General features: G+C 33.5%; 9 protein-coding genes across 16 annotated transcripts; 2 read left to right on the plus strand and 7 right to left on the minus strand.

The window, feature by feature from the left end:
* Positions 1 to 1,011: 1,011 nt before the first annotated feature.
* LOC124362203 (facilitated trehalose transporter Tret1-like) lies at positions 1,012 to 20,000 on the minus strand. 2 transcript variants are annotated; one of them, XM_046816508.1, is made up of 7 exons: positions 19,869 to 20,000; positions 18,072 to 18,207; positions 16,845 to 17,167; positions 11,766 to 12,107; positions 3,742 to 4,059; positions 3,346 to 3,464; positions 1,012 to 1,819 (listed from the first exon to the last, which is right to left on the minus strand). In XM_046816508.1, the coding sequence occupies exons 1-6, from the start codon at positions 19,914 to 19,916 to the stop codon at positions 3,378 to 3,380; spliced, it is 1,254 nt and encodes a 417-aa protein (XP_046672464.1). In that variant the 5' UTR covers positions 19,917 to 20,000; the 3' UTR covers positions 1,012 to 1,819; positions 3,346 to 3,377. The 2 variants fall into 2 exon arrangements, with proteins under 2 accessions (XP_046672464.1, XP_046672462.1); XM_046816506.1 differs by having other exon boundaries at positions 3,346 to 3,550.
* Positions 20,001 to 22,554: 2,554 nt separating this feature from the next.
* On the plus strand, positions 22,555 to 35,475 carry LOC124363827 (facilitated trehalose transporter Tret1-like). Its single transcript, XM_046819090.1, has 8 exons — positions 22,555 to 22,669; positions 26,583 to 26,660; positions 28,923 to 29,058; positions 29,913 to 30,238; positions 30,688 to 31,029; positions 32,089 to 32,198; positions 34,520 to 34,727; positions 34,833 to 35,475. The coding sequence occupies exons 1-8, from the start codon at positions 22,601 to 22,603 to the stop codon at positions 35,052 to 35,054; spliced, it is 1,491 nt and encodes a 496-aa protein (XP_046675046.1). The 5' UTR covers positions 22,555 to 22,600; the 3' UTR covers positions 35,055 to 35,475.
* Positions 35,476 to 36,360: 885 nt separating this feature from the next.
* On the minus strand, positions 36,361 to 38,930 carry LOC124363829 (prolyl 4-hydroxylase subunit alpha-2-like). The gene is made up of 3 exons (XM_046819091.1): positions 38,894 to 38,930; positions 36,575 to 36,740; positions 36,361 to 36,488 (listed from the first exon to the last, which is right to left on the minus strand). The coding sequence occupies exons 1-3, from the start codon at positions 38,900 to 38,902 to the stop codon at positions 36,397 to 36,399; spliced, it is 267 nt and encodes an 88-aa protein (XP_046675047.1). The 5' UTR covers positions 38,903 to 38,930; the 3' UTR covers positions 36,361 to 36,396.
* Positions 38,931 to 40,767: 1,837 nt separating this feature from the next.
* On the minus strand, positions 40,768 to 50,730 carry LOC124363830 (prolyl 4-hydroxylase subunit alpha-2-like). The gene is made up of 8 exons (XM_046819092.1): positions 50,598 to 50,730; positions 48,959 to 49,123; positions 46,810 to 46,952; positions 45,737 to 45,886; positions 44,319 to 44,471; positions 42,114 to 42,262; positions 41,239 to 41,479; positions 40,768 to 40,985 (listed from the first exon to the last, which is right to left on the minus strand). The coding sequence occupies exons 1-7, from the start codon at positions 50,600 to 50,602 to the stop codon at positions 41,279 to 41,281; spliced, it is 966 nt and encodes a 321-aa protein (XP_046675048.1). The 5' UTR covers positions 50,603 to 50,730; the 3' UTR covers positions 40,768 to 40,985; positions 41,239 to 41,278.
* Positions 50,731 to 51,552: 822 nt separating this feature from the next.
* LOC124363831 (prolyl 4-hydroxylase subunit alpha-2-like) lies at positions 51,553 to 76,863 on the minus strand. 2 transcript variants are annotated; one of them, XM_046819093.1, is made up of 11 exons: positions 76,731 to 76,863; positions 74,102 to 74,263; positions 69,286 to 69,428; positions 68,709 to 68,858; positions 67,146 to 67,298; positions 65,756 to 65,877; positions 63,635 to 63,871; positions 60,575 to 60,802; positions 58,838 to 58,882; positions 53,799 to 53,964; positions 51,556 to 51,726 (listed from the first exon to the last, which is right to left on the minus strand). In XM_046819093.1, exons 1-11 carry the CDS (start codon positions 76,742 to 76,744, stop codon positions 51,635 to 51,637), a joined length of 1,512 nt encoding a protein of 503 aa, XP_046675049.1. In that variant the 5' UTR covers positions 76,745 to 76,863; the 3' UTR covers positions 51,556 to 51,634. The 2 variants fall into 2 exon arrangements, with proteins under 2 accessions (XP_046675051.1, XP_046675049.1); XM_046819095.1 differs by lacking the exon at positions 58,838 to 58,882 and having other exon boundaries at positions 51,553 to 51,726.
* A 7,158-nt stretch (positions 76,864 to 84,021) lies between these two features.
* Positions 84,022 to 120,108, minus strand: LOC124363471 (prolyl 4-hydroxylase subunit alpha-1-like). Its single transcript, XM_046818719.1, has 21 exons — positions 119,976 to 120,108; positions 118,446 to 118,610; positions 118,042 to 118,187; positions 116,899 to 117,048; positions 116,414 to 116,566; positions 115,846 to 115,994; positions 115,360 to 115,605; positions 113,120 to 113,344; positions 112,408 to 112,452; positions 111,230 to 111,395; positions 111,060 to 111,129; positions 100,404 to 100,568; positions 96,178 to 96,320; positions 95,076 to 95,225; positions 93,813 to 93,965; positions 91,918 to 92,069; positions 90,516 to 90,758; positions 89,443 to 89,658; positions 86,853 to 86,897; positions 85,577 to 85,742; positions 84,022 to 84,165 (listed from the first exon to the last, which is right to left on the minus strand). The coding sequence occupies exons 1-21, from the start codon at positions 119,987 to 119,989 to the stop codon at positions 84,077 to 84,079; spliced, it is 3,051 nt and encodes a 1,016-aa protein (XP_046674675.1). The 5' UTR covers positions 119,990 to 120,108; the 3' UTR covers positions 84,022 to 84,076.
* A 5,773-nt stretch (positions 120,109 to 125,881) lies between these two features.
* On the plus strand, positions 125,882 to 138,264 carry LOC124362204 (mitochondrial transcription rescue factor 1). Its single transcript, XM_046816509.1, has 4 exons — positions 125,882 to 126,385; positions 130,828 to 130,961; positions 135,099 to 135,171; positions 137,958 to 138,264. Exons 1-4 carry the CDS (start codon positions 126,053 to 126,055, stop codon positions 138,168 to 138,170), a joined length of 753 nt encoding a protein of 250 aa, XP_046672465.1. The 5' UTR covers positions 125,882 to 126,052; the 3' UTR covers positions 138,171 to 138,264.
* Positions 138,265 to 145,354: 7,090 nt separating this feature from the next.
* Positions 145,355 to 181,811, minus strand: LOC124363472. The gene is made up of 16 exons (XM_046818720.1): positions 181,686 to 181,811; positions 181,274 to 181,461; positions 178,738 to 178,835; positions 177,192 to 177,330; positions 173,752 to 174,086; positions 173,198 to 173,539; positions 172,782 to 173,117; positions 170,625 to 170,834; positions 169,523 to 169,539; positions 156,943 to 157,021; positions 153,906 to 154,044; positions 151,131 to 151,465; positions 149,635 to 149,976; positions 148,218 to 148,553; positions 146,777 to 146,981; positions 145,355 to 145,490 (listed from the first exon to the last, which is right to left on the minus strand). The coding sequence occupies exons 3-16, from the start codon at positions 178,783 to 178,785 to the stop codon at positions 145,444 to 145,446; spliced, it is 2,910 nt and encodes a 969-aa protein (XP_046674676.1). The 5' UTR covers positions 178,786 to 178,835; positions 181,274 to 181,461; positions 181,686 to 181,811; the 3' UTR covers positions 145,355 to 145,443.
* An 8,404-nt stretch (positions 181,812 to 190,215) lies between these two features.
* On the minus strand, positions 190,216 to 279,867 carry LOC124362205 (facilitated trehalose transporter Tret1-like). Of its 6 annotated transcripts, XM_046816515.1 has the most exons (10): positions 279,780 to 279,867; positions 273,156 to 273,212; positions 218,200 to 218,256; positions 209,845 to 209,980; positions 205,816 to 206,138; positions 205,029 to 205,196; positions 202,113 to 202,292; positions 197,629 to 198,054; positions 192,542 to 192,752; positions 190,216 to 190,766 (listed from the first exon to the last, which is right to left on the minus strand). In XM_046816515.1, exons 2-10 carry the CDS (start codon positions 273,210 to 273,212, stop codon positions 190,684 to 190,686), a joined length of 1,641 nt encoding a protein of 546 aa, XP_046672471.1. In that variant the 5' UTR covers positions 279,780 to 279,867; the 3' UTR covers positions 190,216 to 190,683. The 6 variants fall into 6 exon arrangements, with proteins under 6 accessions (XP_046672471.1, XP_046672468.1, XP_046672466.1 ...); XM_046816512.1 differs by lacking the exons at positions 273,156 to 273,212; positions 279,780 to 279,867 and adding an exon at positions 262,105 to 262,275; XM_046816510.1 differs by lacking the exons at positions 273,156 to 273,212; positions 279,780 to 279,867 and adding an exon at positions 244,083 to 244,103.
* Positions 279,868 to 288,358: the final 8,491 nt, after the last annotated feature.

The following is a 288,358-nucleotide window of genomic DNA, read 5'->3' on the forward strand; positions in this document are numbered from 1 at the left end:
TACTGTTTATTGCAATCCAGGGAATAAAACGTGAATTTTGTTTACATATTTCGTTATGTTGTTCATAAAAATTGTGAGCAATAAAGGTCCATGGTTCGAGTATTGATAGTACCCTGGTTTCACGATAAATCCTTTGGAGGGGAATGATTACAAATAAACCTTTTGTACTTTTACATACAGGAACGAGCTAAACAAACTTAAGGAATCATCAATAGAATCAAGGTATTTCTTTTTAAACTGATTAACTGTGTGAAATATTTTAATGGTGACTTTATCAAAGGTCTTTTCAAAATCGAATTACTAGCATCATTTAAGACATGCTTAATTTTCAACAAAATCTATTTATTTGTATATATGACATAAACTTTAGTAATTTTAGTATCAATACAGTTTTATAAAATATGGTCCTAACGAACTTATTTTCATATCAATTTTCAAATTCTTATCTAATAAAGACAGTATTCAAGAAATTATCATTTATTGATCGGTTTTGGAAAAGCCCGTGCTGAAATTATGAAGTAACTTTTTACAACGACCTTACAATTATTTTGCACGTCAAGAGTGATGTTAACTTAAACGAGTAAATCTTCGATGCAAACTAAAATGTATGTACGGGTGTTCACCCGAAAATACAAAGGTTAAATAGATATATTAAATAGTTTTTATTCCAGATTAATTGTGAGCTAACGTAGTGATCGAACTATGCACGTTGCTAAGAAACATTGTGTGTGTGTGTGTGTGTGTGTTTTACAGAGTTTACAAAAACCTTTATTGTGTATTTATTAAGGGTGTAAATTGAGTCCTGATAGGCCTGGATAAATTCCAAACAGATTGATATATCGATGTACAATCTTTACCATACTTATTAAAACACTGTTGTGGATTTTATTGAGGATAAAAACATGTTCCCCTTTTTTAATGGGGAGGGGGTAGAAAGGAATAAGTTTAAAATTAAAAATTTCAATCCCTATTTGGGACATTAATTTTAAAGGACTATGAACAGAAACACAATGGCGCAAAGTATATTTTATTTTTGCTCGTTTGCTATTTTCTGTCTTTATGAATTTTGCTTTTTTCGTTACGAGCTGCGAAACTGTTCAGTTACAGTATTCATATTTACTTCAATGTTTTATAACTTCATAATAACTCAAAACCGATTAGAATAATACATTATAATTTTGTTACATATTTTGTCTTATAACTACTATGGATTTGGTGATACAAATTCTATCAACATTTTCAGCTGTACAAAAAGGTGTTATTGGTTTCAAATTTCACAAAAATTGACAACACAGAACTTTAAAATCGTAAATAAATTTCGGGATAAATATCAACTTCTGGTCAACCCTTTACATAGTATGATTTACTTATCATGACCCTTTATCCATTTAGACACATTATCCTGAATGTTTATACTCTCAGTAAATTATTGCATTAATTTAGGCACAAATCAAGGTATCATTCATGAAAGGGTACCTACTGCAGTAACAAATAGTTTATGATGTATACATTTTTAACTAAACTGTATATACATACAGACTGACGCCCATTTTCACACGAAAGATATGTCATGGCTGATAGTAAATTTATAGAAAACATGTTTAAGACCGTTAGGAATACTATGTTCTAACAAAACATGTAAATTAATGTACTTAATACAGTCTCTTATCTCATGTAAAATTTACAATCACTTGTTGAGATGTTTTATAAATATAAGACGCCTTTCCAGATAACCTACATACTAATGTTTATTTTATTTAGTTCTCCTTGGAGGCAGTATCCGTGTTGGTCTTGCTGCTTACATCAGATTCTGTTGTTCCTGGAAATTAAAAGTGAATTATTAAGCAACTCCTAACTGTTATTTGTCAAAATAAGAAATATGACTTTTTCTTAATATGCCCTTATTTTCTGCATAATCAGATTATTACAAACCAGCCAATCTAATATATTTTATTCCAATTCATATATGACAATATTATGACATTTTTGTTTCACCGTTTGGTACTCATCTATAACCATTTTTTGGTGAAAATATCAAACTTTATATGATAAGTAAATCATTTTTGCCGGATACCTACATTTCTATAACATTCTATAAGTTGTTATTTATTTAAATTATTTGATTCATCTTGTTGTTAAGTTATTTATCGGTGCTTCGGTGGTGTTGTCAACTTTGTCAACTTTAAAATGCTCTTTTTTTGTGTATAGTTGATATTTAATGTAGTTGAGCTGTTGTTTTGGATTAAATTGTGTGTGTTTTTTTGTTTTAAAGTTATCCAATTATATTCATATATAATAATATTAATGTCACAGTGTAATTGGCTTCGGCTGTATTATAACATTATAAAATATATAATAAAAATATATATATATAAATAAACAAGCTCACAACAACGACAATGTGTAGTTATTTTTTGACAACATTTATTTTTTTCTATAAAAATGTATTGGATGAAATAGGGGGTGAACTTAAGAGATGACACAATTTAAGTAATTAAATATAATATCTCGTTTTTGAGAGCCAGTTTTTAACCAAAACTGTAACTAAAACACGTTCGTTTTTGTATATGTGGAATGGAAGTGTAACGTGGTTGTCTCCTTAATCCTTAATAACCTAACGACCAATATGATAAACAGTACACAATCAGGTTTCTATATCACAGGCTGCCACCTTTTGGATAATTACACGCTACCTTGCTTATTGAGATTATGTTCCTCCTTATTCAAGAGTTATCTTACTATCTTTGTGTACTATCATAGAGTTTGGATAATAGTTATGACTCAAAACGTGTCGAATACATTAGGCATATTAACGTTAGGATGAGAATTCAATTGAAAAACGAAAAATGTAATAGCATTCGACAAAAAGAAAGTACATTAAAATTATCGATTCCGAACTGTATTTGTAGGTGCATTTCGTACAAAGAAGCATTTTTGTGTAAAGAACAAAGTATATAAAAAAGGTTTTAATTAATATTCACCTGAATTATTACAACAAAACCTTTAAAGCTGAGACTGAATACTACAAATAATATTTGTTCATAAAAACGTTTATACTTTTGTGATGATAGATTATTTAAATAAAATCCTCATGAGGAAGTACACCTGTGGAAATCTATTATTTTTAATTTTCTAAATGTTGGTTGCATAAAGTACCATAAAGTACTCGATTCAATGCCAGTAGTTTTAAAATTATAAACTAAAACTTGGTACCTATACTTTAATGTTTGAAAGCATAGTGAGCTTTATCGATTTTAATTAACATTATCGATAATCCAATCAAGCACCTGTCATAAATATATATCCTTAAATCTCTTATATTATACTTTTTGAGTTTTTATATACCTCTGAAGTAATCTTCTATTTCCAACAGCGTTTTACCACGAGTCTCCGGAAGGAAAAGGAATAGAAGCAGCGTGCCAGCCGATCCTGAGACAGCGAAGAACAGAAACAGTTGAAGAGAACTGAAATTGCGTTCCAAACGTGTGTAGAGATTGACAGTAAGGAAACTTAAAAAATATCCAAAACTTGTCACTATTCCATTAGCGGCCTGTAACAAAAATTCGTTCATCATTTCTATGAGTTAATCAAGCGCGAGGTTAGTTAGCCAATTAACAATAACTCTGTGACACTTACTAGGAAAGTAATTCCCTACCATAGAGAACGGTGCTATTTACTGAACAACATTTTAATCTATGTTCCACAAGTAATTTCTGTGAATATTTGAGGGGTGTCACTTACCCCTCGTACTGATGTGGGGAACAACTCCCCCAACACGGCCCAGTATATGGAGGAATACCCTGTGGTGCTTGTGAGGACATACAGGAGGACCAGGAAACCGACGAGCCAAGGGGGAAAAGTCAGCAAAGACGACACGGACAGTGCCAGCATCAACAGGGATACCACCATGACCACGCTGGAGAACAAGGCTGGGGGCCTCATACCCCACCTACTGCAGCCCCAAGTCGTCAGGAATGTGGAGGCCAAACGCATGGAGGATATGGCCAATGCTACGTAATATGCTTCACCTCCTAAACCGGCTTTTTGTGTAAAGTTTACCTGAAAAAGATGTCAAATATGATTTTTAACAGATTACAACTTAAATATAAGTTAAAATATATAAAAATATAAGAAAGTGTTTATAATAAATTTATAAACTTGTACTTTGCCTGAATAATGGGTTGTTCCCTTTGGAACGACAGAATGATTAGCAGTTAACATTATAACATTTAATAAAGATTAGGTATATTGTGTTAAATAATAACTTATGTCTATTAATTAATGAATTTGTAATTACACTGAAATACACAAATTATTAAATATTTGTTCATATAAGATAGTATTTTATTTATATACGTCTGATTTTAAGCCGATAAAGGGCGAAATAAATATCCACTGCATCAGGAAAGATGTTTAGCAGTTAGCTTGATCAAATTATTAGTATTTTTTTATTTATATTATGTTATTAAATACCATATTATATCTTTATTCATGAATATGTTATGTTACATAATTGTATTTTTATTTATTAAATGTTTATCGTTTATCGTAATAAAGGGCATTTTTAAGCAGATTAAGGACGAAAAATGTCTCTGCTATAACAGGCAGGTCGAATGTTTAGCAGCCAACATTATCAAACTTATGAAAGGTTAGGTATTACAGTGTTATTGAATAACATGTAACTGGTAATTAAAGACAGCTTGTAATTTGTAATTACATTTAAAATACAAATTATTACATATAAAATTTGTTCATATTTGATAGTATTTTTTTAATACACGTCTAATTTGAAGCCGATAAAGGGCGATATAAATATCCATTGTATCAGGAACGTATGATGTTTAGCAGTAAGGTTGATAAAATGTATATAATGTTTGAAATTATATCTTTATTCATGAATAAGTTATGTTATTAAAATATTTTTTAATTCGCTCAATATTACGTTTTACCCCAAATTACTAAGTATAATTATAATAAAGTGCATTTTAAACAGATTAAGGACGAAAAATGTCTCTGATATATCAGGAAGTTAGAATGTTTAGCAGTTAACATTATCAAACTTATGAACATTCAGGTATTACATTGTTTATAATAACATGTTACTATTATTATTAAAGACACCTTGTAATTTTTATTACATTGATAAATACAAATTATTAAATATTTGTTCATATTGGATAGTATTTTTTTAATATACGTCTGATTTTAAGCCGATAAAGGGCGAAATAGAAACCAGTGTATCAGGAAGTTAGAATGTTTAACAGTCAACGTTATCAAACTTATGAAAAATTAGGTATTACAGTGTTATAGAACAACACTCGCCTTCGGCTCGCTGGAGGCGGCCTCCAGGCCCCCAAAGTGAGTGCTTAAAATTCGGGGATAGGAGTGATTTGGTTATAGGTTAAATTCGGACATGAGGTTTCAAGTTACGCTTTCCCTACTGTGTCCTTTCTCGTGGGTTGTAATGCTTCGCTAACGCTCAGCCAAATTATGTGAGATATATAAAAATAATCAATGTATTTCGTCGAAAAGTTAAGTGACGTCATAGCAAATTTATGAGACAAAAGAATTGGGTTTATAACTAAAATCCGAGATTAGGTTTGGCAGGAAATATAAATTAGAGTGTTTACTTTTAACCAAAATTTTGAGTTAGAGGGCGTTTTGTGGCTTAACCGCTGGAGATACAAGAAAAAGTCACTGAACCTTTCCTGTCGGAAATTTAATTTTGTGTTTCGATTCTGTCCTCAGATTTGAGCTACGAGCTCTAGTTTAGGTGTTACAGAGCGTTGTAGAAAAGTCTGCACCGGTCAACTATTGTAAATTGCTTAGTGTAAATATAATAAAAAAACCTACCATAAGTCAGTATTTTTAAGTTTTTTAGGGGGTTTAATTTGCTCGGAGTTTATATAGTCATGCCAGGAAATTCCCAGGGGGGGGTTAATGTTACCGGCAGTTAGGACATAAGGGGGTTTAATTTACTCAGGAGGTTATCTGGTCATACCAGAAAATTCCAGGAGGGGTTAATGTTACCTAGGGTTAAGACATCAGGGGGTTTAATTTACTCAGGAGGTTATCTGGTCATACTGGGAAATTCCAGAGGGGGGTTTATTGTAACTGGGTGATAACACACACGTGGTTCTCTTTTAGAGGTTGTTGTGTGTGTTAAAATAAATAAATTCTCTCTGTCACTATCTACTATTGACGTTTCGCTAACGCTCAGCCAATTCCCTAGGGGGGTTGTAATCACTCGGTAACGTAGTAATAATTGTTCAATCCGGAACCAGAATGAATTGAACAAATCACAGTAGCAAAAAATTTAAAACAACCAAAATGTGGATTTTTTTAAAACACGATAAATATTTTACCGTTGAAAGCGATTTACAGGCTTACTAAAGGATATAAGACGAAAGACTACCGGACCTTTTTTATAGATCTCATAGTTTTCTAGTTACTGAATGATAAAGATTTAAACTCCAATCTTCGGCTGATATCGACTCCAGAAACAAGATTTTCACGTATTAATCACAAAATAATTGCATTTAAACGCGTTTTGCGGTCGAACCATTGTAGATAGGTCAAAAAGTCACTGGACCTTTTTTTGTAGATCACCTCATTTGCTAAATGAAACTTTCGTTTCATTTTGATTTCCGACCAATGGTTTTGCCGCTATCGACACAAAAAACAAAATTTTCACGTAAAAATTACAAATAAATTGCACATAATCACGTTTTTTCGGCCAAACCAATGGACATAGGGCAAAAAGTCACTGGACCTTTTCTGTGGATCGCACCATTTGCTAATTTGATTGGTCAATCAGATTCGAGCTACGACCTACCGTTCGGCCGCTATCGGGTTCGAAACATTATTTTTAGCGAAAAAATCTCTGGAATGTCAAATATTCGAGCATTTTTTCGCTTAAACCATGGAAGATAGAGCAAAAAGTCACTGGACCTTTTTTGTAGTTCACTTCATTCCTGACTAACGATTTTTCGTCAGATCTCAGCTAGCTCCATCGGTTCGCCCGCTATCGGGCTTACAAAAAAAAACCTGCAAGGGTAAAAAATGCGCTTTTTTGTGAATTTTTTGAGATGTTTAAAATTTAAAAAATCCGGGTTTTCAGAATTTTTCCTGTTGGTTATACGGCAAAAGGTACCTGCGTGCCAAATTTCAAGTTTCTAGCACTTCTATAAGTAGGTTAGAATTTGTATACATTATCAGTGAGTGACTGGTTTCATATGCGGCTGTACAGTATATTAGATTTAACTTTCGTTTCATTTTGATTTCCGACCAATGGTTTTGCCGCTATCGACACAAAAAACAAAATTTTCACGTAAAAATTACAAATAAATTGCACATAATCACGTTTTTTTCGGCCAAACCAATGGAGATAGGGCAAAAAGTCACTGGACCTTTTCTGTGGATCGCACCATTTGCTAATTTGATTGGTCAATCAGATTTGAGCTACGACCTACCGTTCGGCCGCTATCGGGTTCGAAACATTATTTTTAGCGAAAAAATCTCTGGAATGTCAAATATTCGAGCATTTTTTCGCTTAACCATGGAAGATAGAGCAAAAAGTCACTGGACCTTTTTTGTAGTTCACTTCATTCCTGACTAACGATTTTTCGTCAGATCTCAGCTAGCTCCATCGGTTCGCCCGCTATCGGGCTTACAAAAAAAAACCTGCAAGGGTAAAAAATGCGCTTTTTGTGAATTTTTTTGAGATGTTTAAAATTTAAAAAATCCGGGTTTTCAGAATTTTCCTGTTGGTTATACGGCAAAAGGTACCTGCGTGCCAAATTTCAAGTTTCTAGCACTTCTATAAGTAGGTTAGAATTTGTATACATTATCAGTGAGTGACTGGTTTCATATGCGGCTGTACAGTATATTAGATTTAACTATTATTTAAAGACAGCTTGTTATTTGTAATTACATTTAAATATACAAATTATCACATAATGAACATATTATATAGTATTCTTTTAATATATGTCCGAGTTCAAGCCGATAAAGGTCAAAATAAATATCCACTGTATCAGGAACGTATGATTTTTAGCAATTCCCTTTGATACAATTTATAGCATTTTTAATATTAATATTTTATTTACTAACATATTAAATGTTTATTCTTAAATAAGTATTATTCTTAAATTTATTACATTTTATTTTCCCAAGATTACGTTTTAGCCCAAATTATAGAGTATAATTGTTATAAAAAGCATTTTTAAACAAGTTAAAGACGAAAAATGTCTCTGGTGTATCAGAAAGGTAGAATATTTAGCAGTTTACATTATAAAATTTAATGAAAAGTAGGTATACTGTGTTTTTACTAATAATATATGCCTGTTAGACATTCATAATATATATTTACAAAATGCAGCAATGAATTTGTATTACATTGAAAAATCTGGAAGTTATGATGTTTAGCAGTTAGCTTGAACAAATTAATTACATGTTTAATATTACATATATATATATATATATATATATATATATATATATATATATTCTTTTAATAAAATATGTCTGATTTCAACCCGATAAGGGTCAAAATAAATATCCAATGTATAAGGAAGTATGATTTTTAGCAGTTCTCTTTGATCAAATTTATAGCATATTACTATGTTCATTTTCATATTAGGCCTTCTATGTTATTTAATAATATATTATATCTATATTCTTGGATAAGTTATGTTAATTAATTATTTTATAATCCCCTCAATATTACGTTTTAGCCCAAATTACAGAGTATAGTTGTAATAAAGGCCATTTTAAGCAGTTTTTAACTATTAATTAAAGACAGCTTGTTTGTTATTTGTAATTACATTACAATTTACAAAATATTACATTTTTGATCATAGTATTAGTACTTTTTTAATAGGTGTCTGATTTCACACCGATAAAGGGTGAAATAAATATCCACTGTATCAGGAAAGTATGATGTTTACCAGTTGGCTTGATCAATTTAATAACATGTTTGATATTACTTTTTTATTTAATAACATGGTATATCTTTATTCTTGAATAAGTTATGTTGTTAAATTGTTATTAATCTACTCCATGCCCAAATGACAAAGTATACTTGTAATAAAGTGCATTTTTAAGCAGATACGGACTAAAAATCTCTCTGCTGTATCAGGAAGGTAGAATATTTAGCAGTTCACCTTATCAAATTTAACGAAGATTAGGTATATTTTCTCAAATAATAACGTATGCATATTAATTAGACAGTTTGAATTTGCGATTACATTGAAATATCCAAATTATTAGCTACATATTTTTTATATTAGATAAGATATTAAGTATAATTATATTAAGGTATTTTTAAGCCGATAAAGGGCGAAATAAATATACACTGTATCAGGAAGGTATAATGTTTAGCAGTTAGCTTGATCAAATTATTAACATGTTAGTTTAATATTATTATATTATTTAATAACATGTTATATTATCTTTATTCATAAATGTTATGTCATTAAGTTGTTTTTGTATTTACTCATAGTTAAGGTTCAGTTCAAATTGCAAAGTAAAATTTGTAATAAAGTGCATTTTTAAACAGATTAAGGACGAAATATATCTCTGTTTTACCAGGAAGTTAGAATGTTGAGCAGATAACATTATCAAACTTATGAAAAATTAGGTATTACAGTGTTATAGGATAACATTTAACAATTATCTAAAGACCGCTTGTAATTTGTAAATACGTTTAAATATACAAATTATTACATTTATACGAACATATTAAATAGTATTATTTTAATACATATAGATTTCAAGCCGATAACGGTCAAAATAAATATCAACTGTATCAGGAAGGTATGATGTTTAGCAGTTCGCCTGTTCAAATTTATAGCATTTTTCATATTCCTATGTTATTTATTAACATATTGTATCTTTATTCATAGGTATGTTATGTTACAAAATTGTATTTTTATTTAAAAAATGTTACGATTTTGCACAAATCACAAACTATAATCGTAATAAAGGGCATTTTAAGCAGCTTAAGGACGAAAAATATATCTGCTGTATCAGGAAGGTAGAATGTTTAGCAGTCAAGGACATCAAGCTTATAAAAAATTATCAATTATAGAGTATGATAATAAAATGTAACTATTAATAAAAGACAGCAAAATTTACAAATTACCACATTTTTGATCATAGTAATAGTATTTTTTTAATTTATGTCTGATTTTGAGCGGATAAAGGGCGACATAAATATCCACTGTATCAGGAAGTCATGATGTTTAGCAGTTAGCTTGATCAAATTAATTACATGTTTAAAATATTTATGTGTTCTTAAATAACATATCATATCTTAACTCATGAAAATGTTATGTTACAAAATTGTATTTTTATTTATTAAATGTTGAGTTTCAGCACAAATTACAAAGTATAATCGTAATTACGTGCATTTTTTGCCACCGTATGAGGAAGGTTTAATTTTTAGCAGTTTAGAGCATTTTTATTCATGAATAGGTTTTTTCATAAAATTTTATATTAATTTATTACATGTTACGATTTAGCCCAAACTACAGAGTATACCCATAATACAGGGCATTGTTAAGCAGTTTATGGACGAATAATATCTCTGCTGTGTCAGTAAAAGTTAGAATGTTCAGCAGTTATCATTATCAAATTGATGAAAGAGTAGGTATACTGTGTTATATAGTAACGTATTTCTATCAATTAAATACAGCTTTTGATTTGTAACTGTACTGAATTATACAAATTTGTTCATATTGGATAGTTTTTTTACTAATATGTCAGATTCCAAGCCGATTAAGGGTGAAATAAATAACTACCGTATCAGGAAGGTATTATGATTAGTCGTTAGCTTGATCAACTTAATGGTAAGATTAATATCATAATGTTATTTAATAACATATTGTATTAAACACACACACGAGCGCGCGTATTTGTGTAGTATGTATATATGTATGTATTTATGTATATATTTATTTATATTACTCCTAATTCGTTATTTATAATACTTCATCCTTAAACTATATGATTGCAATATTATATCAGTCTACATTGTAGGAACTTATGTGCATGTGGCATGATCCAAGAACAGGTAGTAAAGCAAAATATCATTCAGTCCCGCTAAATATATCATCCTCTTATTATAAAATGTGTTTTTATAGTTTAATTTGCGTTGGTGTCATCAAAGTATTCTACACGAAATTACCGGTGAAGTTGTACCATTTTTATAATAACGTCTTACTTCTCATAGTAATGTCCTGATAACCTACTCACATATTAATTCTCTTACTAAACTTATCGTGTCTAATCAGTACTGAATGTAACTGATTAAACTAATTTTAGTTGTCAAATCTCAAATTAAAGAAAGTACCAGCAGAAAAATACTATATTCGTATTAAGAGAGCACAATTTCCATTGTTAAGTAAAATTATTTGCTTAGTAGTTTTTAAAATATATTTGAACACAATAGTATATTAATAAATTAATATAATCGATAAGTATTTGTTTTTATAACGTAATTAGAATCAAGATATTTGGATAGCACAATGTTCGTTGTTACATTGAAGTAAGTTCAAAGGTCAATAAAATAAAATAAAAGAGAACGACAAATCTGTAAAAAATTATGCTAGTTTTGTGTCTGGAAACCAATTAGGAATATTTACTCCAATTTACTCAGTTAATGTGCTACGTCATTAACTATAATTTAAGGATTAGTTATAATATCGTATGTACGTATATATGTATGTACTCGTACATATGACTGAGAACATAAAGTAAATTACCGCATAATTTATGACGACGGTCACTCCGGAAAGCTGTGAAACGATTGAGAAAGAGAACATGAACATCAGTGGTTTGTAGGCCTGAGGCTGCCGCAGGTTGTGGAAGGTGGAGAGCCAGGATGTTGTCTGCTGCTTGTCGCTCGCTCTGCTGCTGAAGCTGTCCAGCTCCTCCTTGACCTGCTCGGGGGCTGAGGCTCCTCGCAGTTTCTGCAGAGCCTGCAGCGCTTCCTCAGCACGGCCTTTACTTTGCAGCCACAAGGGGCTCTCTGGCAGAAGCGGTGTCAGCAAAATCGGTAATATTGTCAAGCCCAATCCGAGGTATGAAACTTCGGTCCAGGAGTCCTTGAAATTTAAGAATAGTTTTTAAAGGGTACTTCAAAACATGTGAAATGGGTATCTGTATACACATAGAAATTATCATGTCATTAAAACTCAGTGATACACATAGTTGAGTAGCCTAGTTACATACACGGTCACGTGCATCTTTTTTAATATTATAGAATAGAATAGAATAGAATTTATTTTTGAAAATATTACAATAACACATTAATACATTGGTATACACAATGTATTACATCAATAAAGTAACCTAAACAACCAAATGTATACACAATGTACAAACCTAATGAGCAAACTTAAATAAAAAATGTAACATTCTTGTAAATAAAATTAAAACAAAAACACTCTTAAATTAAAAGAAAATATTTTCAAAAATAACTAGGGCCTCTAGAGGCAAGTGCCTGTGGAGAGGTTCCTTTTATTACAAAAATATTTTTAGCTCAAAGAAAATTTCAATAAAACTTTGATTTTTTTATAAGCTCCTAAAAAAAATTGATTAAAAGTGTGCTGCTGCAGTTACAAAGCAAATAAAAATCCACTTAAATAAATTCAAACTAAAATTTACTGTTACTTTCTTTAATTAACTAGGAATCTATGCAGAGAAGAAAATCTAATTTATCAAAACCCAACAACCACTTCTTTAATGTTTTTGAAAAATAACTTTATATCTCACAACTAATAATTGAAGAAATTATACTAAACATTTTAGGTCCCAAAAAACAATAACTATTTGAAAAAAATGCTAAGTTAGGCTTTGGAACTGGTATTGGTTCTTGCTTTCTTAATTTGTTTTTGTAATTATTTTTTAATTCTGGTAAATTGCCACTTATGACATAAAAATATTTTTAAAACTTTATAAACAAACATCATATTTTAAGGGGAAGAATATTTAAATCAACAAAAAGAGGAAAAGATTTTCTCCATTCTTCGTTTTTCGTTTAATCAACCTTATGAATTTCTTTTGTTGAGTTAGAAGTGGCTTTAGATTTGTTTCATAGGCTCCACCCCAACAAAATATTCCGTAGTCAAGCCTACTATTGACCAAAGAGAAGTACAGCATTCTTAACACTTCTTCCAGTGCAAATGTATTGTAAAAAATAAAAAAATCTTAAAATATTGTTTAGTTTGCGTTTTTAAAATTTCAATATGTGTCCTTCCAGTTGATTTCTCTATCTAGCATACTCCTAATATTTTAAATTTTCGCACTGGGATACTACAGCACAGTTCTGTTGGCACTGAATGTTATTACACAAACAATTGACACATCGATACAAAATTGAATTACTAAAAATTTGCTGATCTGTTTTTAAACCTAAAATTGATGTACTTAGTTTTCTCTGGGCTTAAAACATGTTATTTTTTGAAAACCACCACTGCAGTGCTTTAAGGTCTGAATTCATCTCTTGCTCTATATCATCCCCCAATTATTTTTTACATACGATAAAGCTGTATCGTCTGCAAAAAGATGTAATATTTTCCATTTAAATTGAATCACAAAGATCATTTAATGTAGATTATAAAAAGTACTGGGCCTAAAACTGACCCTTGAGGTACCCACATTGTAATAAACCCGAAGTCACTAAAAGAATTATTAATTTTGACATATTGTTTTCTCTTTGTTAAATAGCTAACAAACCAAGAATAAATATTCCCCCGAATACCACATCCGTATAACTTTTGTAAAGAAATTGTGTGATCTACAGTATCAATCGCTTTTTTAATATCTAAAAAATAAACCACTAACTTTCTGCCCTGAATTTATTCCTGTATACACATTATCTATGAAGCTTTTTAATGCTGCTTCAGTATTTAAAATCTTTCCCTAAAACCAAATTGATTGTTGCTGAAAAAAAATTAGTTTTTTTCTAGAAATTTAATTAGCTTTTTCTTCATTAACTTTTCAAACACTTTAGCAAAGGTAGAAAGTAAAGAGATTGGTCTGTAGTTATTACAGTCGGTAATTAGGCCACTCTTATGTAAAGGAATCACTACAGCTGTTTTTAAAATTTCTGGAAAAATACCTTTTTCAAAACTTAAATTTACTAAATACAATAAAACGTTTACTAATTTTGGGTATATTAAATTAATTAAAAAAGAATTGAATGTTATCTATTCCTGGTGAAGTACTGTTTTTTAAATCTTTTATTACTGCACTTAAATCTTCAACAAAGACCATGCCCATAAACATAGAGTTGAAAGAGTATTTTGTTTCAAAACAATTTCTATAGCATAAAGAGTCGAAATTGCAGGTTTGACTCTCTGTATATTTAATTGATTTACTATAGATAGATTTTTATTATGTTATATAATAACATATTATATGTATATTCTTGAATATGTTATGTAACATATTTGTATTTCATTTTACTAAATGAACACGTCTGAAAGCTGGTCATTTAAAATATATACAGCTCTATAAACAGAGCCAAAGACGAGTAATAGGTATCAGTAATAACAAATACTAGCAATTACAAGTGGCTTCGCAACACATTTCGTAGGCTATGCATGTGTACAACTAGCACTCCTTGTTCGAATGAATTATATTGTCGACTACAGTGTTGAGTTTGCTTTAATGCCACGACCAAGAAAATCCGTCAAATAGTGAATAGTTTTCGTGGGGTTTCACAGCACAGCATCTAAAGACATATTCGTGTCACTGAGCCTAAAATTCAACCGTCTAATTAGGTCGATTCTCATCTAATGTCATAGTACCTAATCTCACAGCACCTAAAGAAATTTTCGAGAGTCGCGTGGTTCCTACAGAATCTTGCCGGAGTATTATAGTACCTAATATCACAGCACCTAAAAGCCAGGTGTGGGACTCGTTGTAGGGGTAGGCCGCCATCACTGTTAGTGGTCAGTGGGCAACCATACGTCGCATGATCGCAAGATTAGGGAGAAGCTCTTTTAATTGGTTATTGACACGTGGTTAATGATTTTCGCGCTTGCTGGTAGAATAAAGGCGATCAAAGCTGCATATTACTGAAATTTCAATGAGATACATTAATATAACTGGTTGAAAAGCTCAATGTCGAAGTATATATTTATGAATTGTTAAGTTATTTTAAATATATGTTGGCACGAAAATTAAACTAGGAACCTTGGAGTAATCCAAATTTTAGTTTACGAAATCCAAATACGTGGAAAAATGTGTGACAATTTTGTAAGAAATATCCCAAAAATCACATTTCAAGCAGTGTGACTATTTAAAGATGTTTCTTACATGTAAAGTAAATGAATTCAGTCATCTCAATACAAGCTTTACGGGTTACCCTCCAAGACGTCTCATGAATAATATTACAGTTTGTGTTTATTTGAATGATCCAAATCTAGCCGGGTCCTGGCGACCTCTCTCACACGCTAACAACTCACTTAAACGTATACCACATAAACATTACCCTTAAATTACATCGGAAACAATTTTTACTATTGAGTCGTATTTACAAATGTATTAGAGCAAAATCAACTGTTGTGTTTTTATGGATTACGATAGCCAAAAATATAAAGAAACAACACAGATTTCTGTTTAAAATTTAAGCTTTAACCAGTTTAACTCCTCAATATTAAAAAAATAATGACAGTAAACAACATCTTATTCAGCAGTTTTTATGTCTGTTGAAGAACAACATACTAAAAATTGAGAGTTCAAAATTAATAAATAATGGCGTAGGTAATTGTTTTGTAAACTCTTACGAAATCAGTATTAGCTATTATTTAAGAATTAAACATATTGTACAAAACCCATATGAACTGGATGCGAATACTGATTTGGAATTATTCTCACTAGAATTGTATTTATCAAGTGTTAATGCCGTAATATTTATTAGTGACTGAGGGACTTGTGAGTGATGGTGCAGGAGAGGTACAGTCACAAGACTGGATTCTAGACGTGCTGCGATCGCCCCGGCCCACCACTCTATCGTGACCGTGCTATGGCTAAATAAAATGTACCAAGCTATCCCGTGTGTTAAAAACAAACATAAGATAAAGTATTGGCAGTTTTGTTTTGACACAAACCACGATAGCAAGATGATACAATTAGGCGTGTATGCTTCTGTGTAATGGAATATTTAATTAAAGAAAAGTTAGAAGTTGCTATATACCTCTGTGTAATATTATTTAATACTTTTTGATGAACGAAAAGAACAAATACGCTGATGGAGACTCGCGAAACTTCCAACAACAAAAATGCCTTAGAATTAGCATACTTCTCTGGACAAAACATATTCGTTTCACTTAATTCGTTTCATATCTAATACGTCTTGTACAACTAGATAACAGTGTAACAGGTGTATATTTTTGGTAAGTATTGAGATTCCGATCTAAAGAATTAAAAACGTATATTCTAAAAAAATAAGAAGATAACAATTAATTTTGACAACAATCAATTTCACAATTGACTGCGCAGACTCCTTACGGCGCAGAGGGTGGAGTCAGAATTAGATCGAGGGATCAGAACGCGATACCATCGAGTGCCGGTATACAGTCATGTCATTACAGCCCCATAACTACAACGTGCATAAAACTGAATTGTTGGGCCATAAACAAATACTCATAAACAATATATGGTTTCTACTCTTATTATTTTATCTCTAGACTTTAAAATTCAGGGTCATATGTGTGAGCCCCCCTAATCCGTACCAACCCCTTAATGTGGCCAAATGCACACACCCAACCCCATACGTATATAACTACAAGAACACACACACACATTAAATATATATATATGAAAATACCAACCTGATAAAAACACGCCCAAAGATAGATGAGGAAGGTTCCGAGTGCCTTCAGAGTTGGGTTGAAGTTGACTAGGATTGTCCGGAGGGAGACAGTACCGATCTCTGCCGTATAAGAGACAGAGGCACAAGCCAAACCTATTCCCACTCCCGCTAAAACCCTGCCAAAGTATGTAGCCAGCAATGAGAGATGAAAGACTGAAAGCAACAGCCAGCTGATAGCGAACGTCAAGTTCATCAGCATCAGTCCCCAGCGGCGGCCGACCCGGTCGATCATCGGCCCTGCCAGCAGGGATGATATCAGGGCGGATATGTAGGAAATGCTTGCTATAACAGAACACATTTCAAGTTTAGCATAGTTAATTGCTTTCAACTTCTATAAAATATTGTAACAGTTTAAGAATAAGGTTTCAGTTGCAATGAAAGTTTTTGAATTCGTGTAACTTAAACATCATACGTTCAGATACAATTTTTAATGTTTTTATTTTCAGTCGATAAATTATAAAATTTCCTGCAGAATCATAAATATGTAGACACTAAAATAAACTTAACTTGCAGGAATGTCTGTAAGTGGTTATTAATTTTGCTACTCCTAGCTTTCTACATTTCTAAGAGATCATGTTTTAATATCGTGGCTTTACTAAGGTTATATTTGATTCTGAGTTAAAACGTTATTATAACCTTTATAAATAACTAAACAAGGAGTAAATACTTTTGAGATTTGTTGCATTCCTTTTCAACTTTGACCGTTATGACTCAAAAATCCACTGAGATAATTTACTCGCGTCTCAGGAAACAAATCTGATTTGACGTAGAAAAGAGTTGTCAACTGTTCTTCCCAAGCGAGCACAACAGAAAAGCCACCAATAGTGTGAGTAATACCTGTATAACCACGAACCAGCAGAACAAAGAAAAATACTCAGTGCAAGAAGGTGTCTGGTGAAGACAGAATATTTCAAATGCTGCCTAAACAAAACTGTATTACGATGTAGTTACTGAAATGTGTTGCCCACTAGTGTATTTAGCAATGATGGTATGAAGCAGAAGAGGTAGATTTATACATACATCTGTCTTCCAAAATACTGCTTTCAAACTTATAAGATAACAAAATACAAAGCAAGTTGCAAAGGCTTGATTTAGTTTGTTGCAGTGTCCGTTATGACACCTTTTTGGAGGGCCTATGCTACTTATATGTTCTAATTTTCATTTACTATTACATATCAACATATACCTATCCAGGAAGCTTCCTTAAAAGAAGTATGTAGTCCGGGGCCGGAACCCACAAGTGGCGGCACCACCACGGAAGGAAATCCCATAGCCATCCCTGTATTCAACATCCCCCAGTTGGCCAACAAGCTTGCTGCTACCTACAATAATGCATATCATATTAGTATTAATACTGGTTAAATTTGTCCAAATACTCACAATTAGAACAGTCTGTTATTTTAACCCATGGTTTTGTTACACACGTCATTCCTATGATAGTAAATTACTATCTCGGCGGCACCAGGAAAACGTGTAAAGTATTGTTTGAGCATTTTCTATAGTTAAGTGAAACAAAAAAACAGCAAAACTATGAATAAATAGTTTGAATAACACATATACGATGGTAAAAATTACAAAAACTGTGTTGACAAAAAACTCTTTAACGTTAGAAATGTATGATTCATGCTAAACTTTCGTGTAATATTACTGTGAAAAAGTCGTATGGAGCGAATTCTGAAACACTGGTCAAGCCATAGTGCTAGATTGTATGCTCTCCAAATTGGCACAAGTAACTTTTAAACATAAGGGGACATATATCTCTATGTATGCCAGAGTTCTGATGATGCCGCCTGTTAAAGGTAACATGATAAACGTTGATAAACGGACCAAGAAAGCAGTGAAGTTTTAAGTAGTGGGGTTTTATTTGAATTCAGGACGTACATTAAAGGTAAGGCAAATTTTAATGAACTTGGTGGTTTTACTCTTGAAGATCCTTATAAATTGTTCTGAAGCAATGTGGAAGTACCTTTCACGGTAGTAGAACATCCTTCTGATACCTACTTTTGGATTTCATGTTGGAAGAAAAAATTCTATTCTTCATGTGGTGTACTTACTTACCTTGTTGTACTTTCTAAAGTGTACTTATCCTCAACTAACTTTAAATAATCGCGGTGACGTTAGAGATAATTTAGAAAACATTTCAACACAGTAGGAACAAGATGTATGTTTTTATATTTACAGTATATTTTATAAATTTTTGGTTATGATTGGCTGTTTTTACAATGATTAAAATTAACAAAAACTTATAAAGCTTCTTTACTTGTACAGCCTACTATCTTAATTGTAAGAAAATCCTTATACACAAAATCGATCGTAATATAGCTTAACAATCAATAGATTTGGTTCCGAAAAATGTATTAAACACTTTCTACCTTATTATAGTACAAATATTAATACGAGTACACTCGTAACTACCATTCTGTGTTCTATAAGAAATTGTATATTTCACACATTTCGTTCTTTGTCGATGACATAAAACGTGAAATCAACGATATTTTCAAAATTATTTTTTTATAATATACTTTTTACCTTAGAATAATACTTAATACAGTATATTGATCAAAATCTCATATATATATATATATATTCATGTGTATATATATATATATATATACATATCATATATATATATATATATATATATATATATATATATATATCATTCATATATATATTCTCTTCCTGAAGCATGCAAAATTTTCTAGGTCTAGAATATTAATTTATTAATCGTATCCAAAAAATATATGTTCTGTTTTGTTTATTTCAAACAAATATTTATTAATGCTTTATTGATTGTAAAGTATTAAATCAGTCGTCTATGGTAAGTGGCTTAAATACAAAATTTTTAATTGTGGATGTAATTGATTAATAATTTCGTACCATTTAAGTAATGATACATTTTTTACTTCAATTGGTGACAGAAACGTTTTCTGTTATTTCCTAATCGAATATTAATATTTTAAATATGCATTAATAAATGTACCTGGGCTATTGTCGATCTTACGAGAAGAGTTTTTGCCGTTAGCACCATTTTTTTAAAGTTGTATATAACTGCCAACACACACCGTTACTGCTATACTCGATAGAGAATAATGAAGCCAAACGATTATGGTACTATCACTAACTACATTCTACTAAGTAAGAAAGAATTTAAATTCAAGGACGGTATAGTATATAATATTGTTTAAGTGATAATAGAATGATAAGAAAAATAATAATATGTAACCAAATAATATTGAACTAGGTAACAATACTTTGCGTTATTAATGAGTATTAAGGAAGTAATGGTGTATAAGGGCGTTGAGGTGTGAACCTCAAGTGGTTTGGGATGTCAAATTAAATAAACATATTTGATACACCATCGAGCGTAATCCAAACGAACATGTCTAATGAGGTACACAGTTGAATGCACTAAGTTGTTTTAGACACAATTCATAAGCATACTGGAGAAACCGGGCTTTCTACACATAACGTAGCAATGGTGGACAGGGTTGATTCAGTGAAAATGTCTGGCACAATTTCATCTTACACTTAATGTAGCGTCTGAAATGTGACAGCCACAGACTTCGTCTGGGTTACACTTAGCGGTGCTAGGTAAATTAAACAGACCTTGTTGTAGTCTAGGTGTCTCTGATGTTGTTTTTATGGATCTCTTCAGACGGTCATGGACTCCAGGTTCCAGGAGATTCAAATTGTTTTTGCTTAGACCAATGTAGAAGAATTAACAAACTTTCAAAAAATAGTGATTAATAACTTCCAAATATTAAAAAAAAAATGTTATTATTAGGTGTTTAACGTTTAGAAAAATACTACTTTTGAAAAACAAGTTAATAAAATTAAAACATTTACATAAATTGTTGGTTTATGTAATTATGACGTCAAATTTGAGATCTTTCAGGAAAATTATCTAAAAAAATTATAAATATATATTTTAAGCTTCATAATATGTTTGCTTTATCAGTTTAACGAAGTATTAATAAAGCTTGGCAATTATTTAATTTGGGGTTTGATACTCTCATACTAGGTTGCAACATTTGACAATAAATTTTATTATATTATACTATGAACACAGATATTGTTTCGGTTTTTGCAATTTACATTTATTTCAAAAATATTTCAAGTTTATATTAACAGATTTTATATTGATCTTCACCAGATATTACATTGAATTCAAATAGATTTGATGTTATTCTCAATATATGTTATATTGATTGTAAACAGCAATAAATAGCAATTTCAAGGCATTGTCAACATATTTTATATTTATTTCTATCAGATTTAAACTAAATTAAAAAATATATTCATTTCCAACTGATTATTTAAATTGATTCAAAACAGATTTCACGTTTATATCTATCAGGTTTTATATTGATATCCTGCATATTTAAACTAAATTTCAATATATTGATTCCTAATATATTTTACAACATTTTCATTATGCATATTAATATTCTCATTGTTTTATATTGATTCAAAGCAGATTTGACATTGATTTCAAACAGATTTTTCATTATATTTAACAGATTTTTGTATTGATATCCAACATAGTTTATATTCTTTTAAACACGTTTCGCATTTATTGTTACACGATTTTAATAATTTTTTTTACAATTTCTTAACATATTTCACGTACATATATAAAACAATTCTTTCATTATCACCATAATTTTTATTCAATGTTTCTTAAATAATATAAATGCTTGTATCAAAATATTAAAAAACGATGATTTTTAAGTGTGTTTTGAAACGATGCAATAACATTAATAATTAAAAGGGGGGATCAGAACATAAATATGGATACATTCAGTTTGTACGAGTTTTCCACTTAAATTTCGGATATTGCAGTAATATATCACCCGTTAACAAACATACTACTGTTGGGATTATGAATGTCGATGGTAATCTATATGTCATAAATGTCACAATTTAAATATACATATTCTACGTTTCTCTATCACATAACGGTTAACAATATTGTCTAATGAAAAACGCCTTGTGGTATCATTGTATTTAATTGTACTAAAACATTTTTAATAGACATTTAGTCGACTACATGAGTCACAATAATAAAAGGATAAGATAAATTATTTTATTGCTACTAATTCCAGCAGTTCCTGTTGAAATATAAGTTAAATATGTTAAACATGCAAACTTTACTGCTATGTAATTCACAATAAAAAAATGTATGCTTTGCTGACTTTGATTTTTCTTTTTCGCTTATTCCACGCACACGCACACCGAATTTTAATTCAAACATATTCAAAAGTTTTATTTTAAAATAGACATGTTCTACGTAAATGTTGTCAACTATTAACAATTATTAATCTACACTGTAGTTATATGAACCGGTACAACAATTTGAAATTGTAAATGTAATATTTTATTACCTGTTACTGTAAATTTAATCAGTAAGTTTGTATAGGTGAGATTCCAGATAGCTAAGTTAATTTGAAAGTCATTTTTAGGCTACCGGAGAGTGGATTTTAGAAAAATATTTAGAGTAACATAATTGTAGGAAAATACTCTAAACAATACAGAGTGCTTTCAATTTGTTTACGTTACGGCAACATACAAATGTAATATTCGTGACTGTAGAGACTCATGACTCTCTTGTCTCTTTGTACGTGAGTTATTAGCGTTTTAGTGTAACATCTTATCAGTCAGGCGACAGATCATCAACTCCACAATCTATAACAGTTCAGTCAGCTGTTTGTGATGAGAAGGTTGTACTCTGAGACAAAGTATTGGATAACGAACAGCAGAATGGATCAGCTACTTACGAAGGTGTGTAGACCTTAAAGTAAATCCTTAAAGTAATCCACTTTACATACAAGTCGTTATGTTATACCTAACAGTTTACTTAGTAACATATATTCAAAGAGATAGTTAAAGTTTTGGTATTTTTATATCAATGCATAAAATGGGTAGTTAATTAATAATTAGATTGTTAGCAGACTATTTTCCAAAATTACTGAAAACAAAGTTGTATCCCTATTAATTCTTATTTAATTCAGATGGTACATGTGTGCAAATAATCGATTACTAGCAAATTGCAATCAGTAAGAACATTAGAATCTATTTTTCCAGCACCATAGAAATACTATCTGCAACCAGTGTGATTCCAATCTTGCATAGAAATTATATAACTATAAACTGTGATAGGCAGTAAAACTAAATCTTTGAAAATAAAACTCTTTGAACGTTTTAAGTTTTATCACAGATATATAATGCACGTTCACTGTATTCAATCTTGATTATTTCGAGCAATAGTTAAATTATATACAATATTTATCCTGTTCCTGAATCTCAGAAGTGAAATGATATTTTGACAACAAAAAACAAATGTTGCAACCTCATATCCGTGCCATTTTGTAACATTTTAAGACGTTTAGCTCTACAGGGTGCATTATTAAAGTAATGCACATGATTAATATTGTTACGCGACTATTTATCGCAGCGCGCTCGGACTGGTTGGATTATGTAATGGGGATTCTGCTCTTCCAGACACACCCTGTCTTAGTTCCCTCCAAGCAATAGAAGTGGTAGGACGTGTCTTTGCATAAAGTCTGTTTTTCGATTGTGTCACGGCGCAATAGAGCGCTCGCTGGGACAGAGGTACACGATCAAACTTTGTATGCGTCTTTGGAAGAATGCAATAGAAAATTATCAAATGTTTCAAGAGGCCTTTGAGGAGAAATGCAGATCTCAATGTGGAAGGTGGCACACACAATCTTCTCCCAAACCCAAAAAAGCGCGCATGAGCAAATCTCGTATCAAAACAATGCAGATTGTCTTCTTTGGCGTCCGAGGAATCAACCATTTTGTGTTTGTACCGCAAGGACAAACTGGCACCCGCAGCATTTACCTGGAGGTGCTCAAGAGACTGAAACGCCGGGTCGCGTGTGTCAATCCTGAAATCAAAAACGTCTTCAAGCTCCATCACGACAATGCCCCTAGCCACACGGCCTTTCATTACACTCTACATAACCCATAAAAAGACCCCCTTGGTGCCTCAGTTTACTTAAAGCCCTGAATTGGCTCCGTGTGATTTTTTCTTCTTGACTGAAAAAAGAGTTGAAGGAGAAGCACTGAGAATCGGTAGAGAACATTCAAGCTCACGTTATGAGGTTCCTGAGAGGCATTCCAGTCTAGGAGTTCCAGGGTGCTGTCCAGGCGTGGCAGGATCATCGACGTAGGTGTAATGATGTAGGAGGAGACTATTTCGAAGAATTTTAACTATTTGTAATAATCGGAGGAATAATTATATTTTGCTTAGAAGATGTTCATTACTTTCATAATGCATCCTGTATGTGCATGGAGCTTAGTAATTATTTTATCTTACTCAGTATATTTATTAGAGTAACTTTCATTTCATTTTGCAAATTGTGATAAGACAAATGCATTGATAAATAATAACATACGAAAAACTGTTATCAATTTAAATTTTCAATAGATTGTACAAAAGTTAACAGTGTCTAATTAACCAGTAAAAATACAAAATTGAAAACAGTTATTCTTTCTAATACCATCTAAAGAAATTCGCCTAAGCCTATGAGAAGCAACACATTAATATACCAATTGGTTTAGGGTTCACCACATCAGATTGACACAACAATTTTCAATTTTTGAAAGGAAGAGGATAGAGTTTGTTCTGGCACTTTTTACATTGTACAATATGATTAACTTTATGTGGAGGTTTAATTTGGCATTCAATAGGAACTTGACGTTAAATAAAATCCTTGTTAGTAGGCGCAGGCTCTAAATCGATAAGAAATTTAAATAAAGGATCCTTAGATCCTGTACTTCTTAGATTCAATATACAGATATTACTTAACAGTATAGCCTTAAGTTTCTATGCCTTTTATTTATTTCTTGTGGCTCTAGACTTGTTTAAGAACAGCCCTTGTGGGTATTGTTTTTCTGAATTTGGTAAGTATGTAAATTCACCTTAAGCTCAGTTGAGTTCTTAACCCTTTGACTGGCTCTCTTAGGCTTGTTCTTCGTATTTGTAGGAGGGATGGTAGCGGGAAAATGCCGAGCAGTAAGTCTCAGAGGAGCATCTTAGCCGAAAATTCGTCTGTAAGTCTTTCTCGCTCCATTTTACGTAATGAATTACACAGTAATTACACAAAAAGTCACGTTTATTTACTCACGGTAAACACAAAAAAACATTTACAACCAAGGCAACCGGTAACAGAAAAGTGAAGTTACAACCTGTATTCACTACACAAATGGAAATAAAATAAGCTTATTACTTGGAACAAATTATTGAATACCGTCATATGGCCTGAATACCGGTCTGAAAGAAATAAATAAAAGAGCAATCTAGTGCGATCTAGTGGGAACGACGAAAACTAACTTGAAACTGTTTCTTATTTATTCCGCTAGATCGCATTCGTATTCAAGCGAGAGACTATTCATCACGAAACATTAGAAAACTGTTTAGCGTCATAGCGCTTCCCGCACGGCTATCGGGATTACTGCAGGAGGCACGTAGGACGCTCCCGAATCCGTAGCGGGAATACTAGTCAAAGACTTAACGAGAACACGGTATGCATCAATGATCACAGTATTAATTTTTACCTTGTCCCTAGTAATACGAGCGAATAAAAGTTAGTCAATATTATTTTTTCAATGCTTGCAATCATATTCTTCATATATTGGAAATATTGGGGTCCCAATAGGAGGTGATCTTACTTCCGTAGACATACTCCATTCTTCATGTCCGGAATTTATTTCAACAACAGTTATGTAATGTTTAATACTTCTAAACTATTTTGTAACTACATGTATTATATCAGATCCTGGACAATTTTTTTTACATTTGATACATTACCTGAAGGAAAATGTGTCTTATTTCTAGTCGGGGTCAGTGGCCAACTAGTTTGATTTAGGTCGTCGTCTTAATTTTCACCAAGAAAAATTGTTTTAGGCGTTTCATGAAGTTTAGCAGTAGCGCGATAACTATGGTCATCGCACACACTTGTAAATCACGGATAAGGATTAAGGAAAAGGTTAGTTTTTTAGGTATCCACTTTGTTACACCTAAACCCAAGTTTTCGTGTAACATTGTATATTATGAATAAAACTAACCGGAAATGTCACTACACATTTAAAATATCTTCACACATAACAAATGGAAATAATAAATAAAAAAAATACCACCAAAAAAGAATAGCGAACTGTGCTGTCAACTCACCAAAACCTGTTTGTTATATTAATTAATTTTTGTATCAATTTTTTTTTTATAATTGTCTTTCTGCCAATTTGTTCGCGGGACATATCGGAAATGAAATTGAGCCACATTGGAAAAATTTGGATGCAACCTCAGCGAAGCCTGTTACACCTGATGTTGCGTACTTCTGCCTTGTTTTACACTAAGACCTACTTAAAATGCTAATTTATACTGTTAGTTAATTTAGATAAAACGCAAACTTTAGTATCACCCATCTAAAACGTTTTATCGTTTTTGTTTTCGTCTTCACGTACTATGTTCATTAACATATCGGGAACCTTACAAGCCGGAAGCCTTGGGTTAAAAAGCATTGACACATATTATATCCTCACAAGATAACCACAACACGTATTTCAATGTCAAAAATATTTACTTTCAATCTAGTGTTGTTATGTTTTACCATTCAAGAGTCAGTAGTGATTCAGGAATCTTGTGGCAATTCTTTTACGTATTGTATTTCAGGTGAGAACTTTGGTGAAAAGCACCGGAAAAATGGTGAAGGCGTTAAGTGACTCAAGTTTGAAATCAACGGCAATCCAGGTAAGTGTAGTGGTTTTACGGTATTTAATTTCAATTAATTTATTTATGACCTCAATAAATGTTATTAGGATATGATCAAAGTATTTGGTTAACATTATGTATAAATAATAGCTACTGGGTGTGTATTATGGTATTGATTTATGCTTATTAATTTATGGTTAGGTGTAAGAGAGACTTAATAGTCCTAACCTCACCTGTTGAATATGGTTTTCTTTGTGTCCAATAAAGACATATTTCATTTCAATTTTTAGGTACTGTACAATGTATATAAATGTGACATACATACTTAACATTTTCCTAGTACTTTATATTTTGCAAAGTAATTTGTTAACATTTAGAACAAATAATGGTTACCTGAAAGTGTATTAAGTACTTTTCGAGCATCCCATCTGAGTGAAATTGAGATGAGATTATTAATATTTTTTACCATTTAATTTCGTTACAAAATTAATCACAAGCAGTGGCAGTTTATAAACCGATTTCAAACATTATTTAACCACCAAATTTGATAGAGTAACATTAGAGACCTCTAGTGTGTGCCATTCTTCTTCTTTTTTTAATACCTTTAAAATTAAGTGTCACTTGCTAGGGGTTCGGTAATTAAAAATTTTGACTTACCCCCAAAATACCTCATTTGGGGGAAGTCAAACATTTTCATACATAAAAAAACTCCTCAGTTGGTCATACAATCATCCCCAAAAGTAAATGATGTTATGTTTATTCATGAGAAAGTTAATAGAGGGGCGTTTAAGACACCTGTATAACTGTTTGTTTGTAATTGTCAATTTTTCAATTATTTTCAAACAATTATCAAGAATTTTATTCTTTCGTTGCTATTTATCCCCACTAACTTCACACTCAAGTGTTCATACGAGCTTATAAAATTATGAATCTCGTGACTGCTTTGTTCTGCAATTTCTGTAGTTATTTTCATTGCATTTTAAAAGGCCAGTTGACCATCTTGCCACATGATCATCCACGAAACATAGCGTATTACGCTCTTTTTACTGTTTTTAGCTATTTAAGGTTTACACCTAAATACAAGACCAAAAGTATTAATACACTTTAAGTCTACTTCATTTTTTGACTCCGAGCCATGACATTAATTAAAACGTTCTTCACAAGACAGTTTGAACACTCGAACGTTTCATAGGTTTTCGAGCAGACTCCACATAATGCTATTATAGGTTAATAAACTGAATTTAAATTCAAAAAGAGGAAAATATAAAAAAGTTTATCTCCAAAATAGTAAAGTATGGCATGATGTATTCAGATAATTTCCGGACTAGTATCTCTTGACGATCTGTCTTATATACACGTTGTCTTATTAGTTAATAGTTTAGATCTTATATACAATTGATAAACAACTCTAGGACTGGGAGATATGTTGAAAACTGGGTCTTTAGTTTCCATTTAGCCAACTGAGTGATATTGAAAACTGGATCTAATCCCATCAGGGTAGCTATGGGACTCTTAGGCAACCGAGATATGTTGAAAACTGGATCTTTAATCCCATCAGGGTAGCTGTTGGACTCTTAGCCAACTGAGCGATATTGAAAACTGGATCTATTCCCATCAGGGTAACTGTGGGACTCTTAGGCAACCGAGATATGTTGAAAACCTGATCTTTAATACCATCAGGGTAGCTGTTGGACTATTAGCCAACTGAGCGATATTGAAAACTGGATCTAATCCCATCAGGATAGCTGTGAGACTCTTAGACAACTGAGTGATATTGAAAACTGGATCTAATCCCATTAGGGTAGCTGTGAGACTCTTAGCCAACTGAGCGATATTGAAAACTGGATCTAATCCCATCAGGGTAGCTGTGGGACTCTTAGCCAACTGAGCGATATTGAAAACTGGATCTTTAATCCCATCAGGGTAGCTGTGGGACTCTTAGGCAACCGAGATATGTTGAAAACCGGATCTTTAATCCCATCAGGGTAGCTGTTGGACTCTTAGCCAACTGAGGGGATGTTGAAAACGGGATCTTTAGTACCATCAGGGTAGCTGTGGGACTCTTAGCCAACTGAGATATGTTGAAAACTGGATCTTTAGTCCCATCAGGTTAGCCATGGGACTCTTAACCAACCGAGGGATGTTGAAAACTGTATCTTTAGTCTCATCAGAGTAGCCGTGGGACTATTAGTTGACTGAGTGATGTTGATAACAGGATCATTAATCCCATTAAGGTAGCTGTTTATTTCTTTGCCTGCTGGGGAATTTCATGTTAATAATTAGATATTTTGCCCCATTTAGGTAGCTGTGGGCATCTTAGCGAACTGGGGTATGTTGATAACTGGATTTGTCATGGGGTTCCCGTCAGCAGTATTGCCACCTCTGCTAGGTACTGGTCCTGGCCTGCATACCTCTGTTGAAGAAGCGTCTTGGGTGGGTATGTGTTGTTTTACAATGTTAAAAGCGATTAGAAAGAAAAGTTTAAACATGCTACCTTTTAGTTAATCACTTTTCAAAGAAGAAAATAGTATTTTGAGTGTTTAGTACATTGCTTGTTTAAAATTAAAATAAGGGTATTTATTGTAACCAACAGCTTCAAAATAGCGATTTATATAGTATGCAAGGTGCAGATCTGCTGTTAAATAAATTATATCCATAATGATAAAATTAGTAGCGAGAATAAACCTTTGAACACTTTTGTAGTTTTTATTTGCACAATGTACATTTTGGATTCGAAGAATCTATCTTGAGGTACTTGTAGGTTACGGTAAGTAAGGTTACATTTCCAAGTAAGGAAATGTTCATTGTACAAATAAAAAATACAGAGGTGTTCAAAGGTGAACAATTTTCAAAGAGTAGAATTTATAACAAATGTGTTATTAACTTTAATGTAAAAGCGTTCTCTAATGAAGTTTTTTTTTTCAACAATTACAGTTGTGTATTCATTTACAGGAAACAATAGTGTAAACTTTGAATAGTTATAATTCGTAACTGGAATATGAATACTAAACATTCTACCATAAACCGAGTTTTCTAACTTCTTTTCTTACGTCCTCTCAATACCTTTCCTTATTTTTTTCGAACGTAAAGAAATCATGTTCTACAAGACCGAATACTAAACGATGTTTAAAAGCAATTTTAATACTCGTACAATCTAAGAATTCAGAAGTGAGTCTGGTTAAATTTACAAGAAGTGATTTCACAGTGATAACCCATCATAATGAAATAAAAGTAGAGAACACAAGAATGTTCGTGGAACTATAATACTTACAGTACTGTTTACTGTTTTAGCGAGCATAGCATACATTTCGGCGCCCCTTTCGTGTGTATTGGCGGGAAAACTGATCGACAACTTAGGTCGCCGCTGGGGTCTGCTGATGGTGAACCTGACGTTCGCTGCTGGCTGGTTGCTCATAGCGGCGTTCCCTTTCTCCCTTCTCGCCCTGTACATCGGGCGTTTGCTGACAGGAACAGGCCTGGGCATGGCCTCCTGTACCGCCTCCACATACACCGTAGAGATCAGCTCGGTAACACTGCGCACCGCTTTGGCTTCCTTAACCCCCGTCATGATGGCTGTCGGTACTTTCCTCGTCTACCTCGGCGTGCTGCTGTATCAGGTTCGTGCTTTGGTCGAGGTTAGAAATTAATATTTCCTTGAGTTTGGCTTCACCAGATTATTATTATTATTATTTATTATTACTACTATTTTAATAATCGTAGTGGTTAGTTAAACCTTCATACTTTAAACGTTGAGTTCCAAAAGATTATCCTTTCAACAATTTATCTTTTTCTGGTGTTGTAACTCTGTAGGTACTTATCTAGACCGATATTTTCTTTTTACACATATTAATCCGAAGATGACTATTGTGCTAATAGCCTCTTTCGTATTAACCTTATCATCAAATTTGTTGTGATAGTTTACTGAATTTATACTTATATCGAACCACAACGAGAAACTTAAAAGAAAAATTTTTTATAAATATAAGATGTTTATATGTATATTAGTAAATAATTCCTACAACTCTGAAAACAAACACAATTAATTAAGTATTCTGAATTGTGTCAGGAATCATACAGAGAAGTTTCCATTTTTGCATTCGTCCTTTCAATATCGTCGTTAGTGCTGACGCTGCTGCTGCCGGAAAGCCCACTGTGGCTGCTGAGCAGAGGCCGTGCTGAAGAAGCGCTGCAGGCTCTGCAGAAACTGCGAGGAGCGTCAGCCCCCGAGCAGGTCAAGGAGGAGCTGGACAGCTTCAGCAGCAGAGCGAGCGACGAGCAGCAGACAACCTCCTGGCTCTCCACCTTCCACAACCTGCGGCAGCCTCAAGCCTACAAGCCACTCCTTATCATGATCGCGTACTTTCTCTTGTCACAGATGTGTGGAGTTGTGATAGTTATCAATTTTGCGGTAAGTTACTCTATATTTTCGTTTTATTTCATTGTTAAGCCAGTAGCAGTGGTTTAATCATATTGGAAAATCTCGTAATTAATCATATTCGAATTAATCAATGCGAACTGTTTTTGTCAAATAAAATGTTTAAGGCACCACAACGACATCAGGTTGAGTGACACGTGTTGTGTGGTTGGTGCTCTTAATTATGTGCAGTAACATTCTCACCAGACTTGCTGTTGTTTTACCAATGACGTATTGCTTCGTTTTCTTGGCGTACAGTATGTTGGCTGCCAAATTTAGTTCAGTGTTCACAACTACACATTTTAGATTTAATTTTTGGTGCTAAGGTTTAGCCTTATGTGTTGGGGTTTTCTAAACCTAAGAAGATTAGATTGCTATCCAGACACATATTTTCAATTTTTACATATAACAATAGTCAATGTCAGAAGTTCTAGTATTCTTTTAAATCATTCATCACAAAGTTTTCAAGTCTTAGTAGTATGTTTTGGCATTGTCACAACAAAGCCATGCTAATAGATAGAAATTTTGGAGTTCAAAACATCGCTACTGGATTTCAGTGTTCGAATTTCAGTTCAAAAAAGTCCCCTTGTGGTTTCAAAACCACCTTTCCATGTTTTATAAAGGTGAAACAACGTCATATACTATCGAGATGTTAAGGTTTCCATTATCCATTTAGTAATCATACTAAATGGATAATTATTCTCAAATCACAACTTTTACGATTTTGTAAATGATTTAGCAGTTTTCATTTTCTATTTACTTTATATAACTGTCAAAATGATTTAATGTTAATATTTTAGATATGTTACTTACTTTTTAGTACTCCAACATCAACGAAGTTGTTCTTGTTTTACTAGTCGTATTGTTTTTTTTTTTTTTTTTTTTTTTTTTTTTTTTTTTTTTTTTTTTTTTTTTTTTTTTTTTTTTTTTTTTGTCAGTTCCTCTTTAAAAAGATACAGCAAAGCTCGAAATTATATGGTAAGTAAAGAGAGAACATCAGGTACCTTATTTGCTAAATATACATCATTGCATGATACCCTTATTTTTGTCCAGGTGGATTTCGCCTACAATGCTGGAATAGAAGCACAAGCTTATATCGTAGCTTTGTGTATCACTTTTGTGCGCATGCTTTCTACTTTCCTGACTAGCTGGGTTTGTAGTAGGTAATGTATATTACACAATTCAAAAAAATATAAATCTTCTAATTTTTTCTTAAGTGAGGAGACATGTCGATGACCAATGATGCTTTTTTGTCACAGTGCCGTTTTTACGTGACATCGTGTACTTAAAAAGGCTTGTTTTTGAAATTTTTTTGTTTCGGTAGTGTGGCAAACTCAAGGATATGTAACAACGCCACTGAATTACGCTTAATGTCTTCACAACAGTTTTAGACCTCAATGGATTGGTAGAACGCCTTTGGGGCTCTGTTGGGTAACAAATACGTTTCGATGTATAATATTTCCAGCAACTAAAATACAATTTAGTTGAAGAAGTATGAGAAGAAATTATAATTAAAAGATTAAGTAGCCTACGGATAAGAAAAGACACACTTTAATAACTACATAACTGCCTAATATGACCTTTACTAAAAATAATTACCCACTTCTATTATTTTAACTCTTTCATGCGAGACAGCTATCAGGCATTCTTCACAGTGGTATCAGTTTATGTTAATATGACGGCCTTGAGATCTATACTTGTCATCATTGTTAGTTTCTAACATTTCACTGCCAAGAACGTGGTGCAGGAGACGACTAAAGTAATAATAATAATATTTTGCTCTCTAAATCTTTTCATACCGCAACTCAGAATGTAACGTGATGGAAGTAATACAACTACCTTAATTCTTAACCTTACGTTGTTATTTAAAATGTCGATGTTGAGTGACTCCATGTCACTTTCTACTTAGTATATAATCTGACATTTTCACAGCCTTAAATCCTGGAATTTGGAGTCCACATATGTCTGAAGATATCCAGAAAGATCGTACTATCCAAAAGACCTTGGCAATACTATTAGCACTTGCCAGGACTTCAGTATCCTTGAGCGCACCTACATCACCAGTGTCCTGAGATAAGGGGCCAATGAAAAGTTGACAACCAACTCAGCCAGTAGGTAACCAAGACTTTCAAACTCTTGGCAACTCAGCGAACACTTTCGGCTACTGTCTGAGTGAAGGGAGATTGTATGATAAAAATACACTTTAGAGTGAAATCATTATTACCGTAGAGAAATGAGGGTTTCAGCTTGTTATTATATCTGTAACAGAACAACAATGGACTAGAAGTACTGGATACCAACCTCAATGTCAGTCATTTAAGAGTCAGTATTTTTTCTGAGACAACATCAAACGATGAGTTCTTAGTTGTTTTCTTGTTGTTGTTGTTTCAATGTCAGGGATACACAGTCTTCAAATAGCCCTGTCTGTTTAACCCAGCATCCAATCAGTGAAAACTAGATGTAGAATGGTTTTCATTGTTTCATCTGATGCAAAATTCAGTGCACTACGATGCTTTAGGCAATCAAAGTCTTCTACACATAACAAGTTTATGATGGGAAGGGTTGATACAATGTGAATGTTGGGTTTAGCTAAGTTTCACTTAGATTTAGTGCAGCGTCATCAGTATACGTAATATTGTTAAGTTACTTTACTATTCGTTCTTTCTGGATTTCTTTAGACGGAAATAGGTCCGAAACAAAGACCTCATTCGCTGCACTAAGTGGAAGGAGGAAAGTGGAGCTTAATATTCATATTGTAATGTATCCCCATAACCTTGGTATGTGTACCATTCAAATCTTGAAATGTTTCGGCCCCACTGTGGAAAACCATCTACAGTCAAACAAATGCTGGCAAAACAGTTTGTTGCCTCACCACAATTAGTCCTAAATATTTCACGATTTGAATAATTGTGTTGGCAATCTTTCTACGCGTTTGAACAGGTAACCCCTAATTATATTCAAAACAACTACCATTATAACCCTGTAGTTGGACGTATTTTTGTTATCATTACTTGTTAATTGCCTTCCTGATTGCCAATTTTTAGTTTTCCCGAAATACATAAAAAATCATAATTCAATCACATGATGTTAATAAAAAATTTGTATTTGATAAATGCTAGAACAAACGAATGTACAGCTGATATCTCACATTTGTCAAGGTGAAAGAATTCCTTTCAATGCATAAGCGCCTATCCTTAAAAAATATTCAATACAATATTTTCACAAATCTGTATAGACTATTATAATTATTCGTAGGAACTTTTGGAGTGTTTCACATTATATCACATTAATAATTTAATAATAATTAAAATACAATATATGAGTTTTGAGAACGTGTTTTTGTGCCAGTTCACGTCTTTATAAAAATATTGCAATACATCTGATTGATAGTTTTTAATGCTGTTAAGGGTATCTTCTTATGGTTACATGAAAACGATGGGCCTTAATGCCGTAAAAGATTTAAAATACGTTCTGGCCTTACTAGGTTTGGTAGGAGAAGACCTGCTCTGACGTCTGGTGTCCTAGTATGTGTGCTTCTGATTCTGCTGACACTGGCGGTATCTTCCCTTGTCATCCTACCCCCTTGGCTCACTAGCTCAGTAGTTCTTGCGTATGTCCTCACCAGCTGCGTAGCTTTCTCCTCTCTTCCTTGGTCCATGGTGGGGGAGGTCTTTCCAACCGATGTGCGAGGGGTGAGTATTTTGCAAAAGTTCTCACTTCCAATGGACAGTAGTCATGTGAATGGTATTATAGTAAATATATTTGGTGGAATTTTTCTGAAAATAATTTTCTTGCAGGTGGCCAGTGGGATTGTCGCAGGGATCGGCTACGTGGCCAGTTTCGCGGCCGTGAAAGCCTACCCGGTTCTCGTCCTATCTATAGGAGCGTTTCCTATATTTTTGTGTTTCACAGTGTTCGGGTTTATAACAACCTTTTTCATTTATATTTTTCTACCAGAGACACACAAGAAAACACTTTCCGAGATCGAAGAATATTTTAAAGGCGAGTGTAAACTATAACAGTTTTAAATTGCAAATCAGATTTGTTCAAAATACGTTAAATATACTTTGAGTGCAGAGATGTCACTGTACTATGCGATTTCTAAAACACTTCTCATTTTGGATAAAAAACAAGTTTGTCTACCTACAAGTTCCGTTTAAGTTTGTATGTAGAAACTTATACAATTTGTAAGATATCTGATTTTGCTTGACCGATTTCATCTTTATTATGTTACTAAATATTACATAAATGCACTATGATAGCTCTAAGGAGCAAGATGATTTATGACGTATTAAAGCTGATGTTTAAGATGACCTATAAATAAGGGTATTATCCTTGGTAAGTCTTGCAAATTTAAACAAGGCGCGTCTGTCTTTACGCACTTGTAAATTATACATCATGTTCTACCAAGTATTTGTCTAAAACTACCAATAAATATTTTTACAAATTTCCTGATTTAATTCTTTTAGTTTAACAAGTACATTATAAATTCGTGTACATTAAAAACCTCAACTACGTCGCTGTTAGATTGCAATTGAATTTACGCTTTGGTGGTCGAAAACTCTCAGTATTTGTGAACCAAATGTTTTTGTTCACTTAAAACAAGAAACTTAGGTAACCATTAATTTATATTAATCCAAAAAGAACCTTAACATGCCTCCGTTATATTCAGGGTCGTAGGGTAGGTAGGACCGCCTCAAGTCAATATCTCATTGGAAGGTACAACAGGCTTATATTTCACTTATATTATCTTATAAGAGCTACTCTGTTTCAGCCTTCTCCAGTTAAAGCGGGTAGGAAAAAGGTACTCGTATTTAAGCTAGCAACTGCCTTTAACACTTAAGGACTCAGCAACTCTAACAGTCATCCTCCTCGGTAGACTAGACCTATTGACCCACCCTTCTACTCAATATCACGATATTTGTGTTTAGTGATATTCCGCTCCTGGATTTTCAGGGAATTACTTAGATGTAAGTGACACATCAGTACTTGGCGCACCAAATGTAGGTTCAATTGCAAGGTATAATCCAGCGAGACGTTAACCCTCCTGATGATGTAATATGGGGATCCAAGTCCCGCTCGAGGTTCATGTCATATCTGTAAAGCAGAATCATAAAAATCATCTAGATTATAGCCTACATTTTCTACGTCTGTCGTAAACTTCGACCACGTCGTCCGCTTGTGTCATCAGACACACTTCTCATAGTCCACGACGTAGTCTTTAGGCAACCTGTCCAAAAATAACATTTATTTCACCTTTTTAATTTATATACTGGAAGACACACAAATAACACATGAAAAGGTACGTTGATAAATATAATATTGTAAACAGTATTTAATTTATTTACAGTTTATACAATTTTAAATATAAAAATATTGAAAAGACGCTGTTTGGTCATCAACACAGTACAGCGCGAAGTCGTTGTTGAGCTCGTGGAACCACTTGTTCAGAACTGGAAATAAGGTAACACAATGTTAATCGTCTAGTCGTGTGAAGGGATAAATGAAAACTCAGTAGGGAAATTAAAGACAGACTGACCCCACTTGGTGCCCCGGATGACGGGACAGCCGGCGTGCTCTGTAGTTTCATCCTCTGTGCCGTTTCTGTGCAAGTTGAACCAGAACAGGGCCGCTCCCTTCTGTGGCCGGACTGAGAGACCCCACTTCTGGAACACGGTGTGGCCTCCACTTGGCACGTCACTCAGCTACCCCGCAGGACATCATAAATTGAATTAATTTTTATAATTGTTCATAACATATAATGTGACATTACTAAATAAGGCCTGAGCAATCTCATTTTTTGTCTGACCGTTAGCGAAGCCTATCACTCTAGCTGAAAAAAATGTATTTCACTATGTCTGTCAATCTACCCAACTTCTAGAAAACGAATTGATCAATAGACTTTTGTATGGAGCCTAATTTTGATACAGGCAACACTGAGTTGCTGATGGTGCTTGTCACTCCATGGGATTTGGCTGAGAGTTAGCGAATATTGTTACATTGGTCTTTAAGAGTTATCATAATGGCAAAGATAGTAAATGGATTTATTGTAAAAAATGTACATTCAAATGTGATTTTAACACATATTATGAAATTCATCAAAGTAAAAAAATGTGTTCAAATTACAAAAAAGAATTATAAGAATTATGTTAAAGCTCCGAACCCGACAGTCATGTAAACCATTTTTCATAAATAAGAACATTTGGACCCTCCCATCTCTATAACTTTTTGAAGTTTTAAGTTTTTACAAATCTAATAGTGAACAGTTCCATAAACATCAAGCACTTCACCCTTAAAATACAAGGAATCAGATACTACACTATCCTGTTCATAGGTTAAAGCTCTATGAGCAGGGCGTGTATTATTCTGCTTTAAAACTTTACAATAAATTGCCAGAAACTTTAAAAAATTATTATTCAATTCAAACATTTAAAAATTCCTTAACATGCTACCTCATAAACCGGGCATATTACTCTGTTGAAGATTAATTAAATACTTAATTTACCTATTTATATTTCTTATTTGCCTTAAGTAAGATTTTTGAGCAAAAGTGTAATTTGTACTGTTGATTTCTCATCCGTTTTATTTGTTGTTTTGACTGTGACAATTCACATATTTATTTTAGCTCTGCTAAAGAATGTAAACACGATGTGAAACTTTTATTGAATAAATGAATAAGTGACATTTTTATTCATATAGTAAAAAGAAAAAATAATTGGGTGCAAAGTCAATGTTAAATTTAGATTACAAGATTTTATTTCACCGCACTCTTGTGTTCTTCCTACCTCAAATATTATTTAAATACTGTTATGAAACCTAAATTAGTTTAAAAAAATGTAAAACCTTACATTTTGCGTGAAACTTCATTTCTACATAAACATTTCTACGATGGTAAAAGTCTAACCATGGAACCTTGGTTGAGCGCATTTGAAGCCTATCAGTACTCAATAAGCTGACACAATTTCACTTTTGTTTGCCGGAGAAAAATACTTTTCTTTATGACTTTCAGTCTGTCTATCTATCCACAGGACATCTTGAGAATGAAATGAGCTATAGATTTAAAAATTCTCATGCAACAACAAGGTCTGTTACCCGACACATGGTGTTGTTTTGTAGTATTTTCAGTTGAACAAATTAATCCAAAAGTGGATGTGAATTGATCCGTGAATCTGGTTTTGTCATTTCTAGAATTAAATCTTGAAAAATAACAGACAAATAGTTTTGAAACTACCCCGCTCATGAGAGTGGACAAGGAGTAAAATATTTTTATTAAGAATTCGTAGTAAGTATAAAAACTACTGTACATATAGTTATTATGCAAATTAATAGTTAAATTAAGTTATCATTTTTATTAGACCAGTCTTTGAGTTATTATTTTAAGACATATTTATAAAATATGTTGAAGAGTTAAATAAGGATTATGAAAAATATATGTCTAACATTTAGAATATGCGAAATTCAAGTTGTAATTATCAAATAGGTTGGATTTTCGAAGTAAGTATGTGCCCATGTAAAATTTCAGCACAATCTGTTGAGTAGGTTACGCGTGAAAACAAAACAAACAAAAAAGGCAGTTTCTCATCTATAATATTATTAGGATTAAGTAATACATATGATTATAAGATATTACTTTAATTTATTTAAAATACTAAATTGATCAATCATTTTACTTTAATAATACAAATACTGATTTAAATATAGAGATACCACAGTCCTCCTGAACTGTTTTAGGAACTGAAAATGTAAATAACAATTAATGCTAATTATGAATATTAATTTAACTTAATTTAAAAAATTAATTAAGTGAAATAAAATAACCAGTTGAGTCAATGATGCAATCTATTATTACATGACTTACGTAAAACATCAGCGTTGCAATTCTATCTCCACCAGTATAACGCTGAAATAAAAAACAAAACTATTAAATGTTTTTGAATAAACTCATTTTTAAAAGTATCTTAGATTACACTAAATGTTTACTAACGAACGTAATCTTTCGTTACATGTGAGTGGAGGTAACCTTAAATCATAAACTTTTCAAACATCTTAAACGTTATATGAATCAAACTTATCTAACAAAAATCAATTAAAAAACGTATTTAATGATTAGTGCCTAAAAAATAAAAAGTAGCTATTTATAAAATTATTTTAATCAATAGTTAAACATGTTAAGGAAATTGTGGTTTAAAAAAATTTGATTTGATAAAACCAAACAATTAACCTACAACAAAGGAGATACACGTTCAACGTAGGTTTACGTTTAAAAAGTGAGTGTCCTATCATATTGTTAGTTACAATAAATATTAAATAGGTACTGTTCTTCAAATATGGCCTGTATTAATAATGTAATATAGTTGAGCAAATGCACTGTAGAGCAAATACCGTTTCTATGAACAATCTTTCAAACATTAAATATGTATAAAAACGGCCATACAGGTAGTCTAGGTAACTAAATGTTTTTGAAACAAACTTCTTTTGCTTCACATTTGCTCATATCCTTCATTATTTCTTCCATGAATGTTCAACATTTTAAAACGTTTCAACGGAAATATGCATGCCAAAATAAACAAGAGAACACCTTTATTTCAACTGTTTAAATATTAATGTGTTTTGGACGTTTACATGGATGAAAGTTTGGATTTTAGTTATACACAAACTAATGAACCTACCGAGATGATTTTTATGAATTATATAACCTCAGGACCTTACTAATACTCAAAAGTTACATCTACTTAATATCAGATTAGAATGTGAATGTTGAGTTTAGCCTCAGCACCTTCCTCTTAGTGCAGCGTCCGGAATCTAGCACTGTCTCAGACTTGACTCCTAGAATCTGGAGATCCAATATCGAATCTAAATAGATCCAAAAAGTCGGTGACGAAGAAGCTCAATATAAGTCTATAAATCGATTCAACATCAAAGACACCTAGACTACAAAATATAACATAATATATGTGAAGAGGTAATCTCATTGTCTCATCTGGTGCACAATTCCATGGAGCTAAACTCAGCATTTATATCCCTTCCAATCATAGCTATGTTATGAGATTAAAGTAATTAGAGCCACGTCATAGAAAGGTGCACAGGTGCATAAAGATATCACTCTGTTCCTCACGTATTTGCTTCACTATTTTTGGTGAACTGCTCTGTTGCTAACCATGACTTAGGCGAGCTCGTAACCTTAAGATTTTTTAACATCTGAAAAAGGCGATACTGATTTCCAATCCTCAATTTGCTGTGTTACAGTTTTGTAACACCCAAGACAGAAATTTCCGTACATCTGTTGTCCTCTCAAATCATTTATCCTCAATAATAAATTTTAAACAATGACCTGTTTGAGCCGATTGAATCTCAGATTCCTCTGGACCATGGTACGCAATAAAATATACATTAATGTGTTTAGACAGGTTCTTTCTAAAAACTGATATTGTTGAAAATGGGACGTTCAATAGTTTAGAGTTCCATTGTAACATTTTAAACGATCACTGCTTATCTCAGGAATTTCTTTCACCCCTAAAACTGTTATCCCTAATATACGATGGAATTGCACGCTCAGCCACTGGTAACTGTTAATATACAATAATGAGTCAATAACGTAAAACTGAGTAATGTGGTATAAACCATGGGTAACAGATTACTCAAATACAATTACAACAATAGCATAAATTTGATTGTTTGTGTACTAGGCCAATTGCAAGTTCAATATAAACTAAAAAAAACGATTACCGTATCGAGAGCGTCTGTGTGAGGCAAAGTATTCCCCTCCGAGACCATATCTGGATATTTGAGCGAATTCAGAACTGTACAATGTTCAGATTTGTCATGTCGGCCATTCGCATGTTCAGTTTATCCACAACATATCTCCCAGGCTGTAGCCAGGCCATCTCGCTGGATCTATGTGGCGACACGTAGGGGTGGCCATCGTCAGACATAACCTTACTTGTCTGCAGCTGGAAGTAATTCGTCATATTACTATTTGAAAATCAAACAAAGATTTGGATTAAATTTACATTTAACCCTTAACATCAATAACTGATTATGATCTGAAACATCTGGTTTAGTAGACACACCAAACACAAATAAGGCCTATAACAAAATATGGGTAAAAAACGTTTAACATAGACATATTATTGCTATCGGACAGGTTTTTAACTCCATTTTAAATGGATGCTTACTGTTACTACCCTCAAGATACAAACTTACGTCCCGGCCAGAAATCCACTGAACCTCCCTTATCTCGTCATCACTGATAACGTCGTGGAACAAGAGAACGGGTGGATCGACCTGTAACTCCTCCACACGGAAAGGGCCCCAGCCTTAGTCTCGTCTTGTTGTAGTGCACGTAGCGACAGGACAGGACATGTTGGGGCTGCAAGCTGCTGCCGGTGGCGGCACGACACAACGAGTTGAACTTGTCCATTCTTTCATTAGATAGGTCATAATACTGTATAAAATTAAATCACATACAGTACAGTGATAGTGCATAAGAAATTTGTATGAGTACATTTATTACATGTCATAATGATGTTTATATTTTCTTAATTTACATCCCCTCTTACAGGAACCAAACCTCTTCTTCAAATCTAAAATTATGTTCTCCATACTTTCAGGGACATCCAGTTTTCTTTGAAAATTTTATTTATAAAAATTTATTTTTTAATATTTGTGCATGCAAGTTGTGCCTTACGTTGTTTGGCACTTGAAAGAATTATGTTCACCTCATTCATAGTAGCTAGTTTTCTAATTTTATAACATTCACAATGACAAACGTCCGTGATTTTACTAATTTTTTCAAGTTAACCATCGTGAATAATCAATTTTAAGTAAAGAAGGAAGAAGTGAACCGATAACATTTAATTGTACCACAACAAAACGTCTTATCACAAATATTTTACTTAATATCACTAAATAGTACCTCAAACAAACTTGGTTGATTGTGTCGTGATAAGGGTTAATGACTTGTTAACCTGGTTATTTCAAATCATAATTTTGTATCAGAAGTTGGAATTCCATATCACTTATTATTCATGTGTCAACTAACATAGTTATAATACATTCGTACGGTAAAGATAGCTTACCTGGTCTTGTCTTGCAAAGGTCTCTCTTTGCGTTGAATAGTCTTCGGAAGTTAAATCTTGCCATTTAGTCAGGTTTGTGATAAGTGATTTGTAATCGGGAAAATCATTTAGGAGTTTTGTAAGACCCTCTGCTGAACCACCTGTGTCTCCTGTTATCAAAATAATTAGACAGTCATTTAACTGTTCTTAAAAATACAGAATTTAATTAAACTGTTCATTTGTTATTCCATGTATAATGTTATACTAAAATATCATGAATTAAAATTTGCAACGTAAATTTGAGTAAGAAAGAGCTCGAAGCCACATTACCACTAGGCGAGCCAAATAACTTCCACTGCTGAGTCTTAGATAGGTAAATTTAAATCTAATACATTTTTAATATAGCATTATAAATTAAATTTTGGATAGTAAGTATGATGATGGTATACTGAAAAACATGAGAGTATTTTAAGTGAGGAAGCAGAAGAAGCCAGAAAATAGCAAACGATAAGCAATACATATACAATTAAACATCTTTTTTGTTTGAACTTAATAATTAAGAATTTTTTATATTAAGAAAACCTTTAACTACACGTAATTAGACGTCTTTAACTATACAATTAATTATGTGCAGTAATTTTACAACATGTTTTACAGCTAGGAAGTTATTGTACATTAATCTGCATATGTGAATGTTGAGTTTAGCCCCAGTTCACCCACCTTCCTCTTAGCTCAGAGTCTGAATTCTGACGCTGTCACAGACTTGACTCTTGGAATCTAGTGTCATGTTAGTCTGAAGAGATCCAATAAATTCGGTGACGAAGAAGGTCAAGATGATCGTTTCGACATCTGACACCCAGCCTACAAATATATTTAATATAGGTGAAGAGGTATTTTCATTGTCTCGTCAGATGCACAATTGAGCTTCAGGTTCATTTTAAGCTTAAATTCATGTTCGTAGCCCAGGAAATAAAAAAGAGCCAGAGACGAAGAAGCTCAAAAACGGACTCTTTACATCGTTTCGCTATTAGACATACCTAGACAACTAAACATAAAAACGTAGTGTAATCTAGGTGAAGGGGTATTCTCATTGTCTCATCAGGTGCGCAATTGAGTGCACCTACAAAGTTTCTAAGCACGGCGGAGCAACCGAGCTTTCTAAGCATAATGTACGTAGCTATGGTGGGAAAGCTTGATTTAGTGTGCGTGTTCAGTTTCGCTCCAGCTCCATACACCTGATGAGACAATGAGAATACATACCTCTTTACCTAGATTACAATATATTTCAATATTTTTTGTTCTAGGTGTTTCTGATGGCGAAAGTATGTAAAGAGGTCGTTTTGGGCTTCTTCGCCGCCGGCTTTTTTTTATCTCTCAGATGGACATGACTCAAGTTCCAAGAGTCAAGTTTGTGAGAGAAAACAATTTCAGACGTTGTACTAAGAGGAAGGTGAACTGAAGCTAAACTCGACATTCACATTTAATCAACCCTTCTCCACCATAGCTACTTTAGAGTATATTTATTATAGCAAGACCTTTACTGTACAGTATTTTAACACGGTGACCAAGAACGTAGCCAGCAAAGAATTTTAGGAGGGGGGTCCAGACAACTGATATTTTCGTTTAGTGGACAGAGAGTAAAGCCCTAAAGTTCTTGACCCGTTTCTTTATTGAGAACGATATTTCAGCAGTACATGCCAGTAGTATTGAATTATTTGAATAATAATAATTAATTAATTTATAAAAAAACGCTCCAATAATTAGGACATTTTATTTTTGTGAGGCCTTTCGTGTTCAAGGAACACATCATCCGCCCACGCCAATAAAATTTCATAAATATTGGAGCGTTTTTTTTTTTACAAATTAAATATTTTATTCCAATAAGAAGAAGCTGGTAGAATGCAATAATAATTATTTACTAAAAAAGTTATTTTAAAAATTGAAAATTTGGGGGGTCCGTCCCCCTTGGACCCCCTCGCTGGCTACGTACTTGACTTGACCGCGACAGACTCCATAATGCGCTTGCTGTGGTTTAGATCACTCAGTATAGAGCCGCAGTGACGAAGTCAAACGTGTTACTGTTATTAATTATTTTAGGAAACTTATACTGTTACTTTAAGTTTTTTGAAAAACATATCACATCACAATCAACAATTGTTAGCAATGCAATATACGTTGTAAATTTATTATATTAATTTTTTAATCAGCCATTGTAATACTATGCACCTAAAAAACACTTAGAGATCGCTATACTCTCCAGGATGGCGTCGATAGCGATTGTGTTGTCCTGTTTTGCAAGGGCTTGTTCCAACCATTGATTTGCCAGCTGGTGTTGGTGCTCCTCACAGTAGTACAGCGCCACGTTCAGGCAGTCCTCGCCTAAGACACACTACACTGTTGTAGCCAGCAACACAAACTGTGATTACTAGTAAGTAAAAAGTTAAAAAATAGATTAGAAAGAGACTAGGAAATGGATGCACCCCACTACAGGAAAAGGTAAATATAGCGAGCGTGAAATCAATGATGAAAAATGTTAATTAAAGTAGAGTGGGAGATGTTAGCTAAAACTAACTTTTAAGCACTACGTGACTCATAATATATGTGGTATATATCATTCTTAAAAACTGTGCTCTTATGTTTTTTAATTGCTCGAAAAACAATTATTAAGGCATTACTGTAATTTTATTATACACAAAGGAAAAGTAATTATGCGTAAATAAATAAAAGTGTTAGAGTAAAAGGTGTAAGTTGTACTTCAAGAAGAGTTTAGTTCAGTTTTAGTTTTAGTGTAAGTTAGTAGTGTTTTGGATCAGCAGTAGTGATATCAGCCTTATCAGCTGTGCCTGATGTGGGCACCACAGAGAGCAGCCCGGCTGAAACAATTGAGCTCTTATCTGGACAAAGATAAGGTACTTATAATTTTAGTACTCACACTGGCCACGCTACTTGTAAAAGTGGTCAGTCTTACCAAAGATTGTATCGTGATAATAACTGTACATATTGCTGTTGAAATAGAATTCAATTCAATATTGTTTGAATACTAGTTTCCCAATTTTGACTATTTTATTGTACTTTTATCACATTTAATGTATTCTAAGAAACTGCAAACACCACGTAAATTCTGACATGCTATAGAATTTCATAGGCCAACGTCAAAGCAGAAACAGTTAACTTGTTGCTATCTGTCATGGGGACACGTTCCACTTAATTCTAACGTCGGATAGTATATCAAATCATCGTGTATCGGATTCTATATTTTTGCCAAGTGAACATAAACAAAAACTGTTCAGCGTGTAAGTGATTTTAGGAGTGGTCTACGTGACGTAACCGGTTTGTGGTACTAGATATTGTAGGATGGGAAGAGGACACATTTTCGAACAGTATATCTTCAATGAATATTTTGTGACCTTTACAAGTATTGAGAACATTCCAATGTTCCAACTTTCATGCCTATGAGTGTTCCAATTATCATCCTCTTGCCCTCTTGGGTAAACCAAACAAGAATGTATCAATGTATGGAGTGTGATAATTCTAATCTACGTTCAGATGCAATAAGAATTATAAATAATGCACAATTACATTTTCAGTTAGCAAAATTCAGGAAATTTATTTAATTTTAAGGAATGCAAATGGGACTTCAGTACCTGTTAAGTTAACGTGTGCAGGATTGCTGTGGACCAAACCATGAGCCAAATCTTCGGTCCTCAGTTCGTATGTGAGCTGTAGCCTTGTCAGTGCTCTCACCACTGCCCTCACATCGTACTCTTCTGGCCACGGTACCTCAGAAACTACAGCTAAGATAACATAATAATTATTTCAACATTGATATAAGTCGAAAATATGCCAAAATAATTCAATTAGTTTTAGTGAAGGTCGCATTGGCAGGGCAATGGGTGGAAAATATGAAACTATAACATTTTTATTAAATAAAATTTGTCTTGTCACATCTAAAACTATGAATATTCTCAGGGTCAGCTAACATACCCCTAAACTGGTGACTTCCAGTGTATTTAGCTGGTTGTCTGACGATAGAAATATCATTTCTGTGCCTGAATGATGGGTTTTTCAGTGTATCAAGCTAGGAAAAATGTAACCTAAAAAACTATCGTATTCCAAAACTCTCCCATTTTAACCTCCACCAAATGATTATCAATTCCTTTCTTTGGGGAAATATATCTGCAGATTTTAATATCTAAATAGCTTTTAGGATGTAAATTGGCTCTGTTCTTCTAGACTAATATACTAAACATACACTATACATAAGTTATTCTTTTCCTTTTTTAACTACTGTTCTCTTGTTAACCGAACAATTGAGAATAAAACTAGTAGAGAATCCACCAGTCTTAACAAAAATACGATATAGAAAACTATGCACCAAATATATTAATTGTAAAATCTAAAAATTAGGCGATTTGTAAATATTTCTAATCAGAGCCAAACAAGAAACATGTAGCCTCTATTTGTTGGTTATAGGTGATTAACGTGTACGTAACTGACACACACATTTATTTGTCAAGTTTTACGTGATTAGAGAAAAACAAGGTATTTGCGCCTTCATGAGCCTGGATTAATATTAAAAAAACTTTCATTATAGATTTAAATGATTAATATGATAGTAATGTTTTAACAATTCACAATCACAAAAAGAGCATGTTTATTAATTACCTACTTGTACTAGTTGTCAGCTGCAATATGAGTGATAAGACCGACCACTTACACGAAAGTTTGGGAACAATCCTGGAGAGTGCAGGCCAGTCGGTAATTAACCGTCTGAGCAGGACGAGGTTGTTGAGGGCGTTGCTCATGTACTGTTCCTTTTCTACGTAGCGAGACGCAGACGCTGAAAACTGCTCTAGTCTCCTGAACAAGTAACAACACACCCAGAAAGGATTATAACAAATAAATAGGATTATTTATTTGTTATCTAACAATTCTAATTTGCTTCTATTACAAGTATTGTAATAATGTTTAAGGAAGGATTGAATCATATATAGCAAAACATGGTTTGTGTTTTTATAGTTTGAGTTGTTTTGATACCCATTAGGGTGTTGTGAATAGTTTTTGTCGCTATGCTATAGCATTGAAATAAACAATTCAATAACTAAATAATAATCTTGAAATAAGGAAAACAACTAACAAAATAACAAAGGTAGAGTTCTATTGTTTTTTAAATTTATTAAACTCTAGTTACTTTTGGGAGTGCCGATGGCCAAGCGGTCTAAGATGTTCGATCGACTTTGAGTCTGAGTTAGAGATAGCGCAGGTTCAAATCCTGTCTGCGACCCTTGCACTTTTCATCAGTACCATGACCTTGTACTGTATCGACTCCCCCCCCCTATCCTGTTTGACAAGATCCTCGCATAGGCCAGTGGCCCATAAGGACGGGCAGAATAAGTCATAAAAGGGGATCGGCTTCTCCTTTTTTCAAAAGTTTTTAATTATTTATGTGCATTATTAACATTGTTATTTATTTTATTCGTCTCATTATCTAACCCTCTGGAATATTAACCTTAACTACTCTATTTATGTGCATGCAGTTTAAGATAAGGCTTCCAAGTTATCATCGTAATCTGTAAGTGATGTTACCATGAAGTATGGAATTTTAATTTAAGAAAGAAAGTAAGGAAAATAATGAAAATAACGAAATTGTCATGGCATCCTGTGATAAAGAAGCCAAATTTATCACATTGGTCGTTGATTAGTTATACTACAGCCAATCTTGTTACATCTCTACCCTTTCACATACTTGAATAACCAGACGTGTTGTATTGGCAGTTTCAGTTTTACATCTGTTTACTGAAGACGGTAGTACTCAGAAACTGGAACGTTGTGTAACAATGTTTCACCGATATCTGGACCGGCAAGGTTTGATAATTATAAAAATTGTAAGTAGTACAAATATTCTTGTCTGTGGTTCAGACGTTCTACTGTGGATCGAGTATTTTGTAACGTTTCTTACAATGCGATACTATTAAGATAAAATTCATTCCTGAGATGAAAACAAACGACTAGATTTATGCCTTGTTGTGTGCTGTCCAGTAGTCTTACCAAGTCATAACTTTATTTGTATACCCATTAATGTGAAATCAACATCTAGAGGCAAGTAAATGAAATTAAGTAAGCCTCAGAAAAATCAACTTACCATCTCTGGGTTAAGGATTCCTTTTCATCCCATTCCTGATTTCTTCCCCCTCTGTATCCTCATTATGTGCACATCGTCGTTTATTATATTTGTATCTGTTATTATTATATTTATTTGCTGTTATTGTTTTATTTACTTGCTGTTATACAGTATGTATTTATTTGTTATACTGATATTATATCTATATCTGTTAATGACTTATCTTTATTATTGTTGTATTCAATATTTAAATTTAGTCTCAAGTCCTCCTTTATCATTATTTCCTATATTGTTCTTATACATATTTTTATTTAGGTTCATACCTATAATTATTATATAATATTTATTCATACCGATTTCGTAAAATTAATAGACGTTGCCGTTAGTTAAATAATTAACACAATAAATACATTTCTGAACCACAGCTTTCGTATCAGTTGCAAGCAATATTGCAATAAACAAGCGGCTAGATTTTTTTTATCTTAGCATAATTAACTTCTTCTCTTGTGGAGACTTTTAAATAGTAGAATAAATTTACTTCCGTATTATTACTATTCACAACTAAAATAACAAAATATTAAATTCTGTTTCTACTAAAGTTTTAGTTTGTGGTGCTTTGCAACTAAATTAAATGTAGTCGGAACGACGAAAGTGTAGACAGTTGAATCATAAAAATAAATAAGACTCTAAATAAATCTTAAAATAAAAACACACTAATTCATTATTGTTGTTATATTTACCCAACCTTTCCAAAAACTGAACATGAGATTCCTGGAGCCTTATTTGTGTTTCCAGAATAACCAGCAGGCGCTCATCACTGTCGTACAGTTCCATTAGTCTTTTATGTGGTCTGCCTAAGATTTCACTGACGAGTATTTGTGACAATATAAAACTTGTTAATCCTAAACACCTGAAGGAAAATGTATGAGATTAAAAGTGATTTACAGCTAAAACATTTGTTTTAAATACAAAACAGTTTTATACATCACAGTTGTAATAGCAATTTCGTTTCAGTTCCTTTTGTTAATCAATTATAAATAATGAGTTAACACGAACCTTCGGGTTTTCTCCCAAACCGCCTCCCTCTTCAGTAAAATAACCAATGTAACCTTCATACCCATATATTACGTTCATTTTTATATTAAAACTTACTTAAATCCTACAACTAATACTTCTGGCAATTCTACAAGAGAGATCTTGAAGTCCATTTCAAGAAATTAGAAATAATATATAGAGTAATCATTGGATTTTTTCTTGATGTCAATAAATTAATTATTCCTAAGAAAGAAATCGACAGTCAGCGTAGCTAGTTTTGGTCGAGGTCGAAATGGGAGGGTATTGAAAGGGTTAAAGTACGAGTATAATGTTATATTTTTCTCAAATGATATTTTACTATAGCTTAACATAAAAAATCAACTAATACTCGTAAATAAAAGTTAAATCAGATACCGATATATACAGACCCCGAAAGTGGCATCTAGTTGCCTGACAGTAATAAAATTATTATAAGTGAGTCAAACGATCAGTTTGAAGTTTTTCACGCCAGGGAAATTATGATCCAATGACAAAATTAAAGTTTTTTTTTTTTAATAATACTTTCATAATAGCAATTTTTGGCACCAGATATAAAATGGTACAACGCTTTACTAACGGGTTCAATAAAACCTTGATCTCAGAAAACGTAACCTTCTATCACATTAAAACACATTTTCAGATAGTAACTAGTACTTAGCTATTATATATATTTAAATCCCTAACTTCTAAACATAATATTCTTTTTGATCTGGAACTTTAAGTAAATATACACGTTTTACCTTTTGACTGTCCCTCCAAACAATACCCAATGATAATTTATTTATTCTGAAACAATAACCAATAATAATTTAATGATACAAAAAATATTATTAATTATGTGTTTTGAGATGCAAGGGAGAACGAATAATATAGTAATGTCTTATGTGTTAATGTAATGGAAAAAATTATCATTTATAAATTTTTCATGATGTATCTTCCTCCGGATTAAAAGACCGTAGTTAGGATCCTTTAATCCTTGATTTATGCTCAAGAATAAGTATAACTAAAGATGTGTGAAAATAGCTTGGTTTACCTTTTTTTATTAACTGTAAGTATTTTCTTTTGGGATAATTACCATAGATGTAATAAAAATTATATAGTTAATAGGAAGCAATGACACTGGATATTTTGTAACGTTGATAACGTATATAACAAGGAATTTACATAAGGAAATGATGCAAAGAACTTCAAATTAACTAAACAATCTTGAGGCACACTTTTAGGTGTTTAACTTATCGGAAGGTGAAACACTATACATAAATCTGCATATTGATTTAAACAAAAATCCAATATATTTTTATTTTACTTACGTCATTTCTTTATTAATGATCCAGACTCAACACTATTAATGTCGTAAATACAACTTTCAAAAAGATATAATTTACTATTAGCGACAACGTAAAGGAGATTAAACGGTGTTGAACATTTGTTGCTGAAATGTTGGTAAACTGTCAATAGTCAACCACCTGTCTGTGATGAGGTGTTCTCATACAAAGAAATAAATGAACGGGAATTTCACACATTATGATCAAATTTAAATTGCACATGTATAAATTGTTTCACTTCCATTCAAATGCCATTTTCCAATTTTCGTCATCAACTATTTAGGTTATTAATATTCCAATAAGGTTTGTATTCGTATCCATTATCTTCTAAAAAATCTGTAATAGTCCTAAACTATCGTGCGTTATTTCTATATTCTTCGAATGAAGTAATAAGTATAATAAGTAATAAGTATCAAAATATACAGTGGTTAGATTAAAATCCTTACCCAGTGGTTCGGTGATGCACTGCAGTTTGATTTTACTCTAGGTGGACGACAATTTATTTTTAGCATTTTAATGTTGTTACGTTTTATTTTGCTTATCTAGATAAATATAAACAAATTTACTAAATATAAACAATGCAGAATTTAATTATCATAGGAGTTATAAAAAAATTAGAAAATAAGGAATTAGCAGTAAATTTGTTTAAACTAACATTATTTTTAGTTTTATGTTTTACTAGTTGAAAGTGTAGCATTTGTATTCTTGAACGATTCTAACTTATAAAAGTTTGTAAATCTCAATGGTCTCTTCCACATGAGAAACGAATACCTTGTAATTTTTTGTTTAAAAAATACATATTTTTAAAACACAACATTAAATATGTCTGATATGTACCAAAAAATACAACACATTTTCAAAAAAATAATTAAATTTTTGCCTCTTTTTAATAAATAAACCAATTTAAAATTACAGTGGACGTAAAATAATTCATGGATATATAAATATTACTTAGTGTAAATTAGAGAAATACAAACTCAGTTTGACATTGTTTAATACACGTAACGATGATAAAATACAATCTAAACGTAAAAATACTTAAACGACGTCTGTGGGTCAACCATACAATATTTAGTGACGTCATTGTTAAGTTCTCGGAACCACTTCTTCAGAACTGGAAAACAAGATTTTGCTGGTTAATCTTCACAGTAACATTTGTATTACTTACATCTATATAGATGTACATAGCCACATAGCTTCTTATCTTTTAACACATACGTTTGTGTACATATAATTTAATTGGTCATACTATATAATTTTTATTACATGTTTATAACTCTTTTTATTTTCAAAGATCATGTATGAATCATTCATGTTTCCTAGATAATAATTTTGTAAGAGTCATTACTATTAGATACGGTTGTGACATTGATAAAAATCTTCATATTCATAAGTTCATCAATATTCTTCAATCTTCATAAGTCTATATGTATCTTCATAATAATTTAGGTTTCTCCAAGCACGGATGCTATCATGAAGCACATCTTTACCGAAAACACGCATCAGTTCAGAATTATTGATACTTTAATTAATAATTAGAATCATTTATTAGTTGAATACTGTACACGTATACACTGGCTTTTTATGCAAGAAGTATTCTCAAAATACTTTCTATATTTAAATATTTAGTGCATTTTTTCTATCTTTCACTTTTTACCAGTTTTAGAGAGAATAACAACCATTTCTTTAACAATGGCTATTACATTTTTATCGTATATATAACTGTTAAAACATTTTTCATTCAAAAAATTTATGTTGAAAAATGTTAACACTCATCTTAAAAACGATATATGTTATATTGTTACCAACAAAATATTTATAACTTTATAGTACGTCCATAAAAATCCATAAACACATTAATGGAACTTTCTCTCGATACAATAAGATTGTAACATTGTGTCGACAAATTTGGAATTTTTTAAACTTTTTATCATAATTTACTGAACTAACTGAAAATATTCAGCAATCCCAAGTTGTCTACCATAGAACTTGTAGAACTTAAAAATAATTCTTGATTAAAGAATCAAAAGTATATGTAAGTAAAACAGAAAGAAAAATTATGTAGGACTTCCAATTTTCCAATGTAAAAAACATAATACAATTATTTTGTATAGGAGTTTGATTACAGTCCCTAATGTATCATTGCTAATTTATATTAAGTGGAGTTGAAGGGTCATGAGAGTCAAAAGGTTGCATGTATTTTTATTTTGTTGTAGTTAATTATTTTTCATTTCTGCTAGAATACTGATCGAATAATGTACTTTATATAGTGCTCAGTTCTATCGATTAGTAACTCATTCATATTAATAACTATATAGACCTAACAATTGATTGCTATCTGGTCTGCTGTTTGTTTACATATAGACGATGCCTTCGTGGGCAGACTCAAAATGTAAATGAGGCCTTCGATATGTTTTTAAGTGGTAAAATGTATTTGTAGGCATAATAATTTGATTTTGGAATGTTATATGCTGTATTAAATTCTTTAATGAGAGTATTTTAAATAGACTCAAACTAGGGTTCACAGACTGTATGGTTAGTACTGGCACAGCATTGCGAACAGTGGGCGAAGAGTGTGTGCGGAAATCAGAAATTAAAGCCAAAGAAATTACAAAAGAAGAAGAACAAAAGGATTGTAATTGCAAGTGGAAGAAGGGGAAGACTTGGACTGCAGACTTGGAGTGATTTAGTGTTCATTACTTATATTACACTTTTATATTGTAAATCTTAGAGTTTATCCGTGTCCCGCAAAACATGTTTTCCTATGTTATGTACATTATATTTCATAAAATTATTAGGATATTGACTAAAATATTGTAATGGGTAAGCTTCATGATATAATACCATTTCTGTACTAAATCCATTTCATTTTAAAGGTATTTCTGTATATAAAAAAATCATAAAATTATAAAAAGCTGTGTTATAAAAAGATATCACATTAAAACAAGTTTAAGCAACACTTTGTAACATATACATGTTATTTTGGTACAGGATCTACAATACACAGTAAATATGTATAGTGTAAAAATTTTTAAAACTGTTATCTTATCAATTTTTTTAGATACGTTGGCCCAAAGTTAAGCAATTTAATACTTAAAATATATCCGATGTAGGATCCTTCAACTCTATTATAAATTAGTGGTAAACAAGTACAGTATGGGAATAGCTAATTAGTAATCAACTAACTCCATTTGCTCCCAGTAAGAACAGGGCAGTCTCCGTGTTCCGTGGAGTGGTCTGGCATACCGTTACGGAGGATGTTGAACCAGAAGAGGGCGGCTCCCTTCTGTGGCCGGAACGAAAGACCCCAGTGCTCGAACACGGTATGACCTCCCCGTGCCACGTCGTTGAGCTACACAGAAGATGGTTAGTCAGTTTGGATTAGTCGTAGGTTATTTGCTATTAACGCGAAATATAGCACACCTCGTGGTAGGAGGAACAGGCTATTCACTAAAGTTGTTACAAGTAATATGTAAAACTAACACCACAATAAACTCGGAAATATTATCTACAGTTTTCTGTAAAAGATTATAGACTCTTCCTGATTCAATTGGCAACCATGGTGTACAAGACCATAAAGAACTTGAATCTAAATACGACATAAATTACATGTGACCAACTAGTGTAAATGTTGTTGTCATATTCTCAGTTTGTAGGCCTGAGCTTGCCACACTAGTCAGAATCTCTTAACTTTGTAATCACGGATTGTGGACATTCAAGAAAGCATATGCACAGAATCAGCATAGGTTGATCCGCTCTGTAATTTGTGTACTGAACAGGGGGAAACTGCTGAACACCAGCTTTTGGCTGCCTTGCATTAAGAATAGAAGATTTATAGAAACATCTTTGGACAAGGGCGGCAAATTTTTCTAGGAAGGAGACCTTACCGGTTGTTTTCTGCGTTTTTAGGCACTGCTGAAATACATTTTAAACTGGTAGGCTTCATAGCCCACTTCCATGGCGCGAAAAAGGCTCTTTGAGGCTCCAGTGTTTGGTAGTAGGCCGCCTACCTTTGAATGATTTTGACATATCCGTAAGGAACAAAGGCATCTTTAGGAGTATCTAAAACATTTATGTTTTACTCAAAATACTCAAACTATTTTCTGTATTTAATTTATGCATGATAATTACGTATGCAATGACATTAACTGAATTAAATAATTACCTATAAAATTTTCCATGAAGATCGGGAATTTATGCAAAAACTCTGATTGGCGAGTATTCGTGTACTCAGCGTATAGGCCTAAATGTTGCTTGTATATTAAGTGAACAAAGTAGAGACGAAGTAATACATTTCCTTTACTACCACCACCAACTGTAATAGACTTTTAGTAGTGTCCAGGCACTGTCCACACTACTTGCTGGCTGTGTAAGGTTATGGTATTAACAGGGTGGACTATTGCTATATTAGTTGAAATTATGAGAACAAACTTATTACTGGCTAAGCGTTAGCGAAGCCTGTCACTCATTTGGCTGAAAAAAATCATTTCAGTCTGTCTGTCTGTCTGTCTGTCCGAACCTTATCTCTAAACGAACTGACCAACACGTTGATGGGGGTTTGTTGATGGTATGTCATTGTACGGGATTTAATGAACAAGAATGACAATTTACCCACTATGTGGTAAGATATCTTAAGAAAGATTTCATCTCTAGACTGACTGTCCGCACATATCACGAAAAAGAACTAAAAAATAGACATATGCATAAAACTTAATTTCTATAAAGGCAAGAATTAGATCTATGATCCATCATATTTGAGTTACTTTCTTTCTGTACGATTGTCCGTTTAACATCTGTCCGCAGAACATGTTTAGAATGAAATAGGATAGTGAAATGTTGCATTAAACCTCAGCGAAGCAATGATATACCCATTCTGCGTTTGTAAGTACGAGTATGTACGAATATACGCAATGCGGGTGTGATACGGCTTATGCGGTTTAACTGGGATCTGTGAATTGGATAAATATAATATAATATATGCCTCTTTAAAAATAAAGCCTGTAAGTTTTTGTATATACTAAACCAGGGGTGCCCAACCTGTTTTACCCAAGGGCCACATTGTAAAGCCTTTATTGCCAGGCGGGCCAACATCACAGGGGATTTGGAACCCCAAACAAAACATATTGCCCGGGGTTTGTTCCAGAAATCTTGTTCAAAATATGAGTTTTTAAGGTTATTTGGCCCCTTGTTTCCTGATTATTGTAATTTCTTATTATTTATTAGTTGTTAGGTAAAGGTTTATAATATTTTTATGTTTTTTAGGTTCTTTTAGTAGAAATAAATATAAACCCAGACTTTGGATGTTTGCTCTAATTTCTGAGGGAACAATAAAAAAGTCACCAATAAATTGAATACATTGATTTTAATTAATCCTACTAGGATACTAGGACATACAAATTACGTGGCGAGTGGTGACCTTGAGTTGGGTAAGGGGTTACGTCCAGCGATCACATAAGACCCAATAGATGGAGCAGTGGGGTTGCCCGTTGAAGCCGACTCTGGCGCGCGATGTTACAACAATGGCGGCGACCTTGGGATGATTCACCCTAGTGGCGAGCGCTCAGACAGTGTTCGCTGCTGTCTGGCAGTGTGTAGCAGTGCGTTAGGCCCACGTTTTACATATCTTAATAAACACATTTTTTTAAGTTTAGAAACTTTATTCTAAGAACATTTTGTAAAATAGGTCTAATTACAATTGCACAAAAGAAATCTTTATTAAATATTGTTTCCTTTTAGAGATATTAATTTTTGAAAACTTGAAATCAAAAGGGATCATGTCCGTATTATCTAATGTAAATAGTGATCTAAGTGCTAACAATTAATTTGGTTGTCTAAGTGCCATAAATGTCTCAATTAATTTGATTTTTTGTATTAGGCCACGTAGTTTAACATTATTTTTATTTACTTTAATGATAGTTTAAGACTTTATTTTAAAAAACCTTAACTAGGCCTATACATTTTTTGGGTGGAGGATACCATACGTATTAGGCAGTGGTCGAGTATTACAAAAGCAAAATAATAGAGTTTTAACTTACTTTATTTACAAGAATTCATAAAATAAAATTTACACACTTAAAATTGTAGTCTTGTTTAGTTTATGCCTACTTTTATAGTGTTCATAAAAAATTTTTATGGCTAGGCTGAGTAAGAAACGGGATAACACTCTTTATATCTGATTTTATGTTTCTAATTTTCATATTTTAATTTGCATTACATTAAATTCATTATTTATAAACATAATGAATTATCCATTTGGGTAATTTGGTGTGCCAGCATCTGGACTATTTCGCATGTAGCTATAAGCTTTTTAGAAATAGTCTTTTCATCATGCTCAATGATACTTAATTTATTTATTTTTTTACGTTATTTTTTCTAATAGCTTTGGTGGTAAATTTAACTTATTTGTTTTGTACTTTTTTAATGAATTAATATTTGTTTCTAAAATTGCACTGCTAAATGAGATTGTACATTGTTAATTACCTGATTTCTTGTAAATGTATAGATTTTTCCAAGTAGATCTGCTACATCATTTCTTGTTGTTTGTTATTTGCTCTAAATTAATCTTGTTAATTCTTAAATGTTTATCATTATTTTTCTTTTATCTCGTTGTTTTTGTTGTTGTTCTTGTTATTATACTCAAGTTATATTAGTTTTCGAGTTGGTTAGTGTTATTTATGATTTGTTATTTTTTTGATACTTATTGCATAGTCAAAAACTAACACACCATGTTTTATTATAAATTTGTTCGATTATGCTGTCTGTCTTGAATTAATTAATTTGCACTATTCTTATAAAAAATGGTTGTCCGTTGATAAATAAATAAGTCTATGTCTAGTGGTTTACTTTATTGTACCTTATATTGCCTCAAGTTTAGTTAATATTTAATTGCACTGAATGACAGTTTCTATTTACATGAAATGATAAGCGAATGCCTTATAAATAGGGTTTAAAAATGTTTAACATATTAAAAATAATTAATTACATTTAAATGAATTTTAAATTAACGATATGTTGAGTTTTAATTTAAGAGCCGAGAGCGGCCTGGAGTGTAGGCGATCTGTTTGTAGGTCGGGCGATGCGGTCAGGTTTTCGCCTATATTCTGCCGATAATATCAGGAAAACGACTGGTCTTAGAAAATAAAGTTTCGAATGAAAAAAATAATTCAACTCTTTATCTCAAACTTTCCCGCTTACAAAACTAGCCTGTCCTAAAAACAAAAAAATTCCTTACAGACCGACTTTTTCATGTTACGATTTTCAAATGTGTATAAAACTTTTAAAAGTTTTTTGCTCATTAAAATTATATAGAGATCAAAACTGGTAATTTGATTTGCGCCATTGGAATCGGTGTTTTATGAGATATACGTACACCAAATTTGAACATTTTTGGCTTAATCCTAAGTGGGCTAGGTGGCGATTTATTTATGCGGCGCGCACTGCAAATTTTAAAGCTTTTCTGGACGGCGTTTGGCGTTTCTAGATGTTCTCAAGATGGCCGCCACTGGCTTCAACACTAGTAATGCTGTAGGAATAGGAGTGCTCCCATCTATTGGTCTTATGTGATCGCTGGTTACGTCGCCGCACCACGCGCTGTCCGTGCTTTACGCGCGGTCTATTCGCCAGCCGGCAGCCACCACCGTAGTCAATGAAATCTGTCTGCAACTACTTTACTTCTTTCAACACTCATACTCCACCAAATGAATACGGCTCGTTCTACGTGAAATCGGCTGGACTGCTTGGTTTCTCAAAAATTTGTATTTATTTAATATTTCAAATGCTTGTAATCAAATTTGGTTGTTTTGGCAACAAGGCGGCCACATAAAACTGACTCGCGGGCCGGATTCGGCCCGTGGGCCGTAGGTTGGGCAGCCCTATACTAAACTATATTATGCCAAACGTAAACCTATCACAAGCCGTTCTCAAATTAAATCTGTTAAATTAAAAACAGTGGCTGTTTGGGTATGCTTGAGTTTTTATATATGATACTTTAGTCAAGTAATAATAACTGAAAAGTGCTGGTAGAATATTTGGGCTCAATCTGCAATGCTAAAGTAGAAAGAAACATATTAAATTAAATTACATAACATCCCTGAACTAACAGCTACAGTTAAGTATATTAAAATCTATATAAGTTGTATTTGATATTACTTTCTTTATAGTTTATCTTTGGGTATGATTTTCTAATTTTAAATAATATAGCATAAAGACTAAAATATATGACTTACATAAATTGTCAATGTCGCTATTCTCTGCCCGTTCTTTCGTAAGTGCTAAAAGAAACAAAATAAATTCATTCAGTTACATCTGTAAAAAAATTTTCTAAAGCTAAATAAAATTGGGTTCATTTTTATCGTAAAAACTAAGGCATACGTAATATTTTATTGTATTTTTTGGATATGTATGTGTAGAAAATTTGACTGAAGGAAATTAAGTATTTATTTTAGTTTACACTGTTTATATCACTGTAGTTTTGTATTTTATTTCTAAAATTTTGTAATATTAAAAGTTATCAGTAAGAATGTTTTAAATTCCTGTTATTATGTTTTTAATATTTCTTAAACCAGACAAAAGGATACATTTAATTGCATATTTTTAGTTTAGGAGAAAACTTGATTCAAACATGCAAAATACAAGACTTGGAAAAACATATTAAAAAGAATATAACAAGTAACATAAAAATATGACTTGACTTAGAGTACTATAGAACAGTAATCCGTTTCCTTTATGTTCATGGTATTCTTAATTTAGTATTGTTTAATTTCCATATTTTAAACCCCTGTAAGTTTAGGATTTTTTGAAGTCGATTGAGGAATTGTTCCTGAAAAAGAACTCGATCGTTACCCACACTAATTCTCACTTAATAACTAAATCGGAGGGTAGGCCTACGGAAAGGTTAAAAATATGAATCAATAATGTTTTCTCTGTTTATGATTTTTCTACCTTAATACATTTGAAATTGACCGTCACACATACAACCAATAGTTATATAATCGTCAGACAACTAGAGAAAGAGGCTCTGAACGTCGCCAATGTAGGATTAGTTGACGGTGATTTAATTACGTGACGTATGGTATTGTTTTTGTGTGTAAAATTCATCATTTCTTATATTTAACCCTTTTAATAATCCCATTACAACTTCCATCATAAATTATCGTGCCTGACAGTAGATTTCATTGTTAGAGGAAATTTCTCTATCGATTTCAATAAAAACCATGTAGTGTATTACACTCCTGGATTAATTGGCTCGGTCTTTTGGTCTATATAAATGTAAATTTTTAGGCGAAAATTTCAAAAAAATTTACTTGATCGCGTTTTGCGGCCAAACCAATCGAGATAGAGTAAAACGTCACTAGACCATTTTTGTAGAGCAATTCATTCCCCACAAAAAATCAGATTTTTCATCAGATCCGAGCTACAACCTACGGTTTAGACGCTACAGAGCCTCAAACAAAAATCTATAAGCGAAAATCGTTAAAATTTGACAAAATATTCGAATTTGAGAGCATGTTTCGGGCGGACCGGTAGAGATGCGGGGAAGTATAATGTGCCCATTCTGTAGATCATAAAATTTTCTAAAATCCATTAAAAATTAGATTTGAGCTACTACCAACGGTTTAGTCGCTAGACGGCTCGAAAGCAAAAAACTACACCAATTTTTAACCAGTTTCAACCTGTTTTTAATTTTTTGAGGGGTTTAAAATTAAAAATTCCCTGTTTTCATACTTTTCCTGTTGGTTATACGGCAAAAGGTACCTGCGTGCCAAATTTCAAGTTTCTAGCACTTCTAGAACTATGTTACAATTTGTATCTATATATCAGTGAGTCAGTCAGTCAGTTTCACATGCGGCAGATATATATATATATATATATATATATATATATATATATATATATATATATATATAAGTATTAAGTATATATATAAAAATATATTGAATATAATTCTTAAAACGAATAATTACGAATCCAGAACGTCGAAAATCGTGGTGAAACAAGCATTCTCCTCCCACCCCGAACCTGGTTACTTGAGTTCTCTCAGAGGTAGACGTGACCAGGTTGCTCATGTCGCCCATCCTCTGGTCCAGCCTGTCGAAGACACTGGAGGCTCCAGGCGGTATGACGGCCATCTCGCTGGAACGGTCGTATGTTACATACAACCCACTTCCTTCAGTGACGTTACTCGTTTTAAGCTGCATACAGTTAGAAAAGAGGTTTATTTTTATGTTTTGAACACAAAGAGTAAATCATAATTTCACTAAGCAAAAGGAAAAGGATGAAAGTAGCGTTGACGAAAGAAACAAACAATTGGAAATTATAAGTTATAAGATGCGTTGAAATTAACAAAGAATACGTTTATATAAAATGTAAGTTTCCCAGTGTTTGTTACTGGGACGGAAAATTAAAAGAGCTGTACGTTTAAATGTCCACAATTGCGCATGAGATGTCATGGAACGTTTGTTGTACGGTAACGCGTTAGATTTAAGTGTTCACATAGTCTACTTTTAATATTTACTTTTACGCTTACTGCTGTTTGCAACGTTGGACTCGGTTGCTATGTGAGCGATAAGCCACTAGCGATACGAGCGACGGCACTTAACTTTCTAGCTGCGTGTTCGCAAAAGTTTATAAGCTTTTGCTCTTCGTCGCTCAAATCACAGAAATGAGCAAGTAAACTATTCACTCCCATTGAAATTACCCACGATTCCGCCCTCACGATCGGTCTAGTTGGAGGATGCTTCAAGAGATTGAGAGTTCTAGTGTTAAAATAAAAGTAAACTCCCCACCTAGTAGGTTTTTTTTATACTAGAAATATAATTTACGCTAGGTGGTATTAGTTACACAACTTTTTCGTCTGACGTCATCGCTAAAACTGCGGTGCACAGGCGTGTCGCTCATTTTCCTTGTTCGTATCGTAGTCACCCGAATAGCTCAGAGATTTCAACCCATTTCACTCATATCGCCAGTCACTCATCCCTCGTCGCTTTTCATTCGTATCGTAGTCACCCGAATAGCTCAGAGATTTCAACCCATTTCGCTCATATCGCCAGTCACTCATCCCTGGTCGCTTTTCATTCGTATCGTAGTCACCCGAATAGCTCAGAGATTTCAACCCATTTCGCTCATATCGCCAGTCACTCATCCCTCGTCGCTTTTCATTCGTATCGTAGTCACCCGAATAGCTCAGAGATTTCAACCCATTTCGCTCATATCGCCAGTCACTCATCCCTCGTCGCTTTTCAGTCGTATCGTAGTCACCCGAATAGCTCAGAGATTTCAACCCATTTCGCTCATATCGCCAGTCACTCATCCCTTGTCGCTTTTCAGTCGTATCGTAGTCACCCGAATAGCTCAGAGATTTCAACCCATTTCGCTCATATCGCCAGTCACTCATCCCTTGTCGCTTTTCAGTCGTATCGTAGTCACCCGAATAGCTCAGAGATTTCAACCCATTTCGCTCATATCGCCAGTCACTCATCCCTTGTCGCTTTTCAGTCGTATCGTAGTCACCCGAATAGCTCAGAGATTTCAACCCATTTCGCTCATATCGCCAGTCACTCATCCCTTGTCGCTTTTCAGTCGTATCGTAGTCACCCGAATAGCTCAGAGATTTCAACCCATTTCGCTCATATCGCCAGTCACTCATCCCTTGTCGCTTTTCAGTCGTATCGTAGTCACCCGAATAGCTCAGAGATTTCAACCCATTTCGCTCATATCGCCAGTCACTCATCCCTTGTCGCTTTTCAGTCGTATCGTAGTCACCCGAATAGCTCAGAGATTTCAACCCATTTCGCTCATATCGCCAGTCACTCATCCCTTGTCGCTTTTCAGTCGTATCGTAGTCACCCGAATAGCTCAGAGATTTCAACCCATTTCGCTCATATCGCCAGTCACTCATCCCTTGTCGCTTTTCAGTCGTATCGTAGTCACCCGAATAGCTCAGAGATTTCAACCCATTTCGCTCATATCGCCAGTCACTCATCCCTTGTCGCTTTTCAGTCATATCGTAGTCGTTGCCTCTGGTATCACATTTTAATTCCTCCTTAAATCCTGATTTTACATAGAAGCGTCCACTATTGACTCTGCATGCTTTTAATTCATAAAACGCTAAACGCTCGTTCTATATATAATATGAGAAACTATTATAAAAAGAGTGCTTATAAACATTTCTTAAGTATTATTATCATGGTAATGAATAAAACAATAAAGTCAAGTAAAAATATGATAAAAAATCGCTATAAAGGTCTATCAAAATTACCTCAAGACATCCTATATACTGGTTACATTTTTTTTAGTTACGAACATACCGATCAAAGCATGCTATAAAATCGCAGGAATAAAGTATATAGCGTTCTGCCACCACTAGTCATTGATTTGAACCTTACCTGATTCCTTGCAACAATATGCCTGCTGAAACAGCAGTAGGAGCATCAGAGATTAAGTAAACGATAAGCACGCAAATTTACCCAAAGGGCATTGGTCTGTCTGCAGTGGTAAGGAACCGAAGTGATCAGGTCGAGGCAGGAAAGATCGTTGTACAGATTATCGATAAGTAACTAGCTGTTAATTGTATGTTTTACCTCTGTTGCATCGTTTTAAGCCATATTCTTAGATAAAATTGTTTTACCGGGGAGTGTGTAGGGACAGGGCCTAATATATGAGGAGGAATACTTTTGGGAGGACTATATAACTGGTCTTCGTATTTAAAAATTAAATCTGGCTTGGCCCTGACGTTTCACAACTTCAAAACCGATCTTCTTCTGGGGTATATTGATAAAAATAAAACACCTAACACGAATAATAATTTGTATGAAGTAGGATGTACAACACCTCTATTGCATTGTGAAACTTTTGTTTTTATTAGTTAGGCTTGCAAGTAATCACTGCTGCTATAGATTGACCGTTCGCATAAACTGCTATCATGTAAACTATTAAGCGCAAATATTCTACTGGTGTTTTAGAGCCCTCATGAGACGACAAATACCAAAGGCTAAAACTAAAAACACAAGAATATCCCTCCCTACCTTCCTACTGTGGGCACACCTCTGGACCTCCCGGATCTCAGCGTCATTGATGATGTTGTGGAACAAGAGCACGGGTGGATCCAGCTGCAACTCCTCCACACGGAAAGGCCCCAGCCTTAGTCTCGTCTTGTTGTAGTGCACGTAGCGACAGGACAGGACATGTTGAGGCTGCAAGTTGCTGCCGGTGACGACACGACACAATTCTAACCTGTCCAGATCTCCCTCATCCACTTCATACTGCAACGTAATTAATTTGATTGTGAACTAATGTAACTTATTGAGATACACATTTCATTTTTAAAACTTTGTATTTGTATACTATTGAATGTTATAACGGAAATTATTGATACAAGATAGGAATCTGATACATTAAAATGTTATTGAATAGGTTTCGCTGAGGTTGTTTGCGAAGTGCTACGCCAATGGCACGTTTCATTTTTTAGATATCATTATTACAGACAGGCAGACTTAGAATCGTAGAAAAAAAACCTTACATCCCCAGAAACACAAAGGCGAAATTGTGCTCACTAATGAGTGATATGCGTCAATGACATTCAACCAAATCCCATGGATGGACTGTTATAGAAATTTCATAAAAAAGGGTCTAGATCAGTTTGTTCTTGAGATATCGTTTGGACAGACAGATAGACAGAAACAAAATATTTTCAGCTCACGAGATTCCAGCCTTATTCGCTGACACAGCCAATAACTCATTTAGACTTAATAAATTATTAGTAAATTAAACTGATTTTTAATTCAAAGTTTTTCTGTTTAAATTCCTCTTCAAACTATATTAAGCACATTCGAAAAAGCTTTATATAGTTGGTAGCAGATCTGACGAGTTCTTTTTTTTAATGTATCTAATCAGCAGAAAGTTTATTTTAAACTTCTAAAAAAGACCTCAAAATTATCCAAAATTATATTTTTATTAACACAAAAGCACAGCAAAACTACCATTACTGAATACTATGGAATATAAATGACATTATTCTATATTTTATAATATATCGTAGATACGAATAATGAGCACCTTCATATAATCCTTACACTTACGAATCATTTCTAAAGATATTTAATAGTATCTTAAACCTATTATGTCCATGAAGAGAAAGACAAGTCGTTGTCTATCAGATCGTCTTAGCCGGGAAAGTTTAGTAGAAGAGTTTTATGTCCTACTCTGGCTGAGATATACTCATCGGAGTTAAAACGGACTTTTCCTTTAAAATCTATGCTACCCGCCACTTAATATGGCTGCTAAGGCATAGTACCACCACCATGCGTCGAGCAAAGAAATAGTAGACGCTCGTCCTAGTGAAGCTCGACGCAGTGCCGTTTCAGTCTCTTCAGACACAGAGAGGCATCCAATTTAAGCTGTCACTGTGTTACAGTGTACACAGTTGAAGATTAACAGCTTTGCTCTCTCTTCGAGTACTGGCGTCGGAGTTTGAGTCTGAGTTATAGAGAGCGCAGGTCCAAATCCTGACTTTGACCGCACTTTTTATCAGTAACATTTGGCCTTGTACTGTATCTTATATTCTTCTCCTTATTCTGATTGATAAGAACCTCCACAACACAATTGCATATGAGGATGGGAGACTAAGAGTAAAGAAGGAATCGCCCTTTCATTTGAAAATTATAATAAAAGCAAACCAACATTATTTTATATGTTCCCACAGTATGTCGAACCATTTTGAAAACTACAGTGCAAATTATTGCACCATTTACCTATTAAAAATGTATTGTACCTATTAAATTTGCTTCCATTTGTATAATACAATATTATATCAACGTAATTTTAAAAAACTTGTTTTTCACTAGTTATTTTTCAAGTTTTTTATGTTATTTTTCATAGGAGCCAAAGAGGTCTACTCTCTCTAATGTATTATAACTTACGTGGATTTTCAAACTAAAATGCATTTTATGAAAAATTATAATTTATCTTAGTATCCAAATAATTATTTACTCAACAAGTTTCCGTTTCGTTGCTTTAGGTACATAACAACGTGTCATAAAACAAGATATTTCATGCATATGTATCAAGCATAAAGAATTACTCTATCATTACATTATACATTCTGTATAAAAGAAGAATATTGAGAAATTTGTATATTACCAACTTACTTGCTGTCGTAAATTTACTACTTTCTTTTCATGCATCACCTTCCAAGTGTCTAGCAGTGGACGCGAAGACTCAAACCCTGGGAAATGCTCCATCAGTGTATATACCAACCCCGGCATATCTCCTACAGTCAGAGGCATTCAACTTAAACTTTCATGTTCGGAGGATTTATAAGGTGCAGTGGCGTAACTCTAGGTTTTTTGGGGGGAGGGGGAGTGAATCTGATAAAAGAGCATATGGAATAAATTTTAATTTAGATAAATTAGATAGCGTCTATTGAAAGTAAAACATTAAGTGCTGTATTTCATGCTAGGCGGATTAGTGTTACAAGTAATTTTTAATTTTCTGTGCATTGGGGTATTCTATCCCCTACATCCCCGTCCACTTAGTTACGCCACTGGTGATGTGTATTACTTATAATTAAAAGCCTGCCCATACGACATTCTATCAATAAAGATTAATTTTTCGGTTAAATGAAATTTTCTGATGGTACAAGTTGAATTAAAGGCATGAAACCGTGACGTGTTAATACATCCACACTAACTTATTAATATGAGTCATTGTACAGTTTTTGTATTTTAACACCAATATACAGTATGTTTGCTAAGAATGACATGTTTACATCTCAAACATTATAAATAACTTGTTTAATCCTCCCCCATTTATGCAACTGGATTCCAGAAAACTAATTTACAGCAAAAATGTTATTAAAAGGAATTCAGAAAACTAAATTATTATTTTACATTTAAGTGGGCTTAGAAGCGTTATATGATTCGAGGTTAGAAACGCATACGTCATTATGAATATAGGATGGTTTATATCCAAATCTCACTATGGTGAAGAGCCAACAGACGCTCTTTAATTATTCTAAATTAATTAAAAGTACTTGAATGAAAGATTGTTCTGAACACAGTATCAAATGTCCTTAAATGTTTTACAGTATTTCAACAATGATTTAAAACTATTCGATCAAGTAATTGTAAAACAGTCAAAGTACAAACAAAGTAAGATCAAACAAAAAATTTTGGAAATAAACATTTAGAAAAGTTATGTTTTATTGTGTTTTTAGTAAAACGTATTGACTTTTGTTATTGTTGTAATTTCTTATTCTTTGCTTTTATAACTCCATCTCACTACATAAATGTTTATAGAATGTCCAAAATGTTCGCAAATGTCTGAAATCCAGTTATTTTTTAAAATCATTCCATGGCCATTGACAAACTGTAAACGTTAATAAAATGTTAAAAACATGAATTGGTAACATCAGGTTTTGCGAATTGATGCTGTTATTTGTTACATTGGCCACCATTGTTATACCATTTCTTGGTCTTTATATTATTTATTTATTGATTTAAGATTTTTGGATTTGGATATTCGTCTTGGCTGTGTTACCTGATAAGCAATCCAAGAGCACATTGATCTCGAGGAGATCGGCGGAATACACAGTGCTGTCATGTTTAACTAGCGCTTGCTTCAACCACTGGCTTGCCAACCATGTTTCTTCAAGCTGACAATACAGGATCGCTATGAGGAGACAGTCCTTACCTGTTATAGACAATGTTGTATTCCTTAAATTTCTTTTGCTTGCTAAAAAAAGGTTATTTAGTATATAACAAATCTTATCTCAATGTACAAAATATTACTAAACCTTATGAGGATTGGCTGGTTTGTAGCTTCCAGTTAAACATACACTAGCTACAGCAAAAACCGATGTGTTACTGAAATCTGGAAAACACTAAGTATGTCCAGGAGTGGCGTATCACTAACTGCAAATGTCAAGATACTGGTGTACAAAGCTAAATCAATAGGTGTATTCTACTGCGAGAGAACACTGTTGGTGGGTTCCTATGTGTTAAAGGTAGTTGCTAGCCTAGACTTATGAGCGTGCCACCCCTGCCTGCATTGACCAAAGAAGCTGGTACGGAGCTAGCCTCCCCTTCTGCCTAGACTGAGATCAATGTCCACCTTGATCTCGACAGGATGCGGCCCCTTCTCCCAACTATATGCATCCAGAATATCCTATCACTCTGGAAGCAGCGCATCCTTCTAGGACTGGGTGCAATTTTTAAGTTTCTTTTCTTAAGAGAAAGAAATACACAAAAAATGCATTTTGTGTACTGTTTTAAGTCTTAAGATTTTCTTAAAGGTTTATTTTTTTCAAAATCGTTACATTTAACACCATTTAAAAAGTATAGTCTCTTAATGTAACTTGTAATTTTATTTGATCGACAAATCCACTTAGGTTCTATAAAAAACGAGAGCAGTTTTTATTGAGGTTAAAATATGTCTCTTTGTTGTGAATATAGGTTAATACCTGTACAACGATACATTTTATATTTTTATTAATTATTTTTCATTTCTCTATGTGATAATAGGATACTGCCCAATACAGCTAAGATCTGCGAAAGTGATGGTTTTAAGTGAACTGATTTTCCTACTCTCTAATAATGTGGAATAATGGATATTTAACTCATTTCAAAGATATGGTTAAATACACATCTAAACGCTGTTCAATCTACCTTATTATATTTTTTAGTATTTCAATAAAAATTTAAAAACGGAGATTTTTTTTCTCCATATTAGTAAAAATATAAAAAATAATCTATAAAGTACTTGAATACAATTATTCAGTATATTTTCAAGAAAATACATTTCCCGTAGCTCTATGACAAACAATTAACATGTTTAAAGTTTAACATAAGGTTAAGGCTAAAACGAGATGGCTGACAATACAGCCACCTTAAACAAAACAATTCATCATCTGTAACCAAATTGAAATATAGAAAGAAAAATAATAAGTTACAATTATGTCAACACATTAATGTTAACTTTCATCACTTCTCTTCACATTTCGACTATCGAGTGGAGCAAAGGGTGGTGTTCCAAATGATATAATAGCCTTGGTGTTGTAAACTGTGACAGTGACAATGTCAATGAATACTTCATTTGTCATACCTGTGACGTGAACGTCTGCCTGGTCACCCTGCACGAAGCCCTGAGCCAAATGTTCGGTTTTCAGTTGGTACGCCTGCTGCAGCCTAACTAAGCTCCTCATCACTGCTCGTAAGTCGTCCCTACCAGGCAACGTCACATCTGTAGATGGCACTGAGACAAGACATAATAAACACTAGACTGCGTTTACACATATACACGTCTATCTACAATCTGCATTGCATATCTTAACTAAAATTAAACAGAACCAACTTTAATTAAAGTACTCAGCCAGAGGAGGTAACACATGATACTGAATGCGGAATTTCAAAAAATAGGTAATTTTTACATCTAAAATTTAAATAAAGAGTTATTTTTACTTTAATTTTTGTGTTTTGGACGTTCGTTAAATTACCTACACTATTATAATTTCATAATAATAATATATATTCTGTGCTTGCCTACTGGTATAAGGTTTTAAACACAAAACATTATGCGTTAAATACTGAGCAATAAGCTAAATACAAACTACTAAATAAGTAATACTTTAATTGTATTCAGGTGTCTATATGTTCATCCAACAATGAATAACACCACTTACTTGACATGTTGGCAGCAGCCTGAGTAATGTTTTTCCAGTCAATAACCAATCGTTTGATCAGGGCGATGTTGTTCAGAGGGTGTCTGAGGTATTGTTCTCTGAGGATTTGACGGGGCACGGCCGCCAAAATCTCTTCCATCTGCCTGAGAATGTTGGTTATCATATTTAATATATAGTTTTACGTTTAAAACAATTGTTTAACCCGACATGAATACTACGACTCTTTATCTAATGAATCGGAAAGAAAACCTTAAAGTTAGAGTGATTATGCTATGTACAGTGTCTTCATAAAGTCTTGCGCCGAGTCGAAATTTCTGAGCAATTACAGAGTTATCAATAAAATTGGATTATTAATACACCTAAGTATGTACTTTTTGAAGTAACTACAAGTATCTTAAATTAGAGCTTAGCTCGAGTAGTACATCAAATTAAAGGGTGTCTATACGAGAAAACAAGCCACTAACCCAAACTCAAATTCCTATAAATGTGCGCTGGTTCCCAGTTTCAAAATGTTACAATGAAGTTCATGTTATAGACGACTTAATATTCTTTTCTTTGCTCAGTTTGGGAAAGTTAAACTTTTTTACTTGACCTACAGGAGGATTCAATGGAGGATGAACCACAAGGGGTTCGACAAAAATATAAACGTAAACATAGATCAAAGTGTACATCATTTTAAAGTTTTTCTAGTGCACACAATCTTTGCGCTCTAATAATTTGAATAAAAATGCTGCTACGAACTTAACACTGCATTAAGCTTTGTAATTCAAAATATTATGAAGTTATTTATCAACAATGATTAACAATTTGGTCCTTGTTTAATAATACTTATCTATAGGTCCCAATTGGACTTTACAATTTGCCTGTCTACTCTTATTATTCAGGTTTTCCTGTTGTAGTAGTGCTGTCCAACTTTTATGCATTATTCAAAGTAGTTTTTCGTATTGCTTGTGACTTTTCAACTACGTCGCTTGATAGACGTGAACGAATAATACTTCTCTTGATGGTTGGTTGGGGAAACAACAGTCGAGGATAATAAGAGGAGGCGTGCCATTTATTTAATGATTACTTTTTCGAGAGGCAGTCAATTCCTATATTAGCTGTAGAGAGAATTGTTCAACCTATTAGTTATAGGTTATATTAGTTCGTATTCAAGGTGCCCCTGATGTCGAAACAATGTTCCCTTTGAGCTTCTTCGTCGCCGACCCTTTTTGGATCTCTTTAGACGAACATGACTTCAGATTCCAGGATTCACTTAGAAGAAGATGAACTGGATCTAAACTCAACATTCACATTGAATTAACCCAACAATTAACTAAAATATAACTAATACCTTTTTATTCTCACAAAAACAAGTTATAACTTTAAAATAGTGAAGCATAACAAATACTTGATATTCACCTGATACACATGATTATTTATCCTTTACTACCAAAAGATACTGTTAAGCCTGATATTTTTCAGATCATACTTCATTACGTATAACATTAAAGTGTTCTTGTAAAATATAGCATTTATAAAATGTAAATGTGGAATCTGATACATTTTATTGTATCAATGTTTTATATTATTATCTCATAAAGCCAAAAGATGAAGCGTGACCAATTTATACAAAATATTTTTCACTGAACCTTGAAAAGAAGATCAATTATCAGCAGAGTCATAAATAGTACTAATTGGATTTTAGGCTGAAGTATTAATCTTAGCTTTTTAAACAGAAAAAGTAAAATGTTGTATGTGTTTATCCAACGTTACGTAGTGTTTTAAGAGCCTTTGAATAGATTCCTGTCGAGGGCCTTTCAACATTACCAAATTATTGTTTAGCTCTAGCTGTTATTGACAAATGTGTAACGTTAAAATGTTCATTCTGTGACCTAGCTCTTGTCACACCTGCTCAAACACAGCGACACCTATAGGATTCCTAGTCGATGTGAACGTACATAGCTCCATACTCCTGATATATCTTTCAGAGAAATTATAGTTCACAGTAACCTATAACCGTGCAGTGCTGTATATCACATTAACTGTGCTTCACGGTAGTTGTGTATCACAATAACTCTGCTTACCAGAAACTATTAAGTGAATATAGCGTGTTCAATATTCACAATCTAAGCGTACTAATAAATCAAAGACAAAACGCTCCACAACCTGGAGTTAGTTATCAACAAGGGGTAACTTAGCTATGGTAGGAAGGGTTGATTCAGTTTAATTTCGAGTTAAACTCCAGTTTACCTTCCCTTCATTGCAGCGTCTGGCAAAATAAATGGAAGGTGAACTGGAGCTGAACTCTAAATTCAACTGAATCAACCCCTCCTACCATAGCTACGTTATATGTAGAAAACTCGGTTGCTCCACCGTGCTTAGAGATCGTGTCTAACACATCATAGTACACTCAATTGTGCACCTTATGAGACAATGAGAATATATCTTCACCTATTTATAAGTGACTCTGATGTCGAAACGATGTAAATGTTTCGTTTTGAGCTTCTTCGTTGTCAACTTTCTTTGGATTTCTTCTCACGAACATGACTCAGGATTTAAGGAGTCAAGTCTGAGACAGCTTAAGATACCAGACGCTGCAATAAAGGGAAGGTTAACTGGAGCCCAACTCAGAGTTTAATTTAATCAACCCTTCCTACCATAGCTACGTGATGTGTGGAAATTTCTTATCTTTACATCTCATTTGGACTTTCCAATTAGCAAATCTATTCGGACAGGAGTTTTCGAATTTTCCTGTAGTACTGTCCAATTTTTTTTAGTGCATTATTCAAAAGAGTTTGCCGTATTGCTTGTAACTTGACGAAAGTGAACGAGTAACTCTTCTCATGATGGTTGGTTGAGAAACAACAGAGGATCGATCACACGTAGGGGCTTGCCATCTATGACTACTTTCTAGAACAGGAGTAGGGAGAACCGTTCAACGCTTCATGGAAAAAGACGTGTTTCCAATTGTCATAGATTAGGAAGGCTAGCTGCTACGACAAATGAAGAAAACTACCTAGACGCATTGCAACTTTCTGTGAACCTGCACGAGCCCCAACGGTCAATAGCAGTTTGCAAATGTTTGAAACTGTAATCCAGCGCCATTTTGTAATGGGTAAATCTTTCCAGGTCGGATTTGCGGCAGTGTGTTCTTCGAATAGAGCCCTTTAACTGAATGTACTACTCAACCTATGCTATCACTAAGATTTTCCTACCACTTCTGGAGAGCCGATTCCCTGAGATGACAGAAAACTTAGTAATTTCAAAAGAAGATTTTTAGTTTTATTAATGATGTACCAAGTGTTATCACTTTACCTGTTAATCATTCGGAAAAATCTTAAGCCAGTGTGAGCCTTTATAAACATTATGTTCATCACAGTAATTTTTCTTCAATGAAACTACGCGTCACAAAGACTGTGGTTTTACAGTATATAACAAAGACTGCAATTTTCAGTAACTGTACTTCACCGAAGTACTAAACTTTTCAACTTTATTGAATATAGTAGTTTTGTGTCTGGAATGATATAAACTTCACTCATTAGCGATCCTCATCCATTAATATAATTTCATATCACTGACGGACGTTTGCGACATCCAACAATTAATATTAAAGGATATTTTCAGGACGATAAAACAGCTTTGCAAGTACAGTACTAATAGTGGGGATACCAAATGAAAATTTATGAGTAGAGTGATAGGGAGGAAATTTGTAATTTTGAAAGACACAGTGGAATCAAACGGACGCCTGGGATGAAATTGATTTAAACTTACTTAAACTTAAATTTAACGCAATTCTTTCAAATTTATGAGTGGTAAAAAATATTCAAAACGAAGTTATTGCGCCACTAAGAACGTAGCCAGGAAAACATTTGGGTGGGGTGGGATACAGACAACTGATATTGTTTCTGCAGTGGACAGAGAGTAAGGACCCATTTTGTACCTTAAAAAGTTATTGACTTGATCCTTTGTCGAGAACGATCTTTCAGCAGTACATTTCAGTAATACTAAATTATTTAAATAATAATAATCGTTTACTAAAAAGTAATTAAAAGATTGAAAATTTGGGGGGTCCGGAACCCTTTTAACCCTCCCGATGTTGCAAGACCACTTGTTGCCAACAAAACTGAAACGTAACATGTATTTTTCAACGTAGATTATTTCATGTTTTATGATATATTTTCAGAATGATGGATAGCGTTACGTCTTTGTTGGTGAGGGCAATATTGATTGGAAACCGGTAATTTGAGAGGTGCTCCAAGGATCTATACTTGAACCGTTAATTTTTGTATATAATAGGTAGTATACTGAATTATTGAAATAATAATAATCGTTAACTAAAGATTTTGGAGGTTCGGACCCCTTGAACCCCCTTACTGGCTACGTCCTTGTGCGCTACTGACTAATATGTTAGCTAAATATGCATAAATTACAGTGAGGATTTCTCTCTCTTAATTCATAAGAATTCTAAACCTGAAATTTTATTGTCCTTATTGATAAATTCTGCAAATGAAAATATATAAACTGTAACTGAAACAATAATATCAACCAATATATATTTTTAACAACTGTTATGGCCACATAAGGGAATTGTGGCTTAAACAGATATTGATTATATCTCCCGCAAAGATCCCTCCATCCCATTGCGGTATGTTCAAAGTACAACAGGTTTATGTTGTGTTTTTTTTAATTTCTTCAGTTATACGTCAATATAATTACTCAATTGTAGGTTTATATTACTCAATCAAAGGTTTGTTAGTTAATGTGCTTTAATTAGTTATATGCTTCATATCATAAAAAGAATTAAATGTTAATTTCAATGTTTTATGTAACTAACCTTTCCAATGGCTTAAAAACTGTTTCCAGCCGCTGTATATGTTCTTGTAATTTATTTAATAGGCGCTGCTCACTTTCAAATAATTTCATTAACCGTTTATGGTTATGGCTGATTCGGGCTTCAAGAATTCGAAATAAGATCAGGCTTGTTAGTGCAATACACCTGAAATGAAGATTAGTGCGTTGTCTTTTAATATAATAGTGAAATTTTTTATTAAAGTACAGTTTAAGAGGTAGTGTAAATTCTACATGTTTTACGATATAAATGTTGACGTTAAAATACATTTTTTCTTTCTCCTTCTCTTCTCCTTCTTAAAAATGAATACAATATAGCGTTTTGTATATATTTAGAAACTCCCAATGTAAAAAGTAAAATAACTAAAAACAGTTAAATAAATAACATATATAAAATTTTTTTATGTTTGTAATAGGTGAATAAAACTATTTTCAAAACTTAAGTACAATTTTAATGTTAATAAGATTTATACAAAAAATATCTTGCGTTACAACACCTTATCATTAAATTCCCTTCTATAAGTTATGGAATTTATTTGAATTAAATTAGCTTAAATTTTGGAACTACTATTTAAAAATTACAACTATACAAATTAATTACTATCAAAAGACTGAATGAGTGTTACATTTAAGCATAATGATAATATAACATTAAACATTGTGATTTATACATAGATATGACCTTGGATTCAGGAGAATGATTCAGAGACAACAACGTTTCTGTTCTTGAGTGAAGAATTGAAAATGTATTTTAAATTAAGCTATGTGACTATTTACCAAAATAATTTATGGACCAGGTTTATTATTTTAATTGGTTTGTAACAGATCTTTTTTTAAACAAGATGAACTGTTATTGATTTTGTTAGTAAATTTCAATATAGTCATTATAGAAGTTAAAGAGAGTTGCCATTTGCTCATTTACTTCAGAGCACAGTTGTTGGAAAGTCCACTTTCTGTTTTAATTTAATCTTAGATTTATTTGTGTGCTATGTATATATAAAGTTTTGTATGTACAAAACCTGCGGAAATATGTTGGTGATTTTCTGAAAATCTTGGTATGTTCGATCATCTGAAAACAGAACTAGAAACATTATAACAACAAATATTTTGTAATCGTACACTTTTACTTGCTTGTATTGATAATAAATTTGTATAAAACTGGTATATACATGTTAACCGGTATTTATAATTAATGTTGTATTTCCGTATTAGAATTTGAACTTTTTAGTTATATGTATATACCAAATAATGTTTATTAAAACAAAGTAGGCTTATTTTAAAAAAAATGCCATGTTTCAAAGTAACTCTAGTAAGTTTAACGCTAACTTATATACAAAAACAAAAATAATAAATAGAAAAAAATATAGAACATGTGTTATATTACCCTATATTATTTAATTAATAAAGTACCCATGCATTTTATGGGGACTTTCTTGTTTTAATCGGATATTTAGTGTTAGCTTACATAATATACACTAACTTTTAAGGATCTCCTTTATAGTATACTAGAATTTTTAACTCTTCTTCAGTGTTAATTTTAAACTTTTATACCAAAATTTAGAAAATGTTCAAGTTTTTTTTAAGTACTTTGTACGAATGTAAAACAATGTACAGTAACATTTGATTTCACGCTAGTCCGATTTTTTTACTTTTGTCCATGAAAATGTTCTCTAAATCTTAAGATTTTTTACTATTTTGAATACTTTAATATTTATCAAATTCAAATCATTTTAACCTTTAAAAATATGAGCAATTTAACAATAACCCTGTATTGTAACTTTCCACCTTTCGTCCAACCAGCGTTTTACTAAATCTCTTATTCAGGCCTAATTAAATCTAAGCTTATTAACCAATAAATTACAGCATCGCACGGACTTTCTCCTCATTTTTGTATACAATAACCCTGTATTTTAACTTTCCACCTTTCGTCCAACCAGCGTTTTACTAAATCTCTTATTCAGGCCTAATTAAATCTAAGCTTATTAACCAATAAATTACAGCATCGCACGGACTTTCTCCTCATTTTTGTATACAATAACCCTGTATTTTAACTTTCCACCTTTCGTCCAACCAGCGTTTTACTAAATCTCTTATTCAGGCCTAATTAAATCTAAGCTTATTAACCAATAAATTACAGCATCGCACGGACTTTCTCCTCATTTTTGTATACAATAACCCTGTATTTTAACTTTCCACCTTTCGTCCAACCAGCGTTTTACTAAATCTCTTATTCAGGCCTAATTAAATCTAAGCTTATTAACCAATAAATTACAGCATCGCACGGACTTTCTCCTCATTTTTGTATACAATAACCCTGTATTTTAACTTTCCACCTTTCGTCAAACCAGCGTTTTACTAAATCACTTATTCATGTCTAATAAAATCTAAGTTATTAACCAATAAATTACAGCATCGCACAGACTTTCTGCTCATTGTTGTGTAACTACTAGTAATAATTTTCATATTTGCAAACTTTAATTTCACAGGAAAATGACACGTTTCCTTTTAAAAAGGATAGGGTAAAACTAAGTGCAATAAAGTAAGCACCAGACATACATTTTAAGTTAGGTATCAAATTGAATATCTTTTTTCATAAACAACGTTAATGAACTTACACAATTATCTTCATGTTTAGCCTGAAACTAAAAATAAATATAGATTTCACAAACACTTATAGATAACAATCTACGGAACTTAGTAATGAAATAAAGCAACGTATTTTGATCGTAATAACCAATTGATTTGTTGATTGTTACACCTGTATTTTAACAACTTTGCAGTTAAGAATGTTGTGATAACGTTTGAGGACTGGTTGGCACAAAATCATGGATAAATAGTTATTTTGTTGGCTTCTTATAAAATATAGATTATTGGTTTCCTATAAGATAATAAGTATCCGCACGAAAATGAAAAATACGTATAAACCTAAAGATTGCGTATGTTTTGACATTTACCTAACTTCTAAATAAGAAACTGCTTCCGACCAATGTTCAATATATTACAAACATTGTCAAAACTGCTTCTATGAGACTGCTTCGTGAGAGTTTCGTAAGCTAGTTTCGTGAGAGAGCTTCGTGAGATCCACTTCGAATCAAATCTATTAATTTTTTCAAATCTGCTTAGAATAAAATCTATTAAAATTTTCAAATCTATTAAAAATGTTTAAAAACTACTTAGAATCAAATGTATTGATTTTTTTCAAATCTATGAGTAGATAGGTACTCATTGGAAATAAAAATACATCCCACTCATTGATTGGAATGAGTGAAAAAATAGATTTTTATAAAAAATAAATCAATTTTATTTGTAAATTTTGTGATCATTTTATGACCTCAAAAAATCTAATTCATGTAACAAAATATTGATTTTTAATCTGTGAATCAAATGTATTGAAAATTTGGTCAAATCTACTAAGAGTTATATCTATTAAAATCTTGTTCAAAGCTACTTAGAATAAAATTTATTACACGTCATGTAGTCAAATCTGTTTCCAATGAAATTTATTGTTGTAGAATCTGTTTCAAGCTTTCTAAAATCTAATGTGTCCATGAAAAAAGTTGTTTTATGTTTAGAATTTAAAATTTTGACATAACCGTATTTTGGTCTAAATCTATATTTATACAGTCGGCATCCATAAATATTTTGTAAATCATCTATATCAATTGTGCTATTGATAATCTTCAAGACTATATCTGGTATTTTTTTCTTCATCTTCTGTATCTCAAATCAATCAAATCTGTTTTATTGCTGAGACAATAATACATCGTATGGCAAACATCAATTAATAATTATATCCTAAAATTTCAGTCATTCATACTATAATACACATACAGACATACAATGTTTAAAATCACACCTCTTTTATTCATCGCCAATGCAACCCACTTCGAACAGCGGTGTCATTCTTCTAATTGGGCGGCCTCCCAGTTGAAAGCCAAAAATACACCTGCATTATAAAACGCCTGAGACACCAAGAAGCGTTTTAGGCGAGTCTTAAACGCCTTTGGCGTTGGAGCATTTTTGGTTGAATTGGGCAGTCTGTTGAGGAATTGAACACCCACTTGTGAAGGCAGGCGTTCATAAACCACCGTTCTGTGTCTACCACGGTGTCTACCAGAGTTCGGTAGTTTGCTCTGCCACGTGTCTCATGCATGTGTATGTCTTGGCCTCTGCTTAAGGTACATTTATTCACACAAAACATAGTTGTTTCCAATATGTAGAGACACGGCAGAGTCAACAGCTGCAATTTCTTGAAAACTTGCCTGCACGACTCTCTGAATTTGATTTTTGTGATGATTCGAATTGCTTTTTTTGGAGTCTGAAAACTCTTTGGAACTGAGTGTTAGCGCAAGCTCCCCAAAGGATCACTCCATAGGCCAGGTGAGGGCATATCAAGCCATAATACGCCGTAATCAGTACCTGACTCGGGCAGTATTTTGCTAAAGACCTCAGAACAAAGATGCCTGAGCAGATTTTGGCGCAAACATGATCAATGTGCACATTCCATGTCAGTTCTCGATCAAGGTACATTCCAAGGAATTTTGAAGAGTAGACTTCGTCCAGTGTGGAGTCAGCCATCAAGATTGCAGGTCCATACTGGTTGCCCGCAGTGCGCAAAGAAAAATTTAAAACGTTGGTTTTTGAAGAGTTTGGTTGAGGCTGTTGAAGTATTGGACATAGTTGTTGATATCAACAAAAGCCTGTTGTTCCAAAACTTCGCTTGATCTTGCATTGAAAATAAGAGTCGTATCATCTGCAAACTGCACTGTTCTTCCATGCAAAAGCGATGATTCTATGTCGTTGACATAAAGCAGGAAAAGCACAGGACTGAGGATAGACCCCTGAGGGACTCCATAACTAAGATCTATTGGTTTGGATGATTTATTTGATATCTGGACAACTTGGGATCTGTGGCTTAGAAATGAGCTAAGTCATTTAAAAGGCACGCCTCGAATGCCGTGGGACTCAAGTTTGTCGAGCAGTATATTGTGGTCAACGCAGTCGAATGCTTTGGACAGATCCAGGAACACATTCATTGTGTGGTTCCGACATTCAATCTCCTTTACAATCATATCGACAAGACCAACGACCCAGACTGTTCATTAGAGAGCTGATTGTATTTGTCCAAAAAGTGAAGCATTCTTATAAGAAAAAGCTTTTCAAAAATTTTGCTGAATACTGGCAAAATTGAGACAGGCCGGTAGTTATTTATAGAGGCTGGGTCATCTTTCTTTAAAATTGGAGCAAATTTTGCAATTTTAATCTAATGTAAATTAATCTTATCCTACAATGTTTAATGTATTTACAGGACTCTTGCCATTTTTGAACTGTATTTCTCCAAGCACTGGTTGAAATTCGTGAGATTGAATAAGTTTATTCTCAAATTCTTAAAGTTTGCTTCTGCAATTTGTATCAAACCTAAGATTTTTTTATTTCTTTTTTCTTCTATTTTGTCTGTTTTCATTAATGTTATCGCATTATCCATTTATTTAAGAAAAATATTGACAAGCTTAGTGATATATTTGAAATGTTAAGTTTTCTCTTATAAAATGACCTGATTCTCTATATTGTTCTCACAGAGCTATACCTTTATTGGTATGCAACTGTGTGCGTCTGTGCTATTGCCATATATATATCAAACGAAATACCTTTACTTAAGAGGCGGAGTTACGGCTATCTAGCCCTCTCTACCACTCAACCTTAAGTTTTATATTGTTAAAAAATTCAAATTAACATCAATAATACTTACTTTTTTTAATATTTACATTATGCATTATGACATTTGTCATCCATAAGATACATGATACAATAAAGTACGTGTTCTTGAATCCAAATTACATATCATTGTTCGCAATATCATACTATTTCCTTGGTCCAGTGTAAAAATTAAATCAATCAGTATTGTATACCTCATCAGTGAGGAATGGATGTGATGTTCCCTCGATAATTTTCTATTATCAAAATTGCATTTAGTGTCTTATGTATTCCTTTGTGACCCAGAATAAATAAATTGGTTTGCTTAAGATGTTGAAATAAGAAGTGTTATTACTTTAGTTATGCTTTCACTTTATAAACGTCACTGAACATTTCAATAACACCATGGATCACGATGTTTAATGCGTTGTGTCGTAACTTTGTACCATGTGAGCAGTGGAACCAGCAATGTCACTGAACATTTCAATAACACCGTGAATCACGATATTTAATGTGTTGTGTCGCAACTTTGTACCATGTGAGCATTGGAACCAGCAATGTCACTGAACATTTCAATGAAACCATGAATCACGATGTTTAATGCGTTGTGTCGCAACTTTGTACCATGTGAGCATTGGCACCAGCAATGTCACTGAACATTTCAATCACACAATGAATCACGATGTTTAATGAGTTTACCAAACTCAATTTCGGTTCTAATTGAATCTTAAATAACTCACCAAAACTTTAAAGCCAACATGCGCAATATAAATAAACTCTTAAACGGTTGGTCCTTCAAAAGAAAGTAATCCGAATCATTGCAATAACAAGAATAAAGAACCCTGCAGGTTTTTTTTTTTCAGAGAACTTGATTCCTTAACATTCTCGTCCCTCTACATATACGAAACCGTACTTTGATGTCGTTAACAAACGAGGGATAGTGACGTTCACTAGTACAATATTAGAGGGCGGGATGCGTTTAGATCTGCGCAGCACAGGTCCAAGGCTTGCGAAGCTCTGTCATCTGAGGTCGGGGCTAAACTGTTCAACAAGCTGCCCATAGACTTGCGTTTTGAAAATAGGAAACCACTGCTTACGAGGAAGCTAAGGCGCCTACTACTTTGTTGGTGAGTTTGCAGATCATGAGGATTAATCTACTCTGTTGGGTTGGGGGTGCCGTTATACGCTTGCTCTACATTATTGTAATTGTCTACGGCAATCATTTAAACAAAAATTCCTACCAATTACTCTCCAGGGTTTTAACGCGTGTTTACAACAAAATATTAAGCCAAACAAAGCGTATTAAAGTAAGCACCAGACATACTATATTTGGGAGTGAAATAATATATCTTTTCACATAAACAACCGTAATGAACTTACACAATCATCTTCATTTGTGGCATAGTTACATATTTCACAAATACTTTATTGTTAACAATCCACGGAATTTTGGGTTGGGTGGACGAACTGTATTTATATTTTGATCGTTGTAACCAATCGAGATCGAGATGTTGAATTTTATACCTGTTCATTTATAACCTAAGTTATGAATGATAAGATTACGTTTGAGGATTGGTTGGCAAACAATTTCTTTGTTCTTTATGTAGTTAGAGCAGTGTAACAATATTAATAATGGCTGGTTTTTAATAAAATATAAGTTGGTTCCGAGCAGTTTTTTGGTCATTCCAAATACATTTAAGATTGATTTAATAAATTTAAGATAAACTTAACGTTTCCTTATCTCTTGTCCACTTTAATTTTATATATTCGGTGCATTGGTTTTCTCAAGTTTAAACATCGTAAAACTACCTAATAATTAGTGATGTTTCAGAAAAAAATACTACCTGTTATGGACGAGAATACTAAATTTAATTCTTTATTTTGTTTCACACATTTGGTTCACTCATAGAGCATTTACATCAGTTTGTGTGAATAGCTCCAAGCTGTTGATTTGCTCCAAGCCTCTTCTTGCAAATATAGGGTAGCTATAATATTGAGTACACCAGTCGAAAAATGATTCAATTTTTAATTTCAATTTAAATCATCAACTATGACTAATGTTGAAAATGTGTTTCTCTTATGATTATTACCTTTTTCTTCTTTTTCTTTTTTAAGAGGCAGAAAATAGCAATGCTTTTAAACCTCAAGGGCCTTTTGTGCACTCCAGAAGTATACCATGAGGTTATGGTATCAGATTATGGTATCAGTAGATGGCAAACCGCCGAAAACAACCGATAGGGTCCTCTTGAGGAAATTCACCACCCTTTTCCAGACTTCTAAAGATGTCGTAGCGCTACCTTGCTATTGCAGGACAGTCAAGGAGCACTTTCTTCCTGCTCGTCACAAATTCTACAGAGCGAATTTTCACGGAAAATGCCAACTCTGTGAAGATGTTTCCTCGGGGAACCATTTTCACTGAACAGACCTAAGATGACAAGGACCTACTTAAGGAGAGAAGATTGGACGCCATCCTGGGGGAAGGCCACTGCAGGACCATTCTGTTCATTCTCAGACTTGGATGCAATTTCCAGCTTCTCTCATGTTCAGCGGGAACCTACTTCTAGTCAGGCTATGGTTTGCCTTCAGAACGAATAAATCTTTCGCCTTTTACTAAAGATTATTGTCTACTACAGGATAATTTATCTAATCAAATTTTGTAAACTGAAACACTTGTTCACAGCACAATCCGACAGTTAGGTCGAGTAGTACCACTAACGGGACCTAGTACTACACTAAGGAATTCTTTTGAGGGGCCTTATTTACAAATTTCAATGAGACATAAAGGTTTGCACTATTTGTATTTGGTTTTGTGAGTTTACAAGTTTGAAACTGTTCATAAAGAATTTTACTATACCTAGTTCAATATTTCTCAGCGGTTTTGTTGACCAATCTCTACGATGATGTGGTGAAATCTGACAAATATTTGACATTTTTGTTTTCTTGTAAATTAGTGAGGGGTTACCAGTAATACTTTCAGAGCATCAGCACTAGATCAGACTGGATCTGATTATACCGTTTCCATCACAAGGTGTATTTCTACGGATTTGACATGTAAGTAATAGCCAGAACTCTCTACCAACGTTTTTAGTTATTATTCTTTGGCAAAATACAAACCAAAATATCATACTTAACTTTCGAAAACTAAAACATTAACCAAATACCCATCGTTTTGAGCTAACTTATATATTTTCTATTTGAGAACACCTTGATGTAATAAGTTGAAATTCGTTATATAGATAGGCCTTTATATACCTCATAGTTGGCTCTTATAATCTCAAGGACCATTTACAAAAAATACAAGCTTTATTTCCAGGTCTTAAAAACTTTAAACTTAAATTTCTTAATAAAAAACACAATAAAAATGTACAGCTATTTTATTTTAGTCAGACAATTTAATTAAAAATTCAAAGATTCCAAGTTTAAGGAACTTGGTTGATAAATGAAGGAAATAATTCTTTTTTTTTAACCGATAGCTAAGAAAATAAATGTAATACAAAACTGTCAATGACGTCATTGCTAGGTAGCCACGAAAATCAGCTTTTTAAGTTGTAGGTGCTCTAATCAGCTTATTGTAAGATTACATTGTTGGATTGTGGTCATAGTAGAAATACGTTCTTTTCATACAATATATTGAAATATTAAAAATGTGTATAAACTACAAAATACCTTTATTTACCTTTATTTAGAATTGTTAATGAATTATAACCATACACATCAGGTTAGGATTGATCTATGTTCAACTTGTCTGCACACATTCTTCTTAAGTAATTGCTTTGTATATTACAACTAGATTCATAGCAGTTTATCGTTTTCCAAATAATATTTCAGAGTTTAAAATACACAGGCTCGGTATTGAAAATAATAGTCAATGATTCAAAATGTTAAATACAAGTAATTTTTTACCCAAATAATACAAATTATAAAAATGGCACAGATATTTTTGCTTTTTGAGACTCATAGGCCTATATTCTAACTTTAAGCTGGTATACTAACAATTAATAAATTTGAACGTAAATTTTGTCTTCATGAAGCTTTTATTAAAGAAATCTGCCCACACATTTTCTCGAACCGAATTAGCATTTTCTACTAGTCATATAATTGATTTTACAAATCAATTCGTTGCACTATATTCTGCACCTTTGAATTCGTACGATTGTAGTCATTGATGAAAGTACCAACTTTTGCGATATTTGCAAATTAAATAAAACAAAATTTATTTTAGCAAATTGTTACTTTTTATTCGACCAAATAATTATAAGGATTTAATCTAAACATAAAAGTATTTATACGATGATCGGTCTTCGTCTTTACGGCATGAGGAGTCGCTGTTGTAGTGGTGAAACCACAGGTTCAGAACTGGAATAAATAAATAAAACATAAAAAATCTTATGTTCTAGTGTAACATTTACCCTATTTTAAACTAAATCATTTTGTAGGGGCCTGATTTGCTTGCACGCATGTGGGTGTGGAATGAGAAAATAGCCATTCCATCAAGCCACTATACATCAAATATAAAAAGGAGCATGACCATTTAACCTGCATTATCGGGAGTTTCGCTACCGGTGCTTTATGTTTTTAAGCAACAAGCTCCAAGTTAAACTACAAACGAGAGAATATGTGGACATCTTCAATTACACGTACACTTAAATGAGTTCTAATAGAGGCTTGTTGTTTACATACTACTAAATTTTTAAACAGCACGGTAGAAAGGAATTTAGTCGTGGATTTTTCTATGTCAAATATACTATATTTAATGCAATGTAAATAAATAAATTTAAATTGTTTAATATGCTTGAAATTATGAGTTGAAAAGTTTATAGTCGGATTGGATGATTTTGTTGTATTGGCATAAAGAAAGTTGTAGATAATAAACAAAATCTTTTTTACTTGCATATTTTTTTTCTCATTCGTCTCGTTTGGTAATATTTATTCTGTTTACCACACTTCCCAACTTTATATTGAAATAGTTATTCTCCTTCGATGAAAAGCCCCTCAAAGTTGTTCCGTCCTGCAGACAATTTTTAAAGGAAAGACCAATCATATTTTTAGTCTTATTCCGCCCCTACTAAAGGGCCACTTGAGCTGTGCGATGACGTTAAACAGAACATGGGAGCCAGTATAGTACAAGGACAACAGTTCTGCAAAGGTTACAAGATTTTAACCTGCACTTTCGCTAAATGTCCATTTGATCTGTCAACTTGTAACATGTCATTTTTACAGGGGGTTTAAATAAGGCATTTTTATTTTTTGAGAGGAGAATATTTTTTATTTAATGACATGTTATGATTTTTATTTCTTCCACCTACAATTATACTCCAGTAGCTCAACACCATCGCGGGAGACGTCAGCTGGGTCGCTTGGCGTAAGTTGGCTATAGCGTTCCTCGTTTTCGAGCTTCAGTTGAACTAACAACTGTCGTATTAGGGGACGTTTAGGTAGTGGAACAGTCATCCTAAAGCAAATGCTGACGCCTTCCCTTTATTCCCTTTCGTTTCCGAGTCTGCGATGATGATCAACAATATATTACATGTTGATCCGTTGATCATCGGTGCTGTATTTGCTTCGGCTTTTGGTTTTACATTAATTCGGTTCTAAGCTGAACTTGGAAACTACCTCTCCCTTTCTAACCCTGGATTTTACCCCTCTCGACTGTTCTATCCGGTGTTTTAGGGTTATATATTTTTATAAACTATCCCTGACCCGATTAAACGTTATAAACTATACTGTGACTTCACACCATTGCCGGGAGGTAAGAATTGCGACTGACCCCACTTGGTGCCCCGGATGACGGGACAGCCGGCGTGCATAGTAGAGTCATCCTCTGTGCCGTTTCTGTGCAAGTTGAACCAGAAGAGGGCGGCTCCCTTCTGTGGCCGGACTGAGAGACCCCAGTGGCGGAACACGGTGTGGCCTCCACTTGGCACGTCACTCAGCTACACAGCACAATTCTCTTATTTAATGGATAGATAATTCTGTAGAACAACACGCTAAGTTATTAATAAGTAATAAGGTTTGGGTTATTCATTAAATTTAGAGGTCTATTGGGGTGAGATACTTTTCAAACATTAATTTTAAATTTTCATTCCTCATGAACCTTTTCAATAACTGCATGTGTGCGCACATACAAATAAACATTTTTAGGCCTACCTTTATAAGCAGACGGATTTCCAGAATATGCACATTGATTGTTATCGTGACACCCATTTGTCTAGGATAATACGATTTTTGTCCATATATATATATATATATACATGTGTGTGTGTGTGTGTGTGTGTGTGTGTGTGTGTGTGTGTGTGTGTGTGTGTGTGTGTGTGTGTGTTGTGTAATATAAAATCCGTGTGTTTTACTATCTTGTACCTCAATGTTACACTTATCAAACACGCATGTATTAATATAAATACTTCATTTGTAAATTGTTCAGGAAAGTTATCTGATATATTTTCTATAGACCCTTCACGTTACAAAATACTTTTTCTTATTTTATTTCTGATTTGTACACTGCTTATTTACACCACCCCTTATTTTATCAAATCGTACCCCATTCTAATAAAATGTTCTTTGTGATCTTCATCCTCTCATTTCTTGTCTTAACTTTACTAACGTGATTTCGAAAATTACTATAATTTTATTCATAGTTTAAATTTCTTGTGTTAGATTTTCACATCCTAAACAGTTTATTCCTTTCTTTCATCGTGGTTCTAAGGTAGTTTATCTTCTAATTAACCTACTACACTAGTTTAGGATTGTCTAAAACAGCTGTAAATTGCTACCATTATATTCAAAAAGTTTATTAGCATAAGCTCTGATTTACTCCAATTTCTGTTTTCAAAAGTTGTTCGACCAATCTATTTTCATCATTTTTTATTTTATATAGGGGATTTGTTTAATTTTTTTCTCAAACCGGTTATTATAGAATTATTGGATTACAAATGTTTTCTTTAAATAAAAATACATCGTTATTACGTGGAGCTAAAACGATACAGTTTAGTAAGGTTATTTATTACTTTTCTATACGGAAACTCTGTTCGCTTCAATTTACTTACGTAAGTCATTAGTGTTGCTAGTCTGCAATCTCCAGAACAAATATTCTGAAAAACAAGTAAAAATTATTACCTGGTGTCCTTGAATACTTTCCTCTTCAAAATAACTCTTCTTCTTTATTTATAACCCAAAATAACTCTTCTTCTTTATTTATAACCTCTCTTTTCACCATAATGGCCGTTTTACCTATCAAAATATAATATATATCTTACATAAAATTACCTGCGTCCTTTTTACAACTGACCTTTTCCTTACCAAAAACGTGTTTCTCCGTCCTGAAAATGAAGGTTAATTGATGAGGTAATGCGGGCTTATTGTTGTGAACCTAATATTAAAAAAATATTCAGGTATAGTTTTTGAAGTTGTTTCCAATCCTTGAATAGCATTTTAATATTTTCATACTCTTAATACGAATGTCGACAAGAACTCTCTCTTTTTTATGGAAATCAAAGCGTTTGAGGGATAAAATAATAACCACGCGCTTCCTTGTTTTTGTTATGCGTAGCAAGCATAAGGATTTTCATGCAGATGAAACATAACATATTTAGGGTTAAAACAGGGTTTCAGTATTTGGAAAAAAAACTATTTTTTAACATCCCAATATCAAAGAAAGATGAAATTGGATACATATGTGCATTATGTTCTCAGCAGGTAGAGTAAATATCCATCATGAAGATTAACCATCAATAGGGTTTCAAGACGAGCAGTCGTAGTTGAGAACAAATCAATAATTTTGCTTTCCGGTGTCCAAGAAAAATAAAATCTCACTAAATAAGTAGGAAATTGTTATGATATTACAAATTGAAATTGTTCTATTATAACATGACTAATGAATCAATTTATATAGAAATTATTTAGATAAAAGGGATAAAGTGGACACCGAACTAAACTTTTTAGACCTACGTATGTACGTATTTTATTGATCGAGGTAACAAAGAAAACGTTATTACGGCGCCTAAAATTACAAGAACCGGAAATAGATTACAAGGTAGTAGACGTAAGTAGATGTTTTTTTTACTGAAACATATTTCTTAGGATTACTTATGAATATATTTTCTTGGTCAGAGCAACAATGTACAGTATATACCTTAGACCGGAAATATATACGTTTGTATTAAAGTAGACTTCTCACAACTAGGTATGTTCTGATATATCCACTTTTTCTCGTGACAATGAGGCAAACTTCATATGGCTTCTAAAATATGATTCACTTCAACTATAAGTGTTCTGCATACACTAAACCTAAAATTATTACCAGCTTCAATTTTGTTAATTTTTTTAACCTCTTAACCATAAATACTGATATAAATGTTCCTTTTTCCTATTCAAAATTGTATCATAATATTCATTATATTCAAAATTATCATAAGTGCATCACATCATAAGTGCTTTTACAAAGAAAACTACCGACTTCAATCATATAATCCCTCCTCACTAGCCTAAAATAGTTCAAGTGCTATTGAAATGTTTGATATTGGAGCTATTCAATCAAACATTATAAAAATTTGCAGAGGAATTCGAATTGTTTTATTTGGCTAATTAGAACTGTTTCATTCTCCGTACTGAACTGCCGATGGCCGAGTGGTCTAAGACTTTGGATCTAAGTTTGAGAGACTGCAGGTTCAAATGATGTCTGTAACCGCTTCACTTTTTATCAGTACCAACGAGCTTGAGCTTAAAAGGGGATCTGCCTCTCTTTATCTTCAACTAGCAGTTTTCCGCGGCTTCGCACACTTTTCGTAAGCTTTGCCCGTGTATGTGAACTTCTGGTTTAATTGAATTATATTTACAACGCCGATGTAGAGTTTGCCTTGTTGCCACGACCAAGAAAATATGTTAATGTTTATAGCCATTGTGCACGTACATGTACTTTATTATAAAGTGGTCTAACACTCAAACTTTAAGTTTAATCATAAATGTATCTTAAAGAGAAATATACATAATAACTTAGCTTCTTCAAATAGTGTTTGGCTATGTAATATACGTAACTATCTCGTAATTGCAGTTTATAGTGCGCAGGCGCTTTGAAACCTTTTATCTTTTGCAGCGCCGCTTGGTGGTGAGTTACATCAATGGGCATAGCTTATAAATCTTCTCCGTGGAAAAATACGTATACATACAAATTATCATAATGTTCTGTCTAATATTTTGCGATTCCATAAAAGACAAACACACAAACATTCATTTTTATAGATATAGATAAACATCAGGGCCCCACAATACACTTTAAAGCTAAATCCCAATTATTCTGACATCGGTCAGGAGATTGTAATATCTTCCACCAAAGAGCATTACTTATCTCAGAAGTGTTCGAACCGTACAAAAAGGGCTTTCCTATAGCATCCAGTCATTTAATAGGGAATTGCGAGCAAAGCCGCGGGTAACTGCTAGTAAATCTTTGAAATATTAATATTTAAATAAGGAGCATCATATGACGATCTGGAAATTGCATTGCCTCAGTATCAAGTAACATATCAGTGCACTTTTTTCTCCACCCTCTTCAGTCTAGTGTTAAGATATTTGGGAATACAAAAACCCCTAATGACTGAAAACTTAGACATACAGTGCGTAAATAAACAAGATTACATTTACATATTCGTCAAGGTGAAACAGGTATTCTCCCCCAACGCCATATCTAATCACTTGGCTCGTTTCAGCAGTGGTATCGTCCAGATTAGTCATATCGCCCATCCTCTGCTCCAGGCGGACCACCGTACTGCAGTCTATAGGGCGTAGACATGTCGACTCGCTGGACCGGTGCGTATCCACGACCGGCTTACTTGCAGTATGCACTCGACTCATCGTCATCTGGAAATTTGAGTCATCATTTGCAATATAATTTGCAAATTAGCAATTTTGCACAAATTTGCAATATAAAACCACAACTTGCTCATTTTGTATGGCACTGCTCCCGAAAAATGTAAAACATGTACAGAACATATCTGTACCTCAGAAGAGTTCATTTCTGGCTGGTTTAAATCTTTATCTCTGTTCTTGTACATCAACAACCGATATCACATCTGGATAACCTCTTGGAGTTTCAGGAGCGGCACATCACTCATTAGCTGCAAATCGAGAGATATTGGGTGAAACGGTTGATCGTTAATCTAGCTAGATTACTGCGGAAGATAACGGGAAGATGTGAATGAAGCTGTCATAGTGCAAGCCTAAACATGAGAGACTACTGTCTCTTGATTTGACTGGAAGGGGCTGGAACAGAACTAGCTTCTATGGAGGTGACAGGATTGAGACAAAGTACTCGATGTCCTTCATTATTTTGAATATAACACGTGATCTCTCCAAGCAGCGGCACATACCCAACACTAAATATCCTGTAACTCTGGAAGCTCAATCGTTCTTTAGGGATCAAGACGATTATTTAACGATCAAGTTAAATTTGTTTAGCGTTAAAAATCATCGAGTGACATATTATTTTATCACTTTAAAAATTCCTGTAAAAGAAAAACGATCCCTCAAACCAGAGGTATCCATTTTAATCCAGTACAAAATGGTGGCCTATCAAAGTTTTAGTTGTAAAATGGGCTATAAGTCAAATTTTTTAACGAGCTGTCTGTGGTAATAATAAAATAACACTCACAAACAAAATAGAGTAGAAAATACGCCATCGTAACAAAGTAGTAAAACACAGATTTGAGTGTACCCACTGTCCTCCTGCTGGCACACCTTTGTACCGCCCGGATCTCAGCGTCACTGATGATATCGTGGAACATAAGCACGGGTGGGTCCAGCTGCAATTCCTCCACACGGAAAGGCCCCAGCCTTAGTCTCGTCTTGTTGTAGTGCACGTAGCGGCAGGACAGGACATGTTGAGGCTGCAAGCTGCTGCCAGAAGCGACACGACACAACGTGTTGAATCTGGCCATATCATTTTTATTCGTCTTTGAATGCTGCAACATAATAATCTACGTTTAGTTTAAATTAAATATATTCTTTAGTTTATTCTTTAATTTAAATTAAAGGCACTCTTGCTTAACAACTGAGCAATATAAACCTATCTGACGTTATTAATTGTTACCCATAAATATAGGCTAGCAGTTCGTGAGTTTACACGGAGAAACGGTCGACTTCAATTGATTTCGATCATTGAAAGCAAGCTGATGACTGTTTATCAAAGATACCGCCTCATTCCGTGGTAATGTTGCTACTTTTTTGCGAAGTCCAATGTTAGCATGATAATATGAATACCAATATTTCAAAATTAGATCTTTAAAAGACTAATGGTAAGTAGGAGTCTCTCATCCTAACACATTATTTTATCTATACGTACTAAGTTAAGAAAATTGGGATTCGATAGGGCCTAGTGTGTAGTGTGAGATTTCAAAATGGAAAGGTTTTTGTAGTATTAATTCATGGAATTAAACCCAACGTAGATGCACAGTTTTCGAAAATTATAGGCCCCAATAGGAGTGTTACTGCATATACTAACGTGATCTACATAATGCACCGCTAGTTTAAATCTCGATTGAACTTGAAGAAACACCGCCAACATAGAATACGCACATTATTACACAGACGAACACATTGGCACATTAATCTTTGTAATACACTGATACTATTATGAGCGAATAAACTTATATGCCAGCCATATCTGAAACCCCAACGCAATGGTTGATATGCTTTCCGTTACTACATTCAATTCTTTCGTTCTTCTTCGTTATTAACAACTATGAAAAAAATTTTTATTAGAATCATCCGAATTTGATTTTTATGTCCATGTTTACGTACAATCGATGTTTAAATGCATTTACACATTTAACAATATTCGGCTTATAATAACGTCTTCTTTCTAAGAAATTTTAACAAGTCATATTTGTTACTATGTTGATAAAATAAATTTCATAAAACGTTTATCTAGCTATGTACAGTTAACCTATCCCATAATAAACATTTGACTACTGTAACTTAATTAGAAAGAACAGTCCGACTGAAAATTACAATAGCTATGATTTTTGAAAGGATATATCTCATTTATATCAGTTATTTTTTCTACCGTTTGTCTAATTGTTTGTTAAGTTATTAGATTATAATATAATGAAATCTTCTCACCAGCGACTGCATATTCTCAAAAGCCTGTTTATGCGTTGGACAATCAAATGCGGCTATCATCTGCCAAGTCTCCAGAAGATAAGGCGAAGGTATAAAATCCGGAAAATCTTCCAAAAGTTGAGTCAAAGCATATATTGAACCTGTTGACTCCCCTGAAAATATGAGTATACGTGACCAAATTTCATTTTTTGACGATCATGCAACAATAGGGGACCATAGTATTGCCAAACTAAGGACCAAAGTTTGAGTCCGAATGCAAGAACGTAGCCAGGAAACAATTTTGGGGCAGGTCCAGACAACTGATATGTTTCCTTAGTGTACAGAGAGTAAGACCCTATTTTGTTCCTTAAAAGGTTCTTGTCCCGCTTCTTTGTTTAGAACGATCTGTCAGCAGTACACGTCAGTAATACTGAATTATTTAAATAATAATAATCGTTTACTAAAAAATTCATTGAAAAATTGAACATTTAGGGGGTCCCCGGACCCCTTGGACCTCCTCGCGGGTTCCGTCCTTGTCCAAATGTACAACTCCTATCTCGAGTACCAACAAACCTCATCCTACATGGCTTACACAATACGTGGATGTATTTTAGTGTTACTCTTTTATACACAAATTAATCGGAGTATTTTCTTGTTCACTGCTGGTAAAGATCGCTCATAAGATATTCAATATTTGGAAATGATCTAAAAGACGATTAGTGTCTAGTTGTTTGTGTATATGTATACAACTATTCTAATTAAAATCCTGTTTTCATTTCCACAGGCATACTGGATGAGTCCTGAATCCATGTTATGGGAAGGTTGTTTTACCCTACCTAACCTCGGATTTTCAATTAATGGTTAAAGAAGGTTCGTAGTTTAGACTAAAATAAACTTGTTTCAATGTTTGACTGTAATAAATGGCTGAATAATTAAAACCGCTCTGCTCAACATTCACCTTAATCAATAACTATTCATCTGTGGTCAAAAGAAAGTAAAAGTAAGCGTGTTTCGGTTATTTTAAAAGTGCTGAATATTGGTGAACTGTTAAATAACTCAGTGGCTACGGTTCCAAAATTTACTTTGCATGTGTAACAATTATGCATAAGCATGCATAACCATCACAGTAAAATATTGTTTTCTTGTGAACAACAATTAATTATATTCGAAATTTCATTGATCAAGAGAAGTGTACAGTTTAAATCTTCTCTACTGCCTTTTGACTCAGGACACCATTCCTTGTTGTCAACAAAACTTTTGATTTTTCAGAATGCTGGATATCGTTGTGTTTGTTGATGAGAGCAATACTGATTTAAAACCGGTAATTTGTGAGGTTCTCCAAGGATCCATACTTGGACCGTTAATTTTTTTAAATTGCTGATATTTTTAATAAAATACCAGCAAAATAATTCAGATGATTAGATGTATGTTTTTCAAAATCACTATAGTACCCTGCACTTAATTTTTACTTCAGTATTTACAGACAAAATTGAATAGTGAGCCTCAGTTTGGAAAATATTTAAGTAAAATGGACTGTTTGTACTACAATATTTCCTATTAAAATATTGTCATAATTAGTATAGTTACCTAAAAAACAAATTCAAGAAAAACTGTTTACGGCCTAAACAATGCAGAATGACAACTACTATATATTAAGTTTTGGATGTTTTAGAGTTCAAGATGGTTTCTAGTGTTTTTATTTAACCGCATCTCGTGAGCAAGATATTCTCGATACATACATAACACTATGGTACTCTAGCATTTCAGTTTTAATACAATATTTATATTTCAAAGTGAATAATGATCCTCGAATCGGATATGATTTTGCCCAACAGAGATTACATTTTTTACGAAATTTTAATCATTTAAATAAATACCGGCAATACATTAATAATAACTAGAATAGTATGAGTTACCTAAAAAGCAATCCGAGAGAATCTTCAGCTCTAGTGCTTCAACGAAAGATAGCGTATTGTCATCTTTAGCAAGTGTACTGTCTAACCATTCTTTGGATAGCTGGAATTCGTGGCTCTGGGTGCTCGCTACAGCCATAAGGAAGGTATCCAACCCTGTTACACAGCTCAATATTAAACTAGGTTTCGTATAGATCGATGCATATTGTTATAGGTAAACCTGTTACAAAAAGACACTGGGCGATTTTAGTTCCCGCAGGGTGGGGTAAATACTCCTCCGCCCTCTCAAATGCTCGGCACTCGCCCGCTTGCTCTATCCCCTGACCTGGCCGCTGCCATTTAGCGGCTAACCTCACACCAAATTGCAAGCTCCCTGGATACGTCTATGACTATATTAGTCTGTTCAATTAATACTTTTCGCTTGTATAGGCCTACACACGAAAATATAACATGGTTAGAGATTAGTTAAGTAGCTGCAGTGGAAAAATTGCGAGAGCGAGACACGATCCACACCGATGATAAAACAGAGTCGAGATGCTCGTCTAACTCCCCACCACTGGAGGGGGCCCCTCCTGCGTGGAGCTGCTCAGATATTTGCTTCTGCGCAGGTTTCTTTACGAGCGGTTATCTATAATATCTTGTTAACAGTTCTATACTGAGTGATCCCGCTTGCTCGTACTGACTCACTATTTCACACAACCCAGTCAACGTTTTAAATTTGTTATGTTTAGATTTAAATAATTTAAACATAGCCTATAAGGTAGCTATGGTGGGCAGGGTTTATTCAATGTGAATGTTGAGTTTAGCTCTAGTTCATCTTCCTCAAAGTCTCATTCAACTGTGCACCTGTTGAGAGGTTCCAGACGCTGCACTAAGAGGAAGGTGAACTGGAGCTAAACTCAACATTCACATTAAATCAATAAAGCTTCGTTTTTTTCGTGAAATCGATAGAGAAGTTTTCCATAAGAAGAAAATACACAGCCATACTAATTTCGGTGGGAGCTTCAGTAAATACATATTTGGGGGCCTGAAAGACTAATTTGTACTGAATACCAACCCTCAATTTCCTAAGATGCTTGTAAAACTTTTAACATAAATTAATTATATTTACTAAATTAATTCTTTTTTGTAATTAAATGTTTTCAAATATAGTTGTGGTTATCAACTTTGTCAGTAAGTTTTACGTCGGTTGTATTGTATAAACATCATATCTGTTGTGTAAGTATATAAAACTTGTAATAAAACAGTAATATAAGTTTTTCTAACCTGTAACGACAACGTCTGCCTGGTCGCTATCTACAAGCCCTTGTGCCAAATGTGTCGTTTTGAGTTGGTAGGTTTGCTGCAACCTGAAGAGGTTCCTCATAACTGTCCTCAATTCCCCCAGACAAGGCCAATTTACGTTTGGGTAAGGTTCTGAAAGACGGTATGACGTCTACTTAAACATATTAACACATAAAATGAACTTGAAAAAACAACGTTTTTCTAAAACTAAAGGGCACCTATAGTTTACCCGTAATATCCCAGATGTTTAATTGGGAGCCCTGATAAGGGTGTATTTACTGTGAATACTACTGTGTCATTTTAAGCGTTATTTGATTTTAGTTTGGACCTTAACAAATAATCTCTATTGATTTTGAACTTTTTAGCGAATAACAATTTTAAATCAATTAACTATTTTTGTAACAAAATAAAGATTTAGTTATTTACTTTTATAGCAATAATTTAATTAAATATTATGTAGAAATGTTTCCTCACTGACAGCGGAGAGAGACTAATAGAAACATTATTGATGTTTATTAATTTAGAATAGTGTCATTTACATTATTGTGAAAAGTAAAATAGAGTTTATTGTTGTATTATTTAATATGGTCTAAACACAGCAATTTAAAGTTGTTTTTTTTTTATTTCTGAGTATAAACAAAACGTTCAATTTTAAAAAAAACATAATAAATATTTCATTAATTGTGTGGTTTTTGGAATTCGTTTATGTTGCAACAAACAAAATTGCATGGGTTTTCCGTCTCAATTCGTGTATTTTGGAGTTATCCTGTAAATATTAGTGTATAATAAGCAGCCTATAACATGAAAAATTAGATGAAACATTTAATTATTCATACGTTATTAGACCTATTTACTCGTATACGATTCAAATATATTACAATTTGTCATCAATATAAATACAAACTATTAGATTTATAGATAGCATTTTAAACAGTTAAAGATTATTTGTTCTTAAAAACATTGTTTAAATATATGCATATTTTAATTTATTCATTTTTACACAATTATTAAATTATTTTTCATCCCCATTGTATTCATGAAATATAGTTATGTAAATAAGCCAGAAAAACAATCGATTACTCACTTGAAAAAATGGTTGCAATCCGAGCGATATTAGACCAGTCAAAAACCAACCTCCTGACCAGAAGATAGTTGTTGATAGGATGTCTCACATATTGTTCCCTGTCAACATCGTGTGATACTGACGCCCACACTTCCTTCAGCAGCCTGCAGCAGAAGATTATTAATAACTACAACTCAGTGTTATAACCATGGTCATCATGTAGGACTGTCATCCACACATGTCGCTCAGTTGCATGTAGCAAATTATCAGTAACGGACAAACCTCCTTCAGCGGCCTGCAGCAGATTATTAATAATAACTACAACTCAGTGTTATAACCATGGTCATCATGTAGGACTGTCACCCACACATGTCGCTCAGTTGCATGTAGCAAATTATCAGTAACGGACACACCTCCCTCAGCTACATCCAGCAAATTTTCAATAGGTATTTGCAGAGCAACGTGTGTGTTCATCATGTGGGACTGACGGCCACGCTTCCCTCAGCTACATCCAGCAAATTGTCAGTAACTATTTATCTTAGTCATGTCTATATTTTAATACATCTGTCATTGAACACTGTCAATGGTGTATGAAACTATGAACTAAGTTCAAGATTAAATTTGTTGGTAACTTATTCTATATGTTTTTAAATGGTTTTATCATTAGTTATTTACTACTAATTTTTAATTTCTTTATTCTAGGATATAATTAATTTGTTATATTTGATGATATGCTTCGATAAAAGGTTGAAAATAGACGAATAGTATTTTATTCGTAAGAGTTTTCGTAACATTTACTGAGAGTGTCGTGTATCGGGCTACAGAAAACCCGTTTATTTTTTATGAAATATGGATGACTTACATTTCTATGATACCCATACTGGGTAAAACATACTCTTAACTTTTACACCGACAAGAGCCGATGTGATCGGCCCACGTATGTGGACTCAAAACCGCCGAGAGCCGATGTGGTAGACTCGTGTATATCGACTCAAAACCGCCGAGAGCCGATGTGGTAGACTCGCGTATATCGACTCAAAACCGCCGAGAGCCGATGTGGTAGACTCGTGTATATCGACTCAAAACCGCCGAGAGCCGATGTGGTAGACTCGCGTATATCGACTCAAAACCGCCGAGAGCCGATGTGGTAGACTCGCGTATATCGACTCAAAACCGCCGAGAGCCGATGTGGTAGACTCGCGTATATCGACTCAAAACCGCCGAGAGCCGATGTGGTAGACTCGCGTATATCGACTCAAAACCGCCGAGAGCCGATGTGGTAGACTCGCGTATATCGACTCAAAACCGCCGAGAGCCGATGTGGTAGACTCGGGTATATCGACTCAAAACCGCCGAGAGCCGATGTGGTAGACTCGCGTATATCGACTCAAAACCGCCGAGAGCCGATGTGGTAGACTCGCGTATATCGACTCAAAAACCGCCGAGAGCCGATGTGGTAGACTCGTGTATATCGACTCAAAACCGCCGAGAGCCGATGTGGTAGACTCGCATATATAAAATCAAATCAGATTTTTATTTCCGGAAGATTATACAACGCATGGCAAATGTCAAATTTTTAATTTTTACTTGCTAAAATTTTTGTCATACATACCACAAGGAATTTCATTCAAACATGCAATTTTGAAAACTTGCCTTCATCCATTCATTCACCAATTATTCCCACTCCCGGCGATGAATTCAGTCAGTCTTTTTAATTGGTGGTCTCCCAATCATATGCTAAAATTTCGTCTACATTATAAAATGTTTGTGATACTAAAAAGCGTTTCAAACTAGTTTTTAGCACCTTGGGTGTTGGATCTTTTTTATTGAATTTGGTAATTTTTTGAACCTGCCTGTGAAGGCAAGCAAGCGTTCATAAACCACCGTTCTATGTTTACTAGTTCGGTGGTTGCCTCTGCCTCTAGTCTCATACGCATGTATGTCTCGGCCATTCGTCATGGTAGCCTACATTTAGACATACAAAACAGAGTTGTTTCCAAGATGGAGAGACTGGGCAGAGTCAAATTGTTTAAGGCTTCCTTACACGACTCTCTGAATTTCAACTGAGCGATAATGCGGATCGCTTGTTTTTGCAGCTTGAACACTCTCATAAATTACAAACGATTTGTCAAAAGGTTTGTTTTATTATGTTTATAATACGTACTTTAATGCATAAATTAATTGCCTTCAACATAAAAACATATGCAGATATCTCCATTAATAATGGAAGGATAAAAAATTTACTAAACTTATGCAAGTTTTCAATTTTGGCCTTGGCGGTTTTGAAAACTAGCGGACGTAATGGAGGCGGCAGTTTTGAGTGACGCACTACAAACTGAGCACGGCGGTTTCCGACGTGAATCGGAGAAATTACTCTGGCGCTAATAGATATGTTAACATTTTTTTTCTAATTAAAAAAATAAAAATGTTATACGAAATAAAAAAATTAATATTTTAGGATTTTGATTTTTTATTATTTATATATAACTAGCTGTTACCCGCGGCTTCGCCCGCAATGTTTAGTACCGAAATCCTTATATTACTTAGTAAAAGCAATTATGATGTAATATGATGGGAGTCCTGTAAAATTTTTAAAACGTAAGTAGGCATACATCAGATAGATATTATTTAAGTTCATGGTAAATAGTATCAGAGTTTAACTTAATTATTATACAGTATCGTGTTTGGCACTTGTAGGAGCATTTCTGGTTGTAATTAATTATATACATAACGTCACAGCTGAATCTGCCTTGTCATCCCGATCAAGAAAACACAAATCTCGGATCACACAGGTCTCGGAAACTTACTTCGGTCAAAAAGCGTATATTTCCAGTCTTTGTCATATATTTCAGGTCTAAGATATTTCCAGTACCATAGTAGAGTTTCCCTTGTTGTTCTAACGAAAATATATACTTATACTTACTATTACTTACTTATTATTGATCAAATTTAAATGTATACAGATGTTTCAGAAATTTTGTCGAAATATAGCTGGCAACAGCTGTTTAGTGCCAGTTTAATTTGAATTATGAAACGTAAAAAATACAATTTTTTTTGAATTCCGAAATATTCCAGGTAACTTTTCTTAACTTTTTCTTCATAAAAACCTTCCTCGGATTTCAATGGACATTTTACAAGTAGAATTAACCGAATTGGTCCAGGCGTTATCAAGATTTGCACTTAGAAACACATTTTTCGAATTATTTTTATTTATAAGATTTTCTAAAATTTAAATGTAAACATATGTTTCTGCCACTGATGAACTTCTGCTGAAAGTGCCAACAGCTGTTTAGGGCCAGTTAACTTTGGATTATGTGTCATAAATATTATAATTATCTTCTCATAACATTCAAATGTAAACAAACAAATTTTTCAATTTGAATTCGACTTTATTTGGTGAAATGAATGTGTTATGGGTGGTAAAAAGCACTCTAAATGTTAATTCAGACCAAAAGCTATTCCTGTTCCAAATTTCAGCACAATCCGTATAGCAATTTCAGTGTGATTCGAGGACAAACCTCCAAACATCTAAACATACAAACATCCAAATATCCAAACATTCAAACTTTCGCATTTATAATATTAGTGGGATACGTAATTTATTGCAGAACTGAATTGCCTTCAACATAAAACAATTATGCAGATATCTCAATTATTGAAATATTCCGGATTAATTGAAATTTTACTAAACATTTGCAAGTTTTCAATTTTGGCCTTGGCGGTTTTGACGTAATGGTGGCGGCAGTTTTGAGTGACGCACTACAAAATGCGCTTGGCGATTTCCGAAATTACTGTAGCGGTTAAATTAAGGATACTCATTCAAGTCGTAATTAACTAGTTTATGGTAACAGCTTATAAAAGCTTATAGTGACAATATTTAATTATTTTTAATTATGATTGTTTTATTGACAGGCTTATATCATGAGTCGAGTCTGTATAATGCAATTTCAGACTAAAATGCTTGATCGTCCGTTAATTTTGAGTGAAAAATTATTACAGTTTAAACAAAGGTAATGTTCCATATATTTGTAGTTTAATTATTTTATAATCTATCAGTTGCTCTGATGTTTCTTTAATCTTTCTGTACAATACTTAAGAATATCTTTATCCTTTTCTTTACAGAGTAAATTGCAATTATAATTTAAAAATTATGATTTACTCTAAAAACACCTGAAATAAGTTGTAAATCGGTAAATTATGGCTTTGTTTGGTTCGTTACAGATATAATTTACTATTTTAAAACTGACCTTTCAAAAAACTGAACATGTATTTCCTGCTGTTTAATGAATCCTTGCAAATCGTTCAACATGAACTGCTCTTGGTCAAACATCTTCATTAGATTTCCATGAGGAAACCCCAGAATTCCAGTATCAAGAATTAGTAACAAGATCAAACTTGTTATTTCTGAATACCTGGAAGCAATATACTACTGGTTTAAAAACCATCTCATCCAGTAGGGTTATACAGTCATTAATTTTAATATTTTTCTATATAAAAGACAAAGCACTCATTTATTATTAATTGTCCAACTTTTCAATATTACAGAAAGTTAAAATTTGGCACACGTATACATCATGACTTAAATATAAAAATATTAAGCATTTCCATAGAGACGGAAAAATCCATTGGGGGGGGGTCGTTGAAATGGGTTTGCAGCCCCTAAAAGACAATTATAGTTTTACAGTTCAATTCAGTCTTCAAATTAGGCTATCAGACCAACATGAACGTGTCAAACGTTTTGAAGTTGCTGAATCACGATGAGTAATGCTTAGCAGATATTAAGTGGTAATCAGAAATATCACTGATTCGATTGGTGGTTTTTTATCATACTGCACCGGAACCAGGTGTTTTTTAAAGTTTTCCCATGCACAACATACATCTATAGCCAGCCAAAAGAAGTAGTCTCTTCAAAAACAAAAGTACCAAAATGAGGGAGGAGTCCTCACGTGCAAATTCAAAAACTGGAGAACCCTCCTCTTAAAAGTGATGACACTCATTCTTCAAAGAAGTCCAAATCAGGGAAAGTTCAAGGCGTTGGAGACGAGACAAAGGAGCAAAGAACTCATAGTTACTATCATGTTGCCTGCGCCCAAAGGTGTCTTTAGAGCAAGTTCCAGTACGAAATCGATCCGACTGGGGAGATGAGGAAAGTCAATAAACAGTAGTTAAGAACCTTGAACAGAAATGTGGCGTTCTGAAGTCGTCTTCTGTTCTATAACAACATGAGTCCATGATGATTAGCAAGGTCTTTAAGATAGGGAACTCAATTTTTATTCCAACAAAGCGCAGACTTCTTTGTAACCTCCCCAAAAGCAAAATATATATTCATTGAGGAGACCAGACCAAACAACAGTATTCAAGAATGTTCCAAGGTAAGCTGACATCTATCATTGTGAAAGTCTGTATACTAAGTGCATTTGCAAGAAGTATGTAAAGGAATCTGAGCTTCCTGTATGCTCTGGAACAGACATCCTCTATGTACCTCTGATATTATCAAAGATAATATCTAGATCACGAACTTCAGAGCATCGAATAGTGTGATCACATCCCTAGGAATAGTTCTGAAAAATAAACTCTCCACAACGATAGAAAGGTATAAGGCAACATTTATTACTGTTTACCTTACACCACCAATTAACTCTGTTAATGTTATGCTGAAGATCACTGCAGCCCCAAGTATAAGATATCTCATTTAAAAGCTTATAAACAGCAAACAGCAATACTCCAACAATTAATTCGGCAACAATATCATTAATAAAAATGTTAAAGAGGAGGGTCCTAAATGTGACCCTTGTGGTACACCTGAGGCTAAAAGCTGAATAAGTTGATGCAGCTGATTTAATCAGTAGTTGTCGGTTTTAAAGATAACAAACTTTTTAACCAAGGAAGAAGAGATCCAAGAATTCCATAAGATCGAAGTTTGCCTTATATTAGTCGTTATGTGAACGTTCATAACTGCTGATTATAGGGATATTAGATACCCAATTGCCTATGGGTGCCTATATAGGTGTAGCCTCATGCAGGATCGTGTCATTGGCTATTTCATATTTACTTGGAACACAGACAGAGAAACTAATGAATCGAAGATTATAAACTACTAGCTGTTTCCAGCGGCTTCGCACGCTTTTCGTAATTTTCTTTGAATTAAATAGTTTATTGATCATTGATGCAATCTGAATTTAAAAACACTACTGATCAAGCACTTTACAATAAAAATGTTTTAAATTTTAAATGTAAACAAATGTTTCTGCCTCTTTGATGAACTTCAGCTGAAAGTATTATCAGCTGTTAAGTATCAGTTCGCTTTGTATTACGTGTCGTAGCGCAGTCTGTCGGATCCAATATAAAACACACCAACATCAACAACAATTTATAATTAAAAAATTAATGAAATAAACTATTAAAATCTCTAAAATTATGCCTATGTTACTTCCAGGGACGTGTAGAATCACTGTACAAAATTTCACGATGTTTCGTGCATTGGTTCCAGAGTTATAACGGAACATACAAACAAACATTCGCATTTATATATATAGATGTGTTCCTTAAATAGATGAAATAAAAAATAATAAACCAAATTTTAAAAGATTTCTCATGAAAGACAATTTCCATGCTGTTTGTGCTGATATGCGTTTTCTGTAGTAATGCTACAATTTTGTAGTTTTGTTTACAAATTGGTTACACATATAATACCCAAGACATTTAATGATTAAGGGAATGAATGGCTTTCTCTAGAAAGACGAACTGTCACTCTATGCAGTATTTTTTCTAATTTAACTGTCCCTATTTGATTCATATTCACACATTACAGTACGTTTTGTTTAGAGTCGTGATGGCAGCATCTGCGACTCTTAAAACCGTTGAACAAACCTGAACGGATATCGAGTTTGCAAAAGAGGGAGCTTGCGCCATTGTGCACGAAAGTGACAACTTACGTAGAGGGGAGTTGAAGGACGTGGAGTTATATTGTGGTAGGCTGATTCTCATATTATCTGAGGACAATGAGAAAACTCTTGAAGGTGATTTAGAAATAAAATAACTTCTAGAAAGAATAAATTGAATAAAAAAAAGTTGACAGCCCTTAAATAAAGAAGTCAAGGAGATCGATGTTGGCCTTACTGGTCAATGATTAGTTAAGCTTCAACCAATCATGATGCAGTTCCCCCCCCCCCAACCCCCATTTCAACACTCGTCTACAGTCGGATGTGTATTATTGGCTGTTCGGTTCGACTGTTCACTGCATATCTCGATAGCGAAATATTTCAAAAATTAAATTGTGTGCGCCGTCCAAGTAAGTCTAAGAACTAAAAATCGTCCTACTACTTCGGCCTTTATCGCGCAACATCTAGATCTATAAATGGGAACGAATAAAGAAATCTGGTAAGGCATGTAAAACGTTCAAAGACCTTTGTGCATTTTTATTTAATTATCTTTAGGCTAGTTTGTATATATATTAAATTACAGACACCATTTCCGAAATATTAATTTTTGTAAGCATAATATTTCATGGTTACTTCACAACTTCCTGTAGAGTATTGCTACCATCATTGTAACAATAGTACCATTACGGGGTGTCTTACATAAGTACCAGTAGGATCCTTTTACAGGTGAAACTGTCACAATACTTTATTATAACTCATCTCTGCCTGCAGAGTATTGGTACCATCATGGCAACAATAGTACCATTACGGGGTGTCTTACATAACTACCAGTAGGATCCTTTGACAGGTGAAACTGTCACAATACTTTATTATAACTCATCTCTGCCTGCAGAGTATTGGTACCATCATGGCAACAATAGTACCATTACGGGGTGTCTTACATAACTACCAGTAGGATCCTTTGACAGGTGAAACTGTCACAATACTTTATTATAACTCATCTCTGCCTGCAGAGTATTGGTACCATCATGGCAACAATAGTACCATTACGGGGTGTCTTACATAACTACCAGTAGGATCCTTTGACAGGTGAAACTGTCACAATACTTTATTATAACTCATCTCTGCCTGTAGAGTATTGGTACCATCATGGCAACAATAGTACCATTACGGGGTGTCTTACATAACTACCAGTAGGATCCTTTGACAGGTGAAACTGTCACAATACTTTATTATAACTCATCTCTGCCTGTAGAGTATTGGTACCATCATGGCAACAATAGTACCATTACGGGGTGTCTTACATAACTACCAGTAGGATCCTTTGACAGGTGAAACTGTCACAATACTTTATTATAACTCATCTCTGCCTGCAGAGTATTGGTACCATCATGGCAACAATAGTACCATTACGGGGTGTCTTACATAACTACCAGTAGGATCCTTTGACAGGTGAAACTGTCACAATACTTTATTATAACTCATCTCTGCCTGCAGAGTATTGGTACCATCATGGCAACAATAGTACCATTACGGGGTGTCTTACATAACTACCAGTAGGATCCTTTGACAGGTTAAACTGTCACAATACTTTATTATAACTCATCTCTGCCTGCAGAGTATTGGTACCATCATGGCAACAATAGTACCATTACGGGGTGTCTTACATAACTACCAGTAGGATCCTTTGACAGGTGAAACTGTCACAATACTTTATTATAACTCATCTCTGCCTGTAGAGTATTGGTACCATCATGGCAACAATAGTACCATTACGGGGTGTCTTACATAACTACCAGTAGGATCCTTTGACAGGTGAAACTGTCACAATACTTTATTATAACTCATCTCTGCCTGCAGAGTATTGCTACCATCATGGCAACAATAGTACCATTACGGGGTGTCTTACATAACTACCAGTAGGATCCTTTGACAGGTGAAACTGTCACAATACTTTATTATAACTCATCTCTGCCTGCAGAGTATTGGTACCATCATGGCAACAATAGTACCATTACGGGGTGTCTTACATAACTACCAGTAGGATCCTTTGACAGGTTAAACTGTCACAATACTTTATTATAACTCATCTCTGCCTGCAGAGTATTGGTACCATCATGGCAACAATAGTACCATTACGGGGTGTCTTACATAACTACCAGTAGGATCCTTTGACAGGTGAAACTGTCACAATACTTTATTATAACTCATCTCTGCCTGCAGAGTATTGGTACCATCATGGCAACAATAGTACCATTACGGGGTGTCTTACATAACTACCAGTAGGATCCTTTGACAGGTGAAACTGTCACAATACTTTATTATAACTCATCTCTGCCTGCAGAGTATTGGTACCATCATGGCAACAATAGTACCATTACGGGGTGTCTTACATAACTACCAGTAGGATCCTTTGACAGGTGAAACTGTCACAATACTTTATTATAACTCATCTCTGCCTGCAGAGTATTGGTACCATCATGGCAACAATAGTACCATTACGGGGTGTCTTACATAACTACCAGTAGGATCCTTTGACAGGTGAAACTGTCACAATACTTTATTATAACTCATCTCTGCCTGCAGAGTATTGGTACCATCATGGCAACAATAGTACCATTACGGGGTGTCTTACATAACTACCAGTAGGATCCTTTGACAGGTGAAACTGTCACAATACTTTATTATAACTCATCTCTGCCTGCAGAGTATTGGTACCATCATGGCAACAATAGTACCATTACGGGGTGTCTTACATAACTACCAGTAGGATCCTTTGACAGGTGAAACTGTCACAATACTTTATTATAACTCATCTCTGCCTGCAGAGTATTGGTACCATCATGGCAACAATAGTACCATTACGGGGTGTCTTACATAACTACCAGTAGGATCCTTTGACAGGTGAAACTGTCACAATACTTTATTATAACTCATCTCTGCCTGCAGAGTATTGGTACCATCATGGCAACAATAGTACCATTACGGGGTGTCTTACATAACTACCAGTAGGATCCTTTGACAGGTGAAACTGTCACAATACTTTATTATAACTCATCTTTGCCTGCAGAGTATTGGTACCATCATGGCAACAATAGTACCATTACGGGGTGTCTTACATAACTACCAGTAGGATCCTTTGACAGGTGAAACTGTCACAATACTTTATTATAACTCATCTTTGCCTGCAGGTTATTGGTACCATCATGGCAACAATAGTACCATTACGGGGTGTCTTACATAACTACCAGTAGGATCCTTTGACAGGTGAAACTGTCACAATACTTTATTATAACTCATCTTTGCCTGCAGGTTATTGGTACCATCATGGCAACAATAGTACCATTACATAACTACCAGTAGGATCCTTTGACAGGTTAAACTGTCACAATACTTTATTATAACTCACTGCAGAGTATTGGTACCATCATGGCAACAATAGTACCATTACGGGGTGTCTTACATAAGTACCAGTAGGATCCTTTGACAGGTGAAACTGTCACAATACTTTATTATAACTCATCTCTGCCTGCAGAGTATTGGTACCATCATGGCAACAATAGTACCATTACGGGGTGTCTTACATAACTACCAGTAGGATCCTTTGACAGGTGAAACTGTCACAATACTTTATTATAACTCATCTCTGCCTGTAGAGTATTGGTACCATCATGGCAACAATAGTACCATTACGGGGTGTCTTACATAACTACCAGTAGGATCCTTTGACAGGTGAAACTGTCACAATACTTTATTATAACTCATCTCTGCCTGTAGAGTATTGCTACCATCATGGCAACAATAGTACCATTACGGGGTGTCTTACATAACTACCAGTAGGATCCTTTGACAGGTGAAACTGTCACAATACTTTATTATAACTCATCTCTGCCTGCAGGGTATTGGTACCACGGTGACAAAAGACAGTTAATACATACTGGGGTGTAATTTATAAGTGCAATAAGGATAATGTGGGATAATATAAAGTGAAGTAGCTAAACACTACTTCACTTTTTAAGATATGGAAATTATCTTGAAAACTTTCTAAAGTAGCCTACTTACGTAATTAATGTCTTCATTTAAACGCTGCAAGTATAATCTCGAAATATATAAACAAACTGTCGACAATTCCCGAACAAAGGTTTGAGGTTTGCTCAATGTTGATATTTTTCAGCCAATATTGTTAACGAGCTCCTCACGTGTTAGATATAATGGGGTGATCAACCGAGGCGGAGAGAAAGAGTGGGGATGGAGGGGCCCCTCCTGCCAACTACAGATAGCCCGTGTGAGGAGCTCGTGTCAGTTTTGGATCCATCAGTATAAACATAAACATAACCTAAATGTGATAGTGACATTTTTTCTAACCACAATTGTTTTAGAGTTTCTTTACTCGTATTCTTTTTACTTACTTCTAAATTTGTTAATCTAGTATCGCCTTTTATACTATTTTCTTCCATAAATAAAGGTAATTCAAAATCCCAGTCATTTTTAAATCCTTCAGTTTCCATGATGTTAGGCATCATTTCAGTTACATTATTAAATGACTTTGGTAAATCTTAAGACCAGCGGCACGTAATTTCACCGAAAAAACTAGTCCCGATTATCGCCGTAGCCGTTTACTCCCCCCCCAAAAAAATTTTTGAAAAAATAAAATTTGAAAAAACCTGACTGACAATGTATTTATTTGTTTTTTTGGTGTTATTATTTCGTAGGGCAGTAGTCCAGGTACTACTTCTAGTATAAACTCGTCTTATCTTATCAGTCATAAACGCGCGCCGGTTACCTTTTGCCTGTAATGAAACCTGCGTTAGTTCTGTCTGAGTTTTGTGTGTGTAAGCAGTCATGGCGTGATCTGGGCTTGGACTTTGCAAGCTCGAGTTAATTTTTTTTCTAAAAGAGCAAGCAGCGCAAAGCGCTGCGCAGCGGGCAAGCATCGCGTGATCTGAGTTTTGAATACGCAAGCTAGGGTCTTTTTAGCGTGTGACAAAAACCATCGCACGCCATTTCAATAACTTCACTAATTATTCCTTTCCTTGTCCATGTGGGTTTGTTTGTTTACGTCTGGCGGTCAATCGAAGCCGTCCTATAGGTCACGTGACCCTCTCGGCCAATCGGAAACTTTCCTGTTTGTCACGTGACTACTGTCAACTCATCAAAACGACCATGGTCGGCCATTGTTTTTAGTTTGATAGTCGTAAATCTTGTTATTTATGTGTTTTGTATTGCCAACATTTTACTGCTGAAAAACTGGTTGTTATATGTTAAGATTTACCATGACTTTATAAATAAGGGTAACTTTTTGGAGTTATAAAGAAAGTTCAATATTAATATAATTAATTCGATATAATTTCTATGTTTTGCAGATATGTTCGGATATAAAACGACTCATTAATTCGGATATAAAACGACTCATTAATTGGTAAGATAATAGAAATCAGAACCGTTCCGAACTGAGGTCGCTATTAGCCGCATGTACAGAGTTTGTCAGGAATTTTCGGGATTTATCGGTACTACTGCTCGGCTCTGTCCCCCCCACTCTTTCTCTCCGCCTCGGTTGATCACCCCATTAAATCTAACACGTGAGGAGCTCGTAATATTGTTAGGCCAGTCGATGTGACAGCTCAATATCATCTGTACTGGCTACGTAATGGAATGGCGGTTGCAATTAACATATGATTTAAAATAACCTGCCCTAGACTTAAGTGCTGACTATTACTACATAGTTACTGAGTCTCAAACAAGCCAAACATCTGAGAAAATGTGTCATGCATAAACCAAACTCACTTATGCTTATCTTTTTGAATGAATGAAAATATGGAAACGTGGTGTTATTGTTGAGGTTTATTGAGTTGGTGGAAGAGTTTATACCGAAGTAAAGAAGGGTGGCGCGTACACTTAATCTTCAGAGCTGATAGTATTAATTTATTATAACACTTTGATGTTAAGTACTGATATTATGCCTGGGACGATTATCGCTGACTGACTTTTAAGAAAAACATATTCCTAATCCTGAACACGGTCTTTCCGTCATCGCAAACTACCCCCATAATATTCCGAATAAAGAACTTTCTTATAAGTGGATGGTAACAAAACTTGGCCCACAAAACTGTACGGCCACGAAGTTTTTGACCACAAAATTTACACGGAGTGTCGCTAGGAAAAGTCGTCACCAAATCCTCGGGGTTGTCCAAATTTAAATACTATTTTCTTAACAAAATGACTAAGATTATATGTAACCATGTGTGAGTGTGGTGATAAGAATATTATCGTCATTAGTCATAATTATTAATGGAATATTCTTAGGTTACTAAAAGTTATGTAAATAACATTTACGAAGACGAAAAATGAGGTTTTCACTCCATTGTTTTTTTCTTATAAACTACTTAACATAAAGCTCTGCAACCTGTTTTTTTTTTTTTTTTTTTTTTTTTTTTTTTTTCAATTTATCAGGTCAAAACCCATTAGAAATTATAGAATTTGTCACTTAATCTACCTTACCAAAAATACAGGACGACCTCGTTGTACATGGTGACCTGAAATCCAGACGATATCTTTCGCTAGCTGTAACTCGCTAACGAAGCATTTCCGGAACCATGTTTGTATAAACATGTTTAATTATTTTTACATGTAGAATGAGCTCCCACAGTTACTTCATATCTTCGTGAATTACCCTATATTGAACTTGTGCATACCTTTGCTTATTTATAATCTAACGAGGCCATGTGTGGTAGACCATGTTAAATCTTAGTTACGAGATCCCATAGAAAGGTTTTAAATAGAAGGTGGGGCAACTAAATTATTTTATTGTACTATGAACATGAAGAAATCAAATTTTAATTATGTAGCGTTTTTAAAGCTTCATTGGTTGATGTTTTTTATTGAAACTTAAATGAAATTAAATTTTTGGGAAAGAAATATTGGGCTTTAATTTTAATTAGATTGTGAAAAGTTAGGATAAATACGAATATGTAATCCTTTGGCAAGTTAGTGCTGGTAACTTTAAATTATTAGGAAGGCGGTTCACTGCCTTGAATTGATCAAAACGTGTCTTGTGTACTGCAGTTACGTCAGATCTGAGAGGGCTATTGTTTCTCGAGTTGCATACGGTTGGGCCATTGAGAGAACGCCGCGGATGTCCATCAGAAGGGGGGTGTAAGGGGAACTATAAAAACTGCCATTTTAAATAAATCCATTATTTTTATTTAGAACTGTAATTTTTATTTTAGACAAACCAGATAATATTTAATAGTTAAAAATTTAGTAATAACTTTTACTGAATACTCACTCGGAGCTTACTAATCAAAAAATACTTTACATCTTCTTGGATGTCTGATTGATAATTTTATTCATAATATTCTGGAATATTAATATCTATAATCCAAGTCGTTATAAAATACATCTTAGCATCCAACTCTAAGAGAACTTCAAGTGGAAGATCATCAATATGACACTAATTGTTTCATTTATAGCACTATAAAAATATCTAAACGTTATATACTACATTATTAATAAGGTGGTATAAATGTCCAAAACATTGCTTCTTACTTGAATGAATTTGAAAATGATCTGAACCTTTTAGAACAAACCATACTGTGAACCAAGTCAAACCTATAAAATCGCTTGTAACTACCAACATAGGAATAAAATTACCATTATTACAATAGAAGATATTTGTTTGATAAAATACGTTGTCTTTTAAGTATTAGAAAATGTTATAGTGTTTTAAAATGTAGAGAAATGTGTACGTCTGTTTAATTTTTTTTTAACTTGTGATTTAAAATATAAAGAAAAATATACAATTTACTGAATCCTTATAGATTTAACATGGGAAGTGCGAAGTCCATGTTGTGTTTTTAACTGCATTCTAGTCACAAATTTTTATATTATATCCGTATTTGAAGGTAGGTAGAAGTTGCAGTCAGTTCGAAGTGAGGGCAGAAGTGATTGAAATATTAGAAAATATAACAAATTTTGTACTTTTTAATGGTTATTATTTTGTACTAAATATAAAAGTGTTTATACGAGGCTTGTTTGTCTTCGACACAGTATGTTGTTAAATCGTTGTTCACTTCGTGGAACCACTTGTTCAGAACTGAAAACAAACACATTAATAATACATTAATATTTTGGGTTTAAATACAAGTGAATAAAACTAGATAGAGATGTAAAATCCCCAAGAGAAAGGGACTGACCCCACTTAGTCCCTTGGATGACAGGACAGCCGGCGTGCTCCGTGGAGAAATCCCCGGAACCATTACGATGTAGGTTTGGCCAAAATAGGGCAGCTCCCTTCTGTGGAGGAACTGACAAACCCCAATTTTGAAATACGGTGTGGCCTCCCAGCGGCACCTCACTCAACTATAATGAAAAAACCACATCGTAATAAATCATATGTGCTATAAGAAATAAAAGTAAAACAATATTGCACTAAACAATTATTACCAAAAATAATGTATCACCATTGATGACGTAAGAGTCTATGAAAAGTCATTGGGTACAAAGATAAAGATCTGTTTCGATTTGAAACGTTTTAGTCGCACTCTACCTATCGGCAAATGAAAAATAACGTTTGCGTGTACAGGGTGTCCCAGAACTCTCCACCAACCTTTCCATTTATTATTCCTGGACCAAAGACAAACCAAATCATCATACTCACACCTTTGACAACTCACAAATTACCATCCGCCATTTTGTATTTTTTCAAATATATATTGTTAAATCCTGATATTTCCTATATAGCTTTATAACCTAAAGGCCTAATTACAGTAAAAATAATAATATTTACAAGTTTATTTGTAGTATGGCGTCTTCTTAAAAGTGCCGTTCGGGTAATTATTGATTTTTTGGAAGTTGGAATACGATATCTTGGTTTGTTTCTAGTTCACAAAATAGTACCTGAAAAGGTTGTTAAAGAGTTTTAGAAAACCAACCTACCACTCTTCCCAGTTCCATGTAACTCCAACTCTCCCTATTTAAGTTCCTAGCCTTACTTCAGATTACTTTGGTTCTGCCGATTAGTTGTCCCACTTGCTCCCTATTATAAGTAGAAGAAAATTCAAACGTAAAATAAAGCGTGATTGTAAAGTTATTTATGTACATGTATATACTGTTACGTTGAATATTTCCGTATAGTCTGTATTTCACAGTCGATAAGCATATACGAGTAAATACAATCAGTATTATCTCTATTGTCTTAATGATAAAAATTGTTTGCATAGTAAAATACAGAATCCTTTTGATATGAAAACTGCACGTTTGATTTTTATGTAAACCATTGCAGTTCCTCATAGCTACATACATTTTTTGATAGCGCCGTAGTGATTGACTCATTACGAGAACTGAGCAATTTAATAGCAGCTAAAATACTTACGTAAATCATTAGTGTTGCAATTCTGTCTCCAGCGAGTACTGTATGCTGAAACAAATCAAAGTAATCATTCACTGTGTTCATATAGTTCTTTATAATGTAGAATTTACTACAATGTAATTTTAACAAAATGTGTAAGTTCACTTAAAGATATCTTAGAAATAAAAATGAATCGTAAATTGCGTTGCTATCGGTCATTCAAGAACGATTGGACCAATACGGCAAATTCCATTTTTATATATTTTTAAAAAGAGAAAGGTTTTCATAATGAGAAATTTTGTAAAAAAAATCCCCAGAATATTTTTGAACTCTTATAAACAATTTCATAATTAATATTTATCTTAGATTAAACAGCTGTTGACACATTCAGCTGAAATTCGTCAAAGAGGCTCAAACATATTAAAAAATATAACTAACTTTTAAGACCATTCTAAACATCTACTTTATATCTTCTATAAAACTGCTAGAATTTAGTAAAATTCTAAAATCACAGTTTATCAATGCAATGTTTATTACTGAATTGTCTGGGTAAGATACACGTATTGTTCTTTATTCAACGAAGGGTTGTGTGAAATTAACTTTTCAGTTAAGTACCGTACTCATTTCAATAATGTGATTAACCCAATAGGAAGTAAATAACACCATAGACAAATGTTCCTGTCAAGTAAGATGTTTTAAAAACAAGATTAAATTGAAAAAGTAACATTTTTCTTACATTATCAAAGAAGTCGACATGGGGCAAGTTTTCTCCACCAAGGCCGTAACGGGTTATATGAGATTCCTCAGCAGTAGAAATATCCAGGTTCGTTACTTCGGCCATCCTACGAGTAACCCTGTCCATCACGATGGATTCTCCAGACTCTATCACTGTTGTCTCACTCGTTCGCCGCTTTGACGGGTACGAGAAGCCATCTTCTGTCAGGACCTCACTTTTATGCAGCTGAAAAACAAGATTCACCGCTTTAATGCATTAATATCGGAACCTAATTCAACTACTTCAGGAGTTTGCAAAAACCTTACAATATAATGGATTATACTAGAATATTACGGTAAGATCAATGTTTTATAGCAATATGTTAAAAGAAATTGTCAATAAGGATCAGTAATTAAATCCCAATTGTTCCTAAAAGAGTCATAGATATTTTGTTGTTTTATTTGCCTTACTAAGTTTGATTCTTCTATTGCCGAAATCATATTAAGATTGACTGCGGCGAACGCTCATTACTACTAGTCGGTACATTACTCGTGCCACAGTATAATGATTAACAACGTATTCGGTAACTAGAGATGTTTCATAGTTTAATGTAACATTACCAGTCGATTGTTAGTTTATATTAATTTTAAGCTCACTTTTAGCGTTAATAAATTGTTTACGTACTGTACTAGTGGCCCTTATTTTTGGTGAGTAATCAATGTTGTTGTCAATATAATAACGTCATCAGATCGATCGAACGTTTATAAACAGATGTCTATCGGTAGTTTTTCAAAACGTTATTGTGGATGCTTGTCAGTGCCTTATATGACCTTACAATTGGTACAACTGGTATTTTTTTCCTTTTTTAAACCAGCAATACAAAGAGAAACAAACGAGGAAAGCAATGGGAATAGGAAAATATGATGAGAACAGTTATGAGAACAATGCTGGTACCCACAATAATGAACCTTTTGTCCCACACAATCCCCACAAATCCCCACAATCCTCGTGGAGAGGTGGACGACTCCGAACAGTTAGTTATATGTGAACGTTGAGTAAAGCTCTAATTGAATTTCCTCTTAGTGCTTCGTTTGGGATCTGACACTGTTACAGATTGTGCACCTAGTGAGACATTGAGAATACATATTCACCAATATTACACTATATCTTTTGGTCTAGGTGTCTCCGATATCGAAACGATGTAGCTAGTTCATTTTGGGCTTCTATGTCGCCGACCTTCTTTATCTCTTCAGACGAACCTGACTCCAGATTCCAGGAGTCAAATCTGTAACATAGTCTAATACCAGACGCTGCCCTAAGAGGAAGGTGAATTGGATCTTAACTTCATATTCACGTGGAATCAACCCTACCCACTATAGCTACGTTATGTGTAGTTCATATAGCTCTCCATAAGAATACCATGAACACCATCACGTTACTGGCTCAAGTTTATATTTCTGATATATACCCAAATATGACTCAGTGGTTAGTTGTTGCGAAGATACGTTTTTGAACTGTATTATTTAGTTCCTTTTATAATTAACAGTTTGTGTGATTCATTAAATAGTTGATTTGAACAATTTTGTTGTGATTCCTGATTTATACTGGTAACAACGATATGGTATGATTTGTTTGTGGTAACCTATGTTCTAATTGTTTGTTAGGTTGGTTATCCACGTGAAGAAGTTATCAAATTATTAACGTAGCTACTAATGTTTTGTAGTTCTAAACAATAGCAATCGTCTGGTAAAAAAAACACCTACACTTCAAAAAAAAGGGAAAAAAGAGAAAGGCCGAAACAAAAGAATAAGGTCGTGAGGGAGGTTTTTTGAGAAGGTCGTCAGCGAAACAAAATTTTACCTCATTTCTCCCATTCCTATATCTTGAGGATACCTTAAAAATAATATTAATGAGAATAAAAATTAATTCTTAGGCAAAGCATGGTCCTAATTTCTTTATAAGCCCATAACCTTGCCCAAAATTACAAACACTGCCAGACTCTCCTTATAGAGAATATTGGGAGAGAATTCTCCATAGCTTAAAACAGGATTAAATCAAATATACATTGGATAGTGCAACTATTCGATTCTTTTACTTCTTTCTTGAGCTTTTCATTCTCTACTATTGGATATATTTTAAGGTTCCTCCGAGTTTGGGAATTACAAGAAACTCGTATCGTTAGATAAAACACTGTGCAAGGTAGGTTCGAATGTTTAGATTGTTTTGCAGGTCCATTTAAGGCTTAATCTCGTAAAGGTTACCTCCGGGATGGAAAGCCTGTAGATCTCCTCAATCTCAGCATCACTGATCAAGTCATGGAACAAGAGCACGGGAGGATCCAGCTGTAACTCCTCTGCACGGAAGGGTCTCAGCCTCAGAGTCGTCTTGTTGTAGTGCACGTAGCGACAGGACAGAACATGTTGGGCCTGCAGACTGCTGCCGGTGACGGCACGACACAATGAGTGAAATGTGTCCATACCCTCTTCAGACACATCAGAAAACTCTATCTGCAATATATTAAAAGAGTCCCCAATAGATCTTAGATTATTAAAATTATTATACAACTATTATGGTTTATAGATTGATATAGAAATATTAGAAGTCTAAATCTAGAATACACAATTAGTAGCAATCGTGTCTAGCACGACACAATATTAATAGCGATCCAAGAGATCAGATTTTGTCTTTTTTCTGGGGAATTGTCTTATTAATACAAGTCCTATACCACTACAACATCACCCCGTTACCTGTTTCCGCCATTTCTCTCTGGTAACTTTCTGCTGTGGACAGTCCGAGGAAGTTATCTTTTGCCACTTATCCAAGTGAGTAGCGGGAGTATGATCCGGAAAATTGGTTAAGAGTTCAGTCAGAGCTGACACAGAGCCTGCAGTGTCACCTGAAGTCAATAAAACTCATAAAATAAGTCGCTTTTTGTAAACAATAATATTACATATAGATTTCTTTCTACTTGTGACTCTTTGAGGTTTTTGAAACCCCATTTGAACAAAAATATATAAAATGAGGTGAGGTTTAAAGTTTAAATAGTGTGTTGCAAGAATTTCATATCAGATTGCAATATATTATATACCATATATTGTGAATAAAACTTCAAAATTCAAGACATGTCTTTTTTATAAAGTTTGTATTTTCCATTTATAAATTCTATGACGATACAAAATACATTACACAAATGTAGTTAGCTCTAAACAGATGATAATGCAGTATTGTCCAACATGTTTGATCAAATACCCTTTTTATGCACATTAAACATAAAACCCTCTTTATAGTGTTATTATTACAATTAGCTATCATTACCTAAGTAGCACCTTGAAAGCACTGCAAGGTCGAGGACCGCGGTAGAAGTCACACTGTTGTCAAGTTTAGCAAGAGCGTGGTCCAACCACTGACTGGCCAACAGATGATGGTATTCTTGGTGGTAGTAAAGGGCCACGTTAAGACAATCCACTCCTAGGAAGTAAAACGATTATTTGGCGAAATAGCAGCTAAGAGTATATCGGAAAGGAGTGCAGAGGTTTGTTACAGGGTCAAATTTTTGAATACACCTTAGTTAAACTCTAAATTGCCAACAAGTTCTGACTATTGACGATAACGCAGAGCCACTTTAAGGAAGTCTAACGACTTGAAGATTTATGGTGTTAGTTGCCTAAAAAGCATTCCAAAATAACAAAGAGTGGCATTGTACCTACATTGTATGCTTAAAAATCTAGAATGGTCTTGACTTATTTTACCAAGTATATAATAGTTAAATTTGATAATAAGTAACAGCTGCTGTTAGTAACCTGTGATATTAACGTCCGCTGGACTGCCCTGTACCCAGCCTCGAGCCAAGTCTTCAGTACTCAGTCCATACGTGCGCTGCAGACGAGCAAGGGGTCTGGCAATATCTCTCATGTCCTCTTCTTTTGGCCACGGTACCTCCGACGGAATAGCTGAGAAGACAACATTATATAAAAGATTTAACGGATATCACAATAATGTTGAAATAATTGTCTTCGTAGTAAACAGTTAATAAATGTTTACTACAGAAACCAGATAATATAGAGAATATAATCTTCACGGAGTAGATTAAAAAAATTAAAGTGGAATTCCATGATTAAAGTGTTTTAACTATCACGTACATTATCATGATATCACCTAGATCATCATGATCATAATAATCATGATATCACCGAGTGATATCATGATTATATCACCAAAAATGGAAGGAGCCTATTACTTTGATGGTGCCAATTTTAAAATTCATCAACACTGTACTAAATCTAACAAAAACAGATAAGAACCTTTCTGACTTTGAGCTTGAACATTTCACTCAAATTTTTCAATTGTATTTGACTGCGATTTCTTTAAATGACTTAGAATATGTAGTGTTATTTACAAAACATAGGATTGAGGTAAACTATTTCTGTAGTACAGATATATTTATTTTCCCATTAATTTTGGAAAAACGTACTAGAAATAGTTTATTACCAGTAACAATTAATAATAATGTTAATTTATTTACAAAATCAGATACTTTAAATAAAACAATACATACACTCAGACAATAAAAATAGGGATCTTTATAGACCTCCTTGTGGAGTTGTACCCAACCAGAGGCCATAGCTAAGTAAAATACAACATCTAGGCACAATTTTAATCGGGCCTGTCTAGTTTATTCATCAAGTGTTGAGAGTGATGTCCCGCCCACAGTGCAACGAGCCTTCCCGAATCGGAAAGAGAAAATCCAATGACAGTGTGACGTCCTAAAATATCACAAGGGGTTATTAATAGCACCATGCTGTTTGTCCGTTGTCTCCAGTTGGCGCTGTTGTAGACCGCATTTGAACCGGCCTTTAACCACGTCACGACAGTGGTGGGCAGGGCCTCACTCTCAACTCTCGATGAATAGACTGTAACCCTGCCAACTGAATCATTTCACTTACTCAGAAGGTCAGGCACAATCCTGGCGATGGTAGACCAGTCAATAATCAATCGTCTGATAAGGACAAGATTGTTGAGAGCATTGCTCAAGTACTGTTCTTTGTCGATTTGACGTGGTGGTGCCGAAGCTGACAACTCTTCCAACCTTCTGCCCATGTAAAAAAATGGTCATGTACAATATGTCTATTAAGAACAATTTAATTACAAAGAGCATTTGACATTCATAAATTCAAAGACTGAAGTAATGGCATTATCGCTATAACTATAGTAATATGTATTAGTATTGCTAAGTATCACAATTTATTTCAAAAATCGTGCATTAATCGTAGTTACACTTCAGTTAATTGCTAACCATGAACAGCACAGGTTCTAAGATAAAATTATAAACTGAAAAAAGTTACCAAACCTTTCCAAAAATAGAACGTGAGATTCCTGCTGTTTTATTTCCGCTTCCAAAGAATCCAGCAGATTTCTCTCACTATTAACCAATTCGCCCAGCCTTTTATGTGATGAACCCATGGTTACTGTCACAAGTAGTTGTGACAACATCAAACTCGTTATTCCAACAGGCCTGAAATAAAGAATGATGCACTACTTTTTTGGAAAATATAATTCTTACAGTTTAAATTCCATTGAAATGTGATGTTGGTATAATCGAAACCCTTTTACGCGTTTTATCTCTTCTGCACTTACCAGAGAGGCATGTATTGTGCTAGTGATAGAGTCTGCATGTCTTTTCTTGATTGATTATACGTAGAATATTATGTAGATAAGACTGTTTGACTTTATTTAAGCCTTATTGTTGATCATCTTGATTTTAGCCCCAAAAAAGCAATGTTAAACCTCAAACGCTGAATTTTTTTCTGTAAAACTATACACGTTAAAAAACGCCCTTATAACATTATGGAATATAATTCGTTTTAGATAGGTATTTAATAAGCATCCATACGCCATTTAGCTTTTTTATATTCTCTCTACTACATTGTTTAAACACTCGAAAATTATACGAACGGTTTACTAGAAATATTGAAAAGCTTATGGCTGAATAAATCATATCTTTGCAATTAAAAATGTTGAATAATTTAAAGTTAAAAGTGAGGGCTTAGTAAATGAGTAAAAGCGTTTGAAATAGAATTTAATTTCCACCATTACTACCACTCAGCTGTAAGTTAAGTAGATATTTAGAAAACCAGTGTCAAATGCCAAAAATAGATTGAAAAACACATTTTTTTGTCTTTGGGCAGCAATAACTTTGTTATTTCACCAAGAAAGAGATCAAAACTTTTAGTAAAACTTGTAGACATTTTTATTCAGAACAAAGCGGTTTAAAAAAGTCCACAGAAAATGGATAAATTTTTGATTAGGCCTAAATGAATTTTCATTCATAACAGCACAACACACCTTTTACATCTGACAAAAAATAACTTTCTTAATTGCCCATTAAACAAATTAAATAGCTAAAAAGACACTGTAGATTTCAATTCTTAAATGAAAACTTATTTCATAGAATGGATTGATTTTAGCACGGAATCCAGGTGTTGATGACATATTGTACAGCTTGTAGTTTTACAAAACACCTCTGACAAAGTAACTAACTCCAAATATCATAAATAATGTGCCGGGGACAAAATTAAGGGTCATTGACGAATAATCTTGACCCCTCCCCCCCCCCGTTTCCTTATCAGTTTATCCTGCGTATCAATTAAGTTACTCATACTCAATTGTCAGTGTTAGCTAACATTTTTGTCTATTTCTTATTTAAACCAACCTGATCCCATAGAGAAATTGTCCCTATTATGGCATTTTCTTACACGTTTTATCGATCAAACGATATTTTCAACCATCGGTTTTTTTAATAAATTTGACTATTTAGTTTAGTTAGTTTCGATAACTATGCAAAAATAGTTGGTCACAAAGAATAACCTGATCTACTTACATGAATTTCTTCATTGTAATTAAGACTTAATCATAAACACTGGTAAGTTTTCAAGATTTTAAACGTGGTTATGAACGGCAGTGATGAGACAGAGAGGTGATGTTGACATTTTCCTGGTAAAGCCACGTAAAATGATCAATTGTCCCACCACATGCGTATGACAGACTGTACTCATACAATAGGCCTTATAAAAAGTACAAAATGCTTTGTTTGATCAGCTTTTCAACTATACAAGTGTCGATTGTATGTCTGTACATCCAATAAGTATACGTCGTTTAAATTTTATATTTAACTATGGCCGCTAAATCATGACAATCACAAAAACAACTTACTTTTGTACACAATGGCTCTTATCAGTGTTAATCATTTGTAAAACAATACGTTCAAAGACTGAAATTATTGTGCTCTGTAAGCAATTGATTAGAAATATTTGTTATTACTACATTTGGAGAGTAATATTTTTTTAGAACTAATATCAGCTGCTCGTTATAAGCTAGATGAAGTACTCTTTTGAAAACTATGGAAAACCTGGAAAGTGAAATGAAAAGAACTGAGTGAGTTTAAATAAGTCATTTAATTGGTTGGCTAAAAGACAATTGAAAAGTTATGTGGCTTTGATAAAATTGCATAAAAGTATTTAAATTTTAATGAAAATATAATCTGACGAAATTTATTTTAATACTATCCGCTAATAATTTCACTTTAGTAAAATTATCACAATTTATTACTGAAATTACTATCCTTAGTAATCAAGATCAAGTCACAGATTTTCTAACAAAAACAATAACAGAAAAAGTTAATTAACCTAGCCTATATTTTAATTTAGGTCCAAGCTACCTAAATCATTCCGTTTTGTAATAATCAGTCCTAAGTTTCTACTAAAATTAAATAGTTTAATTATATGAAACAAAGACATTAAAAACCATTAAGATACAATATGTACACGTAAAATATATAAATTAACAAAATTATACTATATTACATCAAGCAAATTCAAACTATCAACTAGTCGATAGTTGACAGATTAAATTCTATAGGTTTCAACTAAACTTCCATTGATAAATCAAATGTAAGAAGTGAATTCCAATCATGTAATTTAAATGAAAGATGCTAAAATAACTTTTGTAATAACCATAAAGCCTTTTAGGGCTTTACAAAATCCGGCTTTGGACTCCATCCATAGATTAACTCAATTGAACTGTTTATTGAAACTTAGGTGTTTAATTCATAGAATTATTGTCACAATACACGTTTTCTTGTGGTTAGCTACATAAAATACGTATATGTCAGTGTAAAATTCATTGTTAGTGTTTACATACAGCTTTCATTGATTACCCATTTTCACATAATTTGACGTTTTCCATTTCTAACAAGATTTTACAACAATTCTAGGGCTATGTTCGTCAATACACTACACATTTCTAATTTTTAATGTTAATTTATATCTAATCTTACTCTTCTCAGCCACATTGCACTTTTCCACACGGGCCGATACGGCAGAGCCCCTTCGTAAGTGACACACACGCTTAGATAAATTCTCATAAATCGATTATTTTCCATCATCCAGCATCTTGATAGACTTCTTGACCATGCCTGCTCTACCAGAAACAAAGTACTCTAATTGGGTGGTAGACGCAATACAATCCATTACGGTAATATAATTCATAGTGGATTACAAGATATGCCTGGAAGTAGTTACAGTAGGTGGGGAACTCCAATAATTGTATAATGCTTAATAAGAATCGTGCACGTGGTCATTATTTTAAGTAAGAAGAAAGAAATGAAAACGTAATCGTTCATGGTCGACAATATTTAATGACTATAGCAAGTTTATGGTCACAAGAATACGTTTTTCAGGGAATTCTAAGAGGAATAAAAATACGATAGCGTGTGTGTCTGTAGTTGGCGAGAACGTAAAATAAGGTAAGGATAAGACATTAACAGAATTACGAGAATGTGTAAGGTCCTAAAAATTCGATTTATCTTAAATTAAAACTGTCTATATATAAAACACTAACGAACTGAACGAATAAAATATACAATCCTAATGTAGTACAATTTATTGATAATTATTATTTCTCTTATAATCTCTTTTTATCCATATTATGACAAATCCTAAAGAACAACAATGTCTAGGCACTATAAAATATTATCTTTAAAGTGTCCAAAAACAGGTGGCTAATAATTTATAGATTTTTTCAAAACATAAAAATAGGAAAGTTGAATTGGAACATATATGTCTGAAAACGCTTTGTTTTTCATCTATTTGTCTGTATGTGTTTTATAATGTCATTTTTTTATTTTAATAGCTCTTTGAGAATTTGAGAAATTGTGCACATACTGTTAGTGTCCATAGGTAATACAGCAGACAGTTATGGAATTTTTTATGTTTTTGTTTTTATTATTAGAAAATTCTTTTCTAAACATGTAGGAACCAAATTTTACAGGATAAAATATTTATATGTATATTTCCAAACCCTTGTGTATTGGTTTTGGACATTCTAGATCTATATTTTGGTTATTCAAGGCTACTTCTATATAGTATTGCTACTGTCTGAAAACTTGAAATTTGATGTTGAAAATTTAAAACTCGCCATTTTGAAACTGTAAAACACTTATTTTTATTTTTCTTTATATTGCCTAAAGACACATTCACAATGTGTGTACCACATCTCACTTATGTCATTCATTTACCTTCGGAGTAATATGTCAGCCCTTTGCCGCCACAAACGCATGCAACTTGGATAAGTGACGGCCAATTATTTTAGGTCCTCCTCTTCCTCGTCAAGGGCTGTGGAAACAAGTCTATTATCTATGAAGCAACGGATTTTTAATTAATTGACCGGAAATCGGTTGAGTCAAGGACATCACAATTAAGACTGAAAATTTGATTTTGAATTGCGATGACAGTTTTCAAACACTGTAGACAATAGTAACGAAGATGGTGATACCACTGCAAGTGAATATTTCTCACCAAATTCGAGACATGGAAGTGAATTGAAGGAATATCGACAAGATTCTAGATATTATCTAGGAGATAATATTATGCACCCTAATATTTTGCCTGAAGGTCGTGTTATTGGTAAATATCGACCCCCCCCCCCCCACCCGAGTCAAGCGAGGTAATGAAACTTGGCAGGGAAATTTTTAACCGCACAAAATCCGGAAGTCTAAGTGACTTGGACACAGTAACTAAACAAGACTCTGTCATATCTATCTATGTTTTAACTAATCGAGCCCTTCGTAACAAACTGGGCCAGTTTAAGACAATTAATGAACATGAGCTAACTGAAGATTGACTCTGCAGTGAAGAGGTAAGCTTTATCGTTCCAGAGGGTTTTCTGCTTGCTGACTACTTTGCCAGGTTATCGTGCCACGGTGGTTTCTCCATATATGTGAAAAAAAACTTGTCATATAAACTTGTAAGTATAGCTTCTTTTTGTCTTTAACAGTAGGCCTATATATGAAGAAGCTGCGATTAGGTTATTTGATTTTAATCTTATCATTATTTTTATATACCGTACTAGTGTTATGTTATTCATGGTCAAATTGTTGTTACATGTAAGTCAATTTGTCAAATCCAATGAACGATTGACTCTTGCCGGAAATCAAAATATAATGTTTTAGACACAGAGAGCACAGAGACCAATACATTCGATAATGGTCTCTTTGATATAGCAGGATATCATATCTGACTACGCAGGTGTCTGGCTAAACATTATATTTAATCTTTGGATTGATAAGAACACCAGACAGGAAGAACCATTGAAAACTATACGCTTAATGAATAATCGTAGATTAGAACACTTTTAATTATTTTTTATTTCATGTGGATTGGTCTTCTTTGTATAAGGTTTTAGATGTAAATTGTGCTTTGTGTATTTTGCCAATGTGGTAACGGATGTTTACACTGAGCTGTATCCTATATTAAATGTAAACCAGAAAAAAGGGAACATTCCTATGAAAAGGAAATAGTAACAGCATCTGGTTTACTTCTGAGTTGGGAGTAATGCGAGATTTGTTACTTTTGTTGCATACTAGATGGAAATGCACTGATAGCCTACTTGAGCTGATAAGAATGGATAAATTAATTATAAGATGGTATACGAGAAACAAAACTCGAAGGCTAATACACTACCAAGGTTTTAGTAAGACTAATCCGATTATACCCGCTCTTGAGTCAGTTGATTATATCGTCAATGTATGAACATCAGTAAAACCGTACAGGGTAATATTGACTTGAATTTTAGAGATAAAACTCACTCTGACCTAGACGTATTCTTAAAATTTGATAAGCCAATAATAGCAACCGGTTTCAAATGGCATCCGGTAGGTTCTAAGGTTGTGTGTTCTGTCTTTTCGAATCGTAGCAACTCTACAAGCGAGGACTTATTTGTTTTTTTTTTTTTCAAATCTTGTGGTTAAGTCACCAGGCAATATTTTGGTAAATTCTCTTACATATTTAAATAAAAAATGTAAATACCTTGTACTTCTAAATGGTATATTCCCAGATAGTTTAAAGCAAATAAAAGTCACTCCTATCTTTAAGAAAGACGACCCGAGTCTACCTGAATGTTACCGTCCAATTTCTATTGTACTGAACTTTTTAAAAATCATAGAATCTTGTATCATTCTACAACTATATGATTATCTTAGTTTTAATAATTTACTTTACCAACATCAGTATGGGTTTCGTTCCAAGAAAAACACGTTCAGCTATTGAAACTATTGTAAAATATGTTTTAAAAGGTTTTGAAAATAAATCAATAATAGCGTCAAACTTAATAGTCCTCACAAAGGCTTTTTACTGTTTAGCATTTTACACTTTGTACGATAAGTTAGACTTTTATAGTATTAGAGATAGAGAGTTGAAGTGAATTACTTAGTTAGATCATATATATCTGGGCGAATGCAAACAGTGGTGGTAAATAGTAATAGCTCACCTTACCAAAAGGTCATTGCCAGAGCTTCTTAAGGTTCCGTGTTCGGACGTTTCCTCTATTTGATCTTTGTTCATGATTTATGTTGTAGTATCCCTTCTTTTCTGTATTGTTAGGTTTTACATTGGATAGTCATTTAAATTGGAAGTCACGTGTAAAACCCCTATGTAAAAGGTTAGCTCGAATTGTACTTTTTGCTTAGGACACAAGAAACTTTCATGTTAGCCTACTATGGTATTTTCATTCTATTATATAACATGGCATTCGCTATGCGCTATGCGACAGTTCATCATGTAAGGTATCGCAAGATTTTGTTTGACAAAAAAGCTATCAGAACATTAAATAGGTAACCTTTCAAACAGAAAATCATATAAAGCCAGCTTTCAGAAGTTATAAATTATGACAGAGCCATCTTTGTACATTCTTATTTATGTACTTTACATTAAACAGAACTTAGAATCTTTCATACATGGTAATACAAGACAGAAAAGTAATCTGGTAACTAACTCCTCATGTAAGACTGTCCGAAACAATCAATAGCCATATTCCGAGTTTTCCAAATTTTATGCACGTTGAAGAGATCATGGAAACGATTAGAGATACAGCAAAGATTAAATGGAAATTTTATGCGTAATAACAAGACCAACAAATTAATGTGGCCAAGTTCATTATTGGTTACGTCGTTCACTCGCTGAACTCAAAAAACTGTTTTTGGGTAAAATTTGCAAACTGTCACTGCTCTCTTATTAGTAGCTATATTGAAACATTTTTACATGAAACTTCTTCTAGTTTTCATGTGTCATAATGACAAATTTTTTAAAGCAAGCAAACTGGAGATTATTAAAAAAATGATTATGGAGCAAGTGAAGCTCCATGAGTTAGGTACTACTTCATGGAGCTTACAACATGTTTGCCTTCTACAAGTCTTCCGTTGATGGGCAACCTACAAGAAAAAAATGTATAGGTTATTTTATTGGTTAAGGTTATGTATTTGTTATGATGTTATTACGGTGTAAACATTGTCCATGTTTAGCGTAAGGTTAGAGTGAAAAGAAACAATGTATATGTAAACTGCTAATACTAATAAACAATATTCAGACGGTTCGTAAGGTCTAGTTTCAGTTTTATTCAGTTACAATGTTTAGAAAACTTCTAACAAATTGTAATTTCACCAAAATTACTGAAGTCAATCAGCGCTCTAGCATCTTATGGTTCACCCGAACCGACTATAAAAACTTTGGACATAAGCCTATGTGTGTTACAGATTCTGGTATACTTGGATTCAATAATGGTGTAAAATTAAATAATCATTCTCGAATACCTTTAGATTCTTGTAAGTTTATACATACATTCTTTAATATTTCTGATATACAAGTGGTGTGTTTGCCTAAGTGGATTGTTTCAAATTTAAATGACACTAGCTTAGTCAGTCAACAAAGAAGATACAAATCTACAAAGAAATCAAAAAAGGTTTGTGATGTTTATTTGAATATTCTTTTATTGGTAAGGGGCTGCAGTATATTAAGCGGCCACCACCGCAATCAAATCAGGGTATCAAATTATCGATTATCCTAGAAAGACTAAAACTATCAAGTACAAAAACAGGTAATTGTCACATTAACGGCCGGAGTGACAAAATATGAGTTTCGCGTTATTAACTTATGGGAATTGTCCTACAGAACAAAACAATATAAGGTTTGACGGGGTGGAAATAAGAAATAACGGTACTTTGGGATTATACCGACCACACCCAGACATGAATCGTTATTTGACATTTTGCTTCTACTGATTACTAGATTAGCGTAGAACAATATTTCGTCAATATAAAACAGGAATTGTCTTATCGCAAACCCTTACCCATCCTCAGACAGAGGTCAAAGTCGAGCAGTCTAGTAGATAACATGATTGCAGAGTCTCGCCGCCCGTTCAGCTGGTGCGTCTCTCTACATTTAGTGTTTTACCTCTACATTTCTCCAAACACAAAAATTCAACAAAAACAAACATTACCAATCGAAAACTAAACTCTATTGAAAAAAACACACAAAACTTGTTTTTATTCTTGATCACACTCCGCCACCCAAAATGCGAGTGCCTCCGGCCATCAGCGGAGAAAGAAAATAAAAGAAAAACATCCCTTGGCTCGAGATAGTACCTATCAGTAAAATATCAAATTCTAGAGGGGCTGATCAGAAATGTAAATTGAATTGTAATGGAAAGGCAATTATGTACCGTGCAAAAAACTTAAATAATCATGTGTTGCCGCGCGGCCTGCCGTAATCGGGATTCTCGAGAAAGATAAGATAACAGCGACAACAATACCGATCACAATACCTGGAAATGCTTGTTGATTGATAGAATGTTAGTACTGTTACTCAACTACATCGTTTTATTACGTTCTAAGTTCATTGAAAAAAGTTTAAGCGTTGGGGGTATATAACGGAATCTGACCCCATTATCAATATTGATAAACGTTGTAAGTTTGTAATTTTGTAGTTAAAGAGTTGTTTTTTCGTTCTATCATGTTTGTTTCTCTATACATTTATATTTTTGTGTTCTTCATACTGGTGTGGTCGGTATAATCCCAAAGTACCGAAATAACAAAGTTCTAGAACATCAAAAACGGAACAACTGTTCAAGTGCGGAGCAATATTTCCATGTTCTACATCCACATCGGGCATCACGTGACCGTGATTCAACCTCGTGATGACATCATCAGATGCGGCGCCATCTTTGCAAACGTAAATGAAAAATAATACTGAAATGAGCAGAATTTTGATCTAAATGAACAATGTTTTTCTTAAATTTCGAGCTACAAATTAATTAGTTGTTATCGAGTTGAGACAAGTGCCTCCGGCCATCAACGCAGGCTGTGGTGACCGCTTAGTATACTGCGACCTGGTTAAGCTATGTTATTGTGTAATTTTATTTTGTAGTCTTACTAAAATCTTACTAAACCAATATTTCTATTTTTGTTTTAATTGATAAGGTAGTTCATCTATTTCAAAAATATAATTTAACTTACTAATTTGTCAAGTAGTCCACATGTTTTAGTAATATAAAAATATGGCCAACTATAAGCGGATCCGGTTATTATCACTTAGTATAACCATCAATACTTCATATATCGAATAACAGAACTATCAATTGGTGTCAATGTATCCACAGCATTAAACTTCTAAAATATTTTAAGTAAAAAAAATTTATAATACATGCAATGATATAATCACATAAATAATAAAGAACTACAAACAAACCGTTTATTTTGCTCAGCCGCAAACACAATTTTACATAAAAGTAATAGTATAATAATTTAAAAACAAGATGACAGATATAATAACAGAAATATAACATCAGTATAACATGTATAAACAATAACACATTTTTAACAAGAGAGATGTTAATGCAACCATTCAATTGTAAAATATGCACACCTTAAACATTTTAGATAAAAATTTAAAGTACCAGAGTCGGTATAAATGGCACTAAACTATGCACTTACTTTACAACCAAAAATGGTGTTGGTGCTATTATAAGATGAATAAAGTGAAATATATAAGCAGGTACAGATTTTTTCAATGCACCATCAACACTTTCACTCACTCTCCTCCTTAAAAAGCTGTTAGGGTCACAATAGAAGTTTCAACCTAAACTGCAACGAAGCCTCGAAAGGCAACTATTGTAGCCATAAAAAATGTAATGAAAACATTGCTGAAAGATTGTCTTTGAGTAAGTGCCTCTTGAGCTGCAAAATAAATTTTGGAAATTAGGTCTGGGCAGTCAATGAGGCAATTAACCAGTCTGTGCAGGAAGACCAATTCAAGAATATTGTGTATAAGATGAAGGCTGGATGGCAAATTCTTCTTTTAAAACATGGATGGGAGTGTCAAAGTACCTGTATCCTAGTCTTGATTCAAGCATTCTCATGTAGCGATTTAAGTTAGTGTTTTCACCAATAATTCTTTATGATCTATTTGGCAGGGTGACCAGATATGAACCATACTCCAATACTGAATCAGAGCCTTGTATAGAATTACAAGAATTTGAGCAGTATTAAAATTCCTAGTCGATTCGTAAATAAAGCCAATAAGAGATTATGCTCTAGCAGTAATGTTACAATTAATTACATTCTTGTGGATCAAAAGAAGATGTCATAATAATACCCAAGCACTTTACTCTTTCCACCCTGTCCAGTCTCTTGTCATATAATATATACAATAGTCAAAATTACGTATGTTTCTTCCTCATATATACACCATTACATGAGTATTTGTGGAATTCAGCTCATTGTTATTATTAAAGCACCAACAGCCAATATGTTATTGCTAAGAGACTCCTGCAAAGGAATCTGTTCCAACACAGGCCGAATCTACACCAATACTTTGATGTCATCAGCAAATATAACAAAGCTTGATGTAATGGCACCCCTAACGTAATTCATAAATGTATTAAAAAAATAAAGTACCTAAATAAAGTATTGAAAAAAATTTCACAAGGTTCCTCAAGTTTACTCTTATTTAGTATCATACTATTATAAATAAGTTTTTCAAGAATTCTCAGGAGCAAATGCAAACAGAGCTTTGTAAACTTAATAATCATGTACATACTCACCATAATTGACCCTTTCCACTTACTTTCTCAGTTAAAAAGTGAGTTAGAAGAACTCGAAAAGATAAGACAACATTAAGGCTACCTCAAGACACAAAACAAGAATTTATTTTCAAAACATACAGCACTTTCTCGAACTAAATATTGCTAAATTAAAAAAAAACATACAAATAAAACTGTCACTTACAGAACAAGCAACAAACCATCCCAAATATTAGGAAACCCTAAAGGCAAAATTTCAAATAATAATAAATCGGGAATTTATGAAATTGGATGCGATGACTGTGATAAAATTTATATTGGACCAACAAAAGGAACAATAAAAACACGATTTGAGGAGCATTTATCACATACAAAATATATGGAAGAGTTGAAAAATCTGCTGTAGCCAAGCACTGCATCGATTCAAGACACAAAACATCAATTAAAAATCTAAAATTAATAAAAGAAGTAACAAAACCGATAAACTTAAATGCTTGGGAAACACTACACATAAACATAAATAAAGAAAAATTCATAAACAATGAAGAAGGCCCTACTGAAAATTCTAGTCTCCTTTCATCTCAATTTATTAAAACATTATACTGTAGTCGTATCTAATTTTTCATACTGGCTGAAATATTTCCAAAATTTTTGTATTTGCATATTTACACTATATGGTATTTGTAATTGTAATAAAAATCATGTAAATATTTATTTGTGGAGTCGCCTGATAATGAAACCTTTGGTTTCGAAAGGCCTCGTCCAAAAAATAAATAATTTGGAAAAGTATTGTACTATTTACATTTAGTAGTATTTATAAGTATTTTCCAATTGCTCCAAGAGTCTTCAAAAAGTGAGTTGTTTATAAGTTAAATTAAAATTATCTTTAACTTTCTTCTTGACAGAGTTATATTCTTCACTGTTTAATTATCCTTCAGGACTTTAAGACTTAATTCTGTCAGTAGCCTGTAAAAATAGAATCCATGAAATATTTGGAAATCCAAGCAGCCATGAACAATATAAAATCCAGCGCTGTTGGCAGCAATAGTATTACACAGTTGGAGAAGTCAGTAAGCCCATTTGTATTGGAAACCATTACAGTTCAGCAACTTAGGCTATATGAAGTAAAAGATTGAGAAAAGTACAGCTGCTGTAGAAATATTGAAACTGATAATGGTTTTTCACTCAAAGCTGTAAATTAGATTATTTTGAAAACAGTGAACTATATTTTATTTTTATAAGATTTTTGTTAATTTATATGTTTTTACAATAGTATTAGGACAGTCATGTTGGCCCAGAAATTTGATTTTGCCATATGTCTACAGAGACCCGAGTATGATTCAGACTCTGATTCAGATGTGGAAGAAGAGGTTTCACAAGTAGGAAAGGTGGTGACAGTCCGCATGCAATCTCTCAGGTTGGATGGGCTCATGAAGAAGGCGCTCAACGTGGCACGGAAGTAGGTACATGATCCATAATTCAAACTTCACTATTTATTAATTTCATATAACTCTCTTGTTTGAACAATTCAATCCTTAAACCGGTATATGTCTTGGTTCAATGTTAGAGCCATTATTATAACTCTCATAATATGAGACTTTTACAAAAGTCAATGAAATTTAAGGGCTCCTGTTCTTTGACGTCCTTGGGGCTCAGAAAATACGCTCCTAAGAATTTTGTCCTAATTTTCAAATATGGCAGGACAGTTAAGCCATATGTGTTCCACTGATTCTTCTGATTCTCCGCAGTCTGCATTCATCAGTCTAACTTAGACCCACCTTCATGAGATGTTTTATAAGGGAGCCTTGTTCTATCAAATTCCTAATATCAATCTTATATCCTCCTTACTTTGTTCTAGGAAAGCTGCCCACCCTTTAAAATAAGGAGATATAAACATTTTAGATTGTCTTAGTAATGAGATCCTACTCTAGTTCAAGGATCTAATCCTCTTTTTTACGAGAGCTTTGCTGTAGGAGAAAGCTACCCCACAGACTGACTCAGGCCCTACCATAAGGGATTCTATACCTATTTTGATATGAGTATCTGCTTTTTCGTTTCTATGAATGCCCTCATGGCCCGACACCTAACCGAGTGTAACTCTGTTCTTCTTTGCCAGTTCCACAAGAACATTCTTACATTCACATATTGCTTTCAAAATGAATAGGCATAAAGTGCATTTAGTGCAGCCTGGCTATCAGGGAGTATTAATTATTCTGCTCCTTCTGGCCTCTTTTGTATGAGTCTTCTGGTGCATGATTCTATTGCTAAGACTTCTGCTTGGAAGACCGTAGCGTGTTTTCCCAGAGGCACAGCATTATTCCTGGTCTGTATATACCAAATCCTGCCCTACAGTCAAGGTGTGAACCATCTGTGTCAAACATCGGGACTCCTTTAGTAGAGTAGAGGCCTCTACTCTTTTTTACTCCATTTTTCCCTGTCTTCAATTGAGACTAAGTATGGTTTTTCAAAGCATTATTTCTTAACCATACTTTCAGATACGTTGGTTTCCATTTCAGCCTCAGGATATTCCTCAGGATTGTCCTTCTGAGGAGGTAGTCTTTGTCACCTTTGTACCCAGAAGCTTCATTGCACTTAATACATCTGTCTTCATCACCTCCTGCCCCAGAGGAGTGTATCCCAGAACCGCTTCAAGTTCCAGAGTTGGACAGAAGCTCATTGCCCCTGTAATGCTTACACAAACTAACCTTTGAAGACTCTGTAGCCTCTTGGCAGCTGTTTTTTGTTCTACTTTTGGCCACCGCACAAGAGCAGCATATGTGATCATTGGTTTTATGATGGCTTCGTAGATCCAATAAATAATTTTGGGTTTCAATTCCCATTTCAGTTCAAAAAATCTTTTACAAGCTCTGAGGGCCTTTGATGCTCTCTATAACATGTTCTCAATATGTAGAATCCATGTTAGTCTTTTATCCAGGATTACACCTAGATTTGACTGCTTCAGAGAGTTTTACCCTGATACCTTCCAGAACAGGTTGAACAAGCTGGAACTTTCTTTTCCTGGTAAAAATTATCATACTTGTTTTTTATGGATTAATCCGTAGACCTACCCCATGACACCAGTTGCTTATAAATTTTAGGGCTGCTTGAGTGAGGCATTCCAGCGTGCCTTTATTTTTCTCCTTGCCAATTTGCACCAAGTCATCAGCGTAGCATTGTAAACTTATTCCCCTCTTTTCAGCTTTTGTAAGGAGGTCTTACTGGGAATTCCTCGTTCATGGGGAACAATTGCAAGCCCCAATCCCTAGCACGAAGGAGGTTCAACGGGTTACCCGGGCCTTTCGGCCAAGGGAAGACACGCTGATTCCTTCATTGTAGCGCGCGCGTGCGGCCCAGGACATCTAAGGGCATCACAGACCTGTTATTGCTCAGTCTCGTGCGGCTAGAAGCCGCCTGTCCCTCTAAGAAGAATTTAATTCGCCGGTAGCACTATTGTGGATACCGGAGACACCTAGTTAGCAGGCTAGAGTCTCGTTCGTTATCGGAATTAACCAGACAAATCGCTCCACCAACTAAGAACGGCCATGCACCACCACCCACCGAATCAAGAAAGAGCTATCAATCTGTCAATCCTTCCGGTGTCCGGGCCTGGTGAGGTTTCCCGTGTTGAGTCAAATTAAGCCGCAGGCTCCACTCCTGGTGGTGCCCTTCCGTCAATTCCTTTAAGTTTCAGCTTTGCAACCATACTTCCCCCGGAACCCAAAAGCTTTGGTTTCCCGGAAGCTGCCCGCCGAGTCATCGGAGGAACTTCGGCGGATCGCTGGCTGGCATCGTTTATGGTTAGAACTAGGGCGGTATCTGATCGCCTTCGAACCTCTAACTTTCGTTCTTGATTAACGAGGACATACTTGGCAAATGCTTTCGCTTAGGTACGTCTTGCGACGATCCAAGAATTTCACCTCTAACGTCGCAATACGAATGCCCCCGCCTGTCCCTATTAATCATTACTTCGGATTCTTAAAACCAACAAAATAGAACCGAAGTCCTATTCCATTATTCCATGCACACAGTATTCAGGCAGAAATCAGCCTGCTTTAAGCACTCTAATTTGTTCAAAGTAAACGTGCCGGCCCACCTCGACACTCAGTCAAGAGCACCGCGGCAGGATTGAATCGGCGGCCGGAACCCTCGGGATGCTTCAGGCGGACCCTACACACCGCCGGGAGCCCGGACCGCCACCGGCAGGACGTCCCACAGGACATGTCAGTTAACACCGCGAGCGATGAACCGACATCGTAAGACACAGATCCAACTACGAGCTTTTTAACCGCAACAACTTTAATATACGCTATTGGAGCTGGAATTACCGCGGCTGCTGGCACCAGACTTGCCCTCCAATTGGTACTCGTTAAAGGATTTAAAGTGTACTCATTCCGATTACGGGGCCTCGGATGAGTCCCGTATCGTTATTTTTCGTCACTACCTCCCCGTGCCGGGAGTGGGTAATTTGCGCGCCTGCTGCCTTCCTTGGATGTGGTAGCCGTTTCTCAGGCTCCCTCTCCGGAATCGAACCCTGATTCCCCGTTACCCGTTACACCATGGTAGGCGCAGAATCTACCATCGACAGTTGATAAGTCAGACATTTGAAAGATGCGTCGCCGGTACGAGGACCGTGCGATCAGCTGAAAGTTATTCAGAGTCACCAAGAAGTGCGGGGCTGGTGCCCCGATTGGTTTTGATCTAATAAAAGCGTCCCTTCCATCTCTGGTCGGGATTCTGTTTGCATGTATTAGCTCTAGAATTACCACAGTTATCCAAGTAATGGATTGTACGATCCAAGGAACCATAACTGATTTAATGAGCCTTTTGCGGTTTCGCCTTAATGTGGCTTGTACTGAGACTTGCATGGCTTAATCTTTGAGACAAGCATATGACTACTGGCAGGATCAACCAGGGAGCAGCGGATCAACCACATCTTCGCCCACAAAAGGGGAGACAGAACCCCTCCCTGGGGGCATCTTTTCCAGACGGTAATTGTGGCCAATTCATCCCCGAACTTTGTTGTAACTTGTCTACTTTTTAGGATGGCTACTATCCACTTGACAGTATATGGGAGAACTCCAAACTGTTCCAGAGCTGCCTCCATGGATTGATATGCTACTCGGTTGAAAGTCCCTTCAATATCCATAAAGATGCTGACTAGTGCTTCCTTTTGTTTGAAGGTGTCCTCCATCACTTCCACTAAGTTGTGAAGAGCCTTAGTAGTTGACTAAAAAAAAGAAACTAATTCTATTGAGTTTGTTTACTAAATTATTTTAAAGATTTTTTACATGAATCAAACTTGTGGTTTTGCTATTTTTTCTGTTGGCTTTGGTTTACCTACAATGTTAAGTAATTTATAATCAATTAAAATAATTTTAAAATTAAAATGTATTTCTAGATATAATTTATGTGACAATAAATAAACTATCAATATGATAACAGAAAAGGCGTAATATATTCATATTCTTGATTAAATTAATTTCTCTTATTATTATAATTTTAGGTTCTAAAGTCCAAGTAATGCACAATTTGAATTAAATAAATAACTACAGTATTATTTAGTTTTGTATTTAAACATAATTTCATTCTGTTCTAGCAAGATAGAGACAGCATTTTACCAAGGAAATATTAGGGTTAATGGGAAGAAGCCCAACAAAAAGAGTTTCCAGGTAAGATTCTTACTGGATATTTAACTTTATTTATAGTCTCAATAGCTTTAAATGTGTTTCATGATTTTTTTCAATGAGTTACATTCTTACCATAACAATGGTTTAACATCTAAAAGTAAAGACCAAACCAAGAAGGATTGTCCGTTTGTACATTAACAATGGACTTGCAAATCAAGCTTAAGGTAAACTTAATGGTGTTTGTCTTTATCATAACAAATATCTACACTTGGGAATATATCGTATTGGTTTTGTCAGTACCCTTAGATACATACAATATTAAAGAAGCCGGCAAGCACACTAGTGCTTTTCTCATTATTTAAAAATTAAATATATATGTACTTTGTGTTATCTACCGGTAAAAGAGCCAAATCCAATCCTCTAAGCCAAGAGAGAGCTTCAAAACTGGATTGACAGAGTTCCCCTAACTCTTATTTAAACAACGGACTGGGGCAATAACCCAAGATATGTTCCATTGTCTGGAACTCTATACTACAACCTCAGGTCAAGAGTCGTATCATTGTATAATTTTCCATCTTCAGTGTAAACTAATAATTACAGCACAACATCTACATATTATTTTGAAACTTTTTATCTAAGATGTACAGTAATAAGATCATTAAACTTGCAAAGTTTCAACTTGATGTCTCAAACAATTTTAAGGTACAACATATTTTATAAAAACACATACAGACAGAGAGGTAAAAAGCAAAGCAAGACAGGACTAAATATTATATGATGAAATTTGTTTGTTTTCACTGTAATATATCTTGGTAATGTGGTGGTCATTAATTACATGATGCCATGGTTAGAATATGATTTAAATTTTAGGAGGCATTGGTCTTTCAAAGTACAGTTTGTTGAAACTAAATATTTTTTATAATAAGTATCAATAATTAAAAAAAAACCATAATTGCTAAATGTTAGGATATTAATTGTTATCTTCATTATTAATATGCTACTGGTGAGTTTAGATAATTAATTTGACCATTTATACAAATTTTACCCAATTTAATAAAATGTTTGTGAAATGTTCAGTAATTGTTAAACTAAGTAACTTCTATCATATTTAATTGTTGTAGATAATATTAAAGTTTAAGTTTTACCTTTTACTAAAGTTTTGACTACAAACAAAAACATATTCTATGTAATTATCTTTAACATTTAAAAAAATTTACATGTCTTGCAACTCCTTGTAATATGTAGAATCTTGGAGCATTGGAAAAACTGTTTATTGTAGTATCACTAGATAAAGGAATACAACATTTTCCAATATATAATTTTTTATTTTGTGCAAGGCCTTTCTGAATCAAAGATTCCATCATCAGGCACTTCACAAATTATCAAATGTTTACATTTTTGTAATAATAATTAATTTTATAATAACATATGGTAAACAATTTGGATGTATGGTTAGCCAGTATCAAATATTTAACACGTTCGCTGCGGCAAGAGCGGCCAATGATGTACCCGATATGCGGCAAAATTCAAACTTGCGATTTTCGTTGAATTGGTGTTATTTTGGTTTGATGCGCTATAAAATAATGATATTCGATTATATTACGTTCTTATGCGATTGTAATCATCGGGACTGTCCGGACAGTGGCCCGCATTTTTGGCATGGCATCATTTATGTTAACATATGACGGGCTATATAAAATTTAAATATAACTAACCAAATGTGTTGTGTGATGTCCAAAAGTATCAAGAATACTTCAATCGACTTTGATATGCATCAGGTTCCATTGCTAGACAACGCTACTGTCCGGACAGTAGTCCCGCACATAGCGTAAAACACCCACAGAGCCCGCGGTGCAGATCGCCGCCGCGTGCTGTCCGCACAATAAAACAAATAAAAGTATCGTTTGAATGAATTTACTAATGAGACAATAGCCTACATACTGTATACAAAAAAGCAAAATATGTGTATACTATGTACAAGAAAAATGTTGACACCACACATATAGATAAAATCGCATTACCGGTAAAAGATTACCTTACTTTTAATTTCGTAGTAATAACCTATCCAATTTGTAAACAAGCCTAGCTGCTGATACGTCTACTCACGAAAACATTAACACAAGGGAAAAGAAATTAGGAACACGTGTTTTATTGTTTTCCTAATGGTTCATAATAGCAATAAACATGTGAAATTTCAGCTGTTTCGCTGGCACTGTCGGGACAGTAGGTCCGCATTTCCAGGACAAACTGACGTATCAGAAAGTAAGTATACTTCATCTAGAACAAGCTTGAAAAGTTTCCGACAATTCCTGCAAGATTGCAGCACGTGACAAGCGAAACGAATAAGCAATGCATTGTGCGTATCGGCACTGTCCGGACAGTGCCTCGCAGTTTTGGCGAGGGTCACGGGACTGTCCGGACAGTGGCCCACAGCAAACGTGTTAATCAGAATTTAATTTTAATTTTTTTTTATAAATTGAGATGAGAGTAAAACTGAATTTTGAATTGGTCATATCCTTGTAATATGATAATTTTCACTATGACACTATATGTTTTATTGTTGGTATAGTCTGGCTGAATTTGTGCATTTCTGGCACTTCTGGGATGTAATGAAAAAAAGGCTGAGCACTCTTAGGGTGTAATTTTAAGGATAAGTTAGCACCTAAAAGCTTAATAATTTAAGGTATATTTAAGATATTTTTTCTCGCAGTTGTTTTTATTAAATTATTAGAAAGAAATGTTTTAAATCATCATTAAATGTTTTTTGTGATTATATAAGACAAGGTGCAGTTCACTAAGAATATATTTTGTTCTGGTTGTTCCGACAGTTAAAGATCGGAGATGAGGTCGACCTGATACGAGGTGTAAGTCCAATGAACCCGGAATATCTGAGTGTATCCCGGGTGGAAGTGATCTCTGTGAAGGAAGAAGGGGATGAGGATGAGGAGGACCAGCTAGCAATCCGACTCAGAGTATCCAAGACCATGTACATAGAGAACTACTCTGATGACCCTTGGAAGAAAACCAGTATGGCAGAGTAACTGAGTACCGTACTGAGTATTGTACTCACATATTGAATTTCTCCTACAAACTATTGTATATAAGTAGTCCTTAAATAAAGTTCTCAATTTGGAAGTGTATGTTTCCTCTATGTAACCTCTTGTGTTTTTGTTAAGAATGATTCTATGACTAAGTAGTTCTCTAGAATGAATAATTGTATTAAGAGTGATTTTAGCCCCATAATTAAGATTTTAGTGGTTTAACACATTCACTGTTAACTTCTCCGATAGGACAGGTGCTGAACTCTATTCGGGTGCTGCCGTCTCCAATCTGAGAACTTCGGTAATATTTGCAATTTACCCTTTTTTTTGTTCTCTTAGGACAAGAAGCTTATAAAATTGCACCTATTCCTGCAAGGACCTTTGCGCTGCTTCCGGAGTGACAGGATATTCTGGATGGGTAAGGTCGGAGTAGGGCCCACTTCCTGTCGAGATCCATAAGGAAGAATATAGGGCACTAATCTCAAGTCTTGTCCCCTCAGAAGGAGAAGCCAGCGCTGAACCAGCCTCTCCAGTCAAATCAGGCAGGGAGTGGCACACCTTTATGTCTAGGCTGGCAAGAACCTTTGACTTTTAGGAAACGAACACCACCAACTCCAACACTTATCTCCTGCAGTAGAGTTAACCTATCGAATTACTCTTGCACCCCAGAATCTCAACATTTGCAGTTAGTTATATACCGCTACTGGACATCCATAAGGTTGCCCAGATTTAAGTGACACATTGGTTTTATGCTGTAACCAGTGTGGATTCAACTGGAAGGTATAAACTAGCTAGAAGTGAACCCTCCTCGAAGAATATACGCTTAGTTTGCCCCCAGCACTAGAGTTAGAATGCTGACCTTTTCGTAGTGTGTTGTTAGTAACTTAATATTGTTATATTTGAGTCAAGAGCTAAATAGCTTTTTTTTCGTAATTATGCAGTGTGTTTCCTTAGTGTCACATAATACTCTGTGTACTCCATTTCCATTTGTGTTGCAATGGCGAAGCCAAATACAATTTTGAATAGCGAATTGCAAGCCTTTTTGTTGCCAGTGACCTATAACCAAGCGATGAAGTGAATTGGAAATGTGTGGTGTTAGCAGTGTCGGCCATGACAGTGACCTTGATGATATGCAGCTTGATATACCGTCTGATGTCATTGAGGAGGACGATGTGGAGGGGGAAAGTGATACATACACAGGGTGTCCCAGAACTCTATCAAACTTTACAGATATTATCCCAAAACCAAAATGTCATATACCAACGATGTAATGTTATAATCAGTTGATTGAAGTAGCAAAAATTAAAACTGCTGGTTTTTGTGGCTCATTAGCACTGCTGTCACATGACACTTGACATTGTTTAGCACTCTGTTTTTTTTTTTTTTTTTTTTTTTTTTTTTAAACCAAATTACCTCGCTTATTCAACAACCAATTTTCTTAAACTTGGTATCTTTGGATTTTTAATTTCATTTTCTATCTAAAGTGTAATAACAGTCACTTTTATAATATGTGTTGATTTTAAGATATTTATATTTAAAATTTTCATGAATATAATAAGAGTAAATATTGTAATTTTTTTCTTTAATTAGGCCTTTAAGGTATAAGTCTTTATATCAAATTTCAATGAATTGTAAAAGACCATTCTCAAATGAAAAATACAAGTAGTTAAATGGAAAAATACACAATTGCGCCTGTACAGATAATTATTGAGATTTTGAAAGCTTAAATATGATATTTGGATCAGAAATAGTGTCTGTAAAGGTTGTTAGAGAGTTCTAATTCCTAATTCCTTTAGTGTGTGCTTATTTTCAGCGATAGACTATGGGCAGAGTGTCTTTTCCTTTCTTATTATTAAGATATAACACTATTAAATATATATATGAATGTATTGTTATGCGTGTATATTAAATATTTTGACGATGTCAATTGTATCTATACTGTATGCCTAAAGACAAATGATTAATGTTGTATTTTGAAGAAACCAATTACCATAATTGCTTAGAGGAAAGGAAGCTGGACAATGATTTGAATCCTATTCTAATGATCAGTTCTTGAGGGGGTAATTGATCAAAGTTATCAGAATAGTAACAAAACAGAGTTGTTATCATATGAGGAACTAACCTTACCAATACAAGGTCATTTATACCTTATAGTTGAGAAAATAATCTAATATTTAATGTTGCACACTCATGTTGTTTTCAGTCCAATTCTAGGGATTGTTAGTGAGGCTCAAATTTCTTTTTTTTAGCATTTTAAGAACCAATTTTTTTATAATTTGTTGAAGCAGGATTTATATAATTAGTTTGAATATTTGTACAATCTTGTTTAGAAATATACTGAGTTACAATGATCAGCAAGTTATTTGACAGGTTATTAGTGTTTTCTGCATATCACAACTAAACAGTTATATCTAAATGTAAATTAAATTAAAATTAAAATTATTCTGTATCAATAACACCTCAACTAATTATTTTTTTGCATAATTTATACTTAATATTAAATAATTAATTTATTACATTTTCTTAACCCTTTCCGCTCGGATGGGCAGCAGTGCTGACCAAATATGGCTTCTCGTAGACTCGTATTATTTTAGCGCGTACTGTCCACTCAGAACGGATGGGCAGCGGTGCTGTCCACTATGGCGCCTGCGTGCACACAGCAGCCATGTCATTGTTGCGTCCCCACCAGCTCGGATTTATTTTCGCCGCGTCATTGATACTGTGCCTTTTAAAAAGTTAAATGGATTTAAAGGTCCGAAGGTAAATAATAATGTAGTCGAAAAGTATTACGATGGAAATGTTATATTTCTTTAAACTAACATGAGTTACAATGAGTATTAATAATGTGACAGTAAATAATTATAACATGATAAAAAATAAAATTTAACTGCTTATTATTGTTCTGAATATAAATTTAACTGCAGGCTAGTTGTCATCTTGTTGTTGAAATATCTGAGATGAATGGTACTTTTCAAAACAAACACCGATGTGAAGACCGGGCTCATTTTCACAAGTTTTGCAATAAAACTTCACTCTTTTCCTGGTGCCGCCTTGTGCTCTGCTGCTACACACGACGCAATTCTTCACTTTTCTACCTTCAAGAGGATATGGTAGATGAAGTTTCCCATTTAGTCGGGAAATGTCTTGCAATTGGGATGGTCTTCCTTTTTTATTTTTGTTCCTTACATCGCCAACAAGCTCTAATACCAGTAAGCTAATTAATAATAATACCAGTAAAACCAGGTATTAATACTGATATATTTACACTTTTGTTTACAGTTATATTTACACTGATATCTACAAAACTTCATTTACACTAATATTTAATAAAATTGCACAATACTAAGAATAATAAACAATCCGTTCTAATAATGTGTGTAGGTTAACTCACTAGTGACAATGTAGTTAAAAGCGCGCTAAAACGAAAGCCTAGAATGCAATATTGACCATAGTTAAAATTTACATTTAAGAGCTTACCATATCAAGGTCAAAACCTTTGCAATACCTATTGAAGAAATTTTTGGCACCTATGCATGTAACACTGATCACAGCACCTTTTTAAGAAGAAAAACCTGTGATAAGTGTGACCCCACTACACTGATCCATGAGATCCATGTTTAATCTCCAGTGACTGTGTGATTAAAAAAGTTATCATGTTCTTTTTGGTAAATATTCTTTATTGAACATATTCTTAGAGAACAGTACAGTCGTCAGATTTTCTTTTGTTACAGCAGGTTAGAAAGTTCTGTTTAAAAATTCATTTATTGTGTAGAATGGATGGTCTTGAAGCCAGAGTTTTAGTTTGTGTCCAAACTGCAGCCGGTCTCTCCTCTTCAGTTCTAGTGGGAGGGCGTTCCACAGCTTTGCTCCGACATACGTTGGCTTCTTCTCCGTGGACGCTAGGCAGTGAGCTGGAAGATGGTAGTTTGCAGCATGCTGAGTGTTGTAGTCATGTTGCTGTGCTCCAGTCATCACTTCATCGGGTGATTTCAGGTGTACGTAGGTCACAGCTTCCAGGATGTATAGGTTAACCACAGTGAGAATCTTCAGTTCTTGAAAAGCTTGCCTGCATGATTCTCTTGTGCGTAGGCTTGCAAGGATCCGAATTGCTCTCTTTTGGTGTATTAGGACCCGTTGCAGGTTGCCTAGTGTGGTACCTCCCCAGACTGCTATACCGTATCGAAGATGTGATTCGTAGAGAGCATAGTATGCAGTTTTAGCTGTTCCTAGGTCGCTGATATGTTTCATCCTGCGGATCACGTACAGTCCTGCGCTAAGCCTTTTACAGAGGTTGTCAATGTGGTGTGTCCACGTCAGAGAGTCATCTATTGTCACTCTGAGATACTTTGAAGTGCTGATTTCCTCCAGTTCAGGCAGTCCTCCTACAGTATCTTTATGTCTTCCAAAGAATAGCTGTTTTGTTTTTGTATCGTTTACAACAAGGTCCTTGCCATGGCAATATTGCACTGCCATATTAACAGCCGTGTAAGCAGCTATCTCTAGCTCGTCTTGATTCGTTTTCCCGAGCAGAAGCACAGTATCATCAGCATACATCAGTGTACTGCTGAAATCCTCCATGTACTGAGGAAAATCGTTCGTGTAGAGGATAAAGAGGACTGGTCCAAGAACAGAGCCTTGCGGCACTCCTCGAGTGATGACTTGTAGTCCTGAGCATATTTGGCGTGTAACTCCTTCGGCGGTGTATTTCACTTCTGTCATCTGGCTTCGTCCTGTGAGATAGCTTCAGAACCATTCCAGGGATTGTCCTCGTATTCCAAGCGTGGTTAGTTTTGATATCAGGTGGTCGTGGCTAAGGCAGTCGAACGCTTTGCTGTAATCAAGGAATATGGCTGTGGAAGGGTTTCCATCTTCGAGTTGATCAGCTAAAAACTCTACCAGACTTATCAAAGCAGTTGTAATTGATCTACCTGGTAAGAAACCGTTTTGATGTGAAGTCAAAAGTTATCTACTCGGTAAGAAACTTGTCCCATTATTACCCAGAATGGAATTTCTTCTCGATGTTTTGAGTTCAACAATCAAGACTTTTGGTACCCATTGGGCACAAACTTTATGAAGTTTCTCAGTCACTTTTGTTCACTGTAGTATTCACTATGGTTCTCGATATCTGTGGAAAATTACTTGAAAAATTGTAAATCTTTTTGCATTGAACATCAGTTCATTTTTCATGCAACAAGTGTTACCTCCCATTTTAACTCCAGTATAGCTCTTTATCTCTTCATACACAGAAAACAATACACAACAAACTTATGCTGGTTGTATTTCTTACCTAAAGAAATCTAATAACACGTAGGCTACTTCACAGTCGGCGAGAGAGTTGATTGTGGTAGCCATTTTGAATACTAGTTTAGTGAGCTTAGAGTGGTGTAGTGACTTTCACTGTGAGGGAGCATTTCTTGCTGAGCTGGCTTCTGATCGGTTGGCGGAATTTCGTGGGAGAGAGGGGTGGAAAGCTGATCTAAACAAGGCCAAGAATAGTAAATTCGCAGAACACACTCAAGGATGAACGACGGCCTGTTGCAGCCAGCTTTATCACCACGTGGTGACGCGATGAACTCAGTATGTCGTCAATTTTCAGTCAACAAGTTAATATTTAATTACAAACTTTATAAATTAATTATTAAAAATAAAATAAATTAATATTAGAATTTTCCTACAATTGGAGTTTGACTTAAAGTGATTGAAATATTATTAGAAGAATTCACTTACAAGTTGAATTTACCTTTGAGTGATTAAAATTGTTTCCTCACTCTGTTCATTTTAAAACATGAGCTAACCATTTAACTACCAACATAAATGCAGGAAACATATTCAGCGTTTTGTCATAATCTGACACAATTACGCTTGGAATAAAATTACCTTTAGAAGCTCACTAGGTGGTATGTGAATATAACTTTCCCTCAATACACATGCTTTGGTTCAATACACAAGCAAAAGTATGGTGACGATACTGTTGATAGGTTTATGTAAATTATTGGATGTTAAAATTTTGTAGTTGCAAAGTGTATAATACATAACTGTTGAAACACCCAGCAGTTAAAATCTTTCTTTGGCTGCATTTTGGGATACTCAAGAGTCTAGTCAGAAAAGCTGGCATGAAATGCGTGGCTGTAAAGACTTCTCTGTATTGAAAAGCCTTCTAGGTCACAATGCTGTCACAGACTCCAAATCAATAGACAGAGAAGCTATTCTTGGACTCAGGAGGCCAGATATCAGATTGTTCTTTAGTCTGATGACTAGATATTGCCCACTTGTTTGACTATCACCTTTTTAAGATGGGTTTCACTGAATCGGACATACATCGCTTCTGCAGGGACTGTGAAGTGATTTCCCTGATTACGTGGAGACACCTGTGCTGGGTATTCCTGGATAAGATGGAATTTTTAGCTCCCAGGGACGTCTTGAAGTTTATCAACAGCCTCAAGATGGCTGGTTGTGTAGGATTTAGGATTAAGTCACAATAGACCGTAAGGATCACGGTGACAAGGTATTATCTTGCCCTTTGACCTTTTAGTATAACATCGTTATCATTTCAAGTCTTGAATTCGAGAAACGTTAGAAGAATGTTTATGTGACAGAATCAAAATACTTTTTACATGTTGTGAAAAATGTATTACCTCAATGATGACTATTTTGAAAAAAACTACTAGAAAATGCTTGAAACTTAAAAATTGTACTCCATTGTAATTTTTTCTTGATCTTGATATTAAATTTTGTTAATCCTTAGTAACATGTGTGGATTAATTTTAAACCTACTCTCATAATTGGCTGCTTGTCTAAAATATTATCTTTATTCATGTGACAGATTCATATCTCAATATAGATAATGTGATTTATTTTTGTAGTAAACTAATTATATGGGAAAATTATGTTTCAGCACACATGAAGATTTTATACACTAGAAATATTTATCTCATAAATCTTGTATCATGTATTCACAGTTTGAAGGAATCCATTAAGCTCACAAGCATGACGCGTTTCGTACGATTATGTCATGTCAAATGCTAACTAAAATAAATAATAAAACTCATGACACCCAAGGATTTAATAGATTGCTGCAAGCTATGAGTACATAATATAAGATTTCTATCACCAATCCCAGATACAATAGAATAGAAATTTTATCCCGTAAATTAAAAAATATAGGTAAAAATGAGTACAAATGTATAAAAAAGTGTTTATTATGTACATGATCTATAAAGTAAGTAAAGAATATCACAGTTGCATTGTTGTTTTTCATTGCTGATTGTAATTATTAAGGTGTTGTTACCTCACTGGATGATTTGTTTGATTTCTTTGACCCTGAAACATCATCCAAAATTTTACAGTTTTGTTGCACAGGGTAATAAAAATAATATAAATGAGAAAAAAATGAATAACAGTACGTTTCAAGGATTGAAATTTATCCTATTTGTCAGGTGTAAAGGAATTTAGTACACAATCATGTACTGAAAACCTACAACCTGCAGCAATGGACTGCTACTAAAAAAAGAAAAGAAAGGAATCATGTCTGAAAACTGCTTGAAGTCCAGACAGAAGAAAATTAACCCAGGCATTGTCACTGCACAGAAGTCAAGATAGCCTTGGTTCATGTTCTCCTATTTGAACTTGAGGGGTAGATTTCAATCCTCAAAACATAGTGTTATACATTTTGTAACATATAACAATGGCAAATGTCTGAAATCCTATTGATTCTTTCAAGCATTCCATTGTCTATATTTAAACAAAGAATGAGAAATAAGTTATGGTTAGGTTTATACGTCCAGTTCACGTTGTGTAGCATTTGAAATCTGTGCCAGAGAGTTGACTCTTGAAATTTGATGTTCATCTGAAGAGATCCCAAAAAAATGTTGATAATGAGGAAGCTTAAACAAACTCTTTCCATTGTTTCAATATCAGAGACACCTATACCACAAAATATAGTGTAATCTAGATAAAGAGGTATAATTGTCTCATCAAGTATTGCTAATTTTTAATTTTTATTATTTATTTTTATTTTCAAATCTCCAAAAATAACATTAATGCCATAAAATAAATTCCAGAATTCGTACGATTCATATTCTTTCAAATCTGATTTTAACTCTTCTCTTTATCTCTGTAACCTTTTCATATCCAGTAGTTTTTATAGTATTCAAATTTCTCCCCACCATTTTATTAGCTATAATTTGAAATAAAAATAAATATTTTAGCTTTACTTACAACAAAATTAGTTCCCTTTCAATATTTATATATTATTTTAGTTTTATATAACTATATAGTGATGTATTTATGTGATTATAATTACTTTACCATAGCATTTGGTAATTGTCATGTTCAATATTGAAAAGAATTTGTCTCCACATATTTATAAAACTTTCAGAATGAGTTTTTCATATCAAACTCAACACAATACTATGAAAAAAAAACTTGGTTAGTTTTGTATGTATTATTACAAAATGGCTGATTTCATGAAGAAGAGTAACAGTAACTAAGATTTAAGTCTATATAACATTTTATGGACATTTGGTATCGTTATATATTGTAACAGAAACCAGGTGATTCTTGTATATGTTATGCCTAATGTTGAACTTGGTCTGTTATTAATTTACCTCTGAAGTAGTCTTCAATATCCTGCAAAGTTTTTCCATGTGTTTCTGGAAGAAACAAGGCTAGGAAGATTGTGCCCACGAGAGCTGAGATCCCAAAGAAGACGAAGGCTGCAGTATTCCCTACAATCGGCTCTACGATCGGGTAGAACTTTATAGACATGAAACTTATAATGTATCCGACACACGAAGTCAGTCCACTGCAAACCTGCATAAAAATATATATATATAAAGGAACAATAAAAATATAAATAATAAAACTGTGTACTCTTTTAAAAACTGGTAGTTTTAACTAACACCTTTCCAAATAATAGGTATTGTGTACTTTTTAACATGTACAGAAAATGCTAAACTTAATTTTATTTCTGTAGTCATACTTTAGCAAAGTATAAAAAAATTTACTATTTATTCATAATTAATATAATTTTATATCTTCTATCAAATTAGCAATTTGATCATGGATAGCCTACACTGATTTTACAGTAACCATCTTCTGAAATTAGCACAATTTCAAGATATGAGAGAAAATGGCTTTAAAAGCCTCAATTGCTATAATAGAACAATTAATATGGTAAGTTAGTCATTTGTATACTCAATAGGATGTTTGTGATTTGTGTAGCTGTACATCAGATGGTATTTTTTAAACTGTTTATGTTATATTTCAGATTTTCTCCCCTCAGTTAATTAAAAATGTAGGCAATGTTTTATACAGAGCCAAGTTTTAACACTACCATCAATTCACACAGTATTTGAAACATTTTCATTTGTAAAATCCAATAGCCACATTTTAAAAACAATCTTTTTATTTAACAAACATGATTATTGTCAATACCACATTTATTGAATAAAATTATATGAATAAGGAACATATTATTCAGCTTTAAAACTGTAATTAACAAGCAAATGAGCTAAGAAAATAGATTTTTGATTTTTATTTATCCCTAAAAACCACCTCATTGGTCAGATTATTACTTTATCGCTGAATTTTTAAATGGGCAAGAGTGAGGTAAAACGTTTGTGTTAATTTATATTATACTTAAGATTAATTTAGTCTTATATTCATTACTTACTATATTTTTATAATTTAATTCAATTTAATTGACTTGCTATAAAGCATATTGACAAATGACATGTTCACTGGACAATCGTTATTGTTCAACAATATGAACTATATGTGAATGCTTGAATAAATCTATATTATACTTTTATTTGATTTAGTCTTATATTCATTACTTACTATATTTTTATAATTTTATTCAATTAAATTGACTTGCTATAAAGCATATTGACAAATGACATGTTCACTGGACAATCGTTATTGTTCAACAATATAAACTATATGTGAATGCTTGAATAAATTAAAATTGAGCTTTAAACAAAAATGTATACCTCCAGCCAATTGAATTTCAATGTTCCTGGATTATATTTTATAGACCAAACTCACCCCTCTCACATTGGTGGGGAAAACCTCACCCAGCATGGACCACAGCATGGTGGAGAAGACGATGGAGCTGGTGAGGATGTTGACGAGTATGCAGATGATGGAGACCCATGGAGTTGAGGGGATAGTCTCTGGGTAACTGTGCCGGAGGGCTAAGTAGCCAGTGAGAACCAGTAAGGAGAGAGTCACTCCGACACCCATGGCTACAGCAGGCTTCCTGCGTCCCCAGCGGTTGCAGAGCCAGGTTGTGAGGAAAGTAGAGATTACACGGACCACACCAATAAACAGGGCCACAGTGTAGGCGTCCTCTGATAGCTCTGCGTCTTTTGCGAATTTTACCTGTAGCAGATAAGTAAATTTTAGTACGGATGTAAAAATTACAGATTGGTTTAGTATCATGGTGAGATAAAATGTTTTGAGCCATTTCACCGTTTTCTTCTCTTAGGACGAGAAGCTGACAGATTGCACTTAGTCCTAGAACATTTGCGCTGCTTCCAGAGTAACAGTATATTCTAGATGGGTAAGATTGGGGATAGGGACTGCTGTCTATTCATGAGGAAGGATTTTTGGAATTAATCTCAATCATATATCCTTGGAAGAAGGGGAGGCCAGCTTTGTACCAGCCTCTCCAGTCAAAGTGGGCAGGGGATGGCACACTCTTATGTCTAGGCTAGCAACAGTCTTTAAGACTTAGGGAGTCCCACCAACTCCAACAGTCAACCCCCGCAGTAGACTAGACCTATCGATCTACCCTCCCACCCCAATATCTCACTCAACATTTGCGGTTAATGATGTACCACTTCTGGACATCCTTAGGGTTGCCCAAATTTAAGTTACACACCTAGTGTAGGTTCAATTGGAAGGTATAAACCAGCCAGAAGTAAAACTTTCTGGGAAACCATCAATTGTTCTAACCTTCAATGCTTTAGTGGATTAAAAGGATCATATTTGCTACACACTAAAATAATCACCTGAGAATCAGGAGGTTATATGACAATACCTGACAAGACGCAAACATATAAGTTGTTGAATCTCAGAGCCCCAGTTGATGATTTAGTGAATTACAAGGAGCCTGTAAGGGACAATGTCAAAATTGTTTTTTTAATTTGTGTATTTCTGTGAAAGTGTTCATTTATGCAATTATATTTTTTTATGTCAACTTCAGGTTAGGTGGATTAGGTATGAGAGGATTAATTTCATAATCTTCCCAAACATAACTATTGCGGTTAGAACTATCAATTTAATCATTTCAAATTGATTAATACCAATGTGGTCCAGATCATTTCATTAATAATTATAAACATTTGAGATAGTAATTACTTGGTTGTGATTGATTAATCAATGATCTCTCTAAAACCTTTGAACTGTAAATAGTTGCTAAAATGCCTTCTTATGAATTGACTACAAAGTTATTACTTACACCGTACACAATGACCACTGTAACACCAGAAAGCTGTTGGAAGAGGAAGAACATATTCATGATGATCAGTGGTTTGTAGGCTTCAGGTTTGCGTAGATCTTGAAACGTGCTGGCCCAAGTGGTTTTGCTGTTCTTGGTAGCTAAATGGTCCGCCATCTGCTTGAACTCTGCCTCCACCATGTTGGGGGAAATCGTTCCTCTCAAGACCAACAGGGATTCTTCAGCCCTTTCCGGTTCACTCCGGGCCAGAAGCCACATCGGACTCTCGGGGAGAAATGGTGTGAACAACATGGAAACAATACTGACAACCATTCCAACTCCAGCTGCTATCGTCCATTGATCCTAAGAATTAGAGTGTTATCATATTAGAGCGATTTTTAATAGTTATAGATACAATATTTAAAATGATCAATGATGTGGGCAAACCATTACTCACATCATTAGCTTGATTAGTCAAACTCTGTTGGTTAAGTTTTGAAAAGTGATTGAATATAAACGTTTTTTGAATTTGGCCAGTGGCTTAAGCTATCCAGATATTTTAGGTAAGCTCAGTTTGTGGATGGTAAGACAACTGACCATGAGCTTTGTAAATAATTATAAGTTACATCAATTTTACAAGTTACAATAGTATATCTTAAGATATGCTCATTAATTCATCGGGATTCGACTCTTTTTCTAAAATTTAAAATGGAAACAAAGGATGTCAAATGATCCAATCATCATGCCAGCATACATGCACTGAATGTTCCTTTGTATACACTTAGACTCTTGTGAAATGGAATTGAAGAAGGAAAAAGCAAGTGGTAGATTTTAAGAACAGAGTGGAACAGGGCTTTAATAAATATTTATTCATCAAAAAATGTATGTGAAAGAATATTTATATAAAATCAATAATAAATTTAACTATTATTTTTTAATTAATAATATAATATTACTAATCATTCTGCAAGAAAAAACTGTCATAATATCAATGAAGTGTTATTTAAACATGAATAAGTATCATTTTGTTAATTCCTTCCTTATTACGTTTTACATAACTTTTAATTTTACATTTACGCCTTCAAACTTTTAACTTAAATGTTTTATGTCTAGTATTTTACCTATATCTTTCTTTATTTTTCATTAAGTTTATTTTTGACCTTATTAGATTCAAATCTATAGTACTGTACATGTACTGATGTCACCTTATTTTTTGTTATGGTTCTGTTTACATTATTTTTTTACCTGGTTTTAAAAGAAAAGTAAATACAGGAAAAATTCATTTATCTTCAGACAGTAGAACTTGATTACAAAAGCTATACAATAGTATGAAATATTGTATTCATACTAACATTTCTATACCATAATTCAAATCCTATTGAATATGAATATTTTTCATATTTATTTATTCTATCTTTATGGCTTGATAAGCTTATAATTTTGTTCATTACAAAAAAACTATGGGTGAACCACAAACATACAGATTACACTTTTTGTATGTTCTGTTGTAAGTTTACCTGAAACAGATCTGCCATTAAGTAGACAGTGAATATTCCGATGCCCATCATGACAGGAGACACAGTAACGAGAAGTGTGCGCAGACGAGAAGTGACAACTTCAGCAGTGTAGGTGGCAGCAGCAGCTGTAGCCAGGCCTGCGGCGAACCCTGTCAGCATCCTTCCGGCTATTAGAGGGTAGACAGACTGGAAGGGGTAGGGAACAAGAGAGAGTAGTACCCAGCCTGCGATGTTGGGCAGGTTGAGCACTTGCAGACCTCTGCGGCGACCCAACTTGTCCACCAGAGGGCCTCCCATCAGGCAGCCCACAGGTGACGCTATAGCAGCAACACTGGCTGTGGGGCAGAACAGATGGATGTAATCTTACAACTATTAGCAGGTGGAGGCCTATATCATTATTACAGAGTAAAGAGAATTTTATTGAATTACTGGAAGTACAGTTCAATTACAGTGGTGAAATGGATGAAAGGAGTAGAAGAAAATGAAACATATGTGGTGCTGATGGATTATAAAGAGCATTTATAAACATAATAATGTAAGATGGGGAGACATGAGTAGTATTTACAGCATATTGTATTATTCTGAAATACAATAGTTTTAATTCTGACTATCACCTTATTTGCCGTTATTTAAATTAAGCCAATAATAAAGTTTAAAAGCTTACTTTTAGAATGTTCTAGATACAGGATCTAAACATGCATAACTTAATACATACTATTTCAACCATTCATTTAGACTTTTTCATAAAACCTAGCATGGGGCTCTAAAAGCCCATGCCTTACCATTGTAACAGCCCTGTGTTAGGGCTCTAGAGCTCCATGCATCGTATAATTTTTATGATGAGTTTAACCCAACCATATTTTGAATAGACTTATCAAATGGCATTTTGGAATAGCATTTATAGCTTTTTACGCAAAAACCGTTTTTACGATTTCTTCACATATACATTGCAAAAGAAACACTTATAACAAATTCAATAAAATCAGAATTGTTGTGAACGAAAATCTGAATCGCTATTTCTTAACTATTTTAAATTAAATTAAGTTTTCTTGTAATGTTTCTCTCTTAAAAAAGAATGTAATTTATACCAATTTACACACATTATACCGTAGCACTGTGCCATACCAGATATAACTTTGTGCCTCTCACAAAACTTTAATTTACAAACATAAATAAGATTAATCATTTTTTGTCTAAATCTGTTTGGCTTTCAGTTTTGGCCTAATTAAATATTATTTAAATATTTCTTTTTACTTTTTTATGCCTTTTTCAATTATGGTTCAATACAGAAAAATATACAAGAATACGTGTAACTTTTTTGGTAGCAAAGTATAAAAACAGTTCTACAAATTTTTACTTCATATAATACACAACATTTTAAAATTATGTCCTAACTGTTAGAAAGAAAAAAAATAATTTATTTATATACATAAGTAGCTGTGGTTTGAACTGTTAGTTGAATGTGAATGTTGTGTTTAGCTCCAATTCACCTTACGCTTGGTGAAAGCATCTGAACTCTAACGCTTAACTACCCACCAACCCTACCCATAGCTACAATATGTGTAGAAGACTCGGTTGCTCCACCGTGCTTTGGGATCATGTCTAAAACAATATAGTGTACTCAATTGTGCACTTGATGAGACAATGAGAACACCTCTTCACCTAGATTACACTCTATTTTGTAGTCTATGTGTGACTGATGTTGAAATGATGCAAAGAGTTCGTTCGTCACCAACTATTTGGACCTCTTCAGACGGACGCCAGATTGCAGATGCTGCACTAAGCAGAAGGTGAACTGGAGCTAAACTCAACATTCACATTGTTTATACTTGTAGCTGTTTCTATCTACTATTTGCGTTGCTGAGTATGGTATATTTAAAGTTGCCTGATATTTTCTGGCCAAAAGTATTATGAAAGAGTAATGAAGAAGGCTAAACAAGAGAGAGTCTTTTCAGTTCCTACCTTAAACCCTTTTTTATCCCCAATACATAATTTGCCAGCAGGTTAAACATGATTACTCAACTCACAGAATCAGTTGTGAATTTATAAGAAAATTTAAATAACTACCTTTATTTTACATATTTTTATTTTTATTAAATAAGAAAACAACATTATGGAGTTGTACTACTGATGGATCTTCAAACTCCTTACGGAGGATCACAACGATTAGGGAGTGAACGTTTCTCACAATCAAACCCAGGTTTCAGATCACATAGCTTGAAAGTTTCAGACCTATTGCCATATACCCTCTACTTTGCTGCAAGTGGTTTCCAACTTTGTTGGTACCTCAAATATCATCTTGGTGGGAAGCATAGAATAAAAAAGAGAATTTAAGAAGTAAAGACGTTAACTGGTTTTAAGAGCAAGGAAGTTTCTTTGAATATCATTTTCAGATCTATTTTAAGACATTACAAGTACTTGGTAAAAGTAGTCCCAGCGTGTGGAGAAATAAAGAGAATGTTTATAGAATCAGAAGATAAATGTGTTACAAATTTTATTTTTATTAGTACAGAAAAATTGAAAGGCCCTCACTAAAAATAGTGTCTTATATAGAGCAAGATTTTATTTTCTAATAGCTTTGGAATTACTCAAAGATTACAACTCCTAATCATTGTGTTCAACTTGGCTTAGTACTCTAGTATAGGATCCATTAATGATTGCATAAAGTATGGAGTTCCTATATTTGTTTTGACTTCATATTCGGGTGTGTGTGTATATGGAAATATAGAAATAAACTACATCACAAATTTAAATTGCAATATTGAGGACACTTACAGATCCAGGATCCCTCTTCAATGCTAGCATGATATCCTGGACCGTCTGATTCAACCAGTGGTCCCAGAATGACTGACGGGAACCCCAACACCATTCCACTTAGGAACATCCCTGTGTTGGCCAGCACAGTCACTGCTATCTGTAGGCAGACATTTGTTATAAATGAGATTTACAGTGGTGTTTCTTCGGAGACCTATAATGATTATTTATTCTTAGACATATTATTATATTTCTCAATCTTTTTTTTATTTTATGATAAAGTTGGGTTACAATAATTTCAAGTATTGGTTACAAGAGAGTGACTTGTGCAACATTCTAACACTTATATTGCAACAGTTGCAACTCTAGAATTAACAAAAGGAACAAATAGATGGGGTAAAAATACTAAAGTAACCTTGGAAGCACCTCTATTTGGTTTGTATCGTCTAGTTGACTATATATCAGATATAGCACAAATTGATGTGTGACTACTCTGGGTTCAACTTGGATGTTCAGGAACAACTTATCACTAACCTCAAATGTCGAGATGGTCGATAGGTCTGGTTGATTATGGGGGATATGGGAGTGAGTATCCTTTGATGTTAATGTTTTTTTCAAACCTAAACATAAGGGAGTATTTTTTTACTTCTTTGTCATCTTTGAGATAGTTGGAATTTTTGCTTCAGCACGTGTACTCAGAGTGAGGTTTTTACAATAAATATTTAATAGCCTATGCTTAATAGAGGGGATTATGGGAAAGTTTAGGCTGAGATGGTAAAAATTTAAGAATAAACAAGTAGATTGGTAAATATTGAGTGTCGAAACATATTTTTTGCTCTTGTTTCCTTACTTTTAATACTCTATTCAATTTTTACTAAGGAGTCATTTAAATAAAATGATATACTTCGTTAATATCTAGTACTCAAATTTTTACTATCAACAAAGAATAATTATGTGCTTATTTTTAAGTTTTTACTCAGAGTAGACGATTAAGTATTTTAATCTTAAGGGTGCGCTCTACCACAGGCCAGAAATCGCAGTACGATGTTTCAAAAATCCGCTTGGAGCGCTGGCAAAATTGGTTGTAGGGAGGGCAATGAGTAGTTTCTGTGGAAGGGATCGGAACTTACATCCCTCTTACGTCCCTAACATCTTTCTTCAAATTTTGGAAACAACTCATTTTAGTTATAAAAATACAATTTCTATTATCCTCATTACGCAAAAATATTAATGTTGCTTTGAAACTAATAACACATACGGACCTATCTGTCATATTTAATTGTGTAGTTTGTTTTTTAACATACCACTAGTCTCCATGACTGTAAGGGATAATATAGGTATACAATATGTGAATTAAATGAATTACTATATCAGCTGCTCTTGTCACGTCTATTGCATTATACTAACATAACATTGTAGTTATAAAACATCTAGTCTGTCTCTCACAGGAAGCCCTCGAGGGTATCTTGGGTCAACTAGTTCTGGCAATATGCATTTGTGGTAAAAAGTTAAAAATTGAATTTTAATTTAAAATGTTAAAATTTTAATTCCTTTATTTTGTAATGGGTAATAGCTGCTCATGTAATGAGATTTGTTTAACAATCCAATGAAGCAATCATACATTAAGTCAAATAAAAACTAATATAGTTAGACTTTAATATTGTACTAAACAAAATACCTCATAATGAGGTATGTCACTTATATTTTGAAAATATTGACATTAATCAATAATTTATTATTCCCCAGGAGGTAGAGGTAGTTGTTACACGTTACGAATTTATTGTTACGGAAAGAGGTCGCCAACACTATTTCGGTGATATGAAGATGTATGTGAGAGCTCCCACACGACACGATCATTCATAGCATGGGCGCGCCACGTAAGTAGTGTTTCGTCCATGGCCGTTGGAAAGACCCGGCGCGGCGCGGTCCTTTGACACCGCCGCCCGTGAGCTCAGTGGCGCCTGTGATCCTATGCGATCCTATCCTTTCACACTGATCGGATGACGAATAAATAAAAATATTGTAGTTCATACTTTATACATACTTGTTCATAATACATTATTATTTAAAAATAAAATATTGACTACAATTTTTCATTTGTTCAAGATAGGAACTTGATTATTAATGTATGAATAGATATTATAAATCAACACAATTGAAGGCACACCAACACTGAAAGGCCACACGTTATAACCTAGTGAAAGCGGGTGAGGGGAAATATCCAACAGGTATTTTTTTTTTTATCTCTTTTAAGCCTCAGCTTTCAAGCTATGCTGGCTTCGATGTACACTGATTTATTACACTGGTATTTTATTTTTGCAAAGTACTCTAATTTATTATTACACTGGTATTTTGCAAAGTACTCTATCATTCATGTCTTTGCCTGATTGGACCTCCCCGGGATTCGAACCCGTGATCTCTCAGTTAGAGAGCCGAGACTATAACCATTAGTCTACGGAGGAGGACTAATCCAGCAGGTAGTGGTGGGAGAGTTACCTACAGTTTCCGGCTGTAGCAGCCACGCGCGCCACCTGACAGAGCGTTGAATAGCGTTTGCAGACCTTTCGTGTCTGCCTTATTGTACCTTAACTTCAGAACTTTTTAATAAACCGTTTGCAGTGTTACTCTTACTATATTCCAATCTACGAATGTCTGTATTTAATTCTTTAATAAAAATTCACGTTTTTATTTTATGACACGTTGAAAATACCCTTCTTTTAAAAACTTTCCACCTGATGTGCAACTTAAGTTGAATCGAAATTGAAATTTCAAAAACTAATGCACATATACAAATATTTAGTTACTTAAATGACATCAATATGTTTGTAATAAATAGCTCAAAAAATGAGCCTACAATGAGGCAGATTCAAAACCCTTGCATCAGCGTTCACCAGAGTGGAAGAGCGCAGCCTTAAAGAAATTTGAATTTTGTTATTTTTTTTTAAATATGCAATTGATTGAAAAATTAATGTTGCTCATTTTAAAAAAAGCTATTTTTGTAAAATGCACACACAAAAGATTTGTTTAGTTTGCCAATTAAAAAATTATATTATCGTACCTGTATAATAGTTGACTTTCTTGAGTACTCATCACTGGAAGTCCCCATCTCAATTTGTTCTTGTAGGGTGACAGGTAGCCTGTGAATAAGGGTTTCAAATCAGTGCAACAAACAACGAAGAAAATAGCAAGAATCATAGTTTACATTAAAAATGTGTCATAAAACATTATCAATGTTTCTGTAGCACAGTAACTAATGTCAACAAAATTATAAATACTGTATATCGATCCTCTCCCCACCTGATGGTTGAGGATTTTCAAATTTCCTTTGAGGACATGTAATATCATCTGAGGACTTTTTGGATGATTTCAAAACAACCTACTCTTCTCCAAAATGGGTGGGGGTTTAAAATTTGTAATGGACTAACTATTTAGTAATAGAATTTCTACTCTATATTAATTCATTTGTAATGTTTTGTGTTGATGTTTACAATTTTATTAACTCAGCCAATGCATGCAACTTATTTTATATAATCACTTATAAAGTGTGAGTTAAAATAATGGATACACTCTGTTTAGTCTTGATGGATAAAGATGAAGGGATGGAACTCGGGACAACTTTTTAGGAAAGAGAAGTGAACTTTTTAGTTACTGTTACAACTTTGCCCATTTCACCAAAATGGGATTTTGGGGAGCAGCCCAAAATTTTTAAATGTAAAGACCCATTAAATGACACCTCATTTGAAATTATATATTTCAAAGTCTTGATAAAAGTATAATAGTGGAAACTAGAGCTTTCTATCTCAACCCAATACAAAATGGCAGCTTTATCCATCAAAAACTAAACAGAGCGTATCCATACTTTTAACTCACACTGTATATTCATGTGATCGATAATGGATCTGTTTGCATACTGTAAAATAATATTATATCAAACATTTTGAGCAATAAGGAATTTTTATTTTAGTCACATTGCATACTGTGATACTTAGTCGATCAATAAAACTATGTAAGAATTTTGTGTAAAACACTATGACGGAGTAAAACAAAATAGAATTAATAGTTTTTTTAATGTGGTTTTTTATGGTGTTAATTACCATCATTTTATATTTTACAACAGCTGTGTTTTTTTTCTGAAGTATAGCACTAAACCAGCAATAATTTCAGAAGAGACCAAAGAGAATGTTGATCCTAAAGGAATTACATTCATTGTGATGATGTCAATTAGTTTTCCTTCTTGGAATGTTTACTGATTTTTTTAAAATATTTCTTTTAATATCACTGATACATCATAATACCATTAAAGTGATAAAGCTTATTTATATGTAATATTATAGAGAGTTTTTTTTGTTCTTAAAAGTATTTGAATTTTTTTAGCTAAATATTACTGTTACATCAAATTAAAGGTTATTATAAATATCACACCGATATTAATAATGAGTGTCTGTTTTAGGGTATGCAATACGTAAAGTACACTCCTGCTGAAATTTGTAAAAACATATTTGATTGAAAATAACAAAAGTTGATAATATTTATTAACGTATATATATATATATATATATATATATATATATATATATATATATATAAATATTATCAACTTTTGTTATTTTCAATCAAATATTATATTATATATTTTATTATTTTATTATCTATTATTTCATTGTAAATCCTTTGCGTTGGGCTCAATACACCCTCCTGCAAAAGTGAAGAATACCAAATTATTTGTAAGTAGCTTTTTATAAAGTTATGCACACAGTTTATGTGGTGCCAAATATAAACTATCCATCTACATTGAATGCAAAACAGTGGATTTAGTCCTGAACAAATCCCTTAGATTTTTTCAGTTTTGTAAAATAAATTATTTGTTTTCTATATAGTATTATGGATGGATACGAAATTGTTGCTTATTCTTTACATTACCAATATTTACACAAATTTGCATATGGTCTTTGACCACAAAATGTAAACTACCCACTATTTTTATGCAATTACATCAATTTCATTCCATTTTCCTCCTTTAGAAGAGAAGTTGTTACTAATCCCTATTTTAATGTAAAAAAATTGTTATTTGGAAGATCACTAATGTTTACAAGATTTTTTAATGATTATTAAGACAATTATGTTAATGTAAGGTGGGTTCAAACACTGTTATGAACTAAACCCCACATTCAACCTGTTATAAAATAATTAATACTAAAGGATCCACTATAGTTTTATTTAGTTTTAAATTTCATATTTTATCAAGCCTAGATTAAGAAATATTATTTAGATTTTTTAAACACAAGTTACAAGTATTGTTTATGTTAAAAATAAAACATTCAAACAGGATAAGTAATTCGTTAAACTGCTGAAATACTCTTAACTGAACTTTTTGGAATATACAGTCAGAACCATCAATATTCCAGTAACCTCTCATTTTGTTGATTCTAAAATCAATCAATTTTATTTGTGAGTTGACAATTGCAGATTTTTTTCAAATATCAATGATGTTTTTGCCAAATACTGCAGAAAATTATTACAATGCTATTGAGTTATTATAAAATAATACGCCTGTTATGCGTTATTTTTCAATATATATTTTCGGTAAATATGGAAAATGACTAATTAGTACAAAGTTCATGGGATATAATGTATACTTGCGTAATAGATTTCAATTAATTAAGCAATTATATGAAAATATATATTGATATATTATTTATTTTTTATTATGAAATGAAAAGTTGTATTATTTTTTTATACTAAAATGTAACAATATTTGAAAACAAATTAATGTACTGATTAAAACTGATATGATGTTGTTAAATCATCTTACCTAGTAGGTGTAAGGATGTAGACTGGAGGGAGTTCTGAGTGGTTGTACTACTTAGCTGCCCAGGAAAATGAGTACAAAAAGCCCATCCTGGACTGCTCTGTTGCAAGAAGCAAGTGTGCTCTGGCCAAGTTTGTTAGCGCTGCGCTGTTTCCTCAGAAAACTGTCAATAATGTGGGATTTCCCAGCAGGATTATATAACGTAATTGTATGCTACGAGAAGTCAGGGCTGTATCTCATTATGGTACAGCTTGATGATTTTTTACGTTTCCATTGTCTCTCTCTAATACCTTGTGATAGTTATTGTAACATACAAATGTTGATTTTAATTTAATTTGTTGCTTAGTAAATCTTTCTATTAAACATAGTAGTCTATCATGATAATAGTTCAGGCACATTTTGTGGATTCTTAGTTCAGAAACTATATCTCTGATTATTTTATTTATTTTATTTCGAACACCAACAAAAAAATTAAATTCAACATCATTACTCCATTAAGAAAGATATTTTTCTGTATAATTCTAATCAATAGTACAAAAATTGTATTAAACAATAGGATACATATTTAGATTATCTTGTTACTAATTTTAAATTATTATTAAATTAACTTTAAAAATTCAGTAGTAAATCTATTAAAAATTTATTAAAGCATAAAAATTTGCAATATTTATACATGTGCCGGTTAGAAATTTTGAAATAACTGCTACAAGTAATCTATTACATTGATTGAATTTATATCTAGAGGCTATACAGAATGAATGAATAGTGATTAAAATGTAAATGGAAACCACTATTATCAAATAGACCTGGCAAAGTATTTTAATGCTACTTTCTTCCTCATGTTTATGTATTTATAAAATAAATAAATTGAACGCATGTAATTAAATTTTTATGTCTATTCTATAAACACCATTTTATTTATTAATATACAGTACTAAAAATAAATAATGCTGAAGTAGTTTTACAACAAATGTTCTTTTCTACTTGTTCCTATATTACTTAAAAATTTGAAACCAAACCAACAACAATCAATTTAAATAGTAAATACTTTATTTTGAAAAAGTTTACAATTTTAGCCACCATCTTGGATATGTAATAAATATAGAAAATGACTTATTTCTTTTAATGAAGTGTAAAGTTCTGATTGTTTTCAGATTAATTGGCATTTGAATATATTGTTACAAATTGTTTTCATTTATATGTTTTGTTCCTAAGATAATATTTTTTATTAACATTGCAGTATTGTACTACTTTTTAATTCGTATTATTATCAATATTACTTCTAAAATATAAATCACAAAACTGATAACGTTTCTATTTTTATTTTCAGTAACTTTTCATACCTTTTTTTATTTATTACTTAGTAATTATTTCCTAAAAAGTTTTTTATTATTTTCTTGTTTCAAGTTTAATGATGATTCTTATGTTACAAATGTATTTTTTGTACGCTGTATAATTTATTGTATCATCAATTTTTATTTTATATTACATCTACAATCCTAATAATATTATGTGTCCTTTTATGTTTGTTTTGCTTTCAGGCACAAACTGTTTAACCTATTATATGAAATTTTAAATGGACATTCTTAGGGCCCCTGGAATGAATATAGGCCTAATCTTTTTCCAAAATCCCTCCGGACTACGCCCCACTGGTCCCTAAAGCAGCAAAAAAAAGTCTCTAAAGTTGTGTAATATTGATAAAGCCTGTTAAATATAATAAACTGTTGTGAGTAAACATTGTATTATGACAGCACAATCATAGGTTTAGTTAATTTAACCAATATTTTCAATTTGTTTACATTTATAGAGTGAAAGCTCTCAATGCTTGACTTCATCAAGGCGCAAGCTCAACATTTCTTTGACACGGCTAATTCCTCAAAGTGGGACCATATCAGGACCTAGTCTTTTCGTGAGGACCCTGCTCCACTGCACAATCTCAGACAACCAGGGCATTTCTGGACAACCCTCCCTAGGCACTTCACTCATCTAGACTTGCCAACTAAGTACATCTTCTTTATTGCTTATCTACTTGTAATATTATAAATGCTAAAGTGCCTTTGTTTGTTTGTTTTGCTTTCACATGTAAACTATTCAACCGATACTGAAATTTACATTGACATTCTTATGGTCCCTGGGATGAATATAGGTCTATTCTTATTTCAAAAGTCCCTCTGGGCTAAGCCCCACTGGAATTTAAAGTAGTGAAAAGTCCCATTTTGGTATCTAAAGTTGTGAAATATTAATTACAAGAGCATGTATAAGGTAATCAACAGTTCTGTGTAAACATTGTTTATTGTTTTCAATTTGTTTACATTTATAGTAAGCACATTCTCTAAGGAATAACAAATATTTTTAACACAGTTTTAGATTTCAGAGATTTGGAAAGTATTTATCTACCTCACAAAATGCCCTAAAATATAACATGGTCAGAATTCTAAAATATTAACAATATTTTTCAGTTTATAAAGAACAAAACGTGTAGTGTCATTGTTAATATACTTTTAACTGTACATTTTTATCAAATATTAAGTATTAGATCTAAAATATAATGTTACTATTTAACTTTTACTATAAATTTAAATATAATATATATATATATATATATATAAAATGTACCCATATGTTATAATATATATATATATATATATATATATATATAATATATATATATATAATATATATATAATATATATATATATATATATATATATATTATATATATATATATACATAAAACCCATCTTAGTTTACTTTTGACAGAAGTAGTCTTCTCTGATCTGTGATAGATATATTTTCTTGTTTGGGAAACAAAGCAAAATCAAGTATGGATCAAAACTTAATAAGAACAAAGTAAACTACAATGGCCATAAATATAAACTTTTTGGTATATTTTCTTGATCATGGCAAGAAGGAAGCTCAACATTGACTTCAGAAATATAATTCACTAGAACCAGCAGTGGTCATACACGTGCAACACCCACTAAATTGCGTGCAAAGGAGAGTAACTGCTAGCAGTGCAGGTATGAGATAATATAGTTTAACTTTTACTTTATATTTAAAAACTGTTATTAAACCTGTATATTATTAGGAAAGTGAAAAAATCAGCTATGGAACAAAAAAATGCAAACATAAAGTAAATTACAATAACCATAAATATGCACTCTTTAACCTATTTTCTTGATCATAAGAAGTATGGTGTCAAACCTAACATTGGTGTTGGATATATAATTCATTTGAACCAGAAGTGCTCCTGGTGCAAAACCTATAAAATTGCGAGTGAAGTCGTGGGTAACTGCTAGTTATGTTTATATTCACATATTAATCATTATTAACTTCTGAGTAGTGTATTATCACGTTTTCTGTATTAGTTTACCTTATTACGCTTGCAGTTGTTACTTGTGTATTTAATTCTCAATAATTTGTTTATCCTATCCTAGAACATTTGTATATATTTATATTATATTTTTATTTTCATACTTAACTTATTTATATATAATATATTTAGCTGTAATTTATTATATTCCAGTTGATCTGATTTTTTTATTTGTACTTTGAAAAGGTTATGCCTTTGAAATAAATAAATAATGTGAAGATAAATAGAAGAATTATTTTTTCTCATAATCAACAGTAATTAATTTACATCAGTTTAGATTAATAATATAACAATATTAAGATAAATAAAGAAATATAGAAAAAGTATAGTAAGGAATATTTAAAATACTTATTATATAATATAATATGAAGTGTTATAACAAGCCTGGAGTTGAGTCATATAGTTCCTTGTGGTGTTTTATGAAACATTGTCCTCACTCATATTTATCGCTCCTTTTTATAATAGTTGTTAAAGTTTCATAAGTTTACTCTGGGTGAAAATCATCCTAGGTACAGCCCTGAGGTGTGCTTGAAGGACACAGATAATCTTTCATCTTCACAGAGACTTAACAATTATATCATTGTTACATAAGTGATTTTATAATGTTATTCGCTAATACATGTTGGTTACTCACTACGCATAGACTATAAGTTGCTGTAATCATGGTGATTGAATAACCCATAAACTGGAAATTGTTTAGCATCAAAGTGTGTTTACTTCTCTCTGTATCTCTGGTCAGTGTATGTAAGTAATATGTTGTAGTTTATTTATGTAGTACAAGGTAAGAGTACACCACATGATGTATCACATAACAGGCTTTGCTAAGGTTGCATGCAAAATTTTAAATCTATACAGCTCGTTTTATTCTCTAGATATCCTGCACACAAATAGACATACAGACAATCATACAGGAAAGAAATTACGCTGGCCAAATTTTGTGGTTGGGCATAAAACACATTCTAGTCTATTATTTTGTTCTTTAAATCAGGTTTCATAACAGTGTACAAAAAAGTTCAGGTGAGCTAGGAAAGGTACTACAGCACAAGAGTACCTGAAATCAAATTTTGTCACGGACTTTTAATATGACTTTCCACTCTATCCTTTATTTACTCCATGAATAAAAATGTTCATAAAGCTTCATGCAAAATTTTAAGCGTGTAACTCATTACATTTTCAAGATATCATGCTGATGGATATACAGACTGACAGAAATTACATTTTTCCAGCCTCTCAAATGATAGGCTTCACTAAAACTCAGCCATTACTGTAGAAAACTGATGTTCTTTTACTTAAATATGACTCAACAGACATATATAATTTAAAACTGTGTTCTGTGGGATGTAAATTTGTTTATGTTTTATTTGAAAGTGTGTGTGGAACTGATCTACCGTAATAACAAACAAGGAGTAATATAAATTACCCTGTAGTTCTCTCTCTGCTTCTCGCTACCACCTGTATTGTATCTACAGTCATTATCAATTTATTTTCATGAGAACAAGTGTTAAATGATTCTTTACTTAAATAGACTAGTAGCCACCAAATGATCTATCATAAGTGGAAAATTATCACCATTCCCTTGCAACCAGTATAAAAAAAACATGACCTTGTCTCATGGGAAGGAGAAGTGGTGCATATTATACAGATTCAATTTAAACAAATCTTGTGACACCGATGTATTCTCAGTGTAGGTGATCAAATGCTAACATTCTGACTTCATCCATAAAATTGATCGATTCTTCATTTGAGAAGAAAATTCTCCTGTCTATTTTCCAAGGAAGGCTTACACCACACAAAGGTCTTTGCTGAAGTTGCATGCATAATTTTAATTCTATAGTTTATTTCATTCTTGAAATGTCCAATGGACAGACAGACAGTCAGACAGAAAAGACATTTTCGTGCTCCTTGGTAGACAGAAAAAAAATGAGTGACATCACTCAATCATATCCTATGGGTAGACATACACCTTCATCCCTTCATCTAACTTATTATTTTCTATGTATAAATGACATTTCATGCCAAATTTAAAATCTGTAGCTCAATTTGTTCTTGAGATATTGATTAGAAAACAGAGACAGACTGATAGACAGACAGAAGAGGAATTTTGCCAGAACACTTAGTGATAGCTAATCAAAATATAAATATTTCAAATCACAGTTACATGTAATAACTTCAAACTCAATGTTCCTCATATAGAGATGGAACTTCCTATAAAATTCCAAATCTGTATATAAGTTCATTCTCGAGATACTGTGGGGATGGACAACAAAAATAAAATGTTTCATCTCTTAAACGCTCAGCTAAAAACTCTCCTGTCTAGTTTTTAAATTGCCAAAAATCACATCTTTCTATGATAAGAATGTTTTTTAGCTAGCATCTATCACCCAATTTCAATATTGTTAGTCTTAAATAAAATCTTTGAGAAAACATTCCTGCAAATCTTAAAAAATTATCTGAGTGGATTTTCAAGTCTGGGTTTGAACAATTTAGAACTGATTCAGTAACAGATTTGTGGGCACTGTTATTTATGGGTTGGGGAGACTTGATTAAGGTGCTTAACACATTGTTTAATCTTTCCAAACTGCGCATTGTTTAGCACAAGACATTCAGCAGCTACCACACAAACTGGTTTCATCCTACTTCAAGGACAGAAACCAATTTGTTCAAATGTCTAATGTCTTCTCAAAGAAAACTAATACATCTAACTCATGGTGTTCCTCAGTGATCAATTCTTGGACCAGTGTTGTTATGTAAATCACCAACATGCATTAATCCATCAAAAAAGAAATAATTCAATATGTGGATGACATGACTGTGTTGGAGCTAAAACTAATCATGGCTGGAAATAAATCTTTCATTTTTGTATCAATTCTTGCATTCAGATAATCGAGAGATAGAAAACCAATAACAATTTTTATGTTTAAAACATTAAATTGTGTAAGCAATATTATTAACAAACATTTTTAATTTGTTAATAGTTTTTAACAATTTAACCATTTACTTAAAACTAAAAATAAATAAAATTATTCATGTATAATCTAGAAAATAACTAGTAAAATAATTTTAAAATTTTAAAAATTAAAATCTAAAATTTTGAATTTAGTTATTTAAAAATTTAGGCAATACAGGAATGACAGTCCACCTTCTGTTATAGAGGATAATGATTTAATAAAAGAATCTGACTCCATTAGCTTTCTTGACGTGTATCACAATATTAAGAGTAAATATAAAATAAACATATGGAAATTATCTGTTCTAGAGTTACTTCAGGCATTGCTTTACATAACTTTGCCAAACACTGTTATGAAGTCTTAAAAATGGTCTATGGAGCTCCAATATATTTACATGTTGGATATAATATAAATTTTATCTGGGTTTCATTTGAAGGGGCTCTGCTGAAATATAAACTTGTAAACTTCTAGGTTTCAAAATAAATGTGCATTTTTCAAAACCAAAATAATCACAAATTTCAAAACCAGAAAGTGGCGTGAAAATGTACTGAGGAAGTAGCTATGGTGGGAAGGGTTGATTCCATGTGAATATTGAGTTAAGCTCCTGTTTACTTTTCTCTTACTTCCCAAAGCTGTTACAGACTTGAATCCTAAATATAATAAATGTATAATAAAGTATCATAAATTTATTATTATTGCCTAATTTTAAATCTTATTATTATTTTGTTATCTTTTTCAAGAATCAGATTAGCAGTGAATCTATTGCCAACAACAAAATCTGCAGTGCAATAACAAAAACATTACCTTAAACATTATATTGATTCAAAATCTATGCATGCAATACAGTTAAATTACTTAATACTATCAGCTCTTAAATATTTAATTACCGTTAATATGTTTTCCTTAGCTTCTGTAACGCTAATAAGAATTATTTGGTTTGTTGCAGAAAATATACCGCTAAAAGTTAATGGTCTTGTATTGTTTATATTTATAGATAAAATTAATTAAATTTGTTAGTTATTACCTGAGAAATGAAAAGGCTTTGCTATCTTTCCGCTAATTAATAATAATAATGGTTTTATTACTACAAGTAAACTTAAAGATACTTACTTATATGAGTATATCAAAGGTTTGAAGAAAATAATTCCTTTAGATGACCTGGAAATGTTGATTACGAATAAGTGCAGTAATTGCTCTATTGTATTCTTCACCTTCCCACAAAGTGAAGTTAAAAGTTCATTATACAATAAAAAAACAAACAAATCTCTTTATAAGTATAATTAGTTATCATAAAATTGTACATTTACAAGTGAGGTGAATACAACACCATAGGAAGGTGGTGATTAACTCCCCCTCCCCAACCCGTTTTAAATTATTAAAAGCTTAAAACTTTTAAGATTGTATTAAAAGCCGTTTTAGTTCACACAAACTTGAACATGTCACATACAGTAGAACCCCTCATATCCGGCCTCGGTTTTACCGCACCTCGGTTTTATCCGGCTACCTTCCGGAAGCCAATATCGAAATTTATTTACCACGGCTTGCAGACGCGCAGTTGCACGCACTAGTCTCCCACGACTCTTGCGTTATTTTGGTGTTTCTATTTGTTTACATTTTCCTGTGTTGTCCTCAGTTGAGCCTGTAAACAGTTTTGTTGATTATTTCCAGTGCGGTTAGTACAGTACAGTACAATTGTTTTTGTTTCGTCAAGTGTTGTGTACTGTAGGTTGGTTTATCCGGCCGAATCGTTATCCGGCCAGGGGCTCGGTCCCGTGGTGGCCGGATATGAGGGGTTCTACTGTAAACCATTTTTGTAATCCTCTACCATATTACAGCTACTTACAAGTAGCAGAACAAGGTCTATTAGGTTTCCCTTTTATATATAATAGAATTACTTCAAAGTTAAAATTTTTTTTAATGGAGCTTATTTGAGTTTTGATAGTGAATAACAAAATCAATACTTTCGAAACATAACGAAGACAAGCTATGAAAACTAGTTTTAATAGTATAGTATCATAGCTTTTTTTAGCAGAGGAATAAAAGTTGCCTTCATATATGATATGATGATGTGGAATAGTCTGTGGAAATGAGAATTTTCCGTTATATGTTGCACAAAAGAATTTTTTAGAGATCCGGCATTCAGGCAAAGTTTATTGAGGCATCCACATGTGTTTGTATGTCAAAATGTTAAACTCTTGTATGATCATACTCAGCTTGTTTATAAGTAATTTATTTATCTGCTATTTACTCATTGCCATCATGGTTAACCATAAGACCAATGTAAAAATATATACTAATGCCCAGCGAAATCCTAAGTCTATAGGTTCGTTTTCAAGATATTGTACAGAGATATAGACGTACAGACACACAGAAATGAATTTTTCAGCTTGAGTCAACACTTAGCCAATTGAAAATATTATAGTACACATAAAAAACTTTAAAAATACTTCAGTAGCAAAACACAGCCAATTAGTATAAAATTTATTTATAATTCACAATTTGCAACGTGTCAAGATAAAATCACATTTATTCATTGGAGAACAAGGGAGTGTAACAAACATTATCATCTGGATTCAGAATTAAGAGCGGCTGTACTAGCGGCCATCTTGATTTTAGTCCCATAAGAAAATGTTAAATATCAAACACTTCTATGCCCCTATTGATGTTTAAACAAGTATGGGAGATATTTCATTTACATATCCAAATGCATAATTGCAAAACTTTTTTAGATTTTTCCAAATTTGAATAGTTTTTTAGATATGTATTTTATTGATTTAATTTTCAAAATGTTCACACTTTACATGAAAGAAAATGTATTTGGATATGTACTAATTATACTAATGAAATGAGACATCAACCATGATTTTATCACCTACAGTAAAGGAGTAAAATTCAAGGTCATTTCACTACAGCTGGCTCTTAAAGACAGGATTTGATGATGTAACTAATTTCTATTGATAACAATCTACTCCATACATATTTTAAGGTAGCAAATTGCTTGGTAGCAGGAAGAGTTTGGAATCACTGAAGAAATAAATACATTTTCTCTACAACACTTGATAAGCTACTATTTTAATTACAGGTTGTAATGTTACATCTGTCCTTGAATTTATTGGCAAAATATTGTTTTGGAGAAATAACTTAGCATCAAATTTAATGTTGGAATGACACACACACACACACACACACACACACACACACACACACACTCACATATAGCACACTCATCCAGCAGGAAAGCTTTTTATCTGTTTATAAAAAGTACTTTCCTGGCGGAGCAATTACTTTTTGTGATTCAATGTTTATTGAAATTATATATATATAATATATATATATATTTATTTATATACATAATATATATACTTTGGTTTGAAATAAATAAGTCAGAAGATTCAAAATTAACATTTATCTTAAGATCTTAAGATGAGGAACACAGAAGAATATCACAGATTTTGAAAGTGAGCACATAGAGGTAACTTGTAATTCATATCGTTGGCTAAACAGGTACTTTGGCCTTTTTATCACCTGTAACAAATAACATTATTTTTTTAATTTATACCTTGTAAATAAAATAATAATGTGATTAAATTAAAACACAATTATCAAACACATTTATATCCTTATTTTTATCATAGAATCATGGGAATTGTCTCAAAAGATAGAATGAATACACACATACAACACTTTTAAACTTTGTCAAAATATTTGTTTGATATTTTTTTTTACGTATGAACATATTTTTACTTAATCATTTAAATATTGAAAAGTACAAAATTGAAAAGCTCAGAAACGCCCTGTATAAGAGTAATTAAATCTTAACTAGGTATTTCCTGTAAGTCCACAACAAAATATAAGGAATTTAGAAGCATTTAAATTTTAATATGTTGTTATGGATAAAACTCAAGGCCGTTTCTCTAAGGCAATTTTGCGCATCATTGGTGCATCATAGACTGTACTTGCTTGTTTGTTTATGAATAAATTAAATTAATGTAGAAACTTTTTTTGTATATCACATTAAATATTCAGTGATGCATAGTTTTTGTCTAGTTACTTGATATGTTCAGTTATTATAAATTTATTTCTCCTTGTGAACCTGTGTAATACCAGTACAGTAACTAAATTTTTCTGTCAAATAAAGCCTAAGATGTGATACATTGTTGTAAAATAGTTTTACAATAAAATATAAAATAATTAATTCTATACCTTTATTCAGATTTGAAATAAATAAACAAAACTAAGTTCAGAGTGCATTACCTTGCCTTATTTTGTCTTTACATTATTTAAACACTAAGATGTTCACAAAACAAATAACCAAGTTAATAATCATGGTCCCTAAATTCAAAAGGTGTCTTGATGCAAATTTGAATTATGATAACAATAATAAAATTAAATAACCTTTAAAGATCAAGATTGATTATTGGCATTTCCTCACCTTGATTATAAGCTACTGTTTAACATTTTTTTGAAGAACAAAATGTGTTGTTTGATTTTTGACCTCAGAATAGTTTTCAATCTACCAACAAGTATTTACGAATTTATGAGAGAGTTAAAATTATTGAATAGATGCATCAAATATCTTTTACTTTTAAAAATTAAAATATTTAATAAAAATTACCTTTAAAATAATTTTCAATATCCTGTAGAGACTTGCCGCGTGTTTCGGGAAGGAATATCGCCAAGTAAACTGTACCAAGTAGGGCTGAAATGCCAAAGAAACTAAAGACTGCAATGTTGCCTACCACTGTCACTACAATGGGGTAGAACTTTATCGACAGAAAACTGATGATGTACCCAAAACATGAGGTCAGTCCACTGGATACCTGTAAAAAAATTGCCTCATCAAATTAAACCAGAAATGCTTTTATTAATATACACAAGTTAGACAGACACCATTGTGTCAGGTTTTGAATCTTTGAAATTGGTATTGTTTCAACTTACGTATCAGAATGCAGACAAAAGAAACAGTGAAAGCTACAGAATAACTATAAATAAAGTAAACAATGTTGAAGTACAGCACACTATTTTACCCTTTCAATATAGATATTTATTTCACCGTTTCCACACTATTTGAGAATTTCAAAAGCCTAGGTTGAAAATTTTGGGTTCTCATGGTTTTAATTGCATCTTCATTCAAAAAAATAAAATATTTTAATCACCATAAACATGTGGGTTTTGTAATATTATTTTTTTAATGACTTGTTAATTGTAAATATTTAATTAAAACTACTGAATATAAAAACTGTTCCATAATTAAATTTGGTAAATTATCATGAAATTTATTGAAATTAAAACATTCTCCAGAGGTACTTATAACACAAATTAATTTGTAGCATTGTACTGTAATATATCTATCTATAGGACAAAACCACATTTTAATTCCATTATATCCAAATGAAAGTGCAATATTTTAGTGCCTTTCAATGAAAAATTATTTAAATGTGCAGTTTCTGTCAATATGTTAAGCAATTTATAATTTACCATGAATGGTAATAATTAAATAAAACATTAAATGTTATTTTTTGTTTCTATTAACAAGGTTTTTAGAGTAAAAATATAAAACGTAAGAATTAAACTATATTAGATTATTTAAAAACCGTACTCTTTTGGTGAAAATCAGACATACTTATTTACATCCTAATACACATACGTACATAAAGCAATATTATACTAAATCGTAATTTGTTGACTAGAAGGTCCCAAAACTTATTATGTGGTAGAGAGGGTTAAATATAATAAATATTCAAAGACTTTTAGTTGCCTATATTAACCCCATAAATAAAAAAAACCTGTTTTTGGTCAGGAAAAGTCAACTCTTAATTTGGTTTTCCTCCTTATTTGAGATTCAAATAACATCTATGGACAGAATGACACTTCCATGAACTGCACAATAAATGTGTAGTATAGGTCACTGGATAAACCCAGCGAAACTGGTTTGAGAACTACAAGGAAGAAACAAGTGCAAAGTCACATGTCAGGGTTCACAATACTGGTATACAGAATGATAATCGAGTTTATTCTGTTTACTTCAAATTGGTGGATTCTTTTTTTAACATCTTTTATCTGTATTATCTACATCAAAATTTAGAACATTTTTTCGAGTATTACATTTTAATTATTTATATTCATAGAGGAAGAATATTTCAGCATCATAATCTTTTTTATTCTTTTTGCTTTGTAACTCATGAACCCATCCTTGTTGATACCGTAGTAACTGTAATACATGATACAATATTGATAGTAAAGATGAGATTATAATCGTTAATGAACCATTATATTAAAAAATCATGAACAAAAGTGTTTAATATCAACAGCTTAAATTTGTGTTAAAACATTGAAAATCTTCTATTAAGAAGCCATACATGTTATCCCAGTTAATATACAGGTAGAGTTGAAAACTGTGTTATAAATATAAACTTATCACAAATCTATAAATTTTTCATTCAGAAACTTAGATTTGAGTGTTTCAATACTAATGGATTGTTATGAACACAATAATGTGTGAAAACAATTGCTTGAATTTATATTTAGTATACATAAGAAACTCAATTTTGAATATAAATTATAAACCATTAGCATTAACAGATAATCATATTTTCATCAAGTTTTTGCAATAAAACATTAGGATTTGAGACGAATTCCTATTTATAATGAAGTTTTGACTTTAGCCCCATGTTGAGAACAGAGCCCAGATGCAAGGCTTAGAGTTAACTAGCGTGTTTTTTTTTTAAATCCACTTAATTTGAGAGAAATAAAACTATTATTCTTACCCCTCTCACATTGGTGGGGAAGACCTCACCCAGCATGGACCACAGCATGGTGGAGAAGACGATGGAGCTGGTGAGGATGTTGACGAGTATGCAGATGATGGAGACCCATGGAGTTGAGGGGATAGTCTTTGGGTAACTGTGCCGGAGGGCTAAGTAGCCAGTGAGGACCAGTAAGGAGAGAGTCACTCCGACACCCATGGCTACAGCAGGCTTCCTGCGTCCCCAGCGGTTGCAGAGCCAGGTTGTGAGGAAAGTAGAGATTACACGGACCACACCAATAAACAGGGCCACAGTGTAGGCGTCCTCTGATAGCTCTGCGTCTTTTGCGAATTTTACCTGGAGCAGATGAATAATGTGTAAAGTGATATGATTTAAAATTGTTAGAACTAAGTAACCGCTAATGGTGACATACTTACTCCATAAACAATGACCACTGTGACCCCAGACAGCTGCTGAATGAGGAAAAACATGTTCATGATTATCAGTGGTTTGTAAGCTTCGGGTTTTTTGATGTCTTGAATTACAGTTGCCCAAGTAATTTTGGAGTTCCTTGACGATAAGCTGTCCACCATTTGTTTGAACTCTGCTTCCACACTGTGGGGGGAGACTGTTCCTCTCAAAATCATCAGAGACTTAAGAGCACTCTCAGGGTTGTTTCTTGTTAGCAGCCATAATGGACTCTCGGGGAGAAATGGGGTGAATACGATAGATATGATACTAATGGTTGTGCCTATGGTTGCTGCTATTGTCCATTGATCCTGAAATCAAACAATGGTTGTATAAACCAGGATTTAATTTGTAACTGGGCATGGTACTGAAGAGATTAACTTTAACAACTTCTATATCCTCCAAGTATACTTGTGAACACATTGAAAAAGTACTTTAAATTTTATAGAAACTAAACACCAATAATTTAGAAATCTGTTCCGCAAACATTTAATATTGTTTTGCTATTTAAAAAAAAGGTTACCTGGAAAAGATCAGCAAGTAGATAGATTGTAAATATCCCGATGCCCATCATAACAGGAGACACAGTCACAAGTAGAGTACGTAGCCGAGGAGTGATGACTTCGGCAGTGTAGGTGGCAGCAGCAGCTGTAGCCAGACCTGCGGCGAACCCTGTCAGCATCCTCCCGGCTATGAGAGGGTAGACGGACTGGAAGGGGAAAGGGACCAGAGAAAGCAGCACCCACCCTGCGATGTTCGGCAGGTTGAGTACCTGTAGACCAGTGCGTCGACCCAGTTTGTCCACTAAGGGACCTCCCAGTAGACAACCCACAGGTGAGGAAATGGAAGCAACACTGGCTATAAGGCAAAGATATTGAGTCAGAGGAAGGTACAGTTACAGGGAAGGAGATACTATACATAGTGAAAGGAGAAAGTCAAAGAGCAGGACTTAACAGCATTTTGGGGAGGACGACATGTATTAAACCATTCCACCTTTTGTGTCCGTATTAACTTCCAGTAGCAATACTGTTTCCTAGTGAAGAAGATTTAGATGATAAAGACAGTACATGGAACCAGTTAATTACAACAAATTCCCACCTGTTCCCAATGCTTCTTCAAGGAAATATTTCAATTTGTTAGTTCCATTTGTATATTTTAATTTCAAACCTGCTGAATGTAGGTCTGTATAAATTAAAATATTGTATCTCATTTTAAAATAATACTTGACAATATTATAAAATGTTTTGTTTTTTCATTAAGTGCAAGGCATAGCTGATTCCAATAATCTAACTGTGAATATTTTATTTAAATAAATTAGATTCACTTAATTGTCTAGTGTATAAATAATAAAGGTAAGTGGATGATGTATTGACATTTAATTCACTGATTTTCTATACAAGTAAATTGACCATCATTACCGAAAAGAGCAGCATTAAAGGCTTAACTGTTATTGGTACTTATATTAGTGATAAAAGAATTAATTTTTTTAAACCTTTTATCAGCAAATAAACTTTACAAAATATAATGAGTATTACAAAATACTCTGCATGAGATGTTTCAAGGACATCCACATAATTTAATTTCTAAAACCATTAATTACTGTCTAAAACTGTGACTAAACATCTAACCATTGTGATTTAACATTACGTTATATAACTGTGTTGAAAAGTTTTTGAGTGTTTTTAAGATCCGATGGCATATAATGTCTAAAGAGATTTAAGAATTGAATATCTCTGAGGTTAGTTAATTATAGTCGTGATGGGAAACTCCCATCTTCTCATTCTGGCACGGCTTGTTACACAAGGCCATATGTCAGTGACCTCTTAAAGGATGTGTTTGGAATGCTTAATCTGGAATACATATGTATGACTCAAGAATTCTAAAACACTTTAATTTCACTATGAATAGAAAACATATAATTTTATAACTTTTCATAAATTTGAATGTGCATTGTCTTGGAACTTTAAGATAAAAAAAGGTACAACTAAAAGATGTTTAAACCATTTAAAGAAATAAATTGTATGGTATATATTGTGTAATGACAAACATACAATTTCTGTGCACATTCCAATGGCTGCCATCCGAAAATGTTAATCAGTTTAGAATGGATACTAAACTTATGACAAATTGTTTAAATAGTCACCATCCTAAGTTGAAAGATTATAGTTATCATTATTTATACTCCTCAAAAAACCATAGGAGATATAACAAAATTAAAATGAAAACCATTTTAAAGTATTGAAAAATTATAAGGACTTTTCACTGTTTCTCTATATTTATAGACCTTTAATAGTCAAGATTTAATTTTAATTTGTTTAAATTGAATAGCTATAATCTAAAAAAGTTTGAAAGCTGTTTTTAATTGTAAGGTCTCTTAAAAATTGATTACACTACAGTCTCTATTAATCAAAACTCAAAGAACTAAATGTTTGGGTTAACAAAATCAATTGTAGGTGTAAAATTAATTTTTAAGGTTTAATTTAGTTAAATAAATAAAACATATGATAAACTGCAGGATACTGAAGGAGTCAGTATCGCTTTACAACTGATCCTTCTCCACTCCATGCTAGAGCACGTGGTAGTCAGTGCCAAACAATTAATGTAGTGCTATCAATTACAATAGTAACACAAAACTCAAGAGTATTTCCAAAGAACTATCATGCTATAACTCACACTTTTTCTATAAAAAGGATGATTTTGTATATAATATTCTGTATCCCTACTGGACAGAGAGGTTCTAATAATGGTTTACCATGAATATTTTAAATCTATAATGCCTTATAGAATTATCTGTGAGGTGGATCCCCTGATGTATTCCAAGTCTTCTTGGAACAGAAGAGAGCACTTAGAATCATAACAGGTTGATTACCTTTGATTTCTTGTAAAGGAATTTTAGTTATCTCGGACTTCTGATTTTTTATTCTGTATTTGTAATAAGGCCATTATGTATGTTGGGGGTAACACAAGTAATCTGAGAACTGTTGGAGATTTCCACAGATGTCCTACTATGCAACGCAATATACTCTGGACTCCTATAGTCTGTCACTTTCTGAAAAGGAGGTTTCACTCTCTGGTGTTTATTATTAAATGAAACTTACATTGGACATACCACATTCTAAAAATCTAATTTCCTCTAAAAAATATTTTAAAGAAATGTTCTGATGGAAAAGTAATATTACTTTGATGAACAATTTCTGACTTGTTGATAGCAAAGATGGAATTCCCATAATGTAATTTACTATACGGTAGTCTATTTCATACTTTTGCAATGTACATTACTTTATTCTATAAGTAATATTGTATACTGTTTGAGGAATAAGATATACAATTAACAGAATTTATTAATTTACGAAATAAATTAGTATTATCTGAATTCTGGATCTGGATTCCATGAAATTTGATTGGACAAGACTCAAATGTCAAGGCCACCATCAAAACATATTGTAATGAGTGGAAAAGGCTATGCATGATTTATACAAATCACAGTTTAGTTGTTATACCCAATTTGTTCTAAATCAACCTAATTTATACTTAAATTTACTTATATAACTTTGATTAGCTGCTTGTGCTTTTCATTATAATTTTTTAAAAAATTGGAGATAGGAAACTTTCAAACAGGCGTATTTTGTGGTTTCAGATTAGTAAAAACTCTTTCACAAGGGTGTTTACGACCAGCAGATGTCTAAAATCTGTGCATGCAAGTTAAAATAAAATATTTTAATCACATAACTAATTTATTACTATTGCAAGAGAGAGTTCCAACATATTCCACTAAAGGTATGCCCAAGTTAGTGCTCTAACTGATAACTGGGAGAACGGGATACTGTGATATTACATTCCACTTGTTGTTGTGAATAGAAGATCTGATTCAATATTTAGAAACAAATGAAGGTAAATGGGTAAATTAATGGACAGGTTAAAATAACGACATTCAAAATGTTTACAACTTCAAAGTGTACTTACAGATCCAGGATCCCTCTTCAATGCTAGCATGATATCCTGGACTGTCTGATTCAACAAGTGGCCCCAGAATGACTGAAGGGAACCCCAACACCATTCCACTTAGGAACATCCCTGTGTTGGCCAGCACAGTCACTGCTATCTACACAATCATGGTATACAGGATTACTTTTCATCATGTTAAAGTCTATTTCATGGTTAATTTTTGTAATATCAGATAATAGTAACGTTTTCCTAGGTCTCACGTGAATTTTAATAAATGCAAGACCAGAAGGAAAACAGAGATTACTGAGATAGTGTGGTAATTTCCTTACTGAACTTCGTCTTGTGTGGGATTTGTATTGCAGAACTTTCCTGGTGAGATATGTAGATTTTGTATTACTCTCTAAACTCTACTACAAATAAAACAGGGCTGTATATAGATATTTCAGCACCCTAAGTGAGAACCTTCTGCCATGCTCTTACCACCTCCTGTTTCATATTAATTAGATTCTGGAACTTTTTGGCTGAGCGTTAGCGAAGCTATCACTGGAGCGGCTGAAACTATTTAATTTCTGTCTATCTGTCTGTAAGGATGATGTCTCATGAACAAACTGATCTATAGACTTTAATTCTGCATAAGCTTCATATCTATATAAACAATATTGAGTTCTAGGATGGTTATTCTTCGCATTACTTGTATAATAATGGAAATTTTACACTTTTCATCGTTTTTATAGATTTGTATCGTTTTTACGCTGATTACTCAGCTAGAACAACTGCTCAGAGGAGCGTAATGATGGTACATGTCATTCCATGGGATTTGGTAGAGCATTTACAAACATTTTTTACATTGATCTTATGAGTAATCATGATGACAATAAGAAAATAGCAAAATAAACCAATTATTAAACAAACTAAGTACAATCATATAACATTTTAGCTTGTGACATGGTACTACATGGCAATGAAATAAGTAATAGACTTGAAATTTTAATATGCATCTAACCTCAGCAAAGTCTGTTACGTAACATGGGTTTGGCATGTTAGTTTGGCATACACCCACCTTATTTATCATTGCAAGATAGTTATAATTGGCTATACAGTCAAAGATAAAATATTACAATTGATGTGTCCTGAGCACATAAAAACCCTCTCATGCAAATTTTTATATTTACGATACATGGGAAAGTGGTACAGTCCACCGAGATTTCTGTTTCAAATTTTGTCAGTTGGTGAGTTTACATTTGAGGGAACTTTTTTATGTTTTGGGAAATATACAAGTATGTAGAAGTAAACATATTTTATGGTAACTTCTCTATTTCAATTACTGTGGACTCACTATTGTAGACATAATTTTTCACTCAATAAATGTAAAAGCAGGTTCTTTGATATCATTTAAGAAATGACTTTTCCACTGTAATCTTCAAAATTTAACTGGATAAAAAATGTTAATCTATTGATATTGTATGTATTTTTAACAGTAAATGATATATATATATATATATATATATATATATATATATATATATATATAATGTATATTTTATATATTAAAGTAATAATTTACCTGTATTAAAGTAGCCTTTCTTGAATAGTTGTCAGTCGATGAGTCCATTTCAGATTAGAGCTTTCCGACTGTATCTGTGCCAGGCAAAGTGGTCTCAACTGCATTAGAAAAAAAGAATTTTCTTTTAAAATATTTTTACACTTTTTATGTAACTTTTGTCTGTACATCACATTACAGTTAAGTGCAATTTTATATCTTAGTAGAGAAATTATTTCTACAATTAAGTGCAAAATATCTCTTTAAATAAACGTTATATAACTTTTTTTAATATACATAGCTCAATTTGAACATATTGTATTTTTGCTTAAAGATGTAAGTTACATTTTCTTTACAAAATATACAAAGAAAATTGAAATAAAATCACTTAATTTATAATATTAATATTCTCAAGTTTTGTTGAAGGTTTGCTTTTTATTAGGAGTGCATGAAATAATACAGTGACTGTGCTATATCCTGGGTAGCCTACCTATATTAATTTATCAGTGTGATAATATAATATAGTCCTAACAAAAGTATTTTATACAATTATTATTGTATATTTCTATTGCTTTCCTTTTGTTCTTAATCTTAATCAGTGTCATTAAGAGAAAGAGTATTGTAGTATTGCTTTCTTAAATATGTGTATATACAGTACATGGTTTGAAGCGGACCACACCAGAAAAGCGTTTTGATACTTCTCTCTGAAAAATTAAGCACTTTAAATTTGCACAGGAAATTATTTCTGCACAAAAAAACATAAAAGAAGTGTGGGAGTGCTCCCAGACCCACTTTCTTCCTGAGGTTTTCCACACTCTCCGGGTAATTCTCGTAGACTTGACTCCCGGAATCTGGAATCATGGTTGTCTGGAGAGATCCAAATAAAGCTGGAGAAATATAGAGCAATATAGGTGAAAAGGTATTCTTGTTGCCCATCAGGTACTCAATTGAGTGCAATAAGATGTTTCTGCTAAGAGGAAGGTGAACTGAAGCTGAACTCAACATTCACATTGAATCAACCCTTCCCATTATAGCTAGGTATGTTATGTGCAGAAAACTCGGATGCTCTACCGTGCTTAGAGATCATGTTAAAAACATCACAGTACACTCAACTATGCATATGATGGGACAACAAAAATACCTATTCACCTAGATTACACTATATTATTAAGTTTTGTAGTTTATGTGTCTCTGATGTCAATTGATTGTTTTTATACAGAAGTCTCTTGAAAGACTTAGTAGGCAACAACTTTATAAGTTCTGTTGTGAATTTATCATATAGTTTGTATCCAATATTGTGTAAAGTGTTGATTTTCTGTACATTTGATTTAAGTGCTTTTATGTGTCTATAATTCTCCCTACTACCCAATGACCAGTTCATTGTTCCGTCCCACAAACCTGTACAATACAGGAATACGTAAAACAGCTAACTAAAAACCTTTACTGAACCCACCAGTACAAAGTTTCATTTACAAACATTTACGTGTAATTTAATCCTGAAAGAAAATTAGTCTTTCTGTTGATTATAATTATAACCTTTACTCAGTTACATTAGGCCTTACCTTACATTCGCTTAAAAAATAAATTATGTAAAAACTGACTTTAATACACATTTTGCTGAAGAAATGTCAAAACCATTAATTGACTTTTTAAAAGATAAATTAAAATTAACAATGTCAAACGATAAAAACATAGGAAAGAACATAGGTATGGAAAAAACAATAGATGCTGTGTTTAAAAGATATTTACCAAGATTTTATTCCCAATTTTTATTTCTTATTTTAGTTATCATAAACCCATAATTTCATTTTTAGAATATAATAACAATGAAAATGAAGTAATTATTTCGGAAATGTAAGATTGCAGTGATAATGATACTGACCAAATTATAGCAAGTAATATAAGTTTTTTGTTTCACTGAACAATAGCAAATGTCCGGGAAAATCCTGTTTCTTTCACAATCCTTTCATCAAACAAAGAAGTAATATAAATGATAATAATGAAAATGTGTAAATATTTATTACTTCAATATTTAGAAGTCATTGATCATTGTAATATGTGAAATGTAAAACATATTACAAAAATATGTATAAAATTTATATAAAATATTTTTATGCTAAAGAATTTAGTGTCTCACATTATGTTAAAATGTAAAAAAATAACCAATTAGTAATTAGGAAACGTACCTTTACAAGATAAATATTCACAGCCAGTTATAAGAAGTAGTCACTGACTGCCTTTCCATTTATTAATATGTTAATAAAAAATAATTTAATATAAACAGTAATTTCTAATAATGAATTAAGAAAGTATGAGAATATTGGGGGGAAGGCATCTTTCCGCCTTGCCCCACTAGATCCACCACATATTGTGACTTAATACTTAAAATAAAATGTGAATGTTAGCAAATACTTCATTAGAAGTGAAGAATATTTATCAACTTTAATATATATCCAATAAATATTTTTTTTAATTTGTATAAGTATTGTAATGCTTACAAGAAAACAACACACAATGTTATTACTACAGGAACAAATACGTTATAACCCTGATTGCTCACCTTAGGTGTTGGTTAAGCTCTGATGACGTGAGGTAGCCTGAGGCCACCGTACACACACTTGTACCTCGGCCTGTGGCCTCGGTTTGCTGAAGATCTGCTGGTAGCTAAGCCACCCTGCTCCACAGTACTTGTGTTTCCTGCCATCTCGTCGTCTCCTCTACTGTTGAGCAGTGAAAGCAGTTTTTGTTCTATTAATGGACAGGAAAATATTTTGTAGTATTTAACTCTACATTGCTTTTGAACTTAAGTCACATCTAAGTAGTGAAAACTACTATTAATGTTAGAATAGAACATAAAAATGTTACAATGGATGATAAGTCAACAATAGAAGAAATTTTATCATAGGTTAAATTATTAAGAGCAAAAGAATTTTACAGTACAGTTGTATAAGATGTTATCCAAATATACTCACTCTTTCAAGTGACTCCTACAGAAGCTGAGCGTTTATTGTACCGATACCAGACATTTCGTGCTTAATAAATGATTCAGTAAAGCCGATCAAGGGCTCCAAATCCATGATTACTAAGTTTATCAACCTCTGAAGTGGGGCACCTGACCATTTAATCATGTTTACCTAATAGCTCTTTGGTTATGGAAGTTTCTACCACCCATCTCGCACGTGGATTGTTTAAGTAAGTGAGTATTAAAGTTTCATTGTTACAAGAAAGATTAACGACTAAGAATGGTGTGAGTTTTAATTAATATTGAATAAACTTTTCAATATTGAGACATGGTCATGTATTTATTTCACAGTTAAGATTAAAAATGCTACATGTAGGCTATTTTAAGCCTCCTTCAAAAATACGATATATTAAAATTTATTCCAAATGATAATTTTTAGTTGGGCATAAATGTTAGAAATTTTTTCACAGTTTTCAAAATCTTTGTATTTAACAAACATCTCTTTTGTGTGTAAGGCTCTTTTACAAATTGTAACAAATAGTTTTCATCCATGTATTGTATTCATAAATCTAATTTTTGAAAAAAGTGATGTATCACTGTCTTTTTTTCTTTTAGCAAAACAATTTACTGACAAACATTACTTCAATAAACTGACAGATTTGTCAAACCAATTAAATACTCATACAATAATTATATTAATTTGATGTTTTAAATGTATTCTATTGTTGAACATTGATCTACTATCAAATATGTGTAATATTACAATTTGATCCGATTAGTATTAATTAGTTGCACTATTGAAATAAAAACTCCATGTGAATACCTAATTTTCTAATTTTATATTTACAATTTCCAGAGTCTTGATGTAACAAAATTAACACAGTCATCATAAAACATAAAACAAATACATGATATACCTTATGTTTTTACATATGTCATCAGTATAAGAAGCTCATTCTAGTTGTTCAGTACAAGTCAGTGGTGTATGTAGAAAATTATTTCGGGGTGGGCCTGACTCACTGTATAATTTGGGAAGTATAAAGTACCGTCCAAAAATATTAATGTCATTGGAAATTTTTTAACTTAAAGACCTCATAAATGTGTTCTAGCTTAAAACAAACTACTGGGGAAAATTTAAATGTATGTATTTCAAAATGTTGAGGGAGGTTGGTCGCCCTGAGCCCCCCCTTATATATTGTAGGTTGTATAATCATACCATGACTGTTTGAAGTATTTTTACTACAATTTTAAATATTTTAGTTGCTTCTTTCCAATACTTAAAAGTTTTTCTAAAAAAGTAACAGTTTTTAATTATTGGTTTATAAAATGAACATAATACCATACAAGCTTTTTAACATTATACATATTTAAAGCAACACTGAAAATGTATTTTAAATATATTTCCTTTTGGCTTATAATAATACATTTCTTATTATGCTTACTTAACTTTTGTAAATTAAAAATATGCCTTCATTTTATACAAAAAACACAACACGTTTATTTTTCTATACATTTTTTTATTTACAAATTCACTGCTTATAATAAAAATAAAAATATAAAAACTAAATCGAATTACCAGGAAAAATAAATTAATTACTTGGTTGCAGAAAATATGTACAATCAGTCCTTATTCTGATTCAGCTTCCATTTCAAGCACTCTCTTACGTCCCTGTTCCTTGGGAACACTACGCATTGAACTTTCCTTCTTCTTTGCTCTCTGACACGTTCCAACCTGTCACTTAACCTTTCAATCTGATCGATCACATGATTGATGAAAATTTTCATGAACCGCCCAACCTCACTCCAACCCAATCATTTTCACCAATCTGTCCATATGTTATGATATTTATAAAATTGTGATGGTGCAAATACAATTGTACAAATATCAAAGTCTAGATTAAAAAGATTAAGAAAGCTACTTTTATCTTCTCTTCTAGATGCTCAGCACATTATTTCTAGATGAAAATGGAAACTTCTTCGCAAAGCAGAAATATTTTCGAAGACAGTTGTATCCTTTCCAAATAAAAATAAATTGTAAGACAAAACATATTTTATAATTCATCTTCATTAGTTTCCATGGATTTGCTGATTGTAGAGGGGCAATACATAGTTTTTGGGGTGCACAGCACTAATAATGTTACAATATTATTGTAATTTTGAAGACCACTGCTTGACTAATTCACATATTAAGAGATTTATGAACAATGAAGAGTGATACCAGTGGAGTGTTGTTACATTACATTTCTTGTTTTCTTATAAATGAGAATGGAGACATTATTCTGGCTGACAATGTTACATCCCAGTAACTTTTAGACTTTAAGTAGAAAATAATGTAATCTCAGAAAGCACTTTTCACGAAATCCTACTAGCAAACTAATAACCCTCCGAGCGTCCATTATATTTTGTAAAATGCATAACCGTTTTACGAGGTTTTGCAATTTGTCCTTGTAAAATTTGTATAAAATCTCAATTGTAACAAATATAAAGCGTTATATACCACTTTTTTCTGCAAATAACTGTTTTCTCACTCTGTAACTATGAAGTTAAAAAAAACTATTTTTTAGTTTAGAAATAAAAAAAAATTTAAACAAAAAATTAAAATAAAATCAATATTTGCAATAAAACTTATTTGAAATACATTTAAAATTCGGACTAGCCAAATTGTAGTAAATGTAGACAGAAATGTATAATGTTGAACTGTTAATATAAATAATTTATTTTTTTATTTTTATGAATAAGTGCACATTTGAAATTTTTTCTTACTTGCCGTAGTTATATAACACATTGATATAACAATGTTCTTACTTTCTATATTATACTACATATAATAGCAATACAACATTTAGAAAACCTACTTGTTGCATTATTTTGTCATGAACATAGATATATACATTGCTGTAAGTATTTATAGCAATTCATAATGTTTACATAATATAGAGGAAACCCAAAATAGTGATTATCTTTTATGAAAAACATAAAATATTTACATGCCATAATATCATTTCTAACAACTTGTAACCACATAAAAACGAATTGAAATCAAGAACAAAATAAATTGTGAACAGTGACATTTACACGTTCTTATCTGAGCAACATCAAACAATGCAAACGCATTTCGCTGGAAAGAACAGCTGATGAAAATGATGTAGACTAATGTTTGGTACAGAGTACGAGAAATCGAAAGACCCACTAACCATAAAGAAAAACGAACGGTATAGGTTATAATGCGATTTGATGGTTATTAGCGTCGGCAAAATGAGTTTTAATACATGAATGTTTATCATTAAAATGTTTGATGATGACATTTATTGAAGTCAGAGTTGTCAAAGATATTGATGATGGACACTTGAAGGGTTAATAGTATTTATACCTGTGCAACTATTCATTTTTTTCATAACCTACGGTAACTGTAATCAATTATTTTTGTGCTGTCTGTTTTTAAAATGAACAATATTTGTTTTTATAGTATTCAGAATCATCTCATTAATTCTAAACCACTATTCTAACCTAACTATAGTTGGTTCTACTAATAGTCTCATCACATGTATTATTGCTGTGGAGCCATCAGCATATGAAACTAATTTCTTATTTATGTCTTGTGGTAGGTCATTCTTATACACAGTAAATAGTAATGGTCCTAAAACTGCCTCTCATGGAACTCCAGATACACCACCTTTTGGCACTGCCACTGTAGACTGGGATCCATCTAAAGCATTGTAGACTTCCTCTGCAAGGTTGGTAAATGCAGTGTCAGTCAAGTAACTTGTTCTAAAGCTATATTGATATTCAGTAATCAAACTATTTTTCTAGGTGTTCATGTAAAAATTAAATCGGATAATAGTTTTGACTACAGTTTTCCTCCCTTTTTTATAACTTGGTTTCACTTTAAACATTTAAGCTTGTCTGGAGAAACACTGGTTCCTAATGATTGATTAATCAAATTCATTATTGGCTTCACAAGATATTCCTTACACTCTTTAACAATTATTGAGGGAATTTCATATCAGCCAGTATACCAATTATTATGTAAATTTATATATTTCTTTTGCTAAAAACCTATTCAAAGTTTAAAGTTGTATTTTTTACTTTTCGTAGTTTTCCCATTGCTTTTACTGAGGCTCGGCCTTACGAATCAGCCAAACACCAGTGTTTGAGAGTCTATGGTATACTGTATATTCCTTTTGGTCTTTTTTAAGGATGAGCTGACCTTGTTTAGAGGCTAAAAGTTACAATAGAGGGCATTCACACCAGGTCTACAAAATCATTATCTCATGCAAAGCATTGGATCTTTGGAAAGGAAAGAATACAAAAACTTCAAAATACCACTGATGTTAAAAGGTTGAATAGAGAAGAAATTATGAAAATGATAAATGAAGGTTTAGGTAGGAAAAGAACCAATACCCACATTTTATCACATTTTTACTTCCAGTCTTATGTAAATTCTGCAAAAGTTCATCTACAACTGTTTTTCTTCAGGTTTGATTATAGGATGTCCCAAATTCCGTAATAAGAATCTCATTATTCTTCTAATGCCTATAAAGACCGTTAAAAATTACATTTTGAATTTAAAGTGTTCAGAGCAACGTATTATTACTAACAGTGTGGTACAAATAAAATATTTGTTTGAACTCAAAAATTCATCGTACTACGTACTTCTAAAACCATCTATTAGTAATGGTAGTCTACTTCATTTCCTTGATTCTTTTCGTTTCTTAGTCTTCAGGGATGTCTAGCACAAACGTGGGATGCTCGGTTTTGAGTTTCTTTATCTAGAATCTTGTCTTAGGTGAACTGGCCTGTGTATTAATAAACAACTGGTTATTTCTGTATTGGTTCATCTTTGAGATATGCAAAACAGATTCTAATGCACAAAGTTATGTACATAGAAACTATATTAATTCTTTCTTCTCTGTTTATGTCAAATCTGTTTCAGTTTTAATCATTTGGTGAACTGGAACAACTGGTGGTCTAATAATTGAGTAGAAAGGATTGATTATTCATTAATAAAAGATATTCAATTGCATACAAATTCATTAACATCATCCAAATAATAAAAGTCACTGCAAGTTGATGTCTATTGTCTTAGTTCTGAGAAATATTTTTTCTTGTGTTCCGTATTTGTTACAGTTCGTTGTGAACATTTATTATGAGCATCGTGTATTGTATGGGGTGTTTCAAAAAGGACTTCCAACATTGCAAATTTATATAAATTTATTCAAAAAAGGTACAGTGCTTTTAGTGCTGTTTCAAAGGGAAACACATCAAGGTTTTATTTGCGTAGTTCACTAGTGCAGAATCCCACTGCAAGAGCAGTTACATAAAATATGGCTGCCTTTACTGGACCAGAACGTGCCAGCCGTGTGTTTTATTTGAAGAATCAAAGCCGGCAACAACAGCTTAGTGTAATATTTATAGTACCAAGAACGCTAAAGATCCCCCTGTATGCCTACAATTTATGAGTTGCATAAATGTTTTGTAAAATGGGGTGCTCAGTAAATCATAAGAAATCATCAAGTCTCCAGGAACATCTGATGGTCATTGAGCAAGTTAGACAAAGTTTTGTCAACAGCCCTACAAAATCAACCTGGCATGCGTCTCATGAGCTGTAAGTCCCACATACAACGGTTTGTATGTGGGAACTTCTGTGGGAACATGCCCAGAAGAACTTCTGTCCTGATATTTTAAATTGAAATGATGAACATTTCTTGGACAACATAATCTTTTCTAACGAGTCAACTTTTTACTTAAGTGGCAAGGTTAACAAACATACATGTTGGATTTGTGGCAGTCAAAATCCACACAATACATTGCAACATGCTCGTGATAGTCCTATATTGAACGTGTTTTTTGTTTTGAACAAGAAGAAAATGTACGGCCTCTTTTTCTATGAGAGAACCATCAATGGGATAGTGTTTTATAGCACAGATTAATGAGGATGACCAAGAACAAAATGTTCAGCCTACTTCATGCAAGATGGTGCACTACCATACTATCTAACTGACGTCCGGGAATTTATCAATGACCTCTTTCGAGGTCAATGGACTGGCTGTGGTATGCGAATTGTATAGCCCCCGCGTTCCCAGACCTCACACTGCTAGACTTTTTCTTCTGGGGCTTCATCAAGGATATGGTGTATGTACCTCCTTTACTTGCCACTGTACCGGAACTTAGAGCAAGAATCTACGCCGCCGCAGAGCAAGTTACACCTGCAATGTTACTGCGAGTTTGGGAACAAATCAACTACAAATGGGTGTCTGTAGGATAACCAACGGACACCATACAGAACATCTTTAGTTAAATTTTTTTTAAACTTGATGTGTGATATTTTTTTAAACAACACTAAAACCATCACTGTACTTTTTTTGAATAGATTTATATGAATTTCGAAAGTTGTAAAGACCTTTTTGAGACACCTTGTATTTTGTACATTAAATTCACAAAATGAACAGACTGAAACATAAATTAGTTGTTTTGTCTACGAAACAAATTATTAATGGATGGAATAATATTAGCCTCATTATCATATTTTATAGTCTATAAATATTGTACAGTGGTAATTTTCATTTTTCTTGACCCAAGCAAGCTTTGTTCCCATAGGTGGTCAGCTAAGAGGTAATCTACAGTACTGTTTTATGTCTAAAATTAATAAATTCTTAATTACCACAACAAATTTGAGCAAGATCCATGCATCAATTATGATGAGAAAAGTAACAGGTAACGGTAGTGAAATATAAAACATCACATTAGAAAAATTTTTTATTGTAGTACAAAAACTGAAATATATCATTAATCTATTTCTATATTAGTTTATAAAACTAAGATATAACTTAAAAATGTACTAATAAAAACTATATTTTAATTGTTACAAAACACTGTGTTTACTATAATTTATTTATCATATATACACAGTGCCGCATTTCCCTATAGGCCCACTAGGCCCAGGCCTAGGGCGCAAAATTTTAGGGGGCGCATAAATTTTAAAGTACACAAAAGAAAAAAAGTTGCGGCGGCGGGTGGTGTTGGCGGGGCGGGTGGCCAAGGTCAACTAGGTCCGAGGTGCGACGTTGACTCATTCATTGGTTCATTGCTTTTATTTATTCAAAACACTCCTCTATATATATATATATATATATATACTATTGTAATTATCTTTCATCAAAATTACGTAATTAAGAAATTTACTGGATTTCTACGTCAGTGTAATCAGAGTCCTCTGGGGGGGGGCGCTCTTTGGTCTGTAGGCCTAGGGGCGCCGAATTTGTAAATGCGGCCCCTGTATATACATACAATTTCAAGTTGTATTTTATACTGTTCAGAATTATACGAATATTATGCAACTACTGCCCAAGGTGCGTTTTTACCATAGTTTTTCCATACTTTGCATCTTCTTATAACCCTTTGAGTCCCGCATTCATATGTGTCTCTGAACATGTATACTATACATCTCTGCTAGGACTATAAGTGTTCAAAACACCCTATTCATTTTCTATAGTAATTTGAGAATTAAAATTCCCATAGTGTAGAAATTAATTACATAAAAATTAGATTAATTATTCCTTTGTATACTCAAGAAAATAAGATTTAATATGATTACAGGCTGTAATATTACAAGGTGTTTTCATTGCAATGATATTGATATATGCATTTCAGTTACTAAGTATATTAGTCCATACAAAACTAATGCTTGGAAACTCTGTTTTAACTGTGGAGATTGTTTCTTATTTTTATTAATTGGTGAGCCAAACAATATTTGCTTGGAAAGTGTTATTAATGCTCATTCCTTTTTGAGATATTTCGACTGACACTGAGTAATTGGAAAGATATTTATGACAAAAGAGAATAAAATCTACATTTATTCTATTACCTCATCAATTAAACAGTCCAAACAAACAAAATAAGACTTGATAATTTAATTTTCAAATAATAAGAAATAAAATTTGAAAAAAAGTTATTTGGAAACAAGAGAAATGAAATTTAAATACCATTTAATACCATGAGAGTAAAACTGAATTTTGAATTGGTCCGTCTTCATTATTGATAAGTTTTTGATTTATGTTAATGTAAAATGTTTCCCAAGCATTTAAGTGTATTGTGTTTGTAACTTCTTTTAATAATCGTAAATTTTTATTAGAGAGTGTGTGTCCAGATTCAATACAGTGATTTGCCACAGCAGATTTTTCATTTTCATCTCAATTTATAAAAAAATTAAAATTTAATTCTGATTAAAAATTTTATATGGTACATCCAAGTTGTTTACCATATGTTATTAATTAATTATTATTACAAAAATGTAAACATTTGATAATTTGTGAAGTGCCTGATGATGGAATCTTTGATTCAGAAAGGCCTTGCAAAAAATAAAAAAATATATTGGAAAATGTTGTATTCCTTTATCTAGTGATACTACAATAAACCGTTTTTCCAATGCTCCAAGATTCTACATATTTTGAATAGCCGCTACTTGAAAAAGCTGATACAATTAAAAGAATTAATGGACTGTTATGGCATGTAATTAATTAAAATGTGTTGATTCTGAAACATATTTTCCTTTGGTTTACTAGATTTATTACTGACAAGTCATTTTGTTTGTTTCACAACTTTAAGAGTTCTAATCGAAATAGAGATACAAGATATTAATCAAATTGGTTTTTGACAAAGTGTTCTAGTTTATAGAAACTTTAAACTTTGAATGAGCAAACATGTTAATTGTTTAGATTGATTTCTGTAAATTTTACAAAAAAGAATACAGATAAAGAGTAACATTTTAAACCGCTCTTGTCACATTTTATAAGAGCGTTTCTATATACAGAGATCACAATTTAATGAACTAATTTACCTTTTTTAGTTATCTGACAGTACACAAAATAAGAACACAATATATGAACACTTTGGCAACCAAGCTATACCTAACTAATCAAAATATCAAAACTGACAGGTGGTTTTGGAGATCTAGTGAGATCAACTAAGTTGTACGTACAGATAGACTCGTAACTACGTACAAATCATATTCACCGTTGCGGAGACTTCACTATAGTAACTTTCTTTGTGCTGTGCAGAGCAACTTCTTCCTTTGCCAGAACAGCTTGCCGTCCTGTGAATTTATTGACGATACATTAATTTTTCATTCTGAGCAGCTGAACATGATATTAATGTTTAACACTACGTTGTTGGTTGTTGATAATTTGATAATGACAACTTTACTGATATTCAAATCAAAATCTATTTCAATTGAGCTTTTCATTAAATGACTAGAATAAAGTTGGTCCTGAATAAAGTCAAGGTTACGTGGTGATAAAAGCAATCTTTCAAGAATTAATTACTTCACTTTCATGTGAGACGAAAGCTGATGAAAATATGTTGTTGTTTCATAAGTTCTCTCCATAGTTTCTATTCAGAATCCCTTGATTATCCCTCAAACATTTCTCTTCTTCACAAATTAATGTATGTAATGGTAACTTGAGATGTTCTCATTATTTTGGTTCTTAAGAACCATTTGGAACTGTAGAACATTTTTGGAAAATGAAACATTATTGTTTAGTGTAGGCTTCAGAAAGTGTTCTTATAACTGATATAGACCAATTATCACATTGTAATAAAATTAAAACTTAAATGGCTTCTTACTCTCTCGACTTTTGCAGGTGGTTTAATGATTAACATTTGAGTTTTCCAGTTCTTATCACTTTGAAACATAACTAACAGAGTTAAATTCTTGATATATTTCAGCCTTGCTTGATGTATCATCTTTAAGACAACAGATATTTAACAAAAACCATTTTTGCAAAGTCTAAGTTTATCAGTTACACCCAGTTTTGGTTTAAAATCTTGCTAACTGAACTTACTACTGTCAGTAATACTTTGGCACTGTGTGAAATGTAAAATTTCATTAAATTTAACTTATTATCAATTTAAAATTTAAAAAATATATTATAGTTTTGCTTTTCTCCAGTTTCATCCTTGTAATATCATTGTATTACAAAGAGGATGCTCATCTTCAGGCTGTTTTTCATACAAAACTTAATATGAAAGCAATTTGTTATTATTTAATTATTTACTTTCATTTTGCTAAGAATAATTTTAGGTTTATAATGTACCCAAATGAAGAAAACACATTGTATTACTTTATTTAGAAATATATTTTGTTTTTGCCTTATTCTGCCCATCACTGTTATCCATGGGTTTGTGCAAGAATGATATAAAATAAAATACGGAGACGAGTTAATTAATACTTACGATATTGATACCCAAATTGCACACCCTTAGCCTAAGAGTTTTTAACCTTGAAAACAATAGTGTAAATCTAAAAACTTGTATATGGCATGTAGAAATCAACACCTTGACGGTTCATAACCCTTGTCTTTCTCAACATTTTTGACCAGCCAAAATAATTTTGATTGATTTGAATAATTTAAACTTACTTTAAAGTTTGCATAGTATTAATGAATTTGTTAATGTACCTGTTTAGTTCTTGGTCACTTAGGTCTGTTTTCCAATTTTGGCTTTGGCTTTATATGGTTGGTTAAACGTGAGCTTTTGTTGTTACCTCTGTAGTGAACCAAATCTCAACAGAATTTATAGATTGGACAGTGGAAAAGAGACTATTTATTTGAATGGAACATAACAGGCCAATATTTGTGTATTAATCAGTTGGATAAACTAACAAATGTGCCAATCTTCGTGTTTAAATTACTTTTTGTAAGGTCAGTCTGATTTCTGTCAAAAACATTAATAGACTACTGCACTAGTAAGTTAGGTAATAATTAATTACACTATCACTAGCAACATTTCACAATGGATCTCCACCATCTAGAAACTATCTAAAATAATAACCTAAAAAAGGCAGTAGAAATAAATTATGCTGAATTGTACCTTTTTTGGTGAACTGCATTTCAATCTCTTGAAGAGTCTTGCCCTCAGTCTCGGGCAGGAAGAGAATGACGAAGAGTGTTCCAAAACATGCCATTATGCCAAAGAAGTAGAACACGCCATGTTTGTGCAACACCTCCTTCATGTAGGGGTACATCTTTAGTACTAAGAAGCTGCTACCATATGCCAGACATGTGGTAAGGCCACTTGCAATCTGGACAGACATATTAAGGAATTATTAAGATAAAATTACAAATGTATAAATTTTGCTTCACAAGTATATGAATAAGTTGTGCATAAGTAAACATATGTTTTAAATTTGTTATGCTTTTAATACAATTTTGCACAACCACATTGCCACTTTCAGTGTCTACATATGGTTAGCTAGCTGGCGCATTTTACATTTATTTAAGTGTCTGATGGTTGATTTAAGTGTGTCAAAAAAAAAAAAAAAAAAAAAAAAAAACCATCTGAGAAAAAATTATCTTTCACATTTTTAACCCTTTTGATACTCTCCCATTTTAACCTCTAACAAAACTAGCACGGTTGGCGATCAATTTCTTTCTTTAACGATTTCAAGAAAAACCAGGTTGTGCATTTGTACAAAGCAAATCGGCTCTAAGATTCTGGACTATACCATAAATCTTACTAAATTATACATGAAAACTCATAGTTTTGTTTGTTTGGAGGAAATAAACCATCATAATACAAATTTAGCAATTCCCTGAAATTCTAATTAATGTATTCTAACCATTATAAATATAGCACATTGTAGTACTGTATAATTTTTGACAGTTAAAAGTAAGTATTATAATTGTGCATTATATAAGTATGAAAAATCTATCATATTTTATAGAAAATATTTATTAATTTTTTGGTAATTGATTGACACTTTTTACATAGCATAGGTTTAAAAATAATTATACCCGTAAAGTGGTTTAATTGCTACTGTCTTCTGATAAAGGTATGATTCAAGTAGGCTGAAGTGGTAGCTGTGGAACATGAGTGTTTTGAAGTGTCACATTATCAGCAGCTAGAGTATGTGACGTAGTTAATCACCTCTTGTTATCAGTTATCGTGTTATATCCAATTCCTTCTTAACTAATTATATAACATCGTACTTGATTAGCAGTAACTGTTTAATTTTATCTAGAATTACTGTCACTGATACGCAGGGCCGTACTTAGCTTTGGCAGGCTCCAGAAAAGATATTCGGCCGGGTCCCGTCTAACCCCACCTCTTACCCCTGTATAAATTTTGGCAGGGCCCAGTAAAATTGTCTGAAAAACCGGTCTGAGTACAGGCATGCTAATGGAAGGAAAGATTGCTTCTGATTTCTTCGCTGAGTTAAAATAAGCCACAACTTGAGGTGAGTGAAGAAACTGATAAGGAAATGTAATTTAGTAAATACACGCACATGACCGAGACAATAATGTTCAACCACTTCCAGCTGTTGGTTCTGTCTTTATCAGCTCTTCCAAAATATTAGATCATAGTCTCAACCAGTCCAAACACACAGTTACATATAACAATGTTGGAATAGTTTTAACCATTGGAAATAATAAACTTTGATCAAGGGTTCATTTAAAAACTGTATTAACTATGGTGGTTAAAATAGGACTTGAATCTTTATATATTAAAAAAAAATTTTACAGCAATAAGTAGCAACCTGTTTTGTTGAATATGATAATCTATCTATTCTGATCAGACCAATCACAACCTTTCTATACCACGTGTTAGAATGTCACAATGTTTGAGTCCATCAGTCAAATATGAAAATGTGTATGTTTTAAATAAAAATGAAATGCCAAATGTGTTGTTGAGCACTAAACTCGATAACAACTGAACCAATTCGGCCAATTCTTTTAAAACATATTCGTTGATATCCAAGAGAGGTATTTATGAAGGGGAAAATATCAGTACCATATGAGTTATGATTGTGGGATTGATTACTCGCTCTCAGTCTAAGATTTCACTTCTTCAAATCTTATGTAAGAGTACCCAGGCATCAGGACTGTTGTGAACAAGTTTTAGTTCTGCTATTGAGGAGTAAGTAAGAACCTTTCAAAAAAGTTTTAAAGTAAGGTCCAAGACGCAATTAATTGTGAATAACTTTATGAATTTTTTCTGCATTAAAAACTTGTATATTAATCCCATAATGTCAGCTGCAGTGTGCCACTTTTATATGTACGGTCTCCTACTATTAGCATAGCGAGTAATTTAAAATTATAAGTTAAATGCAAACCAATCTTCACGACAGTATAATAAATCATAGACTTCTTACTCCTCTCATCCCAGTCACCTCTTTTGCCATTTCCTCTGTTTTGTAAGTATAATAACTTATTGGTGAATGTGATTAGAATCACATTATGGTGGATCTCCAGACCTCTTCTTCTATACAATGGCAAAGTAAAGAGCTTCTTTAGGCTTTTGCCTCTTTTACTTGCTTGCTGCGCCATTATCTACTCTGTTTTGTGAGGATCATAATGTGCCTCAGTGAGTGGTAAGAGCACTGATAATTCTTTTTACACAGTGCTCCCTGGCAGATCCCTAGCACTTGGTAGTTCTTCTGACCACTTCTTTTGCACATCAGCAAGGAAAAGAGCTTCTAACTCAGCAGTAGACTTGTTTGTGTTTTTATTGAAATACCATTTGAAAATAGAAATACATTAAATATTGTATATATGTATTGAAATACATATTCATTGTGTTGAAAATGTAATAAACAAACTAAATGTGTAGTCTTCTGATAATATGGCAATAGTAAACATCGTTAAAAGTTAAAAAGACTACTTGCTAAACTGTAGTCAATTAAAGTTTGAATGCTAAATAAACTTGCTTGCTAGCTTTGCAAATAAGATAAAGTAAGATACTTGGTATGTTAAAAAAAAATGTTTTAGGTTATAATAATATCTCAAGTTAGTGGTATATTAATATAAACATAGAAAAACAATACTCAGTTTCTAAAAAATAAAAATAAAATAACTACCTGTAATAAATACTAATAACTCAGACCAGTATGCAGCAGTCTTAAGTGTTAAAAACCAAAGGCATGGAAGCAGTTGGATTCACTCACTCCAGATAAGATAAAAACAGACAGATAAGAACACAATCTGTTTAGTTCCTTACAATACATTTATCATGGCTATTTAACTTTGTATCTAAACTAAATTGTATCTTTGGTGTATAGTTAGTTTGGCAACTGAAAATGACTCTCCACAGTAAAACTGAAATATTTCAGGATTTTAATTGTGTTGGAAATTTTTTGATGTGATACAGAGGAAAGCCTAGATGATAGTAAACAAAATCCTTTGGAGTTTTCTTTGAGTGAAAAAGACATTAGTTAAAATTTCAAGCCTATGATTTAATCCATTCAGCTGTTATTGTATTGACAGAGGGACAAACAAGTAACACCTACTATTTTCCAGAGCCTACTTTACTGATACCCAAGGACATATCTAACAAGGGAGTTCAAGGGGTGTGGACCTTGCAAATTTTCAATTTTTCAATTTTTTTTTCCTTTGGGGCGGCCTACTGCCATGCACTTAAGCCTCAAGGGCTTTTTGCGCATCCCGGAAACACACTATGAGGCCCACCAGTCTACAACTTCAGCAGTTCAACAAACCGCCGAAAACAACCTATCAAGTCCTCCTGGGAAAATTCACCACCCCTGTCCAAACTACCAAAGATGGCATACCACTCTCTTGCTATTGCAGGGCAATCAAAGAGCAGGTGCTCAGCAGTCTCCTCCTACTCATTACACCTTCCACAGAGCGGATCCTCATGAAGGATGCCGACTCTGTGAAGATGCTTCCTCAGGTGACTATGCCCCGTAATGAGACCAATGACCTTAGAAGACATTGATCTGTTTAATGAGAGAAGGTCCGAAGCCACCCTGGAGGAAGGTGACTGTAATACCATTCTACTCACTCTCAAACCCGGATGCAACCTCCACCTTCTCTCATGCTCCGCGCGAATCCATTTTGAGACAACCCTAGAGGATTCACACCTTGGAACATCACAGAACGGTTGAGGGCCCGTCATAATTGTCGCTGAGCCCTGGTTGGCCAGGGTATCAGCTCTTTCGTTCCCAAGAATCCCCTCATGACCAGGAACCCAACAAATGGTTACATTGTTGATTCTGGCAAGGGAGGAAACGGCCTGATAGCAATCCCAAACCAGTTTGCATTTGATCAAGAATCCAGCTCGTATATCGCAGACGAAGATTCTCACGAGCACATTCCATAATAGCTGCGACCTCCGCTTGAAAGACTGTCGGATACGAACCCATAGGGACCACCAGCTCCCTACATGGTCTCACTCCCAGAATTCCAGCGCCTGTGCCGCTTTTTGTTTTAGAGCCGTCTGTGAACCATTCGAGCTCCGCTGGTGGAAGAGGTTTCCTTCCCTCTGACCAATCATCCCTTGAGGGTAAAATAATCCTAAAGGGTTTGTCAAAGGAAAATTTTTGTGGCATCTGATCAGAGATCATGTGCAGAACATCCTCCTGTATCAGAGTGCTAATTCTGCAGTGCCCACCGCTGCAGCTCGACCAGAGTCCCATCTGCTGAAGACAGTAGGCACTCCTTCTGGCCATAGCCCGGATGACAATGTCCAGGGGGGCGAGGTTAAGACAACAGTCCAGAGCCACACCTGGTGCACTAGGAAAAGCCCCAGTGATAGCACGGCAGGCCATCCTTTGGATACCACCAAAGCCAGACGAGCTACCACCGTTTTTGGCCACCAGACGACCGCTCCGTACATTAGTGCAGGTCTGACCACGGAAACTTTTTCAATTACTTTTTAGTAAACAATTATTATTATTTAAATAATTTTGTATCATTGTCATGTACTGTTGAAAGATCGCTCTCAACAAAGAATCGGGTCAAGAACTTTTTAAGGAACAAATTGGGGCTTTACTCTCTGTCCACTATAGGAAAATATCACTTGTCTGGACTCTCCCCAAAATGTTTTCCTGTCTACGTTCTTGCAGCACCCTATATATTTAAAAATACTACCAGTAAAATTTCTATTTTATCATCAGTTTTTACTATTAAAATATTTACAACTATTCAGCATTGTGCACTGACCCCTCTAACTTGTGGTGGGTAGACTTCACCGATCATGGACCAAGGGAGGGTAAGGAATCCAATGGAGCTGGTAAGGATATAAAGCATCAGCATTGTGAGGGGAAGGTAAGAAACAGATTCATTGGAAGTGATAAGGGTGGTGTTGGTAGTGGTTGGGGAGGCTGTAGTGTTGAGGAGATTCGTTGTGTTGTTGGTAATAAGTGGAAGAGGAGCCACTTCCAAGGGGGTAGGATGCAAGTACAGATAGGTAGCCAGGGTGAGCAGAGAGACCGCCATGCCTGCTCCTGAAACGATAGAGGGAGGCCTCCTTCCGAACTGCTTCGACAGGTAGGCTGCCAGGAACGTGAATACCAGGCGAGTCACTCCGATCAGAATCGTAACTAGGAACGGGTCGACAGTAATTCCTGCCTCCTTCACCACATCTACCTGCAAAACAAATTAAATTAAATTAATCTCAACAATTAAACTGGCTAGAGAAATGCCATAAGAACGGCTTTGTATTTTAATACCCAATGCAAGTGCTTTTATTTCAAACAAGGTAGAAGTACACCACACTACATGTAGCGTGTAACAGGCTTTCTGAGGTCCAATGCAAAATTTCAAGTCAACAGCTCATCTCGTTAGTGACATAGAATGACAGACAATCATACCAAAGAAACTTTTACATTCCCCCTGTGAACAAAAGAGAAATTGTGTCAGCCTACTGCATGATAGAATTCAATGACATTCATCCATATTCCATTGTTGGACATTTAACATCACAGAACTCATTCTTGTCCATGTAGAAATGAAGTTTCACAACAAATTTATAGACTACAGATGAAATTTTTCTCAAGACCTTCTTCCCATATGATTCATTCACGTTTTTGTTCATTAAATTAGGCTTGATATCAGTGTCATTGTCAATAATAGAGGTCTACACTACACACCCAGTCAACATAAATAATGTAGTATTGCAACAATTAAACTACATGTGTTAATATATCTTATGAGTGTACCGAGATGGTTCAGAAATGTATTTAATCTTAAATTTGTTGGTGCCATAATGGTTACCCACAAGACCATTATCAAAATATTTGCTAACGCTCAGCGAAATTCCATGGAGTGACATGCACAATCATTGAACTTAGCGTTGAAGCTTTATGCAATTTTAAGTCTATAGATCAGTTTGTTTTCGAGATATCATGCATCTAGACAGACAGACAAAAATGAAAATTTTTCCAGCCTCTCGAGTGATAGGCTTGGCTAATGCTCAGCCAATTTTAATAAAGTGATTCTCACTTAGGTAAACATAAAATCTCTCTTAATTGTATTAGCAAGTTTCTCCTTTTCCATGCTTGTCATTGTGTCTTGTTGACAGAGAAATCTTACTAAATGTATTTCATCATTTTCAGAGGGAACATTGTTTTCTATCAATTATAATTCAAGTGAGATGGGGTAATTATAATGGGGTAAGATTTATAGTATAGAAGCCAAGAGCCAATCCATGACAGTAATCAAGAAATTATAAGCACACAATCCGACTTTTCTTAAAATCAATACAGAAATTTTTCCTAAGAAAGTTGATCATCAGCTGCACAAGTTTTGGTGGAGGTTGAAATGGTAGGGTAGTAAAAGGGTTAAAAATATTAAATAATATTTTTCACTGATTATATTCTTCCTAGCTTGATACACTTAAGATCGATCACATAAATAATAATATAACTGTCAGAAAAGTAGACAAAGAGATTGAAAATTACCAATTTAATTATCTGTACATTGTTATCTGATACTGGTTTAAAAATTTACTTACATGTCTGAGGGTCAGTTATAAGTAAGCTTATGTCAATCTAAGAAAAATATGATCTGAAGATAAAATTATTATTTCATATTTTGAACCCTTTTGATACCCTCCCATTTCCACCTCCACCAAAACAAGCGCAGCTGACAGTCAATTTCTTTATTGAATTCCTGTATCAATTTCAATAAATCCAGGTTGTGTGGTTATACATTACGAATTAGTTCTCAGCTCCTTGATGATTACTGTCTCAACTTGGACAGTAATTATTGGATCTATGCTCAATAGATCCCCTAAGCACTTGGCTCACTTTTCCTCTTGGCTTCAAAGTTCAAAAACTGTATTGGCCTTAGAATACAAATGAAGTCAAAGAGTGGTAAAGGAGGTACCAACATATAAATGTATTTTAAGTAAACAAAATGTCAAAGAGGGAGTGTAGAATGTAAGGCTAGGTGTCATGAAAATCCCAGATATGTGGGAGATTTTGATACTGAAGGAGACTTAGTTGAGGTAATTTTGAGGTTCAGTGGAATCTAAATTCAAACAGAACTAATTGAACCCAGAGGTTCCAGAGATGATTCATAACGGCTTCAGCCACAGAGAAACATGGACCAAGAAACCCCCAGAGAGCCATTAAACTCATAAATTCTTTGTAACTGAAGAGTCTAAAAGTTTCATAGTTCAGAAGGCGCTAAAAACCCTTAATTTTTGTCCCCCCATAGACAGTAGCACACCCTCCCCCCCCCTAAAGTAGAAACCTTTTTGAAGCCTAGATGATTTGTAAGGTCAGAATTTTAATTCACTGGAGGTTCACATGATATAGACAAAAATCAAAAGGTATTTAAAGCTTCTCTATAACTCAAAGCTCTCAGTAATAGGAAATCCAAAAGAATAAGGGGGCACAGTGAGATGCAGAGATTTTGAATAGCTCAAAGAATTCAGAAGGTAATATAGCCTACACCGACATGCAGTCAAAACATTGGATTTCAGTTATAATAAAGGGTGATTTTTTTATTGGTGTGGTTTTTAAGTTGGCACCACTATTAAACACAACAATTAAATTTGAATAAAAAAGCTGATCTTTGTTTATTATCTTATGTCATTTCGATATTTGTATTGTCTAGTGCGTATTATTGTATAGTAACCATGAACAAACTTACATAAGAAGAGCGTTTGCGAATAGTGCAAATTTATTTTGAAAACCGCAGTTCAGTTTGGGCAACTTACCGAGCTCTTCGTCCAATTTACGGACCTCATAATCGTCCATCAGAGTCAGGTATACGAGCTTTGGTTAATCATTTTCGTAATACACACACTCTTGTTGACAAGCATCGGCAGAGACGCCGCACAATAAGGACCGAAGAGGCTGTTGATGCTGTTGCTCATAGTGTTGAAGAGGATCCAAGTGTGTCGATTTGTCATCGTGCGCAGCAATTAGCGATCTGCTACTCAACTCTATGGAATATTTATTTTACGGAAGGATCTACGCCTATATCCATACAAGATTCGGTTGGTGAATGAACTGAAACGATTATACTATCGCAAGCGTCTTGATTTCGTTGAATGGGCTCAACATAAGATAACACGTGACCCAGCTTTCGCAGGCAAGATTTTTTTTCAGTGATGAGGCTCATTTCTGGTTATGCGGCTTTGTCAACAAACAGAATTGTCGGATTTGGAGTGATGAAAACCCAAAAGAATTTGTTGGTATGCCTCTTCATCCACAAAAACTTACCGTTTGGTGCGCCATTTGGGCAGGTGGTATTATTGGCCCTTATTTTTTTAAAGACAATGCTGGCCAGACTGTTACGGTAAATGGTCAATGCTATCGGGCAATGTTACGGGACTTTTTCTTTCCTCAGCTAAACGAACTTGAAGTGGATTTAGAAAATGTCTGGTTCCAACAAGACGGCGCGACATGCCACACGGCAAACGACACAATTGGCCTCTTGGCAGAAACATTTGGTGAACGTATCATCTCATTTAGAGGTAGTGTCAACTGGCCCCCACGGTCGTGTGATATCACGCCAACAGACTACTTTCTGTGGGGATATGTTAAGTCTCAAGTATACGCTGACAAGCCACAAACTTTAAATGACTTGGAAGCTATCATTCGTCGAGTTATTGGCGGAATTCAACCACAGCTGCTGGAAAGAGTATTCGAAAATTGGACTTTTCGATTGGGCTTTCTACGCGAACGAAATGAAATCATTTTTAAACGTTAATGTCATGACACTGTAGTTCAAATAAATGCATTTTTATGTCAATACAGGTTGTTTTTCATTTTTTTATTTAGTTTTATAAACCGCACCAATAAAAAAAATCACCTTTTACAAAACATATCATTGCAAGCCTGGCCATTTGGCTTTATTATTTATTAATAATGTAAAGAAATTTTAACTGATAACTTTACAACTAGTGATATTGCAAGAAATTTTCTATACTCCGGCAAGGTTTAAACAATATATTTCAGGCCTGTCTTTAATCAACAGTACATTTGCCACATCCCAGACTTGCAATGATGTCTCGTACTTTATAATATAGTCCAACATATGGTGAATAAAAATCTAGGAACATTGCTGTCAATAAGACTTTTTTCATGATATTGTGTTTAATTACGAGTATTTGAATTAAGTTATATATAAAATAATGTTATGAGCAGAAAAATATGTAATAAGTTAATTAATGTTATAAAAGCAGCACTCACCGCATAAAAGATGACAACAAAAGTGCCAGTAAACTGTTGGAAGAAGAAGAAGGTATTCATGATGATGAGAGGCTTGTAAGCCTCAGGCTTGGTCAGTGCTTTTAGTGTAGAAGTGAGTGCAAGAGAACGTTTCTGGTTGCTTCTTACCCGCTCAGTTAGAATCTCCATTTCTTCTCTTATCTAAAGACAATACTATGTTAAAACTATGGAAAACTAAAGTATAATCTTACAAAGTAAAAATCTTATATATAATGGTAGAAATTTAATTTTTTAGTTTTAAATTAATTCCAATAAAGAACTGTAAGAATGAACAACTAATTACTAAAAATGAACATTTAGTTTTAACAAATTAAAGTGTAATAACTAATTTGGAAAATGTTAATATAATTTTAGTTAAGCTTACTAATTGAACTAAACCCATTGACAATAACTGGCTCAATTATTTAATAAAAAAGGTGTGCTTTTTGTGATCTATTAGTAAAAATAAGCTTTGTCAATATCAGGGATATTATCAGATATAACTGTATGTTATAATTAAATAAAATTGTGTCGTTTGTGTAAAAATAGATTTAGATGTTATATAAAGAGAACAATCATTTATGGATATTATAAAGATAAATGGGCCTAGAACTAATCCTTGTGGTACACCTATTTCAACAGTTTTAATAATCAAATACACCTACCAGTAAACTGTATTATTACTATTTTATTTTCTATGCTGTAAATAAGATTGAAATAAATAAAATTCATCTACTCGTCACATGTTATAATTTAACTGACTTGAAGTAATTGATGAGTTATTGGTTATTTGTTAAATGTTTTATACTTATTTTTGTACTATACCAAATTCAATAACATCAAGAAATGGATTAATGTAAAGAGTTAATTGATTTATCTTGAAAGATTTCTGTGCAACAGTTTAAAAGATTCATCAAAGATAGATTCTGCACATTTTTCTGCAGTTTCCTCATGAGATGAGAGGCTATTCAGTATTGGGTCAGAATGCACCTTAAAAAACGTTTTATGTTGTATGTATGAATGTCCTGGCTTCTTTCAAGATTCTGGCTGTTAACCAAGAGTTATTTAAACAATATACATGAAAGTTACAGTCGAAATCCAGTATCTTGAATGCTTGTCTGCTGTTGTTTTTCTTAGTGTACATCAATTAGTGACATAGTGTCTTTTATTTTTTAATGATGAACACTTTAGAGCTGTTGAAAACTCATACTACTATTCCATATTTTTTTCATAAATCAGGATTTTTAGGGATTAACCAAATCAGGAATGATTCTAGCAGTATTCACAGATTTGCACTTTTTATGTATTTTCCGTTATAAAAGTTAAGAGCAGAGAACTTTTTTAGGTTATTTCTTCTAATAAAAAGATCTGAAAACCATAAAGTCTTATTCTCAGAGAAACTTAGTTCAAACACATCACTTATTCTAGTTTTCACTTAACCACTTAAACATTTGTTCAGAACATTACAATTTAAAATATAATCATATAATAAGGTAACTGGGAGACTAGGCTAACAACTACTTGTTTTTTTTGTGTGTTTATGTTTTAAAAAGATGTATTTATAAAGTTACTAGCAGTTACCCGCTGCTTCACACGTAATTTCCTCTTGAAAAACAGGAACATCAAGGACGTATTCCGTTTCAATGGTTCTAAACATCCCTGAGATAAGTGATAGTGCGGCAAAATCCAGAAGGATTTTCGAAATAAAATTAATCCCAGGAACCCTAAGAATGTACATATAAGATTTCAATATAATTGGCTGAATAGTTTACGTGTAACAAACAAATTCACTTTCCCATTTATAATGTTATAGGATTGTTAATGTTGGAGGAGTAATAAGGTTTTTGTTCTTTTTATTAGGTACTACCATTTCAATCTAATAATATAATCATTGAACCTTACACTGATTTATGCATTTTTAAAGTAACTATCGTTAAATGACATTTTAAACTTTAAATTACCAAGTGGCTTTAATAAATTTCATTAATGTGTTGTAATATTGAAATGTCACAGGACTGTAATTTTACCTGGTTAAATTAAAAACTAGTGTTAGTTAAAAGATAATCAGTTCCATGCTTTTTTTACTCAAAGTTAATAAGATAAACACATGTAATTAATAATATATTTTTGCAATATATATATATCCATTCTGAGTAAATAATCCCTAAATAAAAAAATTTCCTTCAAAATTTAAAACAAAATATGATTCAATATTTTTACGTGTTTGGAATATAGTAAAATAATGTGCATATCTATTTTGTAATATTTTAATAAATTAAAAATATTGAACTTTATTATTATACATAAAAAAACTTTTGCATAAGACCCCATTAGCATGTTTCCTTTATTATGTATACATTAAAAATTACATTTATCTATGACATTTTTATAATTTTATAGAAAAGTTGAGATTATATTTTGGTATTTTGTTGTTTATTATAATTTATTCTAAATTAACTAAACATTTATTTTCTTAAAATATGTTTTTGACACTTTTAAAGTGAAATATGTTTTCCTGAAACCTTTAAATATTTCAGACATTATCAGATAGAGTCTGCAAACAATTAGAATCACTTATACATTCCTACGTGTTTAAATTATTTAAAATTTCTCAAGCATACAAGAAAAACAATTGGTTGTAACTGTAATTTTTTTCCTCCAGGGCCAGAATTGAACCATATTGTCTAACCTCTTTCATTATCTGGTATTACCTTGTGTTTATAGGCTTAACAGATTTTTTATTATAGAATATTTCAAAATACCAATTTATTTGTGTTTATTTTCTTTTAGTATCTATAATAATGAGAGCCCATGAAATGAGGTCAAATGCATACCGACAGATCTACAGATAAACCCATGTATATTGTTTACTACACAACATGTTTACGTATGTAGCACCTGGGCAGGTGCAGAAGCTCTGTTGATGCGCATAAGCGAGGCGGTGGCCTCCTGAGGACGATTCTTGGTGATGAGCCAGACTGGACTCTCAGGCAACAGGAAGTACACCAGTACTGTGGTGACTGTTGGGAACGCTGCACATATCAGGGCTACCAACTGCCATTGTGACTGGAACATACTTGAAATCAGTTTGGTCTTCTAACAAATTTACTTAAAAATGTCTGATTCTTCTAATAATTGTTCACTTATGGCCCCAAACTGAAGTATTTCCATTAGTTTAAGTGAAGCCAATCAAGTAAAAATCACTTAAAAAAGGTCAAAGTTAAAACTCGAGATGTTTCCATATTCTAAATTATACTAAGTAAACACATTTTAGTTGATAAATAAATGGAGGCCCTCTCATTACTATAACCTACATCATTTCAAATATACCTCATTTAAGACAAAGTGTTGTAAAAAGATGATCGAAATTGTGCAAGCATACAATGTAGAAAATTATACATAAAGCCAGTTTTAACTTAGACATACTTCTAGTTAACTTTTGAAATAAGGTTTTGGTAACCTTTGAAAGATTGTTGCTTACTTATTGATGTGGCGTTCACTGAATACTGCTATTTTTGTTTTAACCATAATGAACTAACCTCAAATACTTATAACTTCCAAGATGTTGTCTGCACAATCAAAGGGCTTTCCATGTTATTAGTACTTAAGTCTTAAATTATGTGATTACAAGTTGTAATACCAATATTAATGCATGTAAATAAACAGGGCAGTTTAGAATACTCACCTTCAGCAGGGCACCGAGAATGTAAACGATGACAACCCCAACGGCAATAGATACCGACGTGCCAGTGACTAGAAGCCCTCGTATTGAGCTATCAACGACCTCAGCAGTGTACACTGTGGCAGGGATGCTGCAGAGGCCTGTGCCCACCCCCGTGCTGATGCGGCCCAGGTACACGCGGGTCAGCGAGGGACTCACGCCGATCAGCAGCCAGCCAATCACCATCGGCACGACGATGACCAGGAGTCCTGCACGCCGCCCGAACCTGTCCACCAGATGTCCGCTCAGCAAGCACCCCACTGGTGTCGCTATCGAGGCCAGGCTGGCTACGGCAGGGTTACTTTAGGTTCGTTGAATCCGCTTTATTTTATTACTACAAACTGATCATTTGGTAAAAAAAGTGTATTACAAAACTAGAATTCATGGTAAAAATACCTTTAAATTTGCAGATAATAATTCTTTTATAGTGAATATGTCACATGAATATGTTCAGAATGCAACCTCGTGTCGTCGCGACCGGAAGAGGGCACATTCCAGAGGAATAATAACCGTGGATCCGCCACTAGATTCCCTCTATCCAAAACCTAACCAGCTTTGATGATTAAAGAATACTAATAATTTGGATATGGTTTCCGAAAGGTTCCCTAACAATATAATACTAGATTCTAGACCACATACGCTAACTTCTCCCGGTCCACTCTGCTCGATAGCTGCACAACGACTCTCCGCACAACCTCCGGTCTCAGCCTGATCACCTAGCAGGAACCATCCTACCAGAACCTGTCCAGAAGAATTCCGGATGGTAGGAGGCTCCTTTTGTTTGAGCTCAGGGCTAGAGGTCGGCGCAGCTGGCTATCGCGTTCGCGGCTACAGAAGGATTACGCGCGCCAAAAATTCAAATCTGTAGCGGCACTCGCCGCAAGAACAATAATGGTATCCTAAGAAAAATTATTTATGTTCAGTCAGTATATCTTTCTTGAAAACATTTATCTATACTTAATTACATTTAAACACATAAACCAATATTTAAAACTTTTATTTTTACGAGGCCTTTCGATAGCAAGGCTATCTTCGTCAAACATCACAAAAGTAAATAAATACAAAAGTAAGTTTGATTTTTAATAATAGTTAGCCTAAACATATGATTTTAATATTAATTTGTCCTTTGTGGCGTAGTGTGTAAATAAAATTTAATCATTACTGGAATTATCTTCTATATATATATATTGCATAGAAGACGTCATTGCCTAATTTTAAATTCAGATTGCACCAATGATCAATAAACTATCTAATACAATGAAAATACTATTAAACGCTATTATGAAAACAACCTCATTGTACAAATCCGTGAATGTTTGCACATAAGGTAATCGAATTTGGTTACATCGAAGGTAAATGAAAAGAGCCGAAAGAAGACACTTTATGATCGAAATGGGGTTTCTTTGATACATTTTCTTGAAGGCACACTCCTAAATAATACTGGAAATATCTTAGACAGAAAATTAATTTTAACAAACCGAATTTGATTCTTTATAACCTAATTAGGTTACCGAGATTCATCCATATATATACTATATATATATATATATATATATATATATATATATATATATATATATATATATATATTAATTTTTCTGAATAACTTATCAACACCTAGCAAAAACCACGAAAGATAGAGGCAGGAATATGGTACATACCTTCATAATGCGCCCAAGAGGCTCATGAAGGAACGACTATCAATTATCTCAGCAATGTTTAGAATGGGATAGAAAAAGAATAAGTGAATATAGTGTACTGTTTTCAACGGGAAATTGCGTGCGAAGCCGCGGGCAACTGCTAGTACTATATAAATTTTGAATGTTATTTTTGTAACCTTCGTGAAAGTAATATTGAATTTTGTATTGGTCCATCTTCTTGATTTAATAAATCTTTTGTGTTTGGTAAAGATGGACCTCCATTTTCAACATTGATCTATACTGTTATATTATAAGGGTAGACCGATACGTATAGGTGACAAACAGACAACTCAAACAAGATTCCCTCCCTTTAGGGGGCTGTTTGATATGGTTCAAGTAACCTATTGATGATTCAAAATCGAATGATTTCTGTCTGTGCGTTACTCAATCACGAAAACAAATTCTGGACCGATTGTATTGAAATTTTACGTGACATTCTTAGTGTCCCTGGTTAACGTATATGCGTATTCTCATCTCAGAAGTCCCTCCGGGCTACGACCCACTGGTTTCTAAAGTTGCGAAAACCCCCCACCTTAGTCTTTAGAGTTGCATTACAGCAAACAAATATTATTAACTATTTCATATAATGGTACCTATAGATTGAAAGAGCCTGTTAAATGTAATCAACTGTTCTGTGTAAATATTGTTATAAAACTTCAGTAGCAATATATTTGAAGGTCTGCAACATCATCCTTTTCCACAAGAGGATAACTAACTAATACATAACTACAGTTTAACTTAGAAATGTCAATCTATATCAAAACGTTGTAGATACTTATAATCAGAGAATATATAGCGGCACATTTAAAATAGCTTTTAAACTGAACTCCTTCAGATTGTTTTTTATGCAATTTTAGGAGGATGAAATCCATGCATGCCAGTTGTGTACAATATTGAATGAAACACATACGCTGTATTTAATTACCTTGTGAATAAAAAAAAACACATACGCTGTATTTAATTACCTTGTGAATAAAAAAAAAAACACATACGCTGTATTTAATTACCTTGTGAATAAAATATGTTACTTCACAGTTATAACATATGTTTTCTTTTTAAATAGTTATTTGAACAGTATTATTCATTATTCTAATTGTGTCAGCTATGTACGATACAATTAAAACACAACTGTCACAAAAATGTGCTGTATGCTACATGCTGCCTACGTCCATGCTGTGTAAGCTATAACACAGTGTACTGTGTTAGGCGCCTACTGCAAAGTCAGGCGCTAATTACATTGAGGTTGTATGTCATGTTCCACTGCCACCTTTTTTCCGTGCTATGTGTCAAAACTAATTGAATATTGATAAAGTATGTTGTCAGTAGGGGTTAATACACTGAAGTGGTTAATTTGAATTACGTGTTGTGCTGCTTCAGGATAGACTTCACTTTGACATGGTATATCAATATTCAATTGGCATATTCTGCAGAGTGAGGATGTCAGAGGTACATAGCATTCATTCTGAATAATGATTAATCCTTGAGTGTTCACTGTTGCCTGTCAAGAGAACCTCTAGTTGAGTTTATCTAGCCAGCCGCAGTACTATAATAAATATGTAGCTAAAGTATTGATTGAGAGGTGTGTAAAAACTAGGAAATGTAGAGGTATGTCCTGACATATAGCTTAACTCTACTGTAGCATGTAGACAAAGAGAAATACTCAAGTTGCAAAGAAAAACATTAAATCCATCCTTGCAACTGTGAATAACTTTTTTAGGTGGATATATTTAATGGTTGTTTATTTCTTCCAAGTGTAACAATTTGATATTATTTTATTTAATCACAATATCTCAATACATTGCAATCATATATACTTCCAATCATAGTCAATCCATTAAAATCAGAAGGTAAAATTCTTTTTTTATTTCTTTGTTCGCTAAAGACAAGAAGATGACGAAACCCCTCATGTTTAGGCTAATAACAGCCTGCAACACTGAGGGAGTTCCATCCACCTCAACAGTCATCCTTTACAGTACACTAGACCTATTGATCAACTCTTTTACCCCAATATCTCGACGATTGCGGTTAGTGATATATCGCTCCTGGACATCCATGGGGTTGCCTAGATGTGAGTGATACATCGAGTGTTACCTGTACACATAGTGTATGTTCGACTGGAAGTGTAAACCAGCCAGAATTGAACCTCCAGAAAGTACATTCAACATACAGCTAGTTCTGAGTGATATGATCTTTAGTGCAAAACTGATACAAGATATTATTCACTAATAAGCAAATCGTAACGTTTCTGACAAAGTTAAATTAGATACAGAGCAGAAATGTATTAGAGACTCACCAATCCAAGAGCCCTGGATCTCGTCAATGGGAAGAATGCTGTCAGGTTGCACCATGTACGGAAGAGCGACAGCTGTGAACCCCAGGCTCATGCCTGAACTTAAGAGAGCAGCGTTGGCCAGGCAGCAGAGCAGTACCTATGTTACAGCCAAGGTAATTAATCTTGCTATTACATGTAATATCCAGTCTTTATGGATATTATATTATGGTCTTTATAAGGGCCGTTATTTTCACACTCCGACCCCACGCCACAACATCCAGACATGTGGCAGGTCCGCGATGTGCGCAGTAGTAGATCGCGCATCTTCCCCGCTACATTTCTCAATGCCTAGTACGGCTCAATCAGTACATACATGTACCCGTTACTTCTGATACAGTTACTCGGCGATACTGAGTGCAAATACTGGTTAAAATACTGGATAATTGAAATCAGTATTTCCGTACTGTTCACGTTTAAAATATTAGATACTCTAAATAAATATTTAATATTTGTAACGTTTTAAATACTAGAAGACTGTATATACGTATTTGTAACCCTTAAAATAGCCTACTGAGTATTTGCCCTAATAAACACACAGTTTTTGACGTGACAACGTCTTAAATTAGGTTGCGGCTCGGAGTCACTCATGAAAAAGTGTAACGCCCGGTAACGTTACGATGCCCGTCCAGTGGGTCCGCCGCACGGGATCCGCACGGGATAAAGCAGATAACTGTGGGTCCGCCGCACGGGATAAAGCAGATAACTATGTTTATTCGTGAAAATGTGGAGTGCTTAGATTCGTCATTTACAACAACTACAACAATAAAGGTAAATAATTGTACACTGATATTTCATTATCGTAAACTATGATTGATTGATTAATTGTTAGATTGACACAAAAGTTGAGAAACTGAGTTTATAGGTTATGTCATACTATTGACAAATGTTGATAGTGTTAAGTAAATTATTAGTTTAAATCACTCTGCAATCAATCGTAATTCAGTCGATTGAGAAGAAACAGCGCGTATTGCTAGTCAAACATTTAAAATAACAAATTATAACCTCTAACCTGTCATAACAGTGCGACCAAACAAACGAACTAAAACCGACCAATCACCACGCGCGGAGTTAGAATTTAACTGTGTTTAGCAAGAATTTCAAATTCCAATTTTAGTAAATGTTTTATTCAACTTTACCATTTACAATAACAAATTTGAATTTAATTTCAAATTATGTACAATGTTTTAGTAAACAAAATATATTTCTATAGTTAAAATTTGTGCAATTCTTATTTTCATTCAATCCCTTGTTCCTATTGTGCAATTTAATAATATTCATATCAATAAATATTCTACCGAGAAAAAGACGTTGTCACGTAAAATCTTCGCCCGTAAAACCGACTTTACAGGCAACCATATTTTTTTTTAAATGCTTTGATGTAACTAATAGTATTCAAAAGTACAACCCAATATGTAAAAAATGTAAAAACATAATTTATTATTATTATTATTAAGTTTATACTTTTTGAGATGTAATTAATAAATTATGCGATAAATTGAACCTCGGATTCTTTGAATAGAATGCAATGGTTTGTTTCATTGGATATTCTTTAAGGTTATGACAATAAAATTCTATTTTATAAGTAATTTTAATTTTATTTGGGAAATTTTTTGAACATTAACACATTTTTGTATCATGAAAGAATTAAATAAGCACTCATTTAAAGTAAAAACATAAACTATACAATCACAGTTTACATAATTAAACACGTCTTGTAACTCAATGTATTATTATAAACTGTTTAGTTTTCTTACTCAATAACTAATTCAAGAATATCACACCGGGGTTGGTGAGTGATTTACATTGTGAACTAGCAATATAATCCAGTTAGGGCTGTACGATCGCAGTATTTATATTGTATTTGTCAGCCTCAAGTCAGTATTTCAGTATTCAGTATCAGTAAGGATATGAGTACTTCAGGATTAGTAAAGTAATCAGTACGAGGAAATATCTGTATCTTGTAACCATACAGAGTACTAGGTTACAGTTACAGATACTGGAGAAAAGTAACCGTTACAATGTACTGGTTACTGAAATACCGTCTCACCTCTACTGCCTTGTTCAAGTGACTAGTTTGAGCTGAACTGCAGTCACATAAACATGGCTGCCTCTAGTGATTCTCCCGCCAAATGTAAATTGAGGAGTGTTGTTAGCTTTGTGCAAGCAGAAGGGAATAGTGCAACAGAAATTCATCAGAGAAAAAAATACACATTCTTAAAATATTCTTACACTTATTCCCTATTCCTTACTAATCAGTGTTAAAAAATGACTAAAAATAAATATTTTATTTTATTTCTGTCGACAGTGGCTTTTAAAGCCTAAAAAGGTGTATAGTATAAGATAAACCAAAGTAATGACATTGTACTATAGCATATTATAACAATGAAATTGTAGTAGATTTCAGTAATACTTACTTACGCGTAAGAAATTTAAAAAGAAACGTAAATATTTCAGAAACGCTCGAATACATTTTCTAAAAAATTAAAACCATGACGATAAGAACGTTTGTATTAGGCATGAGGAGATATGGTAAAAGCGACAATGCACCGCCAAGGTTCTTCTTTGTTATTCAAGGTTTTTTAGTATTTATCATTAAGTACAAAATTGAAGGGGATCATATAGGACATATATGATTAAATTCCTATGACATATTCACATAGATAAAGAGGATGAGAAGTTATCTGTTGAGTAAAGAGAGCCAATGATTAAGTAAATGGAAGAAACGTTGTTTTACATTTAAATATTAATTAAGGTTAACCAGCCAATATTTACCTAATGTTTTATTTACCTCCTAATCACGCGATTTCTAAATGGGAATCAATAAATATGAATGCACTTTCTATAACAAGTATTGTTTGAAATAATCAGGATGTGGCTAATTCAAACCTTCAAGTGGGCGACAGATACAATTGTAGAATGTAGATGCTGACTACTCATTAGTTAAACATATGATTTAATTGGAACAAATTGATTAATTAATTTAATAGACGAGTTAATGTTGGTCTGCAGACAAACATTTCAAATGTTGGTAAGAAAACAAAATTAATTTTAGGGAGAAATTGATATTTATGAAAAAAACTACAGCAGTTCTGTATTACAGAGCACCTGAAATTAACCATTATATTAATAAACATTTGGTAACATTGTATATACATAATTTGCTTCTTATCTCAAAACCTTATGCGGTACTCAAAGAACCTTCCGGGGAGCGCAAAAGGCCCTTGAAGGTTAATTGCATGGCCATAGGCCCCATAGAAGAAGATACTCAAAGATGAATTTCCAAACATATTGTGATACAGGTCTGTACTGTGATACAAGCTGTTGCCAGTGGCTTCCCACACACATCTCAGAAGTACAGGCTAACAAAGGTTTCTTGGGCAATCCTTGTTGGATGGATTACCAATCATTCCTAATTACTAGTAAGTTGTGATTATTTGGAGATACCCTTCTTATCGCCCTCTTGGACTACTTCAGAATCACTGAATCTCATTGTTCAATCCTAATTCTGGACACGTGTGTATTATCAGCCCATTATCAAGTGTGCAGAGCTTACTACGAACACATGTATTTCACATATCTAGTGTTATGAATATATATTATTAATATTCAGTTTCACTATAGTTAAGTTTTTATACAGAAAATTAAATTTATATTAGTTATTATTAAAATTATTATGGCATGAAACTGACTATGACATGTACCTTAATCACATGTAGTCCGCTATAAGCCACAAGGAATGCTTTATGACATGTAGTCTAATATAAAGAATGGCTTGTCTCATGTTGCTTACTATGAAACAGGGCCGTCCGAAGGGGAGGGGCGAACGGGGCGGTCGCCCCGGGCGCTGCGGCCAAGGGGGCGCCGCGCCGCGGCTAGGAGGTGCCTTACTCAAAGTCATATTAAATTTGTAAAACAAAATTTCAACGATATTCTACTATATAAATACAAACCCCCAATCCGGTGCCTTAATATTTGTTAAAAAGAACTTGGTTTGAACCATATACTTAAAAATACTGTTTTATTTTTAGTAAGTTAAGTTTGGCAACACCGCGCGGCAAAAACCAACTTAGACCATTTGGCAACACCGCACTCGCAACTCCAACTGTCACTGTCATTGCGTCTACACCGTATCGTATAGGTTAGGTTGCTTAACTACTCTCATGTGTTTTAGTGTTTGTAGAGACTTTGAGCTGTGAAATTAAGCGAATGTGTACGTGAGCTTTCGTATTGTATTAGTACCTTACATATACAAAAGCTACAGACATGTGGTAGTTAAATATGTGTTGGTTGTCATATGTATTGGTAATAATTATGTAAATGTTGAATGTAGAATCTTGGAGCATTGGAAAAACGAGTAATTGTAGTATCACTAGATAAAGGAATACAACATTTTCCAATATATAATTTTTTTTTTATTTTGTGCAAGGCCTTTCTGAATCAAAGATTCCATCATCAGGCACTTCACAAATAATTTATCTAGTGATACTACAAATGTAAATGTTGTTTCGACCAAGGTACTATGTGCACTCTAGCTTGCATGTCGTAGCGTAGGCATAAAAACTATGCAACATGTAGAACCAACAGATTTAAACATTATTTTTTAATTTCATTTTAAGTAAACAAGCATAATTTTTTGAAGAAAGTTTCATTTTATTTCAGATTATTTTATTAAAATGTCTAAAAAACTATCAGGTGCTCAGAGACGAAAATTTAACAAAAGACAGTGAATTAGCTCACAGTGCTCTTTTAAGTAAAGTAACCCAAGTTGACAAAATTCTTCACAATAGCTGAGGGCACTACCAACAACCTACTTCATCTTTACTCGCTACTTCAAATACCCAGGGACTTCGACCATTAATGTGAACAAGACCTAATTTTAACTGAGGTAGAGGAGACTGCTGAAATACTGAAGGAGGAAAAACCAGTGACAAGCTTAAGAAGGGAACTGTTGAAATTGTTAAACAACCAAAATAAAAATTTTTCAAGTGACCCGTCAACTTGGCCTCAAAATTTAACTGTCAGAGATAGAGATGAAAATCATAACAAGGGGGGTGCTCCGTCATTTAAAAAAAAAGTAATGATGACTATCCACTAAACAGTGAAAAGCGTAATTTTTTAAAATGATTTTTCAATATCGCCACGCAGAAAATGGCGAGAAAGTGAAAAGGCGGGTGTTAGTTTATTCTTGCTCTTCTGATGCAGTGTTCTGCTTTCCATGTCGTTTATTGACAATAATCCACACTCAAGTTTTGGCAAAAAGCAAGGATTCAATAATTGTAAAAAATTTCATGAGCGAGTTCATCTCACGAAACGTCATCTGAGCATTTTAAGTTTACCCAGCAATGGATTGAAGCTGAACGTAGAATCAACCAAAATGCAGCAATTGATACTGAGCTCATGGGCCAAATACAAAAAGAAGCCGAGAGATGGCAAAACATACTAAGAAGAATTATTGCTATTATTATTTACTTAGCAGAACACAACTTTGGAAAACTCAACAAAACTTTTTACCAAAAAATAACGGAAACTTCCTTGGCCTTATCCAGTTACTAGGAGAGTTTTGATCCGGTTATGATGGAACATTTAAGATGCATTGAAGAGAGTGAATGAGTTCAAATGTTAAGTATCAATATTCAACAATGAGTTGATAAACTGTCTGGCAAAGGAGGTGAAAAAACAATATAATCGAGAAAATAAAGCTGTCACGGTACTTCTCAGTTATGTTGGATTGTACGCCAGACGTAAGTTCATAAGGAACAAACATCTCTCACCATTCGCTATGTTCACGAAGAAGAGGAGATCGATGGTGAAATTGTTATTGAAGAAAGTTTTATAGGCTACACGATTACTGAGGACTCAACAGGGATGCATTGACTCAATTGTTAACAGAAGAGGTAGAGTTTATGTGGTTTGGAACATGAGTAACTGCCGCGGGCAAGGGTAACGACAATGGCGCAAAACATGGCAGGAGTTTAAAAAAGGGGTCCAATCACGAATATCCTCAGAATATCCTTTAGCTGTATTTACACCTTGCGGATGCCACAGCCTCAACTTGGTTGTTACAGATGGACGCCAGATCATCCGTCAAGTCTACTCTAACTTTTTGGAATCCTTCAAAGGATTTACACTATTTTTCGCATCATCTCCAAAACGTTGGTGCGTTGTCAGTGACCATGTTAAAGGTTTAACATTGAAAAAGGTTTGTGAAACAAGATGGGAGGCTCGAATAAGTTTCTGTATCTGCCGTTCGATACCAGTACAAAGACGTCCTTGACGCTCTTGTAGAACTGAGTGAAACTGTCAATGACCCCTGCAATCTCATCTGAAGCTAAGTCCCTCCAAATTCACATGGAAGACTTTTCATTTCTGGTTTGCCTTATTATTTGGCACGATGTTTTGTTTGAGGTAAACTTGATAAGTAAAACCTTACAAGGTAAAAGCACTGATATTGCTTTAACATCAATCTGCTGCTAAAAAACTTTACAGTTCATAGATTATTTTCGTAAAGACGGTTTAAATGACCCAGTTTCAAAAGCCAAAAGTGATTTGTAGTGAAATTGACGTGAAACCATTGTTTAAAGAAAAACGCCAAAGAACAAAAAATAAGCTTTTTGATTATGAAAGTAAAAGTGACTACAAAGCAACCCCAGAAAGAAGAATTTAAAAGAAACGTTTTTCTACCCACTATTGGACATTATGCAGGCTTCCCTAAAAGAAAGGTTGATTCAGTTTTCAAACCACAACTTGAAATGGGGGTTCTCATACGACCTTAAACAACTCCCTCACGCAGAAGATTTGAAGGAATGTTGTGAAAATTTACAGAAACACCTATCGTTTGGGCAAACCTCTGACATAAGCGGAAAAGAACTTTATCAGGAACTCCTTCATGTCAAAAACTATTGTGAATGAAGTAAGCCTAGCTAAGGCAACCCCATTACAAGTTTTAAAGGGGATTACTAAGAAGACAGACAAAAAGGACCTATACACAAACTTATGGATTGCACTTCGAATCCTTCTAACTATTCCCATATCTGTTGCCAGTTGTGAAAGAAGCTTTAGTAAGCTTAAATTAATAAAAACCTACTTGCGTTCTTCAATGTCTCAGGAGAGACTGTCATCCCTTGCCATGCTGTCTATTGAAAATGAAGAATTTAAAAGGCTGAAGTGTTAGAAGACGTTATCAAGAAGTTTGGCTAGTGCAAAGGCCAGGAAGATTTCTTTTTTAAAAATAAAAAACTATCTCTGTCAAAGGTAAATAATAGTTATGACATTAAGATTGAAATAGTTATGCATTGCGTTTATATCTGTTACTACTATTATTAACAGCCCTAAGGTTCCACAAAAGTATTGTATGCCAAAGAGCCAAAGTAATAATTTCTTTATATCTATGTATATAGGTTCTATTCAATATTCTATTGTCTATTATCAAAAAACACGTTTAAATGTACATATATAATATATTTGGTATTTTGTTTACACACAGAAAAACTGAGTATTTATTTTACATATAACAATTTCCAAAAATTCCTTATCACTTGGTATGGCTGTACTGACGAAATGTAATTTTTATGTGGGGGCCCCCAAGGCATTGATTTGTTTGCCCCGGCGCATTAAATACTGGGGACGGCCCTGCCATGAAATATATTTTATCACATGGTGTCTACTATAAAGAATGTCTTATCTCATGTAGCTTACTATGAAATGTATTTTATCACATGTACTCTACTATAAAGAATGTCTTATCTCATGTAGCTTACTATGAAATTTATTTTATCACATGTACTCTACTATAAAGAATGTCTTATCTCATGTAGCTTACTATGAAATGTATTTTATCACATGTACTCTACTATAAAGAATGTCTTATCTCATATAGCCTTCTATGATGTGTCTTATCTCATGTAGCTCACGGCAGATTAAATACAGTTTATTAACAAAAATGCTGTACAAACTCTACTAATGACTTTATGAGATCTTAATGAAATGCTTTCCTACGTCAATGACTTCATCCAGATAGAACATATGAAATATTAATTTAATAACAATATGACAAAATTAATTTTAGGGAGAAATTGATATTTATGAAGAAAACTACAGCAGTTCTGTATTACAGAGCACCTGAAATTAACCATTATATTAATAAACATTTGGTAACATTATAACAAGTGCATTGAAAAATAATTAGCATTACTGTAAACCGTAGGATACCCTTTTAAATATTCATAAATTGGAGAGTGTTATCAATAATAAGTGAAATCTTAAAATGACTTTCTAATCATTAATTGAGGTGATTATATGCAATTACATTATACTGACCTGGTTAAATATAGATTTCTTAGCCTTAGTGTTCTCCTCCATTGTTGGTTCGACGATCTGTAACAGAGAAACATTGTCTGTTGAAAACAATGAATTGAAATTTAAGAAATTGAATTTAACGTGTTAAGGCATAACCAGTAGAAAATTCATATGTATTTTTTCAATGATAATACAAATATTGCAATTAGGTGGTCTACTAATCACATCACAAAGTTTGCTTCATTTGGGTGCTTATTCTGCTGTAGATGATTCCCGTCACAAACAGTGCTTGACTTGCCTTTGGTGTTAAATATTTTTGGGGATTTGGCTACTACTAATCACTCTAATTTGTATTTGAAAATAGAGATTGTTTTGAGTTACAATTTAAGAGTTATCTTAGTTTTTCTTCTGTAAATTTTTCACCAGAGAATATTTTTGCATTGGAAAAACCATGACCGGGATTGATAAATTATTAATTTTATGTATTTGGAGTAAAAATCCCACCTGATATGTAAATCGGTATTTAGAAGCTTTGGTGCATTCACTGCAGACCAAATAGATTTAACCTAGATTTTCAGTTATTTGCAATCTTCACATTTCATTCTGCCGTACCATTATTGTGTTAAGTTTGCCTTTACAAATAGATTATCAAACACAGTATATTTGTTTCGACAAAAAATATGTTGGAAAATTAAATATAGCTTTCAACATAGAAGATTATCAATAGTCTCAGAACATCTACGACTATAAAACTAACATTAAATTTTAAGGCGAACACATCGTAGACGGTAGTTTTAAATTACACGTAGAACATATATGTTCTCTGTTCTCAGGGCAGGAAACATGGAACAGTACGAGGTATTATAGAAAAAACTGATGCCATTAGCAAGAGAAAAAATAAATGTCCCGTGTTGAAAAATTTAACATACATCACATTCGTGTAGAACAACGATATTTTTTCTCTTCCCTCGATTCATACCCTTTAATAGTATTATTGGGATTTAAATACAGTTATTTATAAAAATAGCAATTTTTACAGTTATATTGTTAGATTACTGTAATTCTTGACTCGATTTGTCAAAACTGATCGATCATCTTGGTTCCTCAGAACAGAAAAATACAAGTATTGCAACACGTTCTATGTTTGAGTGTAAAGGTGCGTCTACACTGGACGAGCATTGTAAGCGAACATTTTATTGTTCGCGGGCGAACGTTTGGTGTTGGGTAAACGTGGACGCCTCGACGAACATTCCTTGAGCTTGGGTAGGGCCCGGTGGGAGTAGCGCGCCACAAATTTTGTTCGACTAAAATGTTCGCTCTATGAGCAAACTTGAGTTTAGTTCAGTTAAGGAGCTCTTTATGTCACAGCCATTGCAGTCTGTTTCTTGCCGAGATTTGGGGTTTTAAGCGATCCCTTTTTGTTTAGAAGATAGTATGAGTGGTTTCAATCTTCACAAAGGACGATCCTTGCATCCAGTCATGAGCAAAATTTTCGAAAAGGTTTTCATTAGAAGGCTTGAAGGTTTTCTTGAACGGTTAGAAATTCTTAACCCTGAGGAGTACGGATTCAGAAAAACCAAATCGACAATATGCTGTAATAAAACTCATTGACTGTGTTGTTGATGGCTTGGAGAGGCGAGAACAAGTGTTCAGCACACTTCTCGACCTTTCAAAGCCCTTTGACTGTGTGCATCATGGGACACTGTTGCATCAGTTATGGACATGTGGTGTCCGAGGTCAGCCGCATAAATGGCTTTCGTCATACCTCAGTGGCAGAGAGCAATGTGTGCAGATCGCGAACACCCTGTCAGGCAAAGTAAAAATGCAGTACGGTATTCCCTAGGGTTCAATTTTGGGGCCCATACTTTTTCTCATTTACGTCAACACAATGATTTCATCAATTCAAAATGGGGAGGTGATTCAATATGGAGACGATACGACCTTCTGCATCAGATCAAATACGAAATATGATCTTGATACATGTATCGAGCACTTTTCAAAGATAAATCTGAAAAGTAAGTGTTCTGAAACTAACGGAATTAAATGTTGTTTCCGTCAAAAAGAAGACGAATGCAGACCAATTGTGATGGTGGATGAAGGTATCCTATATGAAGTCGAGCCCACCAAGTTTCTGGGAATTGCACCTGGACCGGGGACTGATCTGGAGAGATTACATTGACAGGCTTTGTTCAACGGTTGCTTCAGGCATTTAAATGTCTTACGCAATCTAGCAAAATTCTGCTCGTTGGATGTACTGAAAAAAGCCTACTTTGGGATATTATATCCATACTTGACCTACGTTTTGAGACTATGCGGTAGCTGTTCTAAAACACAAATTTGATAGAATATTTAGAACACAAAAGAAAGCTGTAAGAATAATTTCGAAATATAAAACTCAGTGCCTTTAGGGAGTTTTGATTTTCGACCTTACCCAGCCTTTATTTACTAGATGTCACCCTGTACTGTCGATTTAAATGTGAACTGGTTCAGGGCAGGGACTTCCACCAGAACGAGACCAGAGGCAGGGTCACCTTCAGAACTGAACAGCATAGAACAACTATGTTCGAACACTTACCGTCTCAAGGGGGTGTCAAGATAATAAATAAGCTTCCTGGAGATCTCAAACGAATTATTGAACCCAAACAATTCAAATATCGGTTAAGACACTTTTTGTTGTCTTAGGCATTTTACTCCGTTGATGAGTTTACGATGGGCCGCTGGAATGAAAACCAGAATTTTTTTATTATTATTATTATTCTATTTCTCCTTTTCTGATATCCAAAACATGCAAAATACAAATATATTGTTAGGTTCACACATTAATATATGGAATTGACTATGCCTATGATAACTTAAGATAGGTTTAGTTTAAAGATGTTTTAATCCATATTATGAAAGGACAGTTGCAATACAATTGTTCTAATTGTTTTACTGCAATAAGGAATTATTATTGTTGTTGTTGCATGTACACCGTACTACAGTAATAAAGGTGAGTACAGAACAGTTTTGGGACAGAGCAAACCCCTTTCTTTTAATTAAGTTATATGAACAGCATAATTCATTGTGGAATCCACGAGAAGAAAATTATAGAATTAAGAATATACGTGACAATACGTGATATTGATAAAAAATACTAATACAGACGTTAATTCAGTGAATAATTCATTGCAGACGAGGGAAAATGCTGATACGAAGTTAGGTATGGACATGGACAAAGATAAAAAAACACTGGTAGAGTTTAAATTGAATTTATAAATATGCACTAAGACCCACATTTGTCTAGATTTACAGTACAATCTCAAGAGGAAGGGATAAAAGACAGCGGTGTAATGGATGAAGACGGCATAGACGAAGCCATGTGCCTATCAAATGTGCACGAACTTTTGATGAACACTTGCTTGAACGAAAAAGTTACGCAAATAAACACAGGCACTAGCCAGAACAAATTATGTCTTGACATTGTTAGGGCTCAGAAGCATGGGTTTCGCTAAAACTCGAAAACTCCCAAAAGCATTTTTGGAACATCTGCGGGCTATTGATGTTCAGTAATTGAATGTTCTCTTCTTACTGCCTTTTTCCTCTACTCTGTGAAGGGTTTTATTACATACTCATGAAGCGTGAAAGCGTTACCTGCTACAATGACGTAAGACACTGCGAGAAACCTGCTCGCAAGAAATTTGCCTCTTTATTTTCTAGCTTCTCCACAGTTCACAATTACGAAAATCCTCGATTAGATCACTTACCTTGACATCCCGCGTCCACATATAAAAACAAACTGTTTAGCATCCACAATTACTATTAACATTAAAATGTCATTTGCAGCTACTACAGCTGTGTTCCATTATGTATAGACAGTGATCAAACCCTCAATTATTTCTGAATTCATTAGCAACTGAAATCGAGTCGTGATGAAAAAAGACCACACAAGTAAAGCGTTCAAAATTGAAAAGTACAGTGATTTTCAAAAAATAAATCATGAAAAGCCTAGCTAAGAGGTCAAATTCCACCAACAATTCTAACCTAATTTAGTCCGCACGGATCAATTTTCTAACAGTAGATCTAAATCTACTGTTAAGATATAACCTTGAATTTAGATGGAATTTTTCGTTCTTTTTCTCAATGGCAGGATGTATTGGATGCATTAGGTTCTTTCAATCTTCATGATTCGATAAAGAAGTATTTAATTACTGTGGGTACAAATATTAAGAGGATTAAGACATATTAGGATGCATTTTTGACAAACATACACTTATTTTTGAAATTCTTAGATGTTATTGTTTTGACTGAAATCAATATTAAAGATGAAGAATGTAGCCTTTACAACATTGAAAACTTCAATACTATACACGAGTGCCGAAAGAATAACAGAGGAGGAGGAATACCTGTTTTTATAGAAAGCATTAGAAAGTCCTCAGTTTAAATTTAAATTATGACTTTAATGCTTGTGAATGTATTGTATCCAAGTCCTCTTTTAATAGAAGCACTTCACTTTACTTTCTATTTATAGGTCTCCATCCCAAAATATTAATACTTTTAATACTAATTTGGAAACTTTTAACAGTTACGAGGGAAAATCTGTTTTTATTAGGAGACATAAACTTGTGTTATCTTAAAAAAGGTTATGGATATGCCTTGCATTTAAATGTTTTATACAATTGTGGTATAGTAAAAATAACTGAAGAGCCAACTAGAGTTGAATTGTATAATATATAGGTATGCACATATTTGAACCATAAATTATTAATATTAGGCTAGATAAAAACCTAGTCTGGAAGCTACTTATAGATCTTTTACAGTAGAAGATAACATTTCTGACAATTTTTGGACAGGTACTGTAATGAAGTTGAATTTTAAATATATTACATAAAGTGTTAACATTAGTCAAGAGGTTACAGATACAAAGTAAAAGCAGGTTTACAACGTTTTAATTGGTAGCCTATACTAGATATTCAAGACCCAGTAAAAATGTATCAATTTATTGTTGAATCCTTTCAAAAAGTACACAGTCACTTGAAAAAAACTACCAAAAATTAGGGGGTGAAATGAGCAAACGTTTGGTACGATGCAGAAATAACAAATATTTCAGAACTTAAATTTATATTTGGCAGCATTTAAAAAGGGATAAATATAATTTAAAGCTAAAGGAAATATTTCAAAGTGCAACAAACAAACTAACTTTTTCTTAAAAAGTTAATCTTTGCCGCTCTAATTTTTTAGAGAGGCAAAGCAAAAGTATAATGTTTTGGTAATAGTAAAACCACAAAATAAACTTGGAATACCAATTCTACCAATTTATCTCTCTCTCAAAAAAGCCATTTTAGATAATATTAAAACGAATTTTCAAATTAAAGAGGACAGTGAAGTACAAGTCATATCAGAAGGTTTAAAGACATATTTAAAACATCAGTAGAAGATATATGGTAGGGGAACCGTTTGATATAACAAAATATCTTAAAAAAACGAGAATTATTTAAAAGGAAAACAAATGAGCATGAAGTTTTTTTTAATATAATGATATATTTATTTATAGGTCAGGAAGTAAACTTAATGGTAACTCTTCGGTAGATCCCTATAGAAATGGGCCTAATGATGTAAAACAAAATATATGTTACCCAAAGAATGTGCTGGTTCACTTTGCTAATAGTATTGCAGACTCTGATATAATACACAAGAAAAAATGTCTATATCTAAGGCCCATTTATAAAAAAAAACTATCTTGCTAGGCACAACATAACCAATCCAGCCCAATTCGGATTTATTGCTTAGAAATCATGAATGGATTTACTGAAAATTCTAAAAAATGATACAAATAAAGCTGAGAAAATTTGCTATGGCAGTGACAACACACCTGTCAAAGGATTATTGACCTAGTTAATTATAAAACAATGGTACAGAAGTTGAAGGATTTAGAATAAGAAATATATTGTTAAAGTTTTTTTCAAATTACTTTGAAGATAGAAAACTAGCGGTAGTCGAAGGACAGTGCATTAGTGATAGTTACACTCAAAATAGTGGTCTTATACAGGGAAGCATAATATCACCTACATTATTTAACATCTATGTAAATGATCTAGCTAGTATGCAATTTTATAGCTTAATCTTGCAATATGCAGATGATAATATTCTTTATATGTGACCTTATAAAGATTTGTCGATGTACAACAAATGTATGCAGGAAGATTTTAATTTAGTTGTTAAATACTTTTAACAATTATTAATAATTGTATCAATATGAATGGGGAAAACTAAAGGTATTATTTAAACCCAAGAGTTGTAATTAACGTTAATATTCGTAAATAACTGCTATTATATTTTTATAATAACGAATGTTTAAGTAATTGGGTACAATCAATGTCAATGCCAAAAACTTGTTTAACAGTCTGAAACATCTTGGTTTACATTTGGACTATGATATGAAGTTTAGTAAACACATTGATGCACTTACTAATAAGCTGAGATATATTTTTATAATAACGAATGTTTAAGTAATTGGGTACAATCAATGTCAATGCCAAAAACTTGTTTAACAGTCTGAAACATCTTGGTTTACATTTGGACTATGATATGAAGTTTAGTAAACACATTGATGCACTTACTAATAAGCTGAGATATATTTTTATAATAACGAATGTTTAAGTAATTGGGTACAATCAATGTCAATGCCAAAAACTTGTTTAACAGTCTGAAACATCTTGGTTTACATTTGGACTATGATATGAAGTTTAGTAAACACATTGATGCACTTACTAATAAGCTGAGATATATTTTTATAATAACGAATGTTTAAGTAATTGGGTACAATCAATGTCAATGCCAAAAACTTGTTTAACAGTCTGAAACATCTTGGTTTACATTTGGACTATGATATGAAGTTTAGTAAACACATTGATGCACTTACTAATAAGCTGAGATATATTTTTATAATAACGAATGTTTAAGTAATTGGGTACAATCAATGTCAATGCCAAAAACTTGTTTAACAGTCTGAAACATCTTGGTTTACATTTGGACTATGATATGAAGTTTAGTAAACACACTGATGCACTTACTAATAAGCTGAGATATATTTTATTTAAAACTCAAAAAATACGATAAGATTTTCCAGTTTCGACAAAAAGAATCATTTACTTTGGAGCAAAGTTACTTTTATTACGGAATTAAGTTGTACTACTTAGCTCCCGAACACATAATAAGTGTTTTGAACAAAATTAATAGAAGGATACAAAAACTTTGTTATGATATGGGAACGGAAATGCTCGGTTTAATGTTATTTAAATATATAGGTATATATTTACTGATTTCAGGAGACATTAAGAATGATTTTAGAATTTTGTTAGATGTAGATTATAACTTAAGATACATAAACTTTTTTACAAACCTATTTCTCTATAGATAATGGTCGAGTTTTTCAGGTCAATAGACCAATTTTAACAAACACAGTAAAAAGACAAAATCATACCATTCAATAATCCATAAACTCACATTAATACAATCACAAAGTAACGTTATTCAGCACTCGTACAAACCAGTATTTTACTCCACCACGAGCTACGGAGATCTGAGTTAGTCATATTTATGACCCATCAATTTAACTTCTCGTTCTCTTAGCCATTCCACTACAGTTAAACAATGCAGTATTGATAACCCCAGAGGCAACTTTCTCTCTCAATGTACAAGCAGTCAGAAGTCAGAGGTCACTCACAATGGTTTAGAGAACGAATTTCCACTCTATTAAATATAAAATTTTCAATTACAAGTCTAATAATTTTATGTATTTTTCGTATCAATATACGACTAAATTGTTTTTCTTAATTTGCAAACAAAAAAGTTTTAAAAATTTTGATGTCAGAAGGAATAGGTTTTAATATTAATAAATTATTTTAACTTTTAGAATAGAATAGAATTTATTTTTGAAAATATTACAATAACACATTATATACATTGGTATACACAATGTAATACATCAATAAAGTAACCTAAACAACCAAATGTATACACAATGTACAAACTTAATGAGCAAACTTAAATAAAAATGTAACATTCTTGTAAATAAAATTAAAACAAAAACACTCGTAAATTAAAAGAAATATTTTCAAAAATAACTAGGGCCTCTAGAGGCAAGTGCCTGTGGAGAGGTTCCTTTTATTACAAAAGTATTTTTTAGCTCAAAGAAAATTTCAATAAAACTTTGATTTTTTTATAAGATCCTAAAAAAAAATGATTAAAAGTATGCTGCTGCAGTTACTAAGCAAATGAAAATCCACTTAAATAAATTCAAACTAAAATTTACTGTTACTTTCTTTAATTAACTAGGAATCTATGCAGAGAAGAAAATCTAATTTATCAAAACCCAATAACCACTTCTTTAATGTTTTTGAAAATAACTTTATATTCTCACAACTAATAATTGAAGAAATTATACTAAACATTTTAGGTCCCAAAAAACAATAACTATTTGAAAAAATGCTAAGTTAGGCTTTGGAACTGGTATTGGTTCTTGCTTTCTTAATTTGTTTTTGTAACTATTTTTTAATTCTGGTAAATTGCCACTTATGACATAAAATATTTTTAAAACTTTATAAACAAACATATATTTAAGGGGAAGAATATTTAAATCAACAAAAAGAGGAAAAGATTTCTCCATTCTTCGTTTTCGTTTAATCAACCTTATGAATTTCTTTTGTTGAGTTAGAAGTGGCTTTAGATTTGTTTCATAGGCTCCACCCCAGCAAAATATTCCATAGTCAAGCCTACTATTGACCAAAGAAAACTTGTTCATCATTATCAGAATAATTTTTGCTGAACTAATGTCGATGTATTTATGTAAATGTAAATTTGTTCAAAAAACTTTTTTTTTCAAACAATGTTTCTCACTGGATTAGAAATGCTAGAGGGTTAGATATACTTACAAGTATAATACAATGTATTTAATGCTTTTCTGAAAATGAAATAATTTAAAAATTCAATTTGATCTGCAATCCATTCTTCAGCAGAAACGGTGACTTTATAATACGCAGATAACGCATTCACCAATACTGTACAGACTTCCGGAACTATGCTTCATATACTCTGTTTCGATATTTTAAACAAAAATATAAGGGATTGGTAGGCGTCATCACTCGCCAAAAGTCTCAACGTAACTCTACTTGATCTTTCGCACTAATTAATTCCCGAAAGAAGTAGACTAAATCGAACCAAATCTTACAAAATTGGATTGCTTTCATATATCTCATATCTAAAGTTTTATGAAACATTCGAGTCGAAAGGTAAAAGATGAATTAGTATTAGTTGTTCTGCAAGTCGTTTGTCGATTTCACAGCGTTAAAGGTACGTTTATACTGGTAAGAAATTGCGCAAGTTTTGAGTTCGACAGTGAAATTTGCTAGTCTAAACGGACGCAAGTACTCTCGCGAACGCTGTCACAAACAGTGTCGGACAGATCCGACAGATCCGTACCGCGAGCGGTGTCGTAACTTATGTCAGAGGAAAACTTGGAGAGCAGTGTCGGGCAGTATAACTGTCTAGAATAAACAGATCCATACAGCGAGCGGTGTCGTAACTTGTGTCAGAGAACTTGGAGAGCAGTGTCGGGCAGTATAACTGTCTAGTACAAACAGATCCGTACCGCGAGCGGTGTCGTAAATTGTGTCAGAGAACTTGGAGAGCAGTGTCGGGCAGTATAACTGTCTAGAATAAACAGATCCGCACCGCGAGCGGTGTCGTAACTTGTGTCAGAGAACTTGGAGAGCAGTGTCGGGCAGTATAACTGTCTAGTATAAACAGATCCGTACCGCGAGTGGTGTCGTAACTTATGTCGGAGAACTTGGAGAGCAGTGTCGGGCAGTATAACTGTCTAGTACAAACAGATCCGTACCGCGAGCGGTGTCGTAAATTGTGTCAGAGAACTTGGAGAGCAGTGTCGGGCAGTATAACTGTCTAGAATAAACAGATCCGTACCGCGAGCGGTGTCGTAACTTGTGTCAGAGAACTTGGAGAGCAGTGTCGGGCAGTATAACTGTCTAGTATAAACAGATCCGTACCGCGAGTGGTGTCGTAACTTATGTCGGAGAACTTGGAGAGCAGTGTCGGGCAGTATAACTGTCTAGTATAAACAGATCCGTACCGCGAGTGGTGTCGTAACTTATGTCGGAGAACTTGGAGAGCAGTGTCGGGCAGTATAACTGTCTAGTATAAACAGATCCGTACCGCGAGTGGTGTCGTAACTTATGTCGGAGAACTTGGAGAGCAGTGTCGGGCAGTATAACTGTCTAGAATAAACAGATCCGTACCGCGAGCGGTGTCGTAACTTGTGTCAGAGAACTTGGAGAGCAGTGTCGGGCAGTATAACTGTCTAGTATAAACAGATCCGTACCGCGAGTGGTGTCGTAACTTATGTCGGAGAACTTGGAGAGCAGTGTCGGGCAGTATAACTGTCTAGTATAAACAGATCCGTACCGCGAGTGGTGTCGTAACTTATGTCGGAGAACTTGGAGAGCAGTGTCGGGCAGTATAACTGTCTAGTATAAACAGATCCGTACCAGGAGTGGTGGCGTAACTTATGTCGGAGAACTTGGAGAGCAGTGTCGGGCAGTATAACTGTCTAGTATAAACAGATCCGTACCGGGAGTGGTGTCGTAACTTATGTCGGAGAACTTGGAGAGCAGTGTCGGGCAGTATAACTGTCTAGTATAAACAGATCCGTACCAGGAGTGGTGTCGTAACTTATGTTGAAGAACTTGGAGAGCAGTGTCGGACATGAAATTTTCAATTCTAAACATTGGCGAGATATCACTGTCGTGTATGAACAGATGTTACAACATGATTCCCGCAACAACCAGTGATGTAGCTGTTTCAAGTACTTGCGGTATTACTCGCGATTTACAAGGCCATTGTTCACATTATGTGACAATAGTTGCTCAAGTTCTCTCGGAACTTTATTCGCCTGTATAAAAGTGACAAACATATGTCAATACCTCTCAAGAACAGACTAAGACTCAAGAATCAGTGGTCAGTCGTTGAAAATTCTCTTTTACGTTATACTGTATGTACAAATGAGTTATTTTGTATAGATAAAAAAGTAGGTCACTGATACATTAGACTTTCTCACATTGATTGTCTAGTAAATTTGAAAATAAGGAAAAGTAAGGATCATCATTATTAGTTTGAGCCAGTGAGAGGCTTTCTACACATTTGAAGCTTGATGAGTCATGCAATATTTAAGGTCAGGGAAGATCAGTTAATGATACTTGGCTATTTATAGAAGTCTAATTTGTCTACGTGGTAGATGTATTTTAACATGACGTAGAGCAATTTCAAGGTCAGTTGCATATAGTATGCAGACTGCATATAGGAGATGTATGCGCACATGAATACAAGACATGAAGACACATCCAAGACGTCTTGCTCAATGTTTTGTAGACTTACTTCAAGGGAGCCTGTCCAAGGTTACTTTTTCAGGAATGCAGACCAATAAAATTTCTCAAGGGACGAGCAGGAAACGATCCGCAAAATTAAATAAGTTACGTAACGGTTACTATCAATCAGTAATATTGTTAGGAAATTTAAGTCATTCCAAACTGAATTTTTGACATCGTTGGAGTTTTGTTTTAATAGCAAGTTTTAACGTTAACATTTTTATTAGTTCATTATATTTTCTGTCTGTTAAGCATAAATTTGAGAAATTGAGAATACTAGATATATACTTACAAGGAATATCATACTAAGCCGATCTATATGATGGATACAACGAGGTTGCGGTTTGCCCTTCAAAATAAAAAAGCAAACAATTTCCGGTAAAGAATTCTTGACAAAATTATGTTTGATTTTGAGCCAGAAATGATTAGTTTAATCAGAATCTGGCTGACCAAAAATACAATGCGGGTATATCGCGACGGACAGTGAGTGAGTCCCACCGCCAAATGATGGAGCCCTCAAATCACATGACGGAGCGACACCTTTTTCCAGACGTGACCTCCAGTGACTCATACCAGAGCTTGCAACATTCACCCACGCGTCAGGTACCTACACGGAGCGTCGATTGAACTTTGCTCAGGTTCGACAAAGTTGAATCAATAACTGGTTCTAATTTTAGTCACAAGTATTTTGTAATGATTTACTTCCGACTTCCGCTATGCAATTTCATAACGCCATCAATATTCCCGAAACTGCTTGTAAAAGGTAAACCCATAGCCTTGTACATGTCATAAAGCACTCATACTTTGAAGCTGTGAGTGTGAGAATATTTTTAATTTTTCAAATGATATACAGTTCCAGTTAGGAGTTTTACTTGTTAACATGGGACTTATAAATGCTTCACAACGGATTGTGTGGTGTGCAACTATTTTCCTCTTAGCTTAACTTTCAAATAATCAATCGAAAACATATAGGGCTAGGTATATGATGTCATATGTACATTATGAAATTTATAATTTTCATATAACATATTTCTGTTGCGAGTTACATTAATGGAACTCTCCCCATTATACCTTTAAAAATCAAAATAGGCTACTAGCGGGGATAAATGTCTCCCTGCTAGAACTGGTAACACAGAACATGACAGCTTACGATTAGCCTATATCCTAAGAATTATATAGGCCTACTACCGTTGAATTGTTTATGTTCTTTCAAACTTAATCGCAAAACTAACCTGGAAAATTAGATATTGTGTTTGTTGACGAAACAAAGCCGTTTGATATTGGATTTGTGTAAATAATGTTTACATTCATAACTTCCCCTATTACGTCACACTGACGAAGTTGGCCCATTACTCAAGTATTATTATTCAATAAAAACTGGAATAAATCATCATTCAAACTGGTAGCGATTATCATACAGTCATAATTGATATAACTATACAATACGTTCTAACAATCTACTTATCGTTTCAATTATTCGTCGTAATAATACGTTATTTAAAATTAGTAATATATTCAATAGCTTAAATAAATACACTTTGACAACAGTGCACTGCTGTCCTTTGTCCGTTATCTGGAAAAGGGAATTACTCCATCATGTGAATTGAGAGCAAGTCTAACTTACTTTTCCGGTGTGCTGGCATTCAATTTATGACTCAACAATATATTTTGACTCAAAAGGTAGTATATTCCCCGTGAAGATTTGTTTATTTAAAATTATTTAAAAGGGTTGTTGAACCTTCCATGTATACACTTTGGCGGAATGCACAATTTATCCGCTCTTGTTGAGTAACATCACCAGTAACGTACCAATGGGGTGATGAGGGGGGATATACCCCCCCTCAAGCACTTGAAAGATACACATAAAAAAATCCAACTTGTTTTAAATATGGAAGTTAAACGTTTTACTTTGAATTAGGCTTATTTGAATTTATTTTTAATTTAGTTAATTCAGATTTATTCCATACCTTCTCCCCAACGTGTTGCGCTCTTCTCTCAACTCATCCCCCCTCCCCCCCCGAAAGCCTAGCTCTAGTTACACCACTGACTCATCACGGAAAGAAATATGTCTCTGAGCATCACGGTAAATTCAGTATCGCACGCATAAACGCCAGTATGTACAGTTATCATTGTCTCCTAAATGATTATATAGCATATACTTTAAGATTAAGGAATAGATGTGTTAAAAATAGTTGCTTGATGAATGCATAATTATTACTCCGTACCTGACAAGTCATCCAAACAGTATTTACAACTGCGGTGTTTACACAGACCTGCAATAACGCCTGGGGAGAGTGGAGGAGCCTGTGTAACTAAGGCCGTCTATTTACCGAGCACACGGAAATTCTGATGCTGGATTACTAGCTTCTTACATTGCCTCTTGCAGCGTCTTCTACGTATTACATGTAAGAACTTATTCCTATTATACAGGGTGTCCCGTCACTCTATGGACAAAGGTATACCACGTTATTGCTCAGGTCAAGACAAACATATTTCACCTTATGAACATCGGTCTCTGATGCTTAGTTTCCCATCTGTTTGTCTGCGTGGATTTTTATTAATAAATTAATATCTCAAAAACTAATAAATGAAATCATACCAATATTGGCTCAAATATCTATGATAAAAAGATCAGTTACTGAAAAATATCATGAAATTATCTTTAGTATTTTCAAAATGGCGACCATAAAAACTTTTTAACTTTGAATATCTTCAAAACCAGCAGGTTTTCTGAACTACAAGAATAACAGTTTTTAGAGGATATTATCACAAATAGCTTGACGCCAAAATTGTTTAAAAAACATGACCCACATTGAGAGCTGCTGTTTATTTTGTTTTTATATTGTTAGCCTCCGTTGAGGTTCTCAGCGGGGGCATTGTCTTGTTACAGTAAGATTGCTCTAAATTAATATTTATTATTATATTTAAATAATTTCGGTGCCATTACATTTGTGATAATATAATCTAAATCTGTTATTAGTGTAATTCATGAGAAAAACTGCTGGTTTCTTTTAAGATATTCAAAGTTTAAAAGATTTAATGCCGCCATTTTGTAAATACTAAAGATAATTTCATGATATTTTTTTCGATAATTGACCTTGTTATCATAAACATTTGAACCAAGTTTGGTATTATCTATTGTTTAAGATATTAAATTTGTTATAAAACTCCATACAGACAGATGGGAAACTAAGAATCAGAGACCCATGTTCATGTGGTGAAATATGTTTGTCTTGACCTGAGCAATAACGTGGTATACCTTTTTTCCAGAGAATTACGGGACATCCTATATACAGTAATATTATTTCTTTTTCTTTTCAGCAAAACTTTGAAATAATATGGACGGGTGTATTAACATTCAATCTAATTGCGTTAAAATACTGTGTTATAAATTTAGCTACTGAGAAATTATTGACATATTTTGATACTATCGAAAGCCTTTCAAGAAATGGCTCTTAATATGACACTGCCGATTAATGTCGGATTTTATACAATAAAATAGATATCCGGTACTCAAAAATACATTTTATATTTAATTGCGCAAACAAAACTCTTATATGAAAAGTTTACTTTTTGTGAAAAACAATATTTAATGCTTATTACAATTATAAGATGTATTTATTGGTTTTATTTGTATTACGGGAGTCTGTTGTAAGAGCCAGGATTATTACAATACTTACAAGTGTTTATACGATCTTTAAATCGACATTTTACACCATAATAACAATAATTGTTTTTCACTACTACGTTTTTCTATTAGCTTTATAAAAAAAAAACTACGTAACACTGTTCGTGGACCTTTTTTATTCAATTTATAAGGTCAACAACCATAAGAAACGATTGAATTCGTCCCTTAATCTACCTTAGCCGAATTTCAGGAAGACCTCGTTTTACATGGTGAGTTGAAATCCAGGCAAAATCTTTCGCTAGCCATAACTTGCTAACAAAGCCTTTCCGGACCCATCCTTATATAAACTGTTTTCGTTATTTTTACACGTAGCATGAGTGCCTACAGTTTCTGCATATCTTCGTGAATCACCCTTTATTGTATAATATTGCAAACAGTGGCTTGCAAGAACGTATTCTTTTACCATTACGCATTACAAAAAATTTACTTCTCCATACCATTACTCTGAACTATTCTTGCATTTCAAAATAGTTTTGATGTGAGATGACATTACATTAAAACAGAATGAGGTTTGATGATGCTGTATTCCAGAATTGCGTGAGGATAGCATCACATTCATTATACAGTAGGTTTGTGCCTGTGTGATATAACGTGTGACGAACGTGACAGTCTTGGCACGTGCGCTGTAAGAGCAAAGCCTGTCTGTCAACACGCACGTCCTTGGCAACCTTATGCATTCAAAGCAAAATATCTGTTGTCATCAGATGGTCTGCCAGTTTCATGATGAACATAAAAATCAGTCCTAAGTATCCAAAGATTGCTAACTTTCTGTATAGATACGACAACAACAAAAAACAACATTTTCCAAACCAAGTCTGCAAAGATTGTTTTATTTTTATATCGCCAATTAGATGTGAAAGAACGAAGAATGGTAGGATGAACAGATTAAAAAGGGCAAGGAATATAATATAGTTAAGATAGGTAAGATACCTACAGTATTGGCATCAGGATTAAATTTCGGGACAAAAACCCAGCAAAACCCAGCGTCGCTTCATGGGCTGAGCTTTAGTGAAGCCTTTAACTTGTGGGGCTTGAAAAAATTCATTTCTACCTGTCTGCCTGTTTGTCATCTGTCTATATATCTACAGGGTGTATATTATGTCTGGAAACACCCAAATATATCCTTTAATAATTTAAATATAAATTTGAAACCTCTTACAATCGTGATAGAGATTGGGCATCTACTTTTTGGAACAATGTTTTGTTTATGTCACACCAACGGGGGACGTCCTGCCGAGGGTATCGTGAATATTCTTAATGGAAGCCTATACCTTGTGATACATAATTTTAAAGGTAATAGCTTACTGAATTGAATGCCACAAACCGCATCTCAAAGGAATTATTCTATCAGAAAATAGAGCATTTTTAGTATTGAAAATTTACTGATGTTCAAACAATGTAATTTTAACATGGTTCTTGCCACAAAATGTGTTACACTTAATTTTTAGCATTTTTTAAATGTTCAATTAAAATAAAATAAAACAATTTATTTTTAAGCTGGTTTCATTAGTACAAATTTACCAGTTTTTATTACAATGAATAAAACTTATGAGTCACTTTCTCTGATTACTTATGAATCTGTACTTGGTGTTTTCCAGTCAGCAGGAAGGTTTAAAGAGACAAAGGTCATAGCCTATGAGAAACATTATTGTGTTATTAATCATCTGGTCTACAGGTTTCAGTTTGTTGAGCATGGAGCTTTCACTAGACAGGTCTAAGCTTGGGAATTACAAATGGACAAAGGTCATATCATTCCTGTCGAGTTAATCAGTGTCTCTGAAGCATTGCTGTCAACAAGTTATCTAATTACAGTAGTTCAGTTTTATTTGGCATTTTAATGGAATTGTCTGAAAGAGAAACGAATTACTCTGTTGATGATGCGAGGATATGGCGATCGTCAAAGATCTTATCGGGAAGTTTGTAATTTGTTTAATGACACTTTCCCAGAAAGGAATCCCATAAGTGTTTCAACAATATCAAAAACTATTGAGCGTTTTGAAATGACAGGGAGTGTACGTAATCGGCCAAAGTCGGGTAGGATACAATCTGCAACAGATGAAGAACATGCACTAGATGTTTTGCAAACATTTATTGAAGACCCACATACATCGCTCAGAAAAGCTGCACAGCAACATGATATATGCACCCTATGTCTGTGAGTAAGATTTTGAAAATTAATAAATACAAACCATTTAAAGTTCATTTAGTCCAACAGTTAAGTGAGGATGATTACGACAGAAGAGTTGAGTTTTGTGAACTTGTGATGCGCAAATGTGATGACAATAGAGATTTTCTGACCAACATACTATTTTCTGATGAGGCAACTTTTTTCCTAAATGGCAATGTTAACAGGCACAATTGCCGTTACTGGGCTAGTGAAAAAACCCACATTGGATTACTGAGTCCCATTCACAGCAACCACAAAAAACTGAACGTATGGTGTGGAATTTTAGGTAACAAAATTGTTGGACCCTTTTTCATCAATGGAAATTTAAATGCCGAACTTTACTACAATATGCTCCAAATGAAATAATCCCAGCTATTCAAATTGCAATCAGGAGAATACTTTGATAATGTATGGTTTCAGCAGGATGGTGCTCCACCCCATTATGGGAGACAGGTAGGAGAGTATTTGGATTTAAGGTTTCCTCATAAATGGATTGGCCGAAGAGGAGAAATCGAATGGCCTCCAAGATCTCCGGATTTGTCACCAATCGATTATTTCCTATGGGGTCATTTAAAATCCAATGTTTATAGAAGAAAGCCTCATAATTTGGAAGACCTAAGAAACAGGATTATAGAGGAGATTGCTTTGATAACTGAATGAAATGTTAGGCAACTCTGTCGAATCATTTTACACAAGATTGGCTCATTGTCAGACCGTAGAAGGAACACAGTTCGAACAATTGCTTTGGACACCAAATGCAGGTAAAACGTTTGTTGTAAGACTTTTCTAAAAGCATACATTATTTTTTATTTGTAATAAGAAATCAATAACATAAGTATTTCCATAATTGTACTGTAATAAAAAACTGGCAAATTTGTGCTAAGAGAACCAGCTTAAAATGAAATTTTTGTTTTATTTAATTGAACATTTAAAAAAAAATGCTAAAAAATTAGTTTGTAACACATTTTGTGGCAAGAACCATGTTAAATTACATTGTTGAACATCAGTAAATTTTCAATACTAAAAATGCTCTATTTTCTGATAGAATAATTCCTTTGAGATGCGGTTTGTGGCATTCAATTCAGTAAGCTATTACCTTTAAAAATTAAGTATCACAAGGTATAGGCTTCCATTAAGAATATTCACGATACCCTCGGCAGGACGTCCCCCGTTGGTGTGACATAACAAAACATTGTTCCAAAAAGTAGATGCCCAATCTCTATCACGATTGTAAGAGGTTTCAAATTTATATTTAAATTATTAAAGGATATATTTGGGTGTTTCCAGACATAATACACACCTGTATATGTCCCTCTGTATATCTGCCTGCCTGTCTATCTGCCTGCCTGTCTATCTGTCTGTATGTCTATCTATCTGGATGTCTGTCTGTCTATCTGTTTGTCAGTCCGCACGATATCTCGAAAACGAACTGAGATATAGACTTGAAATTGGGCATAAAGCGTAATGTATATATGGCACTTAGTTTGATGATGGTGCATATCACCATTGGATTTGGCTGAGCGTTCATATTTTTACATTGATTATATAGGTAACTATGGGCAACGAGTAAATATAAAAATAAATAATGGTTGAATATGAGGGGGGCCCAGGACCCAAGTAACCCCCCCCCCCAGGAAATTTTGAAGGGCATAGGCTACATTAAAATTACACCCAGTTGTTTGTGTTCAGATAGAAAACATTTTTGATGTCTTAAAGTTTAAAATTGGGAAGATTCCTGAGTCTCAATTTTTGGAGAGTATTTCATACTTCCTAAACCTCCCAGTGAGTCGGCTCCTCCAAAATAATTTTTTATACACGCCACTGGAACAGATTAATTACTAAACAAACTCAAAACACATACATACGATATTCATACGCATAACAAATATAACTATGCCTAACTATGCTAACACAGACATCGTTATTTTGTGACTTGGTTGGTCAATTTAAATAATTATTTTGGATAGCAGGCACTGATATGAAACCCAGTGTAATGAACGAAAATCTGAATGTATCATGTGGCAATATGCCAGGAAATATTGTGTTTAATGTTTTTAAATTTTGTGTGAAACTTAATTTTCACATCGACAGGATAGAGTGCTATGATCATTTCGTGTCAACTTCTGTTTCGTATGATATTCTGTCCGCAGGACTTCTAGAGATCGAAATGAGCGATAAATGTGAAAAGTTGCATGCAGCCTTAGTGAAGCTTGTAACACCACGCGGCTTGGCACACATCTACCTTGTTCTATTGAACAGCTGTTACTGCACAACAGATTAACCTGAATCAGGTAACACCGCAATTGCTGACTCGTGCAAAATCGCAACGTTTGTCTCTGCCATCACGAATTCTGTAGCAACGTTAGTACTCAGCAAACGTAACGTAATACACATCTAAATGTAGCCTTTCAAATTTCATGTATATTCTTATTTCGTAGTTCCAAAGGAATGAGAGGTTATCTCGGGTCTTTCTCTATTAATGACATACAGATTATGATTTGAAAACTTCAAACTCGTATTAAAATACTTATAGCCCAAGTATCAAAATTCTGTAAACGGGAGTGTATAGTATTAATTAAGGTAACAAAAAGCTTATTTTCAAAATGGGAGTGCTCAACTCCATAACCCCCGTACCCAAAGCCAAATTTTGAAATGGCAACTAATACCTTGTGACACCTCAAACTGAAGCTCATAAAAATGCTGTATTTTGGTAAAAAAAAAAATTGAAATCGGCCAATCCGTTTGGTATCAGCAGCCAATAATGTAATTTCTTACACAGCAATTATTAGTATACAAACTACTGTACTACTGCTAATAACAACAAAATTACTCACTGAATACTGTTGTAAATCCTTTGTAAATTTCAAATCAAATGTTCTAATTGGTAGCCATTGTTGTTCAAGCAAAAAAATAACCTATTTTCAATGTATTACTTGCCATTTCAAAATTTTGGCTTTGGATACTGGGGGACATGGGGGTGACAACCCCCATTTTAAAAATTTCTTTTGTTCCCCCAATTAGTACTATACACTCCCGTCTATAGATTTTTTTATACTTGGGCTCTAAGTCTTTTAATACGAGTTTTAAGTTTTCAAATGAACACAATGTAGAATATAGAGGGATTTGGACCCTCAGCCTTCCGGAGAGTATGAAGCCATTCATTCTGTAACTCACGAGACAACATATGTATTCATGCAGCTCTGTCTTTGGATGCATCATTATCATTCAGTATCCATTTAATATATATTCATCCACTAGTATAAACCCAAAGTATATTAAAATTCATATATTCCGGAGTTTTAGTTCATTTCGCGATAGTTCACATTTGTTAATCTTTTTTCTCTAAAATATCTTAATGTTGTTGAGAGAGTGGACATTTAAACACACATTACATAATTTCGACACTAAGTAGTTTGTAAACCCTCTTGTTTTAAGTTCTTGATGATATTGATTGAAAACATGTAACATTAATGAATAATCCGTCTTTGCAACAATCAATTTATCAGTTTGTACTCATCTATCAAGTCCAAAACTCAAAGAATTCTTGGACTTTAGGCTTACGTGGCTGATGTAATAAGTAGTAAATGTTATAAGTAGTTTTCTACTTCGCAACGCGTAGAAACTTTACAAAACAAAATTAAAGTATTGAAATATTTCTGCTTTTCTGTGGAGGGCCGTCTTCAGGTTAGAAAGTGGAACTGCCAATAATGTATATCCGCCTGTACAGGTGTGTTGATGGGGACGAAGCTGAATTTTTGTAAATTATTTATTGTTATACTTTGTCATAGTTTATTCTTGTTATAGTCCTTTTTTCTAGTTAATAGTATATTTGCTCTACTAACTCAATGTTGTTATCTCTAGGAGATCTATTAGTTGACAATATGCATGAACAATGTTATAATAGTTTATGCCCTTTTACTCACCTCTAATTCCACATGTTTCATTAATTTATTGTACCATCTAATTATATTATCATATATGTATCGGCATTGCCATAACACAACTGTTCTAGAAAATTGTAACACTCATGAAAAATGTATCACACTAGCTCAGTATCATTAAGGTCATGAGTTTTTCTGCGGCGACAAGGTCACCTTAAACACTAATCAGCTTACTAACGAGATACCTTTTCCTTTTGATTATATCACCTGACTAACTGAGCGTATTACCCAGCAGGGATCACTTCTGGCTGGTTTATATCTACCTACCAGTTGAACCCACCACTGGGCACAGCAAAAACCGATGTGCCACTTCAATGTGGGCAACCTTATGGATGTCCAGTAGCGGCACATCACTAACCGCAAATGTTGAGATTCTGGGGTTCATGGGCAATTCGATAGGTCTAGTCTACTGTGGAGGATGGCTGTTGGAGTTGGTGGGGTTTGTTCCCTTACCTCAGAGGCTCTTGTTAACCTCATCAAGGGTGTGCCACCCCCTGCCTACTTTGACTGGAGAGGCTGGTTCACAGCTGGCCTCCCTTCTTCCGGGATGACTTTGAGATGTAGTGCCCTAATTCTTCCTCATGGATCTCGATAGGAGGCGGCCCCTACTCCCTAACCTTACCCATCCTGAATATCCTATCACTCCGGAAGCAGCGCATAGGTCCTTACAGGACTAAGTGCAATTTATAAGCTTCTTGTCCTAAGAGAACAAAAATAAAGAACAACAACTGAGTGCACGTGTGACAATCACATAACGTTTAACGGTCACACACGCACACACACACACACACACACACACACACACACACACACACACACACACACACACACACACACACACAAACGCTTTTGCTTATCTGTCTGTCTAATGAAAAAATCAATTTATTACGTATTGCGTAGAACAAATTATTCCAATCTTAAAATCCTGTAAATTATTCATTTCTTAGTTTTAACGTGCAGTTAACTCCCACCGAACGTAATTAATTAGAGTAAGGATTTAAATTACTAGGTGAAGTGCAATCACATGGGCTCGCCTTATACTAGACCATGCGTGGCTAATGTACCCACTGCAATCGTGGCACTAGGCCATTGAACGGTACTTTCTTTGTCTGATTGCAATAATGCAATCCTAGAGCCCTTCCCTTTCAGAGTCCACATTCCATTCCGTTCTTTAGTTTACGCGTCGCGCGCCACACTTCGCATAACAGATAGGTTTCTTTTTTGTTATGGAAAAATTTGCAGGCTTCTTGATATTGTTAAGAAGGTTCTTTCGCCAACTTTAATTGGCTGCAATAAATATTCTTTATTAGAAAAAAGGTCCAAGCCCAAACTTGTAAACTTCTATTGTCCTTACCGAGAATGGAACATGTGATCTCTCGGTTACAGAGCTGCAGCCTTACCAATATAACGGTAAGTGCTTAGGTGATTCTTTATCAGCTGCAAATAGGGACTTTTTGGGCTACCGCCACCTCATGCGTACATTAATAACAATAATAATGTTTCTTACTAGATATCCACGTTCACCTCAATTTGTGAAAGCTACATATGACTGTTTTGAAGTATTATTTCATGACAAAACCGTCAAAAAGATGGCGCCGCACATGGTTTTTTCGCATCGTACATTCTGATCACAGCTGGTATTTGATAAGACAGGAATAGTACCAAAATACAAAACTTGTATCGTGGTTTAAGAACAAATATTGCGTTAAGCTCCACAATTCACCTTCCCTTTAAAGCAACGTCTGAAATCTGACACGGGTAAAAAGGTGGACTCCTGGAATTTAGAGTCTACATTCAAAATTATCCAGGAGTCAATCTGTACCAGTTTGGGATTTCAGACACTGCACTAAAGAAAAAAGAAATAAATTGAAGCTTAACTAAGTATTCGCATAGAATCAACCCTTTCCACCCTAGCTGCGTTATGTGTAGAAAACTCGGATGCTCCGCCATGCTTTGGATCGTGTTTGTACATCGTAGTATACTCAGTTGTGTACCTGATGTGACAATGAGAATACTTCTTCACTTAGACTACACTGGATAGCTGCTGGGCAACCAGATTGAGCTGATTTATAGCCTAGGTATTTCTGATGTCGAAACGATGTAAAGAATTCGTTTAGAACGTCTTCGTCACCGACTTTTTATTTACCTCTTCAATCAGGCGTGAACTCAAGGTTCCATTAGTGCCTGAACCAGTGCCATACTTCAGACTGCACTAAGCGGAAAGTGAAATGAAGCTAAGCCATAACCGTAACTACGTTAGTGCAGTTTAATTAGTTGTTTTCTTCTTCTCTATAAATAACACTGACGTAAGCTAACCTTAAAATAATGGAAAGCTTTATTATTAACATCCAAGAAACAAATCCACTATCCTGGATGCGACGTGAATGAAAAATGAACGCGAACATATATTATTAGGACAGTTGGTGCAGGGAGGAGGGGATATAATACCCTCGAGAATAGGACCAAAGACGTAACTAGTATTAATTAACTATTCGTTTTTTTAATCGTTGGCCATAAAGTAGAATCGTACTGTCAGGAATTATATTGTGAATTTCTGAAAAGTTTTAACTACCCATGCAAACACACATATTAATATATATTAATCTCATAGCCTATGTATTAAATCATATATTGATAGTTAAAAACTCTGCAAAGTTCATTTATCGGAATTTAAACATTATTTATATATATATATATATATATATATATATATATATATATATATATATATATATATATATATATATATGTATATACTCCAGGCTTGTGCATTTATAAGCAGACATGCCTATAAATAGACCGATATTGGTCGCTAATTGTATCCTTAGAAATTTAAAAGGATTTCATATTTCAACGTTAAGGAATGATAGATCTAAAGCTATAATTTTCGAACACATTTACCAACTCCTCTCCCTCAATCCCTAGATGATCTGTATACTTTTTCAAAACAAGAACTTTGACATTGCAGTATTTTCTCGGGCAACGCGACATAACATCGCAACATCACTGTTCCTTGAACTTGACCTTGACGATGACATCATAGTCAGCTGTCGAATCAGCTGATATTGTTTTGATTACCGCCTTTGTTTACCACGATAACGACGGTATTGCCCAAGTGGTCATGGCCATATTCATGATATTATTATAGTGGTTAACTTGTAACAATATGACCGCGGACAAAAAGACTTATCTCGTGATTCTGATAAACAAACGTCACTTGTTCGTTTGTTTGTCAATAACAAGCGCGAGATTGCTTGCATACATTTTGCATACGTCATCCAACTTGAAAAGACGTCCAGTGTTTTCTCTTTGTGGTTATGTGCATATTTGCACCATAAAAAAGTAGGTACAGAACCATATTTAATTTTCGTTTCAGTTTCGTTTGGTTCTGGATGAAACGGATAAACTATGATTATCTATTTATTATTATCAGTTTTGTGTTACGTGCTGGTTCTAATTTAATGTAGACGTAACAAGTCTTGGATACAATTTATTAAGAAATAGGATAATTTAAAATTTTTATTCCACACCTAGCCTTAAACAATTGATAAAACACCAGTACTGAACGATTATTTTATATCATTACATTATTAAAACAAATTATTAGAAATTTAAACAATGTAATGGATTGCAAGTAAACATAATTCTGTTGGCGTAAAACTGACTGATACTATTGAAAACGGTTAATAACTCTGTATATTCAATGTATTCTTCAAAAGCTATAGGATATATTAGGTAGGTGTTTTATCTAACGTGCGTTTTTTAATTCAATTTTATTTAATATTAATCATTATAGTTCTCTTCACTCTATTCAACTTTTATTGATCATAATTGTAGAGCGATATAGATTTCTTACCATTGTTTATTTACTATAGAAGTTCGTAAAAGTTATGTTATTTATGTTTTAATCTATATTAAAATAACTTTTTTATTGATTTTTGAATAAACTACACCAAGAATTATTTTGCAGCAAGATGTTCTAAAACTGAAAATTAGTTTGATCGCATAAATACATTTAGTAGTGACTTCTGAATTAAATTTGATGTTAACAAATTTTGTTGATTCTGTTTTGTTTCCCAATTCCAAAGGTTTTTTGAAAGATTATTTGACTGTGTACAGAAGGAAAATAGACCACAAGAATACACGCATACTAAAAAGCACTTGATATTTTTTGGAATACAAATTTCATTTAGAGCAGTTGTTCCATAATAAAGGTTTATGGATTAAATATATTTAATAAAATTGAAAATATCTACAAAAAATATCGAATTTGAATTTATATAATAATTGTAAATTTTATTTTACAATATTTACATATTTTGATGTGTCAATAATTTCTAATAATAACGCTACGTGCGACTTGTTGGAAGAAGTCCTAAATCCTAAATCCTAAAATCCTAAATATATTTAATATGCCAAAACACAAAAAATGATATCACACTTATACAATATTTTTAAAAGCAAATATTTAAAAACGATTTCATATAATCTAATCCTTTTGGGTGATTTATAGATCACATATTAGATCGGAAATTATATTTTCACTAAGAAGAAATACTTGTTTTACTTTAAAGTAAATACACTTTCTGCATTTTGAAATTTTTCAAAGCCATTTTTTTTCCTGACCTTCCACAAACTATCTTGACAATACATTTTTAAAACAATATATAAGTGGTATCGTATCCTTTACTAACTTGCATAAAAGAGTGATTTGGCAATAATAGTCCGAAGCTGGAATGCAATAAACACAAAACACACAGAAGAACTATTCCCGTATCTTCATTTTGATGAGTACTGAACAGGGTATAAACAAAATGTCCTAACTTTGTGTTTACACTGGCAAGAAGTTGAGCAAGTTTTGTGTCCAACAGTAAAATTTTCTCGTCTAAACGAGCACGAGAGCTCTGGCGAGTGTTAACGCAACCAGTGCCGGGCAGTTGTACACGAGAACTGGAGATAGAGACGTGCCAAAAGAACTGGAACAATTCCATCTGAACGTTCCGGAACCGGAACGGACTTGGAACAGTTCACTTCTTCGGGAATCCATATTCCGTCGGAACAGTTGCCTACCAGACTTGCCAAATGGTTCCTGGCGTTCGGAACGACTATAGTAAATGTTCCAGTTCCGCTCTGGATTTTAGGTAATCACAATATTTTCATGTACAATCGCTGAACCAGACTGTTTAGAAGGAGGTTATTAATTTGTTGTGTAATTTCTCCTATCAGTCTGTAAAGTATCTTGATTGAACAACACCTTGGTCAGTGACGTTTCTTTAGTGGTGCTAAATATAAATAAGGGTTTTATTTATGCGATTTTATGTTACTAAGATTCAAATTAAGTGTAACTTTAAACTACTAACTAAATTTTTTGTTTCTTTTTAGTATTTGTGAGTTAACACAATTTGTTGTAATTACGGTACTTAATTATTTTTATTGGTAAATTCAAATTATTATTAATTTATACGTTAACAAGTAATACATATGCAACTTTCAGTATTCTTGGACTTAAGGAATGAACTTTACCAAATTTCATTTTCGCACAACTATAGTTTAAGGCCAGTAAAAATATGTCTTAATTTAAAACTAACGGTTTTAATTTGGAATCAACAGTAGTAATTGAGTAGCAAAGTTATAGTATTTAAATAATGGACATTCTTTTAGCATATCTATTTGTTGTACTGTTGTAAGGTAATCTTCTAAATATACAATTTTGTTTCAGTTTCATTCATTGCTTTTGATATCCTGATTTTAAAATATGTGAATTTTAATTCACTTCAGAAATATTTCTTATTGTATTAGTTCGAATAAAATTGTCATTGATTAAATTGGTTAGTTTACTTTGACCACCTATACTGACAGTAGTTTTTATGAGTGGATTTAGAATTCTAATTGATATTTGGGAATTTAAGCTTTCACAAAGTTGAATTGTTATGGGACTGTGTATATAGATGCACAAAAGCCATTTGAACAGAGAGACTGTGTTTAAAATTCAAATATCGGAACTTAGTATTATACTGTACCAGAACGAAATATGACAGAAACTGAAATAAGTTGACAAGCACAGTCGGAACGGAACGCATGAAACTGGGACTTCTCGCGGAACTAGTTCCGAGCCTGGAACGGTTCCAGTTCCCGAGCGAACTGGCACACCTATAACTGGAGAGCAGTGCTGGAACTGTCCAGTATGAACAGATCTGTACCGCGAATCCCACAACAACCAGCGTCATCAGCCGTCACAAGGTCTAGCGACAGTGTTCGAGATAAAACATTACTCATACTTCTTGGCATTATGCGACCGTAGTAGTGGTAACTCGCGTAACTTTATTCGCGCAACTTACTTTGCCAGTGTAAACGCAGCCGAGCCACACAGAAAACTGAAGACAAACGGGTATATGTTGCTAGCCAACACAACATTTTGCAAAGTCTTATATAAGAAATCATTACACTATTATTGTTATCAATCACGTTTTGAGGTACAATTGAGCTTGTTGTACAAGAACAGAAGTAGGGTAACTTTCCTATCTTATCTTATCGACTAGAGCTCTCGGCTGATCAGTACACTGCACAGGTGCAGCCTTACTCCACAGAACAAAGGAAAAGAAAATATCGCTCGACATAGTGTCTATCGTGTAACAGGATTCAATTCTAGAGGGTCTTATCGCAAATGCCCGAGAGTAATCAAACAGAAGGTATCCAAACCTCAATAAGAGCCAAGATAAGCCACTAACCATCAATCACTAAGCCTAGAGTCACTTTACTGCTGTGTACTTGGAGTAAGCAGATGTCAACATGTCTTTGCTTAGTACCTGTTTACCTTTCTGATCGTTCGCCAGTGAGTAGTATAAGCATTTTTCCCTGTACACGTAATAGTAAAACGCATTGTAATAATATAAAATTCAGGGTTTTCTATGAAAATGTCGATTTTCTAACTTTTTGAGTGCGTGTATGGGGAAACATTTTAAACCACAGTAGTACTGACAGATTTTAGTACTAACCGATTTTCACCAAATCTGTACATATGTAACTGGCAAATACATCTTATATTATACATGAGGTTTTGTATCAAAAAATTTAAAAAAAATAACCAAGTGTTTATTATAAAGGGTTTTTTTTAATACTCCCGATTGAAATCAAATATTTATTTAAAATGTTTTTGGTGTGAACTGAAGATGTCTTAAATATATGAATTTAATGAAAGTTACTAAGAAAAGAATGAATAATAGTTTCGATCAAGTACAAGAATTGTAAATTGGATAATAGTGACCGTCTGACATTGAACAATATTAGCATGTTAAACTAATGTTATTTACAAATATTCTAAGAACATTTTATAGCGTCTATCACATTTTAATAACTGCGAAATATAATTCTTACCTCCTAGACCTTGACGTCATTGACACATTTTAAAACTATTTAAAAAGAGCTTTAGAAACTTTACTTAGATGTTTTGTAACTTACTGCCAATTACAATTTTATACAGCTAAAACGTATCTGAGTCTGAACCCGAAAGTCAATAAAGAAGTAATCTAGTGAATTGGATATTAGTTTTAGATTTTTAATTGTAATATCATATGCTAAAAAAAGCACATTTTAAATTTTGCGTGACTGGAGAAAATGGAGTCTTCAGTACCTAAAACATTGAAGCTTGTGCTGGATTAAATAATAAATACTATGCAGGCTGAAATAAAAATACGTGCAGCGGAATATGTTAATAAAATCGTTGGAGATTGTATAAAAAAGACATTTAAGGACGAATTAACTCCGAAATAATGTAAAACTTAAAAACATGTTTATGTAATTCACTGCAAACAAAGCATTACGGAAACAAGGTGTATTTTTCTAATTAGAGTTAATCACGTTTCTTGTGGACAAGCACGGAGAGTACGTCGTTGCCTGATACATCTGGCAGATTAGTCTTGTTTGTAATATTTCCCATGCAATGCTTTACACGCATTAAAATTCACTTTGTGACCCGGCCTCCCTTAATTTACGCATAATTTGACAATAAAATTAACATAAGCATTAACTCAACGTTCAAGTGACCTTATTCCAAAATATTTTTGTGTAAATTTGGCATTACATTAGCATTGTTTTCATTTGTGAAGTTGCCTGATAATGGAATCATTGATTCCGAAAATCCTTGCAATAATAAAATTAATATTGGAAATTTTGTATTTATTTACCAATGCTTCGTTTAAAATTTTTTCCAATGCTCCAAGATTCTTCATTGCATTAGTAGTCAAATGAATGCAGAACATACTGCAAATTTAACTGCAGATCAATTCCTGTACGCTAATTGCACCAGACGAATGGAGTGGAGAAAACATCCAAGTCGTAAAGCTCTAATATTGTTGAGTGTTAATGAGATTGGAAATAAATGTTAATGAGACATCATTCTTAGTTTTCTTTAAGGTTTATCTTATGTGTAACTAGCACATACCCTCGGCTTCGCCCACAACTGCTATGCAACATTCCGTGTTATGATTGGATAGTTCCCACGATTTTAGTAATATTTGAACAATTTTAGACCAATGTAGAGGAACTATAAAGTCGAAGTTCATAATTAGGAGTACTTAATTATTACGAACACTTGCTACCGTAATGCATCTTGCTGAAATAGAGCTATCAGCCTGATGCAAGGTATGTTACATGGATATTGCTTAAGTATTTTATTTTTTTTCCGCTGTTTTACATAAATACAAATTCTCTTATAGTTTCCAACTTGTACAGGCAGTGTCTTCATTGTTACATAATTCGACAGTTAATTAACATTAGTGTGGGAACGTTGAGTATAATAAAATGAACACACGTTCGCAGCACTCATACTGCGAAATAATGTGTATGCTAATTTGGCAATATGTTAAGACTGGGTGACAACCAAATTTAGAACATACTACACATTTAGCTGAAGTTCATGCATTACTAATTCATGTAAGTCCATTGCTAAAATAATGGAAGAAGGGAACCTCCTGAACTATCAAGTAGCAGTAAAGTACAGTTTTCAGTTTATAACTTCTGAAATTATAGTGTTTCAAATCACATTTTTTTGTGTGTATCTTGAACTTTCTTGGCGTTCTTGTGTTGTTTATATTGGTTGCCATTTACTGGTATTTTCTTCTGAAAAATAGATTGTTTTAAAACACTTTAAACTCATTTAAGCTCATTTTGAAATACTACTTTAGAAATTTACCCAACGTTTTTTGCAGTTGACCTTCACACATAGTGCAAGATTTGAAAATATTTGTTTTAACTCACTTGGCGTTATAAAGAATTGCCATGACAGTAAAAAGTATTTAATTGACTTTAATCACATGTAAAAATTATCCTGAAAGGTTAAGCCAAATATGAGTCATATCTACACGATGGAATTAGAACAAGCGTCCTATGTATCTACTTCTCTGAAAAAGTGATACATGATTCACTGATATATCTAGAAGGAAGAGAAATGATGGTGGAGTTCGTTCGGTTTAGATTTTTCATATTATAGAATCCGTGGGTGAAGAAACGTAGAAGCAATAGTAGAAAAGCAGGACAGGGTCACAGATTAGTTCAATGCCGCTTCTCGTACCTCGGTGTAAGGGGTTTGGCTCATTGCCGGGTAAGCTTGTTTCATTGATAACATCAACTTGACGTCACGTTGGGTCATCGTCATAAAGTACTGCGTACTCGATGTCTCTTAACATCTTGAGGAACTACTCAGAATACTCTTAAGGTCACGAGTCAATTGTAGACATATCTACTGAATGTAATGTTGAGAGGATAAAATCGAAAGATGCATATAAATAAATAACCGATGAAAAACGTAATGTAGAACTGGTAAACATACAGCTACAATAAAGGACGTTAGAATGTCCTTAGGCTTAAATGATAGTGACATTTGGTCGAGAAAGAGGACCATGTATGCGGGCACCAAGGTAAAGAGTCGTGCAGTAAATGAACTTACGAAACTGGTTATCGATCCGGTGACCGACCCATTATGGTTTTTGTTTTTTCCCATCATATGGTAATTGAGATCCAAAAGATAAAGCAAAATCGTTCACATTCTAAAAAAAGAGGATTAAAAGGAGAGATCAGCATTCAAAATATTTTGTAATCTTGAATAAATGTACCACTTAGATTGAAAGCTAATTATAATTAATGGTTTGAAATGATTGTTTAATTATTACAACAATTTTCTTCATAATGACTCTTTTTATCTTTGAGAGCCGCAAAGGTACAGATATGCCAAAGGAATAGCGCGCGCGGCACAGGTTGTACTAGCCATCCACGAAACATTGACCTCACCTACGCGCTGTTGTTCTGTGATTGATGTAAAAGAACTGAACTATAGGAACACCTTTTTTAAATATAACACGACATAACTGCATAAATTGGTAAATATTCCAGTTCTCGCATCTTGGCTCACGAGAATACCGAATGATGGGCTTTCAAGGGGAAGCCCATGTTCTTGGAAAAGACGCCCCTCTCTCCCGCCCGCCCGGCCCCTCCTCGCAGATCTCTTGTGCCATCTGTACTCTGGGTCATTCCATTGAGTCGGATGCACGTCTCCTAGGATTATCGATTCGGATACTTGTTTAATCGTTGAACCAGTGAGTGAAACGATGATGCAATATTGTAATCGATAGATCGATGTAGCAACTTCATTTACTTAACTTATGTAGCAACGTGCCGGTCGCCGAATAGTGCGTCCCTGTATAAAATGGGGATAAAGCGGACAAAATAACATTTTTCATGATTAACGTTTTAAAATAAATTTAAATAATTGTGTTTTTTGAAAGCACTGTATGAGAAGAGAATGAAAGTAAATTTTCAGAGTATTGTTTTTCATGTATTATACTCGTTTAAATCTAGGAAAGTCCATTCATATTTTAGGAGAGTTGTACTTAATATCAATTTTAATCTTCGTTTTATTTTGTTGAAAACTTCCTTTAATAGGTAAGGAACTTTTTGTGCTTAAACTAGCAAATAAATTTTGCTACAAAACGTTTCTGGAGCACTTTTCAAATATTTGATGTATCAAAGTTCAGTTTTTATGAATAAAATTACAACCTCTCCCTAACTTTGTATGAAAAAAGTCCTAGAAATTGTTCTCCCCTATTTGATTCTCCAAGTTAGGTATTGATGTATCGAGTGGAAAAGTGGTCAATTTAGTAAACAGGAGTCTTGTTACATAGTATTTATCCCACATTATTATTTATAATATATGTAGATTACACATTGCACAGTTACGTGTTCAACATCATTGCTAATGCTAACATGTTTGTAAATTAAATCACTATGTATATAATGTTATTTGCGTCATTATCGGCATCCACAATATTTCTTCTGAAACATCTGTAGGTGCCAAATGCACACAAATTGTATCTTATTATTTGTACTATTTGACATTTCAATTTCATGAACTCAGCTCCCACGCAGAGGATCGACATATGTGGGAACTTTCTCATGCCAAAGTATGGCCAGTGTATGAATTGTATAGGATGAGATAAACAATTTGATTTTATATTTATACCAAACCCTATTGTCTATAAAATTTTAGTGTAATGCATTGTTAATGTTATCCATAAACAACAAACATTTTATATGCAGTTCTGTAATGGATAAGATTCCCTTGTAATAGCCAACTTAAACACGGAGACAACATTAAGAATTTGTATTCTCTTAGAACTACGGAATATTAAATACCATTTCGAAGTCGATTACATCCGGATGATATTTCTGTTTTATTCCAGGATATAAAACGCCAAACAGTTTTAGACGGAACTGAAGTGCACCACAAAACCATTAGTGATGTACATTGAGGAGGGTCCGAGATGTAATATCAAGGTCTATTGATGTTACGACAACACTTCGTTTAACGCACAACATGATATCATCACTTAGACCCTTGTTTAACGAGGCAGACACGGTTTCGTTATTGGAGATTTCCAAGTCATGGCAAGTCAAGGACAGAACACTAAGTTTTAATGTTACCATAAAAATAGATTATTGAGTACAGTAATTACACCAATTTTCTGTATTTCACTCCAACTTTTTTTATATCTATTTTTTTGTAAAGCCATGACATTTGGTTACGAAACCATCACCAACACCATCTGCAAGTCTTTGTTCACTGATATAAGATACGAACGGTGGGTGTCCTCCTGGCAAGGATGTCGTAGATAGTGTTGTTGGGACAAATTTAGACGTAATAGTTTAAAAACATCGTTGGTCATTAAAAAAATCTAAGAGGAAAGTTTTATTCGGATTATATTTATTTAACTAATACATATCACGTGACCTCTAGTATGGGGAGTCAGGGACCCTATCTAAATCAATGATAATTTGAAAATTAAGTCCATTTCCCTCGTGAACTGTGCAAGGTAAATTTTTAACTTCTTTTATTTATAGATTTATCTAAGTTTTATCATGAGGATTTTCCGTTTTTAAAATAAATACACATGTCTTCAAACTGTGATAGCTTAAAATAATGTTTCCATGAAAACCTATTTATTAATTTATGCTCCTCAAATCTACACACAAAATAAAAAAATTGCTTAGATACTTATAGGTCCTGAGAAAAATGTTCTTTTGCGAAAAATTCATCTTAATGAAAACCCCATTAGTCAACAACATGCCACATCCAACACAATATTAAAAATTCTTCTTCTTAGATACATAAAAAAATGTTAACGATTTTTATACTTTAGTGTATACCAGCTCTATAAGATGGTTTATCAGGATTTTTTCATATCTATCCTCCAATTGCATTGCCTTGACAAACTACCTTTTGTCGACATTTCTTTTCGATATCTTGGATGGCCTTGCTAGCTTATTCATCCTCAACATGTTAGATACTTCAAACTTTTTTACGTAATTTACTCAAGTAACACTTTCCATATGCAGTGAAACCTCATATCTTATGTTATTTTTTTCTTAAAACAAATAATGGCATCATACACTCCCACTTGCTGGGTGATTTTAAATTTTAAAAAGTGCGTTTGGGTAAACGAACCCAAATAATGTTATGTAGTGACTCATTAGAGTTTTGTGATCCTCTATAAAGACAATATTAATAGTTCTGTTGCATATAAATTCTTAAATATAGGCCTAATTATATTTTAGCAAATAGAATAAAATAAAATAACTCCATTCAAAGTTTTTAAGAACCACTATATAACTACTATGGTGGTTCTATACCATTTCACAGCAATGAAATGAAATGAAATGAAAAATGTCTTTATTGAATACAACGTAAAACATATTCAATTGGCGAGGTTAGGACTCTTAAGTCCTCTCTTACCATACCATAAATTAATAAACTATACTATTACTGTAAAACAAGAGCCACAATACAGTTTACATTACTATTTTACATTCAAAAAAATAATCTCTATTTATATAAAGTGATAAAATGAAATAAAGGTTCTCTATGAAACTAAAAATAAATAAATAGAATAAACATTACAAGGAAATTAACAGACATTCACCCATCACCATTCATACAAAGCCATCGTCCCATACCCTATGCCACGATATCGTCAACCCGACGAGGCCCAAAACAGATGGTCCCTAAGCACCCCCCGAAACCGCCCCCGACTACGAATACCTCTGATATGATCCGGGAGATTATTCCAGAGTCGACAAGCAGAGACTGTGAATGATTTACTGTAAATAGAGGATCTATGAACAGGAATAGATAACAGAGAGGCTCCACGTCGAGTATTCCAATTGCTTGTTTCAGAAATGAAAGAAAAGCGTTCAGACAGATAGAAAGGGGGAATAATCGTTATACAAAATAGAATGTAACATGCTAAGAATGTGGAACTGACAGAGTAGATTCAACTTTAAAAGATGTAACTGATTGGTGAAGGGTGTTACATGGTCATATCGTCTAAGGTTGAAGATGAAGCGAACACAATATTCTGAGCACGTTGTAATCTGTCCGAAAGCTCAACCGTCATGTCATTTATAACTTCGCTACAGTAATTGACATGGCAGAAAATCAGGGTCTTCACTAGCATTACTTTCAAATTCAAGAGTAAATAAATAGCAAATTGCTTAAGACTATGAATACCAGCAAATGATACCAGCAATGAACTTGTATTAAAATTGAATAGTGCATTCTACATGTGTAGCCGCTAATCATATAATGCCATCCTGCATGCCAAAGTCACGAACATAATAAACCATGTAAGGCCAACTTGTATGCTTAAGTCACTAGCACCATTTATCATATAAGGTCATCTTTCACGCCAAAATTACGAACATAATTAACCATGTAAGGCCAACTTGTATGCCTATCACTAGCATAATTTATCATATAGGGTCATCTTTCACGCCAAATTACGAACATAATTAACCATGTAAGGCCAACTTGTATGCCTATCACTAGCATAATTTATCATATAAGGTCATTTTTCACGCCAAATTACGAACATAATTAACCATGTAAGGCCAACTTGTATGCCTATCACTAGCATAATTTATCATATAGGGTCATCTTTCACGCCAAATTACGAATATAATTAACCGTGTAAGGCCAGCTTGCATGCCTATCACTAGCATAATTTATCATATAAGGTCATCTTTCACGCCAAATTACGAACATAATAAACCATGTAAGGCCAGCTTGCATGCCTATCACTAGCATAATTTATCATATAAGGTCATCTTTCACGCCAAATTACGAACATAATTAACCATGTAAGGCCAACTTGTATGCCTATCACTAGCATAATTTATCATATAGGGTCATCTTTCACGCCAAATTACGAATATAATTAACCGTGTAAGGCCAGCTTGCATGCCTATCACTAGCCTAATTTATCATATAAGGTCATCTTTCACGCCAAATTACGAATATAATTAACCGTGTAAGGCCAGCTTGCATGCCTATCACTAGCATAATTTATCATATTATAAGGTCATCTTTCACGCCAAATTACGAACATAATTAACCATGTAAGGCCAACTTATATGCCTATCACTAGCATAATTTATCATATAAGGTCATCTTTCACGCCAAATTACGAACATAATTAACCGTGTAAGGCCAGCTTGCATGCCTATCACTAGCATAATTTATCATATAAGGTCATCTTTCACGCCAAATTACGAACATAATAAACCATGTATGGCTAGCTTGTATGCCTATCACTAGCATAATTTATCATATAAGGTCATCTTTCACGCCAAATTACAAACATAATTAACCGTGTAAGGCCAACTTGTATGCCTATCACTAGCATAATTTATCATATAAGGTCATCTTTCACGCCAAATTACGAACATAATTAACCATGTAAGGCCAACTTGTATGCCTATGACTAGCATAATTTATCATATAAGGTCATCTTTCACGCCAAATTACGAACATAATTAACCATGTAAGGCCAACTTGTATGCCTATGACTAGCATAATTTATCATATAGGGTCATCTTTCACGCCAAATTACGAACATAATTAACCATGTAAGGCCAACTTGTATGCCTATCACTAGCATAATTTATCATATAAGGTCATCTTTCATGCCAAATTACGAACATAATTAACCATGTAAGGCCATCTAGCATGCCTAAGCCACGAGCATCATCATAATAAAAGGCCGACTGCATACCAGTCACGAGCATCATTCATCATATGGAGCCCACGCGCATGCACAAACCACGATTAAAAATTCTAACACATGATCCAAGTGTTCCTCAAAACCACGAGGCACTTGTATCCCGTGACCAAACCGGCACCACGTGTGGTTCCCAGACCACTGTGCTGTTGGATCCTTATGTCATCGGTATCGGATCCTGACCACAGGACCCGTGTGACAGAGCGTAACTCAACCTTTTTACGGCAAACCGCACGATAAGATCCTGACTGGTACTGGAAGTGGATACAAAAGCTGGATGCAGATAGTTTGACAAGGAAATCATTTAAATAATGTTCTTCAAATACTTACTCTTACTAAAAATATAGAACGCATGAATCCATTACGAAAATTATTACCTGGAATAATCATTTAATACAATTTTAATTTGAGCTATCAGCAGGTTTTGGAAATGTCATGATGCACGACCAGTTGTAAAGTGAATAATAATTTATATGAATAGACTTCAGTACAAATAGGTTATATTTCTTTCACTATGAATAAAACATACTGAGCTAAATTTCGTTGGAAGATTTCTAGAGAAGAGAATTATTGCCGTAATATAACAAAACTACTACTTCCAAAGGTATAACTACTATTGATATTTTAAGTTACATTTGCACACAAGAGTATCATGAGATTTAACCTACCGTAGTCAGTCTTCATGGTAATGATATCGCACAATAAATCGTTTAATGGTTTCATGGGTAATAAATCGTTTAATGGTTTCATGGGTAATATATCGTTTAATGCTGCTGATAAATTCTTACAATTCGGTACTAGCACTTGAAAACTCAGCTCATTCACATTTAGCATACATACTGATAATAACTTTATGAACGTGAGTTAACTTATGCAACTGTCACAGTCTATATAAATATAACAAAGGTTAGCTACACCATTTATTACTCAAGACTGACTGTCACTATTATAATTATCTTTGTTTAATATTAATATTTAATCTTTGTTTATAATTATCTTTGTTGGATTTGTATGCGCCCAGTATAGCAGAATAACTATTAAAATATCGTAAAAGTTCATGGAAACATATGGGGTGAATAGAAAAAGATTTGTTATATAATAGTATAGATTGAATGAGCCTGTTAAATGTATTCAACTGTTCTGTGTAAACATAGCTTTATAATAGTACAACCATATTTTTTAATTCATTTAACCACAGTTTTCAATTTGTTTACATTTATAATCTTGTTAGTAACTACACATCTTATTTCACATTTTCTTCAACCACTGTTCAGAACATAGTAACTAAACATCCAGATGAGAAAATTAAAAGTTTTAGTAAAAATATACTTTTAACCGTACATCTTAGCAAAATAAATATTAAGTATGCAGTGCTTTGTCAGTGTTTTTTACAGTTGAAATTGGGGCTTTATGTCTAAACTACACGCCTCTACAAATAACAGGCATGGAGGATATTATTGATATGATTTCTGAGATTTCAGTGATTTTGGCTAAAACTTAAGAACAATGATTATGGTGGGGTACAGTAAGTGAAAATTTCTGTGACATTTGGCTTCTAAGGCTCCTTGATCAGCGAAGCAGTCAGCGGTTTAACATTGGTCTTGTTCTAGACCGCAAAAAAGCCTTGTTTTAGCAGCAACTTATACAAATCCATGGAAACCAAATAAAAATTAAACATTATATAATATTTTCATTCTTATTTATCTCCATAGATACCAAGTGTCTTTTTAGAAAATCTCTTATGTGATTGGACATATTTTGAGGTTCTCTTTATTTGTAGATCTAGTAATTGTTTCCTAAGAACCTATCCAGAAAATATTCGCCAACAGCGTTTTAATGGAAGTACTGTTGGTGTTTTTTCGTACAGAAAATCAACCAAACAGTCTAAAGGATTTGACTTCATTACCTGAAAATGCTAAATAACAGTTCGAAGATAGTAAGAATAAATACACAATATTAATTTAAATTTAATTAAGCGTTATTTGGTGCACAATATTTTTGGTGAAATGTCTTTTGCTAATATAAATAAATTAGATGGTTTTACCAACGCACGAGCGTACGATATGGATTGCCTAAATCTGAACCACAAACGGACATGTCTGGACTTGAGATTTGTTAATGGAGGACTAAGATGGGTTTTATAACAGTCTTTAAGTACGTTAGATGGTAACTTTGTCTTTTATATAAACAAACCGCGGTTTCACACGCAATTTTCAAAATTGAAGGATGTAGCCTACTCAGTGTAAGCAATGATGTAATGTGATGGAACTCTACGATATATTTCAAACATAAGTAAACATATAACCTCTATTAAGGAAATATTGTCTTATAAACTTAAAAAAGACTTCTTCGGTCAAAAAGTATATTTTTCTTACAATTTTTAATTTTTCTTATCTGGATATTTTCTTATTCTATACTAAACAGCGGATGCAGAAAAGGTTGATGCAAGAAGTAATGTTACTGCTTACTGTAAGACTAAACAAATTGCGCTTATATTAATTAAACAAATGGTTATACTGTCTTAAAACTATGTATAATTGAATTCAACCCTTTAATAATGAAAAACCTTAAATTCGCAATAAAAAGTACGTTTAATAATCTAGATCAAAACTATCCTATCTTTAGGTTCAGTGGTTTCGGGGATTTAGCGTAAACGACATCGCGACATGGGATTTTTTATATATAAAGGTGATATTAATAAATGTTAGCAGTATTTAAATACAATTTAATTAACTCACTTGAGGTGTTACATAATAGAAGTGGATAATGTAAGCAGATTATATCGGTGAAGTACTAACATCACGTTGCATCTGTTATTGAGAAGGCATTTCAAGACGCTTAATTGGTGCAAGAGACGGAGTATAGATAATGAGGGGGAGGAGCGAGGAGAAATTACTTATAATTTTAAGCCTTTGCTAAATGGACAGGTTTTTCACCACAATCAGTACAAATTATTGTTTTTGTGTGTGTGGGGGGGGAGGGTGGTGTGAAGCCTCGGGGCGGTTCATGGGCTGCACTTTGCAATCAGTTTACAGGGAAGGAATCTGCCAAGTGTAATATTTACCGAACACTCGTATTCGATTATTATTCGGTTCTGAGAAGTATCTCGATTCGATATTCGATATCTCAACATCGAATATTTCAAATGTTTAAATGTCCGCACTAAATGCAGGTATTAGTCTAACAAATAAAACTGTTTAAATTAAGATGGTGCCAGCTATACGATCTACGTCATAATATCTATAGCTACTGTATCATAGGAGTTACCTTGCTTTTAATTCCTTAAAAACAATGTTTTACTTAACACAAGTTTGCGACCTTACTGTGCCAAACTTCTATTAATACTTGTAGTTTTGACGAAATTTTCAGAACGCAACTTGAAATGTAGCATCAGCGTCAACCAACGTGATGGAAAAACTGAAAAACCGAAAGTGGTAATTTCAATATACCTGTATTTCAATCTCGATTCGCAAGATAGCTGACAATCAATTCTGCACTCTGCAGAAATTCTCAATTTAACGATAAGCTTACGTTGTGTTCTAATTGAATGCAACATGGCTTTGTTTCCCAAACTATTTAAAACTAAGATGAAGATTATAAACATATACTTATTAATGGCTGGAAAATGAGAAAATACAAAATCTAACAATTTAATATTCTACTATTTCTGATGCCAAAGTAATTATTTTTTTAATTGCAATTTTTGAAGAGTCATTTCTGTAAATGCCATTTTCTAATTGATTATACTAAACGTATTCTAGGCGAAACGGTAAAAACCATTAAACAAATTTTATTCACCTTCCAGGGTTTAGAAACTGTGACCTCTTGGTCAGGACCGTACCTTTAGGTTACAGTGAAGGTCTAAATAATTGAGCATATACTAATCCCAGAAAAAAAGGACATCGGTTATTTTTCGAAATTAAATCGAACACGAAATCATATTTTCCAACTAAATCGTACTAAAAGTATACAGGGATAGAAAAGTGTTCATTTAAGATCCAAATTCAACCCGCTATGGGGTCCTGTCAGTGGATCGGTAAGAATTGTGTAACATGTACGTTACAGAATGTGTAATAAACTAAACAAAAACTTGCCCTGTATTTATTTATGATTTACATTTAACATGCTATTTACCTTATTGTAGAGTTGGCCAGCATAACAAGTCTGTTACATTATGTATATTCACTTTCGCATTCATATTAATATGTCTACAAAGCAGCCAGGATGTTTTGTAAGTATACCAAACAAGGTGATAAATATCGCAGAGTAATATCAGACGATGTAACAAGTGCGGCTCGCCAAATCGCTGATAAAGTGGTTCATCGATATTGCATTGTTCACTTTTCTCACGTGACACTGGGATTACGCAATCCAGCCAACTTACAGTTGGAGGAATTTAGCTGTGCTCGTAGGGCCCTAATACTACCATTTCAACAAATAAACGCTATATCTGTGTGGCGGGTTGCGTTTACGTGCTAGCCGCTGAGGTAAAGGCGCAACAATCTCTTTAACGACTTTAAACTCACGATTTCGATTTGCAGATTAGTATTAACAAATACGTTATTTTCAAAATCACGTTAAACAACAAAAGTTCTAGTATTTGGTTTTCTCTTATTATTTAATTCTACCACAATCAGCACTGTCACAAAACAGACTGATTTTAGCGAGTGTGGTGAGTTATTTGGGCCAATACGATTCATGAAAGGAGGGTTTTACCCATGAGTCACAGGAAATGTTTTCGGGACGCAGCGCATAATGCTACCCCGCCACCCCTCCTGCCAATCATCACACACTCAAGGTCATGCTCGCAGCTAAAGTCCTCGAACTGTACGTGACTGTGACTGATGAGGTCCAACGTTTAGAGACAGATGTCGTCACGCCAGAGCAATCTCCCCCCCCCCCCCACCAAATATAATCACCACCCCTTTTGAAAGTTATCGACCCAACCTGTACAGATGTGCACTCACACACGAGCAATACGTTATTAAATTAAATTTTTCAAAACACACCGGGCGTATTCTAATTGTTCTAACCCAGTAATATCTATACTGTTATATAAAACTCTAACGGTGTCTGTTGGCTTGAAAACTCGCTTTTTGCCTTAATCAGCATATAGCAGTTGTGTTTTGTAATCAAGTATTCTTTGTAAACATTGTAATGTGACAATACAACCATATGTTTAATTCGTTTGTGACAATTTCAATTTCTTCACGTTGGTATTAAAAGTTAGAATAAGCTTATAAGTAACAGCGCTTCTTATTTTACATCATCTCTAATCACTGATGAGCACGAGGTTGTCCAGGCAATAAAATATGGAATTTTAGTAAAAGTACACTTTGAACTGTAAATTTTATCAAATATTAAGTACGCAGTGCTTGATCATTAGTGTTATGCAGATATAAAAGACAAAGTACTGTATAACTATTGATATAGATTTAAAGACAGTTGTAAAACACATCTTAGTTGGTTTTTGACTGAAGTAGACCATTAAGACAAACTCAACTATATCATAATACACCATGAAATACCACACACCGGAATAAACTACAATTGCCATATTTACACAGTTTTAGACCTGTGTATTTGTACACATTACAACAAATAATCAACTCAAAATCTACTTTCTTTTCAAAAGGAAGTAGACCCCATTATTCATTACATCGTGGGTGCAGTGACTGAAAACCTAAGAACTTCGAATTTAGCATTATCCATGCTGGCCTAAAATAGTTTAATTGTTACTGAAGTAGAGAGAAATTCGAATTATCTCAAGGTATTTATTAAAAACTGTTTCACACCCCGATTTAAGGGTCCCAAAATCTGCTCTTTAAACATAAAACTTAAATGGGTCAGAAGACTGGAATATTTTTCAGTGATTATCACATAACTCTAGAATGCGTACAATGTTATTTTAAAGGGATGAAATGCCACTATTTCCCTGTTTATGAGTAGAAATGTCCGTGCAAACTGCGCGGCGGGTAACTGCTAGTATAATATAATGAAATTGAATCACACGTAAGTAAACACATGGTCAGATATATCATAATGTAGGCTTTATTTAATAAAATAATAACAGTCACTGCTAGTGTCGTTGGTGATGCTATTTAATTTAAGACTGAGTCAGCTGAGTAGTAAATAAGACATAATCATGTATGAATATAAGCGTTCAATAATTCAGCCTAAGTATTAAATGCAGCATCCTGATACGAAACTATTTATCAAAAACATAAATATATAGATCTATTTTAGCACTGGGAAATAGTATTGTCTCTTAGAATAACATATAATCATTTTAACCCTCTTAGTATATTTTATACAGTTCATTATGCAAATTTGTGTGAAACTTAATACAACTAATTTAATAAGGTTATATATTAAAAATAAATATCAGAAATGGTTACTCGCGGTTTATACCATCCTTACAAAAAGTCTAGAAAATATCAAATGAGTTTTAAGATGACAAAAATATTATTATTTTGCACAGTAAAAGATTTCAATTCATTGAATAAAATTATACGGTTATAATAATTCAATTTAAATACAGCAAGAACGTGTCTGTAAATAATTTTTTTTTGTTCCGTGAGTAAAGATAAAAGCTGTGCAACAGTATCTATCTAAATCGGACAGACCAATAAGATTCATTTTTTGTTATAACACCGCAACAAGTATAATCAGCAATTATAGTCTATAATTATTTTGACTCTAATTAAACACTGTACGTGGACGTTATAATGTTTGTTCACTACAATTGTTACTGTAGTCAAATATATATTACTGCAAGCCTGAACGTTTCGCTGAATTATTTGTTAATACTGTGAAGTGATTTCGTATATTCATATTAATATTACAGTCATCGCAAGAAACTATCATCAAAAATATGTAAAGTTTATACAGTATTCATTCATCAGAAATAACTGCATTACTCAGCAGTTTATTTGCCACACATCAGGTTTGTAATACGTCTAGTACAATAATAATTTTAATCCATGTTATTATAATGAGTACACGATTATGAAGAACTAATTAATGACTTAAATGCAGTAATTGGAATGTACATATGATGGTGAATCGACTATCGGCAACTTCATTACAATCCCGGTGAGATAGTACGTACCTTGTTATCACTGAAAGGTGACTTGAACTGTGATAAAGAGGCGTCGACACCGCAGGCTGCCTGGAGAGTAGAGGCTACTGCCCGAGTGTCCGTGGAGCGCGCTGAACCAACAAGTTGCTTGTGAATGCAGTGCTGTCACCTACCACCTACCATCTCTCCCCCTCCACGTACTGCACACAGATCCCAACCATTGAAGGATCGGGAGTGTGACCATGGCCTACCAGCTTTATTGTCACTGCAGTACTATACAGTCTATATCACTTGTGAGTGCAGTGCTGTCACCTACCACCTACCATCTCTCCCCCTCCACGTACTGCACACAGATCCCAACCATTGAAGGATCGGGAGTGTGACCATGGTCTACCAGCTTTATTGTCACTGCAGTACTATACAGTCTATATCACTTGTGAGTGCAGTGCTGTCACTTACCACCTACCATCTCTCCCCCTCCACGTACTGCACACAGATCCCAACTATTGAAGGATCGGGAGCGTGCCATGGCCTACCAGCTTTATTGTCACTGCAGTACTATACAGTCTATATCACTTGTGAGTGCAGTGCTGTCACTTACCACCTACCATCTCTCCCCCTCCACGTACTGCACACAGATCAAAACCATTGAAGGATCGGGAGTGTGACCATGGCCTACCAGCTTTATTGTCACTGCAGTACTATACAGTCTATATCACTTGTGAGTGCAGTGCTGTCACTTACCACCTACCATCTCTCCCCCTCCACGTACTGCACACAGATCCCAACTATTGAAGGATCGGGAGCGTGCCATGGCCTACCAGCTTTATTGTCACTGCAGTACTATACAGTCTATATCACTTGTGAGTGCAGTGCTGTCACTTACCACCTACCATCTCTCCCCCTCCACGTACTGCACACAGATCCCAACTATTGAAGGATCGGGAGCGTGCCATGGCCTACCAGCTTTATTGTCACTGCAGTACTATACAGTCTATATCACTTGTGAGTGCAGTGCTGTCACTTACCACCTACCATCTCTCCCCCTCCACGTACTGCACACAGATCCCAACTATTGAAGGATCGGGAGCGTGCCATGGCCTACCAGCTTTATTGTCACTGCAGTACTATACAGTCTATATAAATTGTGAGTGCAGTGCTGTCACTTACAATCTCCCCCCCCCCACCACCTAATACAGGCAGATCTCAACCACTGAAGGGTCGGGAACGTGACTGTGGCCTCCCAGCCTTACTGTTATTGCTGTACAATGCAGTCTATATAAATTGTGAGTGCAGTGCTGTCACTTACCACCTACCAACTCACCCCCCGCACATACTGCGCACAGATACCAACCAATGATGGATCGGTAGCATGACCGTGGCTTACCAGCCTTATTGTCACTGCTGTACAATGCAGTCTATATCCCTACAATCCCTACAATGCAGTGCTGTCACCTACAATCTCTCCCCCACCACCTAATGCAGGCAGATCTCAACCACTGAAGGGTCGGGCGCGTGACCGTGGCCTACCAGCCTTATTGTCACTGCTGTACATTGCACTAAGGTTCGTTTGATGACAACTTAGTAGTTCTAAGTATTTTCTGCGGCGAATCACTTCTATATATTGGTTTGTATTTGGTTGATATTATGTATTAAGTTTTCTTGAAAACGGAGTGTTCTATTTTTATAAAGAAATTAAGAAAATATATGTATTGCTTTCAACATTACCTTACCAAATTAGTATTGTGATATAAAAAAATGTTAAGTTTGCGGACGATATAGATATGTTTATATGGGTAGTCTGAGTCGCAAAAATGTTCATTTGTGAAATTTTATCTTACCAAATAAAGATACAAATAAAAATAATCTTCGTTCAAAATTGTATGTATATTGTATGTACATATTATTCTGCTGAAATAATTAAACTCTGTCACTATAAAAAAATACGTAATAAGTATCATTTTATATTTTTAATAGTTTTTATATCAATTTACGCTAAATATAAACGCTTTATATGATCCGTACAATTAGCAGCAGAGATAACATTCTGCCATGAAGGACGGACGTCAATATTTAAAAACATTAAAACTCTTCAATATTTTTATTTTTGGAGGTGATACAAACTGGTAGATTTATTAAAACAGAGTGTTAGTTTAGTGTTTTGTTTGTAAGTAAGTACTTCTTTGAAATTCGGCCCTGGAAAATTTGTAATCGAAAATCAAATGTGTATTTTTATTATATTCAGAGTATCTAGAATACAAACATTTTTGCACAATGGAAAAACAGAGTTAAACATTTGAAACATACACAATAAATGTATGACTTTATAGTTATAACGATTGCTGAAAAGGGTATTATTTTGATAAAACCTCTAAAATCCTCCGTTCCACTCTCGATCACGATTCCAAAATTAGTCTGGTACCTAAAGGGTGTACTAAGTTAGAACCAATGAGATTTTTTATTTGCTTAGACTACAGTTTAAGAGATATTGAAAAGGTTGCGAACTATTATGAAATACTGATTTAGTAAGACAAGTTTAGAACCACACAGGGACTCTCGCAGTAATAGCTTGTAAATTATTATACATAGGAATCACATAAAACTTATACGCTCTTATTTTTATATAAACAGTATTTTTACACTAAAAGTAAAATATAATTGTGGTTTTGAAATCGTTGGACAGATAAGATGAATATTAAAAGTTGTAAAGTGACTTTCACACGCCAAGCGAGATCTTACAGGTGAAACATAATACTACATGTACGCCTTTCACAGTTATTTCTGGGTCACCCCGAGAGCGCTCCGCAAGATTTGATGTATGAGTGATGAGAAACGGTCAGCTGTCCCCGGTTTGGATGCTACTTCCCATTTCCGAAGTGATATTTTGGCAAAATCTAGATATTAAGTTTATTTTAGCGTCTTTACTGAGATTGGACTTGCGTCCGCGTCCAGCTTGCCTTTCATCGGAGCAAATACGAAATTTCATGGAAATTATACAATATTAATTAAACCACGGTGCCAACATTTTCAACGGTGTGAAGATCGTCTCTCAGATTATAAGCTTCTTCCTGTCTTTTAGCCCTCAAACTTAACGTATGCGTATAACCTGTACCGTAACCATAGAAGGTTATCTCCACCATCTAGACCTTGAACCTCATTTTTAGTAGCAATTAAGTGGCAAGCGTCCTTTGGCGACCTCGAATTAACTGCAGTTGGCTCGCTTTCTCTCTCTAATCGTCTATAAATAGTGACAAGTAAACGTTCGCTTTTAAGTGGAACTCTCAAATTGATCAAGTGTGCGTTAGCCTTGCCAAGGCATTCTTGCCTTCACTATCTATCTAGTTTCTTAAACAAATAAACGTTCAAATATATATTTTTGGACAAATTGACCATGTTCTTCGCTAGGGAGTCCGTTGTGGGGTCGGCTTTTGAATATCCTGTTTGGCGAGAGATGTCGTGCTTGAAAAAAGGACGCTTAAGATTATTTGCGACCTTAGGCGATTGCAGAAGACATTTTAATCGAGAGGGAATCGTAACTTTGATCTCTCCTTTTCTATAATGTATTTCTATTTTTTTTTTTTTTTTTTTTTTTTTTTTAATAATGAAAAAGAATATTTCTACCAGTATAATACAAGAAACAAATACAGTTGCATAATTCGTAAACATAGATTAAAGCTCTTCCAGGGACCAAACATATTAATTTCTTGCCTGACATCATAAAGAATTGCCCTGACATTCGTCCTTTTAAATCCTTTCTTATGAATGGGGAATTTGCCAATATATCTGCATTTTAACTATTTTTAGCCTCTCATAATTTTAGTAGTTTGTTAAGAAATAGTATTTACTGCAACCTACATTATGACAATGTTCGAAGCATTGTAAAATGTCTATGAACAATAAAGTATTTTATTCTAAGTTTAGAAATCCTAAGGAACTCTCACTGGCCGTTATAAAACAGAGCACTTACTTTATTCTCCTAGTACTATTTTTTATTATACTAATTTTATGCACTATCTTACCCTTGGTTTAGGCGATAATTTGACAGTCCAGTAAATTTGACTCTTGGTCGGTGGCAGACTGTAGCTCAGAGGGTTAACAACGCAACAAATGCCAACCTTAAGTATATATAATTTCGTTTGTACAAACAACACGTTATTGTTAATAAGATCAATTACTCTAAATTCTAAATCATTTCTAAATCTTGAGAACCCCATGGTAGTTGTATATTGCAATTCCATGTAGTTAAGATGAGAAAATAGAGAAACAATAGAAAGGAAATCAAGTAATCATGATGCCAATTATAAGTAATGTGGGTAGCATATTATGTTACATTAAAAAATAAACACAGTACATACTCTGGCGGATCTGAACATCTACTTTCCTATTATATTAATAATAATAATAATAATATTCTTTATTGCAGGAAACAATTAACAATAATTGTATTGCAAGCGTCATATAGAAATAAAAGTCCTAATCTAATAACTAGCACAATTTTAATTCTGAGTAAAAATAATAGATAAGTTAATTTAAAATAAAAATTACTTTTTGGGTACGTGCCACCTGTCGCCGCTTCCTCGATAGTGGCCAAATTTTCTTGGATATCAGAAGGGGAGTTGGAATTTTTTTTTTATGTTAGTGAAGACTATCCCAGCGACCCATCGCAAACTCGTCAACTGAGTAAAATGCTTTAGGCACTAAGAAGTGTTTTAATTGAGATTTAAATTGTTTGTGGTTATTGACGCGTTTGATCTCTTCGGGGAGCCTATTGATTAACCTTACACCAACCTGAGATGGCAAGCGTTCAAAAACAGTAGTTCTGTGCTGTGCCATACGAAAGTTATCCCGGCCTCTAGTTCCGTATGGGTGTACGTCGCTACCCCGAAGTGAGACGCACTTGAATCGGCAGTACAGCACGACGTCGAGAATGTAGAGGCTAGGCAAAGTCAGTAATCCAAGCTCCCCGAAGGCTACTTTACACGACTCTCTTTGATTTAATTTGTAAATGATTCTGACAGCTTTCTTTTGCATTCTAAACACTCTATTAAATTTGTATCTAGAACAGCCACCCCACAATCTTAGACCATAAGCTAAATGTGGATGTATTAGGCCAAAGTAAGCTGTCTTCAGAATGCCCAATGAACAGAATTTTGCTGCGTAAGACATAAATGCCAGAAGCAACCTTTGAACAGACACTCTCAATGTGATCGTCCCATGTCAGCCCTCGATCAAGGTGCATCCCAAGAAACTTTATGGATTCTTCTTCTTCTATTATGGTTTCATCCACCATCACAATTGGTCGGATTTCGTCTTCATGTTGCCGAAAACAGAAATTGATCACGCTTGTTTTTAAACAATTTGTTTTCAAATTGATATTGAAAAAATGATCAATGCATGAGTTGAGTTCTTCAAAGGCTTTGACTTCAAGATCTGGTTTGATTTTTGATCTAATGCAGAGTGTCGTATCGTCAGCATACTGAATCATCTTTCCATTATGGATTGGTGAACTCAATCTGTTGACGTAGACGAGAAATAGGACAGGCCCTAGAATCGATCCCTGTGGGACTCCATAGGGCATTTTAGCTTTGCCTGAGAGGGTATTCGCGATCTGCACACACTGCTCTCTATCATTTAGGTATGACGAGAGCTATTTGTGAGACAAACCACGAACACCGCTTGACCATAACTGGTGCAACAGTATTTCATGATGAACACAGTCAAAGACTTTTGAGAGGTCGAGAAATATGCTAAGCACATGTTCCCGCCTCTCCAAACCATCGACAACAGAATCAGTGAGCCAGTGAGTTCATGACAAATAACTTCAAAGCGATTGAAGAAATCTTCTAATCGTCGAAGGAAGGCTTTTTCGAAAATTTTGCTGAGGACCGGAAGAATGGAAATTGGATGACAGTTACTTGCGACATAAGGATCGTCCTTTTTAAAAATTGGAATAAATTTAATAATATTAATTATAGAGTATACCCAATGTTTTAAATTTTCCAGCTGTATCGAATGTAAAATTTACTGTCCAAAATTTAACAGAAATGTATTATATATATATATATATATATATATATATATATATATATATATATATATATATATGTAACTTGTTATATACAACATAAACTGGTAAATTAAACCGATAACTTAAAGAGATATGTACATCGCTCTCTAAACAAGTAAGAGCAAATGAAGAAAGACAACGCTGAATGAGTACAATATTGAAATCTTAACCTTATAATTAAAAATAATTTTTGAAATTGCAGAAAGTAACTTGAAACGAAGAAAAAGGAAGAAGACGCACCATACAAAAAAGCATTGTCCTTGGGCAATGTGCCTGCATGGGCTGTATTGCCTATGCGCACACTGGAGTTGTTCTTGATTACATTATTAATGGATATATATATATATATATATATTTATATAAAATTTAATTTCAATAAGCATTGAAAAACAAAAAGTACTTGCTCCGCTGGGACTCGAACCCGGATCTCTCACTTGCCGGGTGAATGTGCTACTATTACACCACAGAGCCCTTACTTTTTACGATTCAATTATTTTGTATTTGGCTTTTTTTCATATATTTGTTTAAATAACCAAACTAACATATGATCGGAAGACCAAATACCTGTCAAATGACTTTTTATCTATATTCATTAAATTTTTATAAGTGGCAATAGTTTAATTTAATTTAATTTCAATAAACATTGAATCACAAAAAGTACTTGTGAATATATTTATATATAATAAAACGAAAAAATTCTCAGTTGGTTTCCTCTGATTAAAAGAATGAAAATTTTCTTCAAACAAATGTCCGAAAACGCTTTGTGAGCGTGCTACGGCTAGCGAAAGATTTTATAGGAGAGGGCGGAAATAAAGCGAAACTAATGTTTTTATGGCGAGAATATAGTTGTTAAATCTATTAGATTTGATTTAAAAATAACTGAACAATTTTATAAAATACGTCCCAGACCTGTTAGACCACCCATATCTGAGAGATCAGGCAAAACATACAAAATTCGGTCTCGAAAATCATGCTTTGTTTATATTTTAAGTTCATTAACTTCATTAAATGGGTATTAAACACGCAAATGTCTTAGCCAAAACTTTTAGAGAATTTAATTTCGTAGAGAATAATGTAAAATAGGCTAATAAATTAATGTTTAATTAAAGCAACACATGCGAAAAATAAGACAGAAAATGCATTGCAGGGTGACACACTAAAGTATTCTTATTTTAGACCACTTTTATTAGTCTGAAATAAGCTTTTGTTCGAAAAGTGTTTTTTTTTTAATGATCTTAAAAGCAATTTTTTTTCTTGTAGCAGTTATTGTATAGATCAACCAACAATTTTTGTTATAATCGTTCATACACAAAATTGTGATTGATCCTTTATTTATAATTGTAATAAATAACGAACCGTTTGGTTCTCCATGAAAAATTGAGATTTTATTGTTCAGTATCAAATATATAGTGCTGTGCGGATCGCCTAGAAAATCAGTATATAAGACAATAATAAATACAAAAAAGTATCCGTAACGAAAACGTTTTAACGTGAAACGAGGCACAAAATCGACATGGTGGAACTTATACACTATCGGTATGTAAACAAATTAGTTAAAGAGACAAAATGACTTACATAAGTGGTTATATTAAACGGGTGATAAAGAGGAAATGGATAAGGTTGTGTCCACGAGCATTTTTTACGGGGGGAGGGGAGGGAGGTGTACTGCCTTATCAGACTTCCTTACCGATATGCAATGGTTGATTCATTGTTACCTTGGCAAACATTACAATGTGCAACCCATTGTTATGTTGGGTTACAATATAACCGATTAACATTATTATACTTTATAAACAAAAACGATTACAATTCAACAGAAAATTATTATAATTTGTATAAATTATATAGGCTATAGGTTAAGTACTTAATTTGATAATGATGTTGAAACAAACCCAGTTATTGGGATACTAAGTGAATAGTTTGTTTTGTATTTTTTTAACAGTTGGAATACCATTGCGTTTTTATTTTTTTCCAAAATTAGATATCCTAGAAGATTATTTTTTTTAACCAGGGCCTTTGTGTTTAAAAATTCTACTTTATATTGTAATGAGAAACAAAAAATTTGAAAGATACGGCACTTTGGTGTTATTCAAAGGCCACTCTGTCCCTGTCTACCATTTGTTTAGGCTATAATTGGTAAATACATACGCACGTATTATAAATAGGAAAAGTTAAAATTAACATTTACCAGTGCTCACGTGATCTGAGCTTGAATTTAGGTACTATCTCGAGGGATGTTTTTCTCTTTTCGCCACAAGTCACGATCTGGCACGTGATCTGATGTCGGGAAAGTACCGAACGGAAATGCGACTGGCCATCAGTGCGCGAACTTCAGTACTAAAAGTAACATATTTCTGATATCCTAATATAAATCTAATGACATCACATAATGACAAGTAGTAGATAGGGACAGAGTCACCTCTGGATAATACCAAAGTACTAGGGGTGCTGTTACATTATAAAAATATTTTCATATAATATAGGTACTTACTGGTAAAGTTAAAAAGTAATTAATACTATTCAATCTGCTTGGTCAGTACTGTAATGCAGATATGAAAGACAAAGTTACTATTTAAAGTTTACTATAAATTTTAAATATGTATATTTATAACCTTAGATAGTACAAACAAGGCAAAATTAACTATGGCACAAAATATACGAAAACCGGAATAAATTACAATAGCCATAAATACACACTTTTTTACACATTTTCTTGATTGTGACAACAAGGCGAACTCAACATTAGCGTCATAAATATAATTTACTCGAACCAGAAGTCCTCATGCACGTGCAAAACTTACGAATTGCATACGAAGCTGCGGGTTACTTCTAGTAAATACATGATTTAAAAATTGGTGACAGCATATTTTAAATTTGTACACGAAGAGGTTAAATCATTTTAATAAATCAGTTGGAAAACATAAATTGAACTATCCACAATGTACTCCTGTCGTGTTGAAAAAAACACCAAACTATTATTGTACTAACCATGTAAAATACAGGAATACATACATAAAATCACTTCTTGAATAGTATTTAGTTTTATTTAAATCGCCCAAGATGTATATAATGTAATTATGATCAGATTTATGTGACATGTATTAATTATTCTACTTCCTCACAATTAAAAGAATGTTCATACATATTATATTCAGTTTTTGGTATTCAATACGCAGTATATATGTATGCCATCTTGGTTTTTTTTTAATATTGATAAGCTTTAACTATTTTAATTCTGTGTATTTAAAGTCCAACTTTGCAATACGTGAAGTCAGTTTAGAGTAGGTCTTGTATTTATAAAACCACAGAGTAACAATAATAAAGATTACTTAGACGCATTACAATTTTGCTTCACTAATCGGTGAAATATTTTAATCTCTCTGTTTATGGAACCAACTATTAACAGAGCGATTCCAGTTGTAGTAGTTGAGTAAATACAGATTATCTTTGAAGTCCGGGACATGAATGCAAATTTGCACTTCATTAGAAGAAAACCTAGTAGTCGTGAAGTCTATGGAGGAATTCGCCTTGGAAAATTATTTAGTCGTCTACCACATTAATGAAAGAGTTAAAAATAACAAGTGTCAACTTCTTTATTACGTCATATTTTGCAACTTCACACTTAAAACAATGTGTTAAACAAGTAAGTAGTCATTTTATCAGGATCAGCTAACGAGATAAAGAGACTAAAAGTCGTAAAATTCAGGAATGATAACACTGTCAAGACGGTGTATGCCAACAACTACTGTCTCAAGGTAAAAATCATAAAATTCTTAAGCCACTTTTTCAGTCTTTTAACCTCGTTGCGTTGCCTAACGCTGAAACAGATGTCTGACAGTTGGATGATTTTTTAATGTGTCATGTAAAAGAAACGTTACATGAAAAATTTAACATTTGTTTCCTATTCTTTCACTGTCTTACCATTTTTATCAACTAAAACTAGCTGACGACAGCTTGCTTTTTAAGGAAAATTGAATTTCTCTATCGATTTTAGGAAATTGTGAATTATGATCTTGTATTGAATAAATTGGTTCTTACCTCATATATTAATGGTAATATCTCATATTTATAGCAGTTCAAAATAAACAACCAGCATTTTATAAACGGACTTTACAATGCTAAAAGTGGGAAAAATTCTTTTATAGCCAATGAAAAGTTGTTATATACTAGGCATACTATAAAATGGTATTGAAATTTTTTTAACTTTAGTTACCTTTTTATATTTCCAATAATGTTTTGGACTTGCAATTAACTTGTTTTCAGGTTATAGCAATAAACTACGAGACTGTATTTTTACTTCTCGTTATGGATAAAAATGTAACTACATTAAAAAATTTTGCGTTCTCTCCGTGTTATATTTTCTAATAAAATTAAGGACATACCAACACAAGATGTGGGTGTTCCTTATCTTTCCCTTGTATAATTTAATACTGATGGACATTGGGTTACGTTCACACTGCAATTTAAATTTTGACTTCATTATATTCCAATATTTCTGCCATTGTCGTAATTTATACTTATGGCATGAATGTTTTGTTTTACGTATTGGATCTTATTTAATTATGGAAAACTATACGTATTTTATAATATTAAAATATAGTTATTATGTCTTCTAAACATTCTAAATGAATAAATTGATATTTATGAATTTGAAAAAAATGTACACTATTTTTTGACTCCATTACATCAAACCGAATTTCAAGATAATTTTACATTTGAATCCGTATAAATTTCATGCACGATCCACAAATTAATGCAGAAAGGTATAGCGATATTTCCAATTAAATTGAAAATAATAACGAGCAGGAGATTACAGTGTAGGATTGGCTAACTTTATAAACTAATCCCTTTCCAAGCTAGCGTTATTAAAGCATAAACAATCATTGTCATTACTTTGGTACTCGTAGTTGTAACAGAGTGCAATCACACTTAACTACAACAAGTGTAAAGTATTAGTTGAATTTATACTATTTAATTTAGACAATTCCTTTTCTTGATTAGTATTAGTACTCACAGCACCGTAGGACGCCGACTTCTCCGCGAAGGAAAACGCTGGGACCTCTGGGAGCATCTGAGAACAGAGACGCAGACGCACAATCACACCGTCATTTCACCAGACACCTACACACAGTCGTAGAGAAGTCTCTCGGCAGAGACAAAGTTTATTTAATATTATCGTGCGTTCTGATAACCTCTGCAATACAGGAGTGATAACATTGTTTTGAATTTCCGTGGCCCCTAGCAAAAATGTCCATAACTATGCGTTACACAATATGTAGAACATCCACATAATAGAATGGAGAATACTATTAAATGTATATTATACAGGGTGAGGCAGACCACAATTGCCGTATACAAATAAATATAATACGAATTTAATGTAATAGAATAATTTTATTCTAATGCAATTAATAATTTGCTTGCGTACTCTTCATAGTGTTAAAAGTAAATTGGCCTTGATATTTAATAGATGAACCTTAAGATGTTAACGATATTATAGCTATTAATTAAGTATTGTAAATATCCGTCAAACAGGCATTGCCTTGGTGGTATCATCTTTCCTTTTACTAAAATTGTTTTATTTTGCTTAGAAATAGTATATAATTCAAACAGTCGTACGGTACTATTAACTGATATTTTATGTGTATTTATTATGGTCATGGATTAGATTTAATTTTGTTTCCTTTCTTATTTGTACCTGACTGTGTGGGTTAAAGTTTGAGGAAATATGTTTATACAAATAAAAATTATTATATAATATAATAAGCTCAAATACCACACATTTTCTAAATTTATAATAAATTTAACGTGTTTTGGCTATCTTGGAATTTTAAATTTATTTACATAACTACTTTTAGACACATCCTTTCAACTTTTTACAAGAGGTTTTTATTCATTTAACTTAATAAGAAAAATTCAAATATTTATACTTTAATCAGTACTATGTCTCAAATTAATATTGAAAAAATATACCACTTATAGAAATATTTATAGTAAATACAATTTTACGCATTTTATAAAAATTTGCGAATTTCTGGAAAATAGCCTGCTTATTACAGAGAATTCACCTGCCAGGCCGAGCGTTATCACAGCACTGTGGTCACAAGTAGCTACAACGTTTAACACTCATTTAAAACTAATAAATATTAGTCTGGTAACTTCACTCTAATGTTATCCATATTTAGTAGACGAGTTAAAACGAGAAAACATGAAAAATAAAACGAATAAACCATCAGAATCGGTAGAAAACTAACCAACTACATGCGTAACTGAAAGAACCTCGCGAAACAGTGGTATCAAGTCCCAGCAGGACCCCGGACACCCGATACTGATAATGCTAATCCCGCAAGGCAATGCGTTCAGCACTTTATACCGGAAGGGCTTTGTACAATCTTGTAAAGGTACCTTCACCCTCTCAAGTACGGGTAACATGATAGTCTAGACCTAGTTGGAGGAGGGGGGGCGGTTTAAGGTTAGGTAATAATTAACCAGTAGGATATAGTTTATTGTTTTCCGTCAAGGACGTAGCCACTGAGGGGGTCCGGACCCCCCAGTTTTCAATTCGTTCAATTACTTTTCTAGTAAACGATTATTATTACATAAATAATTCAGTATTACTGACATGTACTGTTCTCAAGAAAGAAACGGGTTAACGACTTTAATAGGGAACAAAATGGGGCCTTACTCTCTGTCCACTACGGACAAATATGAGTTGTATGGACCCCCCCTCCCCCAAATGTCTTCCTGGTTACGTTCTTGTTTTTGGTAGCTTGTAAATTGAAAGTGAAAAAATATATACGAGGTATAAATGCTCGTATTAGCAGTCAACCGCAGCTTCGCACGGAATTTTCTGGACTAATAATAAATTAAACAGAACTCAATACTAAACCAACCCTTATTCTCAAAAGGGTTGTTTTGCTAATATAACCTTTGGGATAAAATCTAGACATAGTACACACACATTGGACTGAGAAGCCTACTATAGTCACAAAGCGTCTTCTGTCGCTTGTATTCCACTTCCAGTATTATAGAGATACTTAAAAGTCTGTTTTTGACGATGGAAACAGATTTTTTCAAGATATTTTCCATTGTATGGCGATATAAAGAACGAGTGACTCTACGTTTCGAGATCTGGAATCTGATCTCTTCCTCAGGTGGAGAACTAACCTAACACACAACTACAATCTAGGTTAAAATAAACAAAGCATAACAGAGCGTTGCAAACGCATACTTTAAGTCAGGAATAACTACAATTTTGTGTGTCAACTCCTGTACGCTAACTCTAAAACATGTACTTAATAAAAACAAAACTCTAATTATTAAAACCGAACTAATGCGTAAAGGTCACTAAGAACTGAGGTAAAAAAACGACGGTTGTGGACTTTTTTTATTGTTGGTCCATTCTAGATGAAATTCCCAAAACCATACGGTGCCTTCGTATCGGGCTATTTGTAATCTCTAATCTGTTTGATACTTTGTTTGGATACAGGTTTTCTTATTAGTTCAGTACAGAACAGAAGATGTTTTCATGTTCTCTGGGTAAATTAGAGAGAACTATTTCGGGCCTATGTGGCTTTGATGGCGAAACGATTCAAAGAATCGTTTTGAACGTGTTCATCGCAAACTATTTTTATCTCCTCAGACATACGTGGGCTCCACATGACAGAAGCTAGGACTGTGACAGTGACATATTTCACCCTCTGCTCTAAACGGAAGATAGAATAGAGTTAAACTCAATATTCGTGCAGAAATAATAGTAATATAATCATCAGACAACTAACCAAAGAGACTGAATGTCACAATTTTAACCTTCTTGGTACAACCCCCCCCCCCATTCAGCGATTTCTACATAGATAGAGGTACCAAGCTAAATTATTTCCATAGGGTTACGATCCAATTGAGTATTCTAGTAATGCCCTCATTTTGACGAATCAAATCTAAAATGTTGGTAATTTGTTATCACTATAAAATCTTATTAGTTTAATATGATCATAAGCGTATTTATGACGCCCTAATGGGGGAGGTTACAAAAATTCTGGAAATCTTCCATGCCTTCCAGTTAAGCTGCGGCTTAAGAGCACGGCCCCGGAATATGTTTAAATGCTATAATACTAAAAATTGCAAGTTTGGCAGCCCTTCTAAGAATATATGATTCTTATTTATCCCTCCGAAAACGGTTACAACTTAAGTCAAAATTATTGGTGACCACTAGAATGATAATATACAAAGATAAGAAAAACATTGTTTTTAACGGACCTATAGGGGCTCTGGTAAATTACTGTAACTTAATAATTAAAAGACACATCCTCTCTCTATATTTTACCTTGAATTTATAGTTTACAAAATGCGCTTCCTGAATCGTCTTTTACTTCACAATTGCATTGTATAATGGAGTTTAATGGGATACACTGTTTATAAAGTACAAAATTAATTTTAAAACATGAAGTATGTAATTGCGTTGTTTTTATACCTGAGCGGTTGACGTCCACCGAATAGACTCGTCGGACCCACAGTGCTGTGGTAGAGACATAGAAATACGAACTTCTAGTTAACTATTTACAAACCAAGATTTTTATCTAATTTTGGATTTCATACTCAAAGCATTTGGCACACAAAATTGATCGTTAACAATGAACGGAATTTTTTTCAATAATATGTCTAAAAATTCAGGTAGTACGTGCAGCAACATTTTCTCGGCCAGGCTTACAAATGATGTCATAACTGTAACATGAAAGTTCAAGTCGCTACCTCATGATCTTATCATTCTTTATTTTACAAGACAATTTTTATTGCAACATGAAGGAAACAGATTTCTGATCTGTAACCAATTTAAAGTGCCTCCCGATCAAATATTGCCGCCACTTCCGGACAGCCTTTATGATGGCATAGACTTGCTTCAATTTATTTGTATTGAGAGCTCTTGAAAAGAACGCCACTGAACGTCCATCTTGAGTGAGGGTTGCAGCTGTTGTAGTATCAGAAGCATCTGTCCCTGCATTAAATGGCTAAATAGGGATCATAGATGCATTTTCGGTCTCTTTCTTAATCTCGTTGAAAACAAAGATAGCCGTTGACGTCAGAAGGAACCCGTTCTTTGTAAGTGGCTGGATCTTCTCTGAAAGTTTGGGTGTGAATCTAAAGAAAGGAGAAAACATACCAATTATTGTTCTCCTGAGAGAAGCAGTATATGTAGGAAGGGGAAGATTCTTTAGGGGAAGAAGACCATCCTGGTCTGGTTTGATCACTGCATTACTGATTGTGTAACAAAAAAAATTAATTGTGCTAATAGAAAACGAAATTTTAGTTTTTGTTTTCAGTAAGACCATATGTGGCCACAGCTTGCTGAATCTGTCCAAAATTCTGTTTTATTATGACACGCTGGAAGCATCTGAGGTAAGATCTGCAAACACTGAAGCAGGTTTAACTTAGCTGCAGCCAGATAACTAACAACAAGAGGATTATCGGATCCAGTTCGTCCAGTTCTGGTTTTGTGTGCCGAGCAAGTAAGTCATTCCCAATTACTATATTATAAATGTATACACTTGGAAGAATATAGAGATATGAAATGTGTGCAAAAAACTAATTTGTTTAAAATAAATTCAAAACATTGTAATTTCTGGATATTTAAATTATTGGAAATTAGCCTACATTGGCAAGTAGCTTGTGCGTAGGCTAGAGACGCTATCTTTTACAGAAATTAATTGTAGTTTATTTTGTCTGGTAAAGTACAGACACAAACAAAACAAAAATACACTTAACAAATGAAACTATCCGGCATGAAATAATATTTAATTGATTTGAACTAATAATTGACTTAATGTATTATAATGAACCCGTAGTTCAAGATGAAAAGGTTGTTTTGTAAGATTTTACTATTTTTCCCCTTTTACGAATCAAACCAACTGGAAATCCACAGTTAAAGTTTTTTCTTTCGTGTTGTGGAGTTTATTTTAATTTATTTGCTAAGTGAATGATAAGAATTTAGTAATCACGTTTGAAAAATTAGCGGAACGTTCATTGACATCATAACAACTCGGATTCCAGTTAGAGGTGATAAGGCACTTGGTAAACAGTTTTTCGTCAGTGTACGTAATCTGTGCTAGCGGTGTGTCAATGGCGGGCAGTCGTGTGGTCTGAGATCCCGAGGGCGGTGTTGCAGTAGTGTGCAGCACGGCGGCCTGCACACTACATGTCGTAATATCTCACAAACACGTGGTTCAGACAGGTCATGCTGTGCTCCGTCACCCGAGTCTCTTTATCCACACATTGTACAAGTCCAACACCAATAAGGCAGATTCAATATCTGTTTGTTATGTCATCACGTATCAAAAGGTTAATAATAATATTCATGTCTCCTACTAAAATGCATTTTTTATTAGTTATACATTGTTATAATAGCTGTTGAGAGCATCAACAAAACTGTCAACGTCACTATAAAACGTTCTTTAAAGTACTAAATGTTGTAGTGAGTATTTAGGAATGTGAAGTTAAACGAAATGCCGTAAACGTCACCCATAGTTGTATGTGATGTAACTGCAGAAAACCACTTATTTACAAAAACAATGACACAGTCATTCAGGTTCCTAATTTATCAGCCAGTACAAGGTCAAACCCTTCAATAATCACTCCCTCAGCTGACACTCAGTTAAAACAATTATATCTACACTGTTTACTATCAAACTTAAATATGCTATTAACTCATCATAGTTTTTATAAACCTATTATTCTATGCAAAACTGTAGAAATTAATAAATTTGTATCATTTGGAAAATCATTATCATCAATGACATCAATCAATATTATCAAGGGCTGCTCGCCCGCCCAAATATATTTATAGGTATATGATTGACTGTTATGTGTATATACAATGATTAAAATAAGTAAAATCAATAAATAGCCTAAATCAATTCACTAACTACATAATAGAAATTATTGACTTTGAACAAAATACAAAAAAGTAAACAGAAAGATTTAAATAATAATTAAATGTAATATTTGTTATAGTTTATAAGTATTGGTCATAAATTTAACTAAAATAACCACTGTTGCCTTGCAATTGTAAAGCAAAAATATATACATATACACACGAATAAATAAATAAATATATACATATATATATATATATATATATATATATATATATATATAAACGATTTATTAGATATTCCTTTTATAATTCGTCGCATTGTCGTTGTCAAAAAGATACAAAATATAATAAAACATAAAACGTTAACACAACGTTTCTTAGTTGTATATATTCAGAAGGCATAATGGTCTGTGTTACTTGTGATACTGTGTTATAAAAGTGGTTTTCAATGGAATGGAAGGTGCTAATTGGTGAATCTTATTTTTGTCTATAGACTACTGTCAGTAAATTTATATTAAACAAGTTGAGATGTAATGTTACGCCTTTTTGACAGTGGGATTTAATTACTTTTTCTATTTATTTACAAAGGCATAATTAACATAAAATTTAATTTAAGAAGTTATCTGTGCATAAAGCTTTTTTTAATTTGTGTGAAACCATTTTTATTATAATCGTGACTAAATAATAAGGACGTGTTAAGTTGTGCAAATAATGACCAAATTATGTTAAGACTAAACTATTGGTAAATAATAGGTGATAACCTAGGCCTACCAGCTTGGTTACGTTTTGAAGTCCAGTAATTATCACTGTATGTACTGTACACTGTAAAGGCACATTGTTAACACGTTTCAAAAAAGACTTAATTAGGCAAAATTATAATTGTAGTATAGCTTACTGTAATATTATATATTGAGAGATCACTGGTTCAATGGAAATGTATCATGTTTGAACTGAGAGGACTGAGAGTCTGTCCTGACTCTTATCAGCTAGTGATAGCACAACTGATAGAGTAGTGGACATTCATCAGTTCACTTCTTAGTGTTGACTAATTTTTGTACCTAATATCAGACAGCTATCTAACCTATTTACTACTTTTTAAATAATTTTTAAATATATTTTTTACAAGAAATTTTTTAATATTACTGACATTTATTTATTTTTGAAATTGATTTATTGGCGGTTTTTAATTTTAATTAATACATTGTCCACTGCACTGTTTTCATTTCCAATATTTAATAAATTAATAATTCTCATATGAGAGCCAAATATAATACTACGACCAGGATACTATCTGACCCGACTCTTATCAGCTGTTGATAGCAGAACTGATACAGTAGTGGACACTCAACTTTAAGTGTATCAGTCCAATTATTAGTGTGGACTTGTTTTGCACCTAATGTCAGACTGCTAGCTAAACTTTTAGCCGTGTACTACCTTTTAGATATTGTTAAAATTTATAGTTTACAAGAAAATTTTAAATATTACTGACACTTATTTATTTTTGAAATTGATGTATTAACGGTTTTTAATTTTAATTAATAAATTGACCAACGCATTGTTTTCATTTGCAATATTTAACAGATTAATAATTCTCATATGACAGCCAATATAATATGAAAACCAGTTAAGTATTATTATAGTTATCTGTGCATGCATCTTTTTATTGCTATAATTTACACTCTGCTGCTACACTTATAGTATTCTACAAACTGCAGCACAATGCAATAGAGTTACTGTCTGTATGAGTGTATAATATCGATGTATGATTCGATGGCAAATGTTAAGAATGCTGTATTCGAGTCAAACCATGATTACACAGACTACTAGCATAGGCTTAGTTTTAGTTGTTTAACATAGCCGAGGATTAAATAAACTATCTGAAATCTGTCTTCCCTTCCATGACAATGTGGGTTGTCTGAGGTTGGCTAATTCCTTACAGTCTGAGGTTGTCATAGGAGTTCCTCAAGGCTGGGTACTTGGACCACTATTTTTCCTGATATTTATAAATGATTTGCCAAATAGCATTTCAACAGCGGGGTGTATTTATGTGCAGGTAAAACCTCTTTACGTGTATCGGCCAAAAATCAACCTGACTTAGAAATTAATGTATACGAGGAGACAAGTTTCCTACTTCAATGGTTTCATGAGAATCTTCTCCTTTGTTGAATGGAGAGAAGACACAAGCGATTAAGTTTTGCATTACCCATTAAAAAAATCGTGGTTCCATATCTTTTATTGTTGAAAATCAAGAAGTGACGCCTATTGTCGAGAGAAAGTTCCTTGTAATTGTTCTCGACAAGCATCTAAAGTTTGGAGCCCACGTCGAACAAGTTTGTATAAAAGTCAGTTCTGGAATTTTCGTTCTGAGGCACCTTTCTTCTCTGGTTGAGAGAAAAGATTTGCTTGCTGCCTACTATGGGATTGTCTACCCATATCTGTCATGTGGCATCGCTGTTTGAGGCCATGAAAATACAAAAACAAAATATCTCTTTACATTACAAAAAAGGATTTAAGAACCGTATTCAATAAAATCAGACGGTTTTCATGCAGAGTGAGAGAGAGGGAGAGAGGGTGAGAGAGAGAGAGAGACCACGTTTTTAGAAAATCTGTTCGTTTATAATGGAGTCAGGCTTTACAATTCATTACCGGAGCGGGGTGCTTTTGGAAAGGGATTAAGCAAAATTGTCTTCTCAAAAACCCTTACAGTGCCGGTATTGAGGAGTTTCTGACTTAACGACAAAGGTTGACAACGAAGATATCAACATTTAGCTATGAGAACATAACTATTAAGAGTTCCAAAGTTTATAAACTAAAATACGAGTTATATGGCTTTTTATTATTATACCTTTTATTAGTATAGCTTTTACTGGTATAGCTTTTTTTAGTATACAGTCTATACTGTTTTAAATACAGACAAGTTGAGTTTGATTAAATTTAACATCCGTACTGTGTTTGACTTATAAAACGATCTCAAAAATTACTTCAAAAAATTAAAGCTAAAAATATACAACAATAAACCATTAATGTAATTTATAAAATGGACTGTGAATGCAGAAAGGATTATATCGGACAAACATAAAGACCTGTGGAAATGAGACTATAAGAACATATTTATAATTATTAAAAATAAAACGTTGAAAAATCTAAATTAGTAGATCATGCTGTAAAGGAAAATCACCATATATAAATTTTGAATCATCAATTGTAGCCTATTTTTTAAAGAATCTTCCTGGACTTAACGAAACAAAATTGAGAGTGCAGTCACAAAGTAATGTTCAGTGCAGTCAATCACAAAGTTCAATTATTGGTGAACTTGCATTAAAGTAGTTCATGATAAATTAACGTCTAACTGCATAAATGCACTGACAGCTGACATGATGATATTCTTTCGGTGATTCTTGTTCAGTCAAATAACTAAACAGTAATGTTTACTCTTACTAACCCATTTCACTCGGATTAGTTACTAGAATATAAGATACCATTGGGCTTATTATGAAAACAAGTACTTATAACAATAAAATCCAATAAAAATTAGACCAGTATTTTGAGTTTAAGTGTATATTGTAACTGAAAAATCAAAACAATCCTTTCGTTGTAGGCATAACACTGTGGATAGTTACGAATTCTTGTGGCTTAAATGCTGTTCAGAATGCAAATGAGGATTTTTCATATATATATATATATATATATATATATATATATATATATATATACATATGAAACCCTTATATATGAATATATATGGTTTTATATATATATATAGTTCTTTTGTTCTACGAACCTCTAGCAAAACATTCAAATTATATTATATTAGGCAGTAATGACGCACAAGGCTATGATGTACTCAACTATACAAGATGATTTTGTAAAACTGTAACAGGCAATGACTGCAGTGCAACAGATCCACAACCAATGAAATCACCTTGCCCTTTGGCTCTTCCTTATCAATGTACGTAAGTATAATAGCGTAAAAGCGGCTACCCACTTTCTCCATTGAGACCTTAAAAAAATTAATTTAAAGTAATTTTTGGATCCGAATTGACTTACCAGAGGTTGGTTTGTATACATTCTAATGTTTGTTTGCTATCTCAGAAATGTGTACTCAAACCCTCAAGAATGTTATTCCGTTACTTGATAAATATGTAGAGGGATGTTTATCTTTCGTCGTGTTTACGGAAGGAGTGCTATTGCATTAAGCACTGATAAGCGGAGGCATTGGTAGATAAGATAAGATGGAAACAATACCAGACTCCCACTCTTGTAAAACAAGAAAAACTTTACTTCCGTAGAATGTAAAACGTCTTAACAAAGACAGAGTGACAACCACAAAGTGTGGCGTGGGCCAAGTTGTTCACCGATAACACCGGTTTTATTTTCAAAACTTAAAAGTAATGTCCATTTTAACACTGTAAGTCGACAGAGGTTTGTAATAATTATCATTACTGTATAGATTCACTTATTTTTTAGTCAATTTAGAGTTCAGATATGTTGAATGGGAAACAGTGATCATTTATATAGTGTGCCTACAATATACGAAAGGAAATACAGCGTATTTTAGCCCGCTTAAAGATTTTGGATTATTTCAATACTCAATAAAAAATAATAAAACAATATGTTTATAATTTTCGATTTATTGCAATTAGAATAACATTCTATTTGTCTTAACAATCGTACAACAGAGAAAGGTTCAATAACATTTCAAAAGTAAATAAAAATCAATTAAACTTCTCTAGAAATCTTTATAGTTACCATTGAAAACTAAAACATTATAACCCTCTAGTTGATCTCAATAACCAAGCAATCCGTTATCAATGTTATTATCAAGAAATATCGAGTTTTTACACATATTCTAACAAATTCTCAAAATTATATTAAACTAACGAGGGACAACAAAGCTGAAATCAAATCTAAATCCCACTGAATCATAATATAGTATTTAATCTGTTAGCGCCCTCATAAAGTGTTGTAGGCATTACACACAGTTTTTCAAGGCGCTGTGAGTATCATAGCATTGAAGGCGTTACGCTTAAAAATGTATATAAAATACGGTACACCCTAAATGCACAAACACATAGATACTCTTACAAGTATATCTACAATATGTTCTATGATACTTAATTACTGAGATATGACTACCCTCTTCCTAAATTTGAAGTGGTCGTAATTTTTAACCCTAAGAGACATATAAAAACATAATAGTAATAAAAATCGTTTTAAATTACTGAAAAGTAATTTTACTTTTGATTTATATTGATCTCTATTACACAAATGCAAACAATCGCCATATTTGAATCTTTTATTGAAAAACCACTTACAAGACAGACGTACGTTGTACTATTTGTATCATCTCATTTGATCTAAACCAGCTATAAAATACTGTAAATTCAGTGAAAACTATCCGCCCTCCAGATAAAGTCCACATACGTTCACAAATTCTGCACGTAGCATAGTTTATATCATACATTGTGACAGATCTATAACTATTTACAAACAATTCTTTCCAAAAAGTTAAGGCTTTAGTTTTAAGAATTAAAAAAAAAACTTATTCTTCCTACTTTTAATAAACTTATGAAACTAAACCCCAAGACAAATCTCTTGAAAGATATTAGCTAATATTATCATCCCAGTTTGGATTTTTATGAAATAAGCCCATAACAGAAGCCAACGATAAGTTTCTTGTTGCTGTAATTCACTAAGCAAGCTGACGAGGGTATTAACAGCTGGACTCTTCTATTGTGGTGAGACTTTTACACTGAATCATTTTCTTCGCGTATCTGACGGCTTCGGTGTTACAAAAATTCTGCAAGAGTGTCTTCTACTTTTTCTTTACTGAGTTTATTTGCATCTGAGAAACCATTCTAACAAATAAAAATTGCACTATCGAATAACTAACATACAATGCATTTCAGAGGACAAGATGTTCCCTAAGGGCATACGAGTGTTTATTATGTAAATCGTTAAATCACATTTATGGCACTGTTTTCAGTTCTGGACTTTGTCCGAAATCTGAAAACACTAGAACTTCGAAAAGTTAGTTTAAAATAAGTCAAATATTTATACTTAACAAACAAACGAGAAAGTGGAGCAATAAGACACCTTTGAACTATTATGCAACTATTGTGTTACATCCTTCCCATTTCCAATTAGTACTCTCAGAGAGCACAGTGAAGCCCCTTGATATGAAGATGACATTACATTTAAGCTTGTATGACACCTACCAATCTAACATAGTAACCTTATCACATGTTTTGATAAGTTACTAATAAATTAAATATGAATCGTGCGTTTACAAAACATTGTAAATTCCAAGTTTTATAACGTTAAATCAGACTGCCCACCTGCTGCTGCTGCCCCTAGTGGTAAAGATTTAAACTAGAAGTTGTAGTGCAAGTCAGAATGTTGTAAGAACTGATGTGCAAGTTTGAGGTTATAGTTTATATTCACATATATTGTATTGCTACATAAGTATTAATTGTTTTGTTTTGGTTGATCGTAATCCTTTCTAGGCAGATTGAAACAAACAAAAAGATGGTTCCGAAAACTTGGAAAAAGGCAAATTAAAGAAATCAAGAAGCTCTGATCATGACTATAAATTACCGAAAATTAAAAAAAAGTACTAACAGTAAAACACCACCATCTGAGGTGAGCTTTTAAATTTTTAAACCTGCGTACCAGCTAATTACAATACGATAGATGCCTAAATACATTACAGGTGTCTGGATGTTATTAATATGTTATTTACTGTGGTTACTAAGGTCCGGTTAAGTGACAAATAATATTGTAACCGTAAACAAATTATTTTATTAATCATATCTCATTGTTCACACGTCCTTTCACCATTTTCGTTAAATGTTTCACAAAAATCTTACGTTTATAGGTACAATTTAATTTTTTGTCCCAGTCGACATGCAAATTTGGATTTTATTACAAAACTGTAGGTTTGCGATATCGTAAACAATTTTTTGAAGCATATATCAATTGGGTGTCTACAACAATCAGCAACAATAATTGTTTCGGTTATTTCAACCTCAATTGATAATAATAAGAAGATATGGTAAATGCACTCACCCAAGTTAAAGTAGAATGCAGAACTAATTGGCCTATTACACCCAATAAACCAGGAGGTACCGAGGTAAGAGTTTGTCTCAACATTTCTTGCAAGACTTTTTATTTGACACTAAGAAGAGTTCAGCTACTTGGAGAACAAGTTCTCAAAGGTGAAATGTCAGGTACAGATAAAAGAGGAGGTCCAATACGAAATGGTCTGAGCGTAGATTGGACAAATAAAATAATAGAGCACATATAAAGCTTTCCGACCGGCGAAAGCCATTATTGTGGGGGGGGGGAACTAAAAATATACTTTTCCAGGCCTTAATGTAAGTAGAATGTGCAAAGCATTGTTGGTTAAGTATGCTCCCAAATACCGTAGGAAAACCCCATTTACCACATAATGAAATATTTATATTAAGTTTAACCTAAGTTTTCAGGCACCAAAAGTTGACTCTTGCACAACTTGTGACTCTCTGAACATTTAAACTAAGACTGGGGAAGTATCAGCAAAAGTACAACAAGCACTACATCACCACCATGATGTGTGTCAACTTCACTAACTCTAAAACATGCACTTAATAAAAAACTATGCACAACACTAATCATTAAAACTGAACTACAGAATACAGGTCACAATAAGTCTGCATTCACCTACCAACCACCTACGACTCAGTCGTATGTTTTGTTTATTTTAACCTAGTTTGTAATTACGTATCAGGTTAGTTATTTACCTGAAGAAGAGATCAGATTGCAGATCTCGAAACGTAGTGTTACTAATTTTTTGTTTCACTAAACGATGGCAAATGTCCGGAAAAATCCTGTTTCCTTCACAATCCTTCCATAATCAAAAATAAACTTCAAACAAAGGATACAGCTGCAAATATACATCCTCCAACTTACCCATTGCGAAATGTACTACTCACAACAAGTTGCTTGCTATCACTTTGGTATACATGACAGTGTAACTGGAACTAGTTGTACGTGGTATATATGGACAGAAAACTTTTTCTTGCTTATACCAATATATGACCAGGCCAAATCTGCATGGGAGGAAAAAACTTATCTGCTGGTCGGAGAGCAGATCATGGAGAGCAGAATAAAAATTAGTTTGTTTAGCAATGTACCTTGTTCTTATAGGTAACAATTGTTTTCTGAAGTTGTCCATACATTCCCGGTAAAGGGCCACACTTTTTTAAGCTGTGATAGAGATTTCGCCCAAGAAAGTTTGCAAAGCATACACTCTAAAAGACATTGCAGCAGTACGGCCAACAAATATACCTTCATCTGCATGATTTTAGAGGAATTTTACGACTTCAGGCTTTTTGGCAGTCAACTTCAGGAGTTTCGCCAAAAGGTCGTTCAGGCTTTTTGGCAAATCGTCTTCTACGCAGCTACTTCTAACAGCATCAGAGTTTGCCACAGTCCAAGTGGCTAAAGGAAATAGTGACTTGGTTAAATGGAATGATGGTTGAATAAATTAAATCACTATTTATGAATTCAGGGATATTGTTTTGGCTTAAAACCTCACTCGATTTAGTCTTCCCTGAGAAGAAAAAGACATATATCAGAAAGATAATGCCTATCTCCTGCCAGAAGCTTGTGAATACTGTCAAGCAATGCTATTGGAAACTCCAGAGAATGAAAACCCAGTATCTAACGTTGGAGAATAAGTTTTTCAACAAGTTTTTCTTTGTATTTACTTGTGTTTTATGTTCTACTGTCTTTTTTCCATTAGAGGTAGGTCTAACTGAGCGAATTCAAAAGTGTGATTTATTACGAGCTGAACGGTTGACTTTTTGACTTGCACATATCACAGCATTTTGGACATTTATTTTTAATCAATATAATTATAATGGTAGGGTATTTGTAAATATCGTCTTACATTGTGGTAACAAATACGTTACAAACTTTTCAGACCAAGACACATCTTTGTTTTTCATGGATTTGATGTTTTTCTCCTGTTAAATTAGGTTTTAGGTATTTTCAACGTTTTGGAAATGTAAGATTCATATAATTCACATTATATTGTGTTTACTAATTTGTATATTATGTGATGTTCTTGTTGCTAACATGGTTAGCTATCCATAAGCAAAATATAACCAGAGTCACTTTTGGCAGACAGAAATTTAGACACCCAGTAGTCCGATCATTATCATTTTCAATACTAACGTAAAGGCAGAGATTTTCACCCCAAATTCCAACCCTCGAATACAAATTCAAATTTTTTTATTACATTAGAAAATTTGTAAAGCTGTATAGCATTCGTCAGTCATATAACTTATATTAACACAATAATGTAT

Source organism: Homalodisca vitripennis, chromosome 5 (assembly GCF_021130785.1).
Source record: "Homalodisca vitripennis isolate AUS2020 chromosome 5, UT_GWSS_2.1, whole genome shotgun sequence".
NCBI classification, from domain to species: Eukaryota; Metazoa; Arthropoda; class Insecta; order Hemiptera; family Cicadellidae; genus Homalodisca; species Homalodisca vitripennis.

Excerpts from the sequence above, each read along its gene's own strand:
- LOC124363472 (XM_046818720.1), bottom strand. The coding sequence starts at position 178,785 with ATGGACTCATCGACTGACAACTATTCAAGAAAGGCTACTTTAATACAG. Across the intron at positions 170,835-172,781 it reads TCCCCACCAATGTGAGAGGG|GTATCCAGTGGACTGACCTC; the intron begins GTAAGAATAATA and ends ATTTTTTTACAG. Across the intron at positions 145,491-146,776 it reads TATTGAAGACTACTTCAGAG|GGTCAAAGAAATCAAACAAA; the intron begins GTAAATTAATAA and ends ATGATGTTTCAG.
- LOC124363831 (XM_046819093.1), bottom strand. Across the intron at positions 63,872-65,755 it reads TAGTAAATTTACGACAGCAA|TATGAAGTGGATGAGGGAGA; the intron begins GTAAGTTGGTAA and ends ATTACGTTGCAG. Across the intron at positions 51,727-53,798 it reads TCTTACTGGGAGCAAATGGA|TTCTGAAGAAGTGGTTCCGA; the intron begins GTTAGTTGATTA and ends CTTGTTTTCCAG.
- LOC124362204 (XM_046816509.1), top strand. The coding sequence starts at position 126,053 with ATGTTTAGAAAACTTCTAACAAATTGTAATTTCACCAAAATTACTGAA. Across the intron at positions 130,962-135,098 it reads GCGCTCAACGTGGCACGGAA|CAAGATAGAGACAGCATTTT; the intron begins GTAGGTACATGA and ends ATTCTGTTCTAG. Across the intron at positions 135,172-137,957 it reads CCAACAAAAAGAGTTTCCAG|TTAAAGATCGGAGATGAGGT; the intron begins GTAAGATTCTTA and ends TTGTTCCGACAG.
- LOC124363471 (XM_046818719.1), bottom strand. Across the intron at positions 111,130-111,229 it reads CATCCAAGGGACTAAGTGGG|TTCTGAACAAGTGGTTCCAC; the intron begins GTCAGTCCCTTT and ends GTTTGTTTTCAG. Across the intron at positions 84,166-85,576 it reads CATCCGGGGCACCAAGTGGG|TTCTGAACCTGTGGTTTCAC; the intron begins GTCAGTCGCAAT and ends TATTTATTCCAG.
- LOC124363829 (XM_046819091.1), bottom strand. Across the intron at positions 36,489-36,574 it reads CATCCGGGGCACCAAGTGGG|TTCTGAACAAGTGGTTCCAC; the intron begins GTCAGTCTGTCT and ends CCTTATTTCCAG.
- LOC124362205 (XM_046816515.1), bottom strand. The coding sequence starts at position 273,212 with ATGCTCCCAGAGGTCCCAGCGTTTTCCTTCGCGGAGAAGTCGGCGTCC. Across the intron at positions 205,197-205,815 it reads TTCTCGGTGCCCTGCTGAAG|TCACAATGGCAGTTGGTAGC; the intron begins GTGAGTATTCTA and ends AGTATGTTCCAG. Across the intron at positions 202,293-205,028 it reads GAGCTTCTGCACCTGCCCAG|ATAAGAGAAGAAATGGAGAT; the intron begins GTGCTACATACG and ends TATTGTCTTTAG.
- LOC124363827 (XM_046819090.1), top strand. The coding sequence starts at position 22,601 with ATGAGAAGGTTGTACTCTGAGACAAAGTATTGGATAACGAACAGCAGA. Across the intron at positions 22,670-26,582 it reads TGGATCAGCTACTTACGAAG|GTGAGAACTTTGGTGAAAAG; the intron begins GTGTGTAGACCT and ends ATTGTATTTCAG. Across the intron at positions 30,239-30,687 it reads TCGGCGTGCTGCTGTATCAG|GAATCATACAGAGAAGTTTC; the intron begins GTTCGTGCTTTG and ends GAATTGTGTCAG.
- LOC124363830 (XM_046819092.1), bottom strand. Across the intron at positions 46,953-48,958 it reads CATGTTCAGTTTTTGGAAAG|GAGACTAGAGCAGTTTTCAG; the intron begins GTTGGGTAAATA and ends TTACTTGTTCAG. Across the intron at positions 45,887-46,809 it reads GATTGTTCCCAAACTTTCGT|CTGTAGTTTCTGAGGTACCG; the intron begins GTAAGTGGTCGG and ends ATGTTATCTTAG.
- LOC124362203 (XM_046816506.1), bottom strand. The coding sequence starts at position 19,916 with ATGGTGCTAACGGCAAAAACTCTTCTCGTAAGATCGACAATAGCCCAG. Across the intron at positions 12,108-16,844 it reads TTTGGGCGTGTTTTTATCAG|GACTCCTGGACCGAAGTTTC; the intron begins GTTGGTATTTTC and ends TTAAATTTCAAG. Across the intron at positions 3,551-3,741 it reads TCCCCACATCAGTACGAGGG|GCCGCTAATGGAATAGTGAC; the intron begins GTAAGTGACACC and ends TTTTTGTTACAG.